This window comes from Gymnoscopelus microlampas (assembly GCF_963454915.1).
Source record: "Gymnoscopelus microlampas genome assembly, chromosome: 7".
Classification (NCBI taxonomy): Eukaryota; Metazoa; Chordata; class Actinopteri; order Myctophiformes; family Myctophidae; genus Gymnoscopelus; species Gymnoscopelus microlampas.
Window position 1 is genome coordinate 46,293,091 of NC_139944.1, and position 265,403 is coordinate 46,558,493.

Below are 265,403 nucleotides of genomic sequence, written 5' to 3' on the forward strand. Positions count from 1 at the left end.
ACAGGACAGTGTGTTCTTTCCCTCTGCTCTCATTTAAATGCTTCTTTGATATTCATGATAATTAGTCAAATCAAATATTAAACATTAACCAAATAATAAGCAAACGGAAGCAGTAGGCTAAATCATCTATTTGATTTACGACTATGAAATCACATATCTAACCTCCATAGGCAAAACCCTAGACTATATTTTAATAGCTAATCCCACTGGACTATCTTAATACACTTTACTGCTCATGCCACTTTAATGAACATTAACATTATTCATTGTGCATCATTCATCACCACATTATTTTAACCTCTTTAAATGATGTTTTAACTTGTTTCTAAGTCTCCAATGTATTTCTATTTTGTTATGTATTTACAGTATTTTTGCACTTGACTCAACTCATCAGTCCAGTATTTAATAACTGGAATGAGCCGCAATAGACACTAATTAATACAATGGTTGCTGTTGTGAATGTTCAATTTTGTGTTGAAATTGAACATTTCCTCAGTGAGAGAATTAAGAGTTCATACTAATACGCAATTTAGAAGATTCATTTATTTAATACAAAAGATGACAATAATTATATTATATAATAATGAGAAATAGAACAATTAGAAAATAAGAGTAAAGAATAGAAAGGAAAAAGAAAAAGTGATGGAAGAAGGAAAGGTGGACAGGGTCCGGCTGCCTCGGAAGGCAACAGGAGTCTGACACCGATCTGGATGTTGTGGTAGCCTTGATACAACAGAACACTGGTCATATATCATTATGACCGATGACCATCTTGTGATCCAAGGCTAGATGTTGGGGCACAAGGATGCATCGGTACACATTGTTATAATACTTCTGAAATTCCTCTGTCTGACCAAAAGATGTGTAAACAGCACTTGAGTATGGAGGGTCTCTTCTGCCTGACTATGAGATGTGCTGCTCCCCTGATCAACTATGAACATGTGTTCCATCCTCATCGACTGAGAATGGAAGGCCTACTGCTATACGCCGAGGCCATTGTCACTGCCTTAGTCAGAATACTGACGCCTGATATGAGAAACATTCTCCTTGCTTTCATAAAACCATACAACTTGTCGTCTTGCTGTCTGGGTCTGCCGCTTGCCTACAGAGGAATAGCTACTTGACCTTGCTGTATGAGCCTGCTGCTTGCTTACAGAGGGATAGCTACACGGAGGGTCTACTAAACTCACAATGCATATCATCAGGCTCATTTACTTCCCTTGCTAGGACATTACATTCAGACACGTCAGCATAGTTATACATGAATATAACTGAAGTAAGATGAATACTAACTGAATAATGAATCAATCATCAATAAATCAATAACCTAAAAGAAATATAAATTGTATTTCCGCTACAGTTGCAATAACATCAGAGGACAGTGAATGGCACATATGTTACATACATACATACATACATACATACATACATGCATACAGTATATAGGCTTACAGTAGGCTACATACATGTATGGTCCTAGAAAAGCCCTCAAAGCTTATAGCACCAGAAATGCCTCCCCCCCCCCCCCCCCCCCCATGTTTACTTTACTTTACTTTATTGCTACTAGTGTTGTTGTATTATGTCTTGTTTATTATTGCAAGTTATTTTATGTCTTAAGTCTTAATGAATTGAATATACTTTTTGTGTTAACCTTTTAACAATAATAACTGTTCATAAAGTATTCAATCAACACACACACACACACACACACACACACACACACACACACACACACACACTATACAGTACATATTACATACATACATAAAACATACATGTTTACATACAGTACATACAGTGATAGTCATTGTTGACACACATACAAACACACAAGCCCCTCCTCAGTCCCCCCCCCCCCCCCTCTCTCTCTCTCACACACACACACACACACACACACACACACAAGTTACAACCCACATTAGCAGCTAGTAGTAACGCAGTAGTGGGCAACGAAGAGGCCAGGAGAAAGCATCATTTTTGGTCATTTGGGAAGCTTTGATTTATCTTTCCAGGTAAGGACATCGGTCATACAAAGTGTAACATCCTATCTACTGGTGGTCTACGCAATAACGTTACACATTGTAGCTTAGTTTACCCGTATTTAGTGTGCTAATGCTCGCTAGGTAATAATGCTAGCTGACCAGTACATTGTCATTCGCTTCCGTCTAGCTGTGGCTATCTGTTAGCTGCTTTGTGGTCAGGCTCAGTGTGGAATAATAATAACATAGGTTTGTGTTTACTAGTAATCGGAGTTCCTTTGCCATCGGCCAACTAATTACATTATTATCATGCGCTCGCGGCAGTTTATTTGCACGTTATAGCTTATGTATTTCCACTTTTGCGGTGTGTAAGTTGATGTGAGAACGATGTTTAACAACTACCCGCTAGAACAAACATACCAAGGATGCGTCATTGACGTCACAACCAAGCGTCGTGTAGCGGAAGTGCGACAAGGGCCCTTTAATGACTTATAACCAACTCTATGCTTATAACAGGTAGTTTATACTTTTAATCTTGCACGAGCCCTTTCGCTCGACAGTGCAACTGAAACCCACAAACGCATTTTTTGCAGTGGTGGAAAAGGTACTCGCATTATTATTATTTTTTATTTTTACTTAAGGATGTAGAAGTACTCTTGTTACAAGTAAAAGTCCGGAATTCCTTTTGTACTTGAGTAAAAGTACAAAAGTATTGGTATCAAAATGTACTTAAAGTACCAAAAGTAGAAAGTACTCATTAAGCAGAATGTCCCATTTATCTACAAGCTCACAACAATGCGTCGCGATGCGACACATTGTTGTGAGCTTTTCAATTGACCGAAATGGGCTGAAGTGGCTACTTAATGTTTTCTAATAATAATCTAAATCTACGAGTAAAAGTACAATATTCGTCTCTGAGATGTAGTGGAGTAGAAGTAAAAGTGCAGAAAGTTGTACTTAAGTACAGTACTTGAATAAATGTACTGTTACTTTACACCACTGGATTTTCGTCTAACGGCACGAAAATTGGATTCCGGTTGTTTGTTGTGACGTCACCGGCCTATCCTTTTATTCTAGGCTACTTCACTGTTGTTAGCTCAATAATGTAACTAAACTAGCCAACTTAATTCTTACTAGGCTAACTAACGTACCCCTGCGAACTTGATTGTCATTGATTTGTGCTGGTGGGTGGAAGTTATTTATAGTTTTTGTCTTCCCGGGTAATGCAGATTAAACGTAAATTCATGATGTTGTAAGAAAGGTGTTAGCCAACAATGCTAACGGGTGGATCAGAAAGAAGGCAACGGACATATTTGACTTGCAAGACAAAGTCCAGTGTTTTACGTTTATTACACTAATTTAACACGATATTCCTCATCGCCATGAGCCCCTGTAGCAGATTAACCAGCAACCAGTGAAGTAATTCTCTATCTCTCACTAGGCTATATTATAACAGTCCAAATATATGTGGCATCAACAACACAGTAACTAGTCTGTGATAGACCATTTCATATGAGCAGTTTTGCACCAGGTTGCCTTACCTGATTGATGCAGTCTTGGTGTTTTTGCTTCAACACTGCTGCATTACTCGACAGTAGGTTTTTGTTGGGGTTGCCAAACGTCCCTTGAAATACAGAACCGTTCTTTTTTTGGAAACTAAAATACGTGCCCCTTATTTGAACTGAAAAGGGACACACTTTGTTACTTATTTTGGGGAATCAATCAATCAATCAATGTTTGACATTGACACACATCTTACAAGTTCAAACAGCTCATCCTAATACAGGTTGTTAATAGTTTACAGAAACATCTTCTGATTCACAACCCTGGGGCACACTTAATTATCAGTGTTGTTTCCTGGAGTCACTGGGCACTATGGAGGGACATCTGGGCACTTCGATGTAAAATTGGCTATTTTTTCCAAAATGTTAAAAAAAAAATATATATTTAAAAATGGTCTTAAGTAATGTAAAGTATACATGATGTGAACATGCATGGTACATCATTATCAGACTTAATTGTATCCTTCAACTTCTTGTTTATGCCCTAAAATGACTGGATATTCAGGTTTTGTAGCAATTGTAGAAATATTATACCTTAATTGTCGAATGTTTAAGCATGTTCTAATCATGTATACTTTACTTCCAAATATTTACATTATGGACAAAATAGCCAATTTTACATTGAGGTGCCCAGATGTCCCTAGTGCCCACCTATCCTGTTACCTTTCAAAGTTACTTTCTCTGCTGCCTCCACGTTGTAGCTAATATAAACAAGTAAGACGCGCGAACGCTGGAAGCGAACGCAACTCGAAAATATTGTATATTTACAGACTTTGTGTGTGTGTGTGTGTTTGTGTGTGTGTGTGTGTGTGTGTGTGTGTTTGTGTTTTGACTGTAGCTGCACTCTGGCGCACTCTGTTGGCCGCACCCAGGCAGTGCACTGCACACAGACACACACACACACACACACACACACACAAGCCGAGCAGACTTTCATAGTAAGCTCCACTTGGGCGGAGGCGCCTCCTTCCGCGTTCGCAAACATGTACATACAGCATATACAGTGAGATGTTATCTTTTTATGGGCGTCCCTTATTTTTCTTAGAATTTCAGGTAGTTTACAATCCTACTCGCTGCATATAATTATCACCTCCACGACAACCTTTTAGAGCAGATACCACAAGACAAACCTGTAGAACGATTATGTTGGTCACACAATAACCATTTCTGGATCACAAGGTCTACAAATTCCCAGTTACCCGCCCACCCAAGTTATTTGTTTTTGCAACAGTGCCGCTCCACTTTGTTGTTCATCTTCTATCCTAACCTGAGTCATTTCATGTCATGTTTCTATCAAGCTATGGCAGCAATTAGGAAAAAGCTGGTCATAGTGGGAGATGGAGCCTGCGGGAAGACCTGTCTACTCATTGTGTTCAGCAAGGACCAGTTCCCAGAGGTCTACGTGCCTACGGTTTTTGAGAACTATGTCGCTGACATTGAAGTGGATAGCAAACAGGTACATACAATTTTCAACAGAATATTGTGAATCTTGACCATCAAACGAAACCAGTTTGGATTAACATATTGTGTATCATGAATACCTAATGATAAAGTAATACTGTGTTAACTTCTCTAAACACCATTAAACATTCCATTCAGCTCCCCTGAAATTTCATGCCAAATTTATGTTGGTGCCAGAAATGTATTTATTTATGTATTTTACAGTTAATAAATACTTTTTCTGATGACATTTTGTTGCTTTTCAAAATATTCTCAGGCATAAGGACCCTGTAGCTTAACTTTTTCATTCTGGTGTTCCTTCTGTGTAGTCAAACACTGCAATGGCAACAGAGCATTGCTGTAACAGACTACTGAAATGAATGTTACACAGTATGACTTTAATGTGTTAATGCATGATGAGTCTGGTGTTAATATAATATGTGTTAACTGATTGGTATTATTTTGTTAGGTTGAGCTAGCGCTTTGGGATACAGCCGGTCAAGAGGACTACGACAGACTGCGTCCTCTTTCTTACCCAGATACTGACGTCATTCTTATGTGCTTCTCCATTGATAGCCCGGACAGTCTTGGTAAGCAAAATTCAAGAACACCAACTGAAGATTTATCTATAAATGCACAGAATCACTATGTCTGTCAGTCTTCAACGTAAACTTGGCGCGTATTACAGAGGATGTGATGTGCCGAGTGGGAATTCAGTTGGAGCGGCGGTTGTCCAGAAGTTAAAATCCCCAAGTCTCTGTATCTGTTTGTCTGAATGTCTCATTTAAAGCCTATATATGGAGATCTCTGTATCTGTCAGTGTAACTTTAATGCCTATGTATGCAGATCCCTAATGTCATCAATACTATGATAAACGGTAAAGCAATGACAACGGGTACTCTGACAACGTGTTTGCAAAACCGGAGGGCTTAGTATTTTATCATTTTACTTTATAAGTTTAGAGTTCCTTTTCATGCATATTTGCCTTAAATAAAAAAATATATTGAATCCTGGAAAGTTCACAGAATTTGCATATCTTTCAGATTCAGCTAACTGTGTTTAATAAAGAGGTACCCAAATAAATAAACCTTAAAACTGAAAATGTCACAATATTGTTATTAGCTGTATGAAACCAGAATTAGTTTTCATGCACACACTCAAAATATTCATTACCCCTCTCACACACACACACACACACACACACACACACACACACACACACACACACACACACACACACACACACACACACACACACACACACACACACACACACACACACACACACACACACACACACACACACACACACACACACACACACACACACACACACACACACACACACAAGCAAGCATATGCACACAGTAAACAGAGATGTTAACATTAGGTCACATAATCGATGCAGGTAGTCTTATCTTGCCAACTGGTTCTTTGTGCGCGTCCATCCATTCATTGTTTTACTTCATATTAGTAAACCAAAACATTACTGTTAGTTTGTGCCACCAAAACCCTTTAACACTTGACCCCACCCCAAAACTATTTCCTCTGCTCTCAGCCTCTCACTGATGTTTGCTTTCCTCCCCTTGTTTAGAGAACATCCCAGAGAAGTGGACCCCAGAAGTCAAACACTTCTGCCCCAATGTTCCCATTATCTTGGTGGGAAATAAAAAAGACCTGCGCAATGATGAGCACACCCGTAGGGAGCTGGCCAAAATGAAGCAGGTAAACTGACGCTTAGAACACAATCACACACAGTTGTCTATGTGGTTAATGTGCATAGATATATAGATCGATCTATAGATGGAAATTCAGTAAAAAATACTGCAGCTTTGACATGAATGTCATCAAGAAATTGCAATGCTGAATAAAATGGCAGTCCCAGTGGGATTTCCTGACAGTGTAGGGAGTAGGCTAAGAAGAACAGGGCGGATACTGCTGGCCCTCAACTTTGTTTTCTGCTCAGTTTTTCTATATACAGTATATAAGTGTGTGTGTGTGTGTGTGTGTGTGTGTGTGTATATATATATAAACAATGTATATATATATAAATGAATGTACAACATATTTAATCATTTGTTTGAATATAGGAACCTGTGAAACCAGAGGAGGGCCGTGACATGGCAAACAGAATCAGTGCCTTTGGATACATGGAGTGCTCTGCAAAAACAAAGGATGGCGTGAGGGAAGTCTTTGAGATGGCCACCAGGGCGGCACTACAGGCTCGGAGGGGGAAGAAGAACAATAAATGTCTTCTACTGTAAATGGAGGCATGAGGACTGCTTCCTGCATGGGTCAAGGGTCAAAGGGAGGTGAACCTCCCCCTCCCTCAACACACCCACAAAAGACTGTGCTCACAAGTTTTTACTAAAGGTGTAATGCTTTTACTTTTTTCTTTTCTTTTTTTCGTCTTAAGCAAAAGTAGTCAGGTTTTTTGTCAGTATTCAATTTTGAGGTTATAGAAAATGCTTTTTTATACTTTAACATGAGTAAATCTGCCATATTGAAACCTTACTTGTCAACACATATATTGTAATCTGAGAGGTCAGCGATGGGCCTATTGTCAAAGTCATACAGTACTTGCCAACTACAGTGCTGAAGTCCTGCCTGCTGATCTAAAGAATGTTTCCACAGCCAATTGTTGTGAGGTACCTATACACTGTGACCCATATTCCTTTAATTATTTGAAGAAACACTTCTTGTGCACATCAAGCCCAACATTTCTTATGTGCTTCAGATATAAACCCTATGTGCATTATGAACCCATGCACAAATGCAATCTGAAAAGACTGGAAACTCATTTTGTTAAAACACAATGGAACTCTTGGTGTTTTTGTGTAATAAATAACTTTGTAAGAATCAGAATATACTTTCTATCACTTGCTTGATGAGGATTTAAATGTTTTTGGATGCAAAAATGATTTGTTTGCAAATGAGACCAAACGAGAAGTGTTTTTAAAAAAAAAAGTATTTTAACCCATTTTCAACATACAGTACATTGCATACATACAATTGTATCGATAGTTTTCTTTGGTGTTTGCTCTTAAAAACTCAACCATACTGTCATTTTCCAAGTCTGGTATTGTATACATTTTTCTTGGGGCAGAAATTTTGAAGCTGCTTGACTAAGTCAGCAATATAATTTGACTTGTGCAGAATGTAGTAACACTTCGTTTTAAGTGTTTGCCCTGCTGTATGCATTACAATTACTACAGAGCTGGAGCTTGATGTAATATATATGAAATGACTTATCAAGTACAGTTATCTTAAGCAAAATTAAGCTGATATTTAACAGGATGTGGAAATCTGACATAACACTTCTCAATGCGTTCTGTACTGCAAAATATATTTTATATAAGCCAGCAGCGATTTCTCAGTGCTGAGCGTGATCCCAACACACAGAATGCATTGGGAAGTTATCTGTCAGATTTTCAAGTCATCCTCACAACAGAATGATAATATTCATATAAAGTCGGCCATCCCACCCATGACCAAAGATTATACAACATTATAAAACAAAATGCCATACACCAGAGGATTAAAATGTCGTCAGATTTCCCCTCAAATTGTGTTTTACTCTTGAACAATAAGCACACTAGCTTTACTCTTACAACATGGCTTTGTGAAACTGGATGAGATTATCATGCAATAGAGGCGGCGGAACTACTACCAGCTTTACCAAGTCAATAGCAAACATTCAAGTAGATTATTCAGACTCAATTATGACTGCATTTGACACAAATAGCGTACATGTACAGAACAGTATATGAGCAATGCAAACACATTGATAAACAAAACCCACTGAATAACCAAAATATATACTACTGTATATGTGCCAATGAATGTAGCCTCTTAAAAACAAATAGATTCTGGACCAAGCGTATTACTACACTATAAACCATATAACTATTGAACATGTTCTGACATGTTCAAAAACGCGTGGAAAAACAGGCTTGTGCACCATAACAGAAAAGGATGGAGCATTTGGTAAGGTAGCAACACACAAAATGTGTTGTTCTGACAAACTGGATTCCATGAGCTGCTGGCATCCTAATGATAAAGAGGTAAGGGTTCCCACACATTTTTACCACGGAATTTTCAGAACTTTTCCGTATTTTACCCCATTTCCAGGCCTATGGTGCAATAATGAACTACAAGCTAACAACGACGTATCACTGTGCAACTGCCTGTAGATCTATTATTTTTTGTCACGTGATGTCCTGTATATATTAGGTCGCTCGTGCAGCCCAGCACTACATTTTACCATGTTACATATTTTACGTAATGTTAGACATGTTTTGGAAAATGTATTTTTATGAACAATATCCAAACATTTTCCAAGACATTTGAAGAATTCCAAACCTTTTCCAGGCCTCGAAAACAGTATTTTCAGGAATTAACATGACCGTGGGAACCCTGTAAGATGTCACTGGTGCTTCTTGGCTGGTACACGAGTGCGCCCAATAAGCAGTGGAAGGAGAGCAAGCCCTATTAGTCCCATTGCCACTAAGGGCCTGTAAAAGAGCCAACCAACTGAAATGGTGAGAAGTGAAAGAGAGCAGGACACACACAGGGCAAAGAGTTTCAGCCCCAAGGAAACAAGCTCTCTCAAAATGGGGATCCAATCCACTGCAGAAAGATAAGGAAAATAAGTAAAGTAAATACATCATATGCAAGGATTAAATCAATTGTATAACATACGTATGCCTATATCATATGACGGTTATTAGTAGTTACCCAGTGTGTAGATGATGCGCATGGTCAAACTGATGCCAAGGAACATTAGTGCCCAGCCTGCAAACCTGAGTCCCCATGTTTTCATGTCATTGTGCTGGTGCTCCTTTTCAAATACCTCCTGCCCACGGAAATATATAGCCATGCCAGAATCAGAATGAACACTATCATGGCATTTTCCTTGCATTATGATATGATTCTCTATTTTTTTTTTTTAATAAAAGCAATACGAAATAAAACTAAATAAAAGTGCACACCAACCTGGGCTGTGAGTTCCTCCATGTACAACAACTCCAGGGTGTATCCTGACTTGGTCCTAAATGGAGCCAGATTCTCCCCCCTCTGCATGGCCACCACACTGACCTGGAGTATGACAAGGATTCAGGATTTATAGATTCAGTATCTACTATGAAAAATAATGAATAGACCAACATTTACAGTAATAACTACTCACTTTGTCTTATACATACATTTTTAAAGTCATAACTCCTGGATAACCAATAATTAATATAAATGCACTGAATGTGCAAAGATTGCATTCAATGCGTCAAAAGACGACCATGTCATTTAAAAGACTTACTGTTAGGGCTGGGCCAGGCCAAGACCCCTCTCCACTGAGTCCAGCGTAGGAGAAGCTCACACGCACATCTCCCACCTTTGCACAAAATAATGATTATTGTACACACACCAATAGAGAATACACACTATACAGCTATTGCTGGCAACACAAATAATATACATTATGTTCAAGAATCTGATGGAAATAGTCTTTATTTGTGGTCTCTAAATAGCAATTCTCACCTCTGGTCTGCGTGGGAATGGGGTGTGATAGAAATATTCACCATCAATAGTGAGAAAGGAATCAGCGTCAGGTTGAGGGAGATCCCCCAGGTACAATGTCTGGAAGTTGTTAACTTGCTCCACCAGCCCTATTGTAAATTCATATCAATCAGTGGGTGAAATGTAATACAATTCATAAATATAAACAGTATATTTTAAAGAAACAAACATGTTTCAATCACACACTCTTATTTCGACTGATACCTTTAGACAGAATAAAAGGCCCAGCTTGGACTTCAGGAGCCACTACTGTCACACTCTCAACCGCCATGGCACTAAATGAATTAACAAACAAACAAAAAAGAGAACATACTGGAGAATTCAAGATATTTTAAGAACAAACATAGATCAAATTGTTTACAAAAAATGAAAAAGTACTGTCTGACAGAATCAGATGTACTGTATACCTTGGGTTGATGTGTCCAATCTCCCTGTCAAAATTCCGACTGTTGACCACTTCCGATTTCCATTCTGTGTCTGAAGACAGGACATTACGCTCATTCACACATCAATCCACTTGATATATCAATCAATCAATCAATCAAACTTTATTAAGGACACATGGTCTATAGAAATAGATAGTGATATATACACATTATACAATGTTCTAATGTGATGGTATTTTGGAGATGACTATTGGTGCTTTCAGAAGCTATTTGCAGTTTTGTACACAATAACATTTTGAGAAACAATTATTATTAAAGGTGGATACCGTATATGATGGCCAAACCAGCAATCATAAGTAGATACTACTTACTACTACTATTAAAATTCCTGACGATATCTAGTCATCATATCACAATATTGATATCATACTATAATTCTAGTAACCGTCTTGAGTAGGTGAAGCGTAGGTGAAGCTAGCCGGTTCTCCTCAGTGGCTGGACCAATTGCTCTGATTTTGCACACAGCCATTGACCATTACCATCTGAACTTAACTGTGAAGCCCGTTTTTCCATTTCATCAAATCTCAGCTTCTTATTAGCGCTTTTGTGTCAAAGAATGTCGCCATGGTTACGGGGCTGCCCAGCTATGGGACGAACTTCCTCCCGGGTTGCCAGATCATGTGCGCATATCCCCCCACGGATGCGTCGACCGGGTATGGTCTAGTTGTATTAATTATTACATCAGCCCGCTCTAGGAAAAGTTCATAAACAACTCACTGTATGTGTACGTTGTCTCAGTTTTGGTTTCACCGTCCTCTTGGTAGTCCCTGCAATGAACCATGCAACAGCCATAAAGCTTTAATTCTTTCAGACAAAAAGCATAAGTCTTGAGTTATACATGGATGTGTGCCGGTGTCATGCACACAATGCGATTCACACTCCCAAAGCGTTGTAGATTGGCGCTTGACACCAACGCACAACTGTAGGTCTTCGCACACTGAGTCTGGTGCAATTTTGTATTTGATTTCGAGTTGATTTGATTTATTTTAAAGTATTAACCATACAAAAACAAGCCTACAGGTTAAAACCAACAAGGCTAAAACACAACAAAGTCCAGGACTTGTTTCCATTGTTGTCCTCACAGAAAATACATGACTAATACAACAAGGTACATTAAATAAACAATCCATAAGAAAAAAACATCACATATCAAAACACAAAAAAACACTAAAATAAAACAAACCTGGCTAAAACTTCTAAACTCCCTACTTCAAACTGGAACCTTTTCCAACAGTCATGCCTTTGTTTAAAAGTTCTCAAGTTATAGTCAGCTTGGTTGCAGTGTCCGGACTGTTAATGGGTGGCACCAATGTATTTCTCAATTCGTTTTTTAACACATCAGGAAAATTGAAATAATTGAACTTTAATTGTAGGTTCAATAGTTTAATTTCTGCATCAATTCCTGTCTTATTAAAAGAATGACGGCCCGTCGCAGCCACTGGTTCGGACGGCAATTTTGGAGTAGGTGTGCGAGAGATCATGTTTCGTGATCGTGTTTTACATTTTTTGTCGTCTTTTTCCATGTGATTTTTTTTTTTTTTAAATGAGTGTCAGCTCTAAAGGGCAATCACCCTTTAGAGAGCCGACTCCACCCTGTTAACGCAGGGGTCAACCCGGACTTACTTGCTCTCCTGGTGCTCCACCCACTGATACATCTCCACCTGTCTCTTCAGCTTCACAGCTTGCACCACCACTCTGTAGTTGGGGTCATGTAAGGGCTGGGCAGATATACAGGTAAAGTATAAAAGACAAAAAAAAGGTCAGGAAGACATGACTGTTTACACAAAGGCGTGGTGAAAACAGTAATGAAGGGAATGGCTTTACACAAAAAAAAAAGTGTTGAAACTTCCCCAAAGAGATGAGGCCACAGTCAGCCACCCATAGCCTACCTGTGAGGTACGCAGCGGCGCAGACAGGTGAATCAAGTGGTTGTTGTTCTGGTAGTCTATGCCGTATGATGAGTACAGGGACACAACCTGAGACAGACCTTCATCCAAAGCAGCTGCTGTTTGCAGTGCCCTACCCTGCACAGCAAACCAAGGGTGTTCATTTAACTCTTGTTGAACCCTTTGCAGATCCATTGTTACACTTTCAGAGTAAACACTCCACATTTTACTGTGCGAGTACATTAAAATGAGTATGAACTAGGCAGGCCACATTTGAGGCCCCGAAGGGGTTGAAACATTGTGTGAGCCTTAAATAAAATTGTGGTCGTTGGAGCGTCAACAGTGTGCAGACTTCCTCTTCTTTCTATCACATTTGAGGTAACACCAGGGGTGCAATGCTCAGTGGACGGGGTTGCACGCCGAGCAACCACTTATTTGGCCAGGGGGACGCGCAGGCACATGCACGGATGTGCACGCTCGTGCACGCAAGGTGCACGAGCGTGCATGCAAGAATGCGTTCCACTCGATCCGTGCGCCGAGCGAGTACCTGGCTACTTAGCATAACAATAGCTCAGGTCGTCAGGTGTGTTAAACTACGTCCTCACATACACTGTATAAGATTGGAGGTGTCATCTTTCTCACCCTCGTCTCAAACTCTGTCTGTCCCCGTCACGCACTAGAAAAGTAAATACAAACTAAATTAACAATGTAACTGACTACATTTAAAACATTGTTTGTTTTTCCACCATATCTGTTGACATAGTTTCTTTATTATAGCCTACATCCTGCCACCCTTTTCAGCTTCTCTATTTCAAGGCAACATTTACAAAAACTAAACTAAAACTAGTCATTTCCTATACAAACATGTTTCCTACTATTTATGCACATTTAACACATACTAGAATATGACACAATGAGTCTACATTATTGAATGTAGAATTCACACATTGTTTTTAATGTGTAATATACTGTACTTAAACAAAATGACTAAGGCTCTTATGAATTTCCCACCTCATTGGTGAAGAGAACATAAAACGATAAGAAGAACAATCCAATGCCAACGACCGTTCCCCCAGCAGTTTCACTCAAACGTTCAAGGAATCCAGGATTGGATTTACTCGTTGTGCGCGAATGTCTATCACGCTCCTCATGCTCCGCATCTGAGCGCTGAGAGAAACATGGGGGAAAAAGAGTTTTACATTCATTCTGACCAAAGTGTCAACAATAACAACAAACACAATGTATATGGATGAAAGCAAGTGAAAAGTCATTGCAATATAAATTACAATAAAATTACAATTTAGGCATTTAGCAGACGCCCTTATCCAGAGCCACTTAACATAATACCCTTTCATGGGTACACCTTGTTTAAAGAATTGCAGGCTATAAATTGACCATAAAAAGTTGTATCTCACAAAATTGTTTTAGTAGGCCTACAGGTGCAGTGAATCACATATACCATTTCCCTTTACTTTTCATGAACAGTAAAAGATGCTTGTATAAGAGCCAATATGGAATTGTTTGTATTAAAATACTTTGTTTTATCAACACAGAAACCCTTTGAGATCAATCCCAATAAGTGACCACACTGACCAGGCATATTGTAACACTCACAGGAAATGGAAATGGTAATAATGATTATGGGAATGATGCTCCTGCCTCCTGCATAATTTTCAACCCAAAGGAATTTATAACATGGGACCTATGATATTGCCCACAAGGCCCTTGTACATAGACAACCATTTTAAGATATCTGGACTGATTCATATTTTTCAAACCTTTATCAACCTTTTCAAACATATAAATCACAAATATGCTCAATTCTTGTAAATAAGACCATATATGTACCAAATGCTCTTAACTAGTTTGTCATTTCCTGCACTGTCTTTGTCAAAGTTCCCTCTAGCTAGGCTAGGTCTCTAGGGCAGGGGGTCCGTGACCCATAGGGGTCCTCAGAGTTACTGCAGAGGGGCCACTAAATCTTTGTGTGATAGGATATGTTTTTCTACATTAACCACTTGAACCCTAGCATCCCTATTCTGAAGGGAACATTATCAGAAAATAGCAGATCTACAAGCTCACAATCTGCTATTTTCTGCAAAGAGGTTTGGTGTAAAGGGGAGAAAGAGCAGACAGAAGTACAAGTTTTTATGTTTTAAGTGGTTAACTGTCAGAAAATCCACATTAACATGAATCCAACACGACGCTACACAATGACAGTGCTGTCAAAGAAGTCTACGAAGCTATCTATGAAATCTATGAAAAAAAGTTTAATCTGCAACACAATTTTATACAATATGCTCCATCTCTCTCTCTCGGCTAAGGGGTCCTTGGGCAGAAACACGTTGAAGACCCCTGCTCTAGGGAGTCTTGAACTTAGTTCAAAAAGTTGTCAGGCTCTGCATTTTGGGATTTGGCCTAGATATCACTGAAAAGTCAGATGAGATCCGCTAGTCAAAAGAAGGACCCATGCAGCCAAGTGTTAGCTATAAGTATGTAGTCGAATGCTAGTCCCCATTACAATAGATCACAAAACATGTCAACCATACCTACTAGAAGAAAATGACTACACTACTAAAGTAACTAGTGTCTGATTACTTTTAAATAAAATATTACAAAGCGATCTATTCGTCCATGACAATGGCGCACGAGTCTCGAAAAATATGAAAAACAAAATAAGCTAAATGCAACTTACTGGTGGTTCCGACATGGTGTCTCGTACCGGTAAAACGTCCAGTCAAACTGAAAAGTTAGATTGTATTGCAGGGAAGTTGCATTACATTGTCATACGGTCACACCTCCAGCAGTGCACCAGCGTTGCCAGAATCTGCGAGAGAAATAAGGAACGAGGTCTATGAAAACAAGCAGAAGGTTGGGTCTCGTCTACAAATCAATTTGGGGTTCCTTGACATGAAAATGTTAGAGAACCACTGGTTTAAACAACATTCGTTAACAAGCTCAAGTAAGAAACTACACGTTAAAAAAAAAAAAAAACGCAACTACCAATGTTTACAGAAAACAAGCCCAAGGTTGCTTATAATAAGCGGACATGGCAACCCTGCCATTTACTTCCTTTTACGACCTGATGCCGCAAAGTGTACATTTCCCTTTCTTGGAATGCTGGGTAATGTAGTTGTTCGACGTACGCAATAAGAGGATTCTTGAATCATGTAATAGCCTACATACGCCTACTACACAATTATTGTTAAGGAAATAATTCACAAAATAGAGAATCGTGTTTAATTACAATAATTCAATCAAGCTTGTTCCAAAAGAGGTTGTGAAGTTATTTGCCCACCTATTATTGGCAAGTAGCCTACTTCTGTCTTGCCACATTGTAAGCACCAATGTAACAATGCTAAGAGGATTATTAGATGAAACATGCAGATACTGTCACTATAGTCATCACCTCTGCCTCTCTGTCTCTCTCTCTCTCTCTCACCACCAAACACATAGGCCTACAGGTGAATACACACATGCACAACTGTGAGTGTACAGTACACACTCAGAGAGGCTGTACAACTGAGAAACTCACCATTAATTACAGAAGGCTGCAGGATTAGGATGGAGGAGTATGATATCATAGTGCTTGGAACAGGACTTAAGGTAAAGGAACTTATTACACTTGAGCATATTTCCTAAATTGCAATTTTTAAGGATCTATGTTCAATAGCAATACAAGAGTGTCCTTGGAAATTGGCCTTTGAAAGCAATATTTTGCCAATTACATTTAATAATCAAAATTGGGTTTGACAGAATTCTGGTTATTAACACATTGCTAAATGTATCATTTGAATAGCAAGCACAGCACTGTCTGCAAGAATCAGAATTATCTTTATTATACTTACACTGTCTGTAGGCTACAGTATATAGGACAATAGACTATTTTTGATTGATGATGATTAAACTGATCACAATGTGACCACCCTTCATCAGTGAAAATCTGTATGTTTAGTTGAGAATTTTATAATACTTGAGTAAATACATTTTCTTTGTAGCCTACACAGATCTCAGATCTGCCACTCACAGTAAAGAAAGGATAAGAAGTATTCCCAAACTGATAACTCATTAAATTCTTTGGAAGGACAACAGGCAGTCTATTCATTTCGAAGCATTGGAGCATGCATAAAATGTTGGAGAACTTGATTCTAAAGTGAGGTTCTCTTCTGTACCTCATCCAGATGAATTGATCACCACTCCCACAAGACATGATATTACAAGCTGTTGTTGGAGGGATTAGCATTATTAATATAAGAATGAGCTGTCCTTTTCAGCTCTTCTCTGGAGAAGCAGTGTTGCAGTGTATCTCAATGCCCATTTTTAGTAAATAACACAACAAATTGAACAGTTATCCACTTACATACCTCCCTCACTTACAGGAATGTGTCCTGTCTGGCTTATTGACTTTGGATGGAAAAAGGGTTCTTCACATTGATGAGAATCCATACTATGGAGGAAGAAGTGCTTCCATTTGTCCCCTTGAGCAGGTCTGTTCTCAAGCTCAGAAATGCACACAGCCCTCCTTGCTTTAAAAAAAAGGGTTATTAATTTAGTGTTATTAATTTCTGAATTATGACTTGTGCTATGACTTGTTATAGCTGTACAAGAAGTACAAGGTTTCAGGTCCACCTAAAAGTATGGGACCCGGGAAAGAGTGGAATGTTGACCTCATCCCCAAATTCTTTCTCGCTAATGGTGAGGGCAGGATACAACTTTTACACTACACATGATCTCTGTTTATTGACCCTTCACATGTGTTAACTTAACTCAGAGAGTGTAATAATGGACCCGTAAGGGTGTATACTATCACATATATTTTTGTGTATGCTCAATACATGGCCATGCTGAGGATGGGACTATTAACCGGTTTACTACTATTAACACTCTTTTAAACATCAATTAATTAATCAGAGGCCCAGGATAATCATGGTATAAAACAATATATTAACTCTTCACTCATGTCCAAAAGAAATGTAGAGCTTAAAATACTATTTTGTAATACAGTTGAAGAACCTTGCAAACAAAGGTCCTGCAGCCTACATGGATGTTTAAAGATGTAGCTTATATTTATTTCCAAAGAGATACTTTTTATTTTGTATGTATCATTTGGCTATTGCATTATTTGGCTATTCTTTTTTGTGTTTTGAAAGGCAGCAACTGTTACAAAAAGCCAACAAAGACATTTTGTGGAGGGAAATATAATAAAACCGTGATTATTTCTCTCAGTATAATTGTACCATCAGAATCTATAATCTTCCCACCCCTAGCGCCTGAGCATTATTTTTGGGTGATTAATGCAGTCACTTGTGTTTGTGTCAGGTCCGCTGGTCAAAATGTTGGTTCATACTGAGGTCACAAGGTACATGGACTTCAAAATGATCGAAGGCAGCTTCGTATACAAAGCAGGCAAACTTTACAAAGTCCCTGCCACAGAAGCCGATGTCCACGCTTCAGGTGAAACATCCATAACCTGTGAAGACAAATAACATCCTTAAGAATATGATCCACATTTAGATTCTGATTCAATACTAGTCTGTATGTTGTGTTTCAGATCTGCTGGGCATGTTTGACAAGAGGAGGTTCCGAAAACTGCTGCTCTTCATAGAGAACTTTGAAGAGAATGAACCTCGGACATACATGGAAATGGATATTGAAAGAACCACTATGAGGGAGCTGTTTCATCACTTTGACCTGGGACCAGATGTTGTGGAGTTCACAGGCCACACGTTAGCTTGGCATGGCAAAGAATCGTCAGTAAACATTTGTGCTCAAAGTTACAAATTCACATTCTGGCTACGATAAGTAAAACAATTATAAATGTCGGTTGATTTACCATATTATATGACCATATTTCCCCCATTCCTCCTGATGCTGTGACTGTACCTTCAGTTACCTGGATGAGCCATGCGTCGACACCATCAAGAGGATAAAGGTGTACGCTGAATCTCGGATCCGCTCAAATGCCAGCCCATACCTCTACCCCATCCATGGGCTTGGGGAGATACCACAGGGCTTTGCCAGGTTATACTAACACAATATTCATGTGCACAAATACACTATGAATACACAGAAACTCTAGACAGAGAATCTACTTAGTGTGGAGGTGGTCGCTCATCTGAAATAGCTGTATTTAAAAAATATATATAGATATATTTGGCAAGGGACACCGAAAGGAAGTTATAAATTAGGCTCTAACTCTTCTCAATTTGTTTTGCAGGGTGAGTGCACGGTACGGATTGGCTTATATGATGAACAGAGGAGTGGAAGACATTGTAATGGAGAATGGCAAAGTGACAGCTGTGAAATCAGAAGGGAAAGTAAGTGGAAAACAGCAGAGAAGAAGCAGTTATGGATGGAAATATGTGGCAGGGTGTCTTTAGTCTCTCTTCTTCGTCTTCTCTATCAGCTGTTCCAGTGCAAACAGTTGATATGTGATCCCAGCTATGTGCCCGATCGCGTGAAGAAAGTGGGCAGTGTCATACGGGTCATCTGTTTACTGAATCATCCAGTCAGACACACCCATGATGCCAGTTCCTGTCAAATCATCATCCCCCAAACCCAAGTCAACAGGAAATCAGGTAGCCTATATTATAACATCTGCAAAATGGTGAGAAAGGACTGGAGAGTGTACTGCATTCCCCACTGACCATATTCACATGACCATTTTTATACTACATCATACTCAAAAATAAACCAAAGGACCTACATGGTGGTGCGCGCGTGTGTGTGCGTGTGTGAGAGAGAGAGAGAGAGAGAAAGAGAGAGAGGGGGGGGGGGGGAAATCATCTAAGTTGCAAGTTTGTCAAATCAGACACTCTATTTTCCTTGCAGACATCTACATATCTGTGGTGTCGTACAACCACAGTGTGGCTGCAGGAGGGATGTACATCGCCACAGTGAGCACAGCCATTGAAACCAACAACCCAGAGAAAGAGGTGCTGCCTGGGATGGAGCTTCTCGAACCCATCAAGCAGAAGTAAGTAACACAATGAATCTCTCTGCACATATAAAGGTTCAGTCTTATAACATTTTCGTTCACTAAATACTAACTGCTTGACGTGACTTTATTTTGTCCACAGATTCTTTTCTGTTCATAGTGTTCTTGCTCCCACCGATGATGGTAGTAAGAGCCAGGTAATGGGGCTCTCATTAAACTCAAGAGGCTGCATTAAGGAATATTATAGCATAACAGACCAAATTAATTGTGGAAGGACTATTCAGTACTGATTTTTCTATATCTTCTGTTCTTGTTTGTAGATATTTGTGTCATGCTCATTTGATGCAGCAAGCTACTTTGACAATGACTGTGGAGACATTCAAGACATGTATCGCAGAATCACGGGAACAGAGGTCTGTTTTGATGGGCGCAGAGACCAAACGGTGGACTCGAATGATGATGATGATGATGATGATGACTGAGAAAGATTATAAACCACCTGACATATAAAGACACAATCCACGATCAAACTAAAACACTAATTGCAAAACAACAGCATATTTAATTTTTTGACAGAGGATGTGATGTAAATTAGTAGCCTACAATATGTAGTTATCTTGGTGTGTTATCACACACTGGACATTCAAAACACAATCAGTCTGATGAACATAGGCCTATCTTGTTTTTGCCCACCTATATTTTATGTGGTAGTTCTGTGTACAGTAAGTTATTTTGTATATGAGTAATGTTTTCTTTTTCAATGCAAAGACCTTTGTTTTCCGTTTGCTTCATTTTAATGTTTCCTTTTTGATCTCTTCATGATTTTGAGCTTCATGTTTTATATGAACGGTGCTATACAAATAAACTTACTTGCCTACACTATCAGACCATTTAACCGTTGACATTTGCGCTTTTGATGTCCTTCAAAGGGAAAGTTTTATTTCTACTACATAAGACTGAAAAGAGATATATTTCATTATTAGTGACTTTGCAATGTCAGAGGATGCTAACTAATCTCAAAAGGACTGGGTTGAGGGTATGTAGAATTGTGATGATTTCAAATGATGTCTGAGCAGGCCAACACTGCATGCTATGAGGTAGAATATGGAGGGCTAGATGGGTGGAAGCCCAATATATACGGTACTTTGTTATACTACCATGTCACACACCAAAAATAATGAATTTTCAACTGAAAATCATGATGCGATAAGTCAACATTTTCATTTAAACCTAGTTTTGTCTGCATGAGCATGTCATAATGACAATATAAGCCATCTGCCTGGGGTAGCAGACAAACAGATTAGTAAGGCTTATCCATGTGAAGGACAGTCAGCCACCTTCAGGAGGTGATTATTACAGATTTATATATTGGTGATCATGCCAAGTTTACATGATGTTTAATATATTGGAGATGATGTTAAAAGAAAACTCTTACAGAGTCCAATCGAAATAGAGTACTTTACATAAAAAATGCAGCAATAAGCAATGCATTTTTCCTCAGCACATTTAACATACTGTTTTAAGTAATTTATTGCACAAAGAGCATTCAATATTTCAACTACTTTTCAATTACTACACACAGCATACCTAGTCGATAACACACATTTTATTATGGCAAAATACTCCACCCACTGGTGTCCAACATACTGACAGCAGTCATCTGTACACATGTATAGTTTGCCCACAAATAATACATACGCACCCACTGCTTGAAGCATGATGGGTGTCAAACATTTTACTGCCCCACACTAATGCATGGCAGACCATAAATACTATTATTATTTTAACATTGTTTACACACTTTGTTGAACACAAATGCTCTTTTTCAGCAACGCCATGCTTCACAATCATTCACTTACTGAACACAATCACATCTGGGAGCTTCACAGCACAACCACAGTCTATATGCTGCTGGCTACTGAGCAGCTGCACTGTAGTGTAGCTGTTGGAACTTGGAAGTGAAGTGCCTTGCTCATAAACAACAGAAAAGGCCAATGCACACTGACAGACGAACGTTCAGGCTCTTTGGTGATTGGGTGACCTTATTCTATTCGGTCCAGTGCTGTGCTGACAGGTGGAGGGATCAGAGCAGCGGCAACTACTCTTCGTTCACTGGACAGAAAATTAAAGGTTGCACATGCATTTGCCTGGAAAAAAAGGAAAATAATAGAATTAGAGAATAAATAAATAAGTATTACAGTCAGAAAGACAATCACTGCTTTAATGCACTCAACTCCCCCCCGAATGGTCAAGGCAAATACTTCTCTGCCTGACGTTGTGTTAGGCCAGGGCAATGTAATTGAATTGAATAATAGACTGTGTGTTTATTTTACCGTGTCCTGAACCTCCACAGCAATGCCTTTCCTCTTCAGAATGGCTAGGACGTTGGGATCAATCCGTTCAACCCGAGATCCTGTTCCCAGCACAAGAATCTCTGTAATCATAATATGACAAAAGAGCATGAAAGAAATTAGAGATGCTTGGAGCCAACCTACCGTAAAATGGAACATTTATAATGTTTAATTCTTCTATTTTTTACCTATTCTTGGCTCTAGCATGTGAAAAAGTGAGACGCTCTCTTCGGTGATGTCTGTATGACTGCCAACCTGCAGAGGGAAAGAGACTCAATACAATAACTAAACAAACCACTCAGGCTCTGTTTTATTCTTTGTTTTACAAAAGTGTCACACAGCAAAAATAGACGATCTACTGTACAAGCTCGCCAATAATGACTTGCTCAAAATAGGGACGCCAGGGTTAATGTGGCTATCAAACAATGTGCTAAGTGGATACAGGTCGAGTGGTTACCTAAACATTGTGGGCACCTCAATGTTAAATTGCCATTTTTTTCCAAAATGCAAAAATAAATAATAAACGTACGCTTTTGAAAATGGTCGTAAATAATGTAAAGTATGCATGATTTGAACATGCATGGTACATCATAATCAGACCTGAATTTACCCTTCAACTTCTTGTTTATGCCCAAAATTAATGGCTATCCCCAGGTTTTGTAGCAATTTCTAACAATTGTAGAAATATTAGGCCTGTAAATGTATTTATTTTCTTTAAATGTATATGTATTTGCCCCCCATTTATAAAGTAAGTGTAAATATAAAATAAGAAATCAAATGTAAAATATAGTTGTTTTTTATTGTTCCCAGAGTTCTCAGGTGCCCACTCTTCCGGTTACCTGCTAAGCCAAGTAAGTCACACACAAAGCAATGAGTGAAATGACAAAATAATCCTGTCCGTGAACAGCATTGCAGAAAGTAAAACAATTAAATTAAGAGATTGGAGCATCATCTGAATGAAACTCATCCTTACATTCCACTGAAGGATAGCTGGAGGCAGTAAAGCACAGGGCCCAAACACTTTATTTCCGTCGATGTTGAAGCCTCTGGGACTATAGCTGTGGATCATGACCCCACCGCCTGGCTCCTTCTGCATGACAGACACAGTGGTGCGCTGGTACATCTCATCATCTTCAGGACCAAGTCTGTGACCCCGAGACAGAATGAGACTGGAACAAGAATTACAGACACAACACAAGCTTAATCACACATAATTCTATGTTGCAATATTTAGTATGTAAACTTGATTAGACGTGCAACAGTTGAATAGGGCTTAAGGAGCACCTCACCCATTTTCAACCTTATTTTCAAATAACTGGTCCTTACTAATTATAAGATGCCACTTTTTCTGTCTATTCACACTGGGTCTCAGAGGTTGGCTGTGGACATTACTCTGACATCATTGATGGGGATTCCAAGCTATTGGAAACTATTGTATAGCCTTTCTCTTCCTGGAAAGTTTTAAAAATCTTGTAAGAAATTACCTCCAATGATGTCACTGGAGGAAACCGATGATGTCATTAGAGTAAGGTTTCTGAACTGTCCACAGCCCACTTCTGAGATGCACAGCAAGTAGATAGAAATGGTACCATCTTATAATGAGCATGAGTGAGGACCAATATGAACATACGGTTGAAAATAGGTGAAATACTCCTTTAAGTGATTAAGCAGTCAATCAATTTAGTCGATTACATTTTTTTCCACACTGATTCGTTGATATATAATATTATTTTTGGGGATTTTGTTTACTAAAATATGTGTATGCTATTGTTCAATTAATCGAAGAAGAAAAGGGATAGTTTCAGCCCTAAACTTATCCATTCGTCTTTACAAACGTCATTTGTTCAACATCAATGATAAAAAAGCAAACCACATGAGAGAACAGATGGCATATGGAGTAGTCTAAAGGCAAAATGTTCCCTAAATACAAACTGTCATGGTAGACAAGCCAAGACCTTGGGCTTATTTCTGCCAAGAGGCAGCCAAGAGCACAAGTTCTGATCTGCCAGGGTAGCTTGCCTTGCTCCCATTATGTAGATATTAGTCAAGAGATCATTAAACAACGTATTCCCGACATTATTATACGTTTCAAATAATTCCCATACCTCGAGAAAACAGGGGAGAGGTTCAAACTCTGTGCTGATCTCTGCAGGACTCTAGCACACAGCATGTTGTTGTTGATGTGATGTGATGTCTGTGATGTGATGTAAAAGATAGTGGGGACAGAAGTCTATGTAACACAGGGTACAGTTTCCGGTAGCGTACTGCAAGGTGAAATCAATCCTTGCTTGGGGCGTAATCGATTTGCAAAATAATATATATTTTAATTTATGTATTTATTGGTGGCCTTAACAAGTACATCCTCTTTAAAAAAAATATGCCTATGTTCACACGTGACATTGACACGGCAAAAAAAACAAAAAAAAACGAATCACATGTTCATACAGCGTGACTTCGCAGATTAAACAATTATCTGCCATTGATTAAGTTAGCCTAGGGGGCGTGTCCAGAGATGACCACAAGCGCCCCCTGCTGTTTACTGGGCAACATTGCAAGTTTAGATGTGTGTTGTAAATAGGAGGCAGAGAGAGAGACAGAGAGAGATCTGATCAGGCCATGATGTCTTGAAGAGACTTGTTAGAATTATCTCTGCCTCTACAAATCACCATAGAAGGGGGTGGCGTCCGTTCATAGTAGATCTAGAGGTATTCGGTGACACTGTTATAGTGGATTCAAGTGGAACAAACTAACCGCTACAGTATGTATCGGTCTCTGTATTCCTTCCGATCCACGGAGGCCAACTCGCTCCACTTCGCTGCCGGAGAGAGCTTTCTGATCCTGGAGAGGAGCAACAAACACTGGTGGCTGGGCTCTCGCTGCAGCTCGGGCGAGACCGGCTACATCCCGTCCTCTTATATCGAGATCATCCAGGTAGGGACTTACTTATACTTTAAACTTGAATGAAACGATCATTTCAAAGGGGGTCCAATCCAGTGTTGCCATATTTTGTGAGAGAAACAAGCAACCCCGGGGGTCTAGGAAAACAAGCCCAGAAAAAGCAACTAGGCCACATGATGTCTGAGCACTTTAGACCTATGTATGCGTCAGCTATTTGAAAATAGCCGATCTACAAGCTCACAACACTGGTGTGTGTGCGTGTGTGTGGGTACTGGGAAGAGGGACGATAGAGGGGCTTGTCTGCACGCATGCTGTAAATCAGAAAGCCAGCCCAGAGGAACATTTGCCAGCCAGTGATGTTTGTTGCATGAAATCTTCTCTTATTTTCTTTTTTTTTTTGTTGTTGTTATAGAACCAATAATTTTTTTGTGTGATTTTGATTCATTTTGGGGGACTGCCTGAATACCCCAGCAAGGTACATATTAATAATATTATGTCACTGCAGACGCACGCTGCGACAAAGGTGTGGAGGTGCGTACTTTCCATCCTGTCACGCGCTGTTCTGACTGCAACCCTCAGCAGGAGGAGTGACAGGACAGGACAGGACAGGTCCCATGAAAGAAACCTAGGCTACAGGATATTGACAATAACACGAGTTCTATCATTCTTATTATGGCACTCTCGCAGGAAAAAACAACTTTGTTTCAAACCAGATTACACTATAACAATATTTTTTCATTCAATACACTCAATTTATTTAATGAATTGAATACACAGGACCACAATGGAAACAGGCGCCTAGGACCTTTTTTGTGTTTATACTTTTAAACAATCATTGTAAACCATAACTCTGTACAATCTGCAAACTGTTGATAAAGTATTCAATCAGTGAAATACTTAATCTCTGCCAAGCAATGTTCTTGTCTGACGGGATAGTGCTGTGTTCCACACCCTACCTACAGCCTACAGCATAGATATTCAACTGGCGGCCCGCGGGCCACGTGCGGCCCGCGAGGAGCTTCCTTGTGGCCCCTGGTCATATTTCTAAAAAAAAAAAAAAAAAAAAAAATTTTTTTTTTTTTTTTTTTTTTTAATTTTCATAATTATTATTTATTTTAACTTTGATTTATGTTATCAAAGTTAAAACAGTACAAATTATTTATCCTTCATTAGTTCTTGAAAGGCCATCTTTCATTGGAACTTAACTTAGAACCTTAAATAGAACCGAATTAGACCGAATTAGACCCGAAAAAAGGTTGATTTATATTGGTCAAATAGAACCGAATTAGACCCGAATTAGACCGAATTAGACCCGAATTAGACCCGAAAAATTTCGCGCACGTGCGCTTCGCGCACGCGCGCAAATTGTGTGCGCACATGCACGCGCGCTGGGCGCGCGTGCATTTGCGCTGTGTGGCCCCCGACTCCAAATTATTTTACAGTTGTGGCCCCCTGCCAAATCTAGTTGAATACCCCTGGCCTACAGAGTGTAGACTTTGGTAGAGGTTTGGGTTGTGTAGTTACTAGTTACCTTGCCATGATGTAACTCCAAAGGTGGGGAAGAAATCAAAACAAATTTCTCCATTGACTAGAAATTGATAATTCTATCAAGACCACTCTGCGGGCTCTTTTTCACGCTGTAAACAAACACAAACAAAGCTGGTTCTGACAGTATAGAACATCAGAAAACCTAGTACTGTTTTTTTTTTTTTTTTATAAAAATGTCAACTTCCTGTTGATTATACTATTTGAAGATCCAGATCCACGGATCCTGTCCAGGTTTTCTTCATAATAAAAAAAATCAATAGAAAGTTGACATTTGTATAAAAAAAAAACAGTACTGGGTTTGGTGATGATGATCTCTATATTGTCAGAATCAGCTTTGTTTGCGTTTGTTTACAGGCTAAAAGAGATGCTCCTGAGACTCTTCACCTTAACAATGGATGTCAATGAGGAGCATATTTGGAGTTATAATTTTCTAGTCTGTGGAGCAATTATTGCTTATAGTTACATCTTGGCAAACCTCTACCAAAGTGGTCTAGTCCTTTAAGGGTTTAATAAACGTCAACACATGGACTGTAAACCTGTCAGAACATGCATTGTAATTTATTACGTAATAGACTTCGCAACTGCATACTAATTTGACTGGGATGCACTTTGCTGTTGTTCAGTATGCAGGTTGTCTAGTGTCATTTATGTCCTTTTTGGCAGACTTATGATGCTGAGCTGTGTGTGTTACATTGCTTAAAAGTTATGTTAGATAACTGCCCTAGTTCTTAACAGCCGCGGTCCCATATGCCTTCTGGGCCACACATTTGTTCCCTTTGGGCTCCAATCTCATAATTATGCATGCTGCCACATTAATGAATATTTCACTCTCTCTCTACCCACTCGGCAGTAAGATAAGTGTGTAGAGAGGCCGGTTAGGAAATGGAATCAGAAGGTCACCAGTTTGATGCTCAGCTCGCCCATCTATAATGTCCCTAAGTGTCCCTGAGCAAGACACTTAACCCCCTACTACAGCTCATCAGAGACATCTGAGCAGCCTCCCCAGGGAACAAGAACATACGCTCTTTACCCTATTTTGTATCTTCTTCATGAATGTGCTCTTTTCTAGGGTCCAGAGCAGGATGAGGTGTTGCAATCCATTGATAGGGCTATCGAAGGCATTCATAATGTTGCAATGAAAAATGGAGGCAAATACAACTTGGAGCAACGAGATGTCTTACAGTGAGTGCAAATAGACACGATGAACTAAATACAGTTACATTGGACTGGAGTCAGATAATACTGTATATTGATATACCAACAATTATTTACCCTTTTGTTACAGAAAGTTGATCCATCACAGAAAGGAGACTTTGGCACGACGAAACCCAGTAACCTCTGGTCAAAAGCAGGGCTTCCCCACGTCTACCAGTGAAATAACTCTCAGTCATACCCCTCCACCACCCAATGGCCTTAACCGAGACTATGGACGACAGGGCAGTGTGCCACTGTCAGGAAGTCTGGACAATATGCAAGGAGAACAGGGTTTTTACCAGGTAAAATGCATGCACAGCAACACACTGAAGCCTTTTGCAGCTCATTCAACCACTTTAAACCTGGTGTCCCTATTTTGGGCATGTCATTACAGCCAAACCAAAAAACAATTTTTGCAGACCAGCTATTTTAGTTATTCGTTATTTAGATTGTTTATACTCGTTTTTTTTATAATCTGTTTAGTTATACTGGTCATATGACAAAGTATAGGGCTTAAGTGGCCAATTTACAATTCAATCTGAGTTGAATGCATTTTCGCATTAATTGCTCCTGTTTTTCCTCTCATGCAGGTGCCTCCTCAGCCCCGACGTGCTGCCCCCATCACCCCCCCACCCCCCGAAAAACAGAGAGGCAGCCGACGCCCAGGTCAGAGCTCTAGCATCGTTATCATCCCACGTTCTCATTGATTGATATACCCTGTCTATTTCTTATTTATCAATCACAGCATCTATTGCAAGTGCATATTCTATATATCACGATGTAATGCACCACACCACAGTCTGTTTACAGCTATTTCTTTTGCTCATACTACTGGCATACGTCTAACACCCGTACTCTATTCTTAGTTGGGTCACTTCCTTCTAGTTAGGTGACTGTAACAGGAGCCCTGTTCTATGTCTCCTTTCTGATCCCCTGTGCAGAACCAGAAGTCCCCTCCAGGGCTTCTTCTCTCCCTCCGTCCCCCGGCCCCTCCCTCTCAATCAGCACCGCCTCCATAGAATCTGGTCACTCCTCCCACTCACTGGTCTCTACTGATGTAAGCCTCCCGAGTGTCGCCAGCACCCCTCCCCCTCCTGTGCCAAGCCGCGTCAAGCCAAACCCACCTGCCCCAGATGAGCTGCCCGCTGATTCCTCCTCTCCCCAACCAGTTCTGTCCAGGAAGAGCCCTGCGCCGCAGCCCCCCGAGCCAACTGCCCCCCCCCTGCCCACCAAGGACCAGCCTGAGAGCGATTGGCCGGTTGCCCCCCCTTCTGTTGCTGAAAGCCCTCCTCCTGGCAGCCCCACTACCCCTGAGCCGGTTCCCATGACAACTGGGGCTGAACTGATCGAGTTGGTACGGAAGAACACAGGCCTGAGTTATGAGTTATCGCGGGTCGCCGTCGGCGTGGTCGTGGGACATCTGCAGATCACCTTACCTCAAGCTTCCTCTGCCCTGGAGAAAGTCCTTCTCTCGTTGGTAGAGAGCAAGGTGAGATTGGCGATCAACCTGGTGGATTCACTACAGCAGAACCTTGCTGACCTAAAACGTTGTTGACATTGAGGATCTTGGACTATTGAAAAGGTTTTCTGATTCTGAAAAATTGCCCAAATTCAAGATGAAACAACCATGTGCGGTGAATGACATAACTAATTAAGTCCTAATTACTTTTTTAGTCGTACGACAATTAACAAAATTAGCTGATCTACATAATGACATGTCCAATATAGGGACTCTGGGTTAAAAGTTGAAGGATCATTTTAGGTGACCAAATTTCAATATTCAGTATGTCTAGTCATGTTTTATCTACACTCCCATAATTGCAGAATTCAACAATGTTTCCCCATGATATATATAGTATGTCTTTATTTGTTGTCTCACTGCATTATTCTGCCATACAACCAGGACCCATACAAGCACCAGTGTGCACCACTACCTTGACCAGAGATAATAAGGACATTTTTGATATCGTATTACATTTATCATATTGTTTATTCAAATTTATCAGATTGCAGAACGTCATATGTTGGCCAGCACTACATCCATATATACACATTTTGTAATTCCCAGTGGAGTCTAATACCAACTGCATATTATGCAGTTAAAACATGTTTGACTCCATAGATCAACTGTTTTGCCCAGTAATAGACTACATTTTTTACATTTTCCTGCATTTATTTTACTAGACCTGTGCCACTCGGGCACGGCCCTACTCGGGGACCACGCAAGTCTGGAACTTTGTCCGGAGTGATGCAAGCTGGGAATGCATGCCCCCACCGGTTTATGCAATACCCGACCGTTGTACTTGATATTCAGTACCTGTTGTACCTGTTGTCGGAGTATCTAGTGCCGTACCCCCAACATGCGACCAACTAAATATGGAGAAATGGGATCTCCATATTTGGAGTTCAAATGGAGTTCTAATGTGCACGCCACCACTTGCCACCAACAATGGCACAGGGGCACAAATGTGCAAACCACGCCTATCTGTGAAGCCTATTGGTTAGGGTTGGCCAATTAAAAGAAACGACGCCTACACCTCCCCAAACGCACAGAGATTCGGTGCGTCCTCCACAGACCTGCAGACAGACAGATTTTTGGTTCTAGGCAAACCGTTGGTACAACCCCTCAGGTCATCGCCGACACACACGCCTCAAGTTTAAAGTCAATTGGTCGAACGGTGCCAGAGTTATGCCCCGGGACAGACACGCATGCACATAAAAAGATAGACAGACACAGGTTTTGTGATTTCATAGATAGATTATGCTTCTTCAAACGGCCTGGATTTGACCGCTTTTGTCAGTGATAACAGCGATGTGTACTAATGGTCTAACTGTCTCTGCAGAATCTGAGCTCCGCGTTGCCACAGGGTCAGGTCTGTCACGATGAACAACGTCTGGAGGTTATCTTCACGGACCTGGCACGCCACTGTGATGATTCCCAGCAGCGTAGCTGGGCCCTCCATGAAGATCATCAACTGATCGGTTGTTACTTAGAGGAACTGTTGAAGATACTGGTAATAATAAGGCATATTGTGACATTCACCTATAATTTTCCACAGTGGTGTAAAGTAACTAAGTACATACATTTACTTAAGTTACTTTGCAGATATAAATTATTACATTATAAAACATACATTAACCACTTTAGCTCTATTTTATACGTAGGCTATTTGAAAAGAGCCGACCTACAAGCTCACAACTTGTTGTTGTGAGCTTGTAGATCTTAACCTGACTCAGCCAGATGAGGGCGGTAACTCCATTTGGCGAAGTCAGGTTATGTAGATCTGCTATTTTCAAACATTTTAGTACATTTACTTTTGGTACTTTAAGTATATTTTGATGCCAATACGTTTGTACTTTTACTCACGTAACATTTTGAACACCGTGGCCTTTTACCTGTAACAAAGTATTTTTATATTGTGGTATTGCTACTTTTACTAGAGTAAAATATCTGAGTACTTCTTCCACCACTGATTTTCCAGAGAGTGTGAAATACAAAGCTTCACCATTAATTAATTAATGTCATTGTCGCTGCGTGTTTGTCCCCAGACTGATGCAGATCCGGTGGTGTGTAAGAGGATGTGCAAGGACAACCACTCTGAGCCGGTCCTGTCCCTAGTGTCATATTATCAGATGGTAGGACATTATTGCTGCGTCTATCATTTATTTTTGGAATTGTATGATTACTGTATGCAATTAATTTAGACCATAAAATGATTCTAAAATAAGGATGAAAATACTCAAAACATTTTTAATGAATTAACGATTAAGCAAATGCAATTTCATGAATGATGAGTGAGTTAGAGAGAGAGCAGTCTGGGAACCGGAAGGTCGTCAGTTGAACCCTGCTTTAAAGGGTCCCTGAGCAAGACACTAACTAACCCCTAACAGCATCTGAACCAGTGGGACCAGTAAATTTCCCCATTCCCTGGTTAAATAAGTGTGTCGCTGGTCACTTGGTAGAAAGTCATTGCTGCTGTGTGGCTCTGCAGGAGAATCGTGTGTCATTGCGGCTGCTGTTGCTCAAGGTGTTCGGAGCAATATGTAGCCTGGACGCTGCCCTCATCTCCACCCTCCTCAACTCCATTCTGCCCATGGAGCTGGCCAGAGATCTGCAAACTCAGAACCAGGGTAATAGCAATTGCTACTTTTTACCCTCTGCACAGCTCCTCTCAATATGAATACATTTGAATGAGTGTTATACCTAATTTATCCTCTATCGTTATCGTTATGTATAATGGTGTCCCGCACTAAAATGGAGCCGGGCTCGCAACTCACTTTTTTTTTTAATGCTCCAAAGGTTATTTATTTTTAACAAACAGCAAATAGTATAGAACGTTTCGACCCAGACCGGGAGGGTCAAAACGTCCTATTCTATTTGCTGTTTGTTAAAAATAAATAACCTTTGGAACATTAAAAAAGTGAGTTGCGAGCCCCGCTTTGTTCTTACGTTACTGTTCTTATAGTTTAGCTCAGCACTAAGGAACGGAGGATGTGCGTTCAGTTGTTTTTCTGACCGCACTAAAACAGCTCATCTACAAACTCGACGCATGTTGACGCATGCTGTTGTAAATTAATACAACTTATTTTTTCATGTGCAATTCACACTTTACTGTACTATGTTTTCGTGTCTTTCCCTTTCCCAGACCACCAGAAGATGTGTTACACAGCCTTGGTACTTACCATGATCTTCTCAATGGGGGAACAGGTGCCATATCATCACTATGGTATGGACATTATTCGTGATACGCTTGTGAAAGAACCACTACATTGTAGACTGCAGCCACATAAATGAAAGTTATAGATCACATCATATAATCGTTAACACATCCACCGCCAACGGCTAATCTCAGAACGTCCAACGTAGTGCCAAGCTCTTTTTGTTTTTTTGTTGTTTTGATTTCGCCATAGTCCCCGCTAAATCCGTTTAAAATCCGCGTTCATTTGGTTCGACACAAACACGGGACCCGACGGAACAAAACGCTGAAAACCGCGCCGCGATCCGATCCTCCATTTTGAAGAACAAGGCGAAAATGTTAGAGTGGAGGATGCGGAGAGCAAAACAACAAGCCGAGATAATGGCTTCCAAAGTTGATCGCTAGACAGGAAACGGAGGCGGGACAAAAACCGGAAACAGTATTATTTCGTGTGTGCAAAAAAAATCCGGAATCTGCACCTGTTCGATTTAACATGGGAAAACACCCGCCCCGTAGGACTACGGGATTGGCGGTTAACGGTTGGATTTAACGGCCCGTAGGACTACGGGATTGGCGGTCAATGTGTTAATAGACAATATTACAGTAAATGCACGTGACAAAATACAATGTAGTAGTACACAAAAAAGATTTTTGGTGCACTACTGGAGATACACAGATCCCCCATTACTATTCATAGTGAACAGATCAACCAGGTATGTTTGTATACATACCTAGGAGGAGTAATAGACCATCTTTTGTCGTGGAAAGATCAGATTGAATCAGTGGGTAAGAAGACAAAGCAAAGAATATTTCTTTCACCGTCTGAGATCTTTTGGTGTTAGTAGACAGATTCTTCTTTTGTTTTTCACTTCTGTTATTGTTTTTCACTTCTGTTATTATGAGTGTTCTTCAGTACTGTAGTACCACCTGGTATGGATGTCTGTCTGTAGCCTTAAAGTCACAACCGCTGCAGCAACTGAACATTTGTTCAAAGATTGTTGGACAACCACTTCAGAGGCTCTATACATCTATGTATAATAACAGTATTCTAAGGTTGGCAAGGAATATCACTTCAAACACTAGCCATGTTTTGTATGGAGAATAGGAAGGAGATACAGTGTTCCAACATACAATAAGGTCAGACTGCAGAGGTCCTTTGTCCATCAGACGACATTGAGGCTTAATTAGAGTTTAGGCCAGGGGTAGGCTGAGTGGTGGACATTGCTCTTGTCTTTATGTGTTTATGTATGTAATCTATTTTGTATTTTTTGTGTCATGTCAAATGTGTGTACTGTATATGTGTTGCATACATGGCTGCTGGGTCGCAAGACAAATTTCAGTGTGAGCTGACAATAAAGTATTATCGTATCGTATAAGTACCACCCATATAATCATGCAGGCAAGCAAGTATTTCTTAAAAGACTGACACATATTAATATAATTGTGTCCCCTTTTGTTGTTGTTATTGGGGTATATGCCACATTACATTTCCACATATGTGGAATTTGTCCTTAACTATTAGGAGCAGTGACTGGCTGCCATTAATAAGGCATCCTGGGAGCAGTTAGGGGTTAAGTGTCTTGCTCTCGGGTACCACATACATTTGTGTTTACATTGCCTCTGTGACTCTCTCTGTTCTCAGAGCATTTGAATGCAGAGTTTGTTCAGTACCTTCTGAATGTGGTGGAAGAGGGGCTTCCATCAGACCCCACAGAACAGCTTCCTGACCTGTTCCTAAACCTTCTCCTGGCCTTCAACCTCCACCACACAGGTGAGCTGACACTTTGTTTAAGTCTGTTCAGTTTTCTTGCAACACTGACTTTACCAACAAAATGATTAATGTGTGTGTGTGTGTGTGTGTGTGTGTGTGTGTGTGTGTGTGTGTGTGTGTGTGTGTGTGTGTGTGTGTGTGTGTGTGTGTGTGTGTGTGTGTGTGTGTGTGTGTGTGTGTGTGTGTGTGTGTGTGTGTGTGTGTGTGTGTGTGTGTGTGTGTTGTCTCTTTCACCCAGTGCCCAGCAACAATGTGATTATGCAGGAACTTGTTAAGAAGAATATGAAGGTCCTGACGGAGAAAGTCGTGCTGCTTCTAAACAGGGGCGGTAAGATGGTTTTATATGTGTGTGTGTGTGCGCGCGTGTGCGTGTGCGTAATTACATATAAAGTAACATGAATATGAAAGATAATAATAAATAAATGAACGTAATCTAATTTCTTCCCGTTTTGTTTTATTGTAACTCACTCGTTATGTGTCTCTTCTCTAGATGACCCCGTATGTGTATTCAAACATACCCCACCTGCCCCACACTCAGTACTTAAGTTCCTGCAGGATGTTTTTTCTAGCAAAGACTCCTCAGACATCTTCTACCGCACCGATATGATGGTGATGATCGACATTGCTGTTCGACAGATATCTGACCTCTCACCCGGAGACAAGGTGAAATATTGCAGACAACTTGTTCCAGTTCTTGTGTGACTGATGAAAGCCTCATTTACTAGAAATATATGTTTTTAATGCCGTTCAGCACATTTTTTTCATTTTCCCATGTTCTCTCTTATGTGCAGTTGAGGATGGAATATCTCTCCCTCATGCACTCCATCATGCGCTCAACAGACTACCTGGAGCACCGGCATCGCCTCACCGATCTGCAGTCAGCGCTGCAGAGGATTTTAAGGGAAGAAGAGGATCCGGGAGAGGACAGTGGAAGTGCCACAGTGAAACAGATGGATAAGCTAATAGTGCAGGAGATATACAAGGAATTCCCCCAGATCTGTGAGAACAGGGACTAACCATAACGGCATCATGCTCTCGCACTCTAGAATGGTCCCTTATGGCGTGGGATAGCACTGATGAGCTTGAATATGAGGTTGAACTCTCTGCCAGTGCCAACTTGTACTAGAAGAAGGAATCTGACTTGACTTGTCTTTCAGGATTCCATTCATTCATAGTCCTGGGCTTAAACAGGCATTCACTTCTTTTGCTTGCATGCCGTTTTTTTTCTCTTCAAAAGTTTGTCCAATACGGTCAACTTTTCTCCTTCAATGCATTTGAAGAAAGGAAAAAAACATGTGAATGCAAGAAGAGAAACATTGATGTTCAGCCATACAGACGTTAAGCATGGTGGAAGTCCATGATGTATTGTGCACCCCTGAGGGACCAAACTACTGTGGATTACTGAGAGCGCTGTCCATTTCATAGAATGCTATATTCTTAACCTGTCATGGTGTTCATCTCAGCTCTCTCATCTCACAAACTGGCATGGCCTGTCAAATACAAGTTAGTTACCCAACTTGGTTACCTAATAATACAGCTTGATTTAGTGGTTACAATTGCTATGCTTTGAATTGGCAATGCTGCTACATGATAAGTCTACTTTACTGAAATGGCCCAGCCTCTTATTCTGTAGTCTGTATTGTACTTTTCACTTCAAAAATAGAATGCAAACAGAGAAAACTGTGCATGGAAAAGAATCAGTTACTAAATTGTCAAAAGCCACTTACTGTTTACATGTATTGTTTTTCCTGTGTTCTTCTATCCACATATATACTGCATTAATATTGAAACTAACTGCTGCAGTAAGGCTTTATAATAAAGAATAGGCCGAAGCTTTCTTTAATGCATTACATTTTGGCTGACTACTTATGAGCAGTGGCTTGTTGAAAGGGAAAGGTATTCCACTGTTGTTATTTATATCAGAGAGACTTGTGTTATTAATATTATTTACCTCAATCCATGGACTATATTTTGGTCTACTCTAGATGTCTAAAAATGTTAGACAAGATTAACAGTTTTTACACAAATTACAGGCTCAATAGACAGAATATTGCTGCAGTGCCAATAAATCAGCCAACTCTGTACTCTCTAAATTAATTAATTGGCTCCATTAATAGGTCCAGTTGAGAATTACTGAAGTAGAAACACATCGGGGGGCATGTCTTTAGTCTTATATCAAGGTCTAATACTTTAACAGCAAAATGCACAAATGTACATATCCTTATTTGTTCCATTATCTCATGCATTCTTATGGTATGGTATTTTTTATAGTTACTGTGTCCTCTCGTGGATTCTTCTGGAAGCTTACTTTTAAACGTGTTCTAAAATGTTGCCAACTTTGTCTTTCTCACTTCCCTGATTCACTCATCATGTACGAGCATAGTGTCCTAGTCTGTCTTAATGTTAAAGAGAGCGTGTATGCTTAATGTGAATCTTCCTACATGTTGAGAGCGTGTACATGCATACCTCCTACAGTGTTTGTTCTTACACATTGTGAAAGATTTGGGTGTCATCTTCTCTTGGTTATCATATCATCATTGTTCATAAACTTGTCTTTTCCCGCTGTCACAATAAAACTATATTTTTTTCCCAATTTAAATGGTTGGAACAGATGTTGGTAGAGAGGATAATAGTATCAAACTGTATTTTCCTAATGTTTACAAAATAAATACAAAATAATAACAATGAGCCGTGTGAATGTCATGTGTGATAGTGAATATGACAAATTATTCATTGAATTCTGTTTATTATTATTATTATGTACTGTTGGCACTCACTCCTGCCACTCATAATATAGCCAGTGGTGTAAAGTAACGAAGTACATATACTCAAGTACTGTACTTAAATACAATTATGAGGTATTTTTTACTTTACTGGAGTATTTCCAATTTTCAGTACTTTAACTTCTACATCTCAGAGGCAAATATTATACTTTTACTCCACAACAATTATTTGAAAACTTTTGTTACTAGTTGCTTTATAGATTTTGATTATTATTACAAAACATACATTAACCACTTGATCCCTATATACATTTTGGCCATTTGAAAATAGCCTATCTACAAGCTCACAGTGCCTCGTGATGCGGCGCATTGTGAGCTTGTAGATCTTCTATTTTCAAAATATTTGAAAACCTGTGAAACGGGACATTCTGCATAATGAGTACTTAAGTAAAGAACTTTTTCCACCAATGGGTTTACTTTAAATCTAGTCGGACGGCAAATAGAGACGTACACTGGCTGTGCTACAGTGAAGTATGTCCGGGTAGATATTTGGGTGAAAGGTCCAGCTTCCTCGTTGCCAGAAGTGACAGCAAAGAAGGTTCACAGTTCAGAGTGGCAGCTGCGGATCAGGTCTGTTTTTGTCCTGATTAAAGAACCGGTAATATAATCTACAAGGTATTAATGACGGGTAATTAATTCAGTTGCTGTTGTTTTATGTTTGCTTTTACAGAACCGAAACAACCATGTCGAAGCAGCAAGCAATAAGTCCAGGGAAGAACTTCTTCGCCGGGGGGTTTGGAGGAATGTGCCTGGTGTTTACTGGACATCCACTGGATACCATCAAAGTAATAATAAGCCTAGCAGTGTGTCTTATTTAAACATGTATGTCAACGAATATACTTTGTAGCTAACGTTACTGCTGGGTTGAGTACTAATAGCCAATACAGGTACGTGTGTATATATATATATATATATATATATATATATATATATATATATATATATATATATATATATATATATATATATATATAGTAGCCTACCTTTTTTATTGAAAGGATAACCCCTTGAGATGTATCATCTCGTTTTAGAGGGGACCTTATCACAAATATACTAAGAGTACAATAGACAGAACAATACAACACATATATCCATACATGCATACATACATACATTCATACATAAACAAGGACAACAAAACAAACTGTAACTGACCGCTCCCACCCTGCCTGGCCACCCACTAAATAACAGACTTCATGCATTAATATACCCATGTAAAGCAAAACAAAAACTACAGACCGTTGTATACATGCTAACATGCCCATATATAATACTTAATAGGCATCTCTTTGTCGACTGGAGACTGCTAGTTAACAGCTGCCCTTTGACCCATATTCTGTTATCAGGTTATATGACTGCGTCAGTCTGGTAACAGGAGAATTAATCCTCCTGTTACAATTGTTGTTGGAGCCTGTAGTCATGTTTCTACACCAGCGATTTCCAACCAGCCAGGGCCCACTGGTGCGCTATGAGGATATTGCAAGTGGGCCCCCAAGTAATTGGCCAAACACAGGATATGATGTTATTACCCAAAGTGCCATGGACTCTGCATGGCAGGGGTGTCCTCCTCCCTGAGCCAAGCTTGCGCCTGACCGCATACCTGAATGGGACAAGGTGTTACAAGCATAGACTGTATAAATGAGTTACAAGCCTTGTTTATACCTTGAGAAATGTGGTATAGTCATCACAGGGTTGGGTGGAAGGGGCTAAGGGTTTCATTGGGGTTATATTAAGGATAATAATGTCATGGTATTTCTTTCTTTAAAATCTTGAAAATTAGTTTTCATTGTGATACTGATAAATAGGAACTTAACTTAAAGTATACTACTAGTGTACTACACAATTGACTGATTGATCAGTAAACTAAAGCATGATCTGAAAATGCATGGCTGCCGGCTGCTGTGTTAGGTGGTCAGATGGGTGGGCTGTGAACGCTTTCAAGATTTTCTCAAGTGCACCTTGATCCAGACAAAGTTGGTAATCGTCGTCCTGTGCATATTATGAAGGCTAATAAGAAATGAAATTTGCTTTATAAAAAAGGAAAAAAATCAGATTTTTGCACAGGTTTGAGTTTATGTAGGCTTCCTTTAATTGTTTATTTGGTTTCCTTTGTGCTCCAGCACCTCTGGCGCATGAGCTGTGTTTTGTCACTACTCAGTTTTGATTATATTGAAGTATAGAATGTGCAATGTAGATTACACTACGTCTCTTTGCCGGGTTAAAATAAATGAAATAAATAAATTGATTGATTGTACGCATGCATCCCCTCCTCTTTCAGGTGCGCTTGCAAACTCAGCCATTGCCTAAACCTGGGGAGACCCTCATGTATTCAGGAACCATCGATTGCTTCAAAAAGACCCTTGCGAAAGAGGTAAATGAGCACGGTAATCTGTAAATCTTTACTGCAGCCAATATTGTATTATGTTTTTCACAATAAGTTTGATCATCCTTGCACCCTCTTTCCCTTCTTACCTCTTTTGCAGGGCGTGAAAGGCCTATATAAAGGTATGGCAGCCCCACTAGTTGGAGTAACACCCATGTTTGCCGTCTGTTTCTTTGGATTTGGCCTGGGAAAGAAATTGCAGCAGAAAAGTCCTGATGATATTCTTACGTAGGTGATTGCTCAGTCATCTGTTATCTTCAGAACAAAATTCTGATGGTGGTTGTACAGTATGTGACTGCAATAAGCATTGTTACCCTTCTTCTCTAGGTATCCACAGCTCTTTGCTGCAGGAATGTTGTCTGGGGTGTTCACCACAGCCATCATGGCTCCTGGAGAGCGTATCAAATGCCTTCTTCAGGTCAGAGATACTTCTATACATTTGACCGCCACACAGGATCTGATGTGACTATCCTTTGTGCTATTTAACATGGGGGGAGTATGTTATTCGGTGTGTGTGGGCACCTGCCATCGCAGATGCTTTGTTCAAATAGGTCCACAACACCTCCAGAAATGTTTGATAGAAATGGGGAACCTTCGCGTGTTCTCAGTTGTAAAATAAAGTGTGTGTGTGTGTGTGTGTGTGTGTGTGTGTGTGTGTGTGTGTGTGTGTGTGTGTGTGTGTGTGTGTGTGTGTGTGTGTGTGTGTGTGTGTGTGTGTGTGTGTGTGTGTGTGTGTGTGTGTGTGTGTGTTCATGCAGATCCAGGCAGCATCTGGAGAGGCCAAATATGCAGGGGCCTTGGATTGTGCCAAACAGATCTACAGAGAAAGTGGGATCCGAGGAATCTACAGAGGCACTGCTCTCACACTTATGCGAGGTACCGGTTGTCTTACTGTTCTCACGCTTATGCAAGGTACTGGTTTGTCTTACTGTAGCAAAACAAAGTCCTGATATTTCCCTGACTCTGTCTGTACTTTGTCCCAACCTAGATGTGCCAGCAAGTGGGATGTACTTCATGACCTATGAATGGTTGAAGAACCTTCTCACACCAGCAGGAAAGAGGTAATTGATTACATTTGTTTAAAGCAGAATTTGCATTTGTTATAGTGTGTGAAATGAATCATTGTGCTATGTGTTTGAATCTGTTATTGAGTGTTGCATTTGTTATTGAGTGTTGCATTTTCTTTTACACCACAGTCACAGTGAGCTCAGTGTTCCAAGTATTCTCTTTGCGGGAGGAATGGCTGGGATCTTTAACTGGGCTGTGGCAATTCCACCCGATGTGCTTAAGTCTCGTTTCCAAACAGGTGTGTCTTTTTTTTTTTAATAATTCTGTGACTTTAAATTAAACCAATATTATTTGACTTGGGAAACTTGTTCAGGCTGACTTCTATAGAAAACGTAATGTATTATTTATTTGAGTATACTGAAGAAAAACATACTGTAGCACCAACAGGTCACTGTGCTAGCATACCAGACTTACTTTTGAGTGCTGTTGATGAGAAACCTTTTACAGTAACTCGTTCTTTGAATATGAACTCTTAATACATTTTGTCCACAGCTCCTATGGGAAAGTATCCGAATGGTTTCCGGGATGTTCTACGTGAGCTGATCAGGGAGGAGGGAGTGGCCTCTCTTTATAAAGGCTTCACTGCTGTCATGCTCAGAGCTTTCCCTGCCAATGCAGTGAGTGCAATACGTCGTTTTTGTTATGGCTTGAATGAGTTTGTGGTCTATCTGTTTAAACACGATGGAATGTGTGTAAAAAGTTGGGACATTTTGAGAATAGGATGATAAGAAATGCTGCTTTCCTCTAGAGCACGGTGCTGCATGATCACTCTGTAAGCATGTGGTTCAAAGCTGGTCCTTGTGAATTGACATGACATGAACAAGACCAGAGAGATGATCTGAAATCCTCTTGCAATTTTGCAATATGAGATATATATATAATGAAAGATTTACAGTAACCCGGCTATAACTAGCAGAGAGTAGGTAATCAAATATTTATAGTCGCAATGGTTTCAAAGAACAATGAAATTCTTTCTTAAGTAAATACAATTTCAAAGCTATAGTTTTTACAGCAAGAAGATGTAAACAATCGTTTCAGCAAAATCCTGTTAATTTATAGCTCTATTATATAATTTTGTTTAGTGAATAGAATATTTTGTCAATGTATAATAGTTTTCCTTTAAAAAATGCATTTTAAAAAAAACTATGAAAAAAAAAAGAGTGATAGATCCCGTGTCTGAAGGTCAAAATTACATTTCTCCACAGAGCAAGCAGGCAGGCTCTTTAGCTCAGAGGTACAAATGTCAACACTTGTGCAGAGACCCGGCTTCAAATCCGGGGTAGAAAAGGGAAGTTGCATAGTGCAGCTTTAACTCAGAGTATGTAAGACTATATAAGACCTTTGATTCCCTTATTCTGCCTCCCTCCCAGTGGAATCAGCTTATGCCTGGTGGAAACTGCAGGAGGGATGAGAATGTATTTATTTATAACAAAAAAACACATGCACCTACAATCTGCAGTTGTTTGTCTTTACAGCTCTGTTTTGTTTTTTATAGCTCAACTTATATAAAGCGCTTTTGATTTAACAGGATTGTCACAAACGACAGAAACGAAATACGAGTAGAAATAAAGGGAACATATAGCCTACTTAAAAAACAAAACAAGAAAACAATACAGAATTTTATGTGGGACTTAATGACATAAGTATAACCCTGCATGCACTACTATTTTTCTTGTCTTTCTCTTGTGCTCTCTCTCACACACAAACTCTTTCTGTTTCAGGCTTGCTTCTTAGGATTTGAATTTGCTATGAAGTTCCTGAATTGGTCAGCACCTAATTTGTGATCATCATATCTGGATCCCAGAGGAAGCTATTTTAAGAAGACGGTCGAGTGTCCACGCGCGCAATAATCGGCTCTGTTGTCCCGTTTTCCAGAAGGAGGCATACCCGTTTCCTGTTCCAGTTCATTTTCCCATAGCTTTCTTTCATTGGCTCAGCAGCAGGTTTGAACTGGAAACACACATGACACCCTCACATGTGTTTCCTGGGACAGGAAACCCAATGCTTCCTTCTAAAAAAAAATGGGACTACAGTTATGCACAGAGCCTATTGGAATCTCTAGTTCTCTCTCTCCTACACAGTCTCACACACTGTCTAGCATATCAACAAATTGTATTGCTTGAGTTTGTGTTCCCTCGTCTGTAAGATATTTTATGGTACTGTGTTGAACACGGAGGGCATTCATATTACTGTAGAAGCTACGGTCTCTCTGCAGAGATTGAATACTATACAGCCTATACAGTAATGTATGCAAACAGTTAACACACATGCACATAGTTGTTTTTTTGAATGTTGGGTTTTTTTTCTACTAGAAAAGCAGTTAATATGGACATGTGCCTTACCTTTGTTATCTGCAAGGAGGTCTGCTAATCAGGGAAAAGGTGCATCTTCTTGCGTTGTGTGTGTTCACTCTCAACAACAAATGCCTTTCAAATTAGCAGCTTGCTGTGTGGCCAAATTCCAGCCAGTGAACCGATAACCAAATGCTTTACTTTATATTTTGTCTGTCGACAAATGTTAAGAGCCTAATTAAAGTAAAACTGTCAATAATAATAGTCATGTCTCTGAATGTCAGCATGTAAATAAATGCTCTGTGTCCAGAAATGTTGTGATTTTGCTGTCTGCTTTTTAAAAAGGACTTGTGTGAATTCTTTGTTTTTATACTTGGTTTCTAGGATTAGCAGCTGAAAAGTCTTCATAGTCGGTTGATAATATAAATGATCCACATATACATGACTTTAACTAATCAAGTCGATCCATATTGTTTGACACTGCTTGTTTTTTTTAAATGTCATGGTCAATACTTTCCAATGGGCTGTTCTAGATAAAACAATCCATAATGGGAGGAGCTGTGATTCTATGTTTCTGATGGTAAATGATTGATTCTTACATCTGATTTCCAGCCATTTCCATGGACTAGTTTGTAGATGCAAGTCTAGCCGTCAGATCAGCAATTATCAAAACAATTGTTTATGAAATGTTTTAACAGATTTGGCCTTCAAGGTTGAATAATGAGTAGTGTTAAGATACCAGTTGGCTTGAAAGAGTTGTTGTATGGATATACTTTAGAGGTACTACGCCACAAACCACCAGACCTGGTTGAATTTGCAGTGCAACATTTCATGCATATTCAAGAGAGCCAAAGGAATGACCAACATGCTAAAAGCTGCACCATCAAATCTGCACGAAAAGGGATAAAGTTTCAACGTAGAGTGTCAGGTCAGTATATGGAATGCTTTGTATAGCATTTCTCATTTTATAACATTTTTCATCAGGGTACAACACATACTGTAGTTTCATATTGTATTTGATCTGCCTCAGTATGTGCTGAAGCTTATAACCCAGATGAGGATGAGGATGGTGACTCAGTGCCCCGGGTGGTGCACCCTAAAACAGATGAGCAGCGCCACAGACTTCAGGATGCATGCAGAGATATCCTACTGTTTAAAACCTTGGACCAGGTACAGCTCTGCATGAAAGCTGGGAACACATAATAATGCTGCAAATTCTAATCATATTTTATGAGGTTAAAGTAGTAGTTCACAGATTAAAAAGAAAAAAAATTCTATCAATTACACACCCCATGAAGCCTTAAATTCATGCAGATTCTTTTGTTTTTGTCACTTTCCTAAGCTAATAATTCGATGACGGGGTCATTTGTCAGTAAGAGACTCAATTGAGTCCCAATTGAGTCTCGCTGGTCATCAAATTATTGGCTCAGGATTGCGACAAAAACAAAAAAATGTTTTTTTGGTGAATATGTTTAAGGTGCATATGCACAGCACAGACACAACTCCTTTATACTTTTTTTTTTAATTTATGTAAATGCCAATGGAATTCCATTTCAGTATGACAAACATTTACACATACTGTACTGTAAATACAGGAGCAGTTCTCTGAGGTCCTAGATGGCATGTTTGAGGTACTGGTCAAACCACTGGAACACATCATAGACCAAGGAGACGATGGAGACAATTTCTATGTCATAGAAAGGTAAGTGAATGTGTGTAAGAAAGAGAGATTTCAAAAGCACTGTATGGGTTATTTTTTCAAAACATTCTGTTGCATCTCTTCCAAAGTCTCGTCCTCTCCTTTAGTATTATGCCCTTCCGTCTTTGCCTTTACATCTAGGGGTGTCTATGACATTGTTGTGCAGAAGGATGGAGCGAGCCTGTGTGTTGGGAAGTACGACAACAAGGGCAGTTTTGGCGAGCTGGCTCTCATGTACAACACACCGAGAGCAGCTACTATCATTGCAACACAAGAGGGTGCTTTGTGGGGCCTGGTGAGTATAGGACAAATTAGATCAGTGATTCTCTGTTTGAATTTCAAGGACCCTCAGTTTGATTTGCATTAGGCCAGAGACCCCCATTTGATTACCATAGTTTTCTAAATCTCTGGGACCCCAATCTACACTGTAAAATCGTCAGTGTTCATTTAGAGCAGTGGTTCTCAACCTGTGGGTCGGAACCCCCAGGGGGGTCCCCACATGATTTTGGGGGGGTCCCCAGACCTAAAAAAAAAAAAGGAAATAAAGACCCAATACTGCATAAAAAGTAATCAACATAACAATACTATATAACATTGTCAAATAATATAAGAAAGAGGCCAAAATTGTGAAAATAGCCGATCTACAAGCTCTGAGCTCTGAGCTTTTAGATCTGCTATTTTCCAATATTTATCTGTGGAACGAAGTCAAACAAAATTGGGGGTCCCCAGTTCAAATATGATTATTTTGGGGGGTAACGGCCTGAAAAGGTTGAGAACCACTGTTTTAGAGAGTGGAAATTTTTAACCATTTGTACACTCTGAGTTACAGAACTGTAAGAGTCCATTTTGATCCCTAGTGGTCCCCGTACCCAACTTTGAGAACCAGTGAATTATAAACAATTATTTGTGAGCATGGATTTTGACTAAGCAAGCATAGTTCTGATACATAGTGTTACTGTACGTAGAAGCATGATGCATATTGTGGTATAGCGGTGTGAGTGTTATTATTATTATTATACTTGCAATTATGTTTATCCACCAAAACAGAACAAAGCCTACACAGTACATGTGGTAAGTAGTATTAAAGTAGTGGGCCCTCCTAAAGTAATTCCCCATTAACCCAGACTCATGTATTTAATTTTGAACATTGGATTCACAAAACAGGTACTGTAGCATTAGGTTTAGCACTTTTGTCAAGTCCCAGACAGTTAAAATGTTAATTTCCAACGGAACAATCAGGAGAAATAAATATTAAGAAAACCCACTCTTGAAAACTGAAACTCAAATTTTACATGTAATAAGGAGGAATGTGAAATTGAGTGAAAACACAACTAAATCTGTTTTTCTTTTTTTGTTGTGGTTCAGGATCGAGGCACCTTTCATAGAGTCATTGTGAAAAACAACGCTAAGAAGAGGAGAATGTACGAGGCCTTTATTGAGTGTGTTCCACTTTTAAAGTCTCTTGAGGTATGCAGTGTTTCAGAAAAACATACTGTGGAACAAGAACAACAAATGAGCTACATCTTGTCGTTGCCATATATTTCCCACCATATCAAACCATATTATCCTGACTTTATGTTTGCAAGCTTTCTGAGAGGATGAAGATTGTGGACGTGTTGGGAGTAAAGGGCTTTAAAGATGGCGAGCGCGTAATAAAGCAGGTATAGTACCATTTCCTGCATACTAGATCAGTGATTCTCAACCTGTGGGTCAGGACAAATTGTCAAATAATATAAGAAAGAGGAAAAAGGTTTGAAAATAGACGATCTACAAGCTCCACAACAAATAGCAGATCTACAAGATCCACAACGGCTCGCATTTCGAGGCGTTGTGAGCTTGTAGATCTGCTTGCTATGATTTATCTGTGGAACCAAGTCAAACTAAATGTAATGGCTCAACTCCTATAATTCCAATTGCTTGTCAGGGTGCGGGGTCCCCAGTTCAAATATGATTATTCTGGGGGGTCCCCAGTTCAAATATGATTATTCTGGGGGGTCCCCAGTTCAAATATGATTATTTTGGGGGGTCCCCAGTTCAAATATCATTTTTGGGGTTGGGTCCCCAGTTCAAATATGATTATTTTGGGGGGTCGCGGCCTGAACAGGTTGAGAACCACTGTACTAGATTATTATATATACTAATGGTCAACTCTTTAGATAATGTTTATCTTTACTGTGTATACTCGCAGGGGGAGAAAGCTGACTGTTTCTACATTGTGAAGTCAGGGGAGGTGAAGATCATGATGAGAAGTAAAGTACGTATGTGTGTCAAAGAATTGATTTCAAAATACTACTGATGGTCTATGAAAATACATTTCTGATCTTGCACGATAACATGAACCATCCAGACCTCTCAGGTCATCTGGGAAAGGCCTGCTTTCTGTCCATAGGTTTCTGTCTCTATAGATAAACGAAATAAACAGCATTTCGTTTTTTTGCACCACATATCTGGAACATAAGGATGACGTTCCCAATTGTAACTTCCATGCCAGCGTGGCTCAAGAGATAAACACAGGGTCTGAAAGCAGAAGGTTTGGGATTCAAGGCTCCTGAAGAACATTTTCACTGTCCATCTAAATTCTAAAAGGCGGGTTAAGGATGACGTTCCCAATTGTAACTTCCCTGCCAGCGTGGCTCAAGAGATAAACACAGGGTCTGAAAGCAGAAGGTTTGGGATTCAAGGCTCCTGAAGAACATTTTCACTGTCCATCTAAATTCTAAAAGGCGGGTTAAGGATGACGTTCCCAATTGTACCTTCCATGCCAGCGTGGCTTAAAAGATAAATCAAAGGTTCACAAACTAAAGGTTCGAGGTTCAAAGCTCACTCAAAACAACTCAAAACAACTACTAAATAAAAACTAAAAGGGTAATATAACAAAAAAACAATGGAGCTGTGGTCAATACAAACTGGTGATGAAAAAAAAACAATAAAAAAATGTCTCAAACAAATTCATGTAAAAAAAAAACAGTGGCCATAAAATCACATAAAATCACAAAAATACTAAAATAAAAATCTTTAATTAATATGTAAATTTATTAAGCTCCTCCCCTGGAGGTGGGCTCCCTCCATGCTCCTCCCTCTCCTACCGGAGCTAAAAGAGGGCGTGAGGAGGGAGGCGGGCTTCATCCATGGTTCTCGCCTTAAAAAGACCGAAAATTGAGATCTTCCTTGCCTAAGATTCAAACCCACAACCATCTGCTTGTGAAACCTATGCTTTGCTCTTGCACTACCAGGCCTTTCACATTAATTAGGATTTCAAGGTTATATTTAAAGTTAAAGCAAGAGGTGACAGGTCAAAAGATGAAAATCCACAGCAAACACCTCTACCCCTGACAGAATGACTGGATCTACTAGATACACCCTCTGATGATCAGGGAAAGGGTTCATTATGACACGACTGAGATTTAGGTTGTTTAAAACCATCTGTTAGAAAACGTTTACTCTGGCTGAGTCTGAACCCAGATTTACACTTTCATTGAAAGGAAACAGAGATGTTTCGTAATGTCATAAAAATTCATACCCTTTTTCAGAGGTGGGGACTTGGACTCGAGACTCGAGACTTGACTTGACTTGAAGTCCCGATTTTGATGACTTTAGACTTGCTTGACCAAATCAAAAATAGACTTGGACTTGCTTGGGACTTGAATGCCAAAGACTTGAGACTTGACTTGACTTGAACGCTAAAGACTTGAGACTTGACTTGACTTGAGCCCTCTTGACTTGAAAATTCAAGTCTTTTCAAGTCACTTTCAAGTCACTTAAGCAAGCCAAAAATGTTTAAAAGGTGTGCATCAACTATAATGTTATTAGTGAGATATCCCGGCCGTCAGTGACACCTAGTGTAGTGTTGCCAAAGCTGCTTATTTACCCTAACTTTTGGACAAAATTTGGCTTGTTTTTGGCTTGTTTTTGGAAGTCGGTTCGCTTGTTTCTCTCCCGATACTTGGCAACACTGGCCCACATGTTGCACGTTACCAAACAAACTACACACCGGCTTCGCTCCTGCCGTCGCTGCTGGAACTGAAGCCAGGTGGAATAAAATGTCAACTCCAGCAGTTACGAGAAAAGCAGTATGCAAGGCAAAACCTATACTTGACATTAACATTACTGCGCGCTAAGTGCAAACTATAACCAGTGGTGGAAAGTAACTAAGTACATTTATTCAAGTACTTTACTTAAGTACAATTTTGACTTATTTTTTACTTTACTGAAGTATTTGCAATTTTCAGTACTTTTACTTCTACATTACAGTCATTTAGCAGACGCTTTTATCCAAAGCGACTTGCAGTAAGTGCATTCAACATAGGTAGGGAACGAAACTACTAATCACCAAAAGTCTTAAGTGCATTTTCTGCAAAAACAAGCAACCAAGAGTATACCTAGCGCTAAGGTAAAAGTGCAATATATCAGCTACCTACTTCTACTCAACTACATATGAGAGGCAGATATTAGCCTACTTTTACTCCACTACAATTATTTGAAAACTTTAGGTACCAATTACTTTGTAGATTTTGGTTATTAATACAAAACATACATTGACCACTTCAGCGCTATATACATTTCCTCTTCTACCCCGGATTTGAACACGGTTTCCAGTGCAAGTGCTGAAATTTCACCATCGTGATAATAGAGCCTGCCTGCTTGATCAGAGGATACACTGAATTTGTGTCAGATCCTGTGTCTAGGTGAGACATGGCCTTTGACATTATCTAAATGTCTCAATAGAAGAGCAGGGAGACAAAATACAACCACCCTGATTGTATAAGTTATATTGTAGTAACACATTCTACCATACAGATTGTACAAAATTACATTATATTCATTAAAAAGGGCCCTTTTAAACCCTGTCCTCAAGGAGGAAATTAAAAGTACAGTATCTGCGTTCTGTTGGCCTGGAAGAACCCTTGTTTTAAAACAAATGCAAATTGTGAAAAATGCTCATGATTTATGTAAATCTTTACATATCTTGAATTAACATTTTGACTTGTTTGGGACTCGAAACAAAAGGTTAGGACTTGTTTGGGACTCGAAACAAAAGGTTAGGACTTGTTTGGGACTCGAAACAAAAGGTTAGGACTTGTTTGGGACTCGAAACAAAAGGTTAGGACTTTTGTGGGACTCTAAACAAAATGCTAAGGACTTGTGTGGGACTCGAAACAAAAAGCTGAGGACTTGGACTTGACTTGGGACTTGGCTGTGTTGACTTGGACTTGACTCGGGACTTGAGAGCAAAGACTTGAGACTCGACTTGGACTTGCAACATAGGGACTTTGTCCCACCTCTGCCCTTTTTGTCATTTATAAATTCCTTAGTTTCAGATGATCAAAACTATAGCAGTTTTGGTGTTAAATCAAGTAGGCTACATTGTTCTCACTTTGGACTGGACAATAAAAAATATGTCTTAAGTTTTCAACTATAGTTCCTCAAACAGTGCTGAAGGATGACGTTCCCAATTGTAACTTCCATGCCAGCGTGGCTCAAGAGATAAACACAGGGTCTGAAAGCAAAAGGTTTGGGATTCAAGGCTCCTGAAGAACATTTTCACTGTCCATCTAAATTCTAAAAGGCGGGTTAAGGATGACGTTCCCAATTGTAACTTCCATGCCAGCGTGGCTCAAGAGATAAACACAGGGTCTGAAAGCAGAAGGTTTGGGATTCAAGGCTCCTGAAGAACATTTTCACTGTCCATCTAAATTCTAAAAGGCGGGTTAAGGATGACGTTCCCAATTGTACCTTCCATGCCAGCGTGGCTTAAAAGATAAATCAAAGGTTCACAAACTAAAGGTTCGAGGTTCAAAGCTCACTCAAAACAACTCAAAACAACTACTAAATAAAAACTAAAAGGGTAATATAACAAAAAAACAATGGAGCTGTGGTCAATACAAACTGGTGATGAAAAAAAAACAATAAAAAAATGTCTCAAACAAATTCATGTAAAAAAAAACAGTGGCCATAAAATCACATAAAATCACAAAAATACTAGAATAAAAATCTTTAATTAATATGTAAATTTATTAAGCTCCTCCCCTGGAGGTGGGCTCCCTCCATGCTCCTCCCTCTCCTACCGGAGCTAAAAGAGGGCGTAAGGAGGGAGGCGGGCTTCATCCATGGTTCTCGCCTTAAAAAGACCGAAAATTGAGATCTTCCTTGCCTAAGATTCAAACCCACAACCATCTGCTTGTGAAACCTATGCTTTGCTCTTGCACTACCAGGCCTTTCACATTAATTAGGATTTTGAGGTTATAATTAAAGTTAAAGCAAGAGGTGACAGGTCAAAAGATGAAAATCCACAGCAAACACCTCTACCCCTGACAGAATGACTGGATCTACTAGATACACCCTCTGATGATCAGGGAAAGGGTTCATTATGACACGACTGAGATTTAGGTTGTTTAAAACCATCTGTTAGAAAACGTTTACTCTGGCTGAGTCTGAACCCAGATTTACACTTTCATTGAAAGGAAACAGAGATGTTTCGTAATGTCATAAAAATTCATACCCTTTTTGTCATTTATAAATTCCTTAGTTTCAGATGATCAAAACTATAGCAGTTTTGGTGTTAAATCAAGTAGGCTACATTGTTCTCACTTTGGACTGGACATTAAAAAATATGTCTTAAGTTTTCAACTATAGTTCATCAAACAGTGCTGTATTATGACCACAGATCCTCTATGATTAACTGAATTAAGTTTAAGAAAATACCACTTCGCACTCATGGCATGCACCATATCAATCAAATCAATTATAGGCCGAGCTCCATACTTCGTTTTGAGGTATTCTAGTGACTCAGGGATAACAAATTACATAAATTCAACCACTTAAATGTAATGTATTTATTGCAACAACCAACCAAGAGTGTTGCAAACGGCTGAGTTTGTAACAAAATGAGGAAACTCACACAAACAAAGAACATTTAAATTATTTTATTAAAACTAACTTAACCCCATATGGGTAACCGGTGAGCCTCAGGGCTCAATACTAGTGTATTTTCTGTTTTGTGTTATTATGAGGAAAGTTTTGACTGAAAATAGCCGATCGACAAGCTCACAACGTGTCGCAGTGAGCTTGTCGATCGGCTATTTTCTGCTAAAGCTATACCCACAATACGGATACTGGGGTGGTTATCAGTGCTTAAAGGGCAAGACCACTTTGGTAGAGGTTTGGGTTGTGTAGTTACCTTGCCATGATGCATCTCCAAAGGTGGGCAAGAAATCTAAAATAATTGCTCCATTGATAATAAAAAAATATGCTCCTCATTGAATTACATTGTAGGCTGAAACAGCTCTCAAAGTCACTCTTTTAGCACAAACGAACGCAAATAAAGTTGATTCAGACTATATAGAACATCACCAAACCCAGTATACCGTTTGCTTTTTAAATAAAAATGCTAACATCCTGTTGATTGCTATTTTTATTAAAAAGAACTCTGACTGGATCCGCGGATCTGGATCTTCAAATAGTAAAATCAACAGGAAGTTGACATTTTTATAAAAAAAAAAAAACAGTACTGGGTTTGGTGATGTTCTATATTGACTGAATCAGCTTTGTTTGTGTTCGTTTACGTGCTAAAAGAGTGACTTTGAGAGCCGTTTCACCGTACAATGTCAATGAGGAGCATATTTTGAATGATCAATTTCTATTCAATTATTATACAGCAATTATTTTAGATTTCTTGTTCACCTTTGGAGTTACATCATGACAAGGTAACTACACAACCCAAACCTCTACCACAGTGATCTTGTTCTTTAACAAGCAAAATCCAAAAGGCTGGAGTGCTCCCAGTGAGCTTCACAGTGAGAGAGAGAGAACAAGAATGAAGTTCAGCCACCTATTTTATAAAGGACAATCCAGGTGGGCCAGATCTCCACTGATGACACACTCCGCCCTCCAATCATTCTGACACACATGACACATGGTTAGTAACCATGACAACCACACCAGTCACCCTGACAACCACCATGGTTGTCACAAGAATTAAATATAAAAATAGATAGCTGTGCTGTGAACAATTTAGGCTGACAAGAACAAAGTCTTTTTTTAACGACAGGACTGTTTGGCATTTTGTTTATACTAAAGTATTGTATGACTTCATTTTTTATGACACAGTACGAGTTTAGTATGACTTTTCTCATATACTATTGTGTCAATGTAGGAACTGAATTAATAACAAGCTAAAGTCCTTTTTGCATCAACTCCTCCAAGGAACAGGCCATATGGTGTAGTTGGCAGGGCTTTATTGAAGAAAAGGTGACATTAAAAACAAACAATTAGACAAATAATCATACATTGATGATGACAATGAAGTGCACATTAGCATTCACACTGATTTACATGTCAACCTTAAAGTCACATCAGACAATGAGCATGAAACTGTCACTTTTACAAACTGTAATAAAAGTTATCCTTGCCTGGGCGTACATCTGTGCTGGAGGCTGACGACAGGGGAACAGGTTCTCCTGAGAGCAAGAAGCTGCGATGGAGAGATGAGTGAATGACATGGTCCAAGGAGTCTCAGATTCACTGAAGCAGTTAAACCGTGCAGGGTACAGAGGTCTGACTGTTTTTTTTTACCACTATAGAACTGTTGTGTGTATTTGAGCATTGCCCTGCATGCTCTTCAGTGAAAGATTACAGCCAGCTACAAACATGAAAAAACACCTATAGTGTAGGTCAGGGGTCTTCAACGTTTTCAGGCCAAGGACCCCCTAGCTGAGAGAAAGATGAAGCAGGGACCCCCTCTATAATTGTATAAAATTGTGTTTCAGATTAAACTTTTTTGTTTACTTAGTCTGCTCTTTTTACCCTCTACACCTCTACATCTTTGCCAAAAATAGCCGATCTACAAGCTCATAAAGCCTCGCATAAAGCGTTGTGAGCTTGTAGATCTGCTATTTTTGGCTAAAGTTCTCATCAGAAAAGGGATGCTAGGGTTCAAGTGGTTAATGTAAAAAATAAATAATCATAGCACACAAAGTTTTGGCCGACCCCCTGTAGTAACTCTGAGGACCCCCTAGGGGTCCCGGACCCCCTGTTGAAGACCCCTGGTGTAGGTATATTTTGCTTGTTACGGGGCCAGAGCTCAGCTCTGGACCTGTTTTATTATTGGCAGTATTTTCGTTCTTCTTCTGCCACTTTTCGCAGTTCTGGCTGAACCGTGCTGTCGCTTTTTACGAAACTCTGTGATATGGTAGATGGTCATGAAAAACGATCAAGAAATAATCCTCACACTCATTCGTCAAAAGGTGGCGCTATAGCACTCAATTGAAAAATGCCAACTTTGAACAGGTACAACTCATGCCCTGTTTGACCTACAGCCATGAAACTTGGATACACATATGCGTCTCCTCATGCTGAACAACTTTCACCCTCTGACTTTTGACCTCTGACCTTTAGATCTCCCACCATTTTGAATTATATGAAAAACAGTCATTGGCTCCTAACTTCTGCATTTTTTCACTTCCGCTTCCAAGGCGTTGTCGGCATAGGTCCAAAGTTCAAGTGTTAAACGTTTTGTGCAGATTGCTCAAAAATCCCAGGAGGAGATAGATTTTAACTATTACAGTTTTATGAAAATTATTCATCTGCGCCTAAAACATACATGCAGACTCACATTTCTTTGAAACTTTGCAGAAATTTAGAGGGTCATTCCAAATATCACTGAAACCAATCTCACTCCAATTGGCCCTTAGATTGTCCGCAATTTTGAGCAGTTTGAAAAACACTTAAACCCAGGATTTTTCAGCTATTTGCGTGAAACTGTATCATCTGTGTGATCTCCTTTTTCACAGTTCCTTGTCTGTTGGTCCAATGGCGTCTCCCTTAAATGAGTGCCATACAATCTTAAGGTCGCCAGTTCAAGCCTCACTTGATGCAGACTTAATTTAAGTTGAATTGCAAACAACATGACTCTATCAATGAATACATGTGCAAATGGTAAAGATAACCTGAAATGCTTATTTGAGAGTACGTTTTTTCAATCTATGACATACTTCATTCTGAAAATAGCCGATCTACAATCTCAAAACTTTTCAGATAGCAACGTGTTTCTGAGCTTGTAGATCGGCTGCTTTCACAGTTTTCGGTTGCGAGGAGACATACAATTTCTCTATTGGCAAATGGTTTGTGAACGAGTGATCTTAGTGTTGGCTTGGTTCATGACAGAAGGCAAGAGTTTATGATCTTCAACAGACAACATCAGCCTGGACAAAGCTATAGCACTATAGGTAGTGTTGCAGCATATTAGTTCGAAGGTTGAGAGTTCGATTCCTGTTAATGGCAATAGGTTGAGATGTCCAATCAATCCATTCTGTTTCCATCTCTCTCTCTCATCAATCTATTCCGTTTCCATGTCTCTCTTCAATCTATTCCGTTTCCATAGCTCTCTCTCTTTCTCTTCAATCTATTCCGTTTCCATGTCTCTCTCTCTCTCTCCAATCTATTCCGTTTCTATCTCTCTCTCTCTCTCTCTCTCTCTCTCTCTCTCTCTCTCTCTCTCCAGTATCCATGTCTCTCTCTCTCTCTCTCTCTCTCCAGTATCCATGTCTGTCTGTCTGTCTGTCTGTCTCTCTCTCACTCGCTCTCTCTCTCTCTCTCTCTCTCTCTCTCTCTCTCCCTGGCCCCGTATTATCGCTGCTTGCAGCTATATTGTCATTTTATAATTGTATGATTGTGCTTCCTTTTGCTTGATGTTCTGTGTAAAGCACACCGAATTGCAGAATAAAACTGCCTTGCCTTTCCTTGCCTATGACATGCTGAAGCAAAACAAATTCATTGTCTTTTAATATAATATATCATTTATATATCACAATCAAATTGTAATAACGTTTTATATCAAATGTGTTTTTTTCTTCACAAGATGCTTTTACCTCTGAACCTACAGTATCTTATAGTTCTTGCCATGATGAATGGTTGCAATGTTTTAGTTCTCAACATAAGGAAATACGTGGAGATACCATTACAAATGTGAGTCTCACTGGGTGATAAATATAATTTCTATCTCTTATAGACAAAGGCTGGCCAGCAGGATGACGCAGAGGTTGAGATTGCTCGCTGCGGTAGAGGCCAGTATTTTGGGGAGCTGGCACTCGTTACAAACAAACCACGCGCAGCTTCAGTTTATGCTGTGGGAGAAACTAAGTGTTTGGGTACGTAAATATCGTAATATTTCAAAATTACATTACTGCACGTTTTTCTTCACTATGCCGAGATGCAAAGGTTTGGAACTTGCTGCAGTGAGAGGGACAGGAGAACAGCGCAGGACAATAACACTAAACATCTACTCTAGGTAATCAGGTTTCCCAAATTTGCAAAAGAGAGGAAAGGCTAATTAAAGGAAGAACAATTACACCACCAGCACAGCACCATGCTATAATTTCTTTCAAATGAGGTACTTCATTCCTCATGCTTCCTTTGTGAGACGCATGAGGAAGCATGGGCAAGAATTACAATAAGACAGAGTAGCTTTAAACCTGCAGTTCATGACAGGATACAGATGGCAGTGTTCACACCAATGACTCTTCTCTCATTTACACATTTTAAATATACATCCACACTTTGCTACTTAAACCTGCTCAATCGGCACATCTACAGCTACAGCATATTCTTGCCAGAAATTAATTTTCAAAGTCAGGCAGCTGTGATTTAGAGCACAATGACTCAATGAGTTAAGCCACACCTAGAAGCATCTCAATTAAACTGAAGGAAGATGAAAAGATGGGATGACTTAGGTTTCCTCTAACACATAGATGCAACCATGAGTTAGATGCAGGGGATGCAATTCAGATTAACAAGACCCTCTCTGAGGGATCTCAGCATCAGGGCTTCTCAGGCATGTGTAATTGGAGCACATTGATAGGTATCAGCTCAGTGATGGACCATTAGACCACATGTTGATATTGTATGTATTTTTTCTATTTTTTTTAAAGAGAAGGGGGGGGGCATGTATTTTTCACAGACTTCTAACTGGGGTTGTAAATGCTTTGTGGTATGTCTGTGTCAGCAAGAACATTATAGTGAGGTCAGACACTTCATGTGAGGTGTTTGTACCTGGCTCACATTTGGTGTTCCAATTCATTCCAAAATGAAAAGGTGTTTGTTTGATGAGGGCTCTGTACAGGCCAGTCAGTTTCTTCCTCACTCAACTCAACAAACATTTTCTGTATATGGGGGAGTGTGGGGGACATGAGGGGATAGTAATTCTGAAAAAGGTAAATGGCCTTCCACAAACAAAATTGGAAGCACACAATTGTCTAGAATGTCATTGTACAGTGAAGATTTCTATTCACTGGAACAAAGGGCACTAATTAGAAACACTAATTAAATAGTATGTCCCCAATGAAAGTAGGCTATGTTACCATTTACAATTTAGGCATTTAGCATGTTATTGCTAGAGCTGGAAGTCAAAGAATGTAAACAGAGTCAAAGGCAGGCGCTTTTTAACTAAATAAATGAGATTCGATGCATGATCTTCTGTATCTGTAATGGTTTTCCTTCTGCTTGTTTGTGCAAATCACAACTTTACATAGATTCATAGTGCAACTTTTTCATCTTAACTTAAAGGGATATTTCACTTTCAAACATTTTTGGGCTAATTTTATCGTCTAGTCAGGCTTTTGTGGGCACCCCAGGCAGTTTTTAAGTTGCTTGATTCAATATATATATATATATATATATATATATTTTATATTCATTTTATCAGCCTCCCCTTCCTATACAAACCCATTGTAACTTCCAACTCCATTTTAACCATGTTAGAATAAACACCCTTGGTTCTGGTGACTGATATTGCCCTAAGCCTAATGTGTGAGGGGGCCGTGTTTTTTCAATTACTTTTTTCATTTATTTTTAATAATATTTTGGAAAAAAGTAATCGAAAAAACATGGCCCCCTCACGTATTAGGATGGCAGTATGAGTCACCAGAACCAAGGACAGGTGTTTTCAATGAATCTATCATGGTTAAAATGGAGTTTGAAGTTACAATGGGTTTGTATAGGAAGGGGGCGTGTCTGATAAAATGAATATCAAATATCTAAATACTGAATCAAACACCTTAAAAACTGTCCGGGGTGCTCACAAAAGCCTGAATAGACAATAAAATGAAATGTCCCTTTTAACAACCTAAAGAACTAATTTCTTATCGTCTCCCCCCCCCCCCCATCTTCTCAGTAATAGATATTCAAGCATTTGAGCGTTTGCTGGGTCCATGTAAGGAGATCCTGAAGAGGAACATAAGCCATTATGAAGACCAGCTGGTGGCCCTGTTTGGCTCCAGTGTAGATCTGAAAAACTAAGGCCCGATTTATGCTTCATTGTACAACAGAGCATAAATTAAGTAAGACATTAGAGGAGTATACAGTAGTATTTTGTTTCTTGTACAGTTGATGAATTTCACTTTATATTAAGATGGCAATTTAAACAGTGTAATACCTTCTCCCAATTTTCTGCTGAAAATCTATGGATACTGTATTTTAACGGGGAATTTAATAAACTATGAAACATCTGAAATACATTTGTCAAAGTTCCTTGTGTGATTCAACTGCTTTGTTTTGCTTTAATTTGAATTCCTAAAAAGCTCAACAACAATACGATACCTGTCAAAATCAAAAATATTTTGCATTGATGTTTAAGGGAATTGCATTTGTCTTATCACATCGTAACTCTTTTGAAGTACTATGTAGAGTATACTGTGAAGAGCACGGTACCATCATGTCTATTAGTTTATAACTGTAAACTTATACATTTATATTGACATCCTGTCTGCATCCTGTGGCTTTGGCTCATAAAAAAATGGTGTTGCATACATTTTTATGGGGGGGGGGGGGGGAAAGAGCTGACAATTTTCTAAATTACAAACATACAGCAAATAAAGATGACTTTAATGTTCAAGTTTTCTGGATTTTTTTTTTTTATTTGAGTTATAAAATGTGAAGTGCCATCAGCAAACTCCGCAGTTTGCCAACCTGCTTTGTTACAAGTATTTACACCCAAAAAGTCAAGGATTTTCCATCTCATATTTCCATACCTCACAGTCCCGTATTTCCATGGGTTGAAATATCTTGGTATCAAGTTGTCCCAAGTTCCATTGTCAAAGTTTTAAATATTTAAAATATTTACAAAGTCCAGTATTCCAAAACTCCCAAGTCACACTGTAGCTTGTTTAATGCAAAGGCAGGTGCAAGAGCTTTAACTGCTTCAGTAGTGTGTGACAATGAAACAGTTGAGCTGGTGGAATTAAAGGAGTTGTTAAACTGACATGGTCCTCTCTACAAGATCTCAAAGTTTTAGAAGGTAATTATTCCTCTTCTAAAGGAAAGGCTAGACACGGAAGTGTGTAGTTAATGTACATAATGAAATGTCAATTTAGCCATTGTAGAACACCAGCTTCCATGATCCTTTCTTGTGAAGAACTGAATGACAAAATTAATCATTAAAAAGAGAAAAGAAAAAAGGCCACCCAGTCACTCATTCTTCTTCCAGATTTTGTTTTTCTTCAGAGTATCTCAAGACAAAAATAAAACTCCCGCAATAAATACAAATACAGCAGAGAAATGGTCAAATAAGACTGCACAGAGTTCTGGCCTGGTGACCAAAAAAAAAAAAGATATGGGAAAAGTAAAATATTTGATAGGATGTTTCCCACACATGTCCACTGTGTCCAGAAAAAAAACAAAATTTGTTATTCCTCTTTTCCTGAGGCTCATCATGAAAAACGTCCATGTTTGAGTCAGTTCCCAGCCGTGAAGATTACACAGAGGTAATGACAATCATTAGGTGGGGCGAGATAGTAGAGATCCGGTTGAGGAGGTCAGGAGCTAGCTGGGTCAGGTGGCTTTCCGAAAACTCGCATGGTGGGAAAATCTGCAGCACGTAAGCAGGCTGGGGAAACAAAAAAAAAGTCCATCCAGTTACGGGTGATTTATACTTAGTTATGCGCAGGCGTCGCACAAAGAAACTAAGCGATCTACAAGCTCACAATGGCCACTGTTACATGGACCATCATGTATTCATTCAGAATGAATTCATTCCGAATGGACTCATTCTGAATAGAGGAATCTGATCCACTCACCTGTTTACATGGGACCTGAATAAAAGTATTCCTCGTTTACATGACCAAAGCATTCATTCAGAATATAACTTTTGACATGCGCAAAGTGGTTCCCGCCTACGCCCGGGCATGGACCAGGGGCCACTACCCGGAGCAGAGCTTCCCCTGGTGGGCATGGGAGGAGGCAATAGCCCCCTTGTGCCTCCGCGGCGGAGGTCTATCGGTCGTACCAGGCAGCGTTGTATGCGGTGCAAGCCTGTGTTCCTTTGTCATCGCAGTTTCAAAAGTAGCAGATCTACAAGTTCAGACCAGTTTCTTTTTTTGTATTGGTACCAGACACGGTTAAACGTAGACTAGCCTATAGTATTTGTCACATTTCTCATGTAGGTACCGTACGATGATGTCATCGCGCATTCGCACATGGTCATTATAATAATAAATAATAATACTTAAACACCGGACCGCTCATGGTCATTATAATAATAAATGGGGGGGGGGGCAAAAGTACAAAAGTATTGGCATCAAAATATACTTAAGTAGAAAGTATAAGCTACTCATTATGCCGAGTGTCACGTTTTCATTATGCCGAGTGTCACGTTTTCACGTTTTTCTATGAAAAAGCTTTGAAACATGCTGTAACTCATTCACTGTGACGAAAAACCCTCTTTCTGCGCCGAGTAGCGCGCGGTGCGCACGCGGGGTCTGTCCATAGAGGTATAATATAACGGGTCTGTCGCCCTAAAACACAATGGCCCCGGGTCAAAATCCAGCCACCATGGAGCAGCCGTGGATGGCCCGCTCAAAAGGTGCGTGGGGCGGGGTGTTTTGGGACGACCGTTCCGGCTGCCCATGTAATGAATTGATGAAGACTCATCTGTTTTCGCTGCAGTTGCGCCCTAATAATGTTGTTTTCATTTATTTTTGTTCACGTATGCTATTAAAATAATGCAGCTATTGTAGTATTGGGCCTTAACATGCGATTAAAATGTATATGTATTTGGCCCCTCATATATAAAATTAAAAAAAAAAAAAATCTGATTTAAAATTGAAACTTGCATGCTGATCAATGCGTTTCTGCGTTTACGTGTGGACAGGGATTTAAAAGAAAAATCTTTGTCATGTGGCCAGGGATTCTTTTAAAAACTGAGGACTAAAATACCTGTTTAGAAAAAGATCCATATAAGTGTAGCCTAGGCCAGCAATCCTCGGAGCGTCCGTTCTCCTGGACAAGTCTGGGCTTAACCATTACAGGCTTATTAAATGACGCTATTAGAATCATTAATTTTATCCCGCAGGAGCGAGCGCTTCTCAGCACCAACCGTGGCCGAATTAGAGATTTGATAGGTCATTTTTGGACAATTCTGACAGCCCTACTAAGCACGGACATGCGCAAAGGAATGCATGTATTCCAAACAGACAGGAGCGTTTGGAATAAAGTGTTTACATGGTCAATTCCGATTGATTTAACCCGATTCAAACGGTCTATACCACCCCTCCTATTCCGAATGAAAATGCATTCGGGTCAGACTGGAATGGAATATTCTATTCCAATTGGGGTGTTTACATGAGCAAATCTATTCGGAATGAATTCATCCATTCATTCATTCCGAATAGAAGTGTATTCATTCCGAATACAACTGTCCATGTAACAGTGGCCAATGTGTTGCAGTGTGTTGTGAGCTTCTAGATCTGCTACCCGCAAGGAACGTGTATCCATGACGTCTAAGTTGCAATTGCTTCCATTGACAGCCCTCTTTGTGAGATAGAGACAGCTTGGGTTATCCTAGTCTCAAGCCTTTGTTTCACAAAAATACACTGTTGTCATCTGAGCAACTTTCTTTTGCCGTTTATTATATATAATATCATAAATACGTGCATTACCTGTGTGGTCATTATCACCAGCGTGTGAGCTGAATTCCAAATGAAGTAGTTTTGGGGACACTCATTTTCCACGACTCAAGGTCCATTTTACACATATGTGCACTATCAAAACTGGTTATATAAAGGACGTTGATTGATGTAAAATGAGCGCTCCCCAAAACAACTTCTGCTCACATGCCTGACGACAATGAGCATTAAATAGTTTATAGACAGAAGGATGCTCATTTCTTGATTCTGAGGAAGGCCTGAGGGATTTTTAAGAAAGTTGATCATAACATAACGAAGGAGGAAGGAATTGCAAATTAGGAGGTTATTGATGCCCTTCAAGCTGAATGCGGCTATAGATCCATTTTCTCTGTGTGTAGTAGATCAGGCTTTAGACATGATTTTAAAGAAACCTCAAATATTTAGCTTCAGAGCATTTGTTAGTCCTGCATTACCTAAGTAAACAGGAACGCTATATATGAAAGTAAGTTTTAAATCTATGGTATTAAACCATCAGGTTTTCATGTTCATCCTTGCCAAACAATCAACACAACAATCATTATGTTGGGCATGAGGGGAAAAAACATGCAAAAGAAGCTGTCAAAAATAAAACATTGAATAACATAACATGTACCAACAAGAGACACACCTGATTGGAACCTGGGTTAGGGATGTTTATGATACCAGCAGCCAACTTTGCCTGCAAGTAGTTAATGAACGCAGTCCTCAGAGCCTGCGTCTGATTTAGGACGTCGTCTTGGTCTCGTCCACATGGCAGAGCTAGGAGGAGACAGAAATCAGTGTCCCCCTGGAATAGAAACAAAATTATGTTAGCTAACTTTAGAGTTCTACATAGTGAGAAATGTTTCAAGGTTACGGTTGACTATACCAGTGGTTCTCAAACTCTTTCATGTGAAGGACCCCCAAATTGACACTTATTAGCCCGCGGACCCCCATTTGAAAAGATATGCCAGGGACCGCCATATGAGAAGATGCGGATCTAGCAGTGATTCTCAACCATTTTAATTTCAAGGTCCCCCAGTTTGACATGCATTAGGCTACGGACCTAGCCTGGTTCCAGACCATAGACCCCGCCCACTCTCTGAGTGGACAGACTGAAGCTCCACGCAGCTTCAGTCTGATAATCAGGCTACTACGGACCCCATTTAATGGCATTTCTAGACTTTCTAGGAACCCCAATTTATATTGTAAAATCAATATTAACTTAACTCTGAGAGTGTGCAAATGGAACCAAATGGACCCGTCCATTTGGTTCCATTTGTACACTCAGAGTTACAAACCCATAAGGGCCCATCTGGTTCCTAACCATCTATCATTTAGCTGGGGACTCCCGCTCAAACTCCCTCAAGGACCCCTGGGGGTCCCCGGACCCCACTTTGAGAACCACTGCACTATACAGCCCAAATGACTAGAGAAACAAACCGTCATTCTTCTGGCCACACTCTCCAGCTGGGATGCCTCTAGTCTCATTCTCTGGACAATTCGTAGCAATGCTCCTCCCTCTTGTAGAGGCAGTGATCGATGAGCCAGAGCCTTGTTGCCACAGACAAAATGCAGCTGGACTGCAGCCGTGTCATTCTTTAATGCCAGCAGGCCTTGCCACACAATAGGATATTTCTGTTCAAAATGGAGAAAAGGAAAATCAATTAATAATAATGCCAACAGAGTCCACTGAACACTTATTTCCTCATTTCCATTGCCCCACATTTCCCTATGAAATCTAATCTTACAGTGAGCAGCTGCACCATGTTGACAGGTTGGGTCATCTTGCCGTCAGTTTTTACTTGATGGTCTGCACCCTAAGGACCAGAATAAAACGTTATATACTAGGTCACAATCCAATTGTTTCTGAAGCATTGTGGCACTATAGTAGGGGTGCAACAGAAACTCAAGCAAATCAATTGATTATAATCAATTATAATAAGATAATTGATTAAAAAGGCAGCTCTACAAACTGAACTTGTAGATCGTCTATTTTTGCACGACACTGATGTACAACAGTATCAAATAGGGTTTAAGTGGTTAAGCAGTCTAATTGATTTAGTCTATTATTAAAAAAACTCACATCAATGAGATTTTTTTCATGTTCATTCATTGATACGTAACTAAATTATCTTTTAAATTATATAAAAAACATCATTTATCGATTATTTGATTAATAGAAAAAGTAATCGATTGAATAATCGCTGAAAAGATAATGGATAGTTGCAGCCCTACAGTACAGTACAGTACAGTACACAGCTGTAAGGTATAAACTCACCATGACTGGTGTGATGCTCAGTGGGGGCTGGTTGAGTCCAACAGGAGACGTCTCTGTGATCTGAGAATGGATGCTCCTTGGGTTTGTGTACATCCCTGAATACTCTGGGAAGGCCCCGCTAGGTCCTGGTGGCATTAGCTGAACTCTCTGGGGAGAAGCCATGGCAGGACCGGGTGTTCGTATGTTCATTATTCCATCCTTGCCAAGAGGAGAATGGGACCTTTTTCCCTCCAGTGGCTTGGCAACATCCTTCTCAGACATAGCTTTTGTCAACACGTGGGGTCTCGGTGACAAGGATAAAGGGATGTTGGAAGATGTCGATGATTGGGGGGGAAGGGACTCTTGGATGTGTCCAGCGTGTGGATCTGCAGCTGTGCGATCGCCCTGTTGGTGTAAGAGCACACGCATATCTCTTTGTGCCATGTATGGATCCATCTGTAGACCGCTGCGCAGTGACGCGCGGGAATCCGACTGCATAGTCTCTGCTTTCAGCTGCGTGGCAGATTGTCGCCCGGCAGCCTGGAGAGTCGGGAAGCGCCGCGTTTCATCCTGCTCTGCCTCGTGGCTCCTTACGGAACTGGGATTAACCTTGAGAACCATGTCCCTGCTGACGGCCTGCGGTGAAGTTGGACGCTGTTGTAAGGAGCCGGGCCAGGGAGAGGCATGAGGCTCACTGTGCATCCCAAAATTCATCACAGAGAGCGGCGGGGTATTGACCCGAACGTCACCCTGAACGAGGTGCCCCATTTGGCTAACACGGTGGGGAGACATCCTCCCTATGCTTCCATGAGCACTGTGGGGAGGCATGATAACCGACTGTTCTCCGTGATGCACACCGGACACATACTGTTGCATAGCAGGCAGGCCAGAAGGTAACATCACTGGGATGCCCTTAGGGGACGAGGAACCGATGGGTGAGGACACTTTAGCGAATGGAGAATGCGGATGCCCCGACTTCCGGGGGGAACGTGGTTCCTGCTTGACTGCGCCGAGGTGAGATGCAGTTCTGTCACCAGCAGCACCTGAACCAAAACCTACATGGTTGCCAGGTGGAGAGGGTAAGTGGGGACTTATCGCCGGACTGATGGCAGAGGTCCAAGATGATTTAGCACCATCTGCACCGTGAGGATCACCACTTTCCACTTTCTTTTGATGTTTCATTAACATGTATTCTGAATGATGGTAACCCATTACTTGCTGGTTTCCCACTCCTTGTTGAAGACGCTTCACTACACCTTGGGCTCCAGACTGGTACGGTGAGTCCATCTTCTCCAAACCTGTGCTTTCTTGTTTAATAGATGATGAGGCTAACTGTGTCTTGCCAGAATGCCCATGGTCCATCTGTGAAGGAGGCCCCTTTGCGGTCCCCGATTGAGTGTGTGTGTACAACTCCTGTTTAATCTGGGGCATGGAAACCAACTGCTGAGATTCCATGTCGACTGCTGTTGCTTGTGGGATCTGGCTGATCTTTGCACTGATCCGCTGCGGTCCCTCAGTTTTCTGTCCAGAGTGGCTTAATACTACCACGCCTTCAGAAGTATTCACCCTCAGACCTGGGCTAGAGCCGGTGCTAAGAGTGGAGCTCTCAACAAGGAAGCGCCCAGCACTTCCACCCTCTTCTCCAACAGTTGGCCCATGGTATGATCCACTCTCATCAATACTGGGCCGATAGGCCTGTTTGGGAAGAGCCATATCCAAGCATGGATTTGCAGCCGTCATGGATGCCTTCTCTTCGGGGTCAGGGGGATTACAAACACGACTGATAACGGAAGTAGCAGTGGATGCAATAACAGAGATCACAGACTTTGTCTCAGGAGATGGCAGTGAGGCTGGAGATCGGACAATGGGCTGAACTGAATGAGTTGGCATTCTACTTTCTGATAGTGGTGACTTATTTGGCACAACAGCTGATGGAGTATTACCGTCAGACAGGTGTTGATCTCGAGTGGTAGACAGATTACTAGGAACAGAAATACTGCCTGGCAGTGAAACGTTTTTGTGTTTCATAAGAATTTGCCGTAGGTCACTGGTGTTATGATCAGTATCTGTGTTGTCATTTTCGGAAGATAAAGGCTGGGTTTCCAAAGATGTGACTGGTAAGACAGGTGAAGAAGGAACTCCTGTATCTTTAGATTGGTTGAGCCAGTCTGGTGGGGAAACAGGTATTCTACCTGACTGAAGGGGCCTGATAATTGCCTGGCTGAGAGGTGGGGACAAGGAAGGAGAGATGCACTCAGGTGGTGGTACCTGCTGAGGTTTTGGATAGGTGGGACTCTTGGACTGAGGACAGATAGGTCTAAGATGTTGATGTTGCTCTTCGGGAGATGATTTTGACTCTGTGTTTATATCTGTGGCCTTGATGGTCAAAGGCTCAGGTTCTGGCTTCCATGTAGTAGCAGTAATGACAGCTGCTGCTGCTGCTGCTGGAGCTGCCTCTGAAGGACTCTTTATGTTGGAGAGTGTGCTATCTGATGGAGCTGAGGATTCCTCAGGCAATGACTTGGCTTCCTTTGAGTCCTTTTTGCCTGGTCTTTGGCTTTTAGAACGTTTAGGTGTTTTAGCTCTTCCCTTGGCACCTTTCTTTGGTGTAGCAGGGAAGAGAGGCCCCTCTGTTATGTTAGATGCATCCGTTTCAGGTTCATCCTCCTTGATTGGCTCAATAACGACTTGCAACTCTGGTTCTGAATCTACGTCTCCACTGGTTACTGGGGGTGCTTGGGGTGTAGCTGCAGGCATATCCTCAGCGGTGATGGAATCAATAGCAGCCATGAGTTCTGTCTCACTTGCAGGATTAGATGGTTTTTCTTCCTCTGCGTCACATTTAATCTCAGCCTCGGGTGGCGGTGGAGGTGGTGGAGTAGGTGGAATAGATGGCTCTGCTGGCAGGGATGGATCTGTAAGTTTAGCAATATTCTCCACAGCCTGCACCAATTCAAGCTCTTGGGTGAATAAGCTTTTGGGTGCATCCAGAGGCTGGCTGTCATCTGCTGTATCTTCTTCCTTGTCTTCTTTGCCAGATGCCATTTTAGTAGTCTCCGATATTTGATCGGGTCTAACCATTTTGGAACTCTCCTCTTGAATCCCAAGGTCTTCCTCTCCTAATTGAAGAAGCTCTTTAACCTCTGTGACATTAAGTCTGATTTTGAGGTTCTTGAGGACTGGAGACTTGGGGGTCCGTGTTAACTTGGATTTTCCTCTGCCAATCTTTTCTTTCTCCACAGGGGATTTCTCGTCCAAAGATGGTGACTCTATATCACTTGTTTTACCTTCACAAGCCCTTTCCTCAATCGGCACGCTTTTCTCTTTTTCGGTCTCTCTTTGAAATGTTTCTGCTACTTGATGCTTATTGTCTGCTACTTGATGCTTATCTTCGTCTTCTTTATTGGGTTCAACTTTAATTGAGGGGTCACCTTTACATGGATTTGAATCCTCCAGAGTGACGTTGTCTTCATCTGTAAATTCCATTTCCTGTTCATCTTCAGACTGTTCTGTTTTATCCCCCTTTCGACCTGGTCCTGGTCCCTTTAAGTTGGCAGGAGGAGAATGTTTGCCTTTTGACACTCTAGGAATTTGTTCACTTTCTGATTCATTCGAGTCCACATCTTTAGTGTCCACTTTAGATTTTTCCCCTCGAGCTGTTGAACCATCTTCACCCTGTCTGCGTTTTTTTGGAGGCCGGCCTCGTCTCGAGTTGGAGACTGGTACAGTCGGTACAGTCGGTACAGTCGAATCCTGCTCCACATTTTGTTGTGGGGCAGCATCTTTATCTACACCACGCTTTCGTGCCGAGCGTGGTGACTCAGTCAGGTCTTTTCCAGTCCGCTTCGGGTCATCATCTTCAACAGGCGTGGCATATACAGATTTGACATTTCGGCGCCTTGCTCGCCCCACTGATATGCTCTGCTCTGTGACATCAGAGTCTGTGACATGAATGGGAGACTTGCCTGTGGATTTGGACTCTGAACTGACCTTCAATGACTCTGCTCTTGGGGATGACCCACGTTTTGTGCGTTCACTCTTACGCGTGGCTTGTTTTTCAGAGGTAGAGGCTGAAATGACAGGGGCTGCAGCAACTGGAACAGGGGATTGTTTATTCTTTTTGTTCTTTTGCTCTTTTGTTCTTTGTTCTTTATGCGGCGGTGAGGCTGGCTCCTCATTTGTGTCATTATCTATAGGCACCTGTGCTTTAAGTTTCTTTTCCCCTTCAGGTTCTGGTACTGCTTTGTAAGTGTAATGGTCGTCCTTCTTTAAGACGTCCATCTCCTCCATCGTGGTGGGTGTTGTGGAACTTGTGGCTTCATTTAATTCTTGTGTTGGCTCTGGATCAAGCTCTGGTTCAGAACTGCTCACAAACTCTTCTTGAGCATCACTATTACATGTTTGTTCTTTATTAAGAGGTTTAATATCTTCAATAATATCAGTTCTCCCTTCAGGGGGAGATACTTTACCTCTACCGATTGGATAAACAGGCTCTGGAGGTGCTACATATATACAACCAGAATCAGTTGGTGGGGGGGTTGGGGGTACAACAAGATGCTCATTTTCTTCTTTTGTTTCTCCCTTTTTTGTCGATGCATTTAGCAGTGGCTCAGGGGAAGGACTTGACACAACACATTTCTCTTGTGGGGACATCTCCTTGGGCAAGGGCTGGGCAACAAAACTGGGCACCAGGGGAGGTTCAGAAACTGGCTCCTCTGCCGGGCTAATGGGTTTTATTTCTGGCTCCATTGGAAGTTCTGAAATTCTAGGAGATGGTGAATCATGTTGTTCTGAATCTGATGCCTTTTCAACTTGATTTTCTTCATCTGCCAGCATCTGCTCTCCCCCTTTTTCTTCTTGTTGCGGCTGCTCTTTTAATACTTTCTGTTGTTGAAGTCGTGTAATATCCAGAAAACGACTATGAAAGAGGACAACTGACTCAGAGTCAAGCTGGCCATCTGCTGCCCCTTGTTGACCCATTTGCTGACTCTGCCCATGGTCAGGGTCCACATGCAAGCGTTCAAGATGTTGGAGTCGCCTTGAATCTTGCTCAAAGATGGAACTGTGAAGGAAGCGGGAAGCAAAAAGCTCTCTGCGTTCCTGTTCTTCTGGCTTGGGCTCCTCCTTTCTGTCCTCAAGTTTGTCTTCAGATCCACTTCTAATCTTTTTCTTCTTCATGTACCAAGACGGCATAGGTCTTGGTGCCACTTCTACCTTCTCAACATCTTTTCTGTTGCGAAAACTTGCAAAGTGGGTATCATAGTCTAAAAATGACCAGTTGTCTTCCCTGGATGAGGAGAGGGATTTTGCACGTTCCAACAAAGCCTTTGTATCTGGTGTGATGTTCTGGTCAAGTGTAAAGGAGTTGAATTTGTACCTCTCAAGGTGTGCTAATTTGGGATCTGAAAACCTGTCCGCCCTTGGCCTCTCAGTGAAAGGTATAGAAGTGGAAGGCATCGGGGAGTGAGGTTTGTTTTCTCTGTCCTCCTCAGAGTCTGATCTTACTTCGCCAGGTTCCAAGTCATGCCAAATACCATACTCCAAACGCTTGCGATTGTGGATATTCTTCCCCAAATGTCTGGAGAAGTTTAGGTCAGGTAACAAGTCTTGCTGCTTGACTCTACTCTCCCATCGTTTGTTGTGGTCTTCGTCAGAGCCAAGCAATGGAGTATTTGGCTTGCTAATCTGTGTCATGTGTGTCCGTTTAACTGATGCCTCAAGGTCTGAGTGCATTTTGTCATCATGCCTAGCAAACTCTTTCTGAAGAGAATGGTCAACAAATTCATCCTCTCCAAGGTGAGGATAATGTTGATGTCCAGGAGAGGCAGTGTTGTTCCAATCAGGATCCTCACTCTTTTGTCTAAAGCTCCTGTAGACACGCTCCCTCTTGGCACCTACTTCAGTGTCAAACGGGTCTAGTTTTTTTAGTTTAAAAGATGGGAAATGGTCAGTGACATCTTCAGGTGGCTTGCCGACTTCATGGATGAGACTACGGTGCTCGAAATCTTCAGTTTCACTTCCTTGAGGGCTTCCAGTCTTTTCTGATTTGTCAGACTCCTGCTGCTGCTGCTGGTGGAGCTTTCTATTTAGCTCCATTTGCTTGCGGTAACTCTGAGACAGATCAATATCTACATGGTCTTCCCTGTCCTTATCACTTTTGTCGAAGTCAGCTGTATGAGCACTATATTTTCCTGCACCATGATGTTCTTGATCTCTTACACCACCATGGTCGATATTCCCATCATTTGAATACCTTCTGGATGAATTATGTGCTGGGTGGCGTTTTGACTCCAGTGAGTCTATGGGTCCGTCTGATGGCTCTCTCTTAACCCTCAACTCTTCCTGTCCATCCTTCTGTGTGCCAGGAAACGCACCCTTTTCAGTTTTGAACCTTGCATCTCTACGCTGAGAATCTTTCTGCTGTTTTTCACCATCTAGATCTTTCAGGTATGCAGCACTAGATCCCAAATCTGGAGGTTGATTGCCATCTTCCTCTTCAAGCCTGCTTCTCTTTGCTCGGATAGTTCTCCCACTGGCATCAGCAAATCGCCTTTTTCTTGCAGCGAGGCGATCGGACTCCAACAATGAGTCTTTAACTTCATTTCCAATATCTCCCTTTTGGTGTTTCTTACTTCGACTTTTCCCATCCATTTCTAAACTGTCACCTTTTCCCATTTCAGATCTTTCAATTTTTATAGTGTCAAGGTGAAGGGCTGACATTGGATCTGCAGTGACCGGGTCGCTCTCCGCCTTATACCTTTGCCTCTCATGGCCATCTTGATCTGACAACTTTCCCCTGACAGAACCTCCATCAAAACCAGCTTCCAGCTCCGTTTCAGGTGGTTGTAGGGTGGAAGGGGACTGCCCCTTTCCTTTCCTCGATTTAATCTTCTCTCCTTTGTCTTTGTCACCCTTCTCCTTTCGCCGCGCACGCTTGCTTTTCTCAGTACCTGCCACACGCTCACCTTGACTGTTTTTATCTGTCTTGTCACTCTTCGAGCTCGAGTGTTCCAGTGGGGTTTTGTCCGATTTGTCAAAGTGTGGCGGCGAGAGTGAGCTGACACTGCCACTTCGCTCGGATGACTGGCTATACACCCTTCGTTCAGAGTCTCTAGGGGCTCGCTCAGATGGCGAAGGGGAGACGGCGGGAGTAATAGGTCGCCGCGGATGGGAGGGGCTCCACCTGCCACGGTCAGCCTCAAACCGCTCCCGTTCCCTTTCTCGCTCCCTCTGAATGTACGTGTACTTCCGAATGTCCTGCTCAAAGGGATCTCTATAATCCCTGTACTCTCTGGGGTCCTCATGGTAACGTGGGTCAAAGTGCTCCCCCTGATAATGTTCCAGCTCAGGAAAACGTTCTCTGCTGCGAGCAGGATATTCCCTACGAGGCTCTTCTGGATAGATGCCAGGGGTTCGTACATTCTCATAGAAAGCTCTTTCTGCTGGAAATTCATGGTATGGAGGTCTGCGTTCCTCTCTGTAACAACAGAGGGAAGAAAGAGAGAAGCACATTAAGTACCTTTGTTTTCAAATATGTAGGATCATACAACCTAAAACCTTAACAATACAAGGCTTTCAGTGATTGGGGCTTCAGCTAATTAAACAAATTCACATTATTGCAATTCATTTGTAAGACTACTGTCATTTGTAAAGCAAGGGAAATTCATACAAATAACTTTTATAATTTGGGGGATAAACAGACCAATTAATTAGTTGACATAATGATTTAATAATTCTGATGTTGTATAATGTTTTAGTTAGGGCCAGCAATGTTAATACAGAAATTGGCACTTTACCGTCTTTCAGGAGGAATTTCATAGAAGTCTCTAATGTCTTGTCCCGATGACTGCATAGCCCTATAGAATGCCATCTGACTCTCTTGACTGGCAAAATCCACCTTTTGAGAGAAAACATTGATTAGGTAAAGTAAGATTACAATATATTATAAAGATTATGCAATGATTTGTTTTTGTTCTTTACCTTTATTTTATTGCCCCCAATCTTCCAGCCTTTGGTCTCCCTGACAGCCGCCTGAGCAAAGTCTGTGTTGTTGTACTGGATGAGAGCCATCCCTTTCAATCTGTCAAACACAACCTATCCAAAAGGACATATTCAATTTGTAATTAGAAAGGTCTTGCACAATCAACTTCAAAAATAGAAAGCCCTTTGGCTAATAGAAATAAAATATACTAACCTTGACTACATGTCCATAGCGGCAGAAATGCCGAGTGAGGTACTGCTCTGTAATGTTGGAAGCCAAACCGTCTAACCAAACACATGTTGTGGGCATACTCTTCCCAAAGCCAAGCTAAAAGGAGAGAACATATATAGTTGTTATAGAGTGACAATTTGATTAAGGACATGCAGATCTTGATAATGATTTGCCACTGAAAACAAAACACCACCTTTAGTCTGTTGCTTCCCAGATATTCTCCATCCATCTTTTTGATTGCTTTGCAGACACTGGCAATATCAGAGTACTGTACAAAAGCATATTGTGGAACTCCATTTACTTTCTTGATGTCAATGTCCTGAGGAGAAAAGGGCAAGACGATTAAGTTCACGCTTACATTTGAAGTCCATTCATTTACTTTACTCTTATCCCATGGTAACGTACCACAATTTCGCCAAAGCGCTGAAATATATCCAGTAGTTGTTGATAACTAGTGGTCTTCTCAAGGTTGCCTATAAACAGTGTCCTTGTGGCCTTGGGGTGGAACTCATCTATTCGTCCATCCAAAGGTCTAAACTCATTTTCACTTTCGGTTTCTGATGGGAGGAATGTCTTTATTAATATGAGTGAAACCAATAGATGACAATTTGCTGATCTTTTTTTCACAAGCACACACAGTGCAAAAAAACTTACGCTTACCAGGGCCATTCCAGGCGGTGACCTCAATGAGCATGCCAAAGAATAGCTTTCCTTTGGAGACCGTCAGGGCTTTTTCTTGATCTTCCTGCTGTCTGAAGAACACCAAGCCGTACCGGTCTTCTGTGGCCCCATGAATTTGCACCGATGTTACTTTCCCATGTTTCTTGAATTCATGGAAGAGTCCATCTTTTAAACTTGTGTCTGGAAGAAAACATATGAAGGCTTAATCATTCTGCAATCTGTCTGTAATGTTAATCATTCTGCAATCTGTCTGTAATGTTAATCATTCTGCAATCTGTCTGCAATGTAAAAAATCAAAAAGGCATGCATTAAAAATGGACGGCAATGATGGCTGCAGAGTTCAGTAATAAAACACATTCACTAGTGATCTCATGAATAAGGTATGACCCTGTGGAAATGTTCCCTTTCCAAACATGCATTTCCTGAAAGGTTTTTTAGCCTGCTGAAGATATGGGTAATGTTCATGCACCAGTTGCACCCAATGTTTATTTTAGTTTCTCTTCTTTTTTCTCTCAAAGTTTTTCTCTCAGTTTTACTGACTTAAATGTTCTGTCAGTGATGATAATGAAGTCCCATTGTCAGTTGCAGTTTGTACATTGGTGTGACTTGACTGTGATCTTATAACACTGTAGATGACTCAACAATGACTTTACCCCACAAGGCCATTATTCTGGCTGTACTGATTCTCGTTAAGTTGGGTAATTGTCTAGAATTGCGCACTCAAACTTCTGATATAACAGAAATCAAACTATTGCGGCTCAAATGATGACTTCCCTGTCAAGTGAGTACCAATGTCATTGACAATAGAATTAGTTACCATTATTAGCTGTTATTATTATTATTTGGAAAGCAAACCAAGTGGTCAGATGATTGACACATATTTGTGTGTGTGGGCTCTAATTTACGACAAATGGATAGATTTAACGCTTAAGTCAAAATGTTATATATGTTCATTAACTGACCTGTGGAGCGCACTGGTAGGTTTTGCACCCTAATTCCAAAGCTTCTGCGTGGCTCATCTCCATCCATCGTCATGCCTGACTGGGGAGCTACATGTGTAGCAGACGACTGCACAGACCGTGCACGGGACCCATCACTTGAACTGCTATTTGAATCACTGCTGCCAAACAGACAAACGTGCCAAAACATAAGCACAACAGTCAATAGGATTTGTGATCAAAACATGGCTTCTCCTCATGAAAAAAAGCATTCAGTAATCCGGTATGAGGTCACGATAAGCACTTAACGAAACATAACATGTCTCACCTGCCACTGCCCGTGCTGCTGCTGCTGCTGACTGAATCAGAGCTCGAGGACCTGCTGTGGGACCGAGAACGTGGGCCTCTCCCAGGCGACGGAGGAGCTCTTTTTGGGGAGTGGGGAGCTTTGGGGGTTTGTCCTGTGGTCCGTTGTGGAGAGGGATGGCGAGACTGTGAGGAATGAGACGATCGGCTGCGACGGTGATGGTAAGTTCTGTCAACACGCCGCCCTCTGTCATCCCTATAGAGCTCACGGCGTGCAGCACTTGTAAGAGTGAAGGGGTCGCCACGAATTCTGGACTCAAAATGTGGGTCTGATGCATCAAAGCTTGCAGCCATAGTACTGCTCCCAGGGCCAGCAGCAGCAAACATGGAACGGTCACGGTAATAATCAGCATTGTATTGACGGTGTCTGTCAAAAGATCCACTGCGATCATGGTGTCCATAGGGGCTGTGATCATATGCACGTTCCCGGCTTTCTGAGCTACTGTAAAACAAGAACAGGTTTGAGGGGGAAATGGGAGAGCAAGAGTTATTTTAATCAAACGGTTACACAGAAAACATATACTAAGAGATACATTGCACCCTACGCAACAGTGAAATTAAAAAAATGCAGTATTCTTAAAGTACTCCTCCAAAATCAGAAATTCATCATGGAGCCGGCCAAAAACAGAGGGAAATTGATCAAATAAGTAACTTATCAGTGGTTTAAAGGGCAATACAAGTCTTTGACACGCTGATCACCTAATTATTTTGAAGAAAACTATTGTGAATAGTTAATGAAAGGTCCCACAGCATCCTGAAAAGAAAATAAAGGTAGGCTTGGTGGTTCTTCCTAAGACTGTTTTCTTTTGCAAAATGGGGTATCTGATCAGAAGAAAACTGACACTGTATGATATTAAGTACTATATGATATGAGCCTGCATGATATTTTCATTAGAATGTATGGCTTTTGCAGGATTTTGAGTTTCATTTCTAAAAAGGGACATTGTGGAAGCCCGTGACAATAATGTGAATGGATGAAAAGTAAGCTAAGACTTGCACATCCACACCACGTGTTGGTCAGGTGCTGAGTGAAAAGCAATAACTTGAATCAACAAAATGATTGCCCAATTCTAGTACTATGATGTAGAATGAATGGTTTGAGGCATTTATTCCTATTCCAAAGCCAGAATGAGGGACATATGTCAAATACAGTGGTTTTGTCTTGACAGAAAATAAGCCTAATTCGCTGGTGCTCGCTTCTCTCACATAAAGAGAGACAGTAGCCAGTTAAGCACACTGTTAAAACAAGTTTAAGTCATAAGTAGTAATATAACTGTCCTGCAATTTTTATCCCGATATTATGTACGTATATACAAATGTTCTATATAGGCAAAATAGTATATTATGGGTTTCAAATGAATATTCTTCTCAGCCAATTATTAAATATGAAAATGATTTTGACCTGGCCTCAAAATGACAAGTAAAAAAAATACAACAATAAGTATTGTATTTGACTGACTGATATAATACTAATATTGATTTTATTTATAGTAATTTTATGCTGGGCAAAAGCAAGTGGGAGAGAGACAGAGAGAGACAGAGAGACAGAGAAAGAGAGAGAGAGAGTGAGATATTGAGCTCAGAATTAAAGCCACTGACAGAATGATTCCCAAGAAACATTCTGATTCAAAATAGTCAGTCACCTTTCTTTCTAAAAGCAGTGCAAAACATAGGAAAATGAGACACGGTACAAAGGTTAGGGAAAGAGAGATGCAGAGGGCAGAACAAATACCAACCTTTTTGTAAAGAAGTTACCGAACCTAATCCAAATACAATCTAGGTGGTGAGATTTGTGACAGCCCGAATGAAAAACAAAAAGGGAAAAATCTTTTTATCTAATTAGGAAAAAATACTGTTCCATTGAAATGTACCGTGCGCAATTGTCGAATGTCGTGTAGAGTACCAAGCCAGTGGGTTGTTGATGTGTAATCCACAATTAGGCTACTTAATTTCTTCATTGGATGGAAAAAGGGAAAACAAAATCAAAGACATGGATCTCTTAATGGATTTCACGATGTGTAAAAACACAGCCACAAATGATCTTAAATATATAAACATGAGTAAAAAAAAAAAAAAAAAGATGAATTCATCTTAAAGCCATTTCTGCACATTCCAATTGGCATGATCAATAAATGTTCAATCGACAAAAAATATATCCATCTTGGTCAGTCTGGTCTTCTGCTTCAAATTGCTATGTTTCACATTCAAAAAAGGTTATTCCTCTTCTGGAGAATGCAGATACAGTTAAATAGTACACAAGCTTGCAAATTCAAATGAACAAATACGTTTTTAAAAAAAAACCTGTATGGTCTTCAGTGTAACATAATCCTGCCTATGGCCATGGCATACATTCCGTAGTATTATGGATCCTATAAAATGTACTGTATGGACTGCCATGCTTCACCCTCTAGGTTTTAGCAAAAACAATCTTCAGATGAATAGTTGCATTTGAATCGCTTTGAAAAAGTAGATCTCAGTTCTCTGCAAGCAAGTGTTTTTCAGATCTTCACCCCAGATATTGAGGCCCGACAGCTACATCCACACTTGAGAAGAGTAATCCAAAGGAATGGAAGTTACACCTATCCAAACTATGGTCCATTCCGTACATCCAAAAAGAGGTATCGTACTGCTTACTTCCAAGACGGTACATCCAAACAGCAGAGTATGGACCTGTCTTCAATTCATGAATAAAAAAAATCTCAAATTTGATTATCCATATTCTTGCAAATTCTTCTTTGCAATCTCCATATTTATATGAAAAGGAAAATATTAATATTGTCATACAATGCTTTAGATTGCCTATTTAAGCACTATTGGGCCCTTACTAAATCTAGTCAGTGGGATCTTCTTGAATCCATAACATTACATTACTTACATCCAAAAGAGTGCGTATCCAGAGATGCAAGTTTTTTTGACAAAAAGTAGGCCATCCATTGAATGGTGCTGAGATGAGAAATAATTCTGTCCCCAGAGATCTGAGGTCCATACATTAATCACCCTACCTGCTTAAATATAGGATATAGAAGTCATATTTAATCCTTTGGTAGACATGATTTACTTCCAGGTTCCAGCGATCCCAGGTTAGATCCCATGCTTCAGAAAAAAAGAAGAAAAACAACTCCACCAAAAAAAACTCACCAGGATATATTCCCACAAAATGTAATAAATCCAACTCACTGGGATATTCCTCATAGATGTAATATCCAAACGTGAAGCCAAACCTTGAAAGATAGTTACCTTACCGAATGATATTTATGCAGAATATGCACTATAATTTTTACTTAGATCCCATGAGTGAGGCGAGTCGACTGGGATGGAAAGTGGAACAATCCCTAGATTACCTTTCTGCTACACCCTGCGGCATATATTCCTGTTTTCTAACCCAACTTTGTCATTATGATTTAGTGGGATAACATTCATCTGCTAGATTCCCCTATACCTAAAAGGGGAGACCGTGTCCACTTACCCATCTATTCTCCGTTCATAACGTCCCTCTCTGGTGTGAAGGGACACCGGGGGGCCAAACACTGGACCAACTGTCCCCCTAGAGAATCCTGAAACCTCTCGACTGCTTGCGGGCGAGGCGTCTTCGAGACCCCGAACAGCGCTAGGGACTGACCCAGGTTCATTGTAGTCAGTTCGGAGGTCCCTGTCTCCCATCTTGTTGACAGCATTGTGAGCCTTCTGAGCACTTTTGATATCCACAAAATCCACAAAGGCTGCCACACCGCCCTCTGACCCCCGCTTCCGCAGAACTTTGACACTCTCCACACGCCCATACCTGAAAATAAACAACAATGACATTACAAAATGTATAAAAGCACCAAAAATTCATACTATAACATGTGCTGTTGCTGATTGTGAGTGAGTACATCCAGTATAACGTTTACTAAAGTTTCCAGCCACACCACAGTGAACAACTGTTCTATTGCATCCCATTTATTATTTTACATTCCTGACCACAAGTTCCAAATAATGCAGTTAACACTAATACAGTAACCATTAGTTGGTCGTCCTTCCGGGACCCACCATAGTGTCAAATGTCAATATGTGACACGTACAACAGTGCCCCGCAGACTGGTGTTAATGTAGCAGTGTGATTATTACTGTAATAAAAGCTACACATATTGGATTGTTAGTTTAGTTGTGTGCAGTACTGTTGGAGCTGTTTGTTGATCTGTTGCACGAGCAGCACCAGCCAGCGGCCTTAGCAGTGCTGTACTTGGCTATTTAACGTTAGCAAGTTGGGAGTTCAAGTGAGGGCTTTCACTTATGATGTGTAATTAAGTGTAGCCTACGACCCGGGAGACGTAGGACGTTTACATTGATCACAATTTCACAATCAACAGCGATATTCACGAAGTTTTGAGTCATAACATGTCAGGTTTATCTGATCCGTAGTACACGAAACAGTGTTCATTAGCCTTGCTAGTGGCGGTATAGCTACTGACGTCAGTCAACTACTGTTAAGTTAAATAATAGGCGTTGAAACTAACACAGCCTAATGGTTCACTAGCTGCTTTTACGAACGATTTTCGAACTAACCCATAAACATGCACATACATTTCACGCATACGTAACGGCATACCTTTAACATATTCAGCAACCATTTACACAAGCAGTGAGTCAAGCTAACAGGCTAACAGGGGGAGTCACTCTGTGTGAACATGGGAAACGTCTTCAACAAAATGGTTGGTATGGTTGGTGTTATGGTGGTGAATGGAGGCAAACATGGGCTAAAGTTCGCCTCACATTGTGAAACCCCCAAAACACACCAGTGTGAGTGTTTTAGTGCCGCACGGGGTTATCATTTTTAAATACTCATGTAACAGTCTCATATTAAACAACATGGCACAAACGTCAACAGGCCTCTGGTTGGTTGTTGGTTGGTTGTTAGCTCCCTGGGCATGATGCTATAGCTAACACCAACTCGGCTAGCGTTACACTTTGTTTATACTCATGTGTATGCGACTCATTCGATTGCTAAAAAGGACGCGTTTGCAGCTGGAAAAAGTGTCGACGCGACTCTCGTCGACACTTTCCCCCGTTGAAAACACGTCCTTTTCTCAACCGAACGACACGCTCGCGCGACAAAGTCTGTATAAATTAGCCTGTCGTCGGGTATTTGGACGTAGCGCGCGCTGCCGCCTGCCTGCCTGCCTCGTCAAAAAAAAAAGCTCCCTCCTCGCTCGTCTTCTTGCGTAACGTTCGTTTAAACGTCAAACCAAACCAAAAACCCTTACCGTTTAAAATGTTCCACGATCTTGTCCTCTCGGACATGTTCGGGTAAATTCCCGACCCAAAGGTGTCTGGTTTCCCGGACCATCTTCTTTCTTGCGCTCCACTTCCCCCCGTCCTACACATATGATATGCTCTGTGCACGTTTGGACGCTCGCCGGGTCGGTCGGTCGGTCGGTCAGGAGGTCCCCGCCTCGCTCACTCACAAAATGAGCGACGACGAGAGATTCCGTCAAATTGTGCTGTCCTGCTGCCGTGCGCTGCGGCGGCCTCGGCCTGGCCGCTGATCTAGCTGTTCGTTCCCTGGTTCAATGCAATCTATTGGGGATGTGTATGTGTGTGTGAGCGGTGCACACTCACTCGTTGGAGCTGCGCTACGCTACGTGCACGACGGCGACGGCGTCTGCTAGCTCCTCCTGGGTGGATTTCCCATTTGCCGTGAATTTGCGCGTACTTGTGAATTGTGTGTGAACATGTGCGCGTTTCGTTATATTGGCAACAACAATACTACTTCAAGGAATGTAATTCTGTTTTATGATAGCTGGGGGGGGGGTTAACAATAAAGTAGTAGCAGGTTTGTTTGCAGTCAATATGGTGGTTAATATGTCTGCGTTAATACATTAGTTGGCATTCTTGATGATGACCACTGCTGCCATATGATAGTCACTCACAACAAAACTGAGACATCACATCACCCGGGGCTTGTGTTAAATCTGTGCCCGTTGGGTTGCTACAATGAGTTTGATATAAATAAAAAATAGACCGTGAAAAGAAGACCTTTGAATACACATTTGACCAAGGCACTAGCCTATACCTTGACAAAAAATGGCTTAATAGTGATCACAGCCGTTATAATGCAGTGTAATGAATATGATATAGTGACACCTATATAGTGATCATTCTGTTCCACTTGTGATACGTATTAACAAGTGGAACTACCTCATTTTGAGGATCACTGCTGATATGCAGCATTACTAAATGTGAACATATTTTTGAATTTTCTTTCTCTCCTCATCATTGCCCTACAAAGCAAAGGGGCAGTAATTGTGTGAGTTGTGAGGGTTGACCTCCTGTCTCTCGAAAAGTCACCTATTATTAGCACAGACAAGGACAGTATGTCCCATAGCAACATTTCTGGGTATAACATTTGCCGATGTGACATGAACAGTAAACCCATGTCATGTTGACCTTTAAAACATTTTGAAGTAGTTGCTGGTTGGCTTTGAATGTATGCTAAGTAGAGTGAAATGATGAGCCTATATGAGCTGATTCTATTTTCCAGACCTATAGGCCTACACAGTGGAAGCAATCTCTACACTATCCAAACAAAATGATCTGTTTACTGTGGCATATGCAGGCTATTGAAACTTGTCAGCAGGATTCAGTACTTGGCCACAATAATTCTACAAATTGCCTTCACTCATACTCATAGCCTATCTGCCATTAAAATATGCTGATTTTGCCCACTGAAGTATTTTAACATGCAATAAATCCTCTGCTACATGCTGATCCGTGGAGTGTTAGTATGATGAATGAAACAAGGCAATCTAGAGCTGTGTGTTGTTGAGCTACTTTGTAGACAAAGTAGCAGCACCCCCTGCTACTTTGTAGACAGACAGACAGACAGACAGACAAAAACTAAAAATGTTACCCAGTGCACTGTGCTGTCACAGTAAGGAATAGCATGAGGTACATACAAAAAGCCATTAGATGTTAAAGCTGCAATTCATAACTTTTTTAATGTAATACAATGTTATTTGATCTGTATGGTAGAGTATGTTATTACAATATAACACAAATGCAGTGGTTGGAGCAGGTAGGTCTCCACTCTCCATGCATGCTCTTATAATGCAAAATGTAGATCCTGTGGTCGGAGGGGTATTGCATGAAGCTCAAAGCGTAATATCTCTCCTGGCCAAGCAGGTTGTTCAAGATATATGAATATCACTGTAGCTGCCCAATGTAAAAGAATGAAGGAAAGTAACTCTCCCGCTACACTGAAGACATTTTTTCAATTGACATTTTAAAATTTAGGCTGAAGCTCATGAACATGTTAGTACAACATTGGTGATGTGTATGCAAGCTCAGGTTAAAACATTAGCCCAACATTGGTGCTCACAAACTGCATACGTAGTAACTTTGCACAGGGAAGCCACTCCATTATTAGACGCTGTCTTGTTTTAATAAGCATTGGTAGGTATACATGAAAGAATAATATGAGTCTTTTCAAAATACAAAACATAAATAATTCAACTGTCAATTTAGTTTCCGAATCGTCTGAATATGACTGTGATATCGTAATGAAACATTTATATGTCTTTTATTAATTAGTGAAAAGAAAATCTAGGGCCTTGTTCCCAGTGTTCCAATTAATGAAAACACAACAAAAAATTATATTATAGCATTTTTAAATATATAATATTGTATTGACTGTGAATATCTTCTTGCTATTTTTCAAAAGACTAATTACAAAGTTTCATTTTGAAGCCAGAAAACGCAATATAAAATCTTACATTTGACAAGGTTTTGTGAAAAGCACACAGGATTGTATGCATTGTGTAAACAGCTCATTTGGTCTCTGCCCCACTTCAACCTAATCAAGTTCTCTGGCAACAAGTATGATGAAAGGCTGCATTGGATCTTCTCTTTACAATAATACAATGTGGTACTCTATCACAGTATTATTTTTTAACAGAGAAGTGAGTTTGAAATGAGTTCTCAGTTACAGTCATGTAAAGATGACTTAAAGATTAATACTGCAGTCTTTCTTATAAACTGATTATTTCTGTTTGTGTAGTACACCGCAACCCAATGTAATTATGCCAATTATTGCCAGACTCCAAATAAAATATATTAGTTTACTTTCTAATTTAAAATAATATATTGATTGAGGTGGTGGATATTTTCAAAATTGGGCAAATAAGAAGAAAGAATACTTACCATAGTGTTTTTGCATTGTTATATATTTTTTTATATAAATATCTTTGGTGCATTTTGTAGTGTATTAAAGAGTGCAAAAATATCAAGTATGAAAGAAGTATAAAATGCCCATTGAAGGGCTATGTTTTACTATCATGAAAATAATCATCTACAAATGATGCTATTGGCAAAGGAATGTTGTGACATTCACAATCTCTATCTTTGAGATGGATGAGGCAAGTGTCTCATCTTCCAGAACCAGGCCTAATGCCACTTTTCCATTGGTCATCTTGTCGTGCGTTCCAAGGACAATGTCAGTGCTGGGCAGAGACCAAGGACAGGTGGCAAGATTTGCACAGCACCCTTCCATCCAAGGGATAGCAGCCATAGTCATTTGGGTCAGGAGAGAGCTGGATATCACAAATCTGCAGACAACATGAAATACAGAGAATTGTATTGTGTGTAGTGGCTTAGCAATCATTTATTTAGTGGTGTCCACGAGTGCATGTGCAAATGCATGTCTGTTTTTTTCTGCACAGTATGCCCACCTCACAACGATAGCACTCCTCATGGAAGGAGCGTCCCAGGCATTCTACAGTGTAGCTATCAATACCATCTGCTCTTGGAATGATTAGTTGGTTGCAGGCACTGCACTGTGGGGCGTATTTCCTGCATGTCAAAGTTTGTGGACAAAGAGAATATTATTTTAAGATCTATGATCAAACTTAACGGGCTACTCCTTTATAAATGCAACACAATTTGCCATTATTCAGCTGTTTTTAGCTTATAATGCATGAAACATGTAGCTAACGTGAGGTAACTGTGTGGCAATATTTTCTTTGGTATCAAACCAGATTTTTCAGACTGGACCATTTTACCTATAGTAGTCCTGGAGGCAGTACACCTCTCCCACTTCTCCCTGAGCAAATCTTTGCTCTCCAATTTGTTGACTGCATGTTGCACAGGTAAAGCAAGGTGGATGGTATGTTCGTTCCAGTGCACGGATCACATGATCTTTGATTACTTCACCACAAGCCCAGCAAAGTTCCAAACTGGCCTGAGGGAGAGATAGAGACATTACGATTGATTGATATACATCTTTTAAAATCTCTGTTATATTTGAATCTTATGTGGAAATAATTTAATTGGTGATTTTAAATGTATTGCTATAATTCAAACGTGTGTGCCTACACGACACGTGTGAGTATATGCAACCATGTTGGTGTTATGAGTGTAACTAAATGTTGCATGCCATGTAAATCAGACTAATCCCAAATTTAAGGAACTTGAAGCTGATACATACCTGGTAGCAGTCCTCACAGAGTGGGATTCCTGCCTTATTATAGTACAATTTACCAGCCAGTGGAACATGGCACTGCCTGCACTGGAAGCAACTGTCATGATACGTTCTGTTTAACGCTTCTACTGCAGGTTCATTAAGAGCCACAGTCTTCCGACAGAAGCCACACACCTCTGGAAAGTACACAAACGTTAAATTTAACGGGCTTTATGTACTGTAAAATGAATTGCTTAGCCCTGTAGTGATAAATATACTTTATTTTACCATTACTCTCTGGACTCATCTCCTGGTGACTGTTGCAGCTCCCCTGGGACTGTTCATCTTGAACACCCCCACTAGATGGTGTTCTTGGCTCTGGCTTGAATGTAGGTAACTGCCGATATAAGTTCATACCAAACAAAATTATAAAATGTAAAAACTATGACTGTGGACTGGGCACTGTGAGCATTAAGAGTTTTGAGGGATCACTGCACAGATTTGTAACAGTATTTCAACTCACTCATTCTCCAATTCAAGAAATGAAGCACTGAAGAGGCAGTGCTATCTGCCAACATCTAGACTATCTGCTAATATCTGGATTTAGAAATACTTTTCCAACACATGCTAACACTTAAACAGACACTATCACCATATTCAACGTTATCTATATATATTCGTAACGCACAGAAATCACAAACTACAAAGAATTCAAAATGTTATACTCATTGAAATGGGGATATATTATGTGCAGATCTGTAAGTATTTCCTTTCTATTCTCTTACTGGACAGAGATGGAACACAGCTCATTTTATTGAAGGGGCCCCCATCTATTGTGAGCGCTTTTAGTAAAATACATAAATTCCCCTCTGACCAAGAACGGGAAAGGCTACAGGAATCCAAGCCTTCTGCTTTTACTCAGTCAGCTTTATTGGTCTGTGTTTTCATTATTTCTACAGTGAGATCAAGCTGTAATGGAGGCCACAAGAAGTCAAGTTACTCACAGAGAGGTCAACAGTTTGAAAACATCCTGTTTTCTCAAGAAAAGGAGCATTTGGGTTACAATGTGTTTTCGTGTCATCCAATCATATCTAAAAGGCAGCTGTGTTTCCCTCAAGTAATCTGTTCTGCAGATGAGTCCCCATAACCGCTTTGGGAGATGATGCAGCGTTTGTGAAAGTTGTACTACTACAGTGTGTAAGCTACAAAATCTACATAAAAGGCAAGAAGATTGCTGATGTGATTTTATTTTTAGCATCATTGCAGCCAAGACCCATGCATACCTGTTTGTTGTAAGGTGGTGACTGGCTTGTGTACAGAGGGAGTGAGGGAGCCTCTTGAAGAGTAGGGGACAATGGAGGTGCCGATTCTTCAGAGAGTGCCGTTCCCACCGATAAGGGCAGCGAGGGAGATAGGGGAAAGACCTCTGTTGAAGAGAGAAGAGCAACCAAAATCAGATTTTTTATTTATTATTTAATTTAGTATTCGTCATCAAGATGATTTGTTCCATTTTACCGTCAGAGCCTCTGTGCACTTTGTCCCTCTGTTGGTCTGTGTCTGCCAGACTGAGTCTTGGATGGGTGACTGCAGGTTTGGAATCTGAGGGTTTGTCCTGGGGAGCTGGATGAGTAAGACCAACACTGTCTGTGCTGCTGCCGGACTCAGAGGAAGAGCTCTCTTTCTTGCGCCTTTGTGTGTGGACACTGTCGCTTGGCTGGACTCGCACCGCAGTGTGCTGCACATCTCTCTCAGGGGCATTGTGAGTCTGGAGTGCGTGCTGCTGCTGTGTCACAGTAGCACGGCACGGAGATGCTAAAGTGATGAAGACTGAGGATACCATCCGCTTTGGTGGAGCTGCTGATGCCATGCCTCTGTAAACTAACAAATTCACACGCACACGCATGCAAGCACGCACGCACACACACACACACACACACGCACACGCACACGCACACGCACGCGCACGCGCACGCGCACGCGCACGCGCACACACACACACACACACACACACACACACACACACACACACACACACACACACACACACACACACACACACACACACACACACACACACACACACACACATACACATACACATACACACACAGGATATGAGACATAGGAAGAAATCACTCATTGGACACTGAGAACTGTTTACACAGAATTCCTCAATAATATTGTGCAGCAACAAAGCTGACCCAAATAATAGAAGCAGCATCTGACATGATCTTTTGCAGCAACTATTCAATGTAAATTACACATATTCCATGACAGTATGCCAGGCCCCGGCTGATTGCAACATGGCAACATTACATTCAGCCGTTATCATGTAAATCAAGTTTGCCATTGTGTACACGCCCTTTTTGGCCAACTTTCTCAAAGCATTCAGTTTCACTATCAGTTTTTACTAATACACTCATAAAAAGTTTAAAACCCACAGATCTCATGGCCTATAATGACTCCCTTTAGAGGGACATGGCTTAAATCTAAATGATCTGAGGGTTTTTTCTCTTCTTATCTTCTGAGGATCATATTGTCTGCCCCATGCTATTACATACCTGAGAGAAACGTGTAGGTATGATGGTCAACTCTCTCGTCTTCGTTTCACCCCCTCTGTATCTCGGCACGTCTGGTTTGTTTCTCTATTTTCCCTCCTGATCCGCCACTGAGAGGGTTTAGTCGGGTAGAAAGGGCAGCTATCTACAAAAGCCACTCCTTTTCCTTCTGTACCTCCCTCCCCAAACTCCACTCTTCCATCGACCCCTCCTCCCTCTGTGGCTATATGACAATCCCTCTCTCTCTTTCTCCCAACCGTAAAAGGTGAACAGTTAATCTCTGGCAAAGTGTAGTAAAAAGCATGACACATACAAATGAAAACGTGGGCAGGTACACACATGCACACACAGTACACATACGTGTGCGTGTGCGTGTGCGTGTGCGCGTGCGTGTGTGTGTGTTAGTTTGTGTATCTCCATGCATGTGGAACACACACAGACACACACGCACGCAGCTTTCAAATACAATACCAGACAAAGTGCTCACTCATAAATGGACAAAAGTACACAAAGTCCCTCCCTCTTTCCACCCCTTTATCTTTTATCTCTTGAAATTCAACAGGATGTGACTGTACCTGCCTTTTCCACCCAATTTCAATCTGTACTCTTTGTCTCTCTCTCTCTCTCTCTCTCTCTCTCTCTCTCTCTCTCTCTCTCTCTCTCTCTCCCCCCCCCCCCTCTCTCTCTCTCTCTCTCTCTCTCTCTCTCACTCTCTCTCTCTCTCTCTCTCTCTCTCTTTTGAGAGCCTTGCAGCTCTCCCTTATTGTTCTATCAGCTTTATTTTCTCTACCTCCCTCAAAGAGTCTGCCTCCTTTTTTCTTCTCCGGCTTTCCTTCTTCCCTTCCCCCACTGCATTATATCACTTACTCTTAGCCTTGACTTACTATCAGTGTCTATAAGGCTTTGCTGTCACTTAGTTCTTATCGACATGCAGCTAGAACATTTAAAACACTGGCTGATACTAGAGCCTGTGAATGCAGAGAGACTTCTTAACATCTTGCCATAATTACCAGCTCTCTCAACTGCTGTACTAAAAAGCAGCTGTAAATGAGCAACTTCATTACAGCACAATGAATCATGACATTGTGCAAGAGGAGATGGTGGTAGTGTCTGGAGCTCTGGGAGAGAAAAAAAAGGCACAAGGGAGAAGGGCAACAGTGTGTGATGTCTGTGAGTTATGAACCAGCTGCTTTGTTGTGTTTGCTCTCCTCGACAGACCGACAGGCAGTATCAGCTCTACTGATCAGCACATATTATGCCTTTTCTCCTGCAGCCTGAACTGGAGGAATGCCCTCCCCTCACATGAGCCAATATACTTTGGAGGGGAGAGGGAGCTCAAACGAGCACAGAAAGAATGGTATATAAAAACACACAGATGGGGCAAAAAGATAAGGCTGAACGTATGTCAACGTGAAGGAAAAGTGAGGCAGGATTGTGTATAGGGATGCGCTGAAAGAGGGGTTAACAGGAGAAAGGGATGCAGAATAAGGGGAACCGATTGTGCGGGGAGGTTGGTCAAGAGGGTCTCTGTTGTTCCAGGGTCTAGGAATGGAATGCAGCAGTGATGTCAGAGCTGCAGGAGGGAGCATGCCTAGTGATGACACAATTCCCCTGAATTCTGTGCCCCTCCCCCACCACTAAAATGTTCATTAAAACACTTAAAAGTAACATGGCCGAGTTAGCGGTGTAACTTTTCAGATTGTCAAAGTGAAAATTGGAACATAACGGGGCTTTAACTGAGATATAAGTGCATGAGTTGTGGACAACAAGTCTACGAAAGCTTTTATTACAAGGTCAAGTGAAAAAAAACTGAAGGGGGAAAAAAACTAAAATAATTGTCTCTCTTAAAGAGAAAGGAAAGGAAGATCACGGTCAGACAAACGTTCTAATTCTAAAAGCACAACTTGGTCAGACTGAATGAGACCAATTTCTGAAACTGTAATGGAAATACAAATTATGTTTTCCTTTCTGTAACCATTGCTTTAATGTTTCCAGAGTGAGGAAAACTGTACTTCATGTGAGAAACTTTGCTGCAAATTATGCTGACAACACTCTTTTTTTTAGATGCTTGTGCGTGCTGGAGAGTGGGGGTAAAGTACAGTTTTTGCTGACAACACACCCTCTGCTTGTGCTCATTGGAACTGTTACCCTGTAGAACCTTTCATCAACTTCCTGCTCAGTCATTTTTCACATCACTATAATGAATCATTATGATGTCATTATGTTGTATCAGTACATCAATGCTCACTAAGGGTCCATTTTTACACTTTGAGATTTAAATTGACATGGATTTTACTGTGTGCAAAGAAGAACAAAACCTCCACTATTTATTTTCCATTTCATGTTATACAATGGAAAACTAATGTTACGTAGTATTACATTAAATTGACTCATTTCAAATCACACTAATATGGAACATAAGCTGAGCTGTTTAAAATTACTGTTTATTTCAGTTCAAAACAACTTTAAGAACTAGATAACAATAGGATTTGTGCCAAAAAAACATGGATGATGTGTTACTGTTGCTGAGGTCATTTGTTAATTGCTTTAGAGGTAGCCATTACTATTGAGGTAGATAGAAACAAACAGATACAGCCTATGATGACAATGTGCTGTCTAATGTCTCTGTGTCAGCTGACTTTGTGGGAATCTTTTGCCTTGATATCTGTCTGGAGCTCAATTCCAATTCCTTTTTGCCATGGCTTCCGTCTTCTTCCACCTAAAGATTGACAGAGACAATTGAGCACTTTTCTCAACATTATTAATAAACTATATGTGAATATTCTATTTATAAACAAGTTACAACAGACGTGTCTTCATATTAAACAGGAATGACAACAATACTATTAGTGTCTGAGAGGGGCTGCAGGGGGTCCCTAGCCAAACGATTGGTTTAATATCATTATAATTCAATTCACTTGAAATTATTACGAAACAAAAAATGTGCGACTCTTATGTTTCATGAACCATCATGAATCTATTATGATGACATTATGAACCATCATGAATCTGAATTATGACATTCAGACAGTTTAATTGCATTTTAAGCCAAAACATATTTTTTATATGAGTGTCCCTAGGACAGAATCATTATGGGGGTCTATGGCATAAAAGTTTGAAAAGGGGAGGTAAATGCAGTTTTTCCATAGAAAGGAGGTGTCATTCACTGCCAACATTTTCCTATTTCTCCTTTGTACATAGTGTTTTGTATTTGTTGATGATATGCGTTATTGTGTTATTTTTTTTATACAATCAATGTTGATGAATTGAATACATAGGACCACAATGGAAACAAGTACCCAGGACTTTTTTTGTGTTATCCTTTTAGCCTTAATGTCTGACTGTACCTTGTACTGTTTACATTTCTAACTAATAAAGCATTCAATCAATCGATCAATCCTACAGACCTTTAGCAGAGCTCCCATGAGGCTCTTGGAGGGCAGCAGGCACACTGCTTCCCCCAGGAATGAGATGAGGACATGAAGGACATCTGTCCACTGACCCACTGTGAGCATGAGCACCAACAGGGACCCTAAACGCAGCACCACGGTGTGCAACAGGGCCTCTGCACCGGTCTGCCGATGTTGCTCCTCTGTGGAGAAAAATAACTTAAGAATGAGGACTGAATAAAGGAATTGTCTCTCTCTCTCTAACAAAGGACCAGTGGTGTAAAGTAACTAAGTGTACACGTACTCAAGTAGGCTACTGTATGTACAATTTTGAGGTATTTTTTTTACTTTACTGGAGTATTTCCAATATTCAGTACTTTTACTTCTACGCCACTACATCTCAGAGGCAAATATTATACTTCTACTCCACTACAATTATATGAAAACTTTAGTTACTAGTTACTAGAGTAGATTTCGATTATTATTACAAAACATACATTACCCACTTTAGCCCTATACATTTCGGCCATTTGAAAATAGCCGATCTCACAATGTGTTGCGTTGTGAGCTTGTAGATCTGCTATTTTCAAAAGATTTTTATACATTTGAAAACTTGTGAAATGGGACATTCTGCATAATGAGGACTTTCTACTTTTGGTACTTTAAGTACATTTTGATACCAATACTTTTGTATACTTTTTACTCAAGTAAAAAAAATTGAGTACTTTTTCCACCAGTGCAAAGGTTGTCTTCACCATTACCTTGCATAGTGACCACCAGCATAGTGTAGCACAGGGTCAGAGGTGTCCAAAACTTTAGAGCGTCAGTTTGTGACAGAAAGTGTTTGTACACAGCACTGATGGAGGCCAGGCTTCCTATTGCAAATGCAAGGAAGACCAATCTTTGCAGTGAAGCTAGTGTAGTGTGTCCAGAGGTCAGGAGAGTGATGCACGGGCCACAGTAACGCTCTGTGCTATGCAGAGGGTAAAGCCTGGCTATATGGCTCCAGAGACGTTGACAAATGCCCATCAGGAACCAGCTAAGCCCGGCTGCCAGCAGCAAGCTGAAAGAGCTGTGTACAGCCCCCTGCTGGAGGAAGTCAAGAGTGCAGGTCAGGACACAACCCAGGGAAAACTGGCATTGGATCAAGAGCAGCCTGTTGCCTCTGCCACTGCCAGGGTCATCCTGGGTGTAGAGAGAAGGCAAGGAATGTTGTGAGTTAGAGCAATTTAATATACACGAGACAAACACATTCCATACTGTATTTAAAACAAGAAGCCATTGATGAATATACAGTATTACATTTGCTGGCTAACTCCTCTCACTAGTGAGAAACTCACCCGCACTGTAGTCATCCAAGCAGACACAACCCTGAGGGAGAACTCCAACACCAAGAGGGAGGAAACCCGTGAGCCCACCATGGAGAGGAGACCAGTCAGGCACCAGAACTGGAGCGATGTCTTCCAGTGCTCTCCCACCAGGCCACCTGCAGAGGGAGACCTCTGTTTCTGGCCATTCTGGCCATTCTGACTTTAAGAATCAGTTTAGAGAAAATAGAGAGAAAATCATTTTAATCATAAATGTAACTGCAAAGTTGATCTTCAACAACATTCTCTAAGGCAGTGGTTCTCAAACCTTTTCATGTCAAGGACCCCCAAAATGATATGTATTTGGCCTCTCAGACCCCCATCTCAAAATGTTTTGTTCCATGGACCCCAAGAAGCAAAGATTTGAGTTGAACAAAAATATTAATATTCAAAGATTTGCACAAATTATTCACGATTTTTAAGTGCCGCGCTACAAGTTTGTAGATCTGCTATGTAAAGTGTTTGAAATGATTGTGACGCTTTGAGAACCAATGCTCTAAGAAGGCTTCCCAAAATAATCTCACCTGCATGTTCGTATGAATAGATGAATTTTTATCAGGTTACAGAGCACTGAGATCCCACATGCACCCACCAGTCCTAGACAAAACAAGACAAGACATTTCAGCCAAAACAGAACAGCATTCATCTTTCACCACATCAAATATTTTCTTGTATGAAACTTCTTGACATTGTTGGATACGTAATGTTTAATGAGTAGACAAATTTGTCTGATAAAACTATTGCACACTCACCTTGCAAAAAACAATCAATTGGGTTTCCATCCAAAAGCCCCAAGATCCATAAGAGGGGTAACATGTTTTCCTCCCAATATCTCAACAGACATTAAACATACGTTATGACCTATCTTCCCTTCATTCCATTGCAATTTGAAACCTAAATCCCAATCTACGCTGAAGTACTTAGCTGTGAGACAGTGGCTCACCACGTTGAGTTGCTGAGTCCAGTGCACATGGTCTTTGTTTCCTGCAACTGATCACAGAGCACTCACTCACTGTTTAAAGTCCAAAGGTCAAATGTGATTTCATTTGGGTGTTCAGTCTTATCATTTCATGATCAAAGGGGCTTAAAGTCTTCTCGAAAGGATAATTGAGCCTACAAAGCAAACGGTCACAAGACCAATAGTATTACAGGATTTGCTTTCCATGAATAAACTAACCTTTCTGTTCAACATCAACCTTTAGACAGCATGCAACTGCTCAAATTCCATTTAATTAAAAAGTTATTTTTTTTATACTTTATTTATAAAACATCGAGGGAATTTGGGTGGAAGAATGTAATAAGCACACCCAAAATCAAAAGTAAACAACTGAGAAAGCAGCAATATTGTTGGAGACAGTGTGGACATTTGTACACCGATCACTCACATATATTCTGGTCGTGTGAGAACCTACATTCTGGGACAGTGTTCTCTGGATTTTGGAGGAAGTAATGGGTTATAAGATTGTTTGTGATCCCCGGATTTTATTTATCTCGGATTGACCCCAGAGGACATAATAGGACATGAGGACATATACCTGTTCAAAATCTTGACACTGGCAGCTAAAAAAGCCATCACAAGAAAATGGCTGAAAACAGATCCTCCTAGAGAGGAACATTGGTTTGATATTATTGAAGAAATATGTCTCAAATATGTCTAAAGAATTACCTATAACCTGAGGACTAAAGCAGAGTTATTTGAAAAACGTTGGGAAAAACTGTATTTGTATAAGAGTAAATAGTACCCCCCCCCCTCTTTTCATTTTTATTTTCCTTTTATTGTATTTTATGTTACTGTATTGTTTCTTTTTTTGGTCACGTCCATCTTCTTGAATGTATGTTTTGTTCTTGTTGTATCTGTTGTCTGAAAAAAATAAATACAGAGATTTTTAAAAAAAACGACTTTATTTAACAGCAGCTCAAATGCTTAAAACAGCAACTGATACAATTTCATTAAAAGGTTTATCCACGTCAAATCTTTTTCTTTACATAGATAAGTACTCTTACAAGAAAAAGAGGCCAATAAAGTTAGCGCTATCACAATTTTGGACTCCAACCCTGGAATACATGGCCTGAATACCCAAACTGTTCAGAATATATCTTCAGGTCATTCCTTTAACAAGTTTGTGTGCCAACAGGATCTCAAAGTTCTGCAAGGAGAAAAGTTCAGTTCACCTCGCCCAGGTGGCTTGGAAGGCATTACAGTAACATCTGAGAGTTTGACCCTACTGACATATCTGACAATGGCACCAAGCTGTTCAAAAGAGTCAGTGCAACATGTATTTATTACTGTGAAATTGGTGTGTTAATCCATCTTTCCCACTTCCTAACATAAGAAAAGTCACAAAGTACAGGGTTTCTTCAATAGTGGACCACTCAGATTCCTTCAAATTTGCCTTCATGATCAAATTTGAATGTTTGTGCGTCTCAGTTCCTGCTCTAGTGTTGGTACTCCTGAAAGGCCCGCTGCCTCATCAGATCCCAGAACAGCATGCTGAGCACTGTGTGTGGGGCCAAGCGAACAAATACTGGGCCCATGCCTTTATATAATCCCATGAGGCCCTCGGTGTGGCACACTTTCAGCAAACAATCCATGAATCCATGGTAGAGGCGACCCTAAAAGGGCACACAAAGATACATTTTTCATGACATTATACAACACACAGACAACTTCTATGAGCTGCGTTCTAATATAACCCCCCAAAATTAGGTATGGTATAAAGCAAAGTGTCAAATGGTAAAATAAAAAAGGAAGTGGTTACAACAGTCAAATACAGTACAAATGTTTTACTCACTCGACGAAACTCATCTACTGGTTGGTTGTAGAGTCGTGTGCTGATGACATCAAATGGAGTCATGGTGATCGTCACAGCAACTCCACTTATCATAGCGGCTAGCAAAGCAATGAGCCAGCTGTTTGGACTGAACCACTGCAAGGATACAGAAAACATGATGAACCAAATGATGGTAGTATGGAGGAGTTTTAGCTCTTAAGCCTGAGATTGAATGACCTGTTCGGTATCCTAAAAGCGTGAATGCTATTCTCCCTGACAAATTATGCAAACCACGCCCCAATCGCTATGATTTTTACATCAAGACAACAAGGCAGTCACGTGGACACACACAGCGAGACCAAGATGCCTGTGCTGTGCATAGCGGAAAATGTCTTTGCACGATGACGAGCATGGCATCCGAGTTGGCAAGCCATGGTGGACAGAAGAGTTTATCACCCGTTTAAAAATTGCACATACAGTAATGACGTGGAGGCGGCAGTGGCTCAGGGGGTAGAGCGGCCTCTTGTGAACCTGGAAGGTTCCTGGTTCGTTCCAGGGCACCTCCTGCGTGAAGTGTCAAAGTGTCCTTGAGCAAGACACTGAAACCTTAAGCAGGTTGGTGGCTTCCATTGTGTCCTAAGCCGTCGCTGTGTGAATGTGTACGTAAATGGGTGAATGTAATGATTCACATTGTAAAGCACTTTGGATAAATGGCACTATATACAGTAAATGTAACCATTTAACAATTTTACACATGCGTTAGGCTAGCTAATATTAGCGGCCTAGCTAGCTACATAATGTTAACAGACTGGCTCCAAGTGGGCTCGTCACTTCTACCCAACCAAAAGGAAGGACAGCATAGCCAATGGAAACGGTCGGGCATGGTCTGCATAATTTGTCGGTGTGAATACTGCATCCTAAAAGTGTCAGCTGTTGGTTCCAGTTACAGTACCTGGGCATTTGACACCCATTCCTTGCCAGAGCTGAAGGTGGCCAATTGTGCTGCTGAGCCCACCATGACGCGAGGCACAGCCCCATTCACGCCCCTCCACAAGCCAATCAAACCTTCTTTTTTATAGATAGTCGCAAACGCATTGGACACTCCCTGAAGAGTAAAATAAAAAAAAAAAAAGAGAGAAAAAAATACATCATGAACAATTCAAAATAACTTCCAAAATGCATAAAAACATTATGAATGTGTAACCAACTGGATTCTAACCCAGATCTCTCATGAGGGAAAACTAAACATCTACCACTCAACTCATTGTGCTTTAACTTTTTGTCAACATTTGCTGAACAAAGTCTTCTGACCATGTACAGTATGACTTTAAGGCTTATTGTGTAAAACATGTTTTGCTAAATGGTGAACAGGACTGGGTGCATATTTGAAGGTGACTCCCAATCATGTCAGTGACATTTGTCTTGAATTTCTTGTGTTCACAAGCCACAGCTCTGTTTGCATAACAGTAAATTGGTTGTTACGTTGTAAAATGTCTGTTTGCACAATGCACTGGCAAATATTCAAAATACCATATGAGGGTGAACTCTGACAGGATGAACTGAACAATTAGAGGAAGCTAATTCAGAGTGTAAAACATACTAGTCTAGTTAAGCATAGGGACAATTTACCTGATGGTTATGCTGGTGGCCAACAGCTATGGTTTCAACAGTTTGTGCCTGCAGATGGGTTTTCACCTATGAATAAAACAAGCCATACAAGGTTCATGTTATTTAACGTTTGAAATACTGCAGAGTAGAAAGCATTAAGCACTGTACCATGACAGAACCTTAAGTTACAATGGAGGAAATGAGACGAAAAACATGGAAATGATTCACGTGTCAGGTATGGTATGCGTTATGTAACAATTATGAGTTATGTAAAGATTACATATAGCTCTGCCAAAGTACACCTGACTTATAACATTAACATTCTGATGAAAAATTAAACCTTACAAAATGATGATACAATGTCTGAGGCAAAGAATTGCACTCCCAACTTTGTCAATCTTTTCCTCTTCTTCTTCTTCTTCTACAGCAGGGGTTTTCAACTGATTGTGAAGCAGGGACCACCACCCTGACTAATAAGAATCAACCTGGGGACCACTGTTGTGTTGGGTGGGGATATGGGCTAAGATTAGTTTTTTTTTTGGTAACACTTGTTATGCATCCCACTGTTTCTCAACCAATAGTCCATGGACTACTAGTGGTCCATGGTATAATTAGGTCTGCAGGTGGTCCATGGGAAAATGTTTTAAAATGGAAATAAATAAGATACCTTTGTTAAATGCATTAAAATATGACCATTAAAAAAACATTTGAATTAGGCGTGGTGTGGGGGGAAACGCTTGGAATTGAATAATTCATTGCATGACACTACGTGCAACAAATTATATCAAGCCCTTATAAGTTATCGGTCATTATTGAACTGAAATATGCTAGTGGTCCAGAGCTCAAAAAAGGTAGAGAATCACTGATCTATTCTTATCTAGCAGTTACCCTAATTCCGTTCTCTTACTTCCAACCTTCCATATTAAACTCATGTTAACAAGATAATACTGATTGTATGCGCGCCAAGCACACACAAGCACACACATAATGAGGACTCAACCAGGCAACCTGGTACACTTCCCCTACTTCTTGAGATTCGAACTCCCCTTTTCTGTGTAATTGCTTCATCTCCAACTTAAATGAAGCAAATTACAACATTGACGTGTCATCATAGGTCACCAGGTCATTTAGTTTCTCAACTAGTGGAAAATAAATTGATAAAAATAAAAGACAGTCTTCACTTTCCCTAACTAAATGCATGATCAGGGACCACATGCCATTCCTTCACAGACCACCAGTGGTCCATGGACCACCAGTTGAAAACCCCTGTTCTACAGCATCTCAGAATGACAATTATATACAAATGTCCCCAAGGCAAACAAGCGAACCTTCGGGGACAGAGCCTTCAGTGTGGCAGCCCCCACCCTGTGAACTCTCTCCCAATAGGGATTTGCCATGCTCCAACACTGGACTCTTTTAAAGCTGCCTTGAAAAGACACCTATTCTCTCAGGCTTATGGCATATAGTTGTTGTTGTCGGTTTGTTTGTCTGTTAGTTGTTCATTTTTTTTATGTAAAGCGTCCTTGGGTTTATGAAAGCGCTATATAAATTCAAGCTATTATTATTATTATTAAAGACCCAACTTTAATTTAACAGTGAAACTGTGGTATAACGTGCACACTTTGAAATAACAATTCATGTTTCTTGCCGTCTGTCACTACTACTGTACAACAATGTCTATTTTTGGCATCGCAGGGAGGCTTAAAGATGCACGCTGGGTATTTTTAGTGACCTACATACAGTAATACAAACATTTCATCACGTATATAGTGTTTCCATGATGCAGCAGAAGGCGGTGGTCTTATTGATGAGGTGACTGACAGTCAGGGTAGAAAACAAACAACACTGCTGGTGGCTGTGTATAAGACAGGGCACCTTGGAACATGACAGAGATGCACACCAACATCGTATAGTGAAATTCGACTCTGTTATGACAATGTCAACACAGTAGCAGCTGTTAAAAAAACGTATACATAGAATGCTATGTTCCACTCGCGTCATTGATTCATTCTTTTTTAGGAGGCGTTTACCATGTGCTTGTTTAAGTCAAATGTTACCATTTAGTTTTGTCATTTAAAATATTAGCTAGCCTAGAATTATTATACAGACAAAAATATTAGCTTTTAATTGAATTCCAATTATATTGCAGGTCTGGTTTCTGTATTTGTAAACAAAACAAATACTGTAGTCTGTGCTCATTCATTTACGGTATGTGCTATAGTTTGATGCGGAGCTATGCTGTATTGACTGGTTCGAACAGTGGCAGTGTTCTGCTGAAACCTTCTGCATAATGTATGAGGTGGTTTGAAGATGATAACTTATTATTGTTTCTTACCCCTACTGTATTACACAGCAGAGCTATAAGTAGCAGTGGCATTTGTGCTGTTTTGCTAACTCTTTCACTTTGTTTATATGTCAGGTGCGTACGTAGGTGTATGTGCATGCTATATATTCCTACATTCAATTTGAGTGAATTAAACATGATTCTCAAGGATCCTGAATCTGGCCTTATTGTGCAAATATCTCTTGATTGTATTCACAGTCCAAGTCATAAACAACAACTAATTAGGACTCAGGAGTCAAGGAAGATATACAGTATCATAGTAATCTCAAGACTCACTTTTAGCACAGGGTTAATCGCTATTTGTGATACAGACACAACAATCTCAAAGATACAACACTAACAACAGAAACCCTCACTGTTGCACTTGCTTACCAGATAAGCAGGTGAGGCAACGAAGGCACCCAGTGCACCAGCTCCTGCACCTGACAGAAGACTCCCTCCGTGGACTGCGGTGAGGCCTGAAGCTTCACAGTACGAATAGGAGCCGAGCCTCACACCGTTCATAAGGCCCTGGTACATCAACCCGACGGAGAGCCCCTTCTGCAAGCCGCGGAGGCCATCCGTGCGCCCCACCACCCAGAGGGCCTGAAGCACCCCTTGATAATGTCTCTGATAGGAGCCCCGTGCACACAGCTCTCCCTGGAGCTGCAGCCTGGTCTTCACAACCTCCAAAGGATTGGTGAAAACACACGCTCCACAGCATGCGAGTGCACCCAAGGCAAAGTCAATATGAGGCAAAGCGGCTGGAGGTGGAGGTGAGGGTGTCAGAACCCCAAGAGCAGCCACCGTGGATGCCATTTCACACAGGGGCTGAGCACTAAATGGAGAGTCTTTAGATGAATATTTCTGGAGCTCCGTGCTAGTCATTCCTCAGTGGTGTTCTTCACACGCGTGTGCCCTGAGAGTTATTGGTTGATGGTTTTGTTCACTCAGTCTAGAGGGGATGAGTAGAAAAAAAGAGCATACAAAAATTGCTGCAATCAACTAATATTCGCAATATTAATACTTGATATGTGCATTTCACAACAACACAATGACATCACATATCACTGTCTTGACTCATACTCTTCTTTGTTTTTGTCTTGTGTTTAGAAATGTAGCAAGTTTCCGAAAGTCTATAACCCTGACCATTGTGACCAACAAAGGTTTTGTGTTTAGATAATATCTGTGATACAGGCAGAGGCTATATATGGTGATTCAAAGTTTACTTCAGCCAGCTGTAGTTCAGACTGAGTGCTGCCAGACCAGTTGAGAAATTCTTTCCAACTTTCCATTCAATGAGAAAAACAAGTCATTCATCAACCCCAAACATTGACACAAAGACAAACGCATCTTTTTTTTCTACATACACATTCTTAAAAAACATAGCCTAGAGCACACAAAAAAACAATGTTATTGTAAGCAACTACAACAGTCACGGACAGCCCAGACAACAAGTTGTTTCAAGTTCACAAACAAAGTACATTACATAACAATTCAACACATGCACAATGGATCTTTCACATTACCTCTTGTAATGAGCATATATCAAAGTGACTACAAATGAATGAGAAGAAACTCACAGTGGCTTTTATTACATTTTCTTCTTCCATTCTTTCCTCTCCTCGTTGAAGGCAACATTGTAAACATTCTGTCCTCAGCACATTCATTGTCAGACTCTCCGCCCACAGCCTTACTCCAGAGCCAATGCACAGGCAGGGCCGTCGCCACCTCATCACATCCCTGGCTCTGTGCGAATCAAACAGCTTGATCTTCCTGCCCCCTGCCAGAGGTCCTATTGAAACTCTCTGGGTTAAAGGTGATTGTTGCTCTGAGAGAGGGGGTGGATCAGTGTCTCAGCAAAAAAGTGCAATAACAATCATCATATGCACCCTGATATTCCTTGTGGACAGTGGTGGAAAAAGTACTCCATTTTTTTTACTTAAGTAAAAGCATCAATACTGCAATGTAGAAACACTCAGTAGAAAGTGATCATTATGCAGAATGTCCCATTTCACAAGTTTTCATATAAAATGTATACAAATCTTTTGAAAATATCAGATCTACAAGCTCACAATGCCTCGCGCTGCGATGCATTGTGAGCTTGTAGATTGGCTAATTTCAAATGTCCGAAATGTATAAAGTGGTTAATGTATGTTTTGTAATAATAATCCAAATCCACAAAGAAATATAGTAACTAAAGTTTTCTAATTATTGCAGTGGAGTAAAAGTACAATATTTGACTCTGAGATGAAGTGGAGTAAAAGTGCAAAGTAAAGTAACAAATTGTAAATACTCAGTAAAGTAAAAGTACCTCAAAATTGTAATTATGTAGAGTACTTAAGTAAATGTACTTAGTTACTTTCCACCACTGCTTGTGGGGTTCTCTCTCCTGAATGGATACAATTGGTATTCAGACCTGAAAATATATTTTCTGTTTACCAACTAACTGGAGAGATGGGGAGAGACCCCTGTTACTGAACAAACACTCTATTATAGCAATGATTACTATCAGAATAAACTTTTTTACAAAAAAACATACATAACTGACTTTAATGGTTAGTTAATGACCCAAACTAATAATATCAACACTAAGACTTGGTCAGAATTCTATATAATGAATCCATGTACTGCCTCCAAACATTTGAGCATACAAGAGTGGACCACTAGTAGTCCTTGTATTGACAAATGATTGTGGTACTTGAAGCTGATTCTTGTTTCCCAAACCTGCTATGTCCATGGGAACCACTAGAGGCTGATCTTCTTTAACACTTTTTACCCACACACCAATCTGGGTACCCATCAGCAAAACAAATCCTTGCTACAGCATGGAACAGTTGTGAGCAACATATTCTATCCCATGCAGACTGAATGGTGACCTACAGAGTGACACACGCACGCACGCATGCGCGCGCGCGCACACACACACACACACACACACACACACACACACACACACACACACACACACACACACACACCTACCTGGCCCATATTCCTTCGTAAGGGGTTAGGTGAGGTTTAAGCCTATACGTATGCTGTGCTGCTCCCATAACTACAAATGTCAGGTCAATCAAATAAGCCAGGGGTTTTCAACTGATTGTGAACCAGGGACCACTACCCTGACTGAAGAATCACCCAGGGGACCACTGTTGTGTTGGGTGGGGATATGGGCTAAGATTAGTCTTTTTGGTAACACTTGCTATGCATTCCCTGTCTGTAATGCATTATAATCAGCTTAAAACACTGTATGATTATAGTTATAAGAACTAAAATATGCATAACTCTTCATAAGACTGTTTCTCAACCAATTATCCATGGACACGTTCTTAAATGACTGAAATATTATGCTAGTGAGCAGAGCTTACTTTATCCAGTCTTCTATATTAAACTCATATTAACTGTGAGTGAGCAGACACCCTATTACATGGGCACATTTAATAATAATAAGTAAGGCAATCCGGTACACTTACCCTTCTCCTCCCTTTTCTGTGGAAGTTCTTGGCCTCCTACTTCCCAGTAACTGCTGTCAACTACATTGACTTGTCATCTTAGGTCACCAGGTCATTGAGTGAACCGTTTCTCATGGCATGATTACGGGTGGTCCACGTCTATCTCGTAATTTTCAGGTATGACAGCATGAAACTCAGTAACTTTAAACATAGACTGAGGGCCAGCCTGATGAATCAAGCCTCTCCACTTGCTTCTACCATATAACGTAGCTTTCTGCACACACACACACACACACACACACACACACACACACACACACACACACACACACACACACACACACACACACACACACACACACACACACGTGCAGACAGAGCACACACAAGTACTCAATACATAGACACTTACACCCACACATTCAACTGCACACAAGGTATTTGTTGTTTGTCATGTCTTATGTTTGATTATTATGTTTAACTTGATTATTATGTTTTTTTTATTTTTTTATGTTTAACTTCTTGTTTATTATTTTTAGGTGAGAACCCTTTATGGGTTTCTTTTCTCACCTGCACGTATTTCTGTGTTGTTTTTTTATAACGTTACCTTTGTAATGTTTTTTATTGTGCGAATAAATCAAAATCAAGAAAATACTACCGTCAGAGATATGTAGTTACAGAAGGTAATATACATTTAGCTTTTACTGTAAGCTCTGCCTGACAACTCTTCACTTTCCTACATTACTGAATGCATGATCAGGGACCACATGCAATACCTCCACAGAACACCAGTGGTCCGTGGACCACCAGTTGAAAACCCCTGAATTAAGCCAAAACATTAAAATGTATGACATTTAAAAAAATGAATAAATCACATACTGATCCTGACCACTGTGGTAAGGAAGTTCAGTAGGGGTAAAAAAAAAAAGAAAAAAAAGGCAGCAAGCAGTAGTATAGAATAGATGACACTTGCTGACTGCTGAATCTGTCTTGAGAGATTACCCACACACCGAGACTCACAGCCATGTCTTAAAATTGTAAATTAATGGTGCCAAATTACAAGGAGCACACACAACACTATTGGATAAACAGCAGATGTTAGAAACCTAACCAATGGATTCTGACAGGTAAGACATGGAGGCTTTTATTATTTTACTATGTTTACAGTACAATGCAACATCTCTCACCCACCATGGCCCCCCCTACACATTAATCAACAGACAAATTTAAACCACCACCATGCCCACACCACACACACACACACACACACTCACACTTTTATTTTCATTGTAAACAATGCAGGCTTAAAGAGTGATAAAAAAGCAAGGTAGTCATCAATTGTTCCGTTTAACAGTGTCCTTTCTTTCAATCCTTCTCTATTAAGAGTTCAAAGCAGGGAAATACAGAAAAATCAGTCCGTGGTAGAGCACCTTGACGTTGAGGGAACAATGACAAAGTCCTATCCACTCAAACCATTTCCCATGCATACCTGTACATTTGCGCAGGCAGGCTCGCACACACGCACACACACACACACACACACGCATGTTAAACCAAATTTTCTTATCAAAGTGTAGTTAAACTGTATCTTCTTTGAATGTTTGCAAGAGGCAGAAGGGGGTAAAGGTTGTAGTGTAAGTTGGGAGAGGAACATCTAATAATGATTATGTTCTTTCCCCATTATTCCTTTCTACAGGAAAAAGGCCTTACGTGTCAATTCCCTTGCGTGGCCGTAACTTGGTCAGGAAGGATCATCATCCTTAACCTGGCTGTTGCTGCATTAAGCCTAATTTATACTTCACCATACGGCAGCATTGCTCATAGAAAAAAAAGAGACCATTTTCAAGAAAACATTTATATGCATTTCATAACTTGAAAATCGGTTCTTTTAGGTGAGCGGCGCTGTTGTACGACAAAGTCTAAATTAGGCTTTACCTTTTAGCACGTACAAAGTACAAGGCGTTGGTTTTAGGGTAGTACTTCACATTCTGCTTTTTGTCCATGAGACCCCCAAAGATAATGAGCTCCCCTCTGCCCTGTACCACCGTATGAAGACTGGTCTCAGGGGGCCCGGTGACAGCAGCAGGAGTGCCACTTCCATATACTCTCCAGGACACCACGGCGGCTGTCTTGGCCCGGGACACATCCAGCACGTACATCTGCATGGGCTTGCAGTTGAGAGACTGGTAGAGCGGTTTCCCCACATTCAGGCTCTGAGGTGGGTGATGGCCGAGTCGTCGCGCGATTGGTGGAATAGCGTGTCCATCGCCCGCAGCAGCAGCCTGCGGCGGACTAGAAGATGAGGAAGTGGGTGTTCCAGCGGAAGCCCCACTCCCTCCTCCGCTCCCTCCCCCGGAAGTGGCGCCTTGTGTCGAGGATGAAGACGCGGATGGTTGAGATGAAGAAGATAGGTTTTTCACAGCCTCCAGACCTCGTCGTAAGGCAGCGGGAGACACTGCTCCTGGTGGAGTGCGTGGAGAGCCAGAGGGTGGCGTGTGCACGCCATTCGTGCTGGGTACCTCGGGATGGTGCATGGAGGATGGTGGAGACTCCCAGCCATAGTCTGTGGGGACAGGTGGGTGAGGACGTGAGGGTGGAGACGCAGCTTGGGCTGGGCTGGTGCGGGGTGAGGGGGAGGAACCATTTAGCAGTGGGGGGAGTGGAGGAAGAGGAGGGCTATCTGGCATCTGTGAAGGGGAAGGCTGCTGGGAGGAGGACGGGCTCCCATCTCGGGCACTTCCTCTGGCCGAAGGTCGAGGTCTCAGGGTGCCCCATCGGCCATTCACACACGGCGCCTCCTCGACGGCTCCCAGGACCGCGCCGGCAGCCCCGCTCCGTACAGGAGAATGAGAACGCAAGGAAGGCGGTTCTGGGCCAAGAGGGGCCGGCGTGGCACTTATTGGGGAGGGGCGAGAGTTGAGACTTGGGCTGAGTGGCGCACGGCCAGATGGAGCCTGGGAGAAGACCACCACACACTGGCCAACCTTCAGACAAAGATGAACAGTGAGTGAATGATGAGACACGTTTGTGACTGAAGTAGAAATACAGGGGTAGAATAAGAATACATAATACATACTCTACAAGCTGGGTGGCACCATAACTCAGGGGCCCCGTGGTCGTCATTCTCCACCTGCAGCTGCTGCCATGTCCAAGGTGGTGAATCCATGTGGAGCAGCCAGGCATCTTTGAGGAGCTGGGAGAAACAAAATGCATGAAAATATAAATCTGAGACACATTACACATTTAACCATTAAACTAGAACTACCAAGTCAATCGCAAATGGCCAGCAAGTTGATTACTTGACAATTAGAAAAAACAGTAGCAATAGCAGTAGCAAAGTAATCCAATCTCACTTGGACTTGCTGGTTTAAAACGGAAACCTGCGTAATCCTTGTCCCGTGTGGCTCTTTGGCCCGCCTTCTTCTATTCATTTACAAATCGCTCTCTAGGCTGAACAAGAACTACTTTAGGCTAAAGTGTATAACCAGAAGTACAGAGATACAGGCTGGACAACATTACTGTTGGACAGCACTATACTTCCTGTCCGTCCGGTTAGACACTTTCAGCAGTAGTTCTTTTCCAGGCTTTATCTCCTCGTGAGATGGACATAAAACTGGGAACGAGGGTAATCGCTATCTGCTGCCCTTGCGTCACAGTGACTGATGGTTCACAGATTTGAGCAACAGGACTTTATTTAATCATTTCAGGATGGTGAGATATTCAAGGAGGAATTTCGTTTGTCCTAGCCTGTATAAATAAAGCAGTAAAACATTTCAAGTTAAATAGGTCAATGCAAAACACTTACTGCATTAGGGCCTCCACAGCCTCCCAAGATAAGCAAAGTCTCATTGTCAATCACAATCTGAAAAAAAAGAAAGAAAATACATTTATTTATTTTTTATTTTTTTGGGATTTAAAATTAAATGAGAGGTTCAGTATTTTTTGCTTTGCCTAAATAGTGTTAAGTATTCTTACTTGAGACTGGCCTCCTCGTGGATGTGGGCATGGTCCAGATATAGAGGGTTTGGACCAGCACCACTGCTCCAGATCCAGAACCCAAACCTCATTACTCCTGAGGAGAGACAAGTAAAGAAAAGGACAACACAGTGAGATTTGATATTTAGTATAATGGCTACATTTGGGGGTAGAATGAAAAAGCTAAAAATAATAATAATAACTTGTTGCATACATTTGGCGTGCCCCTAGTGACCCCCCAAACACCACCATGGTGTTGCCAATCACAGAGGAAGAGTGGCCAGCCATAGGAGGAGGTCCATGAGTTGTCACGATGCAGTTCCACCTGAGACAAGACAGGAATAGATGTATGAGAGAAAAAAGGTCTAAATCAAAGTTAAGACAGACAGACAGATAGATCTTTATTGAACCAATGGGGGAAATGGCATTACAGCAGATATGAAACACAGGACAGATACAGAAGAAAATGTTATTGTCCTCCGGCTCCAAGGGGTACAGCACAAAACATATATGTAAATCAAAAAGCACATCAAATTAAAAATAATAATTAGCTGTTCAGAGAAACACACACACACTGACAGGGGTGAAAACATAATGCTCGCCCGGCCATTCCAGCCTGGCGGAGATAACAACAATAATCCAAATCATCTATAGCAGCAATCAGTTCTTCTTCTCACCAGTTCTTGGAAGGAGAGTATGTATGGATTTCATCAAAGAACCTCTCTGGCTGATGCAGTGGATAAGGGCTAGGACGCGTCCAGCCTCCAAACAGCACTAGAAAGTCTTTGTGCATGACTAAGGTTGCTCCTGCTTTAGGAGACGGGTAAGAGCCTGTGTAAGAAAAGAGAACTATTAATGGTAAATAGTCTAGACTAGAGTGCCAAAGTGCATTCACCCATTCACAGACCGATGGCAGAGGAAACAAGTCAACAGTTAGGGGTTCAATATCTAGGTAAATGTATCATGTGAACACTGAACAGAAGCTGGATCAATAACATTGAAAACTGCAAGATGTATGAAATGGAAGCCAGGCATACATGTTGTTTGTTGTTGTTACATGTAGACTAACTGTTACTATAATATACACACAATAGAGGATTGGAAGTTATATGGATACGTTTCCCATTAACCTGGTACCATGTGCTTAAAACTCATGAACTCAGGCATCATGGACCTTGTCCAAATGTACCACTGGTATTCACAGCTTTCTCTGCTGTACGAGTGCAACTGTCTGGTCGTTAACTCGAAAAGGCACCAAAACGTGCCAGAAATTCTGCTTGTGAGAATTTTAAATTCAAACAAGCTCAACATGACTTTCTTATTATTGTGCATGCTCTGAAAAACAGCCATTTTGGATTTGACATTTCTTAGCCAGGTCAAGTTGTACTGGGATTTTGTGTCAAAGGTAGGATGGACACTATTCCTGCTCATTCCTACACTAAATTACAATGGAAATGGACATCTATTTCATCAGGACACTTCACACATTTTGGTTTTATTATTGGCACTAAAAATTCTGTATGACTGGTTGTTGTCATTGATCGTTGTGATAGTATTTCCCACCACAATGCACCTTCTTGCTCAACACATTACTAGTAGATTACTTCATTGGCTCTCAGTTCAATACTGAATTTATTTTAAAGTAGCACAAATTGTCATGTCATTGTCATAACCTTTTTCTTCATGTTTTAATGATTAGCTCACTTTCATTCAAGTTTCTTTGTATGAAATGTGCTATATAAATAAAATACTTTTGCAAAATTCATAAGACTCCCACGTGTAGTCCCTTTTTAATGGGAGCCATGAGTACAGTTCTTGACAAAGAATGCACTCATCCGCCCGGACGGTTGGTGTAGCGGTCCAGGCACCTAGGCTGCTAATGCCTGACAGTGTGTAGCGGGTTTGAATCCCGATGTATCTATCAATAAAAAGGCAGAAAAATCCAAAAGAATATCTTTTAAAAAAAAACAATGCACTCATACCTGATGCTAAAGGACGGATCCACTCCTTGCTGTTGAGGTCAAGTCTCCACAGATCATTGAAGGCAGCATTGCAGCTACTCTGAGTGCACCCCCCAAACACGTACATAGACTGGTTGGAGTCATAATAACATGCACCTGCAACCAAAACATTTATGTCAAATACCATCTCTCACTATACAGTCAACAGAACTGTATGTGTAAGTTTCATAACAATAGTATGGATTTTATCTCACAGACTACTTATAGAGGGCTACCTAGAGATATGGCTGGACAGACCTTATTCACATAGGGTATACTGTGAATGTAAAATTACATGTCTATACTGAATATCATTTAGACCACTGATTTGTCATTGTGGCTCTCAATGGCAAACTCGTCTCACTGCTCATTTCCATGGCAAAATGTCATTTTCAGCTGACAATACAAAACTGATTAAAAGAAAACGTATTAATAGCCTGAGCTTCTTACAATATTTGCGCTTATTAGAAATCTCCACGGTAAAAGGTAAACCAGCTGTAATGTTCACTTACATATTACATACACATTTCTGTGAAAATGTCTGCATGTCAAGGAACTCAACATAAAAACTTAAAGTCATGAATTATAGATTTGTCCTCAGTGAAAAAGGTTGCATATACAGTACTAACTGTGTGAGAAGCGCTGAGTAATAGGTGTTCCAGGGTATGGGTATGTACGACTTTCCCACTGAATATTCCCCTCCTGGATAGCCCTCAGGAAGCCATGATAGCACTGATATGCAACTCCTACGGAGATGATGAAAAAAGGAAAGTTAAGTACAAAAATTGTAAAATAAATTGTTAAGCACGTTTACAGCTGCCATCCATAACTCCTGGCATATCTAGCAGAGATAAAATGACTGCAAATAAATTATTTCCTGAAGTGATTAAATGGGACTAAAATATCTTCTGATATAAATATTGTGATATGACAATATCCGTATGCTGCGCCTGCTACAGTAGCACAACCAGTTATGCTACCTGACACATCTCGATGGGAGAACACATTTATTTTTCTATACAACACCGGTCTACATTTCTCAATAGCAAAAGAGTGTCTCTAACCACCATGGCAAATGAATCAAGAGAATTGAGAATCAAGAGGGATTAGCAGCGAAATGTTGGTGGGACGTGTTCCGCTGACTGTGCCAAGTAACAATACAACATAACTTATAACATGATAACAAAAATAAAAAAATATAGTTAAGATAGAATTTAAGTTCAAAGTATGTGTGGAACGGCAGGCATGGTAAACCTCAAGACATGTATATCTTTAGCAGCAATGTCAGAATGAGCAAGAGCAGAAGGCATACATCTTTAGCAGCAGTGTCATATGTGTGCAACTTAAGCAGAGTATCAAAACGTATAATCACTTATGTACATTATGCAAGTGTCATTTTGAGCAGCTGCTCATTGATTCCTACTGTTGTTTTATTTTGTTTTTGTTATTATTTATTTATTTATTTATATTTTACATGTCCAGTCATTCAGGACTCTGACAGCTGCAGGGAAACACTCTTTACGAGCCTTGAGGCCCTGGCTGTGACGCCTGGGGTGTCACAGAGTAGAACAATTTTCTCTTCTCTGAGACCTTGAATTTCCTCAGTTGTCTGAGGTGGTACAGGTGTTGCCTCGCCTTCTTTGTCACAGCCTCTGTGTGTGTGCTCCAAGTCAGATCCTCACTGATGTGCACTGCACCCCAAGATACTTGAAGCTACAGAAGTGCATGATCATCTCCTTGGTCTTTCAAACGTTCAGGAAGAGACCATTTTCTTGGCAGCACTGCGACAGGCCTGCTGCCCCCTCCAGATATGCCTTGCCCTTCTAATCGTCATTTGAGATTAGGCTCACTAGTCACTCCCACTGTGTCGTCAGCAAACATAACAATGGCGTTTGAGCTGTTCCTGGCCACAGAGCCGTGGATGTACAAGGAGTACAGCATTGGACTAGGTACGCAACTCTGGGTGTTTAGGCCGGGTGAGTGTGTGCCATACTCAACCACACGACACAGATGGACAAAAACGTATTAATTCAAATCAATTCTGTATGAATGAGGATTAACTGTTTTCACGTGATTTACTATGCCTTCTGCTGAAAATAAGTTTTATTCATTTTTCTCCAAAAGGGATTTATCAACGTCATTAGCATAATTTCGATACCCACACTAGAAAAGTGTGCTCCTCTGAGCGCACTAAGCACAGTTCTCCGCCAAGCCAGGTTGCCTACCCAGGGCCCACAAACTTTGAAGCCAGTCATGGCCAATCAAAATGGAATCTGAAACATCCAACTGATACATCTTGATCTGCATGACTCCAATCTATGTGAGTTTCTGCAGGAGTAGAGGCAAAAAGTGTGTTTTTAAGAAAACGTAGTCTGGCACAAGTGGACGGAGCCTATGTGGGGAGTGGCCTCATAATCCAAGGAATCATAGGGAAAATGTTTTTCATTGTTAGTAATATAACAGACAGACATACCTTTGATGAGGCGATACCACTGCTTACACACAAGTGCAGCAGTCTTGTGCTCTTGGTAAGGTGAGAGGAAGGACAGGATGTATTCTAAAACTTCCTCTGGCAACTCCACCATGGTTCTCCCTTCTTTGGCACCACTTTCCACATTTGTCTCTTCTGTGCTGGAACCCATCTTTGCATCTACCTCTTCTGATATCCCAACATGCTCTGCACCATCTTCCTCTGTATCCATGGCAACAAAATATCCATCCTCACTGTCAGAGGAGCGGGACATTATTTTCTGTTGAGATATTAGAATAAATATGACACTTGAGTCAGCATGGTTAATAATCTTAGTTTACAAATAGCAGTTGCTCCAGGTAATAAAAAAAGAAGAAAAAAACATGCCGATAATTAATGTAATTTTCAATTTGACAGATAATTATATACATAAATAACGAAATATATGGAAGAAAGGAAATATTAGAGATTCTATATGACTGGCTGGGGCTGAGTGGGGGGCTGATTATTTGAAGGAGAACTGATTATTATTCGTTTTCCTCCATTGTAATGGCATTTTTTAAATTTATATTTAGTTGGCAGATAACTTGATTATTACATGAATCTGATAATATAGGAGATATATACAGTATATTTAATCTGTTGTGGCATAGGTGGTCATCTATATGATGACAAGGTTGTGCAGTCAAAATCTATAAGGCATCTCTTTTGGGAAGTGGCCTTGACTTGGACAGAGCACCTGTCCTGTCTCCCATCCATCCATCCATCCATCCCACAAAGGTCTGTACATCATGTTGTTAGCCAGAGGCAGAGCTAGCTAGCCCAGCTGTTGGCTCATGTTCGCCAACACCCAACTTTAACTTTAGAGTAAAAGGTTAGCTCACACTAGAAGACGACGACGACGAATACTGTCTAGAATACCACACTCACCTATTATTCTACCTCTAATCAGTGTTATGTAGTTGTAGAAGGTGGCATATGGGACTATGTCTTCACGTTGAAACACCATTGGTGTGGAGAGGCATTCTGCCCAGTGCTCGCTAGCTATTTTTGGTGCATGTTTTTTTTTTTTTTTTTAACTACAGCAAATTACCCACTTACCAAGTTAAAGACTGCACTGCGAAGCAACAAGACACGGCACACTTTGACGCTAGCACATCATCCATTAATGTCACACGTTCATCTGTCCACGAAATAGTCTTTCTCGAGTCGAAATTTACAGCTAGCTAACGTATGCTAGCCAGGCTGGCTAATGCTGATAATCTTTGCTACTGGGAGATAGCTAACGTTAGCTAAAAGGCAAAGGTTGTGGGAGTGACTATTTAGCAGCTCCCCTAACGTTAACACCCGGCGGTGCAAAAACGATACGTTTTACTTTAACTGTAGTCACCGTTGTTTTTAGATGTGATCTTATATGGGCTCAAAATCTCTGTCTTCCCTCTCCTCCCCTCTCTTTATCAGCTCCGGTGGTACATCTGCATACTCCAAACATTCGCCATCTTTCGTTCTGGCAACATTAACAGCATCCTATCCTGCTCGATCCTACTACGGTACGCTTCGCGACCACACTAGGATGAGGATGCCAAGGATCCGACACCGACGTCACTTACCGCTTGATTTATTGCTCTGTCGTACGACGGTGTCGCACGCCAAAAATAGCAGATCTACATCCTCACACAGGCTGGCTATTTTGGTGCTTTTCGTACACATATGTGTACATTGTTTGAGTATATTTACTTTACTTCAATTCATTTATTTATTTATTTTACTTTTTATTGCTTTTACCCCACTATATGGCAAAGACAAATATATATATTTTTTTACTCTACTACTAAAGTCCATAGGTCCAAAAATAAAAATACCACAATGAAATAAATAAAATCCACAATGGGCTGTCAAGTAACACACTTCACTTTTGAATGAATGTGTGTGCATGCGTGTGCGTGCGTGCGTTTGTGCGTGCGTGCGTGCGTGCGTGCGTGTGTGTGTGTGTCACACACTACAAGTAAAGTGAAAGTTTCCACACACTGTGGCAACTTTGTGGCAAGTGGCAACTAGTAGCTTAGCGATACTTTGTCTTTGACTGAAGTAGGGTACTGGGATTGAGAACTTTGTCCACTACAAACCGCTTGAAAATCAGTAGGTTAGTAAATGTCAGTGATTTATAACGGTCTATTGCATACATGAGCTTGAAGCTTTGTTGCGACGTCACTGACGAATCCTTGGTATCTTCTTATCGCAGCAAGAGTCAGTCGGCGCGCGTAAGCACGCGGGTCCGCGAGAGAGGCTGGTGGTACCCATTTATATAACTCTATGACGGTACGGTACCAGAGGGTTGTTCGGTACCTTCGTGTTAAAAAAAAAAAAACATTACCAACGAGGTGAACAGCACCATCACATGCACAAAGCTGCAGCTGGTCTTAAAAGACTTTGTCACTAATTTTCACATAGATTATTTTTCTTCTTCTAAGGATGCCTCAGCCTCAGAGTCCATTGATGTTTATTTATTTATTTTTTTTTAAATTTATATTATTGAAAATTTTGATTTATTTTCTCCCCTTTTGTCTACCCAATTTAGTCGTTATTATGCCAATTAATTCCTCCCCACGCACCTTTCTGTGTTATCACTGTTGTCACTGTTGTATCCTACTGACTCACCTGCCAGCGAGGAGCCTCCACCGGGAGGAAGTAGGGGCCTACACCTCGTCCTACACCTCCCGCCCAACACTGCCTGCTGTCAGATGCCACCCCAGCCCGTAGGAGATACGTGCAATGACAAGTATCCCCGCCCGGCTTCCCTCCCCCCGACCGGGGGCCAATTGTGTTTGCATAGACAGACCCCCGACAAAGCTGGATGGACCACTGTGGACATTTTATGTTTCTATCTGTTCAATAGGTTACTACACTTTTTTTTCTTCTTTTGGTGAAGGGTGGGGGTTGAAGTTGTCTACCCACTGTCAACCATGTAGGATGGGGATGAGCATAGTGTCCAGGTACTGCTCTGTGGATGCCACTCACATGGGGCTCCTGCCATGGATCTAGCTGAGGGAGTGTGTTGTTTGCATTTCTACAAGCTAGTAGGGGATACAAATTATCGCTAAGTCCAATTATATTGTGAGGACAACCATGTTTTAGGTCAGTTTTAAATTTGGATGGAGAATCAAGAAGTTTCATGGCTGTTAGAGCATCTACATTCATGTTTGTGCCGAAATGAGGGGAATCAAGGTCAGAGTAGCTCCATCATCAGTTTTGCGATGCAGCTGAGGGATGACTGTAATATGCATCCCACCGGGATGCCCAATTAGGACTGCACCGGCTGGTTCCAGGATACCTGCTCAGTTACAACAAACAACTGCTTGTCAATGGTGAGGTGAATACATATCATTCCATGTCAACCAGTGATCATACCTGCTGCCTGCGTAGAAGCCTGCTTGGATGAGGAGGTGCGAGAGAGACCTTAACTATGACCTATGACCTTTAACACGTGATATTGATCTGCAATTGAAAAAAATAACATTAGAAATGGATTCTACACACATGAAAACCCTGAATCAGAGGTGTTACATAGGACAAGTCAAATGCAAACTTTTCACCATGGCATTCAGAGGCCATCTTGGATTATGCAAATTACCAGAGTTGAGCCCAAAGTTGCCATTTGAGCAACCAAGCTAAAATTGTTCTAGATCCCCATAGGAATACAATCAACAACAAAAACATTTTTAGGTTCATGAAAATTCAAATTCAGACATGCTTCCATCATTGGAATGTCAAGCATTTGAGAAACACCCCTTGGTAAATTCAGACCTCATTTGATAAGAGATCTTTTCAAATTGCGATTGTATGAAATGTAATTGCTGTTGTATGTTTCCAGTACTTCAGCAAGGGTTCATAAACACTCTCTTTCACATACCGTACCGTATGTCTGCGTAAATTGTGTGGCAAAACATCTGTATAAAAACACTAACAAGACTGGGTCAAAGCCGCAGCATTATATTGGGTGGATTTGTGGTGATTTGTTGTTTGAGTGATAGTGATAATTGTGATAGTGATGGTGTCTTTAATGTGAATTCCTGGATATTGCTTATCTGAAATTGTGTGTAATTTAACGTGTACAGGTAATATATAACTATAAAAGTGTGCTCCTCTGAGTGCAGATCTCTGCTAGGCCGGGATCTGCCTGCCAGGCCTTGTGGGGATAAAAAGACACTTTTAGCTGAAAACATGTTCATGGTTACATTATTTGGTTCAATTGTGCTATATTGTGCTTCAACTCTATCACAAATAACATCTCCCTCCCTCACAACACATAAACAGTGATACACCACACACAAGCGTGCTTAACAACATACTTTATATGTACACAAACGTTCACACACCAATCATAGCATGGACCATGTGTCCTTAATAAAGTTTGATTGATCAGCAGCATCACACACTGCCTCTAAAATCATTGGCCATCCCACACTAAAACTCTTAGACGTGAACAATGAGACATTAAAGGCCAACGCACACATTAGCAAGTGACACTGATTATCCCCTCTCTCAATCATCACTTCACATTACCGCCATCTGGATGGCAGTGATTGAGCTAAATTAAAACTTAAAATGAGGAACTTCAAATGGAGAAGAGACATTTTAGCTCTTCTAACTGCTACTTCCATTTGCCCCAGCCCAGCTGTTGTGATATGTAGCAGAAACACACTCCTCCCTCCATGTAGCTGGGCTGGAAAAAGGGGAAGTGCCTTTTGGACAGGCAGCACTCTGTCTCTAATGTGTCTGTTACAGCCAAGAACATCAGGGGTCCCTGAACTATTATAGGTGTTTCTCTCTCTAGTGTCACAGCACAGGTGGCAATGTTTCCGCAGCTGGGGTAATAGTGAACTCCCTTCACATTTCATTGAGTGACTACCCTACATAAACTCCACATACACTCTCCTGAATCAAGTCATAAAATATTGGAAGGTCTGTCCCTAGCACTGGGGCAACTCTAGAGGTAGCCTACATCAGCCTTCTTCTTAGGTACACTTGGTTTTAATGCCCATGTAAACCTCAGGAGTAGGAGACTATTCCATCCCCATGTCCACGGACATGGGGACGGCTTTTCTCTCATTCCACAATTCAGGTACAACTTGTTGGGCCTGAACCAGGGACTGTGTGAACCACCTGTACAATTTACAACTTAGACATTTAGCAGACACTCTTAATCCATTAGCGATTTACAGTAAGCAAGGTAAACACGAGGCAATACATCAAATGCATAGAAATTAGTAGGATCTAGGATCATAGGTAAAACAAGAACCTATATCATCAGTCTAAACAGTTTAATATAAATACATAAACAAATCTGTACATTGAAACTATAGGCCCATAAACAATAGGATGCCAGGTCAACAATGAACCTGGCATCTGTATCCTGCACTGGTGAATCTGACTGCTCTTCAGGAGGAACAAGCCAAGGAACTCCAGTCTGAGGATGTACAGTAGCACAGAGACTGGTGTAGAACAGCATGCGTTACCATTCCAGACCGCCAGAGCGCTGTAACGGTCTCAGCGGATATGGGAAATTACCTAACCCGAAGAAAAAGAAGAACCGAACGAAAAATCTGTAAACATGATGGAGGATGAGGATGTTGCAGACAGCTGGGAAGAAGCTGCAGACAGCGGGGTGAGAAAGGCTTATTTTATACTTCTCGAGGCTGCATGATGATTCCATATTCAGAGGCAGGCAGACGGGTAGTTTAGTGTCTTTCTTTATCGGTTTAAATTGGAGGGTTTTCCAAATGTGTACCGATTAGCTTGACTTCCTGCACAGACAGGCTGTCAAGGCCCCAGTTAGCACTGATAGACGTCAGGAAGCTAGCTGTTTTCAGTGAATCTCTAGTTAAGAAATGAACGCAGTCCTTGATGGACTGCGTTCATTTCTTATCCAGAGATTCACTGAAAACATCGTCCTGACGTGGACAAACTGTTCACACCTTCATCTAAATAGTGTAGTACAATCTGGAGAGATAAAGGTGGTCGATATTCCCATTTCCTACCACAATATTTCTGCCCCACCCATTGCGGAAACAACACTCGCAACATTTCATCAACTGCGCCTGTAAAAACAGTTGAGTTGGAATGTAATCATATTTTTTCACTTCCCAAACAGAGTAAAGTTAGTTAGGTACACGCATTGGCCTCTACCAAGCATAGCCTTCCCTTCCTTAACCGAACTGTATATTATAATATTGTGTGTGTGTGTGTGTGTGTGTGTGTGTGTGTGTGTGTGTGTGTGACTGTGTGTGTGTGTGTGTGTGTATATATATATATATATATATATATATATATATATATATATATATATATATATATATATATTTATTGTGTGTGTGTATGTATATATATATATAGACTCCAAATAATGTATAAGATTTGTTTGATTGTTATAAATTAAGGATTTGGTAGCTGTGTAAAATGCAAAACCACTAAATAAGGAGTTGAAGTATTCATTATAAGTTAGTAGCACAGGGACAAGTAGCCTAGTTTTTCCACACGAATGAATTAGCAGTTTCTATATCTCCAGCGTGTCAGCAGGGAAGCTTACAAAATCAGCAACATAAAATCTTAGATATTGTGATAATAAGATTTATGAACTTATCCAATGTTTTCATATTCCAGATATTCTTATTAAGTGTTCTTGTTATTTTCTGCAGGAAATAGACAGAAGATTTGAGGCAAAGCTCAAACTAAGTCAAAGCTCAAAGTAAGTGAAGAGGGAAGTTTTTGCAAAAATAGATCTAAATGTGGCTACTATTGGCTAGGTATATAGCCGCAAGTTATTAATTAATGATTTTATTCTTTCTCTGCCTCTGCTATGTAGGAAGTCGAGTTTGAGTTCAGGTTGCTCACCCGTGCGGACTGCGATTGTAATTCAGGATGATTCTCTGCCTGCAGCACCGCCACCACAAATTAGAATTTTGAAGCGTCCTTCAAATAATGGCACTACAGGAAATTCTGCTGCCTCCTCCCGTCCTTCTCAACAGATGAAGTCTCTGGCACAACGGGAGGCCGAGTATGCAGAGGCTCGTAGAAGAATATTAGGTAGTGCCAGTTCTGAAGATGTGCCCCAGGACAAACCATGTCAGGAAAGGTACACATTTTATCAATTATAATATCAGTAATAATGTGGTGTGGGTGGGTGGCTGGGTAATATAATGCTGGTCTGTAATTCTTGATCGGTCTTAATTCGTCTACAGGCAAATTCGTGCAAATGCACAGCAGACATCGGAACCAGTTCGTCCAAACAGTCACTTGATCCGTCAACCAACCGGCCCAGATGGTACCTCAGGCTTCCGCCTCTGCAGATAAATACAAGAACAAGATGGCTGTTGAGAGGAAACGTCCATCACTCCCAAGTGGTCATGTAGGGTGGAGGTTAAAGGGCATGTGTAAGTGGCATTGTTTGTGAAGGGCAGAGTGTTGGGATATGAAAAGAATTGACTGACATTAGAAACATGAAGATGGAATACTCAATGAAATGAAGACTGGTGCCCTCTTCACTCTGCTGCCTGGCATGCACTTTGCTTTTTGCATCGTCTCTTTCCTGTGTGTGACATTGGAAGGGGGGATCAGAAAGCCCTTCTGTTCCACACTGTGAACAGGGTATTGCCTCAGGTCCCCTCACACTGTGATACGATGTACCACGAGCAGCCCTATGACGCCCCTACTATGTCATTTGCTAGCTTTGAGCCATGGCATCGGTTCGCAACTCCTCCAGGAGAATAAGAAAAGTTAGAAAGATTGGGGGAATTCTCAGGAGAAATGTGAACGCAGGAGCTGGCCATATCACTGATGCAACGTGGAGTATGGCTTTGTGTCCATTAAAGTATTGGATTTTTGTTTGTGATTTCAACTGAATGAAAGCACTGGGGCTTGAGCCTGTGTTTAGCACTCAGAGCAGTAGACACTAGAAGCTGCAAACATTCCAAAAAATCATTATTGTGCAAAAGCGCGCCTTCAAATAACGTTTTAAGATGCATAGCAGCAGTATCTAGAACCACAAGCCTCTGTGTTAGTGCTACTAGCTAGAAAAAGGGTGCTCAGTGGATACAAGGCCTCTGGCCATCAATTAGGTAAGGAAGGGACAGAGTGCGACTAGGTCTTACCTTGATACAGCAATAAATATAAAACAAATCCTTGGGTTATCTTTAAAGACTGCCTAGCCTAATAACTACTTGTGTTATTTTTATAATTATCTTTTGTTTTAAATAGTTTAGTTCCTTTAATGTATTCCTTTAACTGTGCATTTTGGGGCAGAAATGCACCATTTTAAAGTGGTATAAAAATGGCATGGTATAGAATAGATGAAAAGTATTTCTTGTAGCTTATGAGGTTTTGTTAAAATTGGGAAACGTTAGGATCAAATACAATGAAGGGGATTGAAAATTGAATAATCTTGTATAAATCTCAGCTTTTGCTTTGCCTTCCTATTTCTAATCCACCTTGCAAGCCAAACCTCTCTTACAGCCAACTGTAATACAGCTGTCTAGCAACTAAGAGTCTCTGAACACCGATCTACCCTTCACATGTTTCTATAGCACCTTTAGCCTAAGCACTTTAATGTGTGTTACATTCACCCATTCACCCATAACCATTCACAACCAAGGAGGCACCAACCTGTTTGATACAGTAAGTGAATCACTTAAACTTTAAGTGATTCACCTTCTAACGGCTACATTTAAGTGTAAAAGTGTAAAGGTAGCAGTTGGTGCACAGAGAGTAGCAGGCCAAACAATGCCAGCAAGCTGATTCCAACAAGGTGTTGATCAGAACAAACTTGACCTCAGTACACACTCTGTAGCAAACAGTCCAGGCTTAATCTGTGTTTCTTAGTTTTTTTTTTGGGGGGGGGGGGTAAGGATTTGACAATTATTTAAAGTCAGGCAAGTTGATAATGGAAACCAAAAATAGAAGTAAAGTAAAGTATAACAAATGGCAATGGCTAAAATGAACATTGGAAGACCAAAACCAACATTTTATCCAATACCTTTTAATATTAATTCCTTTTCATTCATTTCGTACAGTACGACTCCTGTCACTTTTTATTGAATGGAGTTTATCAGGACTTCATTTATTGTCAAGACTTAGAATTAGAAGTGTCACATGGTGATTTCAGTGAAATATAGATATAAAAGAATTGAGTGCTGTAGTTGGGCGGTAATATTCATATATTAAGTGCCAAATTGTTTCAAAGAATTATAATAGAATAAGAGCTAACTTTCATTCTGTTGGCCAGAAATTCAGTGTTGAGTGACCAATGAAGAAATTAACTTCTTGGGTGTTGTATGCCATAACCACTTAAGCCCTATATACTTCGTCAATCGTCATATGACAAATAGTGAAAATGGCTGATCTAAAAGCTCATAACGGGTACGATGCGCGTCGGGAACAATGCAAGTTGTGAATGCATGCCTCACAAGGTTATGCAATACCGGTTGCAACTGTTGTCAAAGTTCTCGCTGTACCCGTTGTTGGAATACCCAGTGTTGTACCTGTTAGAACAATACTAATAACGTTAGATACGGTATTACAATCAATGAGTTATTTATAAACGGCCACCGGCTTACTCGGGAACGATGCAAGTCGTGAACAATACAAGTTGGGAATTCACGCCCCACCCGTTTATGCAATACCCGTTGAACTTGTTACTCGTTGTCAGAGTACCCATAGCGTTACCCACTACGTTAGACCGATTGACTATATATGGAGATAAGCGGATCCCTAATATCGTCAGGAGATCCGCTGTGCGGACCCCCACAGACACATTCGTGCATCCTAGACAGACCCGCAAGCATTTGTGGTTCTCCGGTTCTCGATAACCATTGGTCCGACCGATTTCCCACCCCTGGGTCATCAGCAACATACACAGCAAGTTTAAGGTCAGATAGTGTGCCCGCATTATGCCCGGGAGGCCGGGACAAATACACAGACAGTCATACACAGGTTTTGTGAATTTATATAGATACAAGAAAGAGAAACAGGAAAACAAGACTGGGGTGACATGCAAGGTTGTTAATTGAATTCAAACCAAACAATGAAAACATGGTCTGTGACCTTGGTACACTGAGCCACCAAGAAGCCCAGGGCCCTTATGAAAATGCTGATATTCAAAAGGGTTTGCCGCAATCTTAAATTGAGAACACAACGTAGCAAATCCAAGTAATTCTGCTTCACAACCTCCTGTCAAGGCTGAATTAATGTCATCTGCTTTTCATTTTGAAAGTTGAAAACCACTGTCAATTTCAATTGTCCTTTAATAAAGACAGTAAAAGATAAATAGTTTTGTGATACTTTATTTCTGATATAAACTGATATGTACAGTCAAACACCACACCAGCATAAAAAAGGGCTAGAGCACAACCCTTAATATGGAGGAATTGTCAGACATGAACATTAGGATATTCCATCACAAGCAATTTAGAATATCCTGTAGTAATTCAGCTTAATGTGTCTTTTATTCAATTAAACCTGAAAGAAATGAAAAATTCTGTTGGCACTGAACAGGTAATTCCTAATGCACAACAGCACTCGCTTCTCTTAAAAGCCTTAGTCTGGAATGTTTCTGGCCACATCATTTATGTGTAAAGGTTTTTAGAGGATATGACTCAATTTGCAATTTACCAAATCAAATTCCGATGTTTCTTTCTTTCTTCCTTTGGGATTTCTCTCCTTGAAAATGTATCAGTATCTATTGACAACAGATAAGAGGCCGAAAGATGGTTTGGAAATCTGCTCATCTGAGAAAAGACAACCCCTAGAATGTATTAATCGATCATTCAAGAGAACCTGCATGTGATGGGTGTGACCTGAATATACTGTAGCTGTATGGAAGAGTAAACATACAAATAAGACTATCTTCCAGGATGAAATTAGTGAATGGAGCGTTAATTGCCTTAATTATGTAAACAGTCCTATAATCTGTTGAGCTCATTAGGTTGTCTAAAATATATCTGAACCTGTTGAATTGACACATTGTGATAATAGGATTCCGTTAGTGTTATGTGAGTGGAGCTGATGCAGCAAATTAAGAGATACAGTATATACATGCGTACGTACACACACACACACACACACACACACACACACACACACACACACACACACACACACACACACACACACACACACACACACACACACACACACACACACACAAACTTTCGATGAATTGAATACACAAGACCCCAATGGACACAACTTAAACCATAGTGCTTTCTTGGGTTTAATCCTATTTAGCATAGAACTGTAATTTTCTGTGCTTTTTTTGCAAATTTCTAAATAAAGTATTCAATCAATCAGTCAAAACATATATAATTGTCAGATCACAGGTCTACAGGTGTAAAGAGGTGGGTGTGCAAGCTCCATCAATTGTAGTTTTATGGAAGGGGGGAGCAAAGAAACAGGTCAAAAGAAAGATCAAAGATATGTATATTTATACATATAGCATTAATGAATGAATGTATTAACAAATTAACAAAACAAATACGTGTGTGTGTGTGTGTGTGTGTGTGTGTGTGTGTGTGTGTGTGTGTGTGTGTGTGTGTGTGGTGTGATATATATATATATCTCTCTCTCTCTCTCTCTCTCTCTCTCTCTCTCTCTCTCTCTCTCTCTCTCTCTCTCTCTCTCTCTCTCTCTCTCTCTCTCTCTCTCTCTCTCTCTCTCTCTCTCTCTCTCTCTCTCTCTCTCTCTCTCTCTCTCTCTCTCTCTCTCTCTCTCTCTCTCTCTCTCTCTCTCTCTCTCTCTCTCTCTCTCTCTCTCTCTCTCTCTCACACACACACACACACACACACACACACACCAACCATCCTCACCACATGGGGCAGTGTGAGGTTCCGTGGCTTCTCGTTCTTCCCTCCTCTCTCTAATCAAGCCAAGCTCGTCCATTGAATTTCGGGAAGAAGTTTTGTTGTAGTAAAAGTAAAACTAATAGCAAAAATGGCTCTGTCAGAAGACAACAGTTATGAATCTATCGTCTGCGTGAAGCCGGAGGTTCACGTTTACCGGATCCCACCCCGTGCATCTAACCGTGGATATCGGTAAGCATGACGTGGTTTGGTCAGAACTGACACATTTAACTGCCCCGCAGAAGGCAAAGTGTCAATCAGCCAAGCTAACTGTGCTAACATTAACTCTGTCTATCTATATCAGGAAGCCCTGCTATGAGGTTTATAAACGTGCAACCTCTTGTCTTTTGTGGCAGTGTGTTTTACAGACTGGGTCTTAGTTAGTGTAGGTCGTTAGTTTGACTAGCATCGCATTTATACTACAAATAGTGATGCAAGCAGAGAGTAGTACAACATGTTCATTATTTGGCAATAATCACGTGACAGGCGTAGTACATGTTATCAATCGCACACTGTGAGGTGTTTAGCAGGTCTGACGTGTGTGAGTGAGTGTTGCATGTGTGATTGCAGATCTGCAATAGACTACTGCAGATCTGCAACCATACATACATGCAACACTCACTCTGACAGTAGTGCAACATAAATGTCAGGGTTTGAGGGTGTTGTCAATGTCAACTAGACCCTTTTTTGTATTTGGGATGACAGGATACCGTCATTCAAAAAAAAAGGTATACAGGGTTCTGTAAGGAGCTAAATGTCAACCAGTTTCCATCACCATGGTTCTTCCTGTCAGACAGGACAGGCTACATGATACTGTGGAAAAATATGTCTGCTGCAGAGCAGCTGGATATGTCAAATGCAGTAACTATGCACCGCAATACGTGCCAGCCCATCTTTTACAACATATAATGTTCCTATGCTCTGACAAAAGCTGTTTGTTGATTCTGGGCTGTTCAGAGGAAGCATAAAGGTTATTCCTCTGCTCTGACTCTCACTCTCACTTCCTCCTGCCATCAAAGCATTCTGCTGTGGCTGACTTGAGTTATGTGGTCAACTTGCCCTATTGATGACAGGCACATAAAGGAGTTTTGTTTTTGTCTTGTTCCAGGGCAGCAGACTGGAAGCTGGACGAACCCTCATGGAGTGGTAGGCTGAAGATCACTGCCAAAGGAAAGGTAGCCTACATCAAGCTTGAGGACAAAAACACAGGTAACTGCTTAATGTTATTTGTTGGCCACATGAAGAAAAGAAACATAATTAGAAATTGTACAAATATTGTGAACTGTCTTGAAAACCTTAACTGTGTGAAATAACTATGGCATGTAGGTTTGAGCTCCATGTTATGTTAGAAAGACATTAAGTACCACGTAGATCAACTTTATTTTCAAGTTTAGTTTAGTTTAGTTTAGTTTAATGCACATTCAAACGTTTCCTTCACTTTACCACTAGGCCTGTCAAAATCATTACATAATCGCCTGATTGCAATTATTTGAACTAAACGCAATTATTTTAAATAATCGTTAGAATAATTTCCATTCATCCGTATAAGAACAGCTGCATGAAACTAACAGATGTCATATTTCCATAGTTTTCCCACAGTCTTTCAATTATGTAATCTTGTTGCACACAGATAAGGTCAACATGTTAATGTTCCTTGCCTCGAATCTACCCAAATAAGAAGCATGATTCCTGTGGCTGTGGATGACAAGGATATTGCCTGTTTTGGCCATAGTACATTGTTTATTTTGATTATTGGTACCTGTCATTATCAGTCATTTCTTTATATATTTCGGCTTTGTATATGAAAGCTATTTGTCATATCTGCCGTGTGCTTTTTCTTCTTAAAGGCATCTCTCTCTTTCTATCGCTTTGACACGGTCAAGGCAGATGGCTGCCCACCCTAGAGCCTGGGTCTGCCTGACGTTTCTTCCAGTTAAGGGGGAGTTTTTCGTTGCCACCCTGAGCAAGCAAAAATGCTTGCTCAGGGTGGGACAATGTCGGGTCTCTGCTCTATATGTAGTGTCTTGAGACAATTTGTTGTGATTTGGCACTATAAGGAATTTAAAACATACTGTTTATTTTCATTTACATATTCCAATGTTCAATGCCAAAAAGTAATTATTGTGACAGCCTATTTTCCACAGATAAACAGAACTTATGACCAAAAAAAAATCTTTACGTTTTTGCAAGATTCAGCTGAATAAACATTTTGGTTGCATTCATTTCACAACTAAACTGCAAAGTGTGTGAGGCAATGATGAATATAAATGTGTGTTTTTCAGGAGAGCTGTTTGCCCAGGCTCCTGTGGATCAGTATCCTGGAGTTATTGTTGAAGCAGTTACAGACTCCAGTAGATATTTTGTGATACGAATAGAGGATGGCAATGGTAAGTCACTGTAATAAGAAATTAATATAAGTTCATCTTATTTTGACCCTTAATTGTGCAGTGTAGTGTTCTGCTCTGTAATTATATACGCTATGTGTGGAGGTACTAGTACTGTGGCCTACTGGCAGTGTGCACGAGAGATTTGTCCCAGCGGTTTATGAGATTAGCTCCGGACATACACACAGACAGACCTTCCAGACGATTAGACTCCTGCAGAGCCACACCATAAAAAGGAGATATGTTTTTTTTATTTTGAAATAAAGAAACAACACTTATTCTTTCAAAAGCAAGCTATTGCAAATTGGTGTTTTTCTCCTAATCAAATCATCCAAGTATTCTAATGCAGTTGTCATCAAGGACCTTAATGTTTTATTTATTTTTCTGTGATACTTTGGATCAAGGACGTCATGCATTTATTGGCTTGGGGTTTGCTGATCGTGGAGACTCCTTTGACTTCAACGTGGCCCTACAAGACCACTTTAAGTGAGTTGCTCAGATCACTCTGGATTTTACTGTGTGGTTCAGTTGAGATTATAAAACACGCTCTGAAACTCTTGTCACTTACTTTTGACCCTGCAGGTGGGTAAAGCAAGAGGGTGAGTTGGCAAAACAAGAATCAGCTCCCGCGGCAGCACCACTGGATCTTGGTTTTAAAGACGGACAGACTATTAAGATCAACATTGGGGTGGGTTTCACCAGTGTTTTAGAATGATAAAGAAATACACTTTACGAGAAAGGGCATTTATAAACGCCAATGTATATTCCTTAGAACATCAAAACGAAGGCCGGCGCAAAATCACGGCCCATGGGCGGCGGTCTTCTCCCACCTCCCCCGGGACCAAAGGCTGGAGGCCTCCAACCACCTCCTGAAAGCCAGCAAACAACCCCAGCTACACAAATAAACGCTGGTGAGTGTTGTGTTTTTCTAACTCTTCATAACAGTCTTCGTTAAACTTTGATACAGAGGATATCCTTGCGTATTGACACAGATCTGTAAGCTGTAAGGGATTTGTTTTTTTCTTTTTCTTTTTTTCCATACTGCAGTGGCAGCCTCTCTTTTAGATTTTGGTTCCCCGGGCCCTGCAGCAGCAGCAGCACAACCCACACCTGACATGTGGGGTGATTTCACATCTGCTGGTGCCACCAGGTATGTTTTGGGAGTGGAGAAGATCATTTGTCTCATCATTTGCTTTGATTGCATCATCATTTATTATATCAGTCTTTGTTTGTCTTCATTGTTGTCACCATTTCTCCCCCCCCCCCCCGTCTTCATCATCTATCCATCTATCCATCTATCCATCCATCTTCTCTACAGCTCCAGTAAAGACACCGTCCAAACAGGATGGGTGCAATTTTAGTAGTCACGTAAAACACACACACACACACTCTCTCTCTCCCTCTCACACACACACACATACATATACACACACACACACACACACACACACACACACACACACACACACACACACACACACACACACACACACACACACACACTCACACTCACACTCACACTCACACTCACACTCACACTCACACACACACACACACTCAGGATCCATACATTCCATGGACATAATGATTGCGGCAAAAGAAAGGATAAGTGGTGAACTGTAAACAAACTTGGCTTGCTCCATCACTGCAAGTGTTTTCAGTTAGTTCTGATGAATACCTACACTAACTAACTATGCAATTGGAGCTGCCTTGTACTCCAGTACAAGTACAGTATCGGTCAGAACACCATGAAATGTGTCATCATTTGCCTTGTCAGACAGGGCTGCGTCAAATAGTTTGTGCTCTCTGTGAGACAGATGGGTGTATTGAAGTCTGAAGGGAATTTGTGTCTTGTCCCCCTACCCAGGTGAAAATTTCCATTTTTGTGTCCATGAGTCACCTGAAATTGGAAATCTCTCAATGTAGTCTTTTAATTTTGCCCATACCTTCCAGATATGTCAAACTTGATTTGACCATGTTGTCCCCCTATACCTTGCCTTTATCATATCTTAAATACCACCACTGTACTGTGTTACAAAATGTCCATATTTCTCATCATAGCAGCAGCAGCACCACTCATCTCAAGATTATTTTTGGCATTTGGTGAAAGATTATTGATTCTGTTATTGTTTATGCTGTGTTTAGTTGTGTAGGCATAGCTCTTTTTTGTGTTTACGTTCCTCTGTTTCCTCCTGCTTTTATAAGATGAAGGAAACCTTGCAAAGCTGGGATGATTTAAGTCACATTTTCTTGACCATTTTGCTCTCAAGCTGTTAAGAAATCAACAAGGCGTGTAGTGTAGCCAGACGATCAGAGATCTCTGCCCATTCATACGTCTGATGATGACTATGGGACGATATGAAAATTTCATTGCAAAATTAAATTACAAAAAATATTGCAATTAACAATATTATCGCGATAATCAAAATATGCTTAAAACTTAAAATGTCACTTTTGTTAACCACTTGAACCCCCAGCATCCCTATTCTGGGGGCTACGTTCGCCAAAAATAGCCGATCTACAAGCCCACTGTGAGCTTGTAGATCTGCTATTTTTGGCAAATCGATTTGTGTAGAGTGAAATAAGCCAAATGCGCTATTTACAGGTCCGTTTTATCAAGTATAGAGGGTTTAAGTGGTACTGAATTTGCAGCTCAACAAAAGCTAATTCATCCTGGTGTATGACGGAGGACAATTTCACGATAAATTAAAATCTCTGCGATACGATTATTGTGAGCGTTTATTTATCACGATGAACGATTATCGTCCCATTTAAATTCAATGTAGCCGCTAAAACTGGGTGGAAACAATTCTGAGATTTAAAAGAATGTATAATACTTTACTCCTGCCCCTAAAGTATAAAGTGTATATACTTTAGGGGTAGTTCTTCATATTGGGACACTGATTATGGTTTTTGCCTCTGTTCTAGCCACTACATTGACTTTAGATTTCACTAGGCATATCGGTAGGTGCAGATCTCTGATTGTTTGGCTACACCAGACTATGAAATCAACTTGCTTGTAGCATCGTGGTGTTGGGAAGAAGACACGATTGCCAGCTTATCTGGTTGTCTTAGGATTTATTAAGTTTGAAAATGTTAGGCTATGTTTTTATTTGTATTTGTTTTTACATTACCCATTCATACTTTTTTGTTTGTTTTTTTCTGTTGTCCCACATTTACCAATGTGCCTTTTACCAAATTGGAATTCTCTGAATCTTATGTTTATAGTTTGCAATGGATATTTCCCATGTGCCTTTTCTGGAGATTCATAAAATGTATAAAATATAACTTACACTCTCTTGTAAATAAACAATATGCTGTTAGTTGGGTGTTATTTTCTTGTTACTCTCACACCCTGGTGGATCACTGATTGGAGAGATCATTCATTGTCCTGGAAGTAACCATAGCCTATGCATTGCCACTGGTCTCCATGGCTCTTATGACAACTATAAATGCATCAGCTCCACTGCACATCCATCATTCATCTTCACACTTGAAGCAAGTTCTTCAGACAGCTGAGTAGGCTATTGAATTGAAAGGTCCGATCTAGCACCGGTATTGTAGGAATAAATGTTGACCATATTTACACTACAGCAGGTATTTTACAGCTTGCTCTTATAGTGCTGTGCTACAATAAGCTCAAAGTAGGCCCGAAAGGGACATTTGGTTAATTTCGCCTTCCAACAACAAGGTTGTATTAGTTAATTATATAATTAACTAATACAACCTTGTTGTTGGAAGGCAAAATCTAACTAATATTATTAGTTATATTGTGAATAGTTCATTTGACAGCATTTTGATCTTGTATGCCAGTGGTTCTCAAACTTTTAAATTTCAAGGTCCCCCTTAACTTTGACAGTGCACAAATGGATCCTAAAAGGGTCTATTTGGTTCCAGTTGTACACTGTCAGAGTTACAGAATGGTAAGGATCAACTTCATGGAACCCTGACAGTCCCTGGACCCCACTTTAAGAGAACCACTGTTGTATTGTATGCTATGACAGCGACCATCATCCTCAGGCGGCTGGTGTGTGAACTGGAAGTCCCTCCCCGGAAAAAGCATGGAGAAGATTTCGGAACAATGTAGCATTCTGCCAACAAACTGCTAACGGTCGTCGGTTGTACAGTAGCTGTATTGTGGCCAATGCAAGAAGGGAAGAATGGAGCGAAGTCCTATGCAAATGGCAGACGCTCGTTTAAGGTGAGGATGAGGGCGATGATGCTACAATGTTATGTTTTCGCCGCATTATTTCTGTGCAGGGAGTTCTTTGAAAGCAGCGTTGGTGTTGGAACTATCTTTGAAAACTGCTGTATGATGAGACCTGTAACATTCGCACTCCCATTTAGCCTGTGCTTTAGCTATATACGTTAATTGACTTGGTTGTTATTAGAAACTTTAGGGAAAAAAACATTGGACTGGGCGTGCCCTAAGCTTCCGGTGAATTTGAATTTGGAGAAGGAGAAACATTGAGCATTGTTGATGTTGGATGATGAGACTGCTGTGTAACTGTGTACTACAGTAGCTACTGTATTGTAACAACAGGTCTATTCATGTGGTCTGTAAAACCTAATGTCCCATCTGAGATTATTATAATCACAGATGTCGACATGGTGCTGAAAGTGAAAGTATGGGATCTTTATTTATTCGAGTTCAAAGTGTGTAGTGTCAGTGATTCTCTCACACACGCTCTCACTGACTCACCAGTTTTGCCAGATTTTGCGTGAGAAATAAGCAACCAGGGCCATGAAAACAAGCCAAAAAGAAGCGACTATTAGGCCACATGAGCACTTTAGCCCTTATACATCTGCTATTTTGAGATATGCTATTTTCTAAAAATCTTGAAAATCTGCTAAGGGGTTCCCTGGCCTGGAACTAAATATTTTCAGATGAGGGTATTAGGGACAACTCCATATTAATTTGGGGGTCCATGACATGAGAAACACTGGTTTAAATAATAATTAAAACATTTGGAAACAAGCCCAAAATAAGCAACTACACTTTAGAAACAAGCCCAAAAAAAACGCAACCCGCAACTAGAGTCGACTTTGCAGAAAAACAAGCCCAAAGTCGCTTATAATAAGCAGACATGGCAACACTGTCACACACTCATTCACTCTCACTCAAATCACTGCCCATCTGTTGATCAATAGAGGGCGCTACATAGGCTACCGCTACGTTATGTCTATGTTCAATACATTGATTTACGTATACTGTTGTTAGTATAGGCTATAGTTTGTATTTATAGTTTATTATCGATACATGGACATATTAACTTAAATTCATGCAACCAGTTTCTACGGTACGTTTTGGGGGTGGGGTGTTTGAATAGATGAATGTTCTTCTGATCACACAATGCATTTTGTTGTTTCAAACACCATTTAACTTTTACAGTTATTCCTGGCAACATGAAGCCTTAAAAAACAGCCTATGATGATGTTATAGGCCAGGGGCTGTTTTTATTATGGTGATGAGGTTGGTTGGAGAGGGGGTTGGGAATATTGAACCTCTTGACTGTAACTATGACAACGCAAACAAGTGGTCTGATGTAGGCAATGGCATGCTTTGGTCTATTCTTGTTTGTGCAAATGTAGGGCTCATTTTAAACACAACATATTTTAAAACATGAAGGCCAATAATGCTTACATTTTAAGAGACATCACTTGGCCTAATTCTGAATCCTGAAACTAAAATCCTAACCCATAAAAGTGTGAAATCTTTTTAATGACAAGTGAAACACGGGGCGAGAGACACAAAGAACCCTACAAACTATATGGCAAATGACACTTGAATAAGTATAAGTATAATAAGAAGTACACTTATTCAAGAATACTTGCATAGTGTATAAATATACACCTGTAGGAATACAATGCATTGGCCCAATCTTTGTTAAAAAAAAGTATTTTAAAGGTTTTGTTTACATTTTGAATTTTTTACATTTTTAAAAAAATGTAATAAAATAAAAAATTAAAACCAAAAACATATATACAAATTATTGTTGAGTGGGAGTGAATTCATGTGAATTGTAGCAGGCTATACCTTTCACAGGATGTGACAGTGGAGTGGGAGGGAGCGTAGTCTAAACCCAGCTTATCCCACTGTCCTCAATCTCTTCCTGGCAGTCTCACAGAGGAGGGACACAAGCAGGACGCAAGCAGGACGCGCTCACTTGTATTAGAGCAAACCATGATCATCTTTTACAAGTTACACTGAAGCTGTAGGTTTTTTTTTCTTTCCTTCTTTTTTTCAATCTGTTTTTCTATGTATTTTTCCAGTTCAAAAGAAAGGACGCTCTAACTTGTGAATTAGTTAATTACTTTATTAATCAAACAGTTAATCCTGTTGAACTACATTGAGTGGGAGCCAACAGACACACACACACACAGGAGAGACTTTGTAAGAGGAGCGAGGATTAATAATCTACTAAACTACAACTTCTATGAGTGCCACGGAAAATTCAGAGGCAGATTCCAGACTGGAATCTGTGATACAGGTGATGTACACGACTACTACACACAGCAAAAATCAGAGGATGTAAAAATGGACCCTTTAGTTGCAGGTCCAATTAAATCAGGATTTCTTCTGTGTTGTAGGCCTTTTCCTACCTTTCCTGGGTTATTTAACATAGGCTACAATCAGTGTTAAGAACATTCTGCCAAATCAACGCGTGCGTGTGTGTGTGTGTGTGTGTGTGTGTGTGTGTGTGTGTGTGTGTGTGTGCGCATGCATGCGCACGCTCTATTTTCATTAGGCAGCAGTATTTCTCTAGTGTGACTGCTGTGACACCAGCTGGTCTCTTGTGACATTAGCTGCATAATTAACCACTTTCAATCTGGCATCCCTATTTTGGGAATATCAATATTCAAAAATAACGAATGCGGATCTGCAAGCTCACAACGTGTTGCATTGAAACGTGCTGTGAGCTTGTAGATGTGCTATTTTCTCTTATTTGTCGTACAACAAAGTATTTTGGGCTTAACGTGTTAAAGCTTTTCTATAATTTTATTTCACTGAATGCTTGGGTTATAACCACAGATAATATGTCTGTTAATAAGCATATTGTCCCAGCATGCAGATGACACCGCACATTCTTTCTCCCCCTCTTCCTTCGTTTGTTAATTGCCATTATATCCTTTCTTCAGAAGTTGGAAGAAAGTGTTCTATCTGAGGAGAAGAGGCTGACAGTCCGGGGCCCATCCCCTGATGACACTCCTACATGTCTACCTGCACGAGTCCGAGAAATCGTCACCAAAAACCTCAACGATAGCTGTGAGTCACCAAAGACCACCCCTATGTCATTAGAGAACGTTTGAGGGTCAGTGAAGAATAGGCTCTATGCACAGCAGCCAATTTGGAGCAAAATTGGGCCTCTTCTTACTTCCTTCACAGGTGTTACCAATGATACTAATGAAGGCTCTGTTCCATTCTGGTCAAACAGAGTCAGGGTGCTGATATTGTGTGGTCCAGGGGCCCTCATGGTTCCTTGAGAGGGTGTAACTCTGAGAGTTATGGGGGTCCTTGAAATTTAAAAGTTTGAGAACCATTGTGCTACACTAAATGGAACAGACCCTTCATTAGTGTCATTGGTGACACCTGTGAAGGAAGCAAGGAAGGGGCCCAATTTCTGTCCAATATGGCTGCTGTGCATAGAGCCTATTGTGCTCTGAATCCTTTTTCTCTCACCTGAGCTCCTCTGTGTCTCTCCCACTGTGTGTATATCTCAGCAGCAGGAGCCATGTCCTCGGTCATGTCCCTTCAGGAGGAGAACCGCGTGTTGCAGGGAGAACTGGGGAAGCTGGAGGACCTGCTGGCTCACAGTAGAGCAGACCGAGACGAGCTCGCAATCAAGTACGGTGCCATTAGTGAAAGGGTAAGACAGACAGACAGAGTGACATACTGTACTCCAGTGGTTCTCAGACATTTTCATGTCAAAGACCCCCAAATGTATTTGGCCGCAGACCCCCATCTGAAAACATTTTGTGCCAGGGATCCCCCATACAAGATTTGTGTTGTTAAATGTTTCAAAAATATATTTTTTTCCCCAAAAACTTTGCAAGATTTATGGAAAATAGCAGATCTAGAAACACAAGGCCAGGTTCTAGAGACACGTATGGTTAGAACAAACACTGTGCTATACGCTTCCCTCTCTCCCTTTCAGGATTTTCTTTGTCTCTTCTGGAGAGATTGGGAGGTCTCCCTGGTTACAGGGACTGGAATGAACTGAAGTGGTTGCTATGGCATTTGTCACCCCTGGTGATTGTAAACAGGAGATTGAGTAGTGGGGAGAAGAAGAGGTCTAGTGAGTGAGTGGGCACTGGGCAGTACAGTACATGTGGTTTGGATTGAACATTACCTAAAGACACCTTGCAAGAGCGGGTCCAAAACTGAACTCTAATGAACTTAGGCTGGATTGCATTGTGGGATCACATTTAGGGATACATGTGTAAATCAGTGACAGATTTGCACAATTTAGAACATTTTTAACTAACAAATTAACTAGTTCCGTTGTAAAATCCCAGACCCCTATAAAAGTAATTGATGGCTGCTTTACAAGTTTTGTGAAAAGGCTTTATGGCAGATCTCTTTGGTTTTGCATCACACTGTAGACAACCCCCTCAGAGGGTTGTCTACAGTAGAACCCTGGTGTGATCGTTAATTCTCACGTGACGGTTTAATCCAAACTAACCTTTTTCGTTCGGCCTTCCTTATCGTTGCTGTCCAGTTGAAACCTTATGTCGTAAAACGTTGTTTTTCAGGAAATGGAAAAAATAACCTGTGTTCCAATGGATCCGATGTAATTATATATTTAGTCACAATAATACTATTCATTGGTTAAATATTTATAAAACCCACAGACTTATTCATATAATTGGTCCTCACTAATGCTCATGTTAAAATGGTACCATCTTATAATGAGAGTGAGGACCAACTATATGAAGATAGTTTGAAAATGGGTGAAGTCGTCCTTTGATCTCTTCCAACCTTGAAATTAAACATTGTCAATTAAAACAGCATGAATTGTGGTAAATTTAGATTTCTTTTCCTTGTGTAAGTCTATGAAGACTTTGATTGTTCTGCAGCGCCCTCTGCCATGTTACTTGTTTTGATCAAATACACAGTTGGAGCAGACGCTGCGTTTTGAGACAGGGGAGGGAGATCATGATTCAGCGGAGTCACGCAGCCTGGCACAACAGAATGTGGATTTGCGCAGGAGACTAGATGAAGAGCAAGCAGCCTACAAGCGTAAACTCACTGCCTACCAGGAGGGACAGCAGAGGCAGGCACAGCTCGTACAGAAGTTGCAGGCCAAGGTATCCCTTCTTAAATTAGACTTTTATTCCTGTGACGTACTGTAAGCTTCAAGACATGGAAGAGTGAAACGTTGTTTACCATTTCAGGTGCTACAATACAAAAAGAGATGTGGAGATCTAGAAAAGACACTGCAGGACAGATCTTCTGAACAGGAGCAACGCAGGCTCAGTGTGAGTCCCATTTATGAGCTAATTCAAGCATTAGACAAAGCTTGCATATTTTATTCACCCCATGATTGTCTGGCCTACATTTAACAAGCACAGCATCTCTCATTCAGGGTAACAGTGAAACATCAAACAATGAACAAAGCAGCAACTTAGAGGATGCTTTAATCCGACTAGAGGAAGAACAGCAAAGGTAACTGATCATTATGTCATTACGTGTGTTGATTTAGAGTTGTAATTCCAGTCTGGGGGATTTATATAAATGTGATTATTTTTAATAATAAAGTTATCTGGAACATGATGTCAAAATGTTAAAATCTATCCATTAGTCAGCAGCATGAAGCACTTATTGCTATATTTATGTCTGTCTAATCTGCAGTAAGAAATGTTGCTTATGCTCAGGTACTGTACATTATGTTGTCCTTGCAGAAGCAGCAGTTTGTCTGCAGTGAATGCCATGTTGCGAGAGCAGTTGGAGCAGGCTGGACTGGCCAATGAGGCTCTCAGCCAGGACATACGCAGGCTCACAGTTGATTGGACAAAAGCCAGAGAGGAACTGGAGCAAAGGGAGTCTGATTGGAGGAGAGAGGAGGAGGTGGGGAATGGATACATTAAAACAACAACACATGTATTGAATACATTACATTCATGTTATTTACTTATTTCTGTCTCTGCTGTCTCTCTGCTCCCTTCAGTCTTTTCATAGTTACTTCAGCAGTGAACACAGTCGTCTCTTGACACTGTGGCGACAAGTGGTTGGATTCCGCAGACATGTCTGTGAACTGAAGAGTGCCACTGACAGGTTAATATTAACAACAACATATTTTTTAAATTATCCATATTGTAGCTGGAGCTTATACATATTATGTTAAACCAGATGGGCATAAATACTATTTTATTTAAAATCATAATAAATGTGCCTAATTGTTGATGCGTCCACATGTTTCTGTGGCAGTGGGGTGTGATTTATTGTCGACTGAAAGTGGAGCACCAAGGGGCGACGCTCACATTGTCCCATTTAAACAGAGACCGTCCTTTTATTGTCCCACAGCCCCAGTCAAGATATTTAACAGAGAAAGAGGGCTGATTGACTGTCTAAATTACACTAGACCGTCAACCCATTTAATTACAGGTGTTAACTACTGCACCGGAGCACCTTCCTGTCGCTCAGAAACAAACCACACCCCACTGCCACAGTATCACATTTGCATTAGCTTTGAGTTCAGAAGAATAAGGTTCTACTGTAACTATGGTCATATAATGCTTATATCATGGCACTGTTGTCTCTCTCACTGTGTCTCAACCATTGTCCCATATCCCCCCAGGGATCTGTCAGACATGCGCAATGAGCTGGCTCGGGTGTCCCACTCTACCCAGTTGTCCTGTGCAGGCCTGTCCGCTGCAGTACACAGTCGGGAGGGAGGGATGGCCCTGACACTGGAGCGGGAGACCGCTCTGCGGGCACAACTGGAGCACCAGCTGAGAGAACGAGTGTCAGAGCTCATGAGTCTTCAGACCCGGACAGACGCAGAGAGAACTGAGCTCAATGCCAGGTCAGGGAGATGAAAGATCAGACTCAGGCCTGGAACCACCAGTTTCGTCATTGGATATAATGTCAGTTTATGGGATTAATGACAACAATGTGTTGGATCATCAGGTTGTCAGATGCGGTGCGAGAGGGGGAGAGGCTAAAGGGGCAAATTGATGACAGAGACAGAGATATCGCCATGTTGACCAGAAGATTTGAGGTGAGAGACTTGGCCATAATGGCCCCTGGATGTACTGGGTTCATATTTGTCAGGTCCGTTCCATCCCCGCGACCAGGTCTATGTGCCTTATTCTGACCTTTACTTTTTTTCAGGAGCAAAATGGCAATGATGAGACAGACATGCAGGTGATGAAAGCACACAGTGAGACACTGCTGGACACACTGCGTGATATTGCTCAGGTAAACACACACGCACGCACACACTCACACTCACTTTCTCTCACAAAAACACATTTTCATATCAGGATGTCACATGAGGAATGGTGAATGGAATGCCTGTTTTTAATGTCATCATAGACTCTCTTGTCTGATGGAGACTCTTCATCAGAGGCGGATCAGGACAACTGTAGTGCACCACTGTTGGCCTTGATCCACGGCCCCTCACCTCGCCTCTCCTCATCTCCACGGCTATCCTCCTCCCCTACTCGATGCTCCTCATTGCCCCCTCTCTCAGAGGCCAGCCTGTCTGCTCTGCGCTCTACCATCACCAACAGGCAGCTACAGCTACAGGTTAATGCTTTTAATGATTTAGTTTTATTACGTACATATTGAAGAGGCACTTACGTTCCAGTTTCCCTACTGTATAACACTGAAGAAGGCTTTGTGCCGAAACATGTACAGTAAGAAATTACTAGAAGAAACTTGAGTAGTGCCCGCTTCATCTTATGATTCATTTACTGATGTCATTGCCTAACATACATACATCACCTGTACCACATATTCCAGTTTGGAGTCTGTGTTTGAATGCAAACAACCTCTGTTGTGCCAAAGCTGAGAGAAACCATCCAAACACTCAACCCTTTTGTTGATTTCTGTTTTTGTTCCCAGGATGTTCGAGGACGTTTATTCTCTGCTCAGTCATCAGTACAACAGTTGCGCAGGCAGCTAGCAGAGGCCGAAACAGCCAAGAGAGACATGGAACAGCGCAACCAAGCGTTGCAGGGAGAGAGGGACGCTGCACAAAGAGAGAGGGAGACCACACAGAGAGAACGGGAACGTATCAGGCAGGAGAGAGATGCACTGGCCAGGTAAATGGATACTTACATCAGTGTAGTAACTTGTAGTTACACATTCTCCTGAATCCTCCTGTGTCAAATGTTTATTTTTATTAAATTGTGTATCCTCAGAACCATCCTTGACACATATTTTGCACTGCACATATTTTCCTCTCGTGTCATGTCCTTCCATTATGCATCTCCCAGCGAGAAGACAGGTCTAGAGAAGGTAACCCAGGCAGCACAGAGCAACTCCCACATCCTCCAGATGGACTGTGAGAAGCTGCAGCTGGCGGTGACATCGGCACAGAGGGAGCGCGATCACGAGAGGGAGGAGAAAGAGGCTGCTATTCAGGAGAGGGACTGGGCCAAGGCTGAGACCCAGAGACTGTACGTAAACATAATGTGTGGATGAATCAGTGAATGACATGTGTAGCAGAGTGGCTCACAGGCTAGGCCTGATGACATAAAAGTCTAATATCTCCAATATATAGGGATATCCCTATAGTTAAATAGTGGTTAAGATGTTGGCTTTCCACGCGGGAGACCTGGGTTCTAATCCCGGGCGTTACACATGCATGGGGGAACTTATAAACCTCCAATAAATAAATAAAAATGGTGCAATCCACATTCTCACACCTACAGTAGATGTTCTGGAGACCACAGCCTTGCAGTTCTCCTAATGTTACACTAGACAATAAAGAATGTAGCTCAACATCCTCCTCACTACTTTGATTCTTGCCACTGTGGCCTGCCATCATTGCAACTGGTGTCACAGATCTGCCATAGCAGTCACTGCATGCTGTGTTGTAAGCATATTTGTATTGCATATGCAATGGCTTTCAGTATTTTTGAAAGGTTCAACACTCATGTTATGTAATACATTTTCTTCCCAGTCAGAAGCAGTGGGAGCAGAGTGAGAGTCGATCCTCTGCCCAACGTGCGGAGCTGTCTGCAGTGAGGGAGATTCACCAACAGCTGGAGGTCGAGAGGCAGCTGCTAGAGGGAGAGAAGGCCCAGCTCTTGGAAGCACTTGCTCGGGTGAGAAAATGTCAAAACTGGCATCAGGAAACATGCCATTAGGGGTTGCAACACTCTTGCTTTGTCTTGGTTCTTACGTTTTCTGCGTTCTTCTGATTTTGTGAGCACTGTACATTTCATCCTCCTCTCTAGGCTGAAAGCAATAATTCGGAACTCACTCTGATGGTTAATAAGTTCCAATCGGAGGAGGCGGCGCTCAGGGACTCTCTGGCCAAAATGAGCGGCATGAATGAAGGCCTTGCCCAGGACAAAGCTGACCTTAACGCCATCATCATCCAGGTAGGGCTATTTCATGAGTATGTATAAGTATATGCCCGTCCATATATGAATGTCTCCAGTACCTCTCTCAACCTGATCCTGGTCTCTCTCGTTCCAAGCTCGAGGAGGAGAAGGCCCTTCTGCAGATACAGAAACGGGAGGCTGAGCAAGAGAGGCTCACCATCAGAGATGAGCTAGTCCGAGTGGAGCAGGACAGGCTGGAGCTGGACTCCGCCCGTATCTCCCTCCACCAATCCCTGCAGGACTCTGAGCAGATCCGGGTCGCGGTGGAGGCGGAGCTTCACAATCTCAGGGCTGAGAAACTTAAGCAACAGGATAAAATCACTCAGGTATTCTACATTATGACATCTTCATCATCCACACACTCCTCATGTTTTCTTCCTTTTCCTCCCTTTTCTCCCAATTTAGTTCCAAGTTCTGTAGGCAAGCACGTGTCTCCTCCAATACACGTAATGCTGCCAGTCCGCTTCTTTTGACTTGACATTGAGTTTCACCAGGAGGACGTAACGTGTACGGATGTACACGCTTATCCTCTCAGTTCAGCTCTCTGCTGAGCAACTTGTAGGAGTTGCTAGTGCAGCGACAGAGATCGTCTTCCCCTGCCGTCTTACCACCCTCGAACGCGGCCAATCGTGTTCATTGGGATGCCTGGCCAAGCCAGATGTCAAACCCCTAGTCTCTGTAGTGTTGGGTACATAGACTGTAAAACGAATGGACAGCGTTACGCCCATAGACTTTACAGACCCAGCCCCACCTCCTCACCTTTTCTCACCTCCTCAACTCCTTAACTCCACTTCCATGTACACATGGATTTAACTCTGAAAGTGTAAAAAATTACCCTTACAGGTGATTTTACTGCAGTTCTTTTCTTCTACTTTTCACCTTTATATCATTTCTTGGCAGCTGTGTGGCGAGGTGAGCTCTCTGGGATCAGAACTGGGTATGGTCAGGGGAGAGGGCCAGCGACAAGAAGTGACCTTGGAAGAGGTTGGCCGCGGCCGGTCAGAGCTGGCCAAAGAGAAGGCGGCACTGGTGGTCCAGTTGACCGCATCTGAGAGGGAGAACGCCATGCTGACGGAGGAACTGACCGCATTCAGGTGTGTGTGCGCGCGTGCGGGTGCACATGAGTAGGCCTGTCACAATTATTACATAATCGTCTAATCGCAATTATTTGAGATAATCAAAATTATTTTTTTGCATAATCGTCATAATCGTCTCCATGTTGAAAAACGTTCACACATTTTCGAATATAACAAAAAGCAGAAATAGCAGATCAGATCTACAAGCTTACAATGTGACGTATGCTTGTAGATCAGCTATTTCTGCTTCTTTTTATGTATAAAAGTATTAAATATGTCAATAATGTATTTGTATATTTAAGTTATTTGTCATATCTGCCCTGTGGAATTTGTTATTGCCTAAATGGCAGAAAAAAAAAATCATGTGTTCCAATGTTCAATGCCAAACACACAATTAAATTGTTAATCGCAATTATTTGAGTGACAATTAATCGTCAACTTAAATTTGTAATCGTGACATTCCTACACATGAGAAAGGCTCTCTGTCTGTTTGTGTTACCAGTGTTTGTCTCCCTATCTGTGCAGGTCCGAGCGTGAGTCCCTGGAGACCAGTCTGTTTGAACTGCAGCAGCAGCTGGCTCAGGTGGAGTCTCGCAGAGAGCAGCTGGAAACAGAGATCCAGAGTCTTCGGATCCGCAGTGAGAATGCAACGGGTGAGAGGAATAAATTAAGCCTGAGTTATACAGTACTTAGTTGCGCGTAGGTGTCACGCAACAACAGTGATGTATCATCACTGTTTTTCACCTGACAGAGAGGGGTTTCACTGGGAGGACATAACGTGTGCACACACACACACACACACACACACACACACACACACACACACACACACACACACACACACACACACACACACACACACACACACACACACACACACACACACACACACACACACACACACACACACACACACACACACACACACACTATACTTCCCAGTTCAGCTCCCCACTGAACAGGTACCATGACCAACCAGTAGGAGTCGCTAGTGCAGTGACAGAGATTACGCTCCTCACCTGGCTTTCCACCCTTGAGCACAATCAATAGTGTTCATTGAGAAAAGACAGATGCCCCACGGAAGATTCAAACCCCTTGTCTCTGCAGTGGTGTCCAGAAACTAAATTCTGTGCTACCCGAGAGCCAGACAATAACTGAGTTTCTGGGGAAAATGCTATGCATTATGCGAAACAGTATAAATTAGATGATGAGTATTAATCCATGTATTTTATGTGACATAACTATAACATGTCCTGGAAACGATCATTTCTCCCCAACGCAACAGAATAACAAGAGAATACTCAAAGTCTGGCTGTGTTGTGTGATTGTCTCTTTGTGTTGGCACTTGCAGCGGAACTGAGGCGTGTGCGTTCAGATGGGGAGAACTCGCTCTCCCAGAATGAGAGGGAGAAAGAGTCTCTGGCTCAGGCCCTGAACACGGCACAGTTAGAGGCCCAGCTGACCATACAAAAAGCCATCTCCGACAATCAGGAGGAGGTGGAGAGATTGGCCTCAGAAAAGGTGAGAATTTTCATTTGCACTGTTACTGCTTTTCATGAATTGCCGATGGCCAAATGCATACAATTGTGGGGGTCCTTGACATTGCAACAGAAAACTGTTAGGATTTAGAAGACATTTGTAGAATCGGCCTCAGGTCCTAATTGGTTAAAGGTTGGATGTTGGGCTGTAACTGGCTGTCGTGTTCCACAGGAGGCCCTGCGCCACAGCCTTCTGGCTGAGCATGAGGGGGCGTTGCGGAAGGTCAGAGAGGACTTTGAAGAACAGCTCCTCCGAGTGGAAAGAGACAGGGAGCTACTGCGGGACGAACTAAGGAGCCTCCACCATGACAGAGATCAATGTCTCCTACAGGCCGAGACGGAGAAACAACAGGTCTGAACTGCATGCGTCCCAGGTTGGAGGCTGGATGTGTGTGTGTGAGAGAGAGACATGCTGTTGTGTGGCCGATGTATCCACCATACTGTATCCACCATATCCATATGCTACCATATCCTACCACACAGGACACCGTTTTACTACTTAGTCTTTATTTTATCATTTATATTGGTGCTAGTTAGCCTACTTTACTAGTATGTTCAGTAATATAGTTATCTTTTGCAAGTACATTTGTCAGATTCTGCTTTTTTTTTTTTTTTTCAACTAAAACAACAGAAAAAATAGCAGTAAAAATAAAACATACAGACAAAAAACAAAAACAGAACAGGAACAAATAAATAAATAAAAGAGGTCAGATTCGGCATTTTGTAAAAAATAATAATAATTCAGATACATTATCAACATGAATATAACCATAATTATAGCCATATAAGTTTAACACAGTCATTTCTTACAACTTTAATTAGGACTCATAGAGTGTTTTTGTTCTCTCCCCAGGCCCTTTCTCTTAAGGAGGCAGAGAAAGCACTTCTGTCTGACAGGGTGTCCACCCTGCAGGCTGAGCTGTCCACTGTAGCCCTGGAGGCTGATAGAACTGCCAGAGAAGCAGCTCATTACAAGGAACAGGAGCGGGTAATGGAAGAAGCTACTAAGTAATGTCTGTCTGTTAGAGCAGTGATTCGCAACCCTTTTAGTTTCAATTTCCCACAGTTTGATATACATTAGGCTATTGAACCTTGTTTGATAACATTTTTATCTCAGTGTTTCTTACTGTATATATATTGTACTGTATTATTATATTATAAGCTTGTACTTGAATAAGTTAGTGACAAATAAAACCTTCTTGATTCATGGGACCCCAATCTACACTGAGTCTGTAAAACCAGTGTCTAAGAGTTCAAAGTGTACCAAAGGAGACATTTGGTTCCATTTGTACACTCCCAGAGTTACAGACCCGTAAGGGTCCATTTAGCTCATATTAATCACTTGGCTGGGGAAAAACCAGTCAGTGTTTTAAAGCGTTTCCCTCTCTCCTTTGTTGTTGGTATGACAGCATGCATTTGGTTGTGTTTTTTTCCCTCCAGACCAGAGTTGGAGCTCTGACCAGCGAGCTACAAGAGCTTAGTTCTCAGCTGGAGGACGCAGCCGGTGTTCATGAGCGGAGCCAACACAGTCTCCGGGAAACCTGTAGTGAACTACAGACACGAGCTGATGTCGCTCTCAAAGAGGTAGAACATCCTAGCGTCCTCCTCAGTGTTTAACCCATTAATACCTGGAACGCATCTGTGTCACTTTAGGTTTCTTTGGCTATTCAAAAATAGCAGATGTACAAGCTCATAGCGCGGCACCGAGTGCCGCGCTATGAACTTGTAGATCTGCTATTTTTGAAAAATCGTGAAAATATTTTTTTAATATATTTTTCCGAAAAACTGTTAGGATTTAGAAAATGTTTAGAAGCGGCCTCAGGTCTTAATGGGTTAATTTACCCTGAGAGTGTACAAATTGAAAAACAATGTTTACACTCTCAACGTTAAATGAACACTTTTTTTTTTACGGTGTATGGACTGTAGGAATATGTGAAAAAGAGACCATGTAGAAACGCACAACATTTTCTGGTTCATCTCTGTGCTGAATTGACTTCGTCCTCTTCCTCTTCCTCTTGCTCTTCCTTCCAGTTAGAGCAATGTAGAGGCGCTCTGTCAGCCAGCGAGGAGAGCAGAGACCAGATCAGACGGGACATGCTGGACATAGAACGACGCCTCAACCAAACCCGGGACGTGGGAGAGGGCTCCAGACGAGACGGGATGGAGCTGCGACGCTCCCTGGCTGATGTCACCAAGGAGCGAGACACTCTCAACCAATCAAATGTCCAGCTAAGGGAGACATTAAGAAGCGCAGAAACTGAGCGAATCAGGTAAAATCCAGTACGGAAATTATATAAATGAAATAAGAGGGGCACACTGCCAGTTCAACCACATAATTGTGATTTCCCCAGTTTGATTCCCATCATGTAATTTCTCCTCTTTTTGCCCGGGCTTTCATGTCTCGTTCCACTATCCTGTCCAAGCAAACAATAAAAAGCCAATAAAATGCCATAAAATAATGTTTAAAATGAAGAAATAGGCATATGTTAAAGTGACGTCGTCATAATTTACGTATGCACTTCCCAGTGTGAAGCGCCAGTGTGAGGAGAAGGAGCAGAGAGTAGCTGTGCTGGAGGAGAGCTTGTCGTCGGCTCAGAAGGAGGTGGCTGAGCTACGCTGCTGTCTGAGGGAGGTCGAAAGGTCACGACTTGAGGCCCGACGGGAGCTCCAGGAGCTACGCAGACAGGTCAGAACCACAGCGACCGCCTCTCATATGTATATCTCTGTCATAGGGGACGGAGGAGCCTCAGCGTTGAGCTTATTACTACGTCACCTTCGGTTTTCATTATAGACTTGATTTTGACAGCACATTTTTATTTAGTTTTAGTCAAAGTCTTTTGAATACAATTCTGTTTAGTCGTATTTTTGTCATCAGAAATGTTTTACTTTTAGTCTAGTTTTAGTTGACTAAATATCTTAAGATTTTAGTCGACTAAATAATATTTTTTGCTGGCCGTGATGCTATCAAAATGGCTGATTTTCACTTAGCTGCATGTTGAAAATAGCAGATCTACAAGCTCACAACGCGTCGCACTGCGATGCGTTGTGAATCAGAATCAGAATCAGAATCAGAATCAGGTTTATTGTCACATCACAGGTTTACAAGGTAAAAAAGTGGGTGAAATTCGTTTTTGTACATTTTGTACATCACTCCCATGTGAGCTTGTGAGCTTGTAGATCAGCTATTTTCGGTCTGTGACACCCGCGGGCACCCATGATGACTTGTCTTAGTTCTACTGGATCTCTTCTCCACTAGTCCCTCCCTAACATTGTAGTCAAATCTTTATTTGTTGACGAAATTGGCAGTATATTTAGTCACTGTTTTAGTCATCATAGCTTAGTTTTTATTTCGTTTTTATTTTGTGTTCGTAAGTGAGAAAAGGTAGTCGACAGACATTTTTAGTCATAGTTTTAGTTGACGAAATCAACACTGCTTAGAAATAGTCGGTAAGGTTCACTACATCCACTCAAGTATTTTGGCAGCTGTAGAATTGAGAGTTTTTCCTGAGTTGAATGTGCACGTGATGAGATCCTCGCTCCCCCTTGGCCCCAGGTGAAGGTGCTGGATGGCGAGAAGGAGCGGAAAGGGATGGAGGTGGCCGAACTGCAGACTCGCCTGTCACTGGAGGAGCAGAGAGAGGAGGAGCGAGTGAAGGAGATATCCATTCTCAAGCAAAAGCTAACCGAGGCTGATTCAGTCCGAAACTCCGTCAAGAAAGAGGTGAAGAGAGACATTCAAAACATTTCCATGACGCAGCTTTTTTATGAATGAGAAATTACGATCGATACAAGTAGTGGAGCCCTCGGGTAATTTGGTAATACTTTCCTACCTTGTGTGTACTCTAGTTTTCCATGATCCAAAAGCAGCTGTTGGATTCCGAGTCCGGCTGGCGAGGCTGCGAGAGAGAGCTTACCTCCCAGCTGCAGGAGGCGCGTGGCTGCGAGAAGAAGCTCCAGGACGAGGCCAGGAACCTGGCGCTCCGAGCCCAGACGTCCCAGGACTGCGCCGTTCAGTCCGGCCTGCAGCTGAGCGAAGCCCAGGGCCGCCTGGCGGCCACGGAGGCGGAGCTGGCCCGGGCCGAGTGCGCCAGGAGGGAGCTGGAGTTCCGCCTGGGCAGCCTGCAGTCGGCGCTGACGCGCACGCTGGGCATCGGAGCCGGGGGCCGGGGCAGCCTCGGTGGAGGAGGCAGGGGCAGGAGCCCTGTGGGAGGAGGCTCCCCGTTGCCCAGCATGATCTCACGGCACCGTAGCATGTCGCCCTTACGCTCCTCCTTGTCACCCCAGAAAGGTAACACTGTACCGAGAGAGAAGCACTTAAGAACAACTTTAGAATAACTTTTATGATAAAAATTGAACATGTTAGTAATCAAAGGTTTAAAAGGACATTAAAGGAATAGTTCACCCAAAATCTTTTTTTCTATCGATTAGGAGACTTAAATTCATGGATATTTTGTTTTTTTTGTCGCATTCCTAAGCCAATAATTTGATGACCAACGGACCGGTAGGCAGCGGTTCTGGTAGGAGACACAAAGAGTCTCCTTTGTGTCATCAAATTATTGGCTTAGGAATGCGACAAAAACATATCCATGAATTCAAGTCTCCATGGGGTGACTAATCGATAGAAAAAAAGTTATTTTGGGGGTGAACTATCACTTTAATATCTTACTGTTCATAAGATTATGATAGTTGTGATAGTTGTAGTATATAGTGTAATTGTGAATGTTGTTTTTGTTTTCTACAGATATTGGGTTGAGTACCTCTGATAATACATTAGGCTCAGGTGCTTTCTCTCCAGAGAGGGGTGATACTCCCCTTCCTCTCCCTCTGCCGGAGCTCGACCCGGAGACTCTGCGAAGTGGCCTGAGAGATTTTCTCCAAGAGCTGCGAGACGCACAGAGAGACCGGGTAACACACAACACAACACGTGCCACAGTGAAGATTCACTGGAATACTATTTTTGTTTTGTTTATAATTCAAACGTTTGGTTCCAATTGCTTTTACAGGACGATGCCCGATGCCAGTTAGGGGCTCTGCAACGAGAGCTGGAGGAGGCGACCGGGGATAGAGAATCGGCTCAGAACCGTCTTACTCAGTTACAAAACTCCTTTCAGGAATGCCAAGAAGGTAGAAGCGTGTTTTATTGATCAATTCATTTTGTCGGGTCCAAACCTTGTATTTATGTTACACTTCAGGAAATTAGGAAAAGAAACCTGTGTTCGGATAGATCCGATTATCTATTTAGTTATTATTTAGTCACAAAAAAAGGTCTTGTAAATACTTTTCATTGGTTAAATATTTATAAATCTCACACATGTTAAAAATGTTCAGAAAATAGTAGATGTTCAAGCTCACAACGTGTCGCATCATGACGTGTTGTGAGCTTGTAGATCGGTTATTTTTGATACTTTTGTGTGATGCACGTATGGAGATACGGAGATATGGAGATACAAGCTTTAGGCTCGACAGCCACAATTTAATGATGTACTCTCTCTCAAAAGAATGAACAGTGTGAACCGTGTGCCTCTAGATTTCTGCCTGATCTTTCAGTATGTGTGTGTGTCTGTGTGATGACCGCTGTTCATCTAGGGAAGCGTGGTGTGGACGGGCGTCTGAGCGCCACCCAGACACTGCTACAGCAGCAGGAGGAGGCAGTAAGGAGAGGAGACAGGGAGCGGCGATCGCTTACCGACAGAATCAAGGATTTAGAAAGAGCCCTGCAAGCGGCTGAGACGGATAAGAAACAAACACAGGTAAAGATGCTCGCTGGCGCGTGTGTGAACACACACGTCTCGTACGCACTGTGTCGACGGTACCATATGCCAGCACTCAGCGGTGCTGCGTGAGTAAGCAGAACAAAATGGCGGTGAATGTAATAACAACAGATGCTGCAAACAAAACGTGACACCCCATGTCAACTCTCCATATGTCTAGCTTTCTAACTCACAGCTCCATTTGGCGAGTCCAAACATTTCACCTTTTGGACAACAGGGGGAGCATGGACATGCTGTAGAGTGACAGTTCAAAGAGAGAGGGGGATTTGGTAGGCAAATTGTGAAGGGAAAAGGATTCATCTGGGGGGGTGGAGGGGTTTAGAAAAGATTCAGATGGTTGTATGAGGCAAGAAGGGGAAGAAACCCTGGAAATGAAAGGTGTATACAGAGAGAGAGAGAGAGGACGGCAGCCAGCTATAGATCAACTGTGTGTAGTTTATGTCTGTCTGGCTGCTTAGTGACAGTGTTTGTGGACCGTCTGTGTTTGCCTCTGTAAGTTTGGAGTTCGAAACCCCGAATCCTCATTAGAGAACCAGACTATCCAGTGCCGAACTGTAATGTGACTGTAAATGTAACTTAAAACACTTGATTTGGGGCCTAGCAGCACTGTCATGCGATAAATGATTTGCCACAACACTGACAAACGATACGTGAAATAGTTTCAAACATCTCCCTCTCTCCTCTGCTGTGTCTCTCTCTCTGCAGGAGCAGTTGAATAAGCAGCGTGCCGGCGAAATGCGCCTGGAAGCGGAGAGGAGACGTCTGCGCGAGGCCCTGGAGGCGGCCGAGGCCCGGGCCACCAGGGTGGAGTTGGGCCGGCGTAGTTTGGAGGGGGAACTGCAGCGGCTCAAACTGAGCCTGGGGGACAGAGAGGCTGACAGCCAGTCTTCACAGCAGCGCCACGACTCCCTGCTCAAACAGGTACACAGCAGGGCATACAGCAAGCACAGTGGTCCAAAAAAAGACACATTGACAAGTAGAAGTATCAATACTGCAATATAGAAATACTCTGTTACAAGTAAAAGTCTGGAATTCAAAATTTACTTGAGTGAAAGTACTAAAGTATTGGTATCAAAATCTACTTAAAGTACCAAAAGTAGAAAGTACTCATTATGCAGAAGGTCCCATTTCAAGTTTTCAAATGTACCAAAAAGTATTTTGAAAATAGCAGATCTACAAGCTCACAATGCATCGCGATGCGACCCATTGTCAGCTTATAGATCGGCTATTTTCAAATGGCCGAAATATAGTATAGGGTTGAAGAGGTTAATGTATGTTTTGTAATAATAATAAAAACCTACAAAGTAACTAGTAACTAAAGTATTCAAATAATTGTAGTGGATATTTGCCTTTGAGATGTAGTGGAGTAGAAGTAAAAGTACTGAAAACTGCCAATACTCCAGTAAAGTAAAAAATACTCAATACTCAAAATTGTACAGTTTAGGCATTTAGAAGACGCTCTTAATCCAGAGCGATTTACAGTAAGCAAGGGCACATGATAATACATCATAATACATCAAATGCATAGAAATCTAATAATAAAGTAGTACATAAGTAAACCAATAATCTAATAATAACTAATACATACATAAACCAAGAACCTATCATCAGCCTACATTGACACTATACACACTATAGGATGCCAACTCAACAAGAGAGACGTGTGAAAATTTTGGCTGGTTGAAGACCAAGCGTGCTGCGGCATTCTGGATTCACTTAAGTACAGTACTTGAGTACTTAGTTACTTTACACCACTGCACATTGATGTCTTTATGTGTCCAAATGATATGGCTTCTACATACTGTACACATATATATATATATAGCCTATGATAATGGTTTGTGATTTCTACATTGATTATTTGTATCATATCTCAGGTGGCAGAAGGAGAAAGCCGTGTGGCTTTGCTCCAGAGAGAGGTGGAGAGGTTGAACCAGGCTCTCGTCAAGGCTCAAGAGAGTGAGTCGTTCCTTAAAGAGAGGAACCAGTGCTCGAATCAGAACCTGCAGGAGGCCTCGGCCGCTCACAGCAGCACCCAGGGCCGCCTGGCTACTCTACAGAAGACTCTGAGTGTGGCAGAACAGGACAGGAGACAACTGCAGGTTAGTGAGAGGTTGGCTGACAAAGTATCAATTTGCCTTAAGGGTTTCATGACATAACATTTTCTTCTTTTTTTTCTTTGAACATTCAGTGGATTTTCTGTGGTCTGGGGTTTTCTGAATAATTAGGCTCAGAAAAGTGCTGTGATTGGCCTGTGGACTTTGATGTCACAGTCCATTAATCCCGCCCTTTTGGGGGGCGGAGCAGAGGCGATGATTGACAGCCAAAATCCCTCAACAGTGACACCTGCAGGCAAATTGTCACTGGAGCTGAAAAGGCTTCAGAACACAGAGAGAAAAAAACCATGACCATGATAAAGACTTTTAATGTTTCGTAAACCAGCATGTCATGAAACCTTTCAGAGACCATTGCTAATATGGTAGATGGCAGTGATGAAACAATGCCTCTGTGCTGTTCAGGAACGAATGGATGAAGTACAGGTGTCCCTGATGGAAGGGAAGAGAAACATAGCCACCCTTACTGAGCGTGGGCAGAGTCTACAGTGCGAGCTGAATCAGAGCGAGCTGAGACGAGAGGAACTGGAGGCTGAGCTCAACAACACTCAAGAGGTGAAGGAGAGAGAGAGTGTTACATGTTCAGAACTTTACGATCATAATCAGTTATTGTTTTCCATCCATCTTAGCTGTTTTATTGATGTGTGCCCCCTTGAACCAACTCAGAGTGACACCCCTTCTATGCTGTATCATACAGGCCCTCCGGCAGCGATCGGCCACCCTTGCGGAAGCCCAGCGCAGTGCCAAGTCGGCCCTGACGGAACGGGCGTCTGCAGAGGAGAGACTGCGTGCGCTGCAAAGAGCAGTCGCCGTGCTGGAGACTGAGAAGAAAGACGCTGAGAGACAGGCAGTCAGGCTGGAGAAAGATAAAAACGCACTGAGGAGTACACTGGATAAGGTGGGGAATAATTAGTGTGGTTGCCCAACAGGTCTGGTTGCCCAACAGGGCAACCAGACTATAGTACTCTACAAAAAAAAACTTCAAACCGCTATTTCTCCCACAGTTTTCCCCAATGTTGGCCCAATGTTGTGCCATACGTCAAAATGACCGGCTTGACCGGGAATCGTGTGCTTGTATTTTGCTAAGAGATTGGTTGCATATTTTAATTGATATTAATTTATTAGTGAATTACATTTCCCTAATGGAAAAGTTGGGGAAAAATGGCAAAATAAAATGGCAAAATGAAAAAACTAGATTTCAAGTATTTCTTTCTCAGAAACCGTAAAAGCTAGAGATACCAGATTTGGAGGGAAGGTTCATAATTTATTGCAAAATGATTCAAAAAAGAATCACACCAGTCAGCCTCATGGTGGCGCTATAACAGCCCCCTTTACGTTTTGGCCTATAACTCTTGAACCGTAGGTCGTAAAATCAAAATGTCTTTTTCCCTAGATTCCTTGGGTCAACACGCAACTTCCCATATAGGCCACGCCCATTTGCGTCAGGATAGATTTTCCGCCATTTTGAATTTTCTTCAAAACACACTTTTTGCCCCTTTTCCTTCAAATTTTGTCCAAATCTCACACAAATCGGTACACATGATCTATGGACCCATGCGATGAATATATCCAAACGGCATATTGATAGTCCTTACCGTTCATCAGTAATTGGCTTCCAAAGTTAGTGGGAGGGGCCTGTTTTACCAAAAATGCCAAAAATCACCAACGAAACGTCCAAATGTCACAAAAATCGGTACACATGATCTCTGGACCCATGCGATAAACATATCCAAACGGCATTGTAATAGTCCTTACCGTTCGTCCGTAGTATAGTTTAATTGATATTAATTTATTAGTGCATTAAATTTCCCCATCCGCTTTAATGGAAAAGTGAAAAAACTCAAATTCAAGTATTTTTTTCTCAAAAACCGTAAGAGCTATAGTTACCACATTTGGAGGGGAGGTTCATAATTTTCTCCGAAATTATTTTAAAAAACATCACACCATTCGGCCTCATGGTGGCGCTATAACAGCCCCCTTTACGTTTTGGCCTGTAACTTTTGAACCATAGGTCCTAAAATCAAAATTTCTTTTCACCTGGATTCCTTGGGTCACAACGCATCTCCCCATATAGGCCACGCCCATTTGCGTCAGGATAGATTTTCCGCCATTTTGAATTTTCTTCAAAACACACTTTTTGCTCCTTTTCCTACAATTTTTTTCCAAATCTCACAAAAATCGGTACACATGATCTATGGACCCATGCGATAAAGGTATCCAAACGGCATTTTGATAGTCCTTACCGTTCGTCCGTAATTGGCTTCCAAAGTTAGCGGGAGGGGCCCGTTTTACAAAGAATGCCAAAAATCACAAACGAAACGTCCAATCGATCCCAGATTTGAATCACATGTCGAGGGTGGTTTACTCAACAAATCCCCAAAAGCATTTCCACTTTGATCCATAGGGGGCGCCACAAATGCGTAAAATGTAACCGTTTGATGCAAAAACATGATTTTTGGGTGGATCAATCCTCTCAAAATGAAACGCAAGCGATCTCAGGAGTGACGACACAATATAATTGGCGCAGCCTCCGACGTTATTCCTCCCAGCGTATTCCTCGAGTCCCGGCGGCCGCGACCCGCGACCGGCGTCGGCGCAACCACACTTTGCAATTTCCCCGGAATTGCGACGCGTCTAGTTGAAATTGAATTGAATAGAACACAACAAATCAAATAATTTAACTCCTGTACAAATCTTGTACAAATGTAATATTTTTGGTTACATTTGTGAACTCTCAGCTACAAATGGATAAATTAACACTGAGGATTTTGGGCGGCCATAACTGAGTGGTTAGTGAGGCCGCCTGAGCAGCCAGAGGCCCTGGTTGTCGCTGGTTCGATTTGTGTCGATGTGTATCCCTGAGCAAGACTCTTAACCCCTAATTGCTCCCAGAGCGCCGTAGAATGGCTGCTCGCTGCTCCTAGTAGTTATAGGATGGGTAAATGCAGAGGACGAATTTCACCTATATGCATATACTGTATATACATATACAGTGACAAAAAAAGTGCCTGACTGTACTGTTCCTTTAGATTGAACGCCAGAAGCTGAAGACGGAGGAAGGCAGCATGCGTCTCTCTGCAGAGAGGAGCCGTTTGGATCGCTCTCTGAACACAGCCGAGCAAGAACTACAAGACGCACAACAGCAGAATGCACTGCTGCAGGTGGGAAGGAAGGAGCATTTGACTGGCACTGCTGTAATACTGTATTGGGACCGGTTCTCAAGAGGACCACTGGGTGGTCGGGTGGCGCAGTGGTAAAAGTCCCTGCCCACCACCACAGAGGTTGTGGGTTCAATTCCACCGTGGTGCATCCAGCTATATCGTGCGTCTATGCGAACACAATTGGCCCGTGTTCGGGGGAGGGAAGCCGAGCGGGGAGGGTGATATTGGTCGTTGCACATACTCCTACGGGCTGGGTGGCACCTGTCAGCAGGGAGTGTTGGGTAGAAGGCTGAGGACGAAGGCTCTACGTCCTCCTAGCCTGGGATCAATACCATTTTCGGGGTTTCTGATCCGGTCAGATCGGAAATAACTTTACGTCATCATTACGTCATCAGGTGGCCGGAACCACCGGCGCCGTGCATCTCCAAATGTATTCCCCTAGTCTAAAACGTGTTTAGTTTGGTATAATCGTTTCATTTCTTTTGGTATAATAAGCGTTTGGTATGTCCATATTTTGTTCTAACTCGTAGCGTGACTAGCGAGACTAAATGTATTGATTTGCATTATGTGGGGAACCAAAACAATGCGACGCTAACCGGAACCAACCGCTGGAACGATGATTCTTTTTTTTCTGAACCGGATGACACGGCTAGTTTTAGAACGAATACCAGGCTTTCCTCAGAGGTGGAAAGTCTGGTGACGTGAGGTTAACGTCCTCCCAGTGGGCTCAGTAGGGTACAACAGCAGTGACAACACAGAGATGTGTGCGGGGAGGAATGAATTGGTATAACGACTAAAGCTGGGGAGAAAAAGGGGTTAATTTTTTTTTGGCTAATAAGAAATAAAAAGACAACATCTGTCTGGTTTCAGTCTCACCCTCTTGGGCTCTGCATTCTTTTTCGGAGCCCAACAACCAGTGCAGTCATTAACTGTAGCCAGTGCTGCAAATAAAGATTGTTTTCATAATTGATTCATTTTTAGGTTATTTGATTAACCTTTGTGATTAACTTGGGACCTTAAAATTAAGCTAAAATATGGTAATAAACTACAACATTATGGTAAATGCTCACAGCATGTTATCTTAACCCAAATCAATATCTTGAAATTGCTTAGGCTAATATATTTACACAGCAATCAAAAACATAACTTTTCATTTTATAATATGCAACAAAGATGAGCATTCATATTTTGAAGTTGCAAATGGCAAACCACAAATTATTCCATTACTAAGATTTAATTGTCAATGTTTGGATTGACTAATTGATTATTTGATTGATGTCTTCCATCCAGAAGCTGTACAGAAAGCTCTTATCATCTTCCCTGTGAATCACAGGACTCGGTATTCACTTAGATTCAGTATTACTGATTTTGAATATAAAACTCCCCTATGGCATGTCTATGTGTGTTTTACTTGTAAATAATTAAGTTTTTCTTTTTGAAATATTGGCAGGGAAATACATGACTTAGCACATTTTTAAATGTGTAAATTCGGAACCCTCACTATAATGTCAGAAAAACACCAATTATACAATTATGGTCTTGGTCTCAATTAAGATTTGAATTCTTCTGGTCTGGGTCTTGATTCTGTCTCTTAGGTGGTTTCAACTACAGCACTAAAACACACATGAATCACAGGCACTTAAATGTTTAGCAAGGAAGGAATACAAAATTTCTCCAAAACATGCAGGAACAATAGGATGTCATAATACTCTTATTGTTTAATACATTATAGTGAGATTGTGCTTGTAATAACAGGGAGAAACAAGGGGAAAGCAATGACAATTATGTTGTTGAAAAGAACCATCGCTGGTGACAGTGACCTGCTTTTACTAGGGCCATGAAATGTGTTTTCTTAGCTGCTGTTATTTTTACACCTTTGTGAGTTGAGAGCTTGAAAGACTTGAAGTGTCTGGACCTTGTTGTCGTTCCCCACACTCTGAGTACTAAAGCCCCCATTTAAAGCAGCAAAACAGTTCTCAATATGCCAAATACATTCCATAGAACAGACTTTAATGTGCTTATGTGGTACATACATGATTTTCCCTTCATTCATTCTCCAACCACAGGCACCATAACTAGCCCCATTCAAGACACGGCCACGTTATTTACAGCCAGGCAAATGTAACTCCATTTGTAAGTGTTTAGGAATCACTGCAAAATGGCTGTACTTGTATACTACTAGCCTGTGGGCATCCTGCTCTGGCGACATCTGCTCTTTGTTAGAAAATAAATATTGAGCTGTAGAGAATTGTTTTGTCTTTGTTCTTCTTCTGTCCCCCAATTCCTGTTATTGCTGCTCTTTGGAAAGGATTTCACAAGCATACAAGTATTGCATTTTAAGAATGTAAAGACCAAAGCTGGGATATTGGTTATTTTCTGTTGCTTCTTCTACTTGCAGCCTAACCCATACCCATCACACATGTTGCAAAAACTCATATACAGATACAGTGAGATCAAGAAGAATATGGAGAGAGATTAATTGTTGGATGGTTTTGTTTTTTTGGGGGGAATTCTATGCCTTTATAGATGGGACAGTAGACTGACAGGAAATGGGGAGAGAGATGGGGAGTGACACGCAGCAAAGGTCGTCGGGAACGGGATTCGAACCCTCAACACTCTGTCAGGCTGGCATTGCAGCCTAGGGTGCCTGGACCGCCACGCTGCGGCCCAGGCCTGGATGTGTTTTTTTTTACCTCCATAGAAGTCATATCACTGCTGCTGGTTATTGTATTTATTCATTTTGTGTGTGTGTGTGTGTGTGTGTGTGTGTGTGTGTGTGTGTGTGTGTGTGTGTGTGTGTGTGTGTGTGTGTGTGTGTGTGTGTGTGTGTGTGTGTGTGTGTGTGTGTGTGTGTGTGTGTGTGTGTGTGTGTGTGTGTGTGTGTGATGAGCAGACTCAGCTGGCTGAGATGGAGCAGTCACACAGTGTGTGTGAGAATTCCGTGAGGCACCGTGACGAGGCCCTTCGCGAGTCAGAGAGGCTGAGGTCCAACTACAGGGAAATAGAGCGGACCCTGGCAGCGAGAGAGAGAGCCCACCGTCACAGAGTCAAAGGCTTAGAGGAACAGGTATGGCGATCGGGTCAAAGGACGAGTATACAGTCAAATAGAGTCTTGACTTCAGTCTGAAAGTGTAAAAAAAAACTTGAACCACTTAAACCCACTTAAACTGTGTTGCAATTCTTTCTGAATATTCGGTGCAGAATAAGGTTCAGGAGGTTTAAGAGTTAATTCAACGCTCCAGACTTTTCCTGTGTTGAGTGCTGGTCACTCTCTGGTCCTTGGTGAAAAATCCATTCATGTCCTGCCTCTATTTTCTATGACCATTCAAAGAACAATGTATGCAGCAGGTTTCATGGCTTCAGTATGTAATTGTATACTGTGCAAATAATGAATACATGGCCTGTTTCCCAGAAGAATCGGTAGAATAATGCGTACAACCTGGTTCATGGCCTTTGTGTATTGCTGTGTGTACACTTTAAAACTGTGTACATTTCTGTTTGTTCCACAGGTATCTACTCTGAAGGAGCAACTTCAGCAGGAGATGAAACGACGACAGCCTTCCTTACCCTCATCCTTGTTATCTGGGGGAAACTGAGAGGCATCTCTCTGTTTACCAGGCAGCACAAATTCAAGGTAGACCAGCATCGAATCGTCTTAACAGGGGGAATCCTCTGAACATGAATGTCCAAAAGCAAATGTTATATTGTTTTGTATACAAAGGCGAAGAAAACAGCACTGATCCCCTTAGACTTGGTTCCTATACCATCCTTACACCATGAAAGAATTCAAGGTTTATATCTCAATGAGTCATTGAGCACAGGAAGCAGTTATTTTTAACAAGTGAATAAATGGGTGGCCCCTTTAACACAATGGTGCTTTGTTGATTGTTTTACAGTGGTTTACAATACCTGTGTCATAAATCAACAACCAACAGTCTTGCATTGTGGTAATGTAGTTAACGCAGCGGCTACGGAGAGCTGTGAATGCCAGCAGTCTGCTGCTGATTGCTGGCAAGCGTCTCTCTCTCTGGCCCACCACTCAACATCGTCCCTGGCTTCATCCTCTTTATTCAGAAAAGAAACCCAAGACGCCACAGGATTCTCTTCCAGACAATCTGGATGTAGAGCAGGAATGAAAACCACAGCTCTGCCAGCACTGTAAAGCCTGATTTATACTTTACCTTACGACGGTGTTGTGCGCCGAAAATAGCCGATCTACAAGCTCACAACACGCCGGGGTGAGCTTGTATAATGGCTATTTTTAGCGTGCAGCACCGTCGTACTACAGAGCATAAATGAGTCATTAACCGTGGTCCTGTTCACATTCATATTAACAATTAGGGATAGAAAGGGAAGTCTTCATTAAGTGCAGGCATCTGGGACCAAACTGAATGGCCAGATGAAGGCGTTGCACTGTTTCTCCTTATAAACTGCTGAAGGTTTGACTGATCATCTACAGTAGGCTGTGATTTATAAATACTGTTACATATGGCTGGAGAAGTCCAGTATTTACCTGTGATGGTAAACTGTAGTGTTTGTGATGGTGTGTATAACTCCCTGCTAATGAGTAACTGACACAAACTAAGTGATTAGTAACCATCGTTAACTATTTTATGACTGCAGGGAACACATGGAATTAATGTCTTTGCAAGAGCAATAAACAATATGTGTACCCAATAAATAATGCCTCGCATAAACACTTTTATGACACCATTTTGGAGTCTAATTATTTTTGTGTGTGTGCATTCCATATTGGAATATATACTGTACAACACCATTGCAAAGTTGTAGTAATAAACAAACCAAACAAAAACATTTTTTTTCTCAGTCTTTATAGTGACAGTTTTACAAAGCAGTAGTACAGAGGTCATTTGTGAGATGCCTTTTCAAAGCACGTCCTGCCACTGGAATATGAATGTATATGCTGCTTGGGGTGCTAAGTGCAGGTCCAAGTGGCAATGATACATAAACTGAGGTCAGTCAGCACACATATCTTCACATATGTCTCATGATCTATACCTCCCAATCAATTAGATTATTGATGACCATATGTTGGATTTTGTCTGATGTCAGTGCACAGTGGCCACCAGTGTTGAGTTGGTCATGACTAAGGCTGCTTTTCAAGACAGTAAAATAACAAACACAACAAAAAGATGAGATTAATATAGTGAATTATGGCAACAACAACAAAATACAATAAAAACATTCCGCATTTTTATGTGCATCTCTGAATGTGTGCTTTTCTAGCACCAGCACCAGTGTGATATTGATTTTATAGTACCAGTGTGACATTGATTTCATAGCACCAGTGTGATATTGATTTTATAGCACCAGTGAATTATACAATCATCAATGCTCTTTTGAGTATATGTATCCTTACACACATGAGCTACTGGTCTGACATATATGGGCAGGTGGGGGGGGGGTCATTAAGCGGACAGAGATATGAAAAACAGAAAAGAGAACAGAACATATCAAAGTTCTTTTAGTGCAGGGGAACTATGCAGTACAGGAGTTGTCGGAGGAAGAGGTGAGGGAACAAGGCGTGGCTGGGAGGAAGAGGACAGGAAGGGGTGTGTTCTGGCCTGGGTGGAGATGCGGCAGTACGTGGGCAGCCATCCTCGCTGAACTCCCATGTTCTCTCAGCAGCTCCCACAGCTCTTTCCACAACTGCTGCTTAGTGAGCCACACTGTCCGCTCACCGCCGCTACGCCACAGCGAGAGAACTGATCACGGCACAGGTCCGCTAAAACAGGGAGATGATGGGAAGGTTACAAAAGCATTTCTCCGTTGAGGTAGCTTGCATCCTTTTTTGTTTACATTGTTTTCTATACCCCCACACACAAGAAAAAGGGGGAAACTGAAACTTCATTCAACAAAGTTTCAGTTCATCTGTCCTTCAACCTCAACCGTTTTCCTATGTAAACGGTATCTTTTCACCTCCATCACCTATTGGTGTGCAGATTAAGCTTCTTTGTCTACACACGCATGCATGCACCCACCCAGCCACACACCTCCACCCACACCCACCCACCAACAACACCACACACACACACGCACGAGCGCGCATGAGCACGCACGCGCACACACACACACACACACACACACACACACACACACACACACACACACACACACACACACACACACACACACATACCCCATACTGGACTGACCTCTGAGCAGTTCTTCATGTGCACACACAGTCCTGACGCAAATCTCCTTGTTGATAACGTACACTCGTCGCAAACTGCACGCGGAAAAAAAAGAACAGGTTCACTTGGTGAAGCTGATGTACTTCAAAAGTAATAACGTTTTTAAAAAGTAACCACTGAGCTGTGTCACATTCAACATACCTGTAAAAACAGAGGCTATTCAGGCACTGCTTGCATGGTTTGTGAACAGAGTAGAGTCTAGTGCATGGGTACTGCTCCTCTCTGCAATCTACAGTACAGCACGGAAAAACAATATGTAATACAGGACCTCATGATATAATCCAAAACACATTAAAATAATCACTTAAGCATTTTCGTTTTTAGTCCCGCAGCTTTCTTACCAAGAGGGCCCGGTTCTGTTGGCTCCGTCTCCAACTCAGACTCTGACAGAGACAAAGACAATACATATTCATAAATGGATTTCACAGTCCACTTGCAGGCACGGTTATAACTTAAGAATTGTAAATCTTATGAAAGTGACACCAGAAGAATTCAGGAGCTGCACATGCCTAGTCAGTGCACACATACCTGACTGTCCTGGACGCACTACTGGCCGAACCTGCTGCTGGAAAGTTCCAGGGAGAGACTGATGGTTGTCAGAAATGGGCTCAGGGGTGTCTAAACAGAGAGAGAGAAAGAGAAAACCTCTGTGAAGAATACATTTGTGTTCAAATATAACATAAATGTTCATCCACATTCAGAGTGCATCTATGCAAGTGCCAGCATATCTCACCTGGGAAATAATCAGGGCCATAGTCCTCTGTGAAGGGCAGGTTTTGCAAAAAAAAAAATGAAATTGGTTTTCATGAGATCAACATTGTGAAACCAATTAGTTCTGTAGCTCCACTCCAACAGACCCCCCCCCCCCCCCCACACACACACACACACACACACACACACACGTGCACACACGCACACACACACACACACACACACACACACACACACACACACACACACACACACGCACACATGCACACATGCACACATGCACACACACATAAAGCACCGCACCCCATAAAATGTACCACCTGCTTGCCAACACCGGAGACTGCAAGCGTTCTTAGGTCAAATGTATGACTTCATGCTCAAGATGTTAACCAATAATGTGCTTTAGTGGCCAAAGTGCTGTTTACTCTAATGACAACAGTTCCTCTCTGTGGGGTAAACAAGAAAGGGAGGAAATAAATCCCCTAGGCCAGGTGACACACAGAATGGTAAACAGATGTGGTGAGTGCGATAGTTACAAATACTGACGATGCTGAGCAGGAACAATTCAAGCCAAAAGAAATTATCTTAATGAACTCACCCAAAAAAGAAACAGGTTCCTGGTACTGGCCTTGGGCGAATAACAGAACTGTTGGCAACAAACAAAAAAAACTAAGTATTTACAAAACTGTGAAATTGAGCATAATGTGAACCGTGAAGGCCATGTAGTACTTCTGCAGGGGAGTTACCTGGCATGCATAGTAATAGTAGTACTCTCATGGTCACTCTAGGAGGTAGACTGACTTTGACACTGAGGGGAAAATGAAAGAGAAGAAAGAAAGAAGAAGGGATAAGTTATACTTTGTTGAATGTCCATAGACCGGTACAAATTAGCCATACGAAAAAAATGGCTAAAATCTATGGGAATGAACAGCCGTAAAAATGACATTACCACGGGCTTCTTCTGTGTACCTACAGTACTGTACTTCCCCCCATTACCCCAAATTCACCTCTGCTTTCCCTCCACAGTTTCTTTTCCCCCCTCTGCCCTCGGTTACCTTTCCAACCCCCCGCCAATTTCAATTTCTATGCCCTCCTTCACCTCTTCTCCCCCTGCTCCCCTGGCCCCAAACAGTCATATGGGGAAGAAAGGGAAAACATTGACAGCAAGAATGTGGCACGTCTGTCTTCCTTAACAATCTCTCTGTTTTCCTACTTTTCCTCGTTTCACTGCGAGAGCTCACTACAGCAGACGTCTCGGGGCTGCATTCCAGGAAAAGAAACACTGAACCCCTCTACCCCACCCCTCCCTTGCCTCTTATACCCCCCCCCCTCTCTCTCTCTCTCTCTCTCCACATCTTTCATTTCCCTTTTGTCGCCCTCACTGGTCATTTCCTTGAATCCCTCCCCCCTCTCTCCTTCTTTCCACCAAGCAAAGAGCTCCTCAGTTTGAGTCATAAGTCATTTGGACAAATTGACAGTAATTCATATTCTTCAAATAGATTAATTCAAATCACAATGAAAAACTATCCATAACCACCTTGACTCAGTTTACTCACACACGATGCAACTTTTAAGATGGTTTTGCTTTGAAATTCTCAACATCATAGATGATAGAGTTTGAGGTGGTCAAGTGGTAACATTGTTATAGTTCAGAGGGCCCATGAAAAGCAGGCTGGGATGTAAACACGCCTGGGGACAAGGTTTGCCCGTGCATCAATAACTTTGTATTTTGTATATATGTGTGTGAGTACAAACACAGGATTGTGCTCACACATTCCTCTTGTGCATCACAGTGGCTATCGGAAACCATATGTTTTCACAGCACACATCTGGGAGCGATTAGCCCCCCCCTCACAACCCCATTTAGTCTGTGCTTTCCTAAAGACCCCCTCCCCCAAACAAAGGGACTGTGAGGGGATTTGGGCACAACCACAACAGAAAGAGGGGATGGGGTTGCTGCTGTCATTTATTTACTAAAACACAGTTTGACTTTTGTTTGCAAGATGAAGTGTCGATGAATTGAATACACAGGGCCTCAATGGAAATAAGCCATGGGATTTTTTAGGTTATCCTTTTAGCATAATTTTGTATAAATCTGTACCACTGTGCCTTTTTTGCAAACTGTTAATATAATAGTATTGAATCAAAGCAAGAAAAATCTCTACATGTCTCCCTCTGCTCTGCCCCCAGAGACCCCCAAACTCTACTGACCCAACTTTTTGTGTGTGTGTGTGTGTGTGTGTGTGTGTGTGTGTGTGTGTGTGTGTGTGTGTGTGTGTGTGTGTGTGTGTGTGTGTGTGTGTGTGTGTGTATTAGTGTTGGCCAACCTCACTCCATTGTATTGTCATTGCCACAGGCTGTGCTGTGAAGTCCCACCCCCCAGATTACAGAATCTTCTCCAGTGAAAACAGAAGACCACATGTCATTTTCGGAAGAACCGTTAGGCTACAACAAAATGTATCATCATCAGCAACACCATAGTCTACAACACTGTTTCCCAAACAGTGGGTCGCGGACCAATTTTTATGCGACGCAAGTAAATACCCCTGTATTATTTTTTTTCCTACAATTTGTTTTTAATTTTTATTATTTCAAAAGATTTTCAAAAAAATCCCCCAAAATTCAAAAAATGTAATTAAGTTAAAAAATGTCACGTTTTTCAAAATAATTCCTTTTCTTTTTTTTAACCCATTGATTAGAGGGGGGGAAATACTTTTCAGAAGTAGTGAAAATAGCAGATCTACAAGCTCACAACATGTCACATTGCATGTGTTGTGAGCTTGTAGATCGGCTATTTTGACTAGTTTGGGACTCAAGAGAGATCAAATCTCTCTTGAGTCTTTTGGGTCTCGAGCTAAAAAGTTTGGGAACCACTGGCCTACGACATTGTCTGGGGTGCAAGAGTAATGTAAACCAGTGTCAATTAGTGCGATTATTAAACAGGCGCAATTTGCACCCATCAGTTATTAAAAAAACGATTTGGAGCTGTGGATTTTAACGGGCTACCTCTCGGAAACCGTCTGCAAAACCATTGACTTTTTTAAATTATATTAAACCAAAGAAACTTAACCTGGTATACAAGTTGTATCACTTTTGCATGCATTTTGGGTTCATGCATTCAAAGCAGAAATGTACATAATATAAGATTTTAAACGCTTACCTTTAACTTTGATTCACTCCTCCGACTATCCTCAGATCTCATGTGTCCACAGTGCTGCTGGATACATTGTAACCACCTCCACTCCATTTGTCTCCTCCCCGTTACAGTCTCCAATCCATGGTCCCAGCAGTGGTGGAAAGTAACGAAGTACATGTACTCAAGTACCGTAGGCTACTTATAATACAATACCATTTATTTGTATTTTTTTTTAAAACAAATTTCAATACTTACTTCTACTCCATTACATCTCAGACGCAAATACAGTACTTTTAATTACTTCACTACAAATCAACAATTTCAGTTACTAGTTAATTTGTAGATTTAAAATATTATTACAAAACATACATTAACCACTTCAGCCCTATATAGACTTTGGTTATTTGAAAATTGCAATGTTATGAGCTTGTAGATCTGCTATTGTCAAATGATTTTATACATTTTGAAAACATGAAACATTTCTGCATAATGAGTAGGCCTACTTCTACTTTTGGTACTTGAAGTGCATTTTGATGCCAATACCTTTGCACTTTTACTCAAGTAAATTCTGAATACCAGACTTGTACTTGTAAGAGAGTATTTCTGCATTGTAGGATTGATACTTTTATTAAGAAATGTGAGTACTTCTCCACTACTGGGTCCCAGCACCGATCCCCACCCAGTACAGGCAAAATGATGCAAATTTGTATCAATATATATATCAAATACAGCATCTACGTCTACTCCAAGTTCTTCACACCACTAAGTAAGAGTTCGATCCAATTAGCGTGGCCTCCATCTGATCAGACAGTAGCCTACACCTAAACCCCAGATGTGCCATCGTCATATCAGCCTGCCAGTCTGTTTATACATATATTTAATAATCAGCTTTTCATGTAGAATATGAAATGAAATTTCATGATATTCAACTTGACACAAGGCAATGAACTTACCTTTTCAACACCCAATTTAGAACCCTACTTTTTCCCATTTACCCCTAAAGTTTGGAAACTCTGCACAAGGGTGACATCTAGGGACATAGAATGCTACTCTCAGTATTCATTTGTAGTGTCCTAAACAGCATCTCCCCAGCATTGTACTAATAAGTGAGATAAATGATACCACCAGTGGAGACAAAGTAAAACATGATAACAGCATGTATTATAGTGATTTATTTTACAATAAAACAGACTGCTGATGGTGTGATGGAAGATTTAGAGAATGATATTCACCGTGTCTGTGAACAAATAACTTCCTGATCCAAAACTCACTCTCTCTCTCTCGATCTCTCTCTCACACACGCACACTTAATACAAGCAAAGCTGAAAATGGGCCGGAACCAGATAATGCATTGTTTCTTGCGGTATGCAAAGTAATGTCGCTCAAATATACAAACAAACATACAGTACACACACTAGGGTCATTGGTAAATATCTACAAAGCTGTATAATCTATGACCCTAACACACCCTTTCTCTCTCTTGCATACATACACATACTTGTGCGTTGGCAGAATAATAAGACCTCAAACCCATGCAGATGGAGTTAACTGTCTTCCATGCCCGAGTGTCACGGTGTTACAGGTTGATCATAAGACCTCTATGCATTTAAAGCAATATATAATTTTAAAGACAATGGCAAAGGTTTAAGGACGAATGACTAAGTTTTTTATGCAGTAGCCGTCCTCTTCTCCTTATAAGTGGCCATCATCTTCTTAATCTCAGCTATTGCCTTTCCTGGATTCAGACCCTGAAACAGAGACAAGTATGAGAATGAGGAGATGCATTTGCAGGGTCGATAGGATATACAGGATGCAGATAGGAAAAGACATGATGATGACAATGTGCAGCACAGGTCTGAAGTAACATGGGATACATGTCCTGTGGTTACCTTGGGGCAGGTCTTAGTGCAGTTCATAATAGTGTGACAGCGGTAGAGGGAGAAAGGATCCTGCAGCTTAGACAAGCGCTCCTCTGTGAATTCATCTCGTGAGTCAATCATCCATCGGTAGGCCTGAAAGAAAGTGGGATTATAGCCTGAGTTGATACTTAGTTAATAGAAAATAGACGATCTGCAAGCTCATAGCTTGTAGATTTATACTTAGTTGCACCCGTGTGCAACTAATTATAAATCAAATATGAACCAACCATTTGTTAGCTAGATATTAGGCTTATTTATGAATTGATGAACATCAATTTGCATGTGAATGTACACTCTGGCACATGCACACGGGGAGACACATTACATTACATACAAACCTGCATAAGAACAGCCGGTCCGAGGTATTTGTCTCCATTCCACCAGTAGCTGGGGCAACTTGTGCTGCAGCAGGCGCAGAGAATACATTCATATAGGCCGTCCTGCATAGAGAAGAACATCCAGTTTAATTTCACATCGCTGATTCGCTGTCATAGCTGCAAAGCGAATTGCTCGTTTGTGTTTTGCTTAAAATCTGCACATGTACAAACCAGTTTTTGTCTGTCTTCCACAGTCTGCAAGTACTGCTCCTTCCCTTCATTTGTCTCGTCTTTCTTCTTCAGATAGGGCTCGATGGACTTGTACTGGGCATAGAAGTTACTCATATCCTGTACAAACAAGTTTGCCAACAACCGTTACAACAATAATACATTTCAAAATATAAATTGTATTTGCCTACCTTCAGATAGATGTATCTATATGCAAACAATGTGTAATTACACCAGAATGTTGTCTTGGCTTAAATTTTGAATGTCATTTACTATTGATTGATTGATTGATTGATTGATTGATTACTTTATTAGCAGTTTGCAAAAAAAGCACAGGAAAGTACAGTTCAATACAAGGTAATCTAAGAGGATTTAAAACCCAAGAAAGCCTATGGCTTGTTTCCATTGGGGTCCTATTACACAGCAATCCTGAGTTATGGTACTCACAGGAACCAGATCCTTGACCACATACATGTGTGGCAGGGGGTATATCTTTGTTGGCTTGTTGACGTTGGTGTCAATCTTGTTGAGACAGGCCAGCGTATTGCCCCCATTGATATTCATTGCACAAGAACCACAAATACCTGCAATAAAAATATAGAGAACACATACACTTTTCTGAGACTGAGCCATCTCAGAGGAACAAAGTGTTTTGCACGTTTAGACCATTGACTACAAAGCACATGTATTTTAGATTACTACAAACAATTTTCCAAAGCATACTGTAGTTTTAGATTTTGAACGTGTTTTTCCTCCCTTCCAGGAAGACAATGGTATAATTCATTTCAGTACACCAATGCTGTAATGGTAATGCAGCAACACTGATAATGTAGTTGGTGCGTTCAACTTTTTTCCAACTGGATTTGTTTTAAACTGAAAATAGCCTTTGGAGAAATGATGAATGCAATTCAAAAGCCCATGACTTCTACATGATGTTAATATTAGCCTTGGAAGCAGCCTTGGGATCATTTTACTGTGGTTTTATCACCTGAATGTCTGATAATTAAAAAAGGTAAATTGGGTAATTATTCCAGAATTAAAAAAAACAGAGGTATGTAATGCTTCAGACAATTGTTGGCAGTAATGTAAAGTCAATGGACTAAACATGCAAAATAATGTCATTTAAGTCTAAAATACACTCTTTAGTACAAAAGCGCCATGTGTTGTTGAAACTCTAAAGGTAGACTTACCTTCTCTGCAGGAGCGGCGGAAGGTCAGAGTACCGTCCATCTCATTCTTGATCTTGATGAGAGCATCAAGAATCATGGGGCCACAACTGTTTGAGGGAAGAACATCGCTACTCATTAAATTTATAGTCAAAACGTGAAAAGGTAAAAGCATCTGAGATTTTTGGCTTTTCAATGCATGTCTTTTTTTGTTTTAAGATTTTTTTGTTTTTGTCGCATTCATAAGCAAATAATTTGATGACCGGCGGAGACTCAAATGCAGGTCAATTGAGTCTCCTACTGGAGACTCTACCGGTCATCAAAATTATTGGCTTAGGAATGCGGTCCAGCCACCTAGGCTGCAGATAATATATAAACAATGGCAAAAGCAAGCGGAAAATCATTAAAAAAAAGAAAAGAAAAGGGAAACTGTATCTGTATCTTGTCAATTGAATTTCCCCCGTGAAATGGACAGTTCGACCGATCATATTCAACACATTGCTGGCCTGGGATCGAACCTGGGGCAATTGGGGACTCCTGCTCCACAGGCGGGCTCTCTAACCATTCAGCTATGTCGCCTAAAACTGGTTCTTATTAATAGAATAACCAAAGACCAGGTTCTGCTGTTGACACTGCATATGATAATCCAACACATTTTGTGAATTTTCTTCCATTTTGCACGAAACGTTACGTACGTATTGAGGTCGATCTCGTAAGTCTGCATGCGGGGCTTGTCCCCTGGAGTGTCTGGATCCCATCGATACACTTGGAATTTCTTTACTCTGGGCTGCGGTGCTGGAGCTGCTGCTGTTTGGGCATACCTGACCGCCTGACAGCAGAGGAGAAAAGAGGACATAATATCATTTTCTGTCGATGTTTTGTACAGGTCACTATTCATTCTCTCATCCTAATGAGGTATTCGGACTACAAGTAGGCTAACGAAACTGTAATGTAGGTCTAAATGACAAGTATTAACTTGTCAATGTATTTATTATTTACAATGAGCAGTCCACTTTTGATTTTGCTTTGAAAATATGAAAAATTGAGAAAACATAGAGCAAAGAGCAAAGTAGGATCCCACCCTAAGCCACCATGGGTACATTTGTTTAAATGTCTTTAACCATTACATCATTGAGCAAACATTTGATTGAATTAGAACTAGAACTGCGTCATCATAGTAAAGTCATATAGTGTTTAAGTGTGATAAGGCATGAGCTACAACAACACTGAACAAGATTCCTGGGCATAATTAAGAACTAGAGTGCATCCTTAATTTTAAATAACTAGTAGAAAACAAGGTGCTCTAAAGTGTTATAGACATATGCAAATAGAAGAAAAGTCCCAAGTTGCCTAGTCTGCCTATGTTTGTTTCAACACAGTAGTCAGGTTTCCTCAGCATGACTCACACCCTGACAAACACTCATGTTACTCCCTTTGGAGTGCGTTGTTTAGGCTTTGCTTTTAACCCTAATGGCAGTAGTTCTCAACCGTTTGAGGAGGTGACCCCCCAAAATAATCATATTTGAAGTGGGGAGCCCCACCCTGACAAGCACTTGGAATGTAGGAGTTGTGGTATTACATTTAGTTTGACTCGGTCCCACAGATAAATATTGTGAACTTACAGGCTGAGAACCACTGCCTTATGGGACTCTTACAACACTATAAAATACTTCCTGGATAAGAGTGTATAGGCTAAATGGTGCACCTGAGGACATCTTGGCTGTGGCCGTAGCAGCATTAACGCTATCTCAACCCAGGTGACGGTGTGTAAACTATAATACCACGGTAGATAAAGTTAATTGGAACCATAACTCCACATAATATTATGTAATGTTAGCTTAACTGAAACAGTACTTAGGTCAATGTAAACACCATAATATGTAATTACAATATGTATATATACCTGTTTCTAAACGTCTGTAAATAGCCGATAGCCTCGATCCCTACCTCCCTACAGATCTATATTATAACACCCATATAATATCCTCATAACATACAATAACGTTGCTAGTTGATTTTGCAATGTGTGTATTGACGTGAATGTCATCATACCACAAGCGCGACGACGGGGGTACGAAACGCCAAAACGCCACAGCGACTCAAGGACGACAGAGCAGGGGCCGACATGTTGGCAGGTCTGACCTCAGAGTTTCCACAGCAGCTAAACTGTAAGCTCACGTCATCACCACCGACCAGGGTTTAGTTTAGTGTGATCCGGTCTAAAGCCCGCCTACTGTATCCGGTAGAATTGCACATACAAGGGTCTTCAACGTTTTCAGGCCAAGGACCCCCTAGTTGAGAGAGAGATGGACCCCTCTATATTGTAAAAAAAATGTGTTTCAGATTAAACTTTTTTTGTTTAACTTGGTCAGCTCTTTTTTCCCTCTACACCTATACGTCTTTGCCAAAAATAGCCGATCTACAAGCTCACAACCCCTTGCAGCGCCATACAGTCTATGCGCAGCGCGAGGCGTCGTGAGCTTGTAGATCTGCTATTTTTGGCACAAGTTCTCCTCAGAAAAGGGATGTTAGGGTTCAAGTGGTTAATGTAAAAAAAAATCATGTCACACAAAGATTTGGCGGACCCCCTGTAGTAACTCTGAGGAACCCCTCGGGGTCCCGGACCCCCTGTTGAAGACCCCTGACCATAGAGGTATAATGTAGCCCCTGACATACGCACATATTTGTGTACAGTTTCCGTATCCGCTAGGAGCCAGACCGGATCAGCAGCCTCTTAAGCAAATATGATCCCAGTTTTTGATCCTACCCCAAGCTGCACTGCGGCTGCGCCGTCATTCTGGAGAGTACGCTCGTTTGTTCAACCGCGGTGTGTCCCGGTTACACAATAACAAACCACCCGAGTTTGTTATTTGTTATTTCATTACAAATTTAGTGATTAAATCGCCCTATTATTTTATTTGGCACTCTTCACATCGTCAACATTGCTTACTTATAATACAAACTAAAATACAAGGACACACATAAATGATAAACAAATCCAAACAAACTCAGCGCACCGCACCTGTGTGCCGCAGGGATTGAGAAATTGAACTCAACCAGTCCTCCTCACCAGCGTTGCCATGTCTTCTTATTTATAAGCGACTTTGGGCTTGTTTTCTGTAAAGTTGCTTGTAAAGTAGTTGGTTGCGTTTTTTTGGGCTTGTATGCTTATTTATGCTTATTTTTTTCCAAATGTCGTTTAAACCAGTGGTTCTCAAACATTTTCAAGGACCCTTAAATGAATATGTATTTGTCCACCGACCCCCATCTAAAACATATTTTGTGCCAGGGAACCCCCATACCAGATTTGTGTTAAAATGTTTAAACAAATATTCAAAATGTTTCACTTTTTTTCCAAGACTTTCTTTTGAAAATATTTATTTTTCAAATAGCCAATGTTTAAAGTGCTCATGTAGTCGCTTCTTCTGGGCTTTTTTTTGTATAGACCTGTCACCTGGTTGCTTGTTTCTGTCTCAAAATCTGGCAACACTGCTCACCCACCCACCAGTGACTTCCACGCAGATGGAGCATATAGTTTAAGGTCACTTTAATGTAGTAAAGAAAGTGTTTAATAAAGTAGTCTATAATAATATTGACCGAATAGAAAATGGTGTTTCTGACATTATCATGCTGGGTACGAAACCGTGGACCTGACAGCTACTGGAAGATTCAAGAGCTTCTCAAGCATGCACGGGTAAGGAGAGGGCGAGAGGCTAATGTTAGCTTTATAACAGGTTATCGTTGTTTAGCCATGGACCACACGACGGTCTGTCACGACCGTCATGGCGAATCTTCAACCTGGTGTTTGCACTTTCTCCCCTTTCGGCCCGTACAGCTACATAAACGTTCAGATTTCTAATATAAAGTGCTTACCCCATGGCCACTGATGTTAAGATTATATACGTTCCCTCAGAAGTACCCGTATGTTCCGTATTGTTGAATAAAAAGCATTTTAAACCGGTCGGTGGCCATTTTCTTAGTTTTTTTGCCATTTGCTGTCAACTACGCAACCCTATCGGTTGGGAGGTGTATTGCACTCTGATACATTTTATAACTATGAGAAAATGGCCACCGATCGGATTAAAATGCTTGTTATTGAACAATACGGAAGATACGGGTACTTCTGAGGGCCCGTATAACATTGTAACATCCTTGGCTATATGGGGTAAGCACTTTATATTTGAAATCTGTTGAAATCTAATGATGTACAGGCCAAAAAGGGACAAATTGTAAACACCAGGTTGAAGTTTCGTCATGACTGTCATATAATATATGTCATAATATATGTCATATGCATAATATATGACAGTCATGTTGGAGGACTAATCTTTGTTCAGCCTTGTGTACAGTTACATAAGAGTACATTTATTTTTGTTCTGGTATGAATCGTAATTTAGCCTGAACACATTACTAAACGTCTGTGATGATGTCTTTGACATGAGTTTCGATGAAGTGAGTACAAAGGAGGACCCCAATGGAAACAAGCCATAGGCTTTCTTGGGTTTAAAGTCCTCTTTAGCAGACCTTGTATTGTACTGTACTTTCCTGTGCTTTTTTTTTTGCAAACAGCCAATTAATTTTGTTTAATCTTTGGAGATGCCCTTTGACCACGTGAAAGGATGTCTCACTGTCTTAGAGCAAATCTAATCAAATGATGGTGATGACAATGCGAGTCATTGTTTTTCTGGGTTATATCAACAGCATTTCAGAGGCAGGAAGAATCGCTGCTACAGTCTGGCTGTTAAAGCCGTAAGAAGGGCCTTTGTCTACGCCACCAAAGCTAGGAAGCATAAGAAACGTAACATGCGATCGGTGAGTATTTTTTTCAATTACATTTTCAATTCAAAGGAGCTTTATTGGCATGAGAAAACATACGTTTGCATTGCCAAAGTAAGTGTCAAAATATAATAAAAACAGTTTAAGAAAATGGGGAAAGTATATACATTTGGATGCCATACAGCAGTATATCACTTAAGACTATTGCACTGGTTCTCAGCCTTTTTAATTAAGAACCCCCCATTTGATATGCATTAGGCCTCCCATTTGATATGGTTTATTTCTAACTCGGACTGTACAAATGGAAAGTTGTACATTTGTACACTCTGAGTTACAGACGACCTGTATAGGTCCACTTATTGGTTCCTACAGTATAACTATCATAATCATTTATCTAAGGACTCCCTGGACCTCCTTCACTGGTCCCTGGGCAGTGGCACTACATTGAGAACCTGAATGCGCTGAATAGTACGACATGGGCTTGGCTGATATCAGAATATTTAACCTGAATATGTCTAGAATAGATCATTCATTGTTGATTTGTAATACTACTATTTACAGGTTGTAAGCTGTTCCACTGCTCAGTCCTTCAGAATGCTTGTTACATTCCAAAATCACTTTATGCCAAAGTAATTTAAAGTGATTTTTGAATGTAATAAGCATTCTGACATAGGCAATAAGGCAGGGTGAATCAGCAAATCAGTTTTTTTCTCAGTCAACTAGATGACAAATAGTGGCAAATAGTGATTTTTCATTTCAAAATTTCTGAAAACCTTAATATGACTTATTAAGGTTTATTATGCTACGAGGCTAACAATACAGTGTTTCGTGCTTCAGTAGGCCTCCCGTGACTAAGCAAAATGTCCAAACTACACTGTCATGCCATACATTTTCTTAGTATAGAGAATAAGAATCCAATTGTTAATTCTGTCATTTAAAATCTCAATAGGTGTGAATTTAGGTTGCCTCTAGTCTATGGTGTTCATTGTTTGTTCCTTTTGTTCTGTGCTGTGTGTTTTAAGCTGTGGATTACACGCATCGCAGCAGCATCACGAGAGCATGGTATGAAGTACCCTGCCCTTATGCACAACATGATAAAGGTTTGTAGTCTTACATCATCCTACCATTCATTCATTCATAACACCAGAAGGAGATCATTTGACCTCGGCTCGTTCCCCCAAAAATTCTGTTCAAAATGGGTAAAAATGCGTTCTGCTATGCTGCCACCGAAATGTGGAATGACTTACCAAAAGACATAAAGGTTCTCGACTCCGGACCCTACCTAAACTCAAAACTAATTTGATTTCCTGTCCTCAAAATACAAGTGAACATAGTTTAACTTCTTGAACACCTTAATGGTACAATCCTCTGCCCCCACCCCCACCCCTCCTTTCTCTGTGAATATACCTTATGATTATACTGAGCTTTATTCCAATATGTTTTGTATTGTATGTATTATGTGTATTACTGATGAATTGAGTACAGTGGACCACAGTGGAAACAAGCCCCTGAGGCTTCAGCATAACCTTTGACTGTACTACCTGTACTGTCAAAGGTTGTGACAGCATAGTCTTGTTAATACAAGTATTCAATCAATCAATCGATCAATCCACTGTGTGTCTTTTCCACTTTACAGTATTGATCAGTATAGTCTTTAGAACATGATTTACACTCCAATACTGATGTAGCTCCATTTTCTTATTTTAATTTCATCTGCCTGCACTTTTCTGTTTTTCCCGTACAGACTGGCGTTCAAGTCAATCGCCGGGTTCTTAGTGATCTTGCCATCACCGAACCTCGGTCGTTTCTCTCTCTAACGAAGCTGGCACAAGCGCGGCGAGAGGAAGGATTCCGTGCGGCATTGGGCGATGGCTCAGAACCTGCTGGTGTCTTCTCTCGTGTTGTTCTTCATCAGTAACAATCCTGCCTTTTGATGTGTGGACTTCCTATTGCTATTGTTGTTGTGTAGAGTGCTGCTCCTGGGTTCTGGATCATGTACATGCAATGGTTAAGCAGACTGCATAATAGGGCTGCACAATTTCATCAACATTTTTCAGAATTTGTGATTTTATGTTTCACAATTATGTAATCGTGAAAGTTGGCGATGAATTCAAACACCTTTTATTTGGTCAAATGTTTGTTTTAAAAAACAATTATCACTGTATCCATAATCGTGCAGCCCTACTGCATAGCTACTACAGTTGTTTCCTATGTCAGTTTTAAAAGCTGCTAGATCCAGTATTTATTTAGCATTCTGGCTTATAGTCATCAAATGGCCCTCCAATATATTTGTGGAAAAGATGTCACAAATGTCCTTTCACAGCCATTAAAGACAGCAGAGGAAACCATGCAAGGCATCAACCTGCTGATAGGGAACAGTTTATGGGTTTAGTGTCTTCCTCAAGCTCACATTGACACTAACCCAGGGGAAGACAGGGATCTTACCGGAAACTTTCGGTTTCCTCAAGCGGCCACTCTACCTCCTGCTGAGCCACTACCAACCCCTTTGATTTGTGAATGTGATTATGAATAGCTATGATCATAATGCTCTCCTCCAAATACATTTGATAAACAGTCACAAACCAACTATGATACAGTTCCCTGGTGTAAGGCAGACAGATTATGTTGACTCTAAAACCTTTTGCCTCTGTACTGTAAATATGTGTATTTTACCAATTCTTCTGGTAAACGTGAATGTAAAATGTTATTGTTGATTAAAGATTTTGTTATTCAGGCCATTGTCCTCATGTTTAATGTAATGTCATGCTGATTAGTGTGCAGGGTGTGCATTAGTTTCTGCTGAATCTTTAAAGTTCAAGATATTCGTATACTCTAGTCCAGTGGTTCTCCAACTTTTTCATGTCAAGGACCCCCAAATTGACACACATTAGCCCGCGGAACCCTGTTTGAGAAGGACCCCTTTAGGCCATTATTTGATAACCATTTTGATCTCTGGGACCCCAGTCTACACTGTGGTATCATCAGTGTTAATTTAACTCTTGAGCATGGTTCCATTTGTACGCTCTTGTCTTGGAGTTACAAACACATGAGGGTACATTTACTATCAATCATTTGGCTGGGGAGGGGACCCCTTGGAGCCCCTTCAAAGACCCCTGGGGGTCCCCTGACCCCAACTTTGAGAACCACTGCTCTAGTCCACACTCAGTTAGGTAATATTTTTCTTTGCAGTCTATGGTGCCAATGTGAGTTTAATATTAAACCTTGGTTAAATAAATTACCTCCACGGCCACCGTATCATTTTGGGAGGGGCCCCAAGCCCCCAGAACCCAGTGCTTGCATTGAAGCGAAATGGACATGCTGGCCATTCGTAGGTACTGCAGCTTAAACGGAATGGGGCCACTGTGCGAAAACTGTTTCGACCAATGGGCTTGGCTCACGAGCTTGCGCACACGCTTGCGCACAGGGACGCGCACCTCTGTGACGTAAAACGCGTCACTTCTGTGACGCAGAACGGATCACAGTGGCCCCAAATAGGCTACGCCCATCACACTTTACAACCCGGAAGAAGGGGTGAATTCGCTTCACGCGCTGGGTGAGCAACTCAATGCAAGTGGACGGGAGGCGATATCCGGTGCCCTCTCTATTATTTTTAACTCTATGGAGGGGCCTCACAATAACCTCTGCTGGAGACGGCCAATGAGAAAGTGTCGTATTCGTCGTTAGCCAATCACATAGGCTGTTATTCAGAAACATGTTACGTCAAGTTGCGTCATAGTCTCGTGCGCTTGCGTAGACGGTAGCAGCATGACAGCTGCGCACGCGTGTGGAGGAAGTGAGGTGACTGACAGTTAGGTGTCGTTTTGCCGGTGTTCTCCTTAGCGCTCCGCTGTCTGTCACTGCAATCAGTGCGATGTCCTGGCTGTTTGGACTCAACAGAGGTCAGCCTGACCCACCGCCCGGCCTGCCGGAACCCCCGCCACCTCCTCCCCAGGCCGGCGGCGACTCTAGCGGCGGCGGCGGTGGAGATAAACCCAAGGACAAATGGAGCAACTTCGATCCAACGGGACTGGAGCGAGCAGCCCAGGCAGCCAAGAACCTGGACCAGTCTCGTAAGTCATCATCTCAGGGCAAATATTAAATACTTATTTTAATAAAGAGTCTTATACTGTTTCTTAGCAGCATGATGACTCATGTTCACAACTAACAGTAGCATGAGATGCAGGCAGCAGCACCATCATGCTCTGTCTCAGTCAGTGAATCAGTGATGATGCTGATGCAACATCTATCACAGAGCAGGGTTGAACTCACTCGACCTTCTAGGTTATTCTAGGTGAAGAGTGCAAAGGTCACAAGTCGCAAACTTGCCTCACACTAGGCCTACCGACATCAGACTGTGAGAATCAAGGAGTTAATTAAAACAAAAAACTTTTTAACAGAGTACATGTCATTTCCTGTGTTCTGGTGAATTTTGGGAGTTTGATACCAAATCAAGGAGAAATCAAGGAAATTAGTTACAATCAAGAAGATGTGGTTGAAATCAAGGAGACTCTTGCAGAATGTTGGCAGCCCTGCTTATGTCCATTATTAGGCTATATACTCATATTTTGTGTGATCATCACAATAATCACTTGATTATCAATCATGATTGATCTACTATATAATGTAACCCAAAGTAACACTGGATCCTTATTATATATTATAGTAATACTGTAAAGTCATCAATTTTAAATTGAACTGCTGTGTTGGACTAGAGCCCTGTGTTGTCTCTGAACTTCAGGTCATGCCAAAGAGGCATTGGAACTGGCTCGCATGCAGGAGCAGAGCGTTCAGATGGAACACACCAGCAAAATAAAGGTACTGTCAAAGTTCTCTCAACAGATTCACAGTAAAGTGATGCATCACTTTTCTGTAGTGCTGAAGGTGACCGTGTGTACACCCATTTACAGCATAGGCTCTATCTTACACACACGGCATAAAACGGAGCACAGCACAAGTGTCATTGCTAGTTTACAACCTACACTACCTACCCAGCATCCACATTGTGTAAAGTAGCAAATCAGTGCTTCGCTACTTGGGCTCATCTGTGCGCCCATGTCCAACCACACCTTGGTCTTGAGGTGTGGTTGGGCACATTGTTGGTGCAGCATTGCTATCTAGAGTGAGCAGAATGTGATTGCGCCATAGACCCAACAAAAACCTGGTTTAGTCCTGGCACAGCATTTTCCTGTGAAGAAAAAGGGAACGTCTGCACACAATTGCTCCTTTTGGTTAATTATTTAACCAAAAAAAACAAACGTTTTGCCTGTGTTAGGCTTCCCTTTTCTTCACTTGATTATTTTTGGGTCCAGCACTTGTTTAAAGAACTGTGGCGGTGTGCATGTTTTTTCCCACAGTATTTTCCTGCTAATTAAATGGCAAATAAGATTAACTCATTCAAAAACTCACTTGAAATGCTCCAAAACTTAAATAACAGCAGTCAAACAAAATGCTAACCTGAAGAAGACTGCAAGGTCGAAACATTGTTTGTTTGACTGCTGTTTATTACAGTTTTAGAGCATTTAAAGTGAGTTGCGAGCCCTTCCTTTTTCGGAATAAGATAACGCATACTGTATATAGGCACGTTCAAGTGCATGTACACTCTTCTTGCAATCAATATACAGCTGAATTTATAGGTTGTCATGTTCAACACATCACTCACGTTCAGCATGGCATTGCTGTAATATGTGTGTTCAACAGATTCTTGGAGTTTCTTGTGATGTTATTCCTGTTCCTTTTGTCTGTTATTTCTGTTCATCTCTCTGTTGTTTATGTTCCTTTGTCGTGGTGGTAGGAGTACGAGGCTGCAGTTGAACAGCTCAAAGGAGACCAGCTCCGCATCCAGGGAGACGAGAAGAGGAAAACGATGAATGAGGAGACCAAACAGCATCAAGCAGTGAGAATTAAATCATCATGAGGGTCTGCTTTTGACAGAATTTCAGATGTACAACGCTATGATGCTTGTAGGATCTATTTTTGCCCCTCGTCTAAATGTTTTTAAGAAAAGAATCTAATGTGACCATGGTTAGGACTGGGAGATATGACTTAAAATAAATCTCTCGATTTATTTGAAACTTTTGCCTCGATTATTTAATTAACAAAGTATTATTATTTGAAAATATTTAAATAAAAATGAACAAGATCAAGTGGGTTCTAAATAACGGTTTCAATATATTTTCAGTTAATTACCCAGCCCTAACCATGGTGCATTATTGAACCAGAATGATGGTTATGAGTTCTGTTAGTCCAGCAGGGGGTGCTATATTGTGGTCAGTATGGTTACTGTCTTTTCTGGCCCATCACAGAGAGCTCAGTACCAAGACAGACTTTCCAGACAGAGGTACGAGGACCAACTGAGACAACAGGTTAGGCCATATCCATTATATTAAATTCAAATTAGTTTTTGCCTGGTGTAATTAAAATCTAATTGGGATTTTGTTTTCTTACAGCAAGCCATAAATGAGGAAAACCTTCGCAAACAAGAGGAGTCGGTGCATAAACAGGAGGCCATGAGGAAAGGTATTGCATTAATATTGCATTAGCCTCGCTCTGTTAAGCCAATCACACAGTAGTGGGAAAACTACAGATTGGGGTCCAGGGACCCTAAGGGGTCTTTGAGGGTGTTCCAGGGGGTCCCCAGCAGAATTAGTTAAATGGCATCAAAATCAGTCTTATATATTAACCACTTTAACCCTATTTTATACTTAGGCTATTCAAAAAAAGCAGATCGACCAGCTTACAACCCGCCTCGATGTGACATGTTGTGAGCTTGTAGATCTGCTATTTAAAAAAAAAAGAAAAAAATCCTGAAAAATTCTATTCTTTTATAATTGATTCCAAATTTAGAATTTTGAAAAGCAATTTTAACAACCCTCGTATGGGGTCCCTGTCAGAACATATTTTCAGATGGGGGGGGGGGGGGGGGCACAGTCTAACACATTTATACATTTGTGGGTCCTTGACATGAACATTTTTGAGAACCACCACCTCTCTAGAGGGGAGTTTCATCCACGTGTCTTGTGTCCTGGTGTCTCTAGCAACGATAGAGCATGAGATGGGTCTGAGACACAAGAACGAGCTTCTACGCATCGAGGCAGAGTCTAAAGCACAGGCCCACGTGGAGAGAGAGAACGCTGATCTGATACGTGAGCAGATCCGTCTGAAGGCAGCAGAACACAGGCAGACTGTTCTGGAATCCATAAAGTAAGATACACTACATATCGCCTCTGTCGGGTGGAAACCTTGTACAGTATGTCTAAAACCATCACTTTTCAGGAAATGGGGAAAAAATAACTTGTGTTCCAAAGTATCCAATGTACTTATTTTGTTATTTAGTCATAAGCTCTTGTTAATACTTTTCATTGGTTCAATATTTATAAAACCCACAGATGGTTTTCCAAACCATTTTCACATTTGCTTAAAAAAAAGAATCATAAGAATTCTCAATGGAACAATAAGAAACCAGGACCAGGTTGTAACGACCAATCTTCTTTTAGGACTGCCGGCACTGTGTTCGGAGAAGGTTTTCGGGCCTTTGTGTCAGACTGGGACAAAATCACAGCTACGGTGAGACATCTCTTCATCTCCACAATGACTTTGTGAACCGTCTGATCTATCCTACTGGAAAGAAAAAGATGTTGCTTGTTAAACCCTAATTTTCCAGTTCAGACTGGGTAATCACGTCAGTAAAAGAAACATAGATTAAGATCTTTCCCTTAAATTTACTGGAGAAATTATGCTAATACCACTATCAAGAAAGCATGGGCACAAGTTTAATTTGGAATTTCTGGGCTTTGTAGAAGGCACATTCCTGTACAGGTATAGAGTTTAAAGTAATTCTTTGTAATGTTTTCAATTAACAAAGGTTATTTTTGATATAATCTTTCACTGGATATTTTTCACAATAACCATTTCACATAAATGTGTTTTTTGACAACTTCTCTAAACACTTTCATTTTATTTATTTGTATTCGTGAGTGTCGGCCCAAACACGCCAAAATTACTAATTACTAATATCCTCGTGCACTAGGACACTGCAGCATTCCTTTTTCAGCGATCCTTTAATAGACAAACGCTGAAGCGTTCCTTTAATAGACTAACGCTGTAATGTCGACAGAGCTACTAGGGTTGTCGCTAAAATTAATGTTACAGAGTATGACTTTAACTGATTAAATTAGTATTGTCCTTTTGTAATAATAATAATAATATCTGTTGACAATAATCAATACTGTATTGAAACTCTGAATGCTGTGCAACTCTTCCCTCACTTCACCAGGTAGCAGGACTTACCCTTTTAGCTGTGGGAGTATATACAGCCCGCAATGCAACAGGAGTGGCAGGGCGCTACATTGAGGCCCGACTTGGGAAGCCATCGTTGGTCAGAGAGACCTCCCGCCTCACTGTTGCAGAGGCACTCAAGCATCCCATCAAGGTAGCACATTTAGGAATAGTTTTGGTTCATTATTTGCATTGTGGTTTTATATTGCATTGAACATAACCACTTACATATACTTAGTTGACCGGGATCCCCAAGGGCTCAATACTTACTCCTTTTTTCCCTCTGCTAGGGTTCATATGGTCAAGCATACACCTACTGTATGGTTGTGTTCATCTCTATGTGATTACTAGTAGAACCCACCCACTGTAGTCTCCCCAAAGCAGCAAAATAACGGTATTTTTAAACACACAAAAATGCTGGGGTACTTAAGAAATGACCTGCAACAGGTAGCGTTTTACATGTGTGGATTACATAGATGATCGAGAAGTTCCACATTCTTTCATTCTATAGTTGCTATACTGTACATTTTCTGGTGGTTCATGTGCTTTCACATTGGCCGCAAAATATATTATTTTGAGCAATGCATTTTATGGTCTTGATACTTCAGAAGTTCAGTTTGTTCCTATTCGCCCTAGTTGCCAGAGAGGCTTGCGGCTTACAATGAGAAACCAAAAATACACACATGGCACATTTTAGTCACATCATCAGATCTAGTGAAGTAATGTTTACTCCATAGACAAGTGACACTGCCTCTTTAACATCTCTTCTTTCTCTCTACCTTCACCCCTCTTAGGTGGCCAAACGGCTGAAAAGCAAACCTCAGGATGCCCTTGAAGGAGTTGTGCTCAGTGTAAGTGCCAGTACTTCATGCTGATGAGACTTTGTACCATAAAAGGGCAGATGTGACAAATACAGATGTGTATTTATTTTTCCTACAACCACTATAAATGCATTTTCTTCTGGTCACTCAGCCGTCCCTGGAAGAGCGTGTGCGTGACATTGCCATAGCAACTAGAAATACAAGACAGAACCGTGGCCTTTACAGAAACATTCTCATGTATGGACCTCCAGGCACTGGAAAAACTCTCTTTGCCAAGGTAAATGCAAGGTTACAAAAGATGAACGATGCATACATAATGCATGTGTGGTTTTATATGTATATGGCAGCTTTACACTACTGTGGGGTACTTTTCTCTGTTTTGAGTAGAAGCTGGCAATGCATTCTGGTATGGATTACGCAATCATGACGGGTGGTGACGTGGCGCCTATGGGTCGTGATGGTGTGACTGCAATGCACAAAGTTTTTGACTGGGCTAATACAAGTCGCCGCGGGTAAGAAATTCTACAGAACAAATCCACTACACTGATAAACACCTTCCTGGTACCAAATTAACTACGGTACTAAAGCCTGATTTACAATTTGTCATACGACCGCGTCGGGTGCGATGCAACGTGTTTGAACATGTAGAGCTGCTACGACAGACTAATTAAGCATTAAGTTAAGCATATACTGTAGGCCTAGCCTTTTTGAGAATGTCCGCCTATAATAACAACCAAAATAGGGAGGCTCGGGTTAATGTGGTTTTAAATGGAGCCTCAGATTATATGCCCGAATAAAAAAGAACAGAACGATTGCCCATTGTACTACTGACAATGTAGTAATAATAATAAATGTATCATGTCTTTCTCTTTTGTTCTAGTCTGCTGCTGTTTGTTGATGAGGCTGATGCATTCCTTCGCAAGAGAGCCACTGTAAGTCTGTGTTTTGTACATTTCTAGGTGCATTATCTTTATGCCACGTATTGGCGCTCCCAAAACACACTATCATTTCCCCTTGTTATTATCAGTTACTTCATTTGCATTCTGTCTGTGTCCTTGTTTTTAGGAGAAGATCAGTGAAGACCTCAGAGCCACTTTGAATGCATTCCTGTATCGCACTGGAGAACAGAGCAACAAGTACTTCAATTTATTCACATCATACTCTCTGACTCCATATGAACCTCATATATGTATCCCCAGGACACTATAACTTCCTCAGTCAATTTGACTCTGAAAAGTGTACAAATGGAACCAAAAGGACAAAGACCCTGGTACTCTTTTTGGAGTGAACCACTTAAGCCTTATTTTACACTTTGTTGTACGGTGGTGTTGCACAGTGAAAATAACCGATCTACAAGCTCAGAACGTGTCAAATCGCGGCACATTTGTGAACTTGTAGATCTGCTATTTTCTCTTGCTTTTTTGTGTACATTGACATGACAAAAATGGGGAGGCCTCGGTTAAACGCTAAAGGTCCTTGCCCATCGGGAGCGTCATGAATTTTACATCAAACTATTAATTTGGTGATGCCTCATTCATACAGGATGATTTGTAGTGCGTGTTTCTGATGTACTCCTGAAACAAACAGCTGTTTAGTTTAGTGGGTCCAGTGCGTAAGGACCTTAAGGACTTTTACTTGTGCGGTCAATTGCTACTCTCATTCCAGTCCCCTTGCCATCTGTACGTTGTCTGTAGGTTTATGATGGTTCTTGCCAGCAACCAACCGGAGCAGTTTGACTGGGCCATAAATGACCGTATCGATGAAATAGTGAACTTCGCTCTACCAGGTCCTGAGGAGAGGGAACGGCTGGTGCGACTGTACTTTGACAAATACGTGCTAGAGCCGGCCACCGGAGGGAGGCAGTGAGTATTTTAACTTGCACAGCAACACAGGTGTTTTTTAAATGGGCCTCTTAACCAAGCCACTGCTCGCCCAGATAGAATCATGACATTAATTCCACTTGCACACATATTTTACACTCCTGTAAATATACTGTAAACATAAATCTATATGTGCAAGTTCTCTCTCTCTCTCTCTCTCTCTCTCTCACACACACACACACACACACACACACACACACACACACACACACACACACACACACACACACACACACACACACACACACACACACACACACACAGTATCTAACCTCCCATGTATACACTGTAACATTTTCAGTGTTAATTTATCCCTGTTTTAACTGAGATTGTACAAATGGACCTGTTTTGCTTAGATTTGTTTATGCAGAGTGATATAATGGAGTGCCTTTTATGTGTGTGTGTGTGTGTGTGTGTGTGTGTGTGTGTGTGTGTGTGTGTGTGTGTGTGTGTGTGTGTGTGTGTGTGTGTGTGTGTGTGTGTGTGTGTGTGTGTGTGTGTGTGTGTGTGTGTGTGTGAGAGAGAGAGATCCTTAGCTTAGGGCTGTGCAGATACAGGCCCTTTTTCAGGTGGTGGCTCAGAAACAGCCTGTTGTGAAAATGGAGCCCAGCCAGCCATGCTGAGGCATTAATTACAAAACAGTCTTAGGGGTCTTGGCAGCTGAGTCGTGGCATGTGACACACACACACACACACACACACACACACACGGACACACGGACACAACACAACACACCATGCAACAAAAGCAGGACATTCCAGCCGCCAACCCAGTAAAATGTCAACAATTTGTTGACCACTTGAACCCCAGCATCTATATTCTGGGGGGAACATTAGCCAAAAATAGCCGATCTAACGGAAAAATCTTAATGTTTTTCATCCTTTTTCTGCAGGAGGATGAAGCTGGCCCAGTTTGACTATGGAGTGAAGTGCTCTGAGATTGCAGTGCGCACAGTGGGCATGTCAGGCAGAGAGATCTCCAAACTGGGTGTGGCGTGGCAGGTGTGTATTGTTAATAAAAAAAAATAGTGAATAGAGTTTGTATACAGTGTATATGTTTTAATCCACAAATATATTATTTTATATTGCCACGACACGTTGTGAGCTTGTATATGTGTTTTTTCGTAAGCTTGTAGGTCTGCTATTTTTGCATGATACTGTTGACAAAGTGTAAAATTGGACTTAAAGGGGTCCTAGGTTGATTTTGTAGATTTTTTTCCGGTTCTGTTTAAAAACAATAGCAGGATAAAAAACATGGCAGGCTGCATAAGGCTAATGTTATAGTACACTGATGTAAGCAGTACAGTGCTGGGTGCTTACATCAGCTAATTGATGTGCTTACATGCAGCTAATTAAATTAATAACGGGTGGGTTACATTTATGTGTGTGAGAATGTGCAAGCATTGACCATTGGCACTCCCATGGTTCTGGGCACACCTACATCTATCATACCCATTATTCATTTTATTAGCTTTAGCTGCGTTGCTTACTAGCCTGCCCTGCAGTAGTTTTTAACTTGAACTGGAAAACTAGCAACACGATCAGCCTAGGGTTTCATTCCCCTTTAAGTGGTTAAATAACACTGCATATATCCAAGTGCTGCAACGTTGTTCTCATTAAGTAATGGAACATGGTGTTTCATGCCCTCCCAGGCCGCAGCATATTCCTCTCAAGATGGGATCCTAACAGAGGCCATGATTGATGCTCGTGTTGATGACGCCGTCAAGCAGCATCTTCAGAAGATGGACTGGCTGCATGGAGAGGGAGGTGACGAAGGCAAGAGCGCTCCACCTCTCCGATCTGGACCGTCAGGCATTGCTGGCAAAATGGGCTTCGACTCTTAAGCCTCACGGTCACAGAGATCTGTGATGCTGGACCGAAAGATCCAGAGTTTAGGTGATCTTGCTGCCAACGCTCCTTGTGAGGGTGGGACTGAAGAGTTAAACTGTTCCTTCTCCTCCTAAGGAGGCAATTCCAGTTTGAGATTTGAGATTTAATGCTCAAATCTCAAAATGCTAGACCAGGGTATTGGAGTGTCAAACGTTTAGAACACGGTGTCTGTGTGACATGTTCCGCAAGACTGCTAGCAACAGCAATACAATATACACAAGATAATACAGGACTCTGGTGAATGAAAAAGATTAAAAAGATAGAATCAAGTTTTAAAAGTACAGACCAGACACACACAAAAAAAAAACTACTGTGGCAGCAAAACAAACCTCAGCAGCAGTGGGGGACTGGTAGTCTTACGTGGTCTTACTGTTGGTCTTACTTTGTACATGTCTGTCTCCTACCTATGTTACACAAGATATGAGGCAGTACATGGTAACAACTTCTGCCATTTGTTATGTCTGAGACATAGTATAAAATACTGCGTAATATGTAAAGATTGTAAAGGTGTACTTTACATTGAAACCATGTGTCTGTAATTATATTGATGTTGTGCAAAGTGAGAGTTCTGTTCAAATAATGAAAGTGACTGTTTTTATATAAAAAAGTAAATGTTCCCATGTTTCTTACAGACTTATTTTTGTAAATCACGTTGGTTATCACATGAGACAATTTATCTTTGAAATCTTTCACTTAAACTAAAATGTGAAATTTCTCATTTATGGTTACACAACAACAACTATGTAGTAGCCATTTCATTTGATTTCATATTTTTTGACTGAATGGCGCCCCCACTGGTCGCCTCGGAAAATGGCACCATCGTTCCCTATTAATCAGGCCGCAGCTGTGTGTAGCAGGACGCCAGAGGAGAAACAGATTTTCAACCACTCGCTCGCGCCATAGTTTACACACACAGCGCAGATCATGAATGAAAGACATTGAACCGAATTATTTTGAGTTTATTTTTGAACCTTTATGCTGCGCCTGTTTGTTTTGAAAGCTTTTTAGTTTAAGTCTGGAGCCTGTTATTGTTTTCGTTGTTTGCCCCCCGCCCCCCATATTATTTGAAACGTTTACAAACTCCTTCCATACATCAACCTGTCCTGTTCAAATCAACCTGTTCGATCCAACAAGATGCAACTATCAACAAACATCAAACAGTGAGTAACAACAACAGCCCAAGTCAAAGCATAGTGAGCGCGTTTAAGACGTATCCTGGCGTGGATAGGCATATTGGCCCTACAAACTATTCTAATGGTCATTTATAATTATGAGCCCTAACTGGGTCATGTCAGACCCTAGAAAATCTTAACCTAAGCTTAAGGTGGGGAAAAGATGCAAGAGACTTAACATGTACAATAATGCTCACTGTTTAAATCCAGTGTCAAGCTTTATTTAAAGAAAGTATTTAAAATTCAAAAACTGACAGGTTAGGTCATCACAGTGCGGCAGGGCGAGAGGAAGGGTCAAACCTAACTTATGCTTCGTCATATGACGGTGTTGTGCCCTGAAAATAGCAGAGCTAATGAAGGGATGCATCATGGACGCGGAATGGATGCGTCGTGAGCTTGTAGGTCGGCTATTTTCGGTACGCGACGCCGTCATACAATGACGTATCAATCAGCCCTTAAGATCAGTTGAGGCAGTAATTCATTTCCTATGGGGAAAACCACTTGGGAGTTCAATATTTCACAGTAATGGCTGATGACCTGAGACAGCCGATCACATTTCCTCTTACAAAGAAAGTCAAGGGCATGAAGTGGCCCCTGCTGTGGCTACATGATAAAACCTTGTCACTGTCGCACACCACAATACAGAAGGTGTTGGTTCAAACCATTGACTGGCAGAAAACTGGAATCTTAAGCCTATTCAGCTTCAATGTTTACACGTATGTCAGGTCCCTACAAAATACAAACCTGTATTTCACAGAATTCTATTTAATAAGCATCAGGCAAAATCTTTTAAATAAACCCCTCATTTAGTTTACATTTGTGTCCTGTACATAATGATTACGGTACTTGTTCATTGGCAGCTGACTGGATATTGCCGGATAATCACAAATCCCCAGTGATGAACCATAACTCGTACAATAAAATCCCTGGATTTATTTTGCTACTACTCCTACAGATTCTGTCAAACTCACACAAGCTGGTAAACATTATCTCTGGGGTCATGTGATCAAGATGTATCAGTTTGATTTTTCAGATCCCATTCCAAGTGACTATGACTGCCTTCCAAAGTTTGCGGGCCCAGGGGCCTGTTCCTCGAAAGGTGAATTAGAGCTAAAGCCTGGCTTTAACACCTATCCTGGCTTAATTTAGCCAGGATTAGGGCTGAATCGGTTTCCATGAAAGCTGAATTATCTTGAAAATTAGTTTAGCCAGTTCACCCTGGCTAAGTTTAGCCATGACCCGATTCCACAAAAGAGAATTGAAGCAAGCCTACATTAGTTACCATGGCAATTTAGCTGTGAAGTTAGCCTGGTCAGGAGCAGGCTAACAGCCAAGCTTACTTAATCCAGTCAGTGCCTTTGTTCTTCAAGTTTTTCCACAGTTAATTCAACACATGTGTTTGTACTGTATATGGACTCATTTGAATGACCCTGCATTCAAATAAAATGAAATCAATACAATAAGATATAATCAAATTAATTATATTACTGAAATAGTGTGTGACCATGAATCATAATTGTTTCACAATGACTCATGTGATATGTCAGTCACTCTGTTAACACTATAGTTCATATTATTGTTAGATGTTTGATAATATATTACAGATTTTTTTTTAATATTATGAAAAATGTCTGACACACACACACACACACACACATATATATATATATATATATATATATATATGTATATGTATATGTATATGTATATATGTATATGTATATGTATATATATATATATATGTATATGTATGTATATATATATATGTATATATATATATGTATATATATATATATGTATGTATATATATATATATATATATATATATATATATATATATATATATATATATATATATAACCGATATATTATTAGTTACGGGTTTAAAGGAGCCTCTTCACTGAATGTAAGTCAATGAGGAGCATATTTTAGTCAATGGAGAAATTATTTTTTATTTCTTGTCCACCTTTGGAGTTACATCATGATGGCAAGGTAACTACACAACCCAAACCTCTACCAAATGGGTCTTGCAAATGTGGGGTTATTGCGTGTGGATTGCGTGGGATTTGAACTCAGGACCTTCAGTATGCACGGCCTGAATCTTAACCACTGCTCCATCATGGTACATACTTTCTATGGTCTCTTGCACGCTCTTCAGTGAAAGATCAGATAAAGGTGCAAGAGTCGGGTAATAGTTGGAAACCTGTCCTAGTTAGATTTGAACCGGTAACCTTCTGGTTGCAAGTCCTGTATCTAAACCATTGCACCACAGAGGTTCTGACTTTTTCTGTTAACTTAGCCTATCAAATTCTGGACCCTTTTCCCTTTAAATATCCATTGCCATTGACAATGCATTGGGCGCTTAAAGTCAAATATTTCAAAAACTACAAATCATCAAATTTCTCTTTTGGGCCTTGAGTCTTGGGACTTAAGGCCCAAAAGAGAAATTTGATGTCTCCGCGGGAGTAATTGGTTCGACTCAAGACTCTTTTGGGTCTTGAGTCTTGGGGAAAAAAAAAAAGTGCACCAGTTGGATTTGAACCGGGAACCTTCTGGTTGCAAGTCCTGTATCTAAACCAAGAGTCGGGTAATAGTTGGAAACCTGTCCTAGTTAGATTTGAACCGGTAACCTTCTGGTTGCAAGTCCTGTATCTAAACCATTGCACCACAGAGGTTCTGACTTGTTCTGTTAACTTAGCCTATCAAATTCTGGACCCTTTTCCCTTTAAGTATCCATTGCCATTGACAATGCATTGGGCGCTTAAAGTCAAATATTTCAAAAACTACAAATCATTTCAAAGTAAAACATCTCAAGGATGCATGTCCACAGTAAGGTGGAATTTTTGAACTGTGAATGGAGTTTCTAGGTGAAAGTGTTTTTTTGAGGTCCCAAAACCTTCCATCCGCCTCCATTATAAATCTCTGAACTTTTAAAGGAGTGCAATTCTAAAACTATGCAACATTTCAAAGATTCCTTTTCAGGCAAACATGTCCACAGTAAGATGAACATTTTAAAGTATGAATGTGTGACTACCAAAACGAAAGTTGGTCACTACCGAAACGAAAGTTAAATCCGAAAAAATCACTAAGTGTGGAGGCCAAAATCGTCCCCCCAAAAACCTGTTAGGAGTACGTTTCAGGCAATTTAGAGTTGATTGGTAGTACTTTGTAGTGACTTTTTTTTTGGTCCCTAACATTCATCGAGCTCTGGACTTAGTAATTTTTTTTTTCACCATTGTGTGACTACCGAAACGAAAGTTGGTCACTACCGAAACGAAAGTTAAAACCGAAAAAATCATTAAGTGTGGAGGCCAAAATCGTCCCCCCAAAAACCTGTTAGGAGTACGTTTCAGGCAATTTAGAGTTGATTGGTAGTACTTTGTAGTGACTTTTTTTTGGTCCCTAACATTCATCGAGCTCTGGACTTAGTATGTAGTTGTAAGCCTGCCTTTAAATGTCCATTGCCGCATTAACAATGCATGGGGCGCTTAAAGTTAAATAACTCCAAAACTACAAATGATTTCAAAGAAAACATCTCAAGCATGCATGTCCACAGTAAGGTGGAATTTTTGAACTGTGAATGGAGTTTCTAGGTGAAAGTGTTTTTTTGTGGTCCCAAAACCTTCCATCCGCCTCCATTATAAATCTCTGAACTTTTAAAGGAGTACAATTCTAAAACTATGGAACATTTCAAAGATTCCTTTTCAGGCAAACATGTCCACAGTAAGATGAACATTATAAAGTAAGAATGAGGTTACTAGGCGTAAGTATGTAGTTGTAAGCCTGCCTTTAAATGTCCATTGCCGCATCAACAATGCATGGGCGCTTAAAGTTGAATATCTCCCAAACTACAAATGATTTCAAAGAAAAAATCTCAAGCATGCATGTCCACAGTAAGGTGGAGCACAAATGATGTGAATGGAGTTTCTAGGTGAAAGTGTTTTTTTGAGGTCCCAAAATCTTCCATCGACCTCCATTATAAATCTCTGAACTTTTAAAGGAGTACTATTCTAAAACAATGAAACATTTAAAAGATCCCTTTTCAGGCAAACATGTCCATATTAGGATGAACATTTTAAAGTTTGAATGGGGTTTCTATTCTATATATGACATTTTGAATCATTACAGTCAGTTCACCTTTTTTTGGGTCTTGAGTCGAACCGATTACTCCCGCGGAGACATCAAATTTCTCTTTTGGGCCTTGAGTCTTGGGACTTAAGGCCCAAAAGAGAAATTTGATGTCTCCGCGGGAGTAATTCGTTCAACTCAAGACTCTTTTGGGTCTTGAATCTTGGGACATAAGACTCAAATCCTGGAAATGGCAAATCAGCATGTGTGGGATTTGAAGGTGCAAGAGTCAGGTAAAAGTTGGAAAAATGTCCACGTTGGATTTGAACTGGGAACCTTCCAGTTGTAAGCCCTGTATCTTAACCACTGCACCACAGTGATTCTTACTGACTTTGTTCACTTGCGTGTTGTTCACTAAAAGATTAGATAAAGGTGCAGGGGTCAGGTAAAAGTTCAAAAAATGTCCTTGTTGGATTTGAACCAGCAACCTTCTAGTTATAAGTCCTGTATCTCAATCACTGCACCACAGTAATTCATCCTAATTCTGTTCACTTGCATGTTGTTCATTGAAAGGTTAGATAAAGGTGAAACAGCCACGTAAAAGTTGGAAAATATTCCTTGTTGGTTCTGAACTCAGAACCTTCTGTGTGCAAGGCCTGTATCCTATCCGCTGCTCCACCATGGTTCATAGTTTCTCTGGTCTCTTGCAGGCTGTTCACTGAAAGATTAGATACAGACCACAAGAGTCAGATAAAAGTTAGGAATATGTCCTGGTTGAATTTGAACCCGGAACCTTCTGGTTGCAAGACCTGTATCTAAACCACTGCACCACAGTGGTTCTTACTCAATCTGTTCACTTGCGTGGTCTTCAATGAAAGATTAGATAAATGTAAAAGCCAAAGTTTGTACTTTTCCCCCTTTAAATGTCCATTGCCATTGACAATGCATTGGGCGCTTAAAGTTAAATATCTCCAAAACTACAAATGATTTCAAAGAAAAATCTCAAGCATGCATGTCCACAGTAAGGTGGATTTTTTGAACTGTGAATGGAGTTTCTAGGTGAAAGTGTTTTTTTGAGGTCCCAAAATCGTCCATCGACCTCCATTATAAATCTCTGAAGTTTTAAAGGAGTACAATTCTAAAACTATTAAACATTTCAAAGATTCCTTTTCAGGCAAACATGTCAACAGTAAGATGAACATTTTAAAGTATGATTGAGGTTACTAGTCGTAATATATTACAGATTTTTTTTTTTTATATTAATGTCTGACACACACACACACACACACACACACACACACACACACACACACACACACACACACACACACACACACACACACACACACACACACACACACACACACATATATATATACATACACACACATATATACGTATATACTCCCTGGATCTACTTATTGCGGTCGCGTTTCCTTTCTTGCTTTATACATTTTACTTCCTTGTATGATTTCATGAGCTGCTGCAGTGCTGCTGTTCAGTCACAGAGAAGAACGCCGCTCTGGCTTTGGACTCCATGATTGGTCAAGTTCAAGGATTCTGCTATCGACTTTCATGGTCTTTTATAGAAATCCTGGCTCGACACAGCCTGGCTTGACAAGGCCTAGCTCGACAAAGTCGCTCCTTTTCAGCCTGGCTTGGCGTTCGTGGAACCGAATAAACCAGGCTATAAGGACCGACTTTGTCAAGCCTGGATTTGACTTAAGGCCAGGCTTATTTAATTCACCTTTCGAGGTACAGGACCCTGGGTAGGCAACCCGGCCTGGCGGAGACCTTTACTCCACATTTCTAGTTCACAGTGTGCAGGATTAACTAATAGTTAACAGTCCAATTAAAACATCAATAGCATACCTTGGGGAGAAAAGACATAGCTGTCTTGTTGGAAAAAAAGAAAAGAAATTGAACTGCTGTCCTACTTAACTATGTGAATCCTTGTGGCCCTATTCTGGGCAGGGCATAATAGATGAACAACATTCAGTGAAAATAGCAGATATACGAGCTTGTAGATCTATTAATAGCTATTTGACATAGAACTAAGTATATTATAGGCCAGGGTATAGTGGTTAACTTACGCACAGCGTCCCCATTAGGTGCCCCATTTCAAAAGGTTTAGATCTTTGCTATTCAGTCTTGTTTTTCCACAGTCTTTATGTAGCTTAATGGTGTAGTGTCTGTCTGGCTGGCCAGTATTGCTAGATAGGTTTAGTGTTCAGTAGGTAGGCACATCAAGGAAGAGAACAAAGATAAATCACCACAGCGTCATGGTCGTTGATCAAGCTGAGTTGGCACTCTATTCTAATAGATGTCGTGGCTTGTGGTGACCATTATGGATCAGTGTTTGCTTGACGTGCGTCATGTTTCCACTGGAATCCCCCATCTGTCTCCAGTGGCCCCATCTACACAGTTCCTTTATGTTACAGAATGTGTCGACCCATGACCAAGAATCAACATCTGGGGAAAAAAACAAAAGACTGGGTTTGTGATGAAAAGACACAGCATGCAAAGACTGGAAATAATAGATGAAAGTCAAAAGATATTTGAACCCAGTTAACATGAACTGACCCTGGTTCAATTGTGTGGTTTAATTAATGTTAATTAAGTTTTGAGAAAACGAACGCCTGAGCAAAGAAATGTCTAGCAGAGAAGAGAAATGAAGAGAGGTTAAGACATGGACACCATTCTAATAATGGTGTCCATGGAGGAGAATTAAATAGCATGAATTTGACGGGTAAGATGGGAGGAATAGAAGCAGCAAATCAGAATAGACAGCCAGTGAGAGAGGAGGGGGATGCTTTGAATTTGTACAGACAGCAAAATGAAGAGTATGCATCATACACTCTAAAATCCTGAACGTTCGTTTAACCTTGAGAGTGTACCCGAGAGCATCAGGTTTAAATGAACACTCAGGATGTTAAAGTGTTATGTATGGCATTATAATTAGTTTATGAGTGCATTATAGTCATTCTAATGGCATAATACTCTGTGCCAAAAACTCCAGAAGCCTTCTGAACACATTCAGCTTTTTATTTTATGATTAAATGCTACCCTAAATCATTCAGCTGTGTCATTTTCTCATGTCATATTTTGTGTTTATGATCTGCTCATAATGTCTTGTGATTCAACAGTGACTACTGATAATAATTCTACAGTGTCTGAAAGGGTTGTGGTATGATAGATAACCACCCTTATGGGTCACTTTTGACACTATCAACTTTCAACCTGGCATGACTATTTTGGGCATGTCATTATGGGTGGGCGGGGGGGGGGGGGGTTTCAAGTTTAAAACATTTCAAAATAGATGATCTGAGCTTGTAGATTGGCTATTTTCGTTATTCGTCGTACAAGTACATAGAGCTGAGGTGATAAACTGACTCAGGATTTAGATACCTGATTACTGAATCTTTACCTTTCTCCTTTCATGGACATACATGCACACACATATGAAAGCATACACAAACACATTATGGGCGTTCCACAAGTTTAGAGAGGACATTGCTTTCTTTTAAAGACCCTTTTAAATTTAGAATTAGCTTACCTTTTATAGAATTGAAGTACTTTGCTAGGTGTTTTAATTGCGGTGTGTATTTATGTATTGTCTTGAATTGAATGTATGCATTGACCTGAGCAAGACGATTTTCCATTGTGGATAATAAATACATCTAATCTTAATCTTAATCTAATATAATCTTAATCTTCTCAGTGTTGTTGTGCAGTAAACAGGCTGTTAACTCACCGTTGTGCTGTTTGGCCTTCCAGGCCCTGAGGACAGAGTTGACTGCTCCATCTAACCACAGCAAGCACCAGGTCAGACAGAAACCCATCAGTAGGCCTAATGTCAAATCAATCTCCTGCTTGGTCACACTCTCGGCTACGGATTTGGAATCCACTCTGGACTCATCCCCATCATACGGAATGACGTGATAAACATTGTTCCTGCAGGAAGTAGACATGTGGGAAAGAGAGGTAGCAGAGATGGGCAGTATTTAAATACATGTATTTGAAATACGTATTATACGATCCTGGTCAGTATCCTAGTGTCAGTAGCACTTGCCAGCCTTGACGACCTTGCAGGTTTATGCAAAGGCTCAAATGTAACTTAGATAGCATGTTAAGTAGACAGATGCCAGGTAATTTGTAGGCCTGGCATCCTACAGATTATAGATTTTTCGATATTATACTGCTTAGACTTATGATAGGTTCTTGGTTTACCTATTATCCTAGATTACTATTCCTATATGCATGATGTACTGTATTACCTTGTGTTTTCATTGCTCACTGTAAATCACTCTGGGTTAAGAGCGTCTGCTAAATTCCTAAATTGTAAATTGTATATGGCCAACAGCCTGGTGTGGTGTCAGTATCCTGGTGAGTATCCTGGTGTCTGTGAAGTACAGGTGTATAGGTACAGACAGCTCTGTGTAGCATTGTGCATTCCGTCTCATGCCATAGTTCTTGTCTAGCTTTTGTCAATAACAAGGTTACTCTGGCCTGCATGCGCTCTCACACACAGTGGTAAACATTTTGTCTGCCTGCCCCAAACCCTGAAGAACGCTCTGCTTGTATGATCAATTTATTCTTAGAAATTCCGACATAGAAATGTAATTTAGTTGAATTAATTGACTAGTAATTGCATCAGTTTAGCCTACATAAAATGTATAAAAATACATAGCTTATTTGTATCTCAAGTACATTTCTCAGACCAGTATTGTGAGAGGAAGAGACATTAAGTGATGAGGGTATGTTGAGTGTTATGGAGTTGGGGGAAGGGACCCACTCAGATGAGATGAACAGCTGATGCTAAGAGAAACATACCACCAACACCTGGCCTCTGTCCCCTGTGGGTATATAGTAGCCTCAAACTGGACGGATCTATTAGGTTACTTGTAGTCCACAGACTCTATGCATACAATAGGGCTAAGTGTCTAATAGTCTATCAGTTATTAAATGAATAGGAACTGACACAGCCTCCAGCCTGAATAATACAAATTGTATTCGACGGTTGTGTTATTAATTTTATATTTTTGTAATACCCACCAGATGCAAAAAAAAACCGATTTCCTGCGCTGAAACACAGTGCCGTGTGAGTCCATATATACTGTAGCCTATGTCTTGTTATGTACTTTTGGATCGATGTTTGTTTACCTTCCGCACTTGCAACCACAGATGCGTTCTTCCCCACGGACATATGGCAAGATGTAGTTGTGAAAGCGGTCCAGAAGCGCGTTCATGTCCATCACACTAGCTGCAGTCTGCAAACAATCACGGAGTGGGACATATACCGACATAAATAGTATGGCCAAGAAAATTCTATTTTGGAAAATGCATGCTTTTATTTACCAATTTTAATTAGGATAATTTCTTTGGAAGAAAAAAAAAACGGTGCTGAACATCAGTTGACATCAGTTCTTACCATTAATAACAAAGACCCTGAAATCATGAAGAGCATGGTGCGGGGTGCGTCGGGTCCGGTGCGCTCGTATCCAAACTCTTCCGTTAATTCACATGTCCGTGCCGTGGTGCGTTCCAGGTAAAGACAGCGATCACATGAGAATCAATCTGTTCACTGTGCTCGTCTCACACTATCCCAAGTTCCCAACCCACCAGATGTTAGATATTTTCCATTGCACAACCTCTTGGGCATTCTTGAACTGAGAAGTAGCTGCGCGATGTCGATGTGCATCCGTCACCGTCAGCTGCCCAGATGTTTTCTAGTGGGGAGGCGCTGAGCATCTCTGTGCGTTAAGGCTACTTACTGTGCGCTGTTGACCCAGCTTGATAGAAAGCCAAGGACATGTACCTGCCAACCTCAGACCGTCCGATAACAGGAGATTTTTTCCCCAGGGGGGGGGGGGGGGTCTCTTGACCACGCTGGGGGTCCCCCCCCCAGGAATTTCCTAACAGAGTAGATGTCATTTCCAGTATTCTGGTGGATTTTGTGAGTTTGACACTTTTATCAGGCTTTACTTACATAGGATCCATTAAAAAGTTAAAAGTAGCAATAAAAGAGCCACATTTAATAATAACATTTTGCTAGGGACCTGAGTCTAGTAGAACATAATCACAATTCAAAGAACCACTTTCAGCACTATTTAGCACCATTTTTGTTTAGTGTGACATATGATCTACAGCCTGTAGATCATGTTTACCTGTAGACTAGGTAAACACATTTGAACATGAAGTTGATGATCAAAGTAACAGCTTCTGTAACTTAACATGTGCATTGTGCTCATCAAGTCTTCCTAAAATCGCTTCTAGTTTGAACACCGAGTGGCTAACAAGCAGTAAAATAAGCTAGTTGCATGAATCGTACACAATCGCCCAGATATAGGCTTTACAGATTTATTTCACATATTCTGTCAGTCATCTAGCCTAATGTCTACCATAAATATCCGAGGCTATATCTAAAGCCAGTCTGTTGATTATCAGTTAATTAAACCATTAAACATGTTTCAATACCTTTATAAAACAGATAAAAAACAATGGAGGATAATCTAATCTCTCAAGAACTTTAGTTATGTATGTTGTAATAAATGACCAAGAAATACAGACTGCTCTGTTAAAGTAGCCTAAATTATTGTGGATTGCAATAGAATAGTAGACTACTTCAATACATGTACAACTTTATATAGTGTTCCAAGAATAAAACATAATTGAAAAGTCAAATAAGCTTAAGAAAAACAAAGAGTCAAGATGTGTTTTTCAAGAGATGTTTGTTTTAGTGGATTCATATGTACATACGGAAATTCAGGCACTCTGGACTGAGCTTGCAGATTGCAAATAATTACAATGTTTCAATTATTTGACATTTACAAAAAGGAAAAAAGAAAACAAAAAGACCATGCCCTGAAAGGTAGCAAATCTGACTTTAAATATGAATCAACACATATTCTTTAAAGAAAACAAAGTGGGGAAAAGAGAACCCATGGTCTCAGTTTGGTTATTTACTATTAAACCCCACATTCAATTATTCTAACCTACAACACTGTCGCACCAAAACACTCATTCAGTTCAATAATGTCCTCTCTGATCTCAATTAACACATTTACACTATCCCCAGTGAGGGGTCAAATGAGACATGTCATACACAATTACAATTCTGTCATTTGTAATATAAACTCATTTAGCATCAATGTGCAATAATAATAATAAAGAAAAAAACTGAAGAAGAAAAACAAAACCGAAGAACTATATAATCAGTTGTCTGACAAAGGCGACTTGCTCTCCCTGAGGAGACGTGGGTGAGTGGTTTCACTGCAGGGTGCCCTTAGCCTGACCTTGATCCACACAGGGAAGGCAGCATTAAAGCAATGAACCCTGTTCCTCTGTGTAGAATAAAAAGCCCTCACAAATTCACTGCCGCCTTGGAGACAACGTAACTGCAACCCCACTACCCCCCTGAACTGAAAGAAGTTTGTTCATTTGAGTGGGTTCAGCTGCAAAACTTGGGCCCTCAAAACCTTCTGAAGTTATGTAGATATCAAATTATATTGGCATCATTATGTATGTCAGCATTATTTTGCCCATTCCTGGAAAAAAAAAAAAACTTACATTTTGCAGATACATGTTGTCTGTTCCAACAGCAGCAGTTGACCAAAAGCTTTTTGTGGGTGTGGGCCATAGACAGAGGAAAATAGAGTGTGTGTTTGTACTAATGTTTGTGTTGCGCAGGGGCATGTTTTTATTGCAAAACTTGTCTGGGCCATCAGTAGAAGCAGACAGTATGGAGGAAAGGCCTGTTGCTTTTGTCCTCAAATTCCTGCAGCAGCTCATCGATTTCATTCTCCATGTCGTCTGTGTGCTGGATCTAAAGAGTCAAGACACATTTCACACAGCTCATCAGCACAATTGACTACGAAATAATCTAAATCAACCATGTTTTAATACTTTGTCAGTATACCATTGTGCAGTGGTGGAAAAAGTACTCAAATGCGATGCATTGTGCGCTTGTAGATCTGCTATTTTCAAATAGGCCATGTGTAAAATAGGGCTTAGGTGTTTAATGTATGTTTTATAATATAATAATGTATATCTGCAAAGTAACTAGTAACTAAAATTTTAAAATAGTAAAAGTGTATTTATTTCCCTCTGAGATGTAATGGAGTTGAAGTTAAAGTACTGAAAACTGGAAATACTCCAGTAAACAAAAAATACCTCAAAATCGTACTTAAGTACAGTATTTGAGTAAATGTAATTAGTTACTTTCCACCACTGCCAATGTGTGAAGTACAAACATACGCAATTCTAATAGTTCTCCATTTAGCAATTCTAATAGTTCTCCATTTAGCATAAGCATGCTCTTCTGGCAAAGTGTGACTGTATAATGACACAGGAAATGTATTCTGGCAGAAACTCACACATTGACACAGCTCACAGATGAGGAAGGCCCCAAGTGTGGCTTCTTCGTGATTGTCCTGAATATCTACGTTGATTACGTGCACTGGTTGAAACGTCTCCTGCTCCCTGGAGCTCAGATCTGTGGGGGTTCAACACTTGATATCAGTATGCGAACAGAACAGGGTTCATGTACAATAAAGTGTCCCTCACATATTCACTGGTCACTAAAAAAGGTCACCGAAATGCCAATCAGATTGATTGAATACTTTATTAGACAGAAATGAAAAACAGCACTAGGTACAGTCAGACATATGAGCTAAACGGATAACCCAAAAAAGTCCTGGGGACTCGTTTCCATTGTGGTCCGATTCATCAACGTAGCATAGAAAAATAACACCAAAATACAATATCAACAAATATGAAACATTATATGTACAAAGTAGAAGGGGGGGAGGTACATTTAAGTCACCTCTTGGTTGTTTAACATGACATGCTTAGATTGATTTCAAGTTTAAAGCCTCACCCTCCAGCACTTGGTCGTAAACTCTCTCCTCACAGGTGATGACCAGGTCAAACAGGTCCTTACAATTCTGAAAACGTTCAGGTCTCGATTTGATCCGCTTGTTGCGGTCCAGCATGTGCAGGATTCCATTCTGTGTGTACCTGAGGAATCAGAAGGCTAAGGAACACAAGCAGGAGGAAGCAAAAGATATCCCATATATACAGTTCCAACTCCCTCCTCAAACCTGCAGAATTATGATGTCACTCACTGGCGTTGAATAGGAGAGAACATCTAGTAAAACACCATCTTATCTCAAAGAATGTTTGTATGTGAATGCAGGGACTTCAGACATCTTCATCCCCAAAAATGTATATACACTTGTGTCAATGTATATATATAAATAAATAAAATATGACACCATATGTGCATTACAGAAACACAGCGCCCTCTGGTGGTGTGTCAAGGGAACAATTTAAAAGGCAGGACACCACTATGACACCAACAGTATAGCTAGCTGTTCATGTATTACTTGGGGTCTCATCAATACAATTTTGACCATTACTTTTCAAATGTTCTGAAAACATAACCTGGTGAACATCTACGTTATTGCTTCATACCTCCAGAAAAACAAATGTATACTTTTCCACTACATGACTGAAATGCCATTTAATGGGAGTAGTTCACCCAAAAAAATACTTATTTCCAATAAATTACACACCCCACGGAGCCTTGAATTCATGGGATTTTTTGTTTTTTTTTGTCGCATTCCTGAGCCAATAATTTGATAACCAGAGATTGAGTAACTCAATTGAGTCTACAACTGATCAGCCACCCGGTCATCAAATTATTGGCTCCATGAATTCAAGGCTTCATGGGGTGTGTAATTGGGTGAACTACTCCTTTAAAAAGGGATAGTTCACCCAAAAAAAAAACGTTTCTATCGATTAGTCACCCCATGGAGACTCAAATTCATGGATATTTTGGTGTTTTTGTCGCATTCCTAAGCCAATAATTTGATGACCAGTGGACCGGTAGGCAGCGGTTCTGGTTGGAGACACATAGGAGACTCTTTGCATCTCCTACCGGAACCACTGCCAGTCATTTATTGGCTTAGGAATGCTACAAAAACTAAAAACATATCCATGAATTCAAGTCTCCATGGGGTGACTAATCATAAAAATCATTTTGGGGGTGAACTATCCCTTAAAGTTTAAGGTGTATTCAATTGACAGCTACAACCAAGATTGCCAGACCGTGATTATGCATTGGGCATGTCTGCCTCTTACAAATTGTAGCTTTGATTACCCATCACATAAATAGGTATTATTTTAACGTTTAACTCGCCTATCAAGTATGCAGAATTATAAGTTAATACCGAAGAAAGAGTCCAAAGAGAAGCACGCACGTCCCAACTAAAATGTACAGGAGCTGAACAAAAATACATACACTGGAGGAGGAAGGGGAAGTCTGCACACTGTTCTTAGCTCCCAGTACAAAAATGTCTATCTTTAAAAAAAAAAAAACTACTGGGAGCTAAGAACAATGTATGGACTTCCCTTCATTCTCCATTATAAGTAAATGCCATCATACAAATACATGTCATAGTAAGTCACCCATCTCTCCAATGCCGTGCTCCAAAGCCAACACACCGTCAAATCTGTGTGTGTCTGTATATGATTGTGTTATTGATGTGTGTATGAATGCAGGGGATACAGTTCCTTGTCCTTGCGGACCAGGTCGTTGTACATCTGTTCATATGTTGTTTTGAAGTCGTACACATTGGGCTTATCCGGGGCAGGACCGGGCAGCTTCACGTGAGTCCCTGTCCCAAATGAACGCACAGCAAATCCACGTTTGCTGCAGAGAGAAGACAAAACGAAGGTTAACCAAAAAAAATACTGGACATTCTATTTGAGGCATTTTATGTAAGAACATCTCTTCTCCATATTTGATCTTAAAAGGAGTAGTTCACCCAAGAAATTAGTTTGTGTCACATTCCTAAGACAATAATTTGATGACTGGTGGAGTCTCAAAGAGTCGCCTACTGACCGATGACCTGGTCAAAAAAATTATTGGCTCAGGAATGCTACAAAAATAAAAATAAAATCTCCATGAATTCAAGGCTTCATGGGGTGTGCAATAGATAGAAAATAAGAGGGGGAAAAAGAGAAAACAGAACATTTAAGCAGTCATCCTACAAAGTCAGCTTTGATGAGGCTCTTCCCCAAGATGTGACAACTGTTAACTGAATGTTAACGCTAAGTGCTGGCCTGTATTAAACTTATCAATAGTTAACACCAGTTGGGTTGGGTAGAGAGCAACCACAGCCACTTTTACTGCATGAGAAAATCTACAACGTCACACCAAAGTATTCGATTTTTTTCAGCTGACCACTGGAGACTATTGAAAAAAAGGCTTGATCCGTAAAACAGAATGCTTTCCATTTCCTAAAAAGGGTGCAGTGCCAGTGACTAAACTACTGACAATCCGTTGTTCCAAGTCCAGGATTTACCCAATACGAATTGGACATTCGTAGTGTGAAATAGCTAAGCTATAAATACATTTTTGAACAAACTTTTATTTGCCCAATAGAACAAAAGAAAAAAAATACATAGACAAAAGAAATTTCTGGGTAATACAAGCCACCCAGAGTTAGTTCTCTTCCGGGAATATGTTTTTTTTTTTAAAGAGGGCGCTCGTGTACAGAAAACAGAATGTGGAAAAACCTAGTATCGATGTAGCAAAACTAAAAGTGACGTTTTTGAGGACCCGTATCAATATTATGAAAACAAATGTACGTGTTAAAAAGGTTTGATGACCACAAATAGAAAAAACAAAAAAAAACTATCACTATTTCGAAGTGAACGTGCGCCACTGCGATGGTAAAAAGTGTAACGTTAGATCTGTCTGTGCCGATTTCCGAGGCCATTGTTGAGCAGTGATGAGGCCGAGTTGTTGTTGAGGGAGGCTGGATAAAACAACGACGTGGCAGCGGTAGAAAGAAACGTCTTGAATAATTTGCACTGCAGTGGCGGCTCTTGTCTTCTCTGTAGGCTCTGGTTCTTTTCTTGGTTCTGGTGGTTCTTTTTACCTGAGGATATTGTGCGCTTCCATACTGCGGTTCTGGTTACTAGAGCACACCACCGCCACGCGCAGCGGGTGGCTCGGCATTGCGAAAATCTTCGGTTTTTAGTGGAATACAATAATAAATGTTAGGATTTTTTTTAGAACTAAGAACGTTTGTTGAATCTCCCGAGGAATAGCAATAGAGAAGCCTCTTCTACATCGAACTAAACTAAACAACACAGGTCATTGAGCAGAACGGCTGAGCACTAAGTCTGAGTATCTTTCACAAGAAGAGGCGAATGTTAAAATGGCGGAGCACTCTAGAGAGAGGAGGGCTAACGGCGACGACTACGGCTTTAAACGGTGACATCATCGGAGGGCTGGGTTTTCCCCGAACGTCAGAGTACTTCGTCGTACGGCGGTGTAAGCGCGTCGAAAAGAGCCGATCTACAAGCTCACAACGCGACGCATCCGAGACGCATTGTGAGCTTGTAGATCTGCTATTTTCCTCTAAAGGCTAAACGTATAAACATTATTATTATTATTATTATTATTATTATTATTATTATTATTATTATTATTATTTATTATTATCCACAATTATTAAATACAGAGGGAAGCATCTCTTTCAATGTACACCTTCAAGTTGTTAGTCCTTGTTAAGAGAGAGAGAGAGAGGTCACCCATTCTTGAGAATGGGGACAAAACCTTTATTTTTATTTATTTTTAAACTCTTCAATTTTGACGGGAAATATATTTTAAAGGTAGGGTAAGTGATATTTTTTGGTTAAAACAAAAATGATTTTGTTAAAAGGTTAAAGCACTATATACTGATAGTAATCATTGCTATAGAGTGCTTGTTCAGTAACAGGAGTCTCCCCGTCTCTCCAGCTCTTAAATAAACAGAAAATACATTTTATGGTAGGTGGCAAAATCTCAGCCAATCAGGAGAAAGTACCAAATTTTAAGCTTCATTTTTATAGTGTTCCAGTTCCAATTTTGTCTGCTCATTTCTTAGTGTCATCACTTCAAATTTCACTTGTTTAATCTATATCCTGATTAAGTTCTCTATCCCTAAAATTGGAAATGAAACTGAAACTGAAACGAAAATGCATTTTCTGTTTTATAAAGAGCTGGATAGACATGGAGACTCCTTTTACTGAACGAACACTCTATATCAATGAGTACTATCACAATATAGAGCTATTTAACACTTATTTTTTCCAAAGAAAATCAGTTACCCTACCTTTAATGGTGTGTTAATAAGTAATCATATGAAATGTTTTGGTAGGACATGATATGCATATGCCCCAATTATTAAGACTGGGTCATTTTGGAATTTGTAAACATTTAGCACAACACAGATGTAAATTATGCAATGGACCTTTTATAGTACTTTATTGACTGAATTGATTAATTACTGGACATAAGGGCAGCCTTAAGTATTTGCAAAGACTGTACACACGCATAACAAACAGGACAGACAAGTCCACCCAAAGATCAAAACAGTTACCTTTGTCCCTTCTATAATTTCATGGTGCAAAAAACATGCCTGAAGAAGGTCTATGACCGAAAGCTTGCTATATATTAAAAATAAAAATAAATCTGATTTTGCACAGTTTTGAGTGTGCGGAGGCTCTCTTTAATTGTTCATCTGGCTTCATTTTCACTCCAGCACCTCACCCAAGTCTACTGGCAGATGAGCAGTGTTTTTTTCACTGGTGCAAACATTTTAAGAAAGCAAATGAATTCTGTTCTAAATGTAAGTGGAGGTTACAGCCAATATGTAATTGTCTATGACATACGTACATGTACAAATCATATTACAAATACATATAGCCCTAAAGCCTAGTATATGTTCCATGGTACAATGTTGTTGTGTGCAGAAAACAGTAGCTCTACAAGCTCACAATGCGTCTTGTGCACGTTGTAACTTAAGCTTGTAGATCGTCTATTTTCGGCATGCTACATCATTGTACAGCGAAACATAAATCAGGTGTAAAGGAGGCCTGGACAGAATACATGAGCAGATGAACTTCATGGATGACCATCCATGAACTTAGATTATTCTGTGTAACAGCAATGGCATGTACTCAAGAGTGTATTTAATAACATTCAGCAACAACTTTGTTTTTTCTCATTCCTATTGCACTTCAAACATTTACAACATACTGACTTATACCAACAGTATAGAATGACCCAAAAAGATGCCACAGTGGCCATCGTGATCCATAGGCTAAATGCAGATAATCAATAGTTTTGGTTTGTGTTATTGTACTCATTCCCTGAAATTGTGTTTGATTTCAATCACATTTGGATGTTCATTCCATGTTATGTGGCTGAATAGAAAGGACCATTCCATTCTAGGACCACAATGGAAACAAGTCCCCAGGACTTTTTTGTGTTATCCATTTATCTCAAATATCTGACTGTACCTCGTGCTGTTTACACTTCTGTCTAATAAAGTATTCAATCAGTCAATCAATCAAACAAACAAACAAACATAATTATTAGTGTGAGAAGATTAGATATGATTAATCGAGGATGCAATTGTGTTGCATTATGTGACTGAGATTTGTAGCTGTAGTTTTGTTTTATTGTTTATTGATTGCTGTTTGATGGTCTGTGTGATATAGTCAGTCAGTGGTGAGAGCGTGTATGATAGGTATATGAGTGTTGTGTCGCGGGGCTCATGATGTTCTCTGTGATGTAGGCCACCAGCAAACAGATGATGACCAGCATCACACAGATTGCTCCTCCTACAGTTGTCATGGCGATCACAATGTCCTGCATCCCGGAGGGAGCCACAGTAAACTCTACACAGTCCAGGTCTGCTCTCACGGCTGGGTCTGAGTGCAGCAAGGAACGCAGGCAGATCCGGTACGGGATGTTCTCATGCAACTCGGTCAATAGAAAATCCCTGCAGCCGGAGGCAAGACGGACAGCAGCACACTCAAACTGTGTATAGCTTCCATTCCACCAGCAGCTTAACTCGAAGCCACCCTGCCTGTGGCTTTTCCCGTTGAAAACAGTCTTTGGCGGAGGAGTGAAAAGTGCCTTTTGTCCACTCACATTTGCGGTCACTTCATGGTCAGTCATTATCGCTTTGGCTTTCCTTTGAATGTTTTCCCTTGCACCGTCATGTGCCCATTGTAACAGCACACTGCCATTTGTAAGAATATTCGCCACCAAGCTCCCCAGGGACTTGACAGTCCTGCAATCACTCTGACTGCACTGGAAACGAAAAAGGGTGTTTCGAAAGCACAGCTGCCCACTGATGCCTCCCTCAATTACTCGGTAGGCACAGATTGGTGCCCCTCCTGCCTCCTCCTTCCAACTTGGTCTTGACCTTTCTGATATCACAGTGGGAATATTGTGTCTGCTGGTGTTGTAGAGTAAGTCATTCACGTGGCCAGATTCCTCCTTAATCTTTGGTGTAGGCCTACTGTCATTACCATGATTGACGGAGGTTTCATTGCTGATATTGGTCCAACTTATGTTAGTCTTCTTCAGCTGGTTTTGGGGCACACCCAGTGGATTCGTGCCTCCCACCTCTGATGGAGACGTGGGTGCTGATGCTGAGGATGCTGAGCTGCCCCGTTCTTGCCTTGAGCTGGTTGTCTCTTGAAATGTGCAGAGTAAGACTACTGACAAGGCGAACAGTGTTGGTCTTCGTTGACTTTTCATCTCCCTTCCCTTTGTTGAATTGTTTTCACACATAGTGGATGAGATGTACAAAGAGACAAGGCAGGCTGCTGTCTGCCATAAGAAGAGTCGTTCTATATCACTGCGCACGATGGAATGTGTCTGCAAATCCAGTCGCCTCCATTAACGGGAGCAGTCTGCATCTGCGACAAAAATAACATTTTAATGATAGAGCCAGAACGAGATTCAAGTATGACCTTGCAGAGGCTAAGCTACCATGTAATGCAGCAACGGTTAAAAGCATTCCTTACAATCTAGGTCACCTCATTATTACACACACTGTCTGACACTGGGCGTAATTCACATGGTTCCTCGAAAAACAAACTTACTTACTTTGGTGGAAAGAAAGGATGCCGCTATGTGCCATCACATGTGCTGTATGTAGCCTGTGTTTCTTCCTGTCTGGACGCAAGGATTTGATGGTTGGAGAGGTGTGCGTGCGTGTGTGTAGTCAATAATGCGTGACTCGTGAGTGCGGGCTTAAGTGCGTGCCGCCAGTGTGCCAAATATTTGTCAGCAGTCAATTAGTGAAAAGGAGTCGTCGTCCCTTTCTCTCTCAAGTTCCCACTCAATTGTCCAGCTGTCTCTTGATGAAGGACAGCGACGACATTGTATCTATCAATCAATGAAACTATGTGTCCAATTGATACCGCATGTATTCAAGCATTATCTCAAGCACCCGTCCCTCTGCTGGTAGGTATATACAGGTCTACTTACCTTCACCCACTTTTCTGGGTGCTCTTGCAAGTGGGTAGGACCTATATCGTGTCTACATATTAAAAGAGATTTTGCAACCACTGATTAAAGCACCTAGACTGAAGAGATCAATAATTTCCTTAAACAATGATATGACATGTCTTCATTCTTTCTTCTTTCTCTATTTTCATGTTTTTTTTTTTGCTTTTCAAAGAGAAAAATATGTGACACTGACAGACACAACACATATATGCCAATACGATTCCAGAAATTACCTTCGCCTCTCTCTCTGCTCAGGCTGGGAGGGATGCTAGATATTTAAAATGGACTACAGCGGCCCCAGGTGGTGTAACACCGTATTTAACATGAAAATACTATTACATTATAATTCTATCTAATCGTCTTAATATCAGAGAAGTATTCTATTTATTTTATTTTTGTTGTCGTTTGTTTAAACTTCTTGTAGCCAGCCAACATTCTGTGTTTCAGAGTGGTAGTCTCAGTGTTAGGACAAGGGGACCATACAAGAATACAAAATAAATAAATGCGCCACTATAATTGGGAGCAAAGTCTCTTCAAATTTAGATAACACTGACATTTGTCACATTTGATACATTGTTGTGATACACTAAGTTCAGTGATACTCAGCAGTTCATGGCAAGGCAAGGGCAGTTCTGATCAATAACTATGCCCTTGGCTTTCACCAAAACAGAAACTCTGCAAACCAGTAAACAATCTGTACCTAGGGAGAGTATGCAGGGCTGACTAATAAGAGAAAATGCTGCATCAGTGGAACTGACTGTCTTAACAAGACCTTTGGAGAATATCGGATAAGCATCCTCCCTGATCCATCATCCCTGATCTGCTTTTCTGAGTGTCTGGCATTTGCTATGGACACCCCATTTGACGAGTAAGATAAATAGTGAAATACAAGTATAACGTAAAATAATAATAATTACTAATAACAATAATAACAGTAATAATAAAGGCTGAAATGTATAATACGTATAAGAGTCACTTATATATTACAAATGGTGCTTGTAGTCATTGTTCACCAGGCATTTCCCCCATTTGAATATAGGACAATGGGAAACCTATAAATACAGGGCACAAAATGAACAAAATAAATACACACTCATAAATAACAGCCAGACATCCAATGTGACTTTAACCATTTCAATTGACAGGGGTCCTGTGTTTGCAGTTTCTTACTGATGTGGAAAAACTGCCCAAATCAGCTTGAGCTGGTAGAGTTACCAAGCAACAAGATATCAAAGTAAATTGACCTTGAGCAGGGTCAGCAATGGGGAAGGTATACCAGCTCTTTCTTTGGGCTGGATCTGTTTGCGTGCACATATACATGTCTATAAAACACAGCTGTGAACAGCATTAGGAGTGGCTCAAATGAAGCCCAGGCAGTGTGAGTAACGGTGACTTCATACAAGTATATGACCGCCACAGACAAAAAGAGAAATGGCATAGCCATGTTTAGGATGATGTGATGTCGGAGGTTCTCACTATTGATGCTTTTTTGTTTGGACTTCTGGTCTTCACTGGCATCGTGGGAAACTTTGTGGTCATCCATGCGGTGAGAGAGCACTGAACAGTTGCAAATCAAAATAGAAGGATCCCAGGAATATTCTTTCAAAATGTTAAACCATTTTCTGTCCTCTGTGTTCTCTTTAACCTCAGGTGCTTCAGTCAGCCAACGACAGTCCGTCTCGGCGACTCCCTCCCTCTGACACTATTCTGGTGCATCTGTCGTTGGCCAACTTGTTGACATCGCTTTTCCGCACAGTGCCCATCTTCATATCGGACCTGGGCTTGGATGTGTCCTTGTCCGACGGCTGGTGTCGCCTCTTCATGTTGCTGTGGGTGTGGTGGCGAGCTGTGGGCTGCTGGGTGACTCTGGCCCTGAGTGCCTTCCACTGTGCCACCCTGAAGCGCCAGCACGTTGCCTTTGGGCCTCTTGCTCAGCAGCGGGAGAGGCGGCGGGTATGGGTGGTCCTAGGACTGGTGTGGGGGGCCAATCTGGTGTTCTCTTTGCCAGCTCTGGTGTACACCACTCACATTCATGGCAATGCCACCGTCGAGCTCATGGTGATCAGCTGCACCACCAGGCCTCTTCTCGGGTGTGTGTGGGAGTTCCCCACAGCCGAACAGGGCGCAGCCTTCGCCTCCACCTCATTGGCATTTAACGAGGTGGCACCGTTGGTGCTAATGGTCTGCACCAACCTGGCAACCCTGCATGCCCTGGCCAAGCACATACGAGCCGTCACCGCTGGGGGAGCGTCTGGACAGACCCAGGGGGAACTGGAAAGACATGTGGCCAGTGAGCGTAAGGCAGGTCATGTGATCATGTCTCTGGTGTCACTCTTTGTGGTCTGCTGGGTACTGCAGGTTGCTGCAGTTACTTACTACAACCACGATGGGGGACACCATTCCGAGGGGCTGCTCACTGTGGCCCATTTCGCAGCATCAGTGTTTGTAGGATTTAGCCCCACAGTGGTGGCCCTGGGACACGGCAAGCTGAGGAGAAGAATCACGGGTATGCTGCTGGGGTGGTCCAAAGTCTTCAAGTGTGGCAAAGAGGACACTGACGTCACTGAGTGCGAGAGTAAATCTCCAGAGAATGAAGGCAAGAAAACAAAAGAAAATGTTTTCTCCGTCCAAAATGAGAGGCAAGTCATAAAAGTGGAGGAGAGTGTAAAGGCAAAAGCAAAAAACTAATAAGAACAAAATGTGAATGTAATTTATGTGTCCTTGAGTCATATGATTAGCAGTTCATTCACACAAACAAAACATACTGGGGTGACACTATATGAATCCAGATTCAGTTTTATATTCAATAGAATGTAATTGTTGCAATGTAAATATAGTAACTCAAACAATGAATGACAGATTTTCTTATTTTTTTGATATTTTAATACAGAAGCATGTAAATGTAAATCTGCAACTCTGGATGTTCAGATGCTTGTCTCAAATCGACATTTGCCTCTGCTTTAACCAACTTCTTTTTTGTTGTAGTTTTTGGGCTTTTCCTGAGCCTTCATTTGATAGGTATACAATGGAAAGAGACAGAAAACACAGAGAGAGTTCATGTGGTATGCACCCTAAACACTCGGCTATCGCGTCGTCCCAATCAACTTTCCTACTGTTTCCCAGCAGTGGGGAAAAAATTAAGAAGCATTTAGGATGCTCACAATTTCTTTATTGTTGTCCATGAGCAATGCAGCATTTATTTTCTGTTCTGTTCACTGACCTATGCAATTACAGTAGCTATTACTGTATGAACTGAGAAGTCTAAAAGAACATACAGGCTGATATATGACATGATAAGAAATCAAAGACAGCATGGCAATGCTGTCACCTGAGATCTGTCAGTGAGTTATTAAAGACCTGAAGACAGTCCGCAACCGCCGGTGACCAACTGCTAGAACAATGGGTGACAAGGCTATAAAGATAATGTTGGCAAAGCGAGCAATAACAAGAAGGAATTCAGCTGAAGAACCACGGTTGTAGTTGAAATAGTTGACAGAGATAATGCTGGTTCCCCAGGATATGATGAAAAGCATGATGAGGGCAAGAATAACCTGGAGATACAAAAAGACAAAAAAAAGAGTGGAATATGATATTTTCTGATGAATAAGTTTAGTTTACTTTGTCCCCAATAAATAACGATTTCTTTTTTGCATTTTGTATTTCATCTTTTAGTATAATAACAATACAAACATGTATAACTTGAACTGTCTATAAATCTATCTACATTTATTTAGTTTATAATTTACAATTTTACATAATTTATAATTTCAGTGTAAAGTTCATTTGAACAACCTGTCCTAGCCCAAGTCAATGTCCTTCCCCTCACCTTGGCTGCTCGTCTCTCGGCCGGCACCCGTTTCATGACAGGTGCATCTGGTACTGAACTTCGCATCCTGCCATGGGCATAGAGTGTATAAAGGGAGCCCAGGTTGGTAATGGCCATCAGGACGATGGGCATCGTTTCGTGAATCACCATGGAGGTGGTGGCATAAGCCAGGCCACTGTAGCTGGAGGGGAAGTTCCACACACAGCCCAACAGGGGGCGCGTGGTGCTGCTTACCAACATCAGTGTCTGTAGGAGAAAAGGAGGAGGAGAGAGTGAAGTGGGAAGGAGAGAATATGGAGAGAGTGTAATATGGTGCAGGGGTGTTCAGGTGTCATGCAAAACCACTTCATTAGAGGTAAACAAATGGAAGAGGTGAAATATATCTACAAATAATGTAGATGAATATCTGAATCTGTGATTTACATTAATTAGAAATGACCCTCTACTGTGTAGGGCAGGGGTCTTCAACAGGGGGTCTGGGACCCCTAGGGGGTCCTCAATGTTACTACAGGGGGTTATTTTTGGCAAAGAGGTATTGGTGTAGAGGGAAAAAAGAGCAGACCAAGTAAACAAAAAAAGTTTAATCTGAAGACCCCGTGTAGGGGATTGAAGCTCCAAACACCATCTTTCTTGTCACAGGAATTTGAACAGACAATCCTACTGTACTTATGTTATAGCAGACTCTCACCTCTGTGCTGTTCTTGTCTCCACTCGTAGAGTAGATGTGAGCAGGGATGGAGTAGAGGTAGTTTATGAGCCAGATGAGGGCCAGGCCCAAGAGCAGAGATTTGGGGGGACTTCGGGGCCCATGAAGGCTGCCTGCGTTCGGAGCCACACGTCTTAAGGTCTGGAAGTGGAATGCACTGAGGAAAAGTGTCGACCACACATTGACTGAGCGAAGCCATACCCACACCCCCATGAGGACTTGACACCACTCCTTGGATGTGTACAGCTAAAGAGGAGAGAGGTGGGTGACAGCATCAGTCTGTATTCACACATTCTTTTCACACTTGCCATCACTAACTTCCATGAAGAGCTCTCTCACACTACCACTTACTTACAGCATTCTGGAGAAAAAAAGAAGAGTACAATACACTGGCAGTTTAACCACTTAAGCCCTATTAAAAATCTTCACAATGTGTCGCAATGCAATGTTGGGAGCTTGTAGATCTGCTATTTTTAAAATAGCTGCAACGTGTGGTTGTGTATGCGCACTCATTTCCCAATACAGAGGCATTTGTGACCCATCTGGTTTAAATGGCTGTTGTTGCTGCTTTAGTGTAATTTTGCATTCAAATCAGTTCTTGAATTATTTGAACAAATATTTCTTGAGTAATATAGTTGTCAATGTTGATTTGGCATTAGTAAAGTAAAAAGAAAAAGAAAAAATGTTTACAGAGTAATAACGTGTTATAGAGGCTATTTTGCATGGATATTAATACAGGTGTGCCTTGAAATCTTTGTGCCCTTTGGTGTGCCCAAACAAAACGTTTGAAAACCACTGGTGTAGAAGCCCATCATCTATGATTCACTGGCACAAATAATACAAGACTGCAAATCACTCCTCATTATCATCTATTCGGTCCCCCCTAACCTAACCTAACATTTTGTTTGTGCTTCATAACACACAACTGTCCCTTGTTTTAACAACCAGTAGCTTACCTCCAGTCCCAAATCTGAGATGACCAGGAGAGCGTTCCTCAGCACAGACACGAGCAAGTTGGACAGGGCCATGTTGATTAGAATGATGTCTGAGTTACGCCCCCCACCGGGGTCCTTGAGCACATTCTCGCCAATCACCCCAACCACGGTGGCATTTCCAAGAATGCCCAGCAGTACCAGGATGATGTAGAAAGACGTTTGTGCAGGGGACACAGAGACACGAAGTCCCATCCCCACAAGCTCTGCCGCCGCTGCGTCTCCATGTTCCTCCATAGATCCATCCATTTGAGCAAGAAACAATTCACCTTTTTTGCTAAAACAATGAAAAACCTAAAACATTGCCATCATATTACTCTCCATCTTCATTTTGCTGTTCCTCAGATGATTGTCCCTTCTCCTGCATCATCCTCCAACGTGATTTCATTTTGTTATTCCAAAGGTCAATGGACCTTTATTAGGCACCTGCAAATCCAAGCCTGTATTTTCAAGTCTTTATATGGCTTGGATGCTCCTTCTACTGGGTCTCAGAAGACTGAGCATGAAGACGTCGTCGGCACCTGACCTGAACTGACAGCCAAGCAGCTTTCCCAGCATTGTTTTGGTAACACGAGTTACACAAGTCCTGTTAAGAGATAATACTGAACACACAGGAAGTGAGAGCACACACGCATTACAAAGCATCACTCAGTGGTGTAAAGTAACTAAGTACATTTACTTAAGTACACATTTTTAATACTTTATAGTACTCCACTACAACTCGGAGGTGAATATTGTACTTTTTACAATGAATTTAAAGCAGATTTTGATAATTACTCAACATATATTAGCTGATTAATTATGTATTATAGGTTAAGCTACCCAAAAGCACATAAGTAATTCAAATTGACCTTTACCAGCTGCAAGATTAAAGTGATAAACACTAATAACACTACTAATTAGAATCCAATAATATGATTGTGAAATGGACGATTACATAAGTGCTTTTACGTTTGTTATTGCAAGTATATCTTAATGACAAAAGATTTGTACTTTTGCTCAGGTAAAACTCTGAATGCAGGACTTTTACTTGTAGCAAAGTATTTCTACATTGTGGTATTGCTATTACGTAGACTTCCACTGGCAGGACTTTAATACATCACTTAGGGAACTCAATGTGCGTGGTAATAAAACACAAGAGATTAATCAGTTTGCCTTATTGAAACATGCTTCCTTTGCAGCTGGATTCATTAGAGCCATGCATGCTGACGTCCCCAAAGTGGAATCCTGTTTGCCTGTGAGTACATGTACCTACATGTTTTTGTGTTGGGTAGCAAGGTTTACAGTAAATACAGAATGTAAACAGAATGCTATGCATGTATGGAAATCAGTCAAATCTAGTCAAAGATCAGCCAATTCTTACACTAAACCTTCCCTGCTGCTCCATCAGCTAATATAGTAAAGCACATCCTCTGTATTGATTTCCCCCTTTGGTTCCATTTGTGTTAAATTGCTGTAAAACTCAGGATTTTAGTCTAGGTATACGCGTTGAGGTTGTAAGCAGAGCATCTAAGCAGGCAGTGCCTTTAAGTAATTGCTTCTCACTTTATTTTGTTGAAAGAAAGAGTATGCGGCTAGGCGTGGAAGTGTGTTTTCTACAGTAAGAGACAAGAGAAACCAGCATACCAAATGAACATACTTGCCCAGTAATTTTGTAATTTTTCTAGAAATTTTACTGACAACCTGTTATTTATTTACATCGCGGCAACCCAAACCTTTTGAGCTTGAGACCAAATAGAGAAATTTGTTGTCTCCCGGGACCCAAACCAAAAATAAATGAATTAACCACTTAAGCACTAATTTAGAAAATAGTTAAACTAGACAATCTATAAGCTCACATTGTAGATTTGCTTTTTTCAAAAATAAAATAAAATATGAGAATTGTTTTCTTTCTGAAAACTTTTTGAAAAGTATATATTTTTAATTCTTTAAAAAAGAACTGTTCATTTCCTCACAACCCATAAAAACGGGTCTGCAAACCAAAATGGGCCGTGACCCTATGTAGGGAAACACTGCTATACGCGAGACATTTTAGAAACCCAGAAAAACAAACACAAGTAGGATATAATCTAAAGCCATTTTAATACAAAAACAAATTTGCATTTAGTTGCATTTGTGATCTTGGGGGCAGTTTTCCAAAATAAAAAACATAAAAAATGTACAAAAGTAACTCATTTTGAAAAAGCCTTTGCTTGGTCCATGATAATTCCTCTTGATGATAAATCATCTTCTGCGCGAGTACTCATCTCTCCTTTCTCTTCCCCGATCCCTGTCGCGTTCCTTACGCTCCCTCTCTCTGGCTCGGTTCCTTTCTCTGTCTCTCTCCCTTTCTCTGTGTTTTTTCGAACGGGAAGGAGAAGAGACACTGCGACTGCGCCTGATAGAAAAGGGGGGAAAAAAGGAGTACAGGAGTAGATTTGCGTCATTCATTATTTCAAAATGTTTGAAAAGTTTTAAGCTAAAAACTAAAACACACAAATAATGCATTTTCAGATTTTCTCTATTCAAAAGCTATTTTTGGCAGCAATGAAAAATGTACTGTTATCGCCACTGGGGGAACTGTTGAGGGAGTTTGCTGTCAATCTTAGCCCTTCCCGACCCCTTTCCAGACTGGTACTTTAGCATGTTGCGCAACCATGGTAAGGATGTAGCACAGTAGCACTGCCTTCTTCTTTCAAACGACACAAGCTCTCTTGTCATGACTGCTTATTTGTCTCCGTTTGTAAAGTGGTTCATATTGTGCTTTGATCACAGCTTAAAGGGATTCCAGGCAAGTTCAGAGATCAAAAAAAGAAAAAAAACTGTTGTCAAACACCGCCCCTCCACTCCCCCCTCCCCTCTCATCAGCAGTTTGTTTCCCCGACCATGGCCCTATTTTCGGGCCATGCCGAAAATAGGTTGCTTTATTCGGATACAATGCGTGTCACTGCCCGCCCCTGCCGGTTCTCTGAATTTTTATTTTTAAATAGGCTCTGTCATGATAAATTGACCACATATATGAAGTTAAACAACTAAATTCTATCCAAACGATATCTTAAAAGTAAATTCTGCGCCTCAAAAAATACATTTGAGAGCGTTTTAAAACCGAAAGTAAAAAGTAAAAACAGCGCAGCAGAAAACAATGGCGGCTCGTTCCATTTTTGTCGGCTGCACTCGGTTCCATTCGGTTTCACTCGAATAGTTCACACGGACGCGCACATGCGTGCGTTTCATTTACGTCCCGGATATACGGATGTCAAAACATAAATAGTAGTGAAAATACGGATTTCAGAAAGAGGACTGTTTTAATGCAGGAAAACACCCCAACATCATTATATAGTGGCTGATAGAGGGGAATATATATATGTATTTAAATTTAGGCTAAATGTTGCCTAGAATCCCTTTAATAGAATCGTTTTGAAACACCAAACGACTCGCCATGGAGAATTTTGTTTATTTATACAATGAAGAATATCATAAGATATCACTTCATTGCAGCTTTTGTTTTCAAGAGTCAGGTCAAAGCAATGTCCTTGGGAAATCACAATGATGCATAAACAACCTGCTTCACAAGAACAATGTTAGTACACAGACTAACAACTAAAAAGAAAATCATGGCATATAATCATGGAGTATTTCCTGGTTTTAATTGTGAGTGAGAAAACATGGCAGGAGAGGAGAAAATATTCTCTCCTTGGTGGTTGGAGAAAAGCGGAGGGAAAATGTACTCAGCCCGGCTATGAAGTGGTGTTATTGGGCATCAATTTAAAACAGCCAGTTGAATTACACATTTTTATAAATAGCCAAACCACAAAAAAAGTGAGTGTGAGTGTTCAAATTTCATTTTCTTTGGTCAAAGAACCTCAAATTAGCAAAAACTAGGAATGTTTTATGCATGTGGCTGATCTCCATTACCTGCGTTTAGGAGGGGTGAGGGGACTCTCCCTCCTCTCAGCACTACGACTCTTCCTGGTCTTTCTGAAAGGGTGGTGTGGAGTAAAATTAAAAGCAGCAAGCATCATCATCACCCCCGCCCCCCCCCCCCCCCACAACGTGTGTGCAAAGCATGTGGAGGTTGATGGCTGAAATCAATTTTCATCAAACAATATAAAAGAAGCAAACATACCCGTCTCCATTAGTGAGTTTTCGGCAGACATTCCTGAGAGCAACTTGAGACAGAGGACACTCCTGAACAGGATGTGTTACAGAAGGCGACACTGAAATGAAAAAGAGAAAAAAGGCTTAATTACATGTTCTATCAATATGCAGTTCCAGGGATAAAGTGGCAGAAAAGGCACAAACAGACACAGTACATGGTATACTTAAAAGCTTAACATTAACTTTTTGGATTACCAGCCATGCAGCCAATGTAGCTACAAGAGCAAGTGTCAGAGCAAGCCAATGGTTGCATTTCACAGGCAGAACACTGTGTTCCTGAAAATTGTAGGGCTGGGAGAACTGTATCCTGTTGTGGCCTCAGCCCACTTCACAGATAGTGATATTTAGAGCCTGATTCATTACATAACTTGACAGCGTCACCCAACAAACAGCATTTGGCAGGTTGATGGGTGTTAATTACAAGCCCTATAGAGTAGAGTTCTGCAAGCACGACAAGCCCCGGAGGGCCTCGCCTCGATAAAACATGTTATCGATACTGTGGGTTGGGCATGAGCAGGGCTCAGACTCATTGATCCTGAGTTACGTTAATAACTCCTGTCAACCACCGAGCAACGGCATTCAACAGTGAATTGAACTTTTCTCATTATGCTCCTTAAATTGACAATGAAAGGAGAGGAGTTCAGTGAGTCCATGTTGCGTTAGTTAGCCTCTGAACATCTCTGAAGAAATGTGGATGCGACGCACAGCGCTCGTGACATAAACATGAAAGAGGCCTATCCATTAGAAGTAGCCTATAGCTACACAGTTCAATGGACATGAAGATACCATAAAACTTAGCCTACTTATTTGCTGCTGGATCATGCAATTTGGCTTTATTATTTGAGCCTATTAATGTGTGAGTATTTTAGTCAGTGACACTTTTACAAGTTTACCTCTCTTAGTAGCATGTCATGTGTGTTCTGTTCGTGTTTACGTGTTATAAGACAGCGCAAGTGAGCGCTGTCTGATAGATCTCAGAGAGATTAAATTGACTTGATGTCAGGTCTCGAGTTGGGCTCGGGCTAATAAATTGCAGACCCTTGTCGGGTTGGGGCCGAGCCAGTCTTGAACACCACTGACGAGGGCCGGCCTCGGGTTAGAGTTTTGGGCCTGTGCAGGGCTTTGCTCTACAGTATATATACATATAGATATACATTTTATTATCAGTCGCTGCTTCTCTAACATGAACTGTGCTGCCTTCCACTGAAAAGGCAAAGAACAAAGACGTTTAACAACAACACATCACCTGCTTTAGACGCTGGGGAGAAACAGGTAGGGGGCTCTAAAGTTGGGGTTCCAATGGGTCCTATCTTGACTTTGGCCTCATCCAGGGCCTGACGACACTGGTCCACGTGACGCAGTAAACTAGAGAAGGAGACATGCGGGAGGGAATAGAGCCTCAGAATCCTCACACAGATCTCCTTCAGGTCCTCTTCTAATGCCCCAAATAGCTGGAACCAGGGTGGCTGATCTGGGAGGGGAATCTGTAGGAATATATTAATGTGTCAGCTTATGTAATGACCATCATGTAACATCAGTGTTTGTGTGGAACAAACAGTCACTGTGTTCCACCCCGGGCGATCGACTTCAAACACAAAGTATCATTGGTGCAAGCAAGTACAGTATATCATTGTAGTAGTTAAGCAGGCATTTTGGGTCACTGATGTTCAGCTGAGTTAAAGGACGACTTCATCCATTTTCAACCTATTTTTAATATGGAACAATTTTTTGTCTACTTGGTCTGTGTCTCAGAGGACATTTCAGAAACCTGCCTACCAGTGACATCATCGATGGGGAATCCAAGCTAATAGAAACTGCAGGCTTTCTATTCCTGGAAAGTTAGCATGCTATAATGGAAGCCATTGTTCTCGTGTTAATAAAAATCGAAATACAATTTTTAGAAATCTTGTTTGAAAAATAAAAATCTGCCTAACTATGATGTCACTGTAGGCGGTTTCCTGAAGTGTCCACAGCCCTACTATAGGCGGCTTTCCATATGCATGGCCTCACCCTACCCCACACCACACCGCCCACTTGTGCCTCGGTTTCCACTACAATGAAGTGGGTAGAGTGGTGTGTAAGTGGTACTAAACTGGTGCCTAAAAAGTACCCAGTCCTGGGTAGGTCTGAGCTAGGCCAAGCGGGCCACGGGCCCAGGTGATTTGCATTTGTATACAGGACAGTTGGCCACTCACCTACATTACATTGTTAGACAAAAATGTACATTACAAATGAGTGTCAATGACCGGAGTCTGCTACTCATACCTGTGGATTTGAGCGGGGGTACTTTTGTGTAATGGAAACGGTAGATGTTTTGATGCGGTGTGGTGTGGTGTAGTGTGGTGTGGTGCTTAAGCTGCAATGGAAAGGGGCCTTATGAGACACAGAGTAGAAAATGTGTTTACCATTTTATCATGAACATTAGTGCGGACCAATTATATGAAGATAGGTTGAAAATGGGTGAAGTCGTCCTTTAAGCATGTGGAGTTAACAATATTTTGTGGATGATGGATTGGTAACCACAAACCTCTAGTAATCTGGCTGACAGGTAGATACAAGCACAGGCCACCGTCTCGCCGCTGAACCTCAAAAACACATCTGTTCTCAAGCTATCATTCATGTAGTTCCTAATCAGTAAAAAACAAAAAAGGCAACAGATGAGAAAACATAAGTAATGTGTAAATAACTACTGTATAATCACCATGGTCTACACATGATTAAAAAAATAATTCAGATGATAATTTCCTGAGAAACAGAAAACTGTAACAAACAGACATGCTATAATAGATATTCAAGTGCCTACCAAGCCATCTGCACCAGCTTCGTGTTCTTTTCACACTCCAGCACCTGAAGGTACATGACTATTATCTGTGACAAAGGAAAGAGACCAGAAAGGAACCATTTAAGTAAAGAAATCTCACAATTCAAATCAATATTGCCAGCATGGAAGCTCTTATTATGTCAAAATACAAATACTTTTATGACATAAGTGAATACATCTTAAAAGGTCAAATCGTGTGATGTGTTGCCAAGAGACAGAAGACGGGGTACTAGATGTTGCTGCTGCTAAAGCTTGCCTTGTGGGGATGTTTGACATGCACACAGAAGCCTAGCTCCTTTAGAAGTCTTCTCTCTGCTTTGATGACCTTTGCTTTCATGTTGATGTAGGCAGCATCCAGGGACAAGGGACAAATGCCTCTATCAGCCAAACAACAAAAGACCAAGGTAAGGCTGGTGACAGAAACAGTGGACTAAAGAAATAGAAATAGCATTTCAAGTTGTTTTGTTTCAAAGATGTCAAAAAGGTGGACGGCTTACTTTTTTTTGTGATACTTAAGATGGTGAAAGACATTTAAGACATCCCGCACCCTGCGTGGCTCCTCCTCTATCTTTGAGGCCAGGTGGACGCATGCCATGGCAACCATCTGGAAATTAAAAGTGTACATGAAGAAGGGATAAATCCTGGGAAGATACTAATTATGAAAAAACAGTGGCAAAATTCACGCACACCCTGTCCTGTTGGACTGGGTGCTGGATCAAATATTCCAGTGATTCTCAAACTTTTTCATGTCAAGGACCCCCAAATTGACACTTAATAGAACCAAATGGACCTGTTAAGGTCCATTTGGTTCCATTTGTACACTCTCAGAGTTACAGACCCATATGGGTCCATTTGGTTCACTATCCATCATTTAGCTGTGGACCCCCTGGAACTCCCTCAAGGACCCCTGGGGGTCCCCGGACCCCACTTAGAGAACCAATTAAATATTCAACATGAAAACAAAATCCAGAGTGCCAGAATGCAGAATGCTGCTCGCATCGTGGGTTAATTTATTGGTAACGTTTTGAGCACGGGAGGCTCTTCCTCAGACCTTGAAGGTCTGTTTTTTTTCCCAAGATACTAATTATAACATGCACATAATAAATAATTAACAGTTTCATGAGCCCATTTTCATTAATACGAGTTGTGTGTGGGAAGAAATAATAATTTGGCCTACCTCCGCACAGTGTCGAACAAATGACTTGCAATAGTAGAACCTGTGGAAGAGAATCTGTCCAGTGGCCATGGCTACCTGGAGGAACACAAACAAGCATAATAACAGTGTTGACGTCAATTCAAGATTGTCACAGAAAAAAAAATAGCCAATTCTTATCGTCACAGAAAAAGAGCCAATTCTTTGAAGTGAACCTAAGATATTCACTCAATATTGGAGCTGCCTCTCACAGCTCCATTATTGGGCATTCTTTTTTTTAAAGGATATTTTTGGGGCTTTTTCTGCCCTTATTGATAGAGATAGTAGACTGACAGGAAATGAGAGAGAGATGGGGAGTGACACGCAGCAAAGGTCGTCGGGATCGGGACTCAAACCTGTCAGGATGGCATTGCAGCCTGGATTCTTGAATGAAAGCAGCACATCTACTATTCTCTTACATAGCCCTACATTAACTTTCCCTTTTCCCCGCAAACATTGATGATAAAAATGTCTTTGTAACCTCACCACAAGCTAGCTACATGTCCGTATGTTTTTCTAACAACAGTGGCTTCAACTCTGAAACATTAAAAAGGTAGAATTCCATGTTCACCATAACAAAGTTATTTTCTGTAAAATAATGCTATTTGCTATCAAAACAAACACAATGCTATCTAATATAATATCGTTTGGATGTTTATTTGGTACACTATATATTTGTTGAAGCGCTGCATTGTTCTCATTGCACTTTACTTTTACCATTTACCCTGTTGTTTATTTATATTTTCTCAATGAATCGAATACACAGGACCACAATGGAAACAAGCCCCTATGGCTTTTTGTGTTATCCTTTTAACAATCATTGATTGTAATATCGTACCACTGTACTATTTGAAACTGTTAATCAAGTATTCAATCAATCAATATAGACTATAGGGTTCATGCCAATCAGGCAGTCGCTACGGATGGCTACGTTAGTGATTCTACTTACTTATAATTGCTTGCTTGATAACTTTAGGTGTTTCTTTTTGTAACCACGATGTGTAAATAACTTGCCAATGCATGGCCCCTATATCAATGCAAGTGTCATCTATGATTTAAACCACTGATCCGGGGACCACCAGTGGTCCTTGAGGGGGTTCCAGGTGGTCCCCAGCTAAATGATGGAGAGTTGGTAACCAAATGGACCCTTATAGATCTTTAACTCTTGACTGTGAAATAATTTTACTACACAATTAGAGAATGTAGAAGAATTGTTATTTTGATCAACGTTTGCCTGTTATCTCTCCTATATGGTACTACTAGCCCTAGAATGTCTGTGATCAAGACTTACATACATTTCATGTATTCCAAATACAGTCATAGATCGTTCCTATCAGCTGCCATATGTACTCACCCAATAATGAATTACTAAGACATGGAGTCAGATATTGTCCTCTTTCATATCCATTTGAAAGTTCTGGCAGAACACGTGTGTTTAGTCAAATATCTCCACTTTTCCACGAGATTCCCACGGACGAGGACGACATTCTCTCCGGGGCGAGGGGCCAGAAATGACTGCAGGACCGAACATATGACAACTTCCTTTGGGAAGCACAAATATATGGGGCACACGATGGGCAGGTGGTGTGATTCATTACCCCACACCAATCGCAATGCACCAGTCAATTGTGTGCCCCATAGGTTTGTGCTTCCCAAACACAGACTGTTCCCTAAGGAAGTTTTGATATGTTCAGTCCAGCAGTCATTTCAGAGAATGTCGTCTGTGTGAATCTCGTGGAAAAGTGGAGATATTTTACACGTTCTCTGACAGAACTTTCAAATGGATAGGAAACTAGAGCAGTGGTTCTCAACCTTTTCAGGCCGCAACCCCCCAAAATAAATCATACTGAACTGGGGACCTCCCCATTTTGTTTGAGATAAATATTGTGAAAATAGCATATCTAAAAGCTCACAGTTGCGAGGCGTTGTGAGCTTGTAGATCGGCTACTTTCTAAATACGTGCCTCTTTCTTATATCATTTGACAATGTGGCCAATGTTTATATAGCATAGCTATAGTTTGTCGATTACTTTTGTTGCAGTAATGGTCTTTTTCCTTCTTTTTTTAGGTATTAAAAAGTTCTTAAGTCATAAAATTGTCACTTCACTATCATCTACCCCCCCCCCCCCCCATCATGTAGGAACCCCTTGGGGGTCCCGACCCACAGGTTGAGAACCACTGAACTATAGGACACTATCTGACTCCCAAGTCTTAGGAATCAATTATATTGGGTCAGTCAGTACACACGCAGCGAGACAGAAGGCCGCCCAGATCAGTCTGCTAACCGGGCGGGGATAGGAGGACCGATCTTATGGCTGTGTATTTGGAAATAAATGAAACGTATGTAAGATCACAGCTATTCTACTTACTAGAAGGCTACTATGGCACCAACATCAATACAGCATGGAATTGGGGTACAAAATCTTATCCAACGATAAACAAAATATTCTAAAGTTTCGGGTCTGAGAGTCTAAAAATATCATCAAAACGGTGGTCCCATGGCTCAAATGCCTAATAAATGATGGATTTTGACTTGGGACTTTATATGAAAAGGGTTGAAAACCACTTATTTGAAAAAGTTATGATGCTAGCATCGTTAGCTTCACGTGCTAACCTAACCGACCTGTGGTAGCCTCAGCAGGATGCCCGCCGCCTGGATCATCTCGCAGCCTCTCAGCCTCAGCTGCTCCTCCTTGTCGGCCACCAGGCCGTGCTCCGCAGAGGGGCTCTTCTGCAGCCGGTCCGGAGGTAGCTGGCAGCCGCCTAGAGTCAGGTAAACCTCGGAATATACCTTGTTTCCTATCAGAATCCCCTCTGCGTCTCCGGGCGCCATGATGATTTTTTTTTGCTACACTGTCGTAAACAAAAAACGCTTCGTATTTCGTACGTCTTCTTCTTCAATGTTGCCAGATTTGTGTAAGAGAAATAAGCAACTATGGTCTGTTAAAACAAGCCCAAAAGAAGCGACCACTACGAGGCTACATAACATGAGCACACCGGCTATTTGAAAAGAGCCGATCTACAAGCTTGTAGCGCTGCCATTTTCAAAAAGAAATCTTGGAGGGGAAAAAATGTATATTTTTGAAACATTTTAACATCACAAATATAAATCCCTGTCACAAAAATATTTTCAGATTAGGGTCCTTGGATAATTAGTTACATATTTACATATTTAAAATATATAAATACAATATTTTAGAACCACTGGTTTAAACAACATTAGGAAATGAAAATGAGCAACTACCGTTTAAAACAAGAACAAGAACAATATTTACAAGCAACTGGAAAAACAAGCCCAAAGTCGCTTATAATAAGCGGACATGGCAACACTGCTTCTCTTCTTCTTCTGAGTTTCCGGCAGACAGACTATTATGACATGTTGCTGCCTCCCACTGTTGGTTTTGGGTACGTACTACTACTGCCCATTAAAGTTTAAACTAAAGAGAGGAGAATTAGACCCCTTAACAGACGACGTCACACTGATAAGAACCAGTTTGCGCGCAATGAAACCCATTCTGTCAGGTCTCGCTAGGACGCGCCTCACTAGCCAACACACAAGAGGGGGTTGGGGTGTGCTGAAACCAGCGCACTGCGCACCCCAACACAACAGGTTGGGGATTGCGTGAAACAATCACCTGTGCGTCCAGTCTCAATTTTAGTAAACAAATAATTGGTCTGTCACAGCTTTCCAGTGGTGAACAACAAGTACTCAACTCAATACTCCTGGTCGAATATTAGTCAACTACAAGTGAAAGGTGGAACGGTAAGGCCATTTTATTTGTATGGTACATTTCAACAACAAGGCAATTCAATGTGCAAGAAATGAAAAGAGGGAAAAAAAAGAAAAAAACTCAATCAGAGGCAGCTGCAAACAGAAAGGTCTTTAGTTGTGTTTTAAAACAAATAAGGTGCTCAGTCAAATTTGTACTTGAGTTAACGTACTAGTTCAGTATTAAAAAGTACAAATTTCAAAGTACATTTTCTTTTTAATATGAATGCATTGCTGTATCAAAATGTCTACACCCCCGCCGAATTTTCCCAAAAATGGAGAAATTAGCCGAGGAAGGTCTCACAACACACCGCGCGGTGTAACTATTTTCACTGTATTTTAAATAGGGCTTAAGTTAATTCCTAGAAATGTGGTGGAGTGAAAGTAATATTAAAGTATCCAAAAATACAAGTATAGAACAGATAATCCAAAAAAAAAATGACTTAAGTACCAGTGGCGTGCACAGACATTTTGAGGGGCAGGTGCTCAAGTAAATTATACTTTTTTTTGTTTACTTGGTCTGCTCTTTTTTCCCTCTACACCTATACCTCTTTGCCAAAAATAGCCGATCTACAAGCCCACAACGCCTAGATCTGCTATTTTTGGCTAAAGTTCTCCTCAGAAAAGGGATGCTAGGTTTTCGTGTGGTTATGGTAAAAAGAAAAATCATATCACATAAAGATTTGGCGGACCCCCTGTAGTAACTCTGAGGACCTAGGGGTCCCGGACCCCCTGTTGAAGACCCCTGCTGTAAACTGGGCACTTCTGGTCAAGAGGGCAAAGGGCAGGCGCTCTAGAACCACCTAGAGTCATCTGTGCACGTCCCTGTTAAGTACATTACTCAAGTAAATCTACTTTGTTACTGTCCATCACTGCAGCAGCAGCTTTCACTAATGCACTTTGATGCTCCACAGACAGACCTGAACAGAATTCTCATAGAAATGCAGCAGCAGGTCCATCACGGTCCATCCTCATGCAATGGCTTAACCATGTAAGACCTACTTCATTGTGCTATGATGACAAGTGAGAATAGCTGATCTACAAGCTCACAATGCGTTGTGAAGCGATGTGTTGTGAGCTTGTAGAACTGCTATTTTTGCTAATAACATTTTTGGACATTTCACATTTCCCTGTAGTACCCAAAATATGGACGCAAGGTTTGAAGTGGCTAACCATGTCATAATCTCCTGTTCTCTCCTGATGACCCTAACATTATTTTGTATACATATTTTGTATAATAAAACCTTCCTTTCATTTCCATAATAGCTATCTCCTCCTTTATCATACGCTCTCCAAGGCTATATCCACCAGTGGTATGAAGTAATTAAGTACATTTACTTAAGTACTGTACTTATGTACAATATTGAGGTATTTTTAGCGGCGCTAGCCGCTCTATGATATTAGCCCTCTATACCTGGCTTTTGCGTCAACGTTCTGATTGGTCAGGCTCGCCAAGGTTCTGATTGGTCAGGTCCGTCAACGTTCTGATTGGTCAGGCTCGCCAAGGTTCTGATTGGTCAGGTCCGTCAACGTTCTGATTGGTCAGGTCCGTCAACGTTCTGATTGGTCACTATTCATGACATCATAGTGATGTCATGAATAGTAACATAGTGATGTCATGAATAGTGACCAATCAGAACGTTGACGGACCTGACCAATCAGAACGTTGACGGACCTGACCAATCAGAACCTTGGCGAGCCTGACCAATCAGAACGTTGACGCAAAAGCCAGGTATAGAGGGCTAATATCCGCTCTATACCTAAAGGTATAGAGCGCGAAGTTTGTATATCTGCTACAAAAAGCTACGAAGATAGAAGCTGATAGAGTGGGTACCTAAAGTTTATTTTTTAGGTACCCACTCTATCAGCTATGACAGATCAGTTTTTGCCACTTACCTTGGAATGCATTTGGTGATTCGCTTCCAATGGCACTATTTAGTGCCACTGGAAGCCTTTTAATATTGTTTCTCTAGTAGAAACACATATCTATGACAAAATATATCAAAGGCGCCGCTACCTTCACACAGGTGTGATTTTTTTTCTTTACGGGAGTATTTCCAATTTTCAGTACTTTCACGTCTACTCCACTACATATCAGAGGCAAATATTACACTTTTTCTCCACTACAATTATTTGAAAACTTTGATTACTAGTTACTTTTTTGATTTTGATTATTATTACAAAACTTCAGCCCTATATACATTTCGGCCATTTGAAAATAGCCGATCTACAAGCTCACAATGGTTCGCAATGCTTGTAGATCTGCTATTTTCAAAAGATTTTTATACATTTTATGCATTTGAAAATTTGCAAAATGGGACATTCTGCATAAGGAGTACTTTCTACTTTTGGTACTTTAAGTACATTTTGATACCAATACTTTTGTACTTTTACTCAAGTACCATTTTTTATTCTGGACTTTTACTTGTAACCGAGTATTTTTACATTGCAGTATTGATACTTTTACTTAAGTACGAAATGTGAATACTTTTTCCACCACTGATATCCACATCCACCTCCTCTCCCGAACAAAGACTCTGAGGCTGCCACATCGACAGCCTTTCATAACCACATGAGCTGGTACCCTTAAAAAACCCACTCTACTCTACTTCCAGCCAGGTCTACTCTGTATTGTGCTGTCAAGTGTTTCAGAGATGAGATCAGTCCTGGCCTGTGACCTTCTCCCCTGCAGAGCCATCAATGCAGCTCCCCGAATCAAAGCAGACGACCACCTCCTGTGCCCTCACCTTTTCTACTTATTGTAGTGCCCATATCAAGGCCACTACCGCTGCGATAAAGACTGACACCTCATCTGACACCCGTCTGCCCTGAGTGATCTGGAGGTCAGGAATATTATAGCAAAACCCACCCTTTTACTCTTGGGGTCCATGGAGCCATCTGTGAAAAGTCCTCCACGACTTTGCTATCCTCCTTCCTCATCCTCTCTGATAATAAGAAATCTACAGCAGCGATCCCGAACCTGTAAAAAGCAATAAATAAATAAAAGGAAATAGTATTTTTTCAGTGTAACCTTGAAAAATAAGTTTTCAATGTGATACCAATAAATAGAAACTTACTATTTTAGTTCTATTGATCCAAGCTGGAACACAATCAATTGATTTTTTTCTTCCTCCCCACTTGCAGTTCTTCTCCAACAGCTGTTTGCCTGTATGACCTTGCTCATATACCCCATACATTTGGTTTTCTTCTTTTTAAACTTATTTGTATCTGTCCCTTCTCAACCAGCAAGGCTGGAATTGGAGTTGTGCAGAGTGCCTGCACAACTGTAGCGCCCTTAACCGTTGTCCAGTTTTTTAACCCATTAAGACCTGGAACTGTGTCATTTTTAGATTTGAGCTAAAAAGCATTATTTTACACTTTGGGCTATTCAAAAATAGCAGATATACAAGCTAATAGCGCGGCACAGAGTGCCGCGCTACGAGCTTGTAGATCTGCTATTTTTGAAAAATCGTGAAAATGTGTGCGAATCTTTGCATATATATTTTTTTAAAGCGAACATTTTTAACTCAAATCTTTGCTTCTGGTGGTCCCTGGAACTAAATATTTTGATGGGGGTCCGTGGTCAAATACATATAATTTTGGGGGTCCTTCACATGAAAAAGATTGAGCACCACTGATATAGAAACATACGTCTTTCAGAATACTGTTGAGATTTAGGAGACATGTAGAATCGGCTTCAGGTCTCAATGGGTTTGGTTTTACCTGCACTTCCATATATCAAGCACCCATATTCCAAGACTGAGCGGATCGGTGCTCTCTTCATCAGCCGTGTACCTCTGTCTGCACACTGTGTTCTCCTAGAAATGTAGCACATCATATACTTTCTCACACTTTCTAACGATTCTTTCTGCATGATTTCTCCATGTCACTCTTTCATCAAAGTGCATTCCAAGAAATCTAAATGCTTTAACCCACTCTAGATGCTTGCCATACTGTAACTAGCCCCTCATTTTCAATGTTCATATTACAAAAAATAACATATTTTGACTTTGTCCAGTTTATACTGTCGTCATATCAAGACGGCTTATTTGTAGGAGCCTGTGGCCTGTACTTGCGTAGACCTACTGCCTCTACTAGAGCAGAGGTGGTTGAACTTTGAACTAATTTACTTTCATTAGGCAATGGACATCTATTCAAAATAATTTGTCCTAATGACTCGGATATGGAAATCTGTTTTGGTTAAACTGTACATGAGAAATAAGACTCCCCATGCGCACGCGCACACACACACACACACACACACACACACACACACACACACACACACACACACACACACACACACACACACACACACACACACACACACACACACACACACACACTTTGAAATCCTCTGTATAGACTAGAGCAACTTCAGGTGGATGTATTTAATTTATTAACATTAATAATATTCTTATATTTTTAAAAGCTGTCTGACAGCTACAGCTCATTCAGAATACATTGCATTAATTCTCAGATCTCTGCACTCTTACATGGGTCATACCGTTGCTCGTCACTCAGTGGTTTAGGGCCAAATCTGACTTGATTTTACCATATGAACCCCCTTAGACTCTCAGGTAGACTGGGACCGGTCTACTAACCTTTGCTGGAGTTAAAACAAAAACATATTAGGGCAGCATTCAGTTTGAAAAAATAAAATAATCCAGGCCTTAATTTGTTTTAAACTCAGCAAAAAAAGTTTGTTCTCCACTGTATTTTATTATGAATGTCAGCCTTCTTCAAATTACTCTTTGACCTTTTCACCTTTGACCAAGCCCTCTCCAACATATGGTAAATATATGGACATACTGTATATCTTAAAAATAAATGCCTTATGCAAAGCACTTTGAATTACCTTTGTGTACTCCTCGCCTTACAAAGTGGTTTGATGCAACTTGGTATTTGTGCATAGCTGCTTTTCTGTAATTACAACTGATATCCACTAGATGGCCCCTTAAACAAGCAAAACGTTATAACATTATAATTTTGTCTATCTTCATAGCATCATACTTTGGAACACTATGATAATTTTACAAATCATTTTTCGTTTTAGCATAACCTTGTTAGAAATGATCAATTCAAGTTGAATTAAATGGATAATAAATGTTTTAATAATAATGGGCTTTTTTTTTTTTAAAGTTCCTTTAAAAAAACAAAAAACTGAACCTTTATTTGATAGGTATTCAGTGTAGAGACAGGAAACACAAAGCCAGCCAGGAATCGAACCACTGTCAGGCAATAGAACCCACGTGGTATTAGCCCCAACCATTTGACTATTGCTGTTGTTGTTTCCCCAATAACTAGCCATGTTTTCATTAAATTGCACTCTATTAATAATATCCTTTCTACAACATGGATTATTATATACACAAATGGTAACAATGTAATGCTGCTACATGCTCTTACATTCCTTATTATTCATTTCTTAAAGTAACATTTGGATATAAAGGTATGCTCCTTTTAATTTAATTAAGATTATATCTTACATCTGCTGTCAGCCATGATACTGTGGTGCGCACTGAGATCTGGCACACAACAGTGGAGAAAAATGATCCCCACCCACTGGTGTCAAATAGATTATAAAAATATAAGCACAGTTCATCAAATAACTTGACACTACTAATCAGCAGTTCAAATCATCAGAGTATTAAACACAAAATTGTCCAAATTCAACATATATTATCTTTGCTGTCAGGCAGAAACCAGCTAACTCAAATTTTCCGCGTTTGCATTTTCCCCCCATAAATCAGTGCTATTGAACACCTTTTACGTCTGTGTGTTGATTAAAAAATATATTAAAAAGCGCTTCTGACAAAACCAGCCAACTCCATTGGATCCTCAAACGTTCTTCTAAACCAGCCACCAGTCCACCAAAGGGGGGTGGAGTTAGCTGGTTTTGCTGACTCCTGGCTCCACCCCCCTTTGACCTCCAACCTCGTTGTGAGCTTGGAGGTCCATTCAGCTGTTCTTATCAATGATGAACAAAACCTCCTAACTCCACTTTTTGTTTTGTTTTTTCATTTCCTGAAAAATCAACATTTTAGAGTTAGCTGGTTTCTGCCCCGACAGCAGAAATATATAACCTATTGGCTAGGTAACAAAACATTTTGACATCTTAGTTGTGCTCCTAATGTGGTTTGTATGAAAGAACCTCTCCCCACTGGCTAAAACTACAACCAATAGCATGTTTTTATTAAAACATTTTTTTTTAAATATGGGCCTTGAGCATGATGACACCATGGTGTTAAGTGCTTTCCCCCCGAACAGTTACATAAATTCACTCATCAACAAGGCAGTAGCATGTTAAATACAAGGCAGAATAAAGTTAAATACAAAACAAAGTAACAGGTATTATTAAAACATTAAATAGTTCACAATGGAGATAAATAATCCCTGTCGTTGTCAGATACTGTAGGCATGGACTTTTCGTTCGGGGGCTGTTGATGCTGCATGGGCTTCGCTTTGCTTTGATCTGAAGAATCCAGGAAACATCATCATATAGTCCAGGGACGTGCACAGATAGACTCTCGGTGGTGCAAGAGTACCTGCCCTTTGCCCTCTTGACCAGAAGTGCCCTTTTTTTCCCCAGTTTACAGCAGGGGTCTTCAACAGGGGGTCCGGGACCCCTAGGGGGTCCTCAGAGTTACTACAGGGGGTCCTCCAAATCTTTATGTGATATGATTTTTCTTTTTAGCATAACCACTCGAAACCTAGCATCCCTTTTCTGAGGAGAACTTTAGCCAAAAATAGCAGATCTACAAGCTCGCGAGGCGTTGTGAGCTTGTAGATCTGCTATTTTTGGCAAAGAGGTATAGGTGTAGAGGAAAAAAAGAGCAGACCAAGTAAACAAAAAAAAGTATAATTTACTTGAGCACCTGCCCCGCAAAATGTCTGTGCACGCCACTGATATAGTCCTTTGAGAGCACTACAATACCAGTGTTCATGAATAATGAGCAGGGGCCGGTCGTGCTGCCAGCCCAGTGTGACATTAAAACACATGATTTCACACCAATTATCTTCACATCAGCTGCCTGATTGCCACAGGTTTTATAATTACCGGCCCCAGTTCACTGTATCTATTAGAAAGAAGAGAGGGAAGAGAGGGAGAGAAAGAAAGAAACAGAGGCAGAAGGCAATTATTTTCTGGTGGTACCAGTACATACGTTAGCATTGATGATGCACCATGTATTGTGTATAAATAATTATTTAGACATAGACATTTATCAGTGGTGGAAAAAGTACTGAAATGTTTTACTTAAGTAAAAGTATCAATACCACAATCTAGAAATACTCAGTTAGAAATAAAAGCCTGGTATTCAAAATGTACTTCAGTAAAAGTACAAAAGTGTTGGCATCAAAATATACTTAAAGAACCAAAAGTAAAAGTAGTCATTGTGCAGAATGTTCCATTTCACAAGTTCAAAATGTATTAAAAAATCATTTGAAAATAGCCGATCTACAAGCTCACAACATGTCGCACCCCGACGAGTTGTGGGCTTGGCTTGTAGATCTGCTATTTTCAAATAGCCATATAATTGTATTGGAGTAAAAGTACAATATTTTCCTCTCAAGACGTAGTGGAGTAGAAGTAAAAGTATTGAAAATTGTAAATACTGAAGAAAGTAAAAAAATACCTCAGAATTCTTCTTATTTTAAGTATACAGTACTTGAGTACATGTACTTTCCACCATTGACATTTATTCACATAGGAATCAGATATGAATATCTATAGCTGTGTAGGCCTACAATATATTGATTATTTTGTGCCAGGGAGTGGGACTCCCATACAAGATCTTTGTTGAATTATTTGGAAAGATGTTCTTTTTTAAATCAAGATTTTGTTTGAAAATAACCTGTCTGCTTCTCTGCCACGCAGCATATTCCATCTCCTCGACCAGACCCGTAGACGGGGGACACGCACACTCGACTGCTGGGTGCAAGGTGGTGCGTGAGACGCTGAGTCCCCGGCGGCAAGTATATAGAAGAGATCTCGAACAAAGGCTTTGACGATGGCCTTCGGGTGTTTCTCTCAGCCTCCCAGCTGAGCCAATAGCCTCTCAGGTCTGCCTTGTGGCCACCATGGCGCCATTCTACCTGCACGGCCTCTTGCCCATGGATACGGGTCAGCTGAAGGTCAGCCAGTGCTGGGAGCGCCGCTATGGGGAGGTGAGGTGGAAAAAAATGATAAATTACCATGTCCATTAAAGCAGTGGTTTTCAACCCTTTTCATATCAAGGTCCATTATTTATTCGGCATTTGAGCCACTGACCACCAAACTTATTTTCATTGTCGTTGGATAAGATTTTGTCCACAATTCCTTGCTGTACTGATGAGATGACAGGCAAACGTTGATCAAAATAGCAATTCTTTAATAAGTAATGCAGATGTTTAGCAATAATTTAACTCTTGAGGGCGTAAAATGAAACATTTTTTCATTTTACACTCTCAAGAGTTAAAGATCGATAAGGGTCCATCTGGTCACCAACTCTCCATCATTTAGCCAGGGAGCACTTGGAACCCCCCCAAGGACCACTGGTGGTCCCCGGACCACTGGTTGAGAACCACTGCATTAAAGCAAACCCAAGTAGGAATCTGGTGATGAAGAAACTTTAAATTATACAACAAAAAAGTCTGGGACCATGTACCATGAAGTACTGTTTAATAACAGGGCTCTCCCCGTCTCTCCAGCTCTTTAATAATAAACAGAAAATACATTTTCAGGTGGGTTGCTAATTTCATCTAATCAGGAGAGAGTACCCATTTATCAGCTTCAATTGAATTGTTTTCCAGTTTCAATTTTGTCTGCTCACTTCTCATAAAATTGTATACAATTATATTTATCCCACGATTTTGCCCCCAGTGCCAATTGCCTATGTAATCCTGGGCGCTACACTCCCTCTGCCAGCCTAGGGAGAGCTCAGAACTGAGCTCATGCCTCCCTCAATGCATGAGGAGCCAGCAAGCCGCTTCTTATCACCTGCCCAGGGGGAGTTTCCCCAGTTGGACGTAGCGCGTGGAAGGAACACGTTATTCCAACCAGTTCCTTTCCCCTCCATCAGGCGCCCTGGCTGACCATGGGGAGGCAGTATAGAGACCAGGATTACTGCATTTTTTGTGAGGCTACCTACCCTAGGCCTAGGGGACAAGGGGAGAACATGCTGAAAAAGTATTTTCTGTTTAACTAAAAGGCTAGAGAGACAGGGAGACCCCCACCTTCACATAATGCGGCCCGTGGGTCAATATCCGAATACTGATATATTATTGATTTCAACTGTACCAATTCCAACAAGTTTACATGACATGTTTTAATTACTACCATTGTATTAAATTGTATTGTATTTTATTATAACCAATGTTTTTTTTATCTAATATAGAACCATGTGAAACCATACCTTCCTGAGTGCACGCTTTGACAGACATGGCCCTCTCCTTGCCCGTTGCATGCAGAGCGCTGACTGTAACCAGGTATGTGGTGCCTGGCTCCAGACCAGTGAGCAGGGTAGAGTTTTGATGACTGTGCAGTGTCACGGTTTGAACACGTCCACTTGGGATAACGCCATACTCCACCCTGTACCTCTGCACTGCAGGCTGCAGAGGACCCCAGCTCACACGGACCTGGTGAGGGCCCGAGTCCGACACCGAAACCACTGCCGGACTCGTCACCTCTGAAAACGAGAGCAGGTAGGTACATTTCCGTATAATATATATGTATATAAAAAAGGGAATTTATTTGACAGCAGTGTTTCTGCGCACCACCTTGAGATAAACACACACACAAATGCACACACACACACACACACACACACACACACACACACACACACACACACACACACACACACACACACACACACACACACACACACACACAGCACAATGAAAGTGTGGTAAAAAAATAAAGGATCCCCCACCCCCCAAATGTTTACTGTACATAATACGTTTTTTTTATTGCCACTAGAGTCTTGTATATGATTGTATGTCTTTAAATGTCTCAATGAACTTAAATACACAGGACCACAGTGGAAACAAGCCCTTAAGGGATTTTTGTGTTATCCTTGAAGCACCATTGTATTATCGTATACCACTATTTTATTTGCAAACTGTTAATAAAGTATTCAATCAATCATTCAAAAAAAGCTGGAACCCAACCAAGCGCAGCCTCTGGCGAGAGTTCAGCATATTGAGTATCTGGGTCTGCAGGCACATTTCTCAAGCCTTACTGTATTTTTCCACCTAGTTAAACTGTCATTCTCCATTCACCGCACACAAAGCCCATCTCTTAGTTTCGATATGCCTGTCCTCCTCTCCCTGATTCACATCTAACCTGTGGCGTGCACAGACATTTTGAGGGGCAGGTGCTCAAGTAAATTATACTCTTTTTTTGTTTACTTGGTGTGCTGTTTTTTCCCTCTACACCTATACCTCTTTGCCAAAAATAGCCGATCTACAAGCCCACAACGCCTCGCAGCGCGAGGCGTTGTGGGCTTGTAGATCTGCTATTTTTGGCTAAAGTTCTCCTCAGAAAAGGGATCCTAGGTTTCGAGTGGTTATGGTAAAAAGAAAAATCATATCACATAAAGATTTGGCAGACCCCCTGTAGTAACTCTGAGGACCCCCTAGGGGTCCCGGACCCCCTGTTGAAGACCCCTGCTGTAAACTGGAAAAAAAAAACTTATTCAAAAGGGCACTTCTGGTCAAGAGGGCAAAGGGCAGGTGCTCTAGCGCCAACTAGAGTCTATCTGTGCACGTCCCTGCATCTAACTCACCTGGCAATGTTGTGAAGGTAACAGAGAGCGTGTTTAGAAACTGCTGGTTGGATTCTGGGGTGAGGGAAGCAGTGTAGGTGGTGTCAGGATGCAAGTTGGTCAGCTCTTCCCGGCTGGAGTCTCCCGGCAGGGTGCGTTTGTGTTGCTGGCCAGTACACCTGGTCAGTGGTGGACAGTAACAAAGTACATTTACTTGAATACTGTACTTAAGTAAATGTTTGGGGTATCTGTACTTGAGTACTTATGACTTACACTCCACTACATTTCAAAGACAACTATTGTACTTTTGACTCTAATATATTTCTAGGATGGGAAAAAGTACATTATGATATTAAGCCGTACTTCAAATATAGTGAAAATAGCCCATCTACAAGATCACAACGTGCCACGATGAGACCCATTGTGACCTTGTAGATGTGCTATTTTCACTATTTCTGATATGTTTTGTACTTTGTAATTTGTGTACTTTTTTAAAGCGAGTACTCCAATACTTTAACTCAAGTACAATGAGGTACTTTTACTTTTAGTTGAGTAATATTTGACCGGGGGTATCTACACTAGTATCTATACTTTGACGCAAGTACTGAGGTTGAGTACTTTGTCCACCACTGCACCTGGTTCGTGCACCAGAATGGTGTTCTCTTTCACTTTTCCGTACACAATTATAGCGGAGTTGATAGTAACCGGTGTCTGCACTCAAGACAGGGCGCCACTGCAGCACGGCACTATGGGAGGTCACCTGCGCCACACGCAGACGCTCAGCTCGGATAATTTCTGAAGTGGAGACAATGGGAGAGAACACAGAGGAAGAGTTGAACGTATACACAGACATGTGTACAAACATTTCTTAGTTTAGATTTTTCATATTTTCTATGGCAATGCAAGCGTATGTTTTCTCATGCCTTGGAACAGTGGTTCTCAAAGTGGGGTCCGGGGACCCCCAGGGGTACTTGAGGGGGTTCCAGGGGGTTCCAGGGGGTCCCCAGCTAAATGATGGATGGGAACCAAATGGACGCTTATGGGTCTGTAACTCTCAGAGTTAAATTAACATTGATTTTACAATGTGAATTGGGGTCCCAGAGATAGAAATGTCATTAATTGTGGGTCCGTATAGCATAATGCATGTCAAACCTTAAATTACAATGATTGAGAATCACTGCTAGAGCCGTAAAAAATCTTCTCTTATGGGGGTCCCTGGCATATCTTTTCAAATGGGGGTCCGCGGGCTAATAAGTGTAACTTTGGGGGTCCTTGACATGAAAAAGTTTGAGAACCACTGCCTTGGAAGACAGGACAACACTGAGGCTCAATGAGATGAGAACAGAGGTAATGGAACAAAATGTCACTCTGACAGCATAATCTGTCGCTGAAGATCACATGGTTCTGTCTAAAAAGGCTTCCCCTTAGCACCTCTCTGCCACTGTGCCAGTTACCAGACTACAATGTATCACCTCTGGTGTAGTGGGTTTCTGCTACATTAGGCCTACATTAAACCCCATGGAAGTTGGAACTAAATATGTGCAACTTGCGAGCTAGTTCAGCCACATAATACTAGAGTGGATCACATGACCGTGACCGTGCACCAGTAAAGTGAGTAAATGTGATGTGTCATGCAGCCAATCAATTTGGCAACTTATTCCACTGTAGTTTGGTATGAGCTTCTTTTCACCCACCGCCACTTCCTTGTGGGTTTTGTTTTCTCATGGGGGATGTTGTGATATCCCTGATCTAAACTACTATATACTGTATATACTGGCATATATATACTTCGTTGGCCCCTCCTTTAACCCCTAGCGGCCCTATTCTGGGCGCCGTCTTACCCATTATCCCTAAACGTCTTTGCCATTTTTTACTATTTTGAAAAACATTTTCAAGTAGTTCAAATAGCCAATCTACATCGACACATTGTGAGCTTGTAGATTTGCTATTTCAACTATTGTATAAAAATGGCAAAGAAGTTTAGGGATAATGGGTAAGACGGCGCCCAGAATAGGGCCGTCTACACCATATCTTGTGCGCTGCCTTATCCCTAAACTTATTAGCCATATTTTGTTCAACTAGCCGAGCTACATCGACACGTTGTGAGCTTGTAGATCGGCTATTTGAAATATTTTAAGATGTTTTTCAAAATAGTAGAAATTGGCAAAAAAGTTTAGGGGTAAGGGGTAAGGCGGCGCAAGATAGGGCCCTATACTATGACTCTATTTTCGCCGGTGCCTTACCCATTATCCCTAAACTTCTTTGCCATTCTTTTTACTATTTTATAGTTCAACTAGCCGATCTACATCGACACGTTGTGAGCTTGTAGATCGGCTATTTGAACTATTTGATTTTTTTTTTAAATAGTAAAAAATGGCAGTAGTAAAAAATAAGTTTAGGGATTATGGGTAAGGCACAGGCGAAAATAGGGCCCTTAATCCCTTCCCCTGAAAATAGCTGGTCTTATCTAAGCTCACAAGTTAACGCATCATCACAGCGAACAAGTTGTGAGCTTGTAGATCTGCTACTTTCACAGAAGTTTCGCCTAATATGACATGCCCAGAATAGCGACGTTAGGGTTCATGTGCTTAATGATTGTCTTCTAATTGTGCTGCATAGGGAGTGATATGTATCAGAGCCTGAATGCCTGGATCAAATATTATATTCACACCGGTATTACGCGAGTTATCTGACTGAACTATTAGTATGATGATTCTTATCAGGTTTAACTGTATGCAAGATGTGCACACACACACACACACACACACACACACACACACACACACACACACACACACACACACACACACACACACACACACACACACACACACACACACACACACACACACGTGCATATGAAATGCACACACCAATGATGGCCTCCCTCAGGTCCCCTGTGATGAGATTGATGTTATCGATATCTACAAAGTGGAGGTGTGACTCGTCCGGCGGCGTCACTGAGCGTTGCAGAACCTTGTAGTTCCCATGTCCTGTTGACACGGCCAGCACAGCTACTCCATCTCTCTTTAGCTCTGACATCAGTGCGTCCACGTTGCCAGGCTCTACCCCGTCGGTCAACCACACGAGGACCTTCGGGAGTCCTGGTTCCTGTTCTGGTTGTGCTCTCGCGAGGTGCTGCCGAGCGAGTCTGAGGGCAGCCTCGGTGTTGGTGTCTCCTAGGAGTTGTTTGGTGCCGAGCAGAGCTTTCTTTAGGTCTCCTTGGGTCTTGTGGGCACCTAGGCCAAACTCCAAGCGAGGACTGGTGCTAACCTGCAGCAATGCCACTCTTACATGCCCCTGGCCCAGCGAAAATGGGCTGAGGAGGTCGGTGACGAACCGCAACAGGCGTGAGAACTCATAAGACGACACACTTCCTGAGGAGTCCAGCAGAAGGAGAACATCTCCTTCACAGCAGTTCAGCACTATAGCAGAACAGAGGGAATAAACAACAGTTATTTAATATTAAAACACAATAGTGGCTTTGTTATGCCATTCTTGTAGGTCCTATGTCATTCTTTCCTTTATTAATACCTGTAACCTTGGACTAGGCTAATACTTTCTCTGACAAGTTACTCCCCGGCACCATGTTGAATCCTCTGAGGGAGATATATTGACTTTCCTTTCAGAGGCTGGATTAAAGATTTTGTTTTTTTTAATAACCCCTTAATGACTAGCACAGAATTTCCTTCAGATATGATCATCTTTGTTGTATCTAAGATATCAAATTTTCAAATATACTACAATCCTTTCGTATAGTGATATATGGCACAGCACGAGAGAAAGTGAAGAATGTGTGTGTGAATGGAATAGAATAGTTAAAACTGATAGAGAGACAGCCTGGGTTCTCTCCACCTGAATGAACACATGCTGATTACTAGACCTCATTCTGAGAATTCTCAGGATTGCACTCCATTTCATCACAGGGAAAAAATCACACTCTATTATTTGAAGTAAATATAGAACCACTTCCTATACCCCCTACGCACGCACGCACGCACGCACGCACGCACGCACGCACGCACGCACGCACGCACGCACGCACGCACGCACGCACGCACGCACGCACGCACGCACGCACGCACGCACGCACGCACGCACGCACGCACGCACGCACGCACGCACACACACACACACACACACACACACACACACACACACACACACACACACACACACACACACACACACACACACACACACACACACACACACACACACACACACACACACACACACAGAGAGAGAAACGAAACAAATCACAGTAACAGTCAGCCATGTGTCTGATCTATCAAGTGATTTCCTCATAATGTCTTCCTTGAAACCAGAATGATAAAACCGCTATCATACTTGGTAGCGTGTAATTGTTGCGCGTGTCTGTTATTATGACAAAAACATTTGCCACTGGCACAGCATATGCTATAGTTTGTGAACACAGTTTTAACTACGTCTTTACCCACAGCCTGTTTTGAGGTCTCTACGATAACCATGCCAACACCAAGCATTACAGTGGCGGTGTGCTAATTGTTGGAGTTGCACTGACATGTTTTGCTTTGCAATGGGTAAATACCTGTTCAATATCCACAGAATGCTTTCACATTTTGTTAGGCAGGCCTCGGGGTTCACTCTATCTGATCATGTTTGATATCAGCTTTTAAACCTCAAGAAGACAGTTAATCAATAAATAACATTGATACATGCATACACCACATGAACTGCAACTGTTAATTTATAGCAAACACACACACACACACACACACACACACACACACACACACACACACACACACACACACACACACACACACTCTCAATCATTTCTACATTTCTAATTTAGTCCCTAGCTAGATCATGCATGCATATTGCATCACCTCTCCCTTGTGTGTATCATTCACACGGCTTCCCTTCCAACCATCTGCAGACCCTGCAGAAGAACACACCCAATACTTTCTTGCAATGATAATGGTCCGTGGTCATTAAACGTTTATAGGGAGCCAGAAAATAAACAAGCAGCACCATAAAGTAGAAGGAAGAGAGGAAACGAGAGAAGGGAGAGAGGAAACGTGAGAAGGGAGAGCTATCAGAGGAAGAGGCATCAGCCAGCTGCCTAAAAGCACAGATAACCATTTACAGAGATTAGAGAGGCAGCAGGATGAGAGACAGAGATATAGAGAGAAAGAGAGACAGAGAGAGAGAGAGTGAGAGACAGAATGACACACATACACGGGCACGCACTTGCGCACGCACACATGCACACGCAGATTATGGAAACAGCAGAAGCTACCAAAAATGTACTGTTGAAAATGGACAGCTACGGTGAGAGAGCAAGCTAGTGGGCATGATATATAAGATGAAGTGGAGAGATTACTGTCGTTGATGGAGAAGAGGAGGAGTGCAACTCTGTCCAATTTTTTGCATTCCACAGGAGAAAGGTGCATGTGAATGAGTGCTTGTGTGTGTGAGAGGGAGAAAGACAGGGTGAGAGAGAGAGAGAGAGAGAGGGGGGGGGGGGGGAGAGAGAGCGAGAGAGAGTCGGGCATGGCATCTGACTGGTACTTTATTAGTTTCAAGTTGTGCCAAAAGTCTATAAGCCACAGTTGGGATCTTGGGATATGAATGCATAAAAATGTGCTCACATTTAAAGCATGCTCTAAATGTGCTTCAAGGGAATGTTGTGTAAGGTGCTAAAGCTGTGTTGTTTTTGTGATGGATGGTGCAATTAAAAATGCTACAGAATCTTTCTGTGGGTACATTTTCAGCGAGAGGCGACACAAAAAAACGAAGGAACATTCCACAGATTCCATATACTGTAAGCCTCAGGTTTATACTGTATGACTTTCAAGCGAACCCATCTAGGCTAATAGGTCAAATGTTTACTTTTAATTAGTTGTGGCTATAATCCATCAAGTTTTTTATTATGTCAAGGAAGCTGGGGTTTGTTGTCACAACTTTTTCTCAAGAATATTTGTCAGTCTTTTGAGATCCAATGTACATTAGTGTCATAATTTTGGCCCAGAAGTAAGGTGGAATTTAATTGTACCCCCATGATAGGCAAATGAGTGAATAACAGGCCTTTCAATAGTAGCCCATGTATGCCAACATACTTTCATAATAATGCTTGTTTGTAATACAAACAAGTATACCTATACTTATAGCCATATGTGGATGTAATTGTTGTGGCCATTAATTAAGAACAATTGACACCATACTGTTTCATCTACTATGTTACAACAATACGCACAAACAATACGCCTGGCTTATTCTGTAAGATCAAATCCTGTTTAAGCCACACACGCACACGCACGCACACACACACACACACACACACACACACACACACACACACACACACACACACACACACACACACACACACACACACACACACACACACACACACCTACACACCTACACACCTACACACCTACACACACACACACACACACACACATTTATCTTAATGAATTGAATACACAGGGCCTCAATGGAAACAAACCCTAGGGGTAACAATCATTGTAAATCGTACCTCTGTAACTGTTAATAAAGTAGGCTATTCAATCAATCAATCAATAGCTTATATGTATTGCTATAAGCTATAGCATTTACATGTAGATAAGATCGGCTACTTTCGACGAGCGCTCCCGTCATACGACGAAGTATAGTCTAGCCAGGGACTCTTGAAATATCAGATCATGTTGCATTCCAGTTCATGATGTACAGGGGTCAGGGGTCTTCAACCAGTGGTCCGGGGACCACCAGTGGTCCTTGAGGAGGTTCCACGTGGTCCCCAGCTAAATGGTGCAAAATGCAACCAAATGGACCCGTAAGGGTTTAACGCTCTCAAGAGTTAAATTATTGTCTGTAATAGTATCTGCATTACTTAATTAAAGAATTGTTATTTTTGGTACCAACATCAATAGTTCAGCATGGAATTGTGGACAAAATCGTATCCAACGATATAACACAATATTCTAAGTCTTGGGTCTGAGAGTCTAAATCTCATCAAACGGTGGTCCGTGGCTTAAATGCCGAATAAATAACGGACCTTGATATGAAAAGGGTTGAAAAGCACCGATGTACAGCATAGCTTCACTCACCTGTACCAGGGTCAGTGTAATGTACAGTATGACTACAGTATAGCCTCACTCACCTGTACCAGGGTCAGTGTAATGTACAGTATGACTACAGTATAGCCTCACTCACCTGTACCAGGGTCAGTGTAATGTACAGTATGACTACAATATAGCCTCACTCACCTGCAGGATCAGGGACATCCACATCCATGTTGCTCGGCAGCGGCATCATGGCCACGAGGATGAAAGAGGCGAGTAAATACCACTTCATTGTTGTAAGACAGCATTAAAAAGGTATGGATGCTATACGTTTTAAATTACACTCAAGTTTAAACTGCCAACTGTTTCTTCGTTCGCCCAGTGTAAAGTGTCCATCGCGCAAATCTGACAGATGATCTGCCTTCTTATTCTGAACAATGATAGAGCACTATGCTAATTTAAAACCTTGTGTTAAAACTTTCCCTTGCTTGTTAGCACCTGCACCATGCGCAGTAGAGATGTATATTTCCCCTCAGTCAGAAGATCAAATGCAAGGTGGTTTGTTCTCTCTCCCCTTTGCTTTCCCCTCCCACACACACACACACACACACACACACACGCACACGCACACTAGGCTGCTGTTTCACTACTACAGTACAATTTATAGTCAAACCTCCTCCTCCTTCTACTACCACTCCTCCTTCTGCCTCAAACACTGCTCTGTTGTTTTTGTCTGGACTTTGGGCTTTGGCCCCTTGGACATTTACTGTAGGACTATATTACATTATTGCAACAAGGAAGAATAATGCATTGAATGGATCTGATGAGATCTGGTGAATATTGTATAGACTAGTTCCCCACTTCTCTCCAGTTCAGCAGACCACAACATTGCTTGACAGATATGCAGTCCCACTGGGGAGAGAGAGAGAGAGAGAGAGAGAGAGAGAGAGCAGGTATGGGCAGGTACAGAAACAACAGCCAGTGTTGCCAGATTTTGGAGATATATAAGTAACTGTGTCTAGGAAAACAAGCCCAAAAGAAGCGACTATAGGCCACATGAGCACTTTAAACCTACATACATCGGCTATTTGAAAATAGCGGCCCTAAAAGCTCACAACGTGTCGCAATGCGACACGTTGTGAGCTTGTTGATCGGCTATTTTAAAAATAATCTTGGGGGATAAAAAATGGAAATACTTGTTATATTTTTGAAACATTTTAACATCATTTACACAAATCTGGTATGGGGGTTCCTGGCACAAAATGTTTTCAGTCTGTGGACAAATACATATTAATTTGGGGGTCCTTGACATGAAAATGTTTGAGAACCGCACTAGTTTAAACAACATAAGGACACAAACACAAATAAGCAACTACTTACACTTTAGAAACATGCCCCAAAAAACGCAACCCGCAAACTACCAATATTTTGCAAGCAACTTTACAGAAAAACAAGCCTAAAGTCGCTTATAATAAGCAGACATGCCAACACTGGCAGCACAGCAAACCATACGTTCAGGTTTACAATAAACATCACAGCACCTCTTATCAGAGAAGGAAACAAAAACATATGAAGATCCAGTCGGTGTGTATGGTACGCGGTCTATTCAAACAGAGGTCTATTTAAAGCACAGAAGCTGCAAAGTGGGAGGTGGAATTTGGGCCCTCTCTTTGGATGATGATTTTAAAAGGGTGCGTTCTGCTGACATGTTTGTTTTTTGGTGTGTGTTTTTTTTGTGGTTTGTATTTTTTTGCTTACTGCAGAGTATATTAGTATGTGTACTCTGCCCTCAGCTCCATCAACTCAGGATTTGGTATACAGGAAGCAATTTCACTGACTTGGCATTGAAACCATTTCATTTGAAAACTGAGATAGGCAGGAAATTATCCGTGTGTGTGTGTGTGTGTGTGTGTGTGTGTGTGTGTGTGTGTGTGTGTGTGTTTGTGTGTATTACTATACTTGCGAGGACCAGGTATAGTAGAATTTGAAGAAATCTACTTTGTGAGGACAGTTTTTCTGGTCCTCACAAGACAAATGGTTGTTTTATAGTTAAAAAAAACATTTTTAGAGATATGTTTACAATTAGAAATAGATTCAGGTCAGGATTAGACATTTAGAGGTTATGTTTAGGGATTGGAATTAGAGTTAAACATGATTTATACTTAGTTGCGCGCCAATGTCATGCACCGAAAAACAGCCGATCTATAAGCTCACAACGCGTCGCAGCGCGACGCGTTGTGAGCTTATAGATCTGCTGTTTTTCGGCTCTAGGCTTAAGGTTAAAAATGGCAAAATATATATATATTTTAAATGGCATTCATAAAATGGCTGTCCTAAAGTGTTGATGTCCTCACAAGTATGTGTGTGTGTGTGTGTGTGTGTGTGTGTGTGTGTGTGTGTGTGTGTGTGTGTGCGTGCGTGCGTGCGTGCGTGCGTGCGTGCGTGCGTGCGTGCGTGCGCGAGCGTGTGCATCTGTACACCTCCGCTCAATTATAGGATTGTGTACATGCAACGTTATAAATTATTTCAATGCATGCAGCACTTGGTACTTGATTAACTCACTGTACTACAGTATATTGGGTGCTTGTGTCCATGCAGGGAAGGGTAGGCGTGCTGTTAAAAAGTCGTTTTAATATTACCATGTTGATAAGCCCTGCCTCTGCCAGGGAGTCCAGCTGATTAATTTACAGATTAACAGGCTGTCACTGTCAGCTCGCCTATTTACAGCAGCTCAGCTACAATTATGTGCCACGGCACAGAGATTAAGTGGTGACCTTTTTCTTATTAAGTTAGAATGCGTTCACAATGAAAATTCTTTCCACCTTATTATATTGATTGATTGGCAACAGCCCTTGGAGCCCAGGAGCCCTTGAAGGGCCCCAGAAGCCCTTGTCAGGGCCTCAAACCCAGCGAGAATCACTGCTGTAAATACAGAGGAGGGGCCCACACATTTGATATTTGATTAAGCTATACATTTCATTTTAGTAAATTGTCGATGGCCTCGTCGCGGCCCAGTTCCCCCGAAGGGCCCCTGAGAGCCAAGCGCCCTTGGGCCACGCCCCCGGCGGCCCAATGGCTAATACAGCCCTGATTGAGTACTGAACTGAAGTACATTTTTTGAGGATCTGTACTTTACTTTTTTTGTATTTGTATTTTTGGACACTGATAAATATTGTGAAAATACAAGCTCACAACTTGTGAACTTGTAGATCGGCTATTTTCACCTCTTTCTTATATTATTTGACAATTTGGCCAATGTTTGACCAGTTTTCATAGCATAGTTTGTTGATAACTTTTGATCCAGTAATGGTCTTTTTCTTTTCTTTCTTTCTTTTATTTTTTGAGGTATTAAAAAGGTCTTAAAAGTCCTTAAATTGTCACTTTACTGTCATCTGAGGATCCCCCCCCAAAAGTATGTGGGGACCCTCCTGGGGGTCCCGACCCACAGGTTGAGAACCACCGTGCTAAAGGATAAGCATTGAGCCTCCCCTGTCTTTCCATGCCTCGCTATCTGCTACTTGTCAGGGCCTGTAGCATCGGCAACCCTCCCAAACTTCACTGGCTCACTTCACAATGGAGAATTGGAAATTCCCTTCAAACAGAATGGGGCAAGGCCAGCTCTCTCTTCCTGTTTGCTTGTGCGCGTTGTGTATGTGCGCGCGTTGCGCGCGCGCGCGCGCGTGTGTGTGTGTGTGTGTGTGTGTGTGTACAGTAGGCCAATGCATTTGTGTACTTACGTGAGTTTTTCATAGGAAGCCCCAGGGCGCAATGTGTATGCTTGTGATTCATATTGTTATGGATTTTAAAAGACAAGAGTATTTCACAAGCATCAGTTGCATGGTTTGTTGTTCACTTCTGAAATACAATCCTGTGAAGAGCAGCAACAGGGAAAATTACAATGAGCTGCAACTGCTTTTCTTATGAAAAGAGAAAGAAAGTGGGGAAAATATAGAAGGGGGAAACAAATATAGAGATTGAGTTGGAGATAGAGCATTGACTGTTAAAAAAAGAAAAAGAAAACAGAAGGCAGCAAGAAAGAGAAAGCAGTTGCAAGAGAAAGAAAGAGATTACAATATACAGTTGTGTGCAGTGATGGAAGAAGCACATGTTTTACTTAAGTCAAATAATCAATACTGCAATGTAGATATAATCTGGTACAAGTAGAGGTCCCGTATTCAAAATGTACTTGAGCAAAAGTACAAAAGTGAAAATATACTTAAAGTACCAAAGTAAAAGTACTACTACTCACTGTGCAAAGTTCAAGTGATACAGTGCTTTTATCCAAATCACTTCACATAGATTGTGCATTACATTCACCCATTCATACACACATTCATACGCCGATGGCGGAGGAAACCATGCAAGGCACCAACCTGCGCATCATCGGGAGTAATTAGGGGTTCAGTGTCTTGGTCAAGGACACTTTGACAGGAACTCTTCTGGGGGAGCCCGGGATCGAACTGTGAACCTCACGGTTACCGCTCTACCGGCCACTCTACCCCTGAGCCACTGCCGCCCCATTTGTAAAAAATCTTTTGAGAATAGCCGATCTACAAGCTTACAATGCGTCGCATCGCGACGCATTGTAAGCTTGTAGATCTGCTATTTTCAAATGGCCGAAATATATATAGGGCTGAAGTGGTTAGTGTGTTTTGAAATAATATTCAAAATCTACAAAGTAACTAGTAACTAAAGTTTTCATATAATTGTAGTGGAGTAAATGTACAATATTTGCCGCTGATATGTGGTGGAGTGGAGTAGTAAAAGTATTGAAAAATGGAAATACTCCAGTAAAGAGTGTGTTATTCTGCCTTTAACCAGTTCAGTTTAATCAAAGTGTTTTGTGTTTGGTTTTGGAAAAGTGTAAAGAAAAAGGCATTGGGTGAGCATGCACTGCATAGTCCAAATAATAAATAATAATAAACTTTATTTGTATAGCACCTTTCATGACATGAAATGCAGCTCAAAGTGCTTTACAGAGCACAGAAAAATTACAAATAATTTAACAATAAAGCAAAAAAAGAAAAGCAAAAGCATGAAACAACAGTAAAATAATAGCAAAAATGGCAGTGAATCAGGCAAAACAGTGAGGATGTGAATAACAACACAGGGATTCAAAAATCAACTAAAAGCAAGGGTGAAGAAATAGGTCATGAGGATAAAGCTATCCTCAGAGGCTGCCTGTCTTTGGTGTAATTGGAGTTTATTCCACGCCGTCGCCCGTAGACCTCTTAAATGTATTTTTTTCTTTCAAGACCGCAAGTCCAGTCTTCCACGTTCGAATGAAGCCATTGTTCACACAAACAACCACTGTCTAAAATGTCTAAGGTATGAAATTATTTGATCAGACCTAGTGTCTGTCGGAAGATGACACATCGACAAATCAGAACGCCACGTTCAGAGCTTTGTTGGAGATGATGACACAGCATGAGAGCAAACAATGCCCTGCGGTGTCATTCTACAGAGAATTAACCTTCAGCCAGCTCTTAAAATGAGCCAAAGCACTTCATCGTGTTTGGCTGTGTTTGTAAGCTCAAGGCGTTATGCCAGTTATTTACTCTCTGAGCACATAACCCTAGTGCACTCATAGACTGTCATCTATAAAGGCTGAACTTTACCCCTGATAATAGTAAGACTTAGAAAAGAAAAAAGGCATATTCTCCCCTTCTTCAAAACAGGGCAGAGGAAAGAGACATGTAAAGAGGAGAGTTTGTCGGGGTGCGTGGGGAAGAAGAGAGAGAGAGAGAGAGAGAGAGAGAGAGAGAGAGAGAGAGAGAGAGAGAGAGAGAGAGAGAGAGAGAGAGAGAGAGAGAGAGAGAGAGAGAGAGAGAGAGAGAGAGAGAGAGAGAGAGAGAGAGAGAGATGAGCATGACAACTGGAAGGGAAAGTAGATTAATGGATATCTATATCTATTGAATAGTCACCCCATGGAGACTTGAATTCTGTTGTTTTTCCCGCCTTCCTAAGCCAATCATTTTGACCAGCGGACCAGTAGGCAGCGGTTCCGGTAGGAGACACAAAAGAGACTCCTACCGCTACTCCTACCTACCGCTGCCAGTCATCAAATTATTGGCTTCGGAATGCGACAAAAACAAAAAAAAATATCCATGAATTCAAGTCTCCATGGAGTGACTAATCGATAGAAAAAAAGTCATTTTGGGGGTGAACTATCCCTTTAAGAGACACGATGGGAAACCAGGACTTAAAAACAAGACTTGCCACTGAGCTGAAGTGGAATGATGCACCCATATAGAATAAGAAAAGAAAAGATCAGAGAGAGAGAGAGAGAGAGAGAGAGAGAGAGAGAGAGAGAGAGAGAGAGAGAGAGAGAGAGAGAGAGAGAGAGAGAGAGAGAGAGAGAGAGAGAGAGAGAGAGAGAGAGAGAGAGAGGGGGGGTATTGTGTGCCTTCTCCATTCTTCAAGCTGTAACCTCTGGTGAATAGCACAGCGGGCATTTCGAGGTGGTTATTACATAGTCCTTTATGTATCACTGCTTTTGTTGTGGGACAGTTTTCCCACCAGTCAATGTCCAAGAAATAATCAGCACTTGCTTTTGACAGTTGTGATGTTCCAGTTTAGATAGAAAAGGGCTAGAAATTAAAGCTTGATAGGACTTTTTTTTCTTCTCTATCTCTTGTTGCAACTTTTATCTTCACATGCACTTTCAAATCTAGTTTTAGAAATGCACCCAGACTGTGTGTTCACTCCTTTCCGTTCGTGTGTCTGTCTGTCTGTCCATCCGTCCGTCCATCCATCAGTCCGTCCGTCCGTGTGTGTGTGTCTGTGTGTCCGTCCGTCCGTCCGTGTGTGTGTGTGTCCGTCCGTCTGTGTGTGTCCGTCTGTGAGCAGCTAGTTGCCTGCACTGTTGGACAGAGCGATGTGAAATTTTGGACTATGCCCGACTGACAAGATTTTCCGCCATTTTGCGTTTACTTCAAAACATACGTTTTGCTGCTACAGATTTTGTCCAAAAGTCACACATTATCTCTGTAGTCACATCAGATTCCATTCCAATTGTCTATAATGACCGACTTTAGTTTGCGGGCCCTGGGTGGGTAGGCAACCTGGCCTGGCGGAGACCTGCGCTCCAAGGAGCACACTTTCCTAGTTTTATATTGCATCTCCAAATAAGGAATAACCTTCCATAATATTCTGTCTTTAAATGGTTAGACAAGGGTTTCAGAACACTTTGTATTAATGAAAAGCTCTGTGATGAGGGAGCCCCAGGGGCGTTCTTTGTGGGTGGGTGACTAATTAATTTAGCTCAAATTATAATGGTCATAAAGTGCATGATGGACCATGAGCCAGTCCTGTTGCTGAATTTCATTAAGGATGTAATTTTAGTCCTGCACACTGGTTATATCACAGAGAGCTTAAACGGTTAAGCTCTGAAACCAGGCAGAATGTCAGCTACCAACAGATTCAATAGTGGATGAAAGATATTCCTTTCACCTTAGCAGGCCTGTAACCACCTACTAACACAATTATGTATGCAGTGTGTTGACCTTATTTGTGCTCTGCAAACATACAGAACATATCAAGGGTATTTAATATAGCCAAATGATACAGACATAAGGTCACAGCCGCCCCTTACACACCCATTTGTGCTGCATGAAAGGAAATACTGTAGACATAATTGTGTTCCCGGACAGCACACAAATGCATCCACTGATTTGCGTTTGTTCAGTGCATCAAACAGCATCTGGTTGCTGAGCAAACAAAGCTCTCCAGCTGCAGCGTACTGTGTTAATAACCACTTGAATGTGATCCGCAAGGTGAGCTGGACATCAGTCTCTCAGTCTGAGTGTTCCATGTACAGGTACAGTACAACAAAGGGTCAGTCAACCACTGCAGACATGTGTTCCACATGTTAATAAAGTCTTAGTGTTTTGTTATTATGAGTGATAGTGCATCGCAGCCCAGGACACAGTTACGCAAACACTAGATAAATGCACCCCAGATCACTTTCTGGCCTATGTGAGCCAAATAACCAAAGCCACATGCCTATTTCTGTTGCATAAAAGGATAGTCAGGAACATGGTTTATTTAAGAAAAATCGAATTATGTTGATCTTGCGATACAAACTTCCATTTTACAAATACATTTGTGGGGGTACTTCTATGGCCTACTGGCAGTGTGCTCAAGACCTTTTGGCACTGATAAGTTTTTTTTGATCTTTGCCTTTGCCTATCAAGTTTCACGTTTTATTAGAAAACATCATTGCATAACCCATTTTTCTTGCTACTGTATGTGTGGTCCTTCATTTGTTTGTTTGTTTATTTGACAAAGGGACAATGCAAAATAAATGTATTGCACCAGAGATAGCTAAGAGCTAATTTACATCTGTTTATTTGACAAAGGGACAATGCAAAATAAATGTACTGCACCAGATATAGTTAGAGCTCCTTTACATAATGGCCTCCCTGGGTAATGTATCCTATTCTCTTGTATAATAGTGCGACTACGTGTTCCTCTTTCTGTTTCAAATTTCCCTCAAGGGATCAAACTGATATACATATTACCCACCTATCATAGTAATTTCATGATCTGTTCATGATTTCTGCATTTTTAATTTAGGAGGTAAGATAGGACATCTGCACCTCCTCCTGGCTTCCCCGCAGCTGCACATAATCAGGAATCTCATACTGTGCAGCCCTTGAGTATGATCAAGTCCTAGTTCTCTTTTTTATTAACTGTTATGTTGTATTTTCATTTTATTCCCAATTAGGCGTTGCCAATTCTCCCCACTTTTAGTCGCCGTCACTGCCAACTCCTACTCTTTGGCCTGGCCTGTAGATAATGTGACTCCTCCGATACACATGGAGTCGCCAGTGGGTCAGTCTGGGTGGGTCAAGGGATGTGAGGGTGAATGTGATAAGCGGTTGCCATCTATCATAAAAATAGCAATTGAGCCTCTTGAGAGTACTTTACATTTTTTTTCAGACGACAGAAGTAACATTACGTCCTTGAGCCAGGATGTGGTGGTGGGATGGCTTGGGCTTTTCCAGTGTAGGAGACAATATGTCTACGGGCTATGAGTGAGGCCAAAGCTACAACGTCTAATTCCGTCTTGGAGAAACTACTGGCACAACCTTCCTGGCGTGAGACTCGATTCCCACCATCTGGTCTGGTTAGGCACGCTATGACCTTCGCCTTCATCATTATCTACAGGACGCATGTCTATCTGGTGACGTCCTCCTGTGTCCCTTGATCCCTTGATTTTCGTGAGATGGAGACATTTTTTATTTATTTATTTTAACAGGCCCCTGTTCTTGCAAATATCCTGTAGCCTTACATAACCATTTAATGACATTTTAATTGTGTTATTTAAACTGGAATACATTTACTGTGCTAGATGACATTGTTCTTTAATACTTGCCATGTCATTGATGCCACTACACGAACATGGCCAATTTGTTGGAGCACCTAACCAATAGCCTGGGTGCCAGCCTGCTTCGCTACGTTCGGCGGATTTTTTTTTCTCTCTGCGCTTCTCAGTCTGGAATGCACCCGATTGACTCGTCTTTCAGAACTACACAGGAAGTACACAGGAACTACATATGTTACGTTCGGCAACGTCGTTGCTGATTGGATGTTGTTCAAACGAATGACGAATCAAAACGATCACACCGTTTTTTTTGTCCCGCCCCGCACCACAGACCAATCAGAAGCCACGGTAGGTTTGGAACCTTGGCTGCTGTGTCCCGCCTCCTGGAGATAGGAGGCATTCCAGACTGAGAAGCGGAGAGAGAAAAAAAGTCCGCCGAACGCAGCGAAGCAGGCTGGCAACCAGGCTACCTAACCAAGCCTGAGGCACCACGGAGGAATCGAACTCCGGCCTCCGGTGGTGCATGGGCAGGAACCATATTAGCTCTGCATCACCCGCATGCCCTTAAGTTCTCTAAATTATGTAGCTCATCCTTTTTTTTTTTAAACGCTGGCCCCAATTCTTTGGCCTATAACATCTGTTTGATTGAGTTTATTTAGCAAGCCTCCAGGGCTCATAATGCATTCTTTTCACTTGCTGATCTCTTTCTGCCGGTTGTTTGGGACTCTGTTTAGAAGCATAGCAGTGACTTTTATGTCTGAGCTCTTCCCTGGGTTTCTTGATTATTATTCTTTCCATATCTTCTGAGTAATGCTCCCAAAGGCCCTAGATTTTTTTTTACCCAAAAGATGAATACGTGGAAACATATTCCAATGATAGATGTAGAATAGACCCTATATGAACTTATACAGGTATAAGGATAGATATTATTAGCTGAATACCCATGTAGAATTGCCATAATACAAATGTAATTCAAATCAAATGTATATTTGACATTGAAATAATAGCAATATATACACGTGGATTCACTAAACTGTGTTTTTACAGATACAATGCATGCTAATCTGTGGTGGAACCTGGTGGATTTAGGCTTGGATACAATACATTTAGAGGATGTTCAAAATCCAAGCTACAGTATGTCAAATTGCTTCTGCTCTGCGTTCATTCACTGCTAATTCTTAATCTATGTCATCGTAGTTGTTCGTAGTGGTAACAGGACTGCAGCATATTTTAAAAATAAACCACTACTGTAGCTGCACCACGTTTCAAAATGATCCGTTTACTTATGTTATTATATCATTTGGATACAGGATGGGTTTCCACTCCACTGACCTTTAAGTAATAGTTATGTAATCTCTCAGGACCTGTCTGCACCACTCACTCCCCTATAAGCACGTAATGTAAACATGTAATGTTGTTGAAATCTTTTTTCCCCCCTTTTTTCTTTGCTAAATGGGTTCCCAGATTGATGTTTATGTCACATGAAGCTGCAGCTTCACTGGAAGCCTTGTGAAAGGTCAGCGGCAATTCCTGTCAACTAAATGGCACCCAAGGTAGTGATGTGCCTCCTCTCTCAATAGGAAAACAATGTTTCGGCCGGTGAAAAACGGTTTTGCCACCATTTTCCTCTGTGTGTGTCAAGCCTCCATCAGTCATGACTCATGAAATGTGTGTACTGACTAGCGGTGACCACTAGATGACAAGACCAGGGCAGCCGTCCATTATATTTTGATAGATGAGCCTGGGGTTTCAAACTTTCCCTCTCATTCAACCTTTATGCTGGTCTCAACTTCTCTCTCAATTGTCACCTTCACATCAGCATCTCTTTCATCCATCAGCTCTCTTGTTCCATTCATATTGGGTATATGGGCCCCTCCTCATACTCCTCATGAGTCTTTCTCTTTCATCTGCCCCTGGAGGCAACTGGGTGAGTCTGGCATGTCTTTCAAAAAAATGTCAGAATTCACTGGGAAGATAGCTGTGAGGGAGAGGGTTTATTTATAAATGTCTGTATTTGCCTGGTATGTTGTACAGTGTATGACAGAATCTCTCGAAGCCCATGTGCATGCGCTCGCGCGCTTGTGTGTGTGTGTGTGAGAAATAAATCTGTCAAAACATATGACACCATAATTGGTGGTTATTAATATTTCAAGATTATTTAAAGGTTATGTATAATGCTACTGCTATTGCATATATATTGTGGAAATAAGTTAGAGGCACTTACTTCATGAAGATTCATTGCAAAATACTGTATTTGCAGGCATTACTAAGTTTTGTGTAGGTATACCACCACACCATTTACATACCGTAGGCCTAAAGTATTCATAGGTTTGATGTGAGGATACCATCCTTTACATATAGGTAAACAAACACATAAATTATGACATAATACAGGTTTTATGTGGGTATATCATGTAATTAAAGAATGAATGGTACGGTATATACCATCCTAGGTAAACAAAGACAGGCGCAGGATCTCCTCATGCATCCTCGTTTTGAAAATATATTATTGCAATATTTAGTAACGAAGACACCGGGTAAACATCAAACAACATGCTAACTAAATGAAATGTTTAGCATTTGTGGTGAAAGGCTACAGTATGTAAAATAACACGTCATATGTGAGCAACGTACACGTGCATAGTATCATTTGCAGGTATTATTTTCAAATGCATTATTTTCTTTCGAGTTCAGTTCATACCATACTCTACTGTATATACCCTTCATTTCATCCTCTTTTCTTTGTGGGACTTGCCAACCTACGTCAATCTTCTGGTCGATGGGAATGGTCACAGACCATTCCCATCGACCAGAAGATCTATTTTGTGGTGACAAAAAAAGGGAATCAATCAAAAGCAAATTCTGCTCCAAAGAATCTGCAGACATCAGAAACATTGTCTGTGTAATTGGAGCTTAAAGGGATATTTCACTTTCAAATATGTTTGGGCTCATTTTAAGGTCTACTCAGGCTTTTGTGAATGCCCCAGACAGTTTTTAAGTCGCAAAAGGGTGGAGAAGATTGATAAATCTATTCTGCACTTTTATAGGACCTCAAAACAGCACTTCTGCTGTCATAATACAAGATACCTGCCATTTTTTATTGCCGTATTGTGTGTGTGTGTGTGTGTGTGTGTGTGTGTGTGTGTGTGTGTGTGTGTGTGCGCGCGCGCGTGCGTGCATGTGTGCGTGTTGATAGGACTGGATTGAACACATGATGAACTCCCTGGTTGATATATTAGCTGTCACAGCTACAGTATGTACAGTATCATCTCTGCACACACTGTACTGTAGACGTGCCTGTGGCTGTCACACACACACACACACACACACACACACACACACACACACACACACACACACACACACACACACACACACACACACACGCACTCTGCACTCTGTACACTGCAAAATCCTGAGTGTTCATTTTGCTCTGAGAGTTAAATGAACACTCAGTGATGTGACAGTGTGGGTGCTGAGTGCTGACTGAGGCAGTTACTATGGGCTGATGAGGGAGTTGTCCATGCCCTCCAGACTAAGAGGTGCTTCATCACTGAGAGCTCTCTCAGTGCCATTTGCCTGAGGGAGAAATGCAGAGGGAAAAGAGGAAGGCGCTTCTATTTTGGGTGTTAGCATGGGTTTTGTATCTCTTTAGAGGTAAATGTCAGGTGTCTCTCTTTTGTGTTGTGCATGTTTCTGCATGTGTAAGCCTATACGCCGTCAAATCTGGAGTGTTAATTCAACCCAGAAAGTGTATCAATGTATACCGCAATGGTTGAATAAGCACGCCGACCGGATTTAGCTGTGTACGTGTTTTCAATGTTGACTCCAAGTAGGTGTTTTTAATTTGCCATGAACAGCAACCCCTGGTGTATTTGGAAACCTTGATCAAACTCAGCCAGTAGGTGTTTTTAATTTGCCATGAACAGCAACCCCCGGTGTTTTTGGAAACCTTGATCAAACTCAGCCTGCATGCCAATCACAGTAGAAATATTTTAGTTAGACTCTTACTTAGTTACACTTAGTCGTACGACAAAGTATAAATTAAGCATGAGCACAGCTATGGCAAGCTACTGTATGCACTCGCAGGATGCGCTTGGGCTGGATAATGCATTGCATTTAACAGCATTACAGCAAACAATGCAATTATCTTTTTTTTAAATGTTGTGATATACAGTAGTTGTATTTTTGATCACATCATTGAATTGAACAATGACGTTTTTCAAACAACTAATCTGACAATTCAGTTAAAGAAATCCAAAAGTGATCAAAACTAGGTTATATTGCATTCTAGTAGTAAGTGAACCGCATGGGTGGGCTTTGTGTGTAACAAGGGATGGTAATGGCCATGAAAGACAGGAGGATGATGAGATCACAGATGTACGTACGTCTCATAGCAACAGCTCTATTACTGTAGATCCACGATGGAATGTGAAGACATGTCTAGATGTGAGCCACACTAAAGAGACACAAAGTAGCCCGGAAACCAGACCGATCTGCCAGAGCGAGTGATGCCAGTCACTCATCACCATTAGGGCTGGGCAATTAGGCCATTAAGACCTGAGGCCGATCTATACGGTCTTCTAAATCCTACACAGTTTTCTGAAAAACTTATGTTGGCTATATCAGTGGTGCTCAAACCTTTTCATGTCAAGGACCCTCAAATGTATTATGTATTTGCCCGACGGAAGCAAAGATTTGAGTTAAAAATGTTTGTTTAAAAATATATATTCAAAGATTTGCACACATTTTCATGATAAAAAAAAAATAGCAGATATACAAGCTCATAGCACGGCACAAAGTGACGCACTATGAGCTTGTATATCTGCTATTTCTGACCAATGTGCACCAATGTGCTATATATATGGCTAAAATCTAAAATGACACGGATGCTTTCCCGGTTTTAATGGGTTAACAGAAAATATATTGAAACTGATATTTAGAACCAACAACCGACTAAATCTTGCTCATGCAGGTTGATCAAATAACCGGGAAGCAAGCAACAAAGAAAACCCACTTGGTTTGACCACTTGACACCAGTATGGAGCATGTAGATTTCCCCTGAGGTGTAATCTACAGTGGGTAGTACTTAATTTCACATAAATTCTTCATGGCTGCAATAGTAAAAGGGTTAAGTGCTCATATATCTTTGATACAAAGTAGGACACTCCCTCCCATCATTGAGATTTTGATGAATTGGACAAATACTACAGATAACATACGGTAGGTACATTTAGGTGACCCAGAATTCACCTGCATGTAGGCCATAACCACCAATCATTTGCATAATTAGAGAGGATATATCTGATTCAATCTGAATCACATGAATCGTTGATCCAGAATCACAAAAAAACGGTACACAGAAAATAAATGTTGTAGAAGGGAGGATGAGCTAAATGCATTCATTGTCTTGCACCTGCAACTAGAGTGTATACCTCTGCCAAAACAATGCAAATTTCAAGCTATGCCATTTCTTCGATCCTGACATATGATTATCTAATTTTGCCCTTGCCATTGATGGTGAACTTGATCTCATCTAATTTTGCCCTTGCCATTGATGGTGAACTTGATCTTTGAACCTTTCAACCGCAAAATGTATCAACTATTTGTGGGCAGCCCACTGATCATTCCCTCCAAGTGTCTTAAAAGTTTGTGCATTTGTGTGTCTCAAGTTATTTTGTTTAGGAAATCTGATGCTTAGACTTTGAAATGTCTTGTGTGGAAGTGGAAATATTAGCTTGTTGGTAATCTCTCAAGAACAGATTCAGAGCTTCGCAAATGCAAAAGTGAAAAACGCTGGGGGCACTGTTTTTCCTTTTTATTTGACGATAGGTTCCCAGATTGGCTTGTTGGTGGTGCTAGAGGAAAGGCCATGGGGTCATAAAAACCATCATCAGGTATGGAGCATGTAGATTTCCCCTGAGGTGTAATCTAGTACTTAATTTCACATACATTCTACATGGCTGCTGGACACTCCCATCATCAGGGTTGAGGGTTCATCCTCTGGGAGCAAGAAGGTGAAAAGCAAAGTAGACAAGTGTGCTCATTGGAGTGCAGATCTCCTCAGGCCATGTTGGCTACCCAGGGTAAACCTTGGAAATCAATCATACTGAATTGTAAATGTGAAATATGTATATAATATATAACTGACCAAAATACCAACATTGCCATCCTTTAGGTTTGGTTTGATTGATTGAATAATACTTTATACAAAATGTGTTAATAGTATGGAAGTACAGTCAAAAAAGCCATGCTTTCAAAAGGGTTTCCCTTTTTGAAAAGAGGCATTCTCTTGGATGTGTCATGTCGATGGGGACAGTGCCTTGCTCTAGGGACATATGGACTGTGTGTGACTCATGGTGCAATCATGTCGGCTGCATCCTTTAAGAACAGCGAAGAAATATTGTCAAGGCCAGTGACCTTGTTGGTGTTAAGGCTCTTTCAACAGATTTTCAATTTTGTCAACTGTATTGGCTTGACGTAAAAGCTATTAGGAATGACACAGAGGCGGCCGTAGAAAGCTTTAAGTTCATTCTGCCCATAGGTACAGTGATAGGGTTTGCAGGCAGACAAGTTCCTTGGCAATAGAGGTGAAGAAGGAATTAAAATTATTTGCAATCAGGTTTTTGTTTTACACCCTATTACCATCAATCTAAATCAGATACAAGGACTTGAAGTTTTTGTTTTAGTTGTGCAACCCAGGTGTTTAAGGGTTTTTCATAAGGTTTGAGGTTTATCCTTATTTTCCTTTGATCAGAAAAATAGCTTGACTTGGCCAATTTACTTTGCGCTGAACCTGATTTGTAAGCCATCTAAAGCGTAGGAGGTCAGCTCGGTTACCATTGCTTAAAACATGACAATTTAACTTTATCCATTTTAAGCTTAATGGCATTGTTTTTCTTTTCAGCATTTCACCAATCATGCAGAATATATAGAGTTTGAAAGGAATTTGATGAGGGGGGATAGCATAGCAATTTGTTCTGTGATTACCTATGATTGTGATTGTAATTTGCTCAAACGAGTATCACTGATTGAAAGTACAACTGGAAAAGTGTGGTCCTCGGAGCACAGGTCTCCACCAGGCCGGGTTTCCTACCCAGGGCCTGTAAACCTTGGAAGGCAGTCATAGCCACTTGGAATGGTATCTGAAAAATCTGACTGATGTATCTTCATCACATGACCCCAGAGATAATGTGGACCGATTTGTGTGAGTTGTCAACAGACAAAATCTGTTGTAATATAAAGAATCGGCCTCCTGGTGGAGCTATAAGAAGCAGATGTGAAAAATCTGGCCTTCAGGGAGTGTGCATGGAAAGTTTCACATGCCGATCAGTCCAATGGTGCCAGAGACCAATCTGGAGAGAGTACCCATTTATCAGTTTCAATTTTATAGTGTTCCAGTTCCAATTTTGTCTGCTCATTTGATTTCTTTGTGTCATCGCTTCCAATTTCACATGTTTATCCTGTATCCTGTAAGAGTTCTCTCTCCTTATTGGGTCAAATTGGTATCCTGACCTTAAAATGTTTCTTAAAGAGCTGGAGAGACAGGGAAACCCCTGTTGTTACTGAACAAACACTCGATAGTAATGATTACTATCAGAATATATAGTAATTGAACACTTATTTTAACAAAGGAATATCACTTACCCTACCTTTAATATAAGAAAAAAGACAGCAACATTGTATCAATAATCCTCTATGACACTTGAGTCATCTATTCTGCATGACCCCATGATATATATAACTACAACCTTTCCTGAAAGCTATAGAAGCCACCGGATTAGATCCAGAGTTTGTTCAACGGTTTCTATTTTCATGAGCCATAATGAAAGGCCGACCATGAAAATGTAATACAATTTTTGAAAGAAATGAAGAGACTATTGAGATCTGCAGTGTGATAAAGGTACAATGTATTAAGCCAAAAATGTAATAGATTGAACGGAAAGTGATGAAGCAACAGGTCTTTTTCTCCCCTGTGGGGGGGCAATGATGAGAAAGGCTTGCTCGGCCGGTTGAAGGAGGGTTTGGGGGCCGATTCTATTGTATTCAAAGGTTAATTTGAGCTGGAAATCAGTGGGAAATCACTTTCTCTGTGCTAAGCAGGCGAAAGTGCAGAGAATCATTGTAGAATGTGGAAACAGAAGGTTACTGCAGGACGAAAGATTATTGCACTGTCTGCTGGAAGACTGTGATTGTGAGAGGGAAAGAAAAAACAAAGGAAATATAGCTGCAAACAACAGTGCAGCTGGTCAAGCTGTTGAGTGCACCATGCCATGTGCAACAGCATCAGCTTCATATTTCTCCAGGGGTCATTAGGGGGGCCCTTATATCACTGTACACATTTTCATGAATTTGAAAAGCAATTACACATTGTGGGGACCTGTTTGGTCACCAGGGTTCTAAAACGACTCTTAAGGGTACTATAGTGCATTGGTTCTCAAAGTGGGGTCCGAGGACCCCCAGGGGTACTTGAGAGGGTTCCAGGGGGTCCCCAGCTAAATGATGGACAGGGACCAAATGGACCCTTATGGGTCTGTAACTCTGAAAGTGTACAAATGGAACCAAATGGACCCTAACGGGTCCATTTGGCTCCATTTGTACACTCTCAGGGTTAAATTAACATTGATTTTACAATATGAATTGGGGTCCCAGAGACATACATGCCATTAAATGGGGGTCCGTAGCCTAATGCATGTAAAACTGGGGGTCCTTGAAATTAAAATGGTTGAAATCACTGCTAGAGAACCGTAAAAATCTTCTATTATGGGGGTCCCTGGCTTATCTTTTCAAATGGGGGTCCGCGGGCTAATGAGTGTCTATTTGGGGGTCCGTGGGCTAATGAGTGTCTATTTGGGGGTCCTTGGCACGAAAAAGTTTGAGAACCACTGCTATAGTGGTTATTGTATTCTGCAGGTCATTCCATGTGGTAGGGCCACATGAGCTAAAAGCAGGTCTACCAAGTTCAGACCTTGGGCACCTTGAATGTGAGGAAACTACTTGATTGGGTGCGATAGTCTCCAGAGGCCCATTCCAAAAATGATGAGATGTAGTAGAGCTAGGACAATCTCAAAGTATGGCTTTATACAAGAACAGACGCCAGTGCAGTTCTTGTCTCTCTGACAGGGAGGACCATCCAACCTTGTTGTATAAAATACAATGGTGAGTACCATAACTAGCACCCGTGATGAATCTGATGGATGAGTGGTAGACAGAGTCTAGGGATCTAAGAGTGACTGCTGTTGCATGTCTGTAGATTATGTCCCCATGATCCAAGACAGACAGGAACACTGCCTCAACAACTCTCTTCCTGCTTCCCTCTCTCGCGCTCTCTGTCACTCAGTCCAGTGTAATTTCACAATTTGCAAATTGAATTTTGATCGATCACAAAATTGCTCACTGAAAAGTGTCCGTGACACTCTTCTTGGCAAGCAAATGCGTAAAATACTTAATAACTGAAACTGCTCATTTTACTTTGATAACCAGTAATTCAAGTCTACTGGATTGTTAGGGCAGGCTGGGAGTTGTTGTTGTTGTGGCTCTTCTTGCAAAGATTGTTTTTGTCAATTTCCCTCATGATCAGGGCAACAAGGTTGTGTCCCACTGCAGGCCTGGCGTCATGGGGGGGCGTGAGGGGGCGATTCCCCCTCAACTGGACCAATCTGATTGATGAATGGTATACAGAGTCTATAGGGGATTTAAGGGTGGATACTGCTGCATGTCTGTAGATTATGTCCCCATAATCCAAGACAGACAGGAACACTGCCTCAACAACTCTCCTTCCTGCTAATGATAGGAAAGCTGGCTCTGTTTCTATATAAGAAACCAATTGTCTGTCGCAAATTTACCATCAAGAAACTGTACATGGTGTTTAAAAATAAGTCTCGTCAATCCAAATACCGAGGTATGTCTTCTCTGTGACTCTTTCAATGTCAGCTCCATTCATAGAAAATATGTGGAGGTCATTATAAGAAATAGTTTTGGCGGCCTGGGCCGTAGCGTGGCGGTCCAGGCACCCTAGGCTGCAATGCCAGCCTGACAGCGTGTCGTGGGTTCGACTCCCGTTCCCGACGACCTTTGCTGCATGTCACCTCCCCCATCTCTATCCCCATTTCCCGTCAGCCTACTCTCCCTGTCCCTCTCTAAATAAAGGCATAAAAAGCCCCAAAAAAAAACTTTAAAAAAAAAGAAATAGTTTTGGCTCTGGAGAACAGCATGAATTTTGTATGTTTAGCATCAATCTGAGACCAATAAGAGCATCCTGTACGACATTAAAAGAAAGTTGTAGATTTTTTATTGCGACTTGTATAGAGTCTGCAGTACAATTAATGACTGAGTCATCCGCATAGAGATGACAGCTACAGTCACTTAAAAATGAGGTGATATTATTAAATAACATCACCTCATTTTTAAGTGACTGTAATTGACATACATTTTATGTAAATACCAAACAGGATTGGCCCCAGTATTGATCCTGGTGGGACACCTTTTGTAACCGTTAAAAACTCAGACTGGGTATTTCCCGTTTTTACACGTCTCTCAGTCAAGTAGCTTTGGAACCAAATGCAGACATTTGTGTCAAAGCCAATACTGTGTAATCTCTGCAACGGAAGGGAATGATGAACAGTGTCAAAAGCTTTTTATAAGTCTACAAACAGTACAGCACAATGCTTTTTGTTATATAGGGCTGATACTTAGCACAGATTGATGTGGGCTTATAACAGAGTGTTTTAGAAGAATGTTTTTACCTGGTTATTTACCAGGGATTCTTGATTGATTGATTGATTGAATTTTTTATTAGGCAAAAGAATGTAAAACAACACAGTTACATTTATAATACTTTTGTCTAAAAGGTCCGACCAAAAAAGTCCTTGCGGACTTGTTTCCGTTGGGGTCCTTGAATTAATTTCATAGAGCAACCAAACAGTTCAAAAATCAACATAAAAATACAGAGGAAAAAAAATACCACTATGTACAAAAAAAGCATGAAAAAATTAAAAATATGTATACACAAAAAAAGGGGAGGGGGGGGGGTCATCTGTCTACAGGGAAACTGGTACTAGCTCCTCTTTTGGTCTCCAGAAAGATGAGTTTTTAGGGCTGTTTTGAATGAGCGCAGCGAACTGCATTTTTTGAGGGGAAAAAATCCATAATTTTTGCTAGGCAGGATAGCTTGGAAATGGGTCTGTAATTATTGAAGTCGCTTTTATCTCCTCCTTTATGCAGGGGGGTTACATGGGCTGTTTTCCAGGGAATAAGGAACGTGCCTGGTTGTAGAGAAAGTAGTCCTACATATACAGTATATGTGTCATTTGTTCAAATATTAATGGTGCAGCTAGTTTATTCCTAAACAGAAAAACATTCAAACTCAAAGGGGTACGTGCTCCACGGAGAGCATATCTTTGGCAGGCTGGGTGGCCCAGGGCTGTGTAAGTTGTGGTTTGCAGGAAGCTGCAGGGGAAATAGTGTTTCTATATTCACCAGTGAACTGAACCTCTCTCCTATCATTGTAAATGAAAGCAACCATAAAACTTGAATTACTTATTTGCTGCTGGATCACGTGACTTGGCTTTATTCTTTACGGCATGCTTATGCCTTATTAAAACGAACAATGGGGTGCCTTCCTAAAACACAGTTTCCACAGAATAGATGAAAGAACATAGCCAGTAGAATGAGCTGTCTCTTTACTTCCTCAAGAAGGTTCGGGGGAGTATGAAGAAGAAAAAAATTACGGCGTGCAGAGAGAGAAAGAGAGAGAGAGAGAGAGAGAGAGAGAGAGAGAGAATACTACAATAACTCATTTTCCATGCCAGGAAATTGGGGCTGGGGGTGTGGGGGGGGGGTACAGGAGTGGGAAATGGAGTGAGAGAGAGTGTCATGAACATGGCTCGTAGGGCAGATTAATTTTCACTGGAGTGCCTGAGAGAGCGGGGGAGAGAGAGAGAATGAGAGCAAGACGGACAGAGACAGAGACAGAGAGACAGAGATGGAAAGAGATGTCACAACTGCATTTGCTTCTCATCTTGGTTCTCTTTATGTTTTGGGCATTTTAAAGCTTGTGTTTCTTTTCAGCATTTCACCAATATCATGCATGATGAGGAGGGATAGTATAGCAATTTGTTCTGTGAAATACTCGTGACTACCTATGTTTGTGATTGTAATTTTCTTTAACGAGTATCACTGATTGAAAGTACAACTAGAAAAGCGTTCTCCTCGGAACACAGGTCTCCGCCAGGCCTTGGAAGGCAGTCATAGCCAATTGTAATGGGATCTGAAAAATCTGACTCATACATCTTGATCACATGACCCCAGAGATAATGTGTACCGATTTGTGTGAGTTTTGGACAAAATCTGTAGGAGTAATACAGATAATACAGATTTGCCTCCTGGTGGCGCTATAAGAGGCCGATATGAAAAGATTTGGACCAGAGGTTCTTCCTCGTCCTCCAGGGTGTGTGCATGCAAAGTTTCACGCCGATCGGTCCAATGGTGCCGGAGATTAGCTGCTCACAGAGTCACACACAGACACACAGACACATGGACGGACAGGGGCGAAAACATAGGCCTGGCGGAGACAATTTCTGGTATGAGAGTATGATTAGCGATGATTATGTGCATAAACTATAAAAGGATTCTGTGACGCTGGATTATAACAGCAGTCTTGCGGAACACATGCCACACCAACATTCGGCTGCTTTCTGCATGAGTGAGTGACAAATGAAAACCTCTTGAATCTGGACTCTCTTGGATGATTAATCTCATCATCACAGCTCTCCACTCCACTTGGTCTCAAAAGTGGCAGACACGCTGTCTGCTGGTATGATTGATTAGACAGCTGAACATTTAACAGAAACTCTGAGGTAAAGCTTTTATAGGCCGTTTCTGGATCACTGAATGGCCACCGTGTGAATGTGGTCAGCTGACAACAACAACTGTGTTATGATCTGTTTGATGCAATCTAATAGTGGCTGGTGAGCTTGGGCACCAGATCGATGACACCCGTTATGCTATTTCTCCAGAGTACACCTGCATTATGCAGCATGACACAAGAAGCTAATTGGATAAACAAGCCAACAACTACGATTCATTGTTCCAATTAGGTGCCCTCATCACCCCTCCCCTTCCCGCCAGAATGGTGTCACTGCCTGTCTGACTACCGAGGTAATTAGAGCTCTGTATCCCAGACCTTTAGCACTAGCAGGTGGCCACGTACCGCAAGATGCAGTGGATGTGAGATTTGTGTGTGTTTGTGTGAACATCTGTGTATTCGTTGATGCGGCGGCTTTTCCTTTGGGCACTAGTTGTCAATGAGCCGAGTGCAGTAAACACAAAAAGAAAGCACACACACACACACTCACACTCACACTCACACTCACACTCACACACACACACACACACACACACACACACACACACACACACACTTACATGTACTTATCTTATGTACTGTGTATGGACAAAATAAGCTAAAAAACAAACATACACACAAACCAAACACACTATCACCTCAAGCACACACAAGCTACAGTAGAAAGCAGAAAGCTAGTTGCTGTCAGAGACTGTACAAAGCAAGGTTTATGGCTGCCTACAGTTATAGTCCCTGGCAACATTATAGTTTCAATCAGAGATCCCCACAGGTAAAAAAAAAAAGAGAAAAATACGAAAGAGAAAAATACATCTATTTTTCATGCGCCTTGAACTCGGGTGATTAGGGCTTTCGTGGAAGTGGTGTTTATGTGCACTGTTAGGCTGAGGCATAACTGGCAGGAAAATGATGGGAGTGAGGGGGGGAGGCAGCGATGCATTGCGTTGTTGTTGTTGTCTGTTATTTTTTGCAAGGGACACCATCATACGACACAGTATAAATTTGACTTTATCTACTCTCTGTTTCATTTATTTTTTATTTTTTCATCTTAACTCTTGAGAGATTTCATCTCCCGAAAATGTAATAGCCAGAAGCAGAATTGACAAGTGAAGCCTACATACAGCACAGCTCATCTCTATCCAGTCTTTAAGTAAAGCTATAGCACCAAATCCTATTTGCAACAAGGACGCACACGCACACGCACACGCACACATGAATGATATATACTCTCAATGCAATTTGGTTACCATGGAAAACACTTAATACGTTCAAGTTGTCATGGGGACAAATCAGTGTATTCTAATCTGACTAAAGGTGAAATATAAATATATACTGTCTTCATGGTCTTATTGAAACTCCGTTCACATTTCAGTTAGATACTTGCTCCTAAAAGTAGAATGATCACTATATAAAAGTACCATCGAAGCTACCGAGCCATTAAAAAAAACGATATAGTTAGTTTACCGGGGTCCAACAGGGGTCTATACTTGGTCCCCTGCTTTTTCCCTCCACACCAATCTTTGCCAAAAAATAGCCTGTTTACAAGCTCACAGCCTATCACAACGAAATACGTTGTGAGCTTGTAGACCTGCTATTTCCACAAAATGTTCCTAATTTGAATTATTAAGAAGATCCACGGATCCAGATTCACATTTTCAAATATAAGACAAAAACATCCTTATTTGAAAAGAAGGCCGATGAACACCTCACAGTTAGTAACGACAGGTGTGTGGGTCAAAAAGGAAGGTCCAAACGCACACAAAGGGATCTTTGATATCAATGAAAGATATCAAAGAAAGAGGTCCCATCCCACACATTGTCTGGAACATCAAAAACGCAGAACAGATACAAGAACAGATGCAACAGAATAGCGAAAGTAGCTATAAGATCATCTTTTTTTACCCTAGAGAGTCTTGCCTTTCATTGAGAAACTCTTCAGACTTATTAGAGAGATCTTGAAACGTATGACACTCAATCATATCTCTCCAGCTAGAGGATAATCTCAAACTGTATCTATGGAATCCTATCGCACTCATTGGTTTTGAACATTCTGCATGGTATCTTTTTTTAACTGTCTGACACTGAGGATTTAAGTGACAATCCACACACAACCCAAACCAGCGACCTAAGCGCATTCTTCACTACACCTTAGCGTGCCCACAATCTCCCCTCCAGCTCTTTAGTAAACAGAAAATACATTTTCAGGTGGGTTCCCAATTTCAGCCAATTAAGAGAAAGTACCCATTTATCAGCTTCAGTTTTATAGTGTTACACTTCCAATTTTACTAGTACAGAAAGCATACCCACAAGGTGAAAACATGTTGGTTTGCAATGATGAAGAAATGTGAAGACATAAATGGATTTGATCCTATATTAAAATTGGCTTAAGGGAGGACCGGCCGGCCAGCGGGCGGACATCTGACGCCATTCTGACGCCATTCTGACACCATTCTGTTGCCATTCTGACTCAGCCATAAACAAACCACTGCCACGTCACTATGACAACATAAAAAAAAACACGGCCACGTCACTATGACAACATAACCATAAACAAACCACGAGGCAGCTCCATATATGGGCACACAAGGGGGCATGCCCATATACTGATGACAGTGGATCTCCATATGGGTATAAAAGGGACAAGGACTGACAGATACAGATATCTCCATATATGGGCATGAAAGGGACACAGGTAGACATCCAGAAACCGACATCTCCATATATGGGCACAAAAGGGAGACAGACAAACAGACAGACAGACAGACAGACAGACAGACAGACAGACAGACAGACAGACGGGTACAACGGGTACCCAAACCTCTGGTACCTTCAAAACGATGAGACTGTTGACCACATACTGTAGGCTACAACACAATAGTTTGCACTTTTGGTTTGAAATTATAGTTACTGTATAAAGAAGGGTTAAAATAAAAATAAACTAGTAAATTAGGAACTAGCCCCTGATGGTTTATTAGCTTATCATATTGATTAATTTGCACCTGGATCAAGGCTACAATTTCATTCGATTTTTTTAAAAACACGGGTTATGCTTGACACGCAGATTGGTATGCAGAGCCTCTGTTAAATAATGTGAGTATTAAGTAAACAAAATGAACAATGTCCTCTAATGCAAAAGCCTTCAGAAGTGGTTCAATAAGCTGCTATTCTTTTTCCCAATAGGCATAATTAACAGGCAAATACTGTAGTGGATGATAATAAGTAGAAAAAATGCTGAACAAAGCACACTAGGAAGACCCATTAATGAGAATTGCATAATTCTACATTTGAAGTTTTAAACATTTGACCAGTGAAAATCAAGACATGTTTTACTGAATGCTATAGTCATCAGTAATTTTAATACCATCTGAAATGGCATTATGGACGGACAAGAACGAAGAAACATGCCTGCATTTAATAGGGGAAAAGTACAGGCTGTCCCTTGTGAATACAGTGCTACACAAGGTTCTAGTATAATTATCACATTGAAACGACTTCTCCAAAACAGGAACAGGAAAACTCAACCCTGTTTAACCTCCTAGATCTCTCCAGTGAATCTTTTCAAAAGCAATTAGTTACTTGCTTAGACACCTGTCAAATCAAAATAATATCATTTCAACACCACAGAGGCCTAAATTATTGGACAAAAAACATGAATACACCCTTATACTGTAAATCAACCAGTTACACAGTGTTTGTATGATTATTCAAATCAATAAAACAGTCTACTTAATGTACATATATAGATGAAAAGACAACTGTCCTTATTTCTGTGTGATACATCATTTTGAGTTGAAGAATACACAAACAAACGCACCTGGTGGCAGACAGTAAATAGAGGACTGCGCAACTTATTAATGTCAGAAGTGAAAGATAGAAGCAAAGTGAGAGTTGTCACTGATGAATCGCCTTTCACACATGCAGAGTAGATCATCACTCAGATTGACTGTGAACTCTGAAAGTGGGTGAAGTGATAAATGTTATAATGCAACAACCACTGTCATTGTTTACTGAAAGTCATTGAAGGAATACTATGGACTATTCTGTATACTGATCACTTTATTTGCACTAAAGGGAATCTATATTAATGACATGTTTACATCAACTAGTAATATACTACATCAGGTACACATCAAGTTAGAAGTAACCAGTGTAAGGTTTTCTCCAAAATGTCACTGTTAATTGTGGTATTGGTCATTGGCACCATGCTTTGGTGCAAGATGTCTGAAGTTCCTCCATGCTGCTTTTGATCCCATGCGTCATCATCATCATGCAAATATTTTTGACACATGATTTGAGTGTCAAAGCGGGCTCTTAGAATCCA

General features: G+C 41.1%; 25 protein-coding genes across 35 annotated transcripts; 11 read left to right on the forward strand and 14 right to left on the reverse strand.

Moving 5' to 3' along the window:
* The first annotated feature begins 1,896 nt into the window (after positions 1-1,896).
* LOC311048785 (rho-related GTP-binding protein RhoA-B) lies at positions 1,897-7,846 on the forward strand. The gene is made up of 5 exons (XM_084062077.1): positions 1,897-2,012; positions 4,840-4,997; positions 5,451-5,571; positions 6,576-6,706; positions 7,072-7,846. The coding sequence occupies exons 2-5, from the start codon at positions 4,842-4,844 to the stop codon at positions 7,243-7,245; spliced, it is 582 nt and encodes a 193-aa protein (XP_083918203.1). The 5' UTR covers positions 1,897-2,012; positions 4,840-4,841; the 3' UTR covers positions 7,246-7,846.
* An 87-nt stretch (positions 7,847-7,933) lies between these two features.
* tmem43 (transmembrane protein 43) lies at positions 7,934-15,711 on the reverse strand. The gene is made up of 12 exons (XM_084062060.1): positions 15,583-15,711; positions 13,899-14,054; positions 12,891-13,025; positions 12,625-12,719; positions 11,719-11,768; positions 10,963-11,032; positions 10,760-10,830; positions 10,517-10,644; positions 10,296-10,370; positions 9,977-10,078; positions 9,719-9,836; positions 7,934-9,610 (listed from the first exon to the last, which is right to left on the reverse strand). The coding sequence occupies exons 1-12, from the start codon at positions 15,595-15,597 to the stop codon at positions 9,408-9,410; spliced, it is 1,218 nt and encodes a 405-aa protein (XP_083918186.1). The 5' UTR covers positions 15,598-15,711; the 3' UTR covers positions 7,934-9,407.
* Positions 15,712-16,451: 740 nt separating this feature from the next.
* Positions 16,452-20,306, forward strand: LOC311048585 (rab GDP dissociation inhibitor alpha; the record flags this gene model as incomplete). Its single annotated transcript, XM_084061848.1, has 11 exons — positions 16,452-16,493; positions 17,267-17,374; positions 17,486-17,582; positions 18,207-18,341; positions 18,439-18,637; positions 18,777-18,908; positions 19,105-19,204; positions 19,294-19,465; positions 19,719-19,863; positions 19,967-20,021; positions 20,145-20,306. 11 exons carry the CDS (start codon positions 16,452-16,454, stop codon positions 20,304-20,306), a joined length of 1,347 nt encoding a protein of 448 aa, XP_083917974.1.
* A 1,104-nt stretch (positions 20,307-21,410) lies between these two features.
* Positions 21,411-24,398, reverse strand: ndufaf3 (NADH:ubiquinone oxidoreductase complex assembly factor). The gene is made up of 5 exons (XM_084062080.1): positions 24,281-24,398; positions 23,149-23,344; positions 22,364-22,430; positions 22,158-22,258; positions 21,411-21,971 (listed from the first exon to the last, which is right to left on the reverse strand). The coding sequence occupies exons 1-5, from the start codon at positions 24,343-24,345 to the stop codon at positions 21,867-21,869; spliced, it is 534 nt and encodes a 177-aa protein (XP_083918206.1). The 5' UTR covers positions 24,346-24,398; the 3' UTR covers positions 21,411-21,866.
* A 358-nt stretch (positions 24,399-24,756) lies between these two features.
* On the forward strand, positions 24,757-36,968 carry nckipsd (NCK interacting protein with SH3 domain). The gene is made up of 13 exons (XM_084062052.1): positions 24,757-25,106; positions 27,691-27,803; positions 27,907-28,117; positions 28,406-28,481; positions 28,757-29,304; positions 30,659-30,829; positions 31,365-31,451; positions 31,808-31,946; positions 32,462-32,542; positions 34,155-34,283; positions 34,522-34,611; positions 34,774-34,946; positions 35,075-36,968. The coding sequence occupies exons 1-13, from the start codon at positions 24,936-24,938 to the stop codon at positions 35,297-35,299; spliced, it is 2,214 nt and encodes a 737-aa protein (XP_083918178.1). The 5' UTR covers positions 24,757-24,935; the 3' UTR covers positions 35,300-36,968.
* Positions 36,969-37,547: 579 nt separating this feature from the next.
* Positions 37,548-43,138, forward strand: slc25a20 (solute carrier family 25 member 20). The gene is made up of 10 exons (XM_084062069.1): positions 37,548-37,636; positions 37,737-37,851; positions 39,345-39,437; positions 39,550-39,677; positions 39,777-39,867; positions 40,208-40,325; positions 40,438-40,510; positions 40,646-40,755; positions 41,010-41,134; positions 42,239-43,138. Exons 2-10 carry the CDS (start codon positions 37,750-37,752, stop codon positions 42,299-42,301), a joined length of 903 nt encoding a protein of 300 aa, XP_083918195.1. The 5' UTR covers positions 37,548-37,636; positions 37,737-37,749; the 3' UTR covers positions 42,302-43,138.
* A 390-nt stretch (positions 43,139-43,528) lies between these two features.
* Positions 43,529-57,797, forward strand: prkar2ab (protein kinase, cAMP-dependent, regulatory, type II, alpha, B; the record flags this gene model as incomplete). Its single annotated transcript, XM_084061849.1, has 9 exons — positions 43,529-43,736; positions 43,839-43,978; positions 44,404-44,510; positions 44,649-44,802; positions 45,873-45,974; positions 46,094-46,168; positions 46,696-46,761; positions 55,513-55,651; positions 57,673-57,797. 9 exons carry the CDS (start codon positions 43,529-43,531, stop codon positions 57,795-57,797), a joined length of 1,116 nt encoding a protein of 371 aa, XP_083917975.1.
* Positions 57,798-58,358: 561 nt separating this feature from the next.
* LOC311048758 (msx2-interacting protein) lies at positions 58,359-79,485 on the reverse strand. 5 transcript variants are annotated; one of them, XM_084062032.1, is made up of 15 exons: positions 79,118-79,485; positions 77,341-77,655; positions 73,837-74,316; positions 73,533-73,687; positions 72,550-72,750; positions 72,295-72,446; positions 72,083-72,208; positions 71,872-71,985; positions 71,658-71,771; positions 71,474-71,574; positions 63,699-71,154; positions 63,169-63,237; positions 62,861-63,055; positions 62,067-62,225; positions 58,359-59,382 (listed from the first exon to the last, which is right to left on the reverse strand). In XM_084062032.1, the coding sequence occupies exons 1-15, from the start codon at positions 79,198-79,200 to the stop codon at positions 59,251-59,253; spliced, it is 9,852 nt and encodes a 3,283-aa protein (XP_083918158.1). In that variant the 5' UTR covers positions 79,201-79,485; the 3' UTR covers positions 58,359-59,250. The 5 variants fall into 5 exon arrangements, with proteins under 5 accessions (XP_083918158.1, XP_083918156.1, XP_083918155.1 ...); XM_084062030.1 differs by having other exon boundaries at positions 72,544-72,750; XM_084062029.1 differs by having other exon boundaries at positions 72,544-72,750; positions 73,533-73,690.
* A 1,783-nt stretch (positions 79,486-81,268) lies between these two features.
* Positions 81,269-86,052, reverse strand: fblim1 (filamin binding LIM protein 1). Its single transcript, XM_084062062.1, has 8 exons — positions 85,869-86,052; positions 84,823-85,185; positions 84,591-84,733; positions 83,596-83,704; positions 83,335-83,504; positions 82,910-83,088; positions 82,580-82,700; positions 81,269-82,456 (listed from the first exon to the last, which is right to left on the reverse strand). The coding sequence occupies exons 2-8, from the start codon at positions 85,172-85,174 to the stop codon at positions 82,346-82,348; spliced, it is 1,185 nt and encodes a 394-aa protein (XP_083918188.1). The 5' UTR covers positions 85,175-85,185; positions 85,869-86,052; the 3' UTR covers positions 81,269-82,345.
* Positions 86,053-86,940: 888 nt separating this feature from the next.
* On the reverse strand, positions 86,941-91,151 carry LOC311048587 (transmembrane protein 82-like; the record flags this gene model as incomplete). Its single annotated transcript, XM_084061850.1, has 6 exons — positions 86,941-86,983; positions 88,505-88,584; positions 89,273-89,457; positions 90,016-90,439; positions 90,601-90,780; positions 91,146-91,151. 6 exons carry the CDS (start codon positions 91,149-91,151, stop codon positions 86,941-86,943), a joined length of 918 nt encoding a protein of 305 aa, XP_083917976.1.
* A 1,419-nt stretch (positions 91,152-92,570) lies between these two features.
* On the reverse strand, positions 92,571-98,969 carry slc25a34 (solute carrier family 25 member 34). Its single transcript, XM_084062066.1, has 6 exons — positions 98,907-98,969; positions 97,717-98,278; positions 95,022-95,087; positions 94,345-94,497; positions 93,414-93,548; positions 92,571-93,234 (listed from the first exon to the last, which is right to left on the reverse strand). The coding sequence occupies exons 2-6, from the start codon at positions 98,209-98,211 to the stop codon at positions 93,058-93,060; spliced, it is 1,026 nt and encodes a 341-aa protein (XP_083918192.1). The 5' UTR covers positions 98,212-98,278; positions 98,907-98,969; the 3' UTR covers positions 92,571-93,057.
* A 2,960-nt stretch (positions 98,970-101,929) lies between these two features.
* Positions 101,930-110,757, reverse strand: fbxo42 (F-box protein 42). 2 transcript variants are annotated; one of them, XM_084062054.1, is made up of 10 exons: positions 110,611-110,757; positions 109,224-109,500; positions 107,380-107,496; positions 106,733-106,867; positions 105,428-105,581; positions 104,965-105,075; positions 104,751-104,847; positions 104,581-104,637; positions 103,852-103,968; positions 101,930-103,759 (listed from the first exon to the last, which is right to left on the reverse strand). In XM_084062054.1, exons 2-10 carry the CDS (start codon positions 109,492-109,494, stop codon positions 102,707-102,709), a joined length of 2,112 nt encoding a protein of 703 aa, XP_083918180.1. In that variant the 5' UTR covers positions 109,495-109,500; positions 110,611-110,757; the 3' UTR covers positions 101,930-102,706. The 2 variants fall into 2 exon arrangements, with proteins under 2 accessions (XP_083918180.1, XP_083918179.1); XM_084062053.1 differs by having other exon boundaries at positions 110,322-110,757.
* Positions 110,758-114,821: 4,064 nt separating this feature from the next.
* On the forward strand, positions 114,822-119,521 carry LOC311048791 (SUZ RNA-binding domain-containing-like). The gene is made up of 4 exons (XM_084062084.1): positions 114,822-114,885; positions 115,916-115,965; positions 116,083-116,352; positions 116,459-119,521. The coding sequence occupies exons 1-4, from the start codon at positions 114,832-114,834 to the stop codon at positions 116,568-116,570; spliced, it is 486 nt and encodes a 161-aa protein (XP_083918210.1). The 5' UTR covers positions 114,822-114,831; the 3' UTR covers positions 116,571-119,521.
* Positions 119,522-121,129: 1,608 nt separating this feature from the next.
* Positions 121,130-126,815, forward strand: necap2 (NECAP endocytosis associated 2). Of its 3 annotated transcripts, none has more exons than XR_014601114.1 (9): positions 121,130-121,300; positions 122,217-122,317; positions 123,391-123,495; positions 123,897-123,978; positions 124,075-124,180; positions 124,265-124,403; positions 124,540-124,642; positions 124,811-126,320; positions 126,356-126,815. XR_014601114.1 is itself a non-coding variant. In XM_084062074.1 (8 exons), exons 1-8 carry the CDS (start codon positions 121,200-121,202, stop codon positions 124,851-124,853), a joined length of 780 nt encoding a protein of 259 aa, XP_083918200.1. In that variant the 5' UTR covers positions 121,130-121,199; the 3' UTR covers positions 124,854-126,815. The 3 variants fall into 3 exon arrangements, 1 of the variants encoding a protein (XP_083918200.1); XR_014601115.1 differs by having other exon boundaries at positions 124,811-124,936; positions 125,033-126,815; XM_084062074.1 differs by having other exon boundaries at positions 124,811-126,815.
* Positions 126,816-127,543: 728 nt separating this feature from the next.
* On the forward strand, positions 127,544-154,990 carry crocc (ciliary rootlet coiled-coil, rootletin). Of its 3 annotated transcripts, XM_084062038.1 has the most exons (38): positions 127,544-127,693; positions 130,633-130,759; positions 131,215-131,360; positions 132,610-132,801; positions 132,889-132,972; positions 133,080-133,159; positions 133,396-133,561; positions 133,662-133,768; positions 134,292-134,519; positions 134,624-134,714; positions 134,828-134,914; positions 135,032-135,244; positions 135,563-135,762; positions 135,937-136,119; positions 136,626-136,770; positions 136,903-137,049; positions 137,148-137,378; positions 137,953-138,146; positions 138,654-138,781; positions 139,480-139,649; positions 139,839-140,018; positions 140,520-140,654; positions 141,107-141,250; positions 141,698-141,936; positions 142,193-142,352; positions 143,220-143,387; positions 143,513-143,954; positions 144,408-144,571; positions 144,670-144,790; positions 145,253-145,416; positions 146,143-146,358; positions 147,315-147,539; positions 147,957-148,106; positions 148,249-148,449; positions 150,581-150,712; positions 153,606-153,779; positions 154,222-154,346; positions 154,609-154,990. In XM_084062038.1, the coding sequence occupies exons 1-37, from the start codon at positions 127,637-127,639 to the stop codon at positions 154,306-154,308; spliced, it is 6,078 nt and encodes a 2,025-aa protein (XP_083918164.1). In that variant the 5' UTR covers positions 127,544-127,636; the 3' UTR covers positions 154,309-154,346; positions 154,609-154,990. The 3 variants fall into 3 exon arrangements, with proteins under 3 accessions (XP_083918164.1, XP_083918163.1, XP_083918165.1); XM_084062037.1 differs by having other exon boundaries at positions 154,222-154,990; XM_084062039.1 differs by having other exon boundaries at positions 131,218-131,360; positions 154,222-154,990.
* A 537-nt stretch (positions 154,991-155,527) lies between these two features.
* mfap2 (microfibril associated protein 2) lies at positions 155,528-160,879 on the reverse strand. 2 transcript variants are annotated; one of them, XM_084062082.1, is made up of 9 exons: positions 160,799-160,879; positions 158,385-158,446; positions 158,237-158,284; positions 157,661-157,687; positions 157,456-157,545; positions 157,269-157,310; positions 157,069-157,156; positions 156,889-156,962; positions 155,528-156,458 (listed from the first exon to the last, which is right to left on the reverse strand). In XM_084062082.1, the coding sequence occupies exons 2-9, from the start codon at positions 158,413-158,415 to the stop codon at positions 156,355-156,357; spliced, it is 504 nt and encodes a 167-aa protein (XP_083918208.1). In that variant the 5' UTR covers positions 158,416-158,446; positions 160,799-160,879; the 3' UTR covers positions 155,528-156,354. The 2 variants fall into 2 exon arrangements, with proteins under 2 accessions (XP_083918208.1, XP_083918209.1); XM_084062083.1 differs by lacking the exon at positions 160,799-160,879 and adding an exon at positions 159,966-159,986.
* A 1,034-nt stretch (positions 160,880-161,913) lies between these two features.
* On the reverse strand, positions 161,914-166,577 carry sdhb (succinate dehydrogenase complex, subunit B, iron sulfur (Ip)). The gene is made up of 8 exons (XM_084062070.1): positions 166,457-166,577; positions 165,100-165,233; positions 164,429-164,514; positions 163,686-163,822; positions 163,242-163,358; positions 163,032-163,133; positions 162,664-162,786; positions 161,914-162,522 (listed from the first exon to the last, which is right to left on the reverse strand). The coding sequence occupies exons 1-8, from the start codon at positions 166,529-166,531 to the stop codon at positions 162,442-162,444; spliced, it is 855 nt and encodes a 284-aa protein (XP_083918196.1). The 5' UTR covers positions 166,532-166,577; the 3' UTR covers positions 161,914-162,441.
* Positions 166,578-167,897: 1,320 nt separating this feature from the next.
* On the forward strand, positions 167,898-171,914 carry mrpl20 (mitochondrial ribosomal protein L20). The gene is made up of 4 exons (XM_084062085.1): positions 167,898-168,098; positions 169,106-169,216; positions 170,203-170,280; positions 170,925-171,914. The coding sequence occupies exons 1-4, from the start codon at positions 168,012-168,014 to the stop codon at positions 171,096-171,098; spliced, it is 450 nt and encodes a 149-aa protein (XP_083918211.1). The 5' UTR covers positions 167,898-168,011; the 3' UTR covers positions 171,099-171,914.
* A 1,048-nt stretch (positions 171,915-172,962) lies between these two features.
* atad3 (ATPase family AAA domain containing 3) lies at positions 172,963-182,660 on the forward strand. The gene is made up of 16 exons (XM_084062057.1): positions 172,963-173,250; positions 173,919-173,995; positions 174,972-175,073; positions 175,483-175,542; positions 175,627-175,696; positions 176,215-176,380; positions 176,674-176,743; positions 177,453-177,608; positions 178,249-178,305; positions 178,427-178,552; positions 178,663-178,787; positions 179,156-179,207; positions 179,341-179,411; positions 179,970-180,137; positions 181,048-181,156; positions 181,807-182,660. The coding sequence occupies exons 1-16, from the start codon at positions 173,052-173,054 to the stop codon at positions 181,996-181,998; spliced, it is 1,800 nt and encodes a 599-aa protein (XP_083918183.1). The 5' UTR covers positions 172,963-173,051; the 3' UTR covers positions 181,999-182,660.
* Positions 182,661-190,707: 8,047 nt separating this feature from the next.
* tmem240b (transmembrane protein 240b) lies at positions 190,708-192,833 on the reverse strand (the record flags this gene model as incomplete). The annotated part of the gene is made up of 4 exons (XM_084061851.1): positions 192,716-192,833; positions 192,448-192,554; positions 191,039-191,238; positions 190,708-190,718 (listed from the first exon to the last, which is right to left on the reverse strand). Exons 1-4 carry the CDS (start codon positions 192,749-192,751, stop codon positions 190,708-190,710), a joined length of 354 nt encoding a protein of 117 aa, XP_083917977.1. The 5' UTR covers positions 192,752-192,833.
* A 1,165-nt stretch (positions 192,834-193,998) lies between these two features.
* ssu72 (SSU72 homolog, RNA polymerase II CTD phosphatase) lies at positions 193,999-199,517 on the reverse strand. Its single transcript, XM_084062076.1, has 5 exons — positions 199,233-199,517; positions 197,855-197,998; positions 196,163-196,302; positions 195,660-195,778; positions 193,999-195,109 (listed from the first exon to the last, which is right to left on the reverse strand). The coding sequence occupies exons 1-5, from the start codon at positions 199,310-199,312 to the stop codon at positions 195,008-195,010; spliced, it is 585 nt and encodes a 194-aa protein (XP_083918202.1). The 5' UTR covers positions 199,313-199,517; the 3' UTR covers positions 193,999-195,007.
* Positions 199,518-205,109: 5,592 nt separating this feature from the next.
* On the forward strand, positions 205,110-206,350 carry ora4 (olfactory receptor class A related 4; the record flags this gene model as incomplete). The annotated part of the gene is made up of 2 exons (XM_084061852.1): positions 205,110-205,196; positions 205,301-206,350. The coding sequence occupies 2 exons, from the start codon at positions 205,110-205,112 to the stop codon at positions 206,336-206,338; spliced, it is 1,125 nt and encodes a 374-aa protein (XP_083917978.1). The 3' UTR covers positions 206,339-206,350.
* Positions 206,351-206,404: 54 nt separating this feature from the next.
* Positions 206,405-209,744, reverse strand: LOC311048777 (olfactory receptor class A-like protein 4). Its single transcript, XM_084062067.1, has 4 exons — positions 209,139-209,744; positions 208,165-208,428; positions 207,477-207,722; positions 206,405-207,201 (listed from the first exon to the last, which is right to left on the reverse strand). The coding sequence occupies exons 1-4, from the start codon at positions 209,421-209,423 to the stop codon at positions 206,989-206,991; spliced, it is 1,008 nt and encodes a 335-aa protein (XP_083918193.1). The 5' UTR covers positions 209,424-209,744; the 3' UTR covers positions 206,405-206,988.
* A 1,493-nt stretch (positions 209,745-211,237) lies between these two features.
* On the reverse strand, positions 211,238-220,163 carry ccnl1b (cyclin L1b). The gene is made up of 10 exons (XM_084062059.1): positions 219,947-220,163; positions 217,310-217,384; positions 216,630-216,736; positions 216,389-216,509; positions 216,115-216,179; positions 215,839-215,938; positions 214,558-214,795; positions 213,280-213,370; positions 213,069-213,131; positions 211,238-211,551 (listed from the first exon to the last, which is right to left on the reverse strand). Exons 1-10 carry the CDS (start codon positions 220,154-220,156, stop codon positions 211,398-211,400), a joined length of 1,224 nt encoding a protein of 407 aa, XP_083918185.1. The 5' UTR covers positions 220,157-220,163; the 3' UTR covers positions 211,238-211,397.
* Positions 220,164-227,897: 7,734 nt separating this feature from the next.
* LOC311048770 (von Willebrand factor A domain-containing protein 1-like) lies at positions 227,898-239,477 on the reverse strand. Its single transcript, XM_084062058.1, has 7 exons — positions 239,097-239,477; positions 234,714-235,265; positions 232,476-232,635; positions 231,862-232,019; positions 230,488-230,760; positions 228,949-229,251; positions 227,898-228,171 (listed from the first exon to the last, which is right to left on the reverse strand). The coding sequence occupies exons 1-7, from the start codon at positions 239,182-239,184 to the stop codon at positions 228,149-228,151; spliced, it is 1,557 nt and encodes a 518-aa protein (XP_083918184.1). The 5' UTR covers positions 239,185-239,477; the 3' UTR covers positions 227,898-228,148.
* Positions 239,478-265,403: the final 25,926 nt, after the last annotated feature.

Bases quoted from the DNA above. Each gene is read 5' to 3' on its own strand.
- LOC311048758 (XM_084062029.1), bottom strand. From the start codon at position 79,200: ATGGTCCGGGAAACCAGACACCTTTGGGTCGGGAATTTACCCGAACAT. The intron at 71,155-71,473 runs GTAAAGTGCCAA...CTGTTGTTACAG, and splicing joins GAAATTCCTCCTGAAAGACG to AGAGGAACGCAGACCTCCAT. The intron at 63,056-63,168 runs GTAAGATTAGAT...CATTTTGAACAG, and splicing joins ACATGGTGCAGCTGCTCACT to AAATATCCTATTGTGTGGCA.
- atad3 (XM_084062057.1), top strand. From the start codon at position 173,052: ATGTCCTGGCTGTTTGGACTCAACAGAGGTCAGCCTGACCCACCGCCC. The intron at 175,074-175,482 runs GTGAGAATTAAA...GGCCCATCACAG, and splicing joins AGACCAAACAGCATCAAGCA to AGAGCTCAGTACCAAGACAG. The intron at 178,553-178,662 runs GTAAATGCAAGG...TGTTTTGAGTAG, and splicing joins GAAAAACTCTCTTTGCCAAG to AAGCTGGCAATGCATTCTGG.
- ssu72 (XM_084062076.1), bottom strand. From the start codon at position 199,312: ATGCCGAGCCACCCGCTGCGCGTGGCGGTGGTGTGCTCTAGTAACCAG. The intron at 195,779-196,162 runs GTGAGGCTTTAA...GAACCCCCACAG, and splicing joins TTACGACCAAGTGCTGGAGG to ATCTGAGCTCCAGGGAGCAG. The intron at 195,110-195,659 runs GTGAGTTTCTGC...TTGACTCTTTAG, and splicing joins TCTGTGAGCTGTGTCAATGT to ATCCAGCACACAGACGACAT.
- fbxo42 (XM_084062054.1), bottom strand. From the start codon at position 109,494: ATGTCCCGCTCCTCTGACAGTGAGGATGGATATTTTGTTGCCATGGAT. The intron at 104,848-104,964 runs GTATGCAACAAG...GTCTCTCCTCAG, and splicing joins TCACTAGGGGCACGCCAAAT to GAGTAATGAGGTTTGGGTTC. The intron at 104,638-104,750 runs GTAAGAATACTT...CTTTTTTTTCAG, and splicing joins CACGAGGAGGCCAGTCTCAA to ATTGTGATTGACAATGAGAC.
- LOC311048785 (XM_084062077.1), top strand. From the start codon at position 4,842: ATGGCAGCAATTAGGAAAAAGCTGGTCATAGTGGGAGATGGAGCCTGC. The intron at 5,572-6,575 runs GTAAGCAAAATT...CCCCTTGTTTAG, and splicing joins TGATAGCCCGGACAGTCTTG to AGAACATCCCAGAGAAGTGG. The intron at 6,707-7,071 runs GTAAACTGACGC...GTTTGAATATAG, and splicing joins AGCTGGCCAAAATGAAGCAG to GAACCTGTGAAACCAGAGGA.
- fblim1 (XM_084062062.1), bottom strand. From the start codon at position 85,174: ATGGCATCAGCAGCTCCACCAAAGCGGATGGTATCCTCAGTCTTCATC. The intron at 83,089-83,334 runs GTATGTATCAGC...TCTCTCCCTCAG, and splicing joins TCTGTGAGGACTGCTACCAG to GCCAGTTTGGAACTTTGCTG. The intron at 82,701-82,909 runs GTAAAATGGTCC...TTTGACATGCAG, and splicing joins TGCCTCCAGGACTACTATAG to GAAATACGCCCCACAGTGCA.
- LOC311048770 (XM_084062058.1), bottom strand. From the start codon at position 239,184: ATGAAGTGGTATTTACTCGCCTCTTTCATCCTCGTGGCCATGATGCCG. The intron at 235,266-239,096 runs GTGAGTGAGGCT...GTTCTGCTATAG, and splicing joins GGATGTCCCTGATCCTGCAG to TGCTGAACTGCTGTGAAGGA. The intron at 232,020-232,475 runs GTGCAGTGGTGG...ACCACTGACCAG, and splicing joins CATTCTGGTGCACGAACCAG to GTGTACTGGCCAGCAACACA.
- tmem43 (XM_084062060.1), bottom strand. The intron at 13,026-13,898 runs GTGGGAAATTCA...TTTGCTGTGCAG, and splicing joins ATGTTCTCTTCACCAATGAG to GGTAGGGCACTGCAAACAGC. The intron at 10,371-10,516 runs GTGAGAATTGCT...TTTTGTGCAAAG, and splicing joins CATTCCCACGCAGACCAGAG to GTGGGAGATGTGCGTGTGAG.
- crocc (XM_084062037.1), top strand. From the start codon at position 127,637: ATGCAAGAAGGGAAGAATGGAGCGAAGTCCTATGCAAATGGCAGACGC. The intron at 134,520-134,623 runs GTCAGGGAGATG...TTGGATCATCAG, and splicing joins AGAACTGAGCTCAATGCCAG to GTTGTCAGATGCGGTGCGAG. The intron at 138,782-139,479 runs GTGAGAGGAATA...TGGCACTTGCAG, and splicing joins CCGCAGTGAGAATGCAACGG to CGGAACTGAGGCGTGTGCGT.
- LOC311048777 (XM_084062067.1), bottom strand. From the start codon at position 209,423: ATGGATGGATCTATGGAGGAACATGGAGACGCAGCGGCGGCAGAGCTT. The intron at 208,429-209,138 runs GTAAGCTACTGG...TCTCCTCTTTAG, and splicing joins TCTCAGATTTGGGACTGGAG to CTGTACACATCCAAGGAGTG. The intron at 207,723-208,164 runs GTGAGAGTCTGC...TTTCTCCTACAG, and splicing joins GAGACAAGAACAGCACAGAG to ACACTGATGTTGGTAAGCAG.
- mfap2 (XM_084062082.1), bottom strand. From the start codon at position 158,415: ATGAGAGTACTACTATTACTATGCATGCCAG. The intron at 158,285-158,384 runs GTAACTCCCCTG...TGTTGCCAACAG, and splicing joins ACTATTACTATGCATGCCAG to TTCTGTTATTCGCCCAAGGC. The intron at 157,311-157,455 runs GTATGTGTGCAC...TGTCTCTGTCAG, and splicing joins AGTGCGTCCAGGACAGTCAG to AGTCTGAGTTGGAGACGGAG.
- ccnl1b (XM_084062059.1), bottom strand. From the start codon at position 220,156: ATGGCGCCCGGAGACGCAGAGGGGATTCTGATAGGAAACAAGGTATAT. The intron at 215,939-216,114 runs GTAGGCACTTGA...TTTACTGATTAG, and splicing joins AAGCTGGTGCAGATGGCTTG to GAACTACATGAATGATAGCT. The intron at 213,371-214,557 runs GTGATGTGTTGT...TTTTCATTTCAG, and splicing joins CTCCCCAGCGTCTAAAGCAG to TGTCGCCTTCTGTAACACAT.
- slc25a34 (XM_084062066.1), bottom strand. From the start codon at position 98,211: ATGACTAGCACGGAGCTCCAGAAATATTCATCTAAAGACTCTCCATTT. The intron at 94,498-95,021 runs GTAAATTGTCCC...TTTACTCTTCAG, and splicing joins GCCACCAGCATAACCATCAG to GGAGTGTCCAATGCGTTTGC. The intron at 93,549-94,344 runs GTACTGTAACTG...GTATCCTTGCAG, and splicing joins AATGGGTGTCAAATGCCCAG to TGGTTCAGTCCAAACAGCTG.
- slc25a20 (XM_084062069.1), top strand. From the start codon at position 37,750: ATGTCGAAGCAGCAAGCAATAAGTCCAGGGAAGAACTTCTTCGCCGGG. The intron at 37,852-39,344 runs GTAATAATAAGC...CTCCTCTTTCAG, and splicing joins ATCCACTGGATACCATCAAA to GTGCGCTTGCAAACTCAGCC. The intron at 40,326-40,437 runs GTACCGGTTGTC...GTCCCAACCTAG, and splicing joins TGCTCTCACACTTATGCGAG to ATGTGCCAGCAAGTGGGATG.
- necap2 (XM_084062074.1), top strand. From the start codon at position 121,200: ATGGCTCTGTCAGAAGACAACAGTTATGAATCTATCGTCTGCGTGAAG. The intron at 122,318-123,390 runs GTAACTGCTTAA...TGTGTTTTTCAG, and splicing joins GCTTGAGGACAAAAACACAG to GAGAGCTGTTTGCCCAGGCT. The intron at 123,979-124,074 runs GTGAGTTGCTCA...TTGACCCTGCAG, and splicing joins GCCCTACAAGACCACTTTAA to GTGGGTAAAGCAAGAGGGTG.
- LOC311048791 (XM_084062084.1), top strand. From the start codon at position 114,832: ATGATGGAGGATGAGGATGTTGCAGACAGCTGGGAAGAAGCTGCAGAC. The intron at 114,886-115,915 runs GTGAGAAAGGCT...TATTTTCTGCAG, and splicing joins AAGAAGCTGCAGACAGCGGG to GAAATAGACAGAAGATTTGA. The intron at 116,353-116,458 runs GTACACATTTTA...ATTCGTCTACAG, and splicing joins GACAAACCATGTCAGGAAAG to GCAAATTCGTGCAAATGCAC.
- nckipsd (XM_084062052.1), top strand. From the start codon at position 24,936: ATGTATCGGTCTCTGTATTCCTTCCGATCCACGGAGGCCAACTCGCTC. The intron at 27,804-27,906 runs GTGAGTGCAAAT...CTTTTGTTACAG, and splicing joins GAGCAACGAGATGTCTTACA to AAAGTTGATCCATCACAGAA. The intron at 31,947-32,461 runs GTAATAGCAATT...TCCCTTTCCCAG, and splicing joins TCTGCAAACTCAGAACCAGG to ACCACCAGAAGATGTGTTAC.
- ndufaf3 (XM_084062080.1), bottom strand. From the start codon at position 24,345: ATGCTGTGTGCTAGAGTCCTGCAGAGATCAGCACAGAGTTTGAACCTC. The intron at 23,345-24,280 runs GTATGGGAATTA...TTCTTGTTCCAG, and splicing joins CTCTCCCCTGTTTTCTCGAG to TCTCATTCTGTCTCGGGGTC. The intron at 22,431-23,148 runs GTAAGGATGAGT...TTCCCTCTGCAG, and splicing joins CAGCTATCCTTCAGTGGAAT to GTTGGCAGTCATACAGACAT.
- mrpl20 (XM_084062085.1), top strand. From the start codon at position 168,012: ATGGTGTTTCTGACATTATCATGCTGGGTACGAAACCGTGGACCTGAC. The intron at 168,099-169,105 runs GTAAGGAGAGGG...TTATATCAACAG, and splicing joins AGCTTCTCAAGCATGCACGG to CATTTCAGAGGCAGGAAGAA. The intron at 169,217-170,202 runs GTGAGTATTTTT...GTGTGTTTTAAG, and splicing joins AGAAACGTAACATGCGATCG to CTGTGGATTACACGCATCGC.
- sdhb (XM_084062070.1), bottom strand. From the start codon at position 166,531: ATGTCGGCCCCTGCTCTGTCGTCCTTGAGTCGCTGTGGCGTTTTGGCG. The intron at 163,823-164,428 runs GTAAGTCTACCT...TTTTTATTGCAG, and splicing joins CCGCCGCTCCTGCAGAGAAG to GTATTTGTGGTTCTTGTGCA. The intron at 163,359-163,685 runs GTGAGTACCATA...TTGTTTGTACAG, and splicing joins TGGTCAAGGATCTGGTTCCT to GATATGAGTAACTTCTATGC.